This window comes from Dipodomys spectabilis, unplaced genomic scaffold (genome assembly GCF_019054845.1).
Source record: "Dipodomys spectabilis isolate Male_0828 unplaced genomic scaffold, ASM1905484v1 ptg000325l, whole genome shotgun sequence".
Classification (NCBI taxonomy): domain Eukaryota; kingdom Metazoa; phylum Chordata; class Mammalia; order Rodentia; family Heteromyidae; genus Dipodomys; species Dipodomys spectabilis.
Genome location: NW_024871002.1, coordinates 1,135,180 through 1,394,540, shown reverse-complemented (window position 1 = coordinate 1,394,540; position 259,361 = coordinate 1,135,180). Strand labels below are relative to the sequence as shown.

At 40.0% G+C, this 259,361-nt stretch overlaps 1 protein-coding gene and 2 pseudogenes across 4 annotated transcripts; all 3 read left to right on the top strand.

Annotated features, from left to right (window-relative positions):
- The first annotated feature begins 39,775 nt into the window (after positions 1-39,775).
- Positions 39,776-237,353, top strand: Dock11 (dedicator of cytokinesis 11). 4 transcript variants are annotated; one of them, XM_042702476.1, is made up of 55 exons: positions 39,776-40,006; positions 94,001-94,117; positions 94,679-94,768; positions 95,679-95,761; positions 96,985-97,054; positions 97,648-97,743; positions 112,792-112,824; positions 113,425-113,559; positions 118,108-118,285; positions 118,678-118,757; positions 121,309-121,392; positions 125,083-125,223; positions 126,355-126,567; positions 129,978-130,100; positions 132,206-132,288; positions 135,037-135,159; positions 136,445-136,521; positions 139,744-139,928; positions 140,024-140,089; positions 142,271-142,363; positions 145,153-145,276; positions 151,329-151,450; positions 151,909-151,995; positions 153,951-154,040; positions 160,768-160,886; positions 163,651-163,720; positions 163,800-163,925; positions 166,360-166,431; positions 168,465-168,611; positions 171,470-171,553; positions 172,433-172,544; positions 173,202-173,240; positions 175,557-175,735; positions 177,517-177,633; positions 178,972-179,047; positions 179,520-179,629; positions 183,174-183,285; positions 190,742-190,808; positions 192,613-192,660; positions 194,691-194,833; positions 195,920-196,035; positions 197,629-197,766; positions 203,332-203,514; positions 207,243-207,356; positions 211,410-211,625; positions 211,714-211,771; positions 216,014-216,120; positions 219,839-219,961; positions 223,442-223,555; positions 224,056-224,202; positions 227,277-227,487; positions 227,844-228,034; positions 229,633-229,733; positions 231,877-232,015; positions 236,883-237,353. In XM_042702476.1, the coding sequence occupies exons 1-55, from the start codon at positions 39,905-39,907 to the stop codon at positions 237,000-237,002; spliced, it is 6,294 nt and encodes a 2,097-aa protein (XP_042558410.1). In that variant the 5' UTR covers positions 39,776-39,904; the 3' UTR covers positions 237,003-237,353. The 4 variants fall into 4 exon arrangements, with proteins under 4 accessions (XP_042558410.1, XP_042558411.1, XP_042558412.1 ...); XM_042702477.1 differs by lacking the exon at positions 112,792-112,824; XM_042702478.1 differs by lacking the exon at positions 173,202-173,240.
- LOC122128200 lies at positions 199,657-201,085 on the top strand (annotated as a pseudogene).
- A 2,032-nt stretch (positions 237,354-239,385) lies between the features above and the next one.
- Positions 239,386-250,516, top strand: LOC122128228 (annotated as a pseudogene).
- The last annotated feature ends 8,845 nt before the right edge of the window (positions 250,517-259,361 follow it).

Below are 259,361 nucleotides of genomic sequence, written 5' to 3'. Positions count from 1 at the left end.
GTAAGCCTCAGACCACCATTCTATCTATGTATGATCTCCTATGTAACTGGGAAGATAGGCATGTGTTACCACACTCAGCTTATTTGGTGAGATGGAGGTTTTGTTTATTGCCCAGGCCTGCCTTGAACCATGATTCTCCCAATCTCTACTCCCAAGTAGCTAGAGTTATAGCAATGAGCCACTGTGCCCATCCTTGATTGTGTTGGTGGGGAGGCCCACAGAATTTCATTTATATCCTAGGCTGGCCTAGAACTTGTAATCCTCCTGCCTCAGTGCTGGGATTACAAACAGGGATTGTAATTGGGATTACAATCCTCCTGAGTGTTGGGATTACAAGTAGGAACCACCACACCCAGCCCATATGTTCTTTACTTCATTTGTTTTCAGTATTTATGGGAAAAGCGGAGAGGCCACTGTCATATTCTTGTTAATATAGCATGATTTTTGAGGGTCCCAGGCTTTCTAGTCAATTGCATATTCTTTGCCTTAATTTTACTCCTGTACTACCTTTCTTCTCTTTAACAGTGCTAAGCTTTCTGCCTCTCTTTCTATTCTTTCTTCTTTCCTTTTACTTTCCATCTCTCTTGGTTGACTTTGATTCTCTTACTCTCTTATCCTCTTAACATATGACACTGGCATTCTAACCAGTTACAGATTCTTTAGTGTCAAAGTCTGGGTAGCAGTGAGATTGGCACAGTGAATTCTGGTTGGTTGGTTTTTTTGTTTGTTGTTGAGATTTGCAAGGGACCAAGGGGAAACGTGTTATTGGGGTGGGAGTTGTTTTGAGACTTCTCTGTAGCCCAGGTTGACTTCAGACTTGCAGCCTACTGCATCAGCCTCCTGAATGCTAGGAATACAGCTAGGATTACAGGTGTATGCCATTGCATCTGGATTAGTGTTTCTGTTTCAAACTTGTTGTCTTCAGCACTCTGAGGCCACTTGCCTTTTGCTGACTTCTGCCTGAGCACTTGTAGCCTGCTGTGCTGCTGAACTGCAGATAACCAGAGGATTGCTATACAAGTATTTCCTGATAGATAATGTATGGTTCCTTTAACAAAAGACAAAAAAGTTAGCTTTGAGTTTAAGAGCGTAATACTGACACTTGTTTTCACCATATAAATACACTAGAAAGTTGCAAGTCAGAGGGAGTTACAAAGGGAACATCCTCAAGATGCATTGAAACAAGTGAAGGCCGGGCTCCAATGGCTCATGCCAGTAATCCTAGCTACTCAGGAGGCTGAGATCTGAGGATCATAGTCCAAAGCCAGCAGAGGCAGGAAAGTCACTGAAACTCTTTTTTTTTTTTTTTTTGCTGGTCATGGGACCTGAACTCTGGGCCTGGGTGCTGTCCCTCAGCTCTTCAGCTCAAGGCTAGCGCTCTACCACTTGAGCAACAGCGCCACTTCCAGCTTTTTCTGCTTATGTGTACTAAGGAATCGAACCCAGGGCTTCATGCATGCAAGGCAAGCACTCTACCACTGAGCCACCTTCCCAGCCCTGCCCCCCCCCCAGACTCTTATCTCCACTTAACCACCAGAAACCAGAAGTGGTGATGTGGATCAAGTGGTAGAGCACTCACCTTGAGCTGAAGAGCTCAGGGGCAGTGCCCAGGCCCAGAGTTCAAGCGCATGACTGACAAAATAAATAAATAAATGAAAACAAAAACAAGTGAATCCAAGAACCAGTGGCTCATGCCTATACATCCTAGCTACTCAGGAGGCTGAGATCTGAGGATTCAGTTCAAAGCCAGACCAGGCAAGAAAGCCCATGAATCTCTTATCACCAATAAAAAATACCAAAAATAAAAAAGCCAGAAATGGAGCTGTGATTCAAATGGTAGAGAACTAGTCGTGAGCAAAAGAAGCTCAGGGACAGTGCCCAAGCCCTGAGTTCATGCCCAGACATGCACACATACACACACACATACATACACACACACACAAATCCACACATACATAGATACACACACACGCACACATACATACACACAAAAGTGAACATTACTCCCCCATTCCCTCATGAATGAGTGTTAGAGCTACTCTGTAATGTTGTATCCTAGCAGAAAGCATGGATGCTTGAGAGTTAGATTTGGGTTCCTTCTGTTAGCACATTTGTTTGGCAAGTTATTTATCCAACATTCTCATTTCCTTATCTGTCATATGGGAATACCTAATTACAATGGAAAGATTTGCTGAGAAATTATGGCTATACTCAAACTAGAGGCCTAGCTAGTGAGTGTACTCAACAAATACACATTTCTCATTGCTCTTCTCAAACTCCTGCACTCCATCCAATCCATCTAAGACAACAAAAGGATAATATGTGGAAGCATCTCTAGATGCAGGGATTTATTTCATGGACACATCACATCCTACCCTAACTCAAAACAATTTTTTAAACTCACTATCTAATATCACTTATCACTTGTTCATTAAAAAAAAATTCAGCCGGGCACCAGTGGCTTATGCCTGTAATCCTAGCCACTCAGGAGGCTGAGATCTGAGGATCGCAGTTCAAAGCCAGTCCAGGCAGAAAAGTCTATGAGATTCATCTCCGATAAACTACTCTGTAAAAGCCAGAAGTGGCACTGTGGCTAAAGTGGTAGAGTGGTAGCCTTGAGAAAAAGGAGCTCAGGGACAGTACCCAGGCCCTGAGTTCAAGCTCCAGGACTAATAATAATAATAATACTTTGAAATTTTTGTTATCTTTATTTTTGTGCCAGTACAGGGGCTTGAACTCAAGGCCTGGGCACTATCCCTGAGCCTGTCTTGCTCAAGGCTTAGTGCTCTACCATCAAGCCACAGCTCTACTACTGGCTTTTTTTGATGGCTGGGCTGACTTCACACCATGATGCCTAGATTTCTACCCTGAGTGTCTGGATTATAGCTGTGAGCTGCCAGTACCCATCTTAAAAAAAAAAATATCTTTAAGTAGTTGTATGAAGGGGTTTCAGTTCAGTTCATCATATGAGTACAGTACATCTTAATCTTACCCCTTGCAGCATTCTTCCCCATAAAAGACAACTTGTTTTGCCAGGCATTGGTGTCTCACGCCTGTAATCCTAGCTACTCAGGAGGCTGAGATCTGAGGATGGAGGTTCAAAGCCAGTCTAGGCAGGAAAGTCCGTGATACACTCATCTCCAGTTAACTACCAAAAAGCCAAAAGTGAAACAATAGCTCAAGTGATAGAGCACTGGCCTTAAACACAAAAGCTCAGGGACAGGGCCCAGAGCCAGAGTTCAAGCCCCAGGAATGGCCAAAAAAAAAGAACTCAATTTAATAGTGAAGTACAAAAGTAGCAACTAACCATCTATAAAAGTGAATAAGTACAGCTTTTGAAAATAATCATATTCTTTTATTTCTCAATTTCTTCTTTCATAAAAATCTCACTATGAATTTTCTGGGGAAAGATGAGAACCACTATGCTAGATGAACAAGGTCAGCATTTCATTCATTGCTCTTTGAAGAGTCATACTGAACCTTTTCCTCTATCTTTTTTTTACCTTAATTAAGATGAAAAATATCAATGACAACCTAATTTAGCATGCCGTTTGTCACTGGTCTTCCAACTACAACCAGGTAATAGTTCTTTTCTTTTTTGATGCCAGTCTTGGGGCTTGAACTCAGGGCTTAGGTACTGTCCATGAACTTTTATGCTCATGGATAGTGCTCTACCACTTTGAGTCACAGCTCCACTTCCAGCTTCTTTTGGTGGTTAATTGGAGTTAAGAGTTTTGCAGACTTTCCTGCCCTGGCTAGCTTTGAACCATGATCCTCAGATGTCAACCTCTTTAGTAGCTAGGACTATAGACATGAGCCACTGGCACCCAGCTGGCAATAGCTATTTATTCTTTGAAGTATATGTTAAACATGAACATCCATCCCTCAAATTTCATTTCCAGTTTATTATTTTGAGAGTCAGATACCCCACTGAAGTAAAAAAAAAAATCAAAACATGTTTAATTGCCTTAGCTATTAGAAGACTAGGTAAATATGTTTGGGATTGAATGCTTCATAGGTTTCAAAGGAAAAACCTAACAGTCACACTATTTTCTAGGTTCCTGCTTTATTTGTTCATTAAACAGATTGTACTGGACATCTACCTCGTACAGAAAAATTCTGGTCCTAGAGAAGAACAAGGCAGAATCCCTATTCCAGAGAGCTCACAGTCTGATGGAGAAGATGGCTACCAAAACAAATAAGAGGCTTGGAACTCTATTGTGACTATGGCCCTAGATACATCTTCTTAGTCCTTTTTATTCTGCCTTTCCTAGCAACTCAGGGAAGCCACTCAGCTCTCAGGCCATTTGTTGTTAGTCTAATATAAGCAGCAAGGATAATATTAGATATAGAAGATCCGATGAGTAAGCTATAGAATAACATTTTTCTGGGTCTCTTTCTTTCTCTCTTTCTCCTCTCTCTGTTTCTCCCTCCCCCCTCTCTCTCTCCTCTCTCCTCTCTCCTCTCCTCTCTCTCCTCTCTCTCCTCTCTCTCCCAGTTGAGAATCAGTATCTTATTTCCTGAAAAACCACTTTAACTTCTTCTGTTTCGAGGTATATGGATAGCAGACCTCATTCTCCCAACTGCAGCTGCCTTTTTGTTCCCATTAGTTCTTTTTTTAAAGCATTTTTAATTGTAAAAATAGTGTACAGAGGGTTACAGTTACATGAGCAAGGTAATGAGTACATTTCCTATCAAGCATTGTTATCTCCTTTATTTTTCCCCTACCATCCCTTCCCTCCCACCTCCATGACTACACCCCCCCCAAATTGTAAAGTTTGTTTTTCAACATAGTGTCTTGTACATCTCATTGTTACAATGGGTCAACCTGTATCCCTATTTAAGCATTTTGTTTTTTCCCTTCCCCTCCCCCAATTAGAGAAGTGTATATACAAGATGCAGGGCACCGACATCAAATGCAGTGAAAACGGGCTATACCATGGGGGAGGAATATACAAAGAAGCAAAAAAAATCACATGGTACATTATAAATACATTAGAAACAATAGCAAGAAAGAAAAAACCACTAGTTCTTATTGTTTTATTGCTCTTTTTGTTTTATTTTCTACGTTTGGGTCATCTAGTTTCCTAAGAAACCGAGGCTTCCCTGTTTGTCACAGCTACTTTTCTTCAATAGATAAATACACAGGAAATTCATTCATGTTGATTCAATAGAGCCAGAATTAGTGTGTAGAAACTAGGGAAGACATTAGTAATAACTAGAATATATCTATAATATTCTTAACAGAGGATCTCAATAACCCAATTGTGGGGGCTGGGAAGGTGGCTCAGTGGTAGAGTGCTTGCCTTGCATGCATGAGGCCCTGGGTTCGATTCCTCAGCACCATATATGCAGAAAAAGCCGGAAGTGGCGCTGTGGCTCAAGTGGTAGAGCGCTAGCCTTGAGCTGAAGAGCTGAGGGACAGCGCCCAGGCCTAGAGTTCAGGCCCCATGACCAACAACAACAACAAAAATTATATGTGTGTGTGTGTTTGTGTGTGTGTGTGTGTGTGTGTGTGTGTGTGTGTGTACACAGCACCTTCCTTCCACCCTGCCCAAGTATTGTGAAACAGGGAAGGGTAAGGATGGGGTGATAGGGGTGGTTGGAGTATATGCTTGGGGAACAAGAGGCATTGAGTCTAGTTAGACAAAGGCCAGATAAAGAGAGCCCCACAACAAGCCAAGGGTGTGGAAACCACTGGCTGATTATTCTGTGGTCTTAAATACATAGTACGTAAAGGGTGGAAGAGGAGCTGACACTGTCATAATGGTGATTGTCTCCACACAGCTGTAATTGCTATTAGTAGTACAGTGACATTTGACAGGCAGTAAGGAAAGACAGGCAACATGAGTCTGAACATTGATTTAAGATAGATGATTAGGACTTGAACTTTGGCTCATTTTGAGGGTCCTATAGGCCTGAACAAGCTCCTTAACTGTCCTGCACCTTGGTTCCCAGGCCCCATGACGAACAAAAAAAAATTACTTAAGCACATAGGACCATATGTAACGAAGCGTGTCAACATGAACACCAAGAAATGGAAACGAGGTTCTTATTATATCCTGTATGTAGTTAGGTGTTCTTTGGTTTTTTGTTTGTTTGTTTTTTCATTTCTCATAATTTTCTGTACCTTGTGTCTTATATATAAGTTTATTCGATCTGTGGAAGGGAAAGGGAATCACAGAAACAGCAGGACAAAAGATGAATTAATGTAACATAGGTACTCACTTGGAAATGAACTCTACAACATGGAGGGAGGGCAATAGGAAAGGTTAAGTGAGAAAATGAGAGTCGGAGTAACAGTGTTTAAAAGCAAATGTACTCATTACCTTACTAATGTAACTGTATCCCCTGCTCATCACCTTTTCAATAAATAGAGAGAGAGAGAGAAACTAGGGAAGAGACTCACCACAAAGGCCAACTAAATCAAGCCTCCTTCTGAAGGGTGGTCCAGGCAAATTGATTTTGCTTGTACAGTCTTGTACTCTGCATTGCATTGCTTTCTTTTTGGCATCACTTTTGATCTACAGAAACTATGGAGTTCTCACACAGTGCTTGCCCAGCATGTGTGACAGGCCCCAGCTTCAATTTTCAGCACCATAGGAAAAAAAAAAAAAAAGGAAGAAAAGCCAGGCCCTGGTGGCTCATGCTATTAATCCAAGATACTCAGGAGGATTTGAGGATCACAGGGCGAAGTTAGCCCTAAGAGTTAAGTCCATGAGACTCTATCTCCAGTAAACTCAGACAAAGCTAAAAGTGGCACTGTAGCTCAAGTGGTAAATACAGCCCTAGCCTTGAGCCAAAGAAGCTCCGGGACAGCACCCAGGTCTTGAGTTCAAGCTCCAGTCTCTCTCTGTCTCTCTCTGTCTCTCTCTCTCTCACACACACACATACACACACATATCTCCGAGGAAAAAGCTGGCATGATGACTTATACCAATCATCCCAGATACAGTGGAAAACATAAAACAGATCCATAGTAGTCCTGGCATAATTCGGGACAAAAAGCAACAAAAGGTCCTTTTTTGACACTAATGCATGAGAATTGAAGTGTTTTCCTATACCTGTTTATATGAACAACAATGCTTTTATGTTGCTGGGTATATTTCCTTCATCAAGACAGTCTTCTGCAAAGTAAGTGTGGGATAAAGTGAAGGAGAAAGTAATACTTAGGCCTAATAAGGCTCTCGGTATGGCAAAAAGTGACAAACTCCAAAGTTGGGGGCAGGACCGGGCACTGATGGCTCACACCTGTAATCCTAGCTACTCATGAGTCTGAGATCTGAGGATCATAGTTAAAGCCAGCCCAGGCAGAAACGTCTGTGAGACAAGTCTTATCTCCAATGAACCACCAGAAAAGTAGAAGTGGAGCTATGGCTCAAAGTGGTAGAGTGCTTGCCTTGAGTAAAAGAGCTCAGGGACAACACCCAGGCCCTGAGTTCAAGTCCCATGACCAACAAAAATAAAATTAAATAATAAAGTTGGGGGCAGTGGGTGCAAAAGCCTGAAGAAGTAGTACACAAACAATGGGAGCAAAAAGTGGGGAGAAGTCTTATAACCCATTGGTTATGTCTACTTGAAAAGCAGAAGAAAATCATTGCTTGTGATTGTGCATTTTTATGGGTTGACTTCACCCATACACAGTAGTTGGGTCAATCACAGAGTCTTCCCAGGATGAGGTAGTCAACAAATGTTCAATCTAAATTGAGTCTAATGCACAAGATGAAAAAGATTAGAGTACTTGAAGAGAGACTGGAAACAACTTTTGACTTCATTGACTCAATGTTTGCCTTCAGATGTGCATTCACTAAATCAAAGGAATAAGCCATTAGAGGCTAGGTTCAGTCAGCAAGCCTTTCATGCCACTCCATTGGGGAAAGATTTTATTTTAAGCTTACAAATACAAACAATACATGAAAGCATTTCATCTCATGTATTAGTGTCAAGAACAGGACATTTTGTTTTTCCTTTTTCAAGGTCCACTCACTGATGTCTCAAATAGTGGGCACATTGTGGCTCATGCTTTTAGCATGAGGCACAGATGTAGCAGGGAGATGTGGGTGGCAAGAGGAGGATGTCAAACCTGGGGTCATCCTGAGTCATGATCTCTGGGAAAGAGAGACGAGAATACTTTCAACAGCTTTTCTAGAGAATTGTTTTACACCCTTAAGTTTAAGAATCCTTGAGCTAAGTTTAAGAATCCTCAAGCTGCTAATTCATTTGGATAAAAACCAAGAGACAGTAAGATTATGGATTGCCCAAGGCCAACATACATATGCTAATAAATGTTACAGTAGTGATTTTAGTGGAACACCTTAAAAAAATCCAGAGTTGCCCTGGAAGGTGGCTCAGTGGTAGAGCGCTTGCCTTGCATGCCTGAAGCCCTGGGTTCGATTCCTCAGCACCACATAAGCAAAAAGAAAAAAGCCGGAAGTGGCGCTGTGGCTCAAGTGGTAGAGCACTAGCCTTGAGCTGAAGAAGAGCTGAGGGACAGCGCCCAGGCCCAGAGTTCAGGCCCCATGACTGGACCCAAAAAAAAAATCTAGAGTTATAATCTGTAGCATTTGCCAATTTCCAAGGTGTACATAATCCATCCATGGCTAATTTTAAGCTACTAATGTAACATTATTACCTAATATGGTACACAGGAGCACACTTAATAGAGTACTTCTACCATACAAAAGTAGAAAATGTAAAAATGTCTATATTATGTATCATAACAGCCAAAAAAAAAAAGAAATGATGAGGTTTGGTGATTTTTCATAGTGTAATCTAAATTTTAATTATGACTTTAAGAAACAGCTTACAGCCGGGTGCTGAGAAAATGAGTGACTCCAATAATGGGCTAGCTTATTCTTTTGCCAGCCAAGTGGTTCATTCATTGCTTTCAATGAAATTGAAAGAGGATCTAATAGCCACCTAGTCATTAAGAAGTAAGTTTTAGAATAAAAACATTTTTATAAAACTTTGAAAACATTCAAGTAAATCAAGACTATTGTGGTGACAAAACCTTCTTTCTCATCTGTTTACGTTTGTGACTAAGGCTTCTATGTTTTATCTATTTAAAAAGGAAAAAAGGGAAGAAAGAAAGAAAGAAAAAATCTCCTGGCAATAAGGCATAGTGTTCCACAGAAACAAAACCTAATTAAAATGAGCCCAGATACTTCATGTAGAGCTGATTTCCAATAAAAATTACTTCTTGTTTTTTAGTATTGGTACTGTGGTTTGAACTCAGGACCTCATATTCTTGCTCACAGGAAATTAAAAAACTTTTCAGCCAGACACTGGTGGTTCACGTCTGTAATTGTAGCTACTCAGAAGGCTGAGATCTGAGAGTCTATGACTCAATGCCACCCTGGGCAGGAAAGTCTGAGACTCTTATCTCCAATTAACCACCAGAAAACCGGAAGTGGAGCTGTGGCTCAAAATGGTAGAGTGCTAGCCTTGAGCTGAAGAGCTCGGGGACAGTGCTGAGGCCCTGAGTTCAACCTCATGACTGACCAAAAAAAAAAATTGAAATTTAATTGATGCTTCTCTACATACTGCATTAGGATAAAAATCTGTAGCAAAGGGGTCTGTGCCTTTTAAGTTCAAAGGACAGGGAATCATGTATAGTTTTCAACTATTAAAAGGGAGTGTGAGGGTTGGGAAGGTGACTCCGTGGTAGAGTGCTTGCCTTGCATGCATGAGGCCCTGAGTTTGATTCCTCCATACCACATATGCAGAAAAAAGCAGGAAATAGTGCTGTGGCTCAACTGGTAGAGCACTCGCCTTGAGCTGAAGAGCTGAGGAACAACACCCCAGGCCCAGAGTTCAAGCCCCACAACCGACAAAAAAGGGAGAGGCGAGTGTGAGCTGGACAATGGTAGCTCACGCCAGCAATCCTAGCTACTCAGGATACTGAGATCTGAGGATCACGGTTCAAAGCCATCCCGGGCAGGAATGTCTGTGAGATTAATCACTAGAAAACTAGAAGTGGCGCTGTGGCTCAAGTGGTAGAGTGCTTGCCTTAAGTTGAAGAGCTGAGGGACAGAGCCTATACCCAGAATTTAAGACCCATGACTGTCAAAAAAAATGGAGTGTGAGCTGGGAATGTGGCTTAGTGGTAGAGTGCTTGTCTAGCGTGTATGAAGCCCCGAGTTCAATTCCTCGGTACCACATAAACAGAAAAGGCTGGAAGTGAAGCTGTGGCTCTAGTAGTAGAGTGCTAGCCTTGAGCAAAAGCAGCTCAGGGAGAGTGCTCAGGCCCTGAGTTCAAGATCCAGGACTGGCAAAAATCAAAGAGAATATATGTAGTGAAAGAAGTAGATTGGAGCATGATATACACATATGTGCCGTACTTGCACCTGTCAGTCCAGTGCCAGGGACTGGGAGTGTCCTGTGACCTTGCCCCCTGATCTGACTCTATTTAGGCCCAGACCAGCTCAGGCGCCATTACACCAAGCCACGTTTCTCTGTGTCTGTGTCCTATCTCCTGGCTCTTCTCCAGTCACCACTAGCTCTCCATTGGAACTGAATTGGTTTGTTGGTATTGTTTTTGTTCTTTTTTTCCTCTCCAGCCTTCATGCCTCAGTTTCCTAACATGTTAAGTGTATTTGCTGGCTGCTGGTCTTTGAGACAGGAGTCTACCCTGCATTCTCCAGCCTTTTAATATAGACTCCAAGATTGGACCTCTCAAAATATGGCTTCTCTATTCTCTCACCTTAAAAAATGGTAGTTGTCAAATTTGAACAGTATGAGTCTTGTGGTAGATGAAATATGTCTCAATAAAATTGTTATTAAAGAACAACAACCTCACTATCCTAATAATATTCTAAAAATAATGTCGATTTCTTCTAAAGTATTTACAAAAATTCCAGAATTGCATCCTTTCTGATATTTCATTTATCTTGTCAAAATTTACATATTTGTCTTTAAACATGTCAGAAAAGGCTTAATGTGGTGCTTACATATCATGCAAAAGGCCTTGGGTCCCCTACCCAGCACCACCACTACACACAAAAAATCAATGTGTATGGCCAAGCACTGGTGGCTTACACCTGTAATCCTAGCTACTCAGGAGGCTGAGGTCTGGGATTCATGATTTGAAGCCAGCAGAGGCAGGAAAGTCCATAAACTACTCAGAAAAAGCCAAAAGTAACACTGTGGCTTAAGTGGTAGACCACTAGCATTGAGCACAAAGAGGCTCAGGAACAGTGCCCAGGACCAGAGTTCAAGCCCCAGGACTGGCAAAAAAGAAAAAAATCAGTGTATCAGAAGTTATTTTGAGGAACAGATGTTGAAAGCCACTGGGGAGGCCTGGGAAAAGGGGACCTGGGCCTAGTCACAGATGAGTTTTCTTTTGAGCATGGGCATTGTGAGCAATGGGCTGTGGACTATGGTGGAAGAATGGAAGGATAGAATGTAAGCCATGGATAACAACAGAGGCTAAGTGACCAGTTAGAAGAAAGTGGTAGTAATCCAGGCAACAAATGATGATGTCCTTGAACAGAGCGGTGGCAATTGAAGGATAGTTCCCAGAATTCTTCGGAAGGTGAAATAATGAGCATGAAAGGGATGAAGCTGGTATCACTGTTGTTAAAGACAAATCCTATAAAACAATGTAATGGCTTAAGTTGCTAAAACAATGATCAATCAAGGAAAACATAGCTTCTGGGTACATTTTCATGCTAATAGTAGAGTAGTATGCCATTTGGAAGGTCATCCTTACCAATATAAAGGATCCTCAAATCTACCCAGTCCTATGATCAGATGAAAAGGATGTTTAAGTGTTTTAAATAAACTAACATAGGCTACTTAGAAGTATCATTTCTAAATTTACAACAACAGTCTATGTATTATAGACCTATAATCATATCTCCCTATAACTCCATCCCATATTCATTCAGAATTACAAAAAAATTACTTTGAAGTCACAAAACTGTCACTTGGATCAAGACTATCTCCCTCCATTTCCATTTCTTTTTTCTTTCCTTTTTTTTTTTTTTTTTGTCGGTTGTGGGGCTTGAACTCTGGGCCTGGACTCTGTCCCTCAGCTCTTCAGCTCAAGGTTAGCTAGCGCTCTACCACTTGAGCCATGGCACCACTTCTGGATTTTTCTGCTTATGTGGTGCTGAGGAATCGATTTGTTTTTTGTTTGGTTTTGGGTTTTGGTTTTTTTTTGCTGGTTGTGGGGCCTGAACTCAGGGCCTGGGTGCTGTCCCTCAGCTCTTCAGCTCAAGGCTAGCGCTCTACCACTTGAGCCACAGCCCCACTTCCAGCCTTTTCTGCTTATGTGGTGCTGAGGAATCGAACCCAGGGCCTCATAGATGCAAGACTCTACCACTGAGCCACCTTCCATTTCCATTTCCATTTCCATTTCTGTGGATAAAAATTGTTCAGTACTTAATTTTTCTTTCACCAATTTTTAAAATAAATTGGGAATAGGATGGAGTTATAGCATGGGGGGTGTTATTCCTGAAAATAAACTTCTGAGAATATATGTAATATATAAATGAAATACTAAAAAGTTCAAAACCAATTCTGCATACAAATATGTTTTTCATAGAAAAGTTTTCAAGAATGATGGTTTAAACTGATGAGACATTTCAGGGAACAGACTGTGCTCTGGGTCTGCCATTAACTTTATGACATTGGGCAGGTGCTTTCATTCTCTTGGCATCACTTATGTATCTGCAAAATAAGGAATTGGACACAAAGATGTTTCAAATGTTTCCAGCTGTAACTGTGCTGATCTCACCACCTAATTCACCTACTTGTTTTTACCCCTTGCTATTTGAAGGCCTTGGGATTATTTCAGTTCACTTCCACTAGAGGGTGACCAGGGAAAGAAGATGAGCCTTGTACTACTGGCAGTCTATTCTGACCAAAAGCAAACAAAAGAAGGAGGAGGAGAAGGAGGGGAAGGAGGAGGAGGACTGGGGGAGGGGAGGCGGTGGTGGAATCTGTATTCCGTGAACAAAAATTAAATTGAAGTTTGTGTTTGTTCCATTTGTTTTAAATTTGTCTTAAATGACTTTATTTTATACAAAGAAAATATGAGCTGGGTGTTTTACATAATTTTTCTTTTAGTCAATATAAAGATATCAGTTATATATATTCCCAGTCCAGACTTTTCATCTTCAACTAAAACATTCACTCTTTACTTAAACTAGTCTTTTTTTTTTTGGGGGGGGGTCCGGTCGTGGGGCCTGAACGCTGTCCCTCAGCTCTTCAGCTCAAGGCTAGCGCTCTACCATTAGAGCCACAGCGCCATTTCCGGCTCTTTTTCTTTTTGCTTATGCGGTGCTGAGGAATCGAACCCAGGGCCTCATGCATGCAAGGCAAGCACTCTACCACTTAAACTAGTCTTAAAGCCCAACTCTTTCCCATTATCTTGTGTGTGTGTGTGTGTGTGTGTGTCTGTGTGTGTGTCCTGGGGCTTGAACTCAGGACCTAGATGCTGCCCTGAACTTCTGTACTCAAGGCTAGCACACTACCACTGGGCCACGGCTCCACTCTGTCTTTTGGGGGTAGGGGATAGTTTATAGGAGATAAAAGTCTCACAGACTTTTCTGCCTGGGCTGGCTTTGACCCATGATCCTTAAATCTCAGCCTCTTGAGTAGCTAGGATTACAGGTATGAGCCACTGGCACCCAGCTTCCCATTATGTTACTAGAATTTAAAATTGAGGATTTTGATCAGAAAATGCCATCGATTCTTAACTGATGACAATGGAAAATTCTAGCTCTCTGTCCAACTTTCTAACCAACTTTGTTTCTAACTACTCTCCAATGTTATGCTGCTCCCAGAGATACAGCTTCCCATAAAAATTTGTCAAGCATAGCCTTGGCGTTTGCAGGACTTGCCCAGCTGTGGATTGAGAAGAAGCACTATAAGCTGAGATCTTTTGAACTCAGGGCCTAGTTACTGTCTCTAAGCTTTTGTACTCAAGGCTAGCACTTACCACAGCACTACTTCTGGCTTTTTGGACTATCCTGCCGGGGCTGGCTTTGAACTATGATCCTCAAATCTCAACTTCTGAGTAGTTATGATTGCAGGCATCAGCCATCAGTGCCCAACTAACTTACCCACTTTCATTGAGACAAGCCATACCTCACGGTGAAGCTTAGGCTGTCCTCAAACTCCAAATCCTCTTGCCTCAGCCTCCCAGTTGCTGGGATTATGAGTGTGGCATTCTTTGATGTAACTTTTGAATAAATAGGAACTATCAGAAAGACTATAAATTCTGCCTCCCCTTCAAAGCTTCAGGGAACAATCAACCTTTCCTCACAGAACAAAGGTAGGGAAGTTTCCACTTTGCACGCTGATGATTAGATTAACTGTCAGAAAATGCCCAGGCCATAAAGCATCTTGGAAATAAAAGCATTAAGAACTTGGAAAATTGTTTAAATTTTTGGTTACCTAATTGTTTATTGAGTTCCTGAGGCTTGAACTCAAGGCGTTCTACTCTACCACATGAGCTACATCTCTGTCTCTATCTTTTTTTTTCCTGGTTTTTTAATTTTTTAGATAGGGTCTCATTGCCTAGGTTGGTATTAAACTGTGATCTTTCTATCTTGGCCTCCTGTAGCTCAAATTTCAGGCTTGTACCCCTTTGCCTCCCTTATTGGAACCTTTGATATAATTGAAGACAGAATTTTTTATTATTATATTTTAAGTAGTTGTACAAAGAAATTCCCATTCTACAAAACAGTATGAGTATATGGTGTGAAGACAGAATTTTTTTGTTATCCAATTTTTTTATTGTGAAAATACTGTACAGAGGGGTTATACAAGATCCAACACCCCTTTATGATGAAGGTTCTGGAAAACCTAGGAATCCATGGAACATTCCTCAGTACAATAAAGGCTGTATATGACAAACCTACAGCCAGCATTGTACTTAATGGTGAAAAACTAAAGCCATTTCCTCTTAACTCAGAATTTTTAAATGTAGGTGTTCTTTGACTGTTGGATCCTGGCAAGGAGAAAATGGTTTTCCCAAAGGAGAAAAACATGTCATTAGAAATGAAAATATGGCCCATCAGCTGCATGGGACATAGATGAAAAAGAATGAAGTAACCCAAAGACAGCGATGGGAAGGGAGGAATGAGAGGGAAAGAAGGAACAGCCTACACTAAGCAAAAGGAAAGAAATGTAATCATCACCTGATGTGAAAGAAATAATTATATTGTCAAAGCTCATAGAATTCACAAACTTTATGGACCATGATAATGACAATTTGCCTTGTGAAGGTTAAAATGTGTTTGTGACTTTAACTAAGTATCACTATTCCACAATACTGTGAAATTTATGTAATCACCTAATCTCAGTTTAAAAAAAAAGAAAAGTGAGAGAAGGGATGGGTTAGGAGCTATGGGTGACAATGTTGTCAGACACCTTGTATTCATATACTGTTTTGTAGAATGTGAACTTTGTACAGCTACTTAAAGATAATAATAATAATAAATCAGAAGTACAGACATGTAAAAAATAAAATATTAATTTCATATAGACAAAAAAGAAATGAAAATATGATAAGACCTTTTTTTGGGGATCATGAGGTTAAAAAAATGGGATACCATTGTAAGGTAGAAACTGAAAAATAGACCAAACAACAACACAGAGAACTCACATGTTGTTCATAGTGCTTAATGCTGGCTCTACTTTAAAGAGGAAATAAAAAGAACTAATGAGAAAAGCATGTTTGCCCAACAAAAGTAAGAGGTTATCTGTGCTCTGTGTGGGTACAGTGTCTGTTTGGCTAACTACTTGATCCCAGCCCCTATCCTAATGCTTGCCATAGAGTAGGTACTTCGGAGATTTTTGTTGTTGTTGTTGGTCATGGGGCTTGAAGTCAGGGCTTGAGAACTGTCCCTGGGCTCTTTTGCTCAAGGCTACCACTCTACCACTTTGGACCACAGTGCCACTTCTAGTTTTCTGGTAGTTAATTGGAGATAAGAATCTCAAGGCTTTTCTTGCCCCAACTGGCTTCTAAACATGATCCTCAGATCTCAGCCTCCTGAGTAGGTAAAATTATAGGTCTGAGCCATTGGTGCCCAGCTGCTTAGGAGATATTTGTTTTTTCTTTTTCTTTTTTGTTTTCTTTTTGTTAGTCATGGGGCTTGAACTCTGGGCCTGGGCACTGTCCCTGAGCTCTTCAGCTCAGGGCAAGCGCTCTACCACTTGAGCCACAGTACCACTTCCGGTTTTCTGGTGGTTAATTGGAGATAAGAGTCTCACAGACTTTCCTGCCCTGGCCTTGAACTATCCTCAGATCTCAGCCTCCTGAGTAGCTAGAGCCACTGGCGCCCAGCTCTTAGAGACAGTTCTAATGGATAAACTGTCTCCATGTTTCTGTTAGTGTTATATCAATCATCTCTGTGGGGCCTTAGAGTCTTTTATAGTTCAATCAGAAACTTACTGCAGTACAGTCATTTTGGAGAACAGGAATCATCAGTAGGATTTGACAGAAATTATTCTCAAAGGACAAAAACTTTTTTATGTCAATTTTTTTTTTTTTTTGGATCCGGTCATGGGGCCTGAACTCTGGGCCTGGGCGCTGTCCCTCAGCTCTTCAGCTCAAGGCTAGCAGACTACGACTTGAGCCACAGCACCACTTGCGACTTTTTTTCTTTTTGATTGTGGGGTGCTGAGGAATCGAACCCAGGGCCTCATGCATGCAAGGCAAGCACTCTACCACTGAGCCACCTTCCCAACGCCTGGACTCTGTTTTAAAAAAGTTTTTGTGGGGCTGGGAAGGTGGCTCAGTGGTAGAGTGCTTGCCTTGCATGCATGAGGCCCTGGGTTCGATTCCTCAGCACCACATAAGCAGAAAAACCAGAAGTGGTGCTGTGGCTCAAGTGGTAGAGCGCTAGCTTTGAGCTGAAGAGCTGAGGGAAAGCGCCCAGGGCCAGAGTTCAGGCCCCACAACTGGCAAAAAAAAAAAAAATTAAAGCTGAAAGAAGAGCTGTGGTGCAAGTGGTACAGCTCTAGCCTTGAGCAAAAGATTAGGAACAGTGCCCAAGACCTGAGTTCAAACCCGAGGACCAGCACAAAAATAAAGACAATCTGCAAGAGAAACCTACAAACTAAAATGTTAGGTTTTTTTACTCTGTAATCATAGACTGTATCTAGAAAGCTCTGCTGAGAAAGATCTGTCTGATGATACTTGATTTATGTCAACATCAAGTAAAGTGGAATAAAAACATACTACTCAATCTTGCACAAAAACTTCAGGACAGAAACCAAGTGGGCAGAGGAGAAAACTCATTACAGAAGTTTTGAGGGAGGAAAAAAATCCTCATTGCTCATTTACTTAGTCATGTTGAACAAATCCTGAGGAGTTAAATAAAATAAAGCTTTTCCTCAGCTAACCCCCTAAAGGCTCCCTGAGCAGCAAGAAAGAGATGGCCTATGGACTAATTGTTCAGATACAGGGAGAAATTAAATGCCTCCATTAGGGAGAAACAAAGGTATACTCTTATATACTGGCTTCATTTTTCCATAGAAGTATTCCAAAGACAGGCATAGAAGTGCTATGAACAAACTTTTATTGAAATCTTTGGTTTCATTTTTTACATCCACTCAAAACTTGCTTTTTGCCCTGTATGATATAGTATTTTTCTACTTTGTGTGTGTGTGTGTGTGTTTGTTTGTGTGTGTGTGTGTGTGTGTGTGTGTGTGTGTGTGTGTGTGTGTGTGAGTGGGTGTGTGTGGTGTTATGGATTAAACCCAGGTTCTTATTTATATTAGTCCTATGCTCTACCACTGAATTACTTGGACCCCAAGTTTGTTTCAATATGAAATTACTCAATATCCACCAGGAGCCAGTCACTCATGCCTATAATACTCGCTATCAGGAGGCTGAGATCTGAGGATTGCAGTTTGAATCCAGCCCGGACAGGAAGACATACCCTGTTGCTTACATAGGGTCCCTTCCGCTTTCCTATTGCATCTATTCTTCACCAAACTGACTTATCTCTGACCTGTAGGAGTTTTTAATCAGTGTGCTGAAACTCTTAACCACATTAATGGATTTGGTTCAGCTTGGATGGGTGCTGGGCATTGCTACTATTTTTTTGAGAGAGGTTCTAGGAGAGATGTGAAGGGATCTTTAAAAAGTGGAAATGAAAAATCTAGAATCAACAAGAGTGAAGAGTGACATTGCCCCTAAAGGCCTTGGGCATTTCTTTTCTTTTCTTTTTATTTCTGTCAGTCATGGGGCTTGAACTTTGGGCCTGGATGTTGTCCCTGAGCTCTTCAGCTCAAGGCTAGCACTCTACCACTTGAGCCACAGCACCACTTCTGGTTTTCTGGTGGTTAATTGGAGATAAGAGTCTCATTGACTTTCCCATCCAGTCTGGTTTTAAACTGTGATCCTCAGATATCAGCCTCCTTAGTAACTAGGATTACAGGTGTGAGCCACCAGCGGCCGGTGGACTTGGACATTTCTTCAGAAACGTTATGAATAGTATAGAAATGAACAAAGTGTGTGTGTGTGTGTGTGTGTGTGTGTGTGTGTTCTATATTCTGACCCTTACAACAGCCAAATTTGAGAACTCTTCCTAAAACCTATGCTTCTAGAATTTCCATCCCTAAAGAAATCACCCAGGTTTTCCCAATAGAAATCATTGGTGTGGTATAGGCTATCCAAAAGAATTGGGGGAGAGGCTTTTGTGTATAACTACAAAAAGAAGAATTCTTTTTCATGAAATAACACGCTGGACAAAAAGCAGTGAAAAATAAATTGATGACCCAGAGCAACTTCATTTTTCTTGTGTGTGTGTGTGTGTGTTGTAGGGCCTGACTGAACTCAAGACCTGGGCACTGTCCCTGAGCTCTTTTTGCTCAAGGCTAGTGCTCTACCACTTTGAGCCACAGCTCCACTTCTGGTTTTTGAGTGGTTAACTGAAGATAAGAGTCTCTCAGGGACTTTTCTGCCCAATCCTCAGATTGGGTAGCCTCCTGCGTAGCTAGGATGAGTAGCTAGGATGACAGGTGTGAACCATCAGTGTTCAGCACTGCCGTATTTTTTTTCTAGCCTTATCTCTGACTTTATTGCCATAATAGAGATTGCACTTCATATGTAAGTTTTTAGCTGGATTTTATCACTTAATATTATAGCATATCCTCATGTTCTCTAATGATTCTGTTTAGTAACTACACAGTGTCCCCAAATCTAGATGCAACAGAATTTACTCAACCATTCACTTAATGTCAGAAATTAAATTGTTGTCATTTTTTCAGTTTTCCACAGTAAAACTTGCATGATTATTTGTGTTTATAAAATTTTATTCACATTATAAAATGCATATTTAGGTAAGTGTGTTATAATGAGGACCCAAAGGATTTGCATATTTCAAGGCTCTTGATACATCCTAGGTATCAACCAAAGTTCTTGGTAACAAGTAACAGAATCTGAGTGACAGCCAGAAGTAGGTGGCTCATGTCTATAATCCTAGCTATTCAGGACAATGAGATCTGAGGATTGCAGTTCCAAGCCACCTTGGTGCTGTGGCTCAAATTGTAGAGCACTAACCTGGAGCAAAAGGAGCTCAGGGACAGCACCCAAGGCCAGAATTCAAGCCCCAGGATGGACAAAAAAAATTGTAAGAATGATTTTTAGAAGAAATATGGGCAGGAAAAGATAAAGAAGTAACAGAGTAGTACATATGATCAAAGAATATTATGTGCACGATGGAAATTCCCAAAAAAATCCCCACAATATCTAAGTAATATGTACTAATAAAAATATAGACAAGGGCTAGGAAGGTGGCTCAGTGGTAGAGTGCTTGCCTTGGGTTCGATTCCTCAGTGAGGCCTTGGGTTCAATTCCTCAGCATCACATAAACAGAAAAAGCTGGAAGTAGCACTGTGGCTGAAGTGGTAGAGGTGCTAGCCTTGAGCTGAAGAGCTGAGGGACAGCGCCCAGGCTCAGAGTTCAGGCCCCATGACCGACAAAAAAAATAGAGAGAGAGAGAGAGAGAGAGAGAGAGAGGGAGAGAGAGAGAGAGAGAGAGAGAGAGAGAGAGAGAGAGAGAGAAGCTGGGCTCTGGTGGCTCACGCCTGTAATCCTAGCTACTCAGGAGGCTGAGATCTGAGGACAGAGGTTCAAAGCCAGCCTGGGCAGGAATGTCCATGAGACGCTTATCTCCAATTAACTACTAGAAAACTGGAAGTTGTGCTATGGCTTAAAGTGGTAGAGCACTAGCCTTGAGCAAAAGAGCTCAAGGAGAGCACCCAGGCCTGAGTTAAAGCCCCATGACGAGACACACACACACATACACACACACATATGTATGTATAAACACATATACCTATGAAATAATATATTCTCTTCTTAATTAAATCTCACATATTATAAATAAAGCTTAACCTAATACTGTTCATTTCACTCATGATAATTATAGAATTCATTCATCTCTAATGCTTTCTTCTAGTCATGGAAAGCATTTGATTGCTTTTAATTTTTCCTTTTGTGCCCCATTAGCTTAGCTGTCTGCATCTTTTCCCTTCCATGGCCCAAAATAGAATGACAAAACAAAGCTCATTGCATTACCCTTATGTGAACAGGCTCTGCCTTTCTATGCCTGGATTGTTTCAAAAAGGGAGAAAAATGTTCTCCATGCAATTTACTGATTCTGTCATTTGGAATCTTGGTCAGTGGGAAATCCTAATTTGTCTCATATACTCAGAGTTATCTTCCCACTTTCATAGTCTTTCCGGGCATTTTTTTCTTTATTTTTTTTTAAAGAAAAAGTCTTAGCTAGGAGAGGGTGGCTCATGCCTGTAATCCTAGCTATTCAGGAGGCTGAGATCCGAGGATCAGAGTTCAAAGCCACTTGGGGCAGGAAAGTCCAGGAGACTCTTACCTCCAATTAACCATCAGAAAACCAGAAGTGGTGCTGTGGCTCAAGTGGTAGAGTGCTATCCTTGAGCTGAAGAGCTCAGGGACAGCACCCAGGCCGAGTTCAGGCCCCACAACCAACAACAAAAAAGAAAGAAGAAAGAAAAAGAAAAGAAAGGAAAAAGAGAGAGAGAAACAGAAAGAAAGAAAGAAAGAAAGAAAGAAAGAAAGAAAGAAAGAAAGAAAGAAAGAAAGAAAGAAAGAAAGAAAGAAAGAAAGGAAGGAAGGAAGGAAGGAAGGAAGGAAGGAAGGAAGGAAGGAGGGAGGGAAAGAAAGAAAAGAAAAGAAAGAAAGGAAAAGAAAGAAAGAAAAATAGTCTTGCTGTATTGCCCAGAATGGCCTCAAATGCCTGGGCTTATCTGATGATCCTTCTTCCTTAACCTTATAGATAGCTAAGACTACAGTCACATGCCACAATGTCTGACTTCCAAAAGTTTTTTTTTTTTTTAAGGCAGTATCTATGTTACAATCTATAAATTCTCTGAGTAGGATTGTGGCCTTCAAATACTATGCCTTTATTTACTAGATTTCCCTGCCTCAGTTCACACATCTGTAAATTAACATAACAAAACATCTATGCCATAGAATTGTTAGAATATTTAAATGGAATACTTGTAGAGCAGTTGAGTAATTGAATACTACATAGTGCATTAAGCATTGTACATGTAAACATTATTCAACCACATAGTTGATTAGAACTCATAACCCAATGCAACAATGGGAAGGCAAGGCTCTATACAGTTTGGAAAATACGGGGGAAAAAAATCTTCCTTCATTCCCAGCTTACAGTACTTTGTTACATAGGTACTAATGTAATAAAGAACTCAGAACATTCACTACCCATAATTCAATGTGTTGTAGTAGTTTTCAATGAGAAGTTCACATCTTAAATATCTATTAGTGGGCAAAAGGTATGGGCCAAATTGGCAATAAAGATTTACCATCCAGCTGGCATTGCTGGCTCATGCCTGTAATCTTAGCTACTCCAGAGGCTGGATCTGATGATCATGGTTCAAAGCCAGCCCAGGCAGGAAAATCCATGAGACTCTTACCTCCAATTAACCACTCAAAAACTGGTAGTGGATCTGTGGCTTAAAGTGGTAGAGCACTAGCCTGGAGCGAAAAAGGTCAGGGACAGTGCATAGGCCTTGAGTTCAAGCCCCATAACTGCCCCTCCCCCTAAAAAATGATTTACCATTCCAACATAGAAATGGCACTCTGGGGACTGAGGCATGGTTTGTATAGTAGAGCACTTGTCTAGAAAGTATAAGGCCCTGAGTTCAAAACACAGTACCACCAAAATTAAATTATATATGCCTTTAGAAAACTAAACTGTAACCTAGGAATATCTGAATATCCATTTCAGATATTTGTCAGTATCCTCACTGTTCCATATGTTTGTGTGTACATATCCAACACAACTGTGAACATTGTCTTCTGAATTTGTTTTAACACTATTTGAAGTGTTGCAGATACCAATACTTGGTAATAAGCATGTCTGTAATATGAAAATATTTGTATCTGAGTAACAAATCAGTGCCCTCTTCAGTAATTAGAATTATGGGTGTGAGTCACCAGAAATGATTTTTTAATGAAAATTAATATATTGCTGAGTGTGGGGGCACAGGTCTATAATCCTAGCATTTAGAAGACTGAAGCAGAAGCATCAGAAGCTCCAAGACAACCTGGGCTACATAGTCAGACCCTTTCTCAAAAAACAAACAAACAAAAAAATCAACCAAAGAATGCTGGGCATGCATCCTGCTTGTAATCTAGTCTACTCAGGAGACAAGAGATTGAAAGGATCATAATTCGAAGCCAACTTATGCAAAAAGCTACAGAGATCCCATGAGAACAAAAGCTGGGTGTGATAGTACAAACTTAAAATTTTAGCTATGCTGAAGTCACAGGTAGGAAGATCATAATCTAAGGCCAACCCCAGGCAAAAAGTAGAAGATACAATCTGACGAAAAATAAAGGCAAACAAGGGTTGGATGTATGGCTCAATTGATAGAGTGCAAGCCTAACCACACAAGGCACAATTCAAACCCCAGTACCACAAAAAATGTGTGTGTGTGTGTGTGTGTGTGAGAGAGAGAGAGAGAGAGAGAGAGAGAGAGAGAGAGAGAGAGAGAGAGAGAGAGATCTTTATTTGTTGATCTGGGCACCAGTGGTTCATGCCTGTAATCCTAGCTACTCAGGAGGCTCAAAGCTACTCAAAGCCAACCAGGGCAGGAAAGTCAGTGAGACTCTTAGTTCCAATAAAAGTAGCCCTGTGGCTCAAGTGGTAGAGTGCTAGCCTTGAGTACAAAGAGGCTCAGGGACAGCGCCTGGGACCTAAATTCAATCCCTAGAACTGGCAGAAAAAAAAAAGTTAAATAAAGTTTTTTCCAAAGACATATATAGTATTTTCTTTATATGCTAAATTTGTAAGTCTTATTTATATTTTTAGATACTTACAATTTTTTTTAACCATAATATACTTTCTCCCCTATGTCTGTTTCTTCATTGATAGAAGACTTAGACATTATTCACCTTGCTATTATTTCAGCTAAACAAATGGTAAATCTTCACATTTGTTCCCTGTCAACAAGATGATGCTGTCTCCTTTTCTTTTCTTTCTGTTTTTGATGGTCTTGGGGCTTGAACTCAGGGCCTGGGGCTCTGTCCCTGAGCTCTTACACTCACGGCTACCACTCTACCACTTTGAGCCACAGCTCCACATCTCATTTTTTGAGTGGTTAATTGGACATAAGAGTCTCACAGGGGCTTTTCTGCCTGGTCTAGCTCTGAACCTCAATCCTCAGATCTCAGCCTCCTTAGTAGCTAGGATTATAGGCATGAGCCACCTGCTCTGGGTCCTGTCTCCTTTTTTTTTTTTTTTACACTGTCCTCTTTCTTAAAGATTACAATCTGGCTGGGTGCCAGTGGCTCATGCCTGTAATCCTAGCTACTCAGGAGGCTGAAACCTGAGGATCACAGTTCAAAGCTAGCCCAAGCAGGAAAGTTCGTGAAACTTTTTTTGAGCCATAGCGCCACTTCCAGCTTTTTCTGCTTATGTGGTGCTGAGGAATTGAACCCAGGGTCTCATGCATGCAAGGCAAGCACTCTACCACTGAGCCACCTTCATAGCCCTGTGAGACTTTTGTCTCCAATAAACTACCAGAAAACTGGAAGTGGTGCTATAGCTCAGGTGGTAGAGAGCTAGCCTTGAGCTGAAGAGCTGAGAGACAGTGCCCAGGCCCAGAGTTCAAGCCCCACGACTGACAAAAAAAAAAAAAAAGATTACAATCTGTTGCTCTTGAAAGTATTTGAGTCACAGAAGAGAGACTTTTTCCCAAGTTAATTATCAGCACTTATGCTGGACAGAGATTCAATCCCCTCAGTGCTAGCTGTCATAGATTAAGTGATTCATGCAGTGGCTACTATTATAGACAGCCTAGGGCCAGGTGTTTCAGCTGGGGATTGAGGTAAATGAGAATAGTAGTCATAGCCAGTGCTGAGCTCCCTATATCTAATAAAAGGGACTAGAAACTTCTTCTCATACAAGATATCTGTGTAGAGAGGTATGTCATAGAGAAGACTGTCAAGTATTAGAAAATGTCCTTTGGTTCTCCCACAAACACCTTAAAACTTAACATATCCAAAATTAACTCTTGTCCTTTAGAGAACAAAAAATTTCTCTGTGATTCCCTTTTCTAATCTTTTCCATATCTGTAAATGGCATGACTTATCCAATTGGTGTTTTAAATACTAAGTCTTAGAGTTGTCATTCAATCTATCCATTCCTCAACAAACTTTGTAAGTGTTACATATAAATATGAGGATATTTCAGAATGTGGTAGTTTATTGTAACAGCTTAGAATAGGATGGTACATAAGTAATTCTTTTATAATTATCTCCTGATCTTCCTTCCATAATTGAACCCCTAAAATTCATCTCCACATCAAGTTGGGTTATATTAATCTTAAGCTTAAAACACTCCAACGACTTTTCTTTTTCTTTTTAGAAACTGAGGGTAAAGCTAGCTAGTGTATAGGCTATCATCTGGATTAAAAGTGTGGTGCCATGTCTTGACATGGATGTGTGAACGGAAAGGCATATTTGTGAGGTGATGAAAAAGTAAGCCCAGCTGGAAAGAAGTCAGAAGTGATATTTGAAATATCTTTGGAAGTTGAGTAAAGGTATTTTTGCTTTATTTTCTAAACAATAGGGAACCTATGAGGACAGAAAGATATGTTGAAATAGTCTTTGGAAAAGACTTGACTATTGGCAGTGTCAGCCGTGTGACAGGGTGGATGGAGAGAAAGGAACGGATATTGTACATTGTACAGAAAGAACCAAATCATTCCAGAAGTGTGAGACTACTTCAACACTAGAAAATCATTTAACATAAAATAGATTAATATTAACTATATAGAATAAAATATATTAAAATATATGATAGATTAATATTAAATATAGAAAGTAAGAGATTAGGGAGAAAAATAGGTGATTATATCAACAGATTTAGGAAAAAGGTACCAGATAAAATTCATCAGTCACTCATAGTTAAAGAAAAAAAAAAACAGATGCTGGTGGCTCACGCCTGTAATCCTAGCTACTCAGGAGGCTGAGATCTGGGACCTCAGTTCAAAGCCAGCCCTGGCAGGAAAGTCTGTGAAACTCATCTCCAATTAACCACCAAAAAATGGAATGTGGTTCTGTGGCTTGCAGCGGTAGAGTGCTAGACTTGAGCAAAAGAACTCAGGGACAGTGCCCAGGCCCTGAGTTCACCCCATGACTGACAAATAAAAACCAAGTTTGGAAGACAAAGGACCATCCTCAGGTTGATCCTGGCTATCTACCAAAAGTTACAGCAGGGCTGAGGGTATGGCTGAAGCTATAGAATGCCTATCTAAAAAGCATGAGGCCTTGAGTTCAGAGAAACACCTTCACTGATGTACTGTATCCCTATTTTTTTTTTTTAGCACTTTCTGGAGATTCTAGCCAATACAATAAGAAACTAAAGTATAAGAATTGAAAAGTAAGAGGAAACAAAACAGTTATTACATGTAGATCACATGCTTGTCTACTTAGAATGACCAGGATAATTAGATAATCCACAACCTATTATGTCACATAGAGAATGCAGCAAGAATACAGGATACAATATCCTATTAAACATTCAATAGGACCAAACACCAATGACTCATACTTGTAATCCAAGCTATTCAGGAAGCTGAGGTATGAGATATCAGGGTTCCATGGCAGCCCAGGCAGGAAAGTCTCTGAGACTTTCCTGGAGACTTTTTTGTTGTTGTTATTGGTCTTGGGGCCTGAACTCTGGACCTGGGCGCTGTCCCTCAGCTCGTCAGCTCAAGGCTAGCAATCTACCACTTGAGCTACAGCACTGCTTCTGAGTTTCTAGTGGTTTATTTTGGAGACAAGAGTCTCATCAACTTTCCTGCCTGGGATAGCTTTGAACCGTGATCCTCAGGTTTCAGCCTCTTGAGTAGCTATGATTATAGGCTTGAGCCACTGGTGCCTGGCCTGGAGACTTTATTAACCACAAGAAAGCCAGAATTGGACCTGTGGCTCAAGTGGTAGTATGCTAGCTTTGAGTACAAAAGCTTAGGGATAGTGCCCAGTCCCTGGGTTCAAACCCAAGGACAGGCATAAAAAAATTCAATAAGGTTCTATGTACTTCTGATGACTAATTAAAAATAAAATATAAAACAAGATCTTAGTCACAATAGACAAAAACTATTAAATAACTAGCTTTTGTTAAATATGCTTAAAAGATGTGTAAAATCTTTATGTTCAGAGTTTTAAGATGATGTAACTAAGGAAACATGCAGCATGTTTAGTAGTGGAAAAATTCAGTATAATAAACAGATCAATTTCTTCCCAATTGACATAGGAATTAATACAACCCAACCAAAATTCCTAGAGCTCTTTTGTGTAATTTCATAAACTGATCTTCCAACTCACATGAAGAACAATTTGGGAATATTTTCCTTATCAGATATGAGTTTGGGGGGGCAGTAATGGGATTTGAACTCAAGAACTTGTACTTTCTAAGCAGGTGCTTTATCCCTTGACGCATGTCCCCAGACCTGTGATTTTTCTCATATGAAGGCACTGCATTGAAGACATGATTGTATTAGCACAGAGATAAATATTCTATGGAGTAGAAAAAAAAAGCCAGGGGCTGGGAAGGTGGCTCAGTGGTAGAGCGCTTGCCTTGCATGCCTGAGGCCCTGGGTTCGATTCCTCAGCACCACATAAGCAAAAAGAAAAAAAGCCGGAAGTGGCGCTGTGGCTCAAGTGGTAGAGCGCTAGCCTTGAGCTGAAGAGCTGAGGGACAGTGCCCAGGCCCAGAGTTCAGGCCCCACAACCAGACCCCCCCCCAAAAAAAAAAAGAAAGAAAGAAAGAAAAAAAGCCAAAACAGACTTACTACATATGGAAACATATAACAAAGGTCACTTCACAGATAAGAGGAGAAACACTTAGTTTTATAAATTGAAGGAGTTGATAAGAAGATCTCACTGCCACACACTGAACATATGCATCCCAGGTTAATGAAACACTTGAATATGGAAACAGAACACCAATACTTTTAGAAGAAGGTCTGGTAAGTATTCCTGAAGGTAGGCAAAAATGGGAGATGGGAAATTTTTATAGATTTGCTTGTGCAGGAGGGTACTTTGAAAAACAATTGCTCAATTTATGGATGAGGTAGGAAAGGGCAAGTAAGCAAATCCAGAGAAACTTACATATTTGTACAAGGGAACCATAAGAATGTTCATCTGGCTGGGCGCCGGTGGCTCACGCCTGTAATCCTAGCTACTCAGGAGGCTGAAATCTGAGGGTTGTGATTCAAAGCCATTCCAGGGAAGGAAAGTCTGTGAGACTCAACTTCAATAAACCACCAGAAAAATCAGAAGTGACGCCGTGGCTCAAGTGGTAGAGCACTAGCCTTGAGCTGAAGAGCTGAAGGACAGCACCCAGGCCCAGAGTTTAAGCCCTACCACTGACCAGAAAAAAAAATTCATCTGACTATCATCTATGACCAGAAAAAAATTAAAATAAACCTACAAGTTGTTCAGAATTTTGGTAAGTGAATTGTATTCATACAAGAATATACTGTATTGAAGTTCAAAGGAATGAACTAGATGTACATAAATTAACATGGAGAACACTCAAAATCATTATGATGGCAAGGAGGTGATAGGTAAGAGGTGAAGCACCTGCTTGGCATGCTCAAGGCTTAGGAGTCAATTCCCTGAACAGCAGAAAAAAATGATGAATTATAATAATAAATTCTAGAATGATATGCATAACAAACTATGTAAAAATGTAAATGTACAAACAATAATTTTAATGTACAATTATATATACATAGTACAGTCCTGAGGCTTGAACTCAGGGCCTGGGTACTGTCCCTGAGCTTTTTTACTCAAGTATAATGCTCTAACACTTTGAGCCACAGTTCCAATTTTGACTTTTTGGTGATTAATTGGACATAAGAGTCTCAAAGAGAGGCTAGAAAGGTGGCTCAGTGGTAAAGCGCTTGCCTTGCATGCATGAGGCCCTGGGTTTGATTCCTCAGCACCACATAAGCAGAAAAAAAGTGGTAGAGTGCTATCCTTGAGCAAAAAATGCTCAGGGACCATTCCCAGGCCCTGAGTTCAAGCCCTAGGATTGGCAAAAAAGCAAAAGAGTAAAGAATAGGATTGAGTGTGCAGGAAAGTCCCTGAGACTCTTATGTCCAATTAATCACCAGAAAATCAGAAGTGGCACTGTGGCTCCAAGTGGTAAAGTACTAGCTTTGAGGGAGAGAGCTCAAGGACAGTGCCCACGCCCCAAGTTCAAACCACATGACTACCACCAACAACTGAGGAAATGTACAGAGGGGACTTCAAATGCATTAATAATATTTTATTGCTTGAAAATTTTGGTAGCTCGTGTGACCAAAATATTAAAAGTCATAAAATGAATGGAGGTGAATTAGGAATTTATTCTCTGTCCTTTTCTATGCTTGAAATATTTCATAAATTCAAACCACTTGAAAGTAAGAGCAGGTGACTGATAAAATGTGGAAGGAGTCAGAGATGACTCACATTTTGTATCTGGTGGGGATGTCAGTGCTACAAAAAGCCAGCCAATGAACCTTACTTCGAAGAAAAGTGAGCTGCCTTTCACATATGATAAGCTTAAGGAAACAATAGAACATCAGCCTGAAGGATGTGCTCACACAAGAGAATGTGTGAAGCTGGAGGTTGGGACAGGAAATGAGCTTGCAAAGATAAAGTGGCAAAGGACTTTTGTCTGGAGCGGCCAACATTTCATACATGCCAGGAGGCAAACCATGAACGTGTTGAACAGAAAAGAAACTAAAATGGAAAGGAGGAGGAACAGTAACAGGCCAAGTCATGAAGATGGAGAGAAGATTGCTGAATACGGTGATGACCCTCAGATGAGAACATTTTCTGAACAATTTGTAGAGGCCTCATGAATGGCAGCCCAGGAACAGCGAGGAACAGCCACTGGGACTCAGTGTTAGCTATCCATTGCAGAAGATAGACAAGAAAGGGCTGGGAAGGTGGCTCAGTGGTAGAGCGCTTGCCTTGCATGCCTGAGGCCCTGGGTTCAATTCCTCAGCACCACATAAGCAAAAAGAAAAAAGCTGGAAGTGGCACTGTGGCTCAAGTGGTAGAGCGCTAGCCTTGAGCTTAAGAGCTGAGGGACAGCGCCCAGGCCCAGAGTTCAGGCCCCCCCCCCCCCCGCCAAAAAAAAGAAGATAGACAAGAAAGGCAGGGGAACAACTCTATAGTGTTTGTGGATAAATATATATGCAATCAAAGTGTAAAGAAAATCTCTATGTACAAGAATACACATTCAAACATGTACTTGTGTATGAACTTGTATATATTTGTGTACAGAGATAGTGGAATTTTAATAATTCACAGTAGTGATTAGCAAACTCTTATAGTGAGTAAATATATAAGTATAGTCACAAGTATGACACATATTTAATGAGGTATGTATTATTATATCTGTGGAAGTGTTTAGTCTATTCAAAGAAGACTAGCCAGGTGCTGAAGTCTCACCACTATAATCCTTGCAACTCAGGAGGATGGGATCTGAGGAATATGTCATTCTAAGCCTATCAAGAGCATGAGGTGCCAGGCACTGGTGGCTCATGCCTGTAATCCTGGCTACTTAGGAGCCTGAGATCTGAGGATTGCAATTTAATGTTAGCTTGGGCAAGAAAGTCTCTGAGACTCTATCTCCAATTAATAAACCACCAGAAAACGTGAAGTGATGCTGTGGTTCAAAGTGACAGAGCACTAGCCTTGAGTGCAAAAGCAGGCCCTGAGTTCAAGCTCCACGACTGAAAAAAAAAAAAAAAAAGCATGAGGTGTTGCATTCAAGCCCTATTACTGGCACAAAATAAGTAACTGTGTGAGGAAAGAATTTACCATTTAGATGACCCCAGCCATAAACTTCGCAAATGGCTCCCATTTTAAGACTGCAGGAGAAGACAGCCTCAGGAAGCTCTTTGCCTGGAGTATGAGGACAAGAAGTAAAACAAACAGGTTAACAGCAACAACAAAATAGACTAACAAATCTGCAGCCATTTCAAGATAAATATGAAACCAATGTCAATAGCTATTAAAGATTAGATTGAGAAGGAACAAGGAAACAGAAAAAAATTCCCTAACCACCAATAGCAAAGCAACATGATATGGAGAGATGTGGGCTCTCTAACATTTACAAATCAGATCATACAGCTGTAAAATGTCCCCACATCTGGAGGAAAGTCAGACATCTAGGTAAAGGACCAATGATTTGGGGTGGTTGCCAAAGAAAATAAGACATATGAGGCCCTGTTGGCTCAAGCCTGAAGTTCTAGCTACTCAAGAGGCTGAGATCTGAGGAGCATAATTCAAAGCCAGCTCTGATAAGAAATTCCACAAGACTCTTAGCTCCAGTTAACCACCAAAAGGCTAGAAATGGATGTGTGGCTCAAGTGGTAGATAGCTAGCATTGAGAAAAAAAAATCTCAGAGACAGCACCCAGTCATCGAGTTTAAGCCCCAGAACTGGCAAAAGAAAACTAAAACAAGCCGGGCGCTGGTGGCTCACGCCTGTAATTCTAGCTACTTAGGAGGCTGAGATCTGAGGATCTTGGTTCAAAGCCAGCTGGGGCAGGAAAGTCCATGATACTCTTATCTCCAATAAAACCACTAGAAAACCAGAAGTGGTGCTGTGGCTCAAGCAGTAGAGGGCTCGCCTTGAGCTGAACAGCGCAGGGACAGTGCCCAGGCCCAGAGTTCAAGCCCCACGACCAACAAAAAAAGAAAAAAGAAAACTAAAACAGACACAACAGCATTTTCCACAGGTACTTCTGCCCCTTTATTTTGTGGGCTGGAAATGGAACCAAGGACCTTCTGCATTCTAGATAAGTGCTACAGCTGAGCTAAGGCATCAATGGACACTCTTAAAATTATGTATGGTTGGAATTCCAACGTTAGCTGAAGATATAATACTTGTTTTAATTAGACTAAGCAATGGATTTGGCAAACAAATAGCCCCCAAATTGCTTATAATTTGAATTATCTGCTTTAAAAGTTTTATGACATATCAAAATACTTATGGTAACATATTTAAGAGGCCATTATTTTTTTGGTAGTACTAGAGTTTAAACTCAGGGTCTCTTGCTTTTATTCTGGCACTCTGCTGCTTGAGCTATACAGCTGTTTTACACTCTTGTTTTTGAAATGGGGTCTGGATTCCCACCTGCATGTACCTCAGCTGCCATCCACCTACTTAGGCTTTCTGTAGTTACTGAGATTACAGGAGACATGGACCATCATGTTTAGTTTCTCTCCTTGTAGATGGAGCCTCATGAACGTTTCTGCCCAGGCTGGCTTTGAACTGAGATCCTTCCAATTGCAGCTTCCCAACTAGCTAGGCATGAGCTTGTATCATACATAAGCCAGTATCAGGTTCTAAGTTGAATTATTGTTAGTTTATTAAGAGAAAGTAATATTAAGTTCAGATATATTTATTTATTTGTTTGTTTGTTTTGAGCCAGTCCTGAGGCTTGAACTCAGAGCCTGGGTACTATCCTTGAGCTTTTTTGCTCAAGGCCGACATTCTACCACATTCTACCACATTCAGCTCTGCTTCTATATTTTTAGTGATTAATTGGAGGTAAAAGTCTCATAGACTTTCCCGGTAGGACTGGCTTCAAACCATGATCTTCAGATCTCAGCTTCCTGAGTAACTAGGATTACAGGCATGAGCCACTTGTACAAGGTTTAGATATTTTATATTTTCACGTTTTGCTACAAAGGAAGACAAGAAGTAAGGTTTCCAAATGAGAACAGTGCTTTTTAAAAAAATGTCTTCTTGGGCTGGGAAGGTGGCTCAGTGGTAGAGCGCTTGCCTTGCATGCATGAGGCCCTGGGTTCGATTCCTCAGCACCACATAAGCAAAAAGAAAAAAGCCGGAAGTGGCTCTGTGGCTCAAGTGATAGAGCACTAGTCTTGAGCTGAAGAACTGAGGGACAGCGCCCAGACCCAGAGTTCAGGCCCCACAACCAGACCCCCCCCCCAAAAAAAATGTCTTCTCAGCTCATAGTTTCCTGTTTTCTTAATATAATGAGCTGAATGGGAGTTTTGTATCATGCAAGTGCTCCAACAACTGTGTATCAAGCACCTACCACCTGCCAAGCACTGTGGTAGGTGCCATAGATACAATGACGAACACAATTGAGGAAAAGCTCTGCTCACACATAGTTTCATATTGTACTTGGGAGAGCCAAATATACGCACTATATAAGCCATATGTGTTATGGGGGAGAGGACAGATCAGGAAAGAGAAATCTTTGAAGCCTTGGAGGTAGACATGGGTTTCAGAGTGTCCAGGGAGGGTTTTGCTGAGGTGGTCTTTAAGCACAGGCTACAAAAGAGAGGAGAGTGGGAGGCACAGGACTATCTGGGGTGACAGCATTCCAGAGGGGACAGTACGTACAAATTCCTCGAGGCCAGAACATGCTGGGCGTTATTTAGGAAGAAGCAAAGAGACTGGGTGGCCTGATCTGAGTGGATCAGAGAGAGAACACACAGAAGAGCACAGACAGAGGTCGCCAAAGGTGGGGTGTGGAACCCCTATAAGGAGTTGGACGTTTGCTGAGGAGACAGTGGAAAGTTCTGAGCAGACGGCTGTGACCTAACTTTCATTTTAAGAGAATCGCTTGGCTGCTGTGTTGTAAACACACAGAAGGGGCCAAGGCTGCAAGTAAGGACACCGATGAGGAGACTAGAACATTGTCATTAAAAGACAGTCATCATCTCAGTAAGACTGATGACGCCTTGGACCCTGATGTTCTTGGATGTGGTGAGAGCTGGTCTTATATTTTTAAAGGCACAAGGATTTATTAATGAACTGAATACAGGATATGAAAGAGGAATATAGCAAAGCTCTGAAAATATCTGGGGTCTAAACAACAAAAACACTAAGTTACTATTAACTGAGATATGGAAGTGTCTAAAAGGGTTGTTAGCGGAAAGGAAGCAACTTTGTTTTGGACACAGTAAGTTTGAAGTATCAACGTCTGCAGTCCAGGGGAGAGATCTGGGTTGGAGAAATACATTTTAGAAGTTGTCAGCATTTGAAAATCTGATATAGTAGTTTTTGGGTTTTTGTTTTGTTTTGTTTGGCTATGGAGCTTGAACTCAGGGCTTGAGTGGTGTTCCTAAGCTCTTTGGCTCAAGGCTAGCACTCTACCACTTTGAGCCAGTGCTCTACCTCTGGTTTTCTGGTGGTTAACTGGAGAGTAGAGTCTCACCGACTTTCCTGCATGGGCTGGCTTTGAACCACAATCCTCAGATGGCAGCCTCCTGAGTAGCTAGCATCTCAGGTGTTAGTTACCCGTGCCCATAGAGCACCTTTATAATCTTTCATGGTTTCTGTGAATCACAGATCAGGAAGACCTTGGCTGGGCATTTCTAGCTGAGCATCATGTGTGCCTATGGGCAGATGGTGATTGGAGCTGGACTTCCTAAGGGTACTCAAGCAGCAAGGGGCTGGCCGGCAATTTTTTCCTTCTCTTTAAGTAGTCCCTGAGTCTTTCCAGATGGGCTAGACTTTTTAGGTTTCCTCACTGCATGGTGGCCTCAAAATGCATGTGGCAGGCAGCTCAGGGCTCCAAACAATGTCCAAAAGAGTCAGGTAAGTACTATATTACTATTCATGATCTAGAATCAGGCATTACATTGTGTCATTCCAGTTTTATCACAAGGCCACCCAGACTCAAAAGGACACAACATAGATTCCTGCCTCTTCCAGCAATACTAGTGTCCTGGGTGTGCTATAGTGCAGTCCCTTGATTTCAACTGAGTTTCATACTTGTCTAGATTCTATCCTGCTGCTGCCTTAACATTCTTAATCTATTTTGAAAAAAAAAAGAGATAAAGGATATGTATTCTTTGGAGACTATACAGTTCTCTACAGTTTCAATTTTGTCATTATAAAAGCCTCAACAACATTGAAAAATGAGCATGGCTTCCTGATTGCTTCTGTTTTATCTCCTTCACATGACCATGGATCCATTCTCACTGGAAATACATCCCGCACTTTGTACTGAGCAGCACATATGTGATGGCCACTGCTCTAGAAAGAGAGTAGGCAGAGCCAGGCACCGGTGGTTCATGCCTGTAATCCTAGCTACTCAGGAGGCTGAGATCTGAAGATCACAGTTCAAAGCCAGCCTGGGCAGGAAAGTCCTTGAGACTCTTATCTCCAATAAACCACTCAGAAAACCAGAAGTGGTGCTGTGGCTCAAGTGGTAGAGTGCTAGCCTTGAGCTGAAGAGCTGAGGGACAGCGCCCAGGCACAGAATTCAAGCTCCACAAATGACAGAAAGTGTGTGTGTGTGTGTGTGTGTGTGTGTGTGTGTGTGTGTGTGTGAGAGAGAGAGAGAGAGAGAGAGAGAGAGAGAAGGCAGGAACCACAATTTTCCATGGAGTGCATGAAATATGGCTCATGCAACTAAAGAACAAAATGTATGGGGCTGGGAAGGTGGCTCAGTGGTAGAGTGCTTGCCTTGAATGCATGAGGCCCTGGGTTCGATTCCTCAACACCACATAAGAAAAAAGCCGGAAGTGGCACTGTGGCTCAAGTGGTAGAGCACTAGCCTTGAGCTGAAGAGCTGAGGGACAGCGCCCAGGCCCACAGTTCAGGCCCCATGACCGGACTCAAAACAAAACAAAACAAAAAAAATGTATAGCTTTATTTACAGTAGTAAATAAAGTAGCTTTATTTACATCTAGTAAACATAAAAACTGTAGCAAATCCCAGCTTCTAGTAGCTCATGCCTGTGTGCCTGTAATCCTAGCTACTCAGGAGACTGAGATCTGAGGATCACAGTTCAAAAAGCCTGGGGAAGGAAATATCTATAATATTCTTATCTCCAGTGAACCACCAGAAAACTGTCGTGCTGTGACTTAAAGTGGTAGAGTGCTAGTCTTGAGCAAAAGAGCTCAGGGACAGTGCCTAGGCATTAAGGTCAAGCCCTATGACTGGCAAAACAAAAACAAACAACACAAACAACAAAAAAACTCACAAACAACTATAACCAAGTGTGGTGGTATGTACACGTGCCAGGGCTTGAAATCAGGGACTGGGTGTTGTTACCTACTTTTTTCATTCAAGGTTGATACCTACCACTTGAACCACAGCTCCATTTCTGGCTTTTTGGTGGTTAACTGGAGATAAGTCTCACAGACATTCCTGCCTGGACTGGCTTCAAACCATGATCTTCAGATCTCAGCCTCCTTGGTATCTAGGACTACAGGCATGAACTGCAGCAACTGACTCTATTTTAACAGATGGAGACAATTCCTTAGTTTGAGTGAATCATGTACATCCATTTATTCATTCATACACTGGCACAATGATCACCCTCATACAGGCATCTTAGTTCAACAGGTGAGAGGTTTTATTTGGGGTTGATTTAGTCAAGAGAAATTTCTAGGTGAAAGGGCTGAATATTTGATAATTCTATCATTGGTTCAATTAGAAGAGTATTGATGTGGCAGGCAAAGTTGAGATTTTAAAAATCCAACAGATGTAGAAAACAAATAATTCAGTAAAATGTCCTCTTGTAGGCTGACAAATTGCCCCTACAACTTCACTTCTCTATGTGAGTATAGTCATGTACAGATCTCAATCATGCCTCCCCATCCAGCTCAAATAAAAAACCCACTCCTTCCATGGCTTATAATCAGACAAGATCTTTCCTTCCTTTATACCTGGAATATGACCCTTAACACATACTACCTTGCATTATATAGTATCTTGCAGACTTGTTTGCTTCCTAGTAGGAAGGGACGGTGTCTTTAATCTATCCTATATTCTACCTCAGTGTGAAGCACCATACTTGATGTTTATATAATTAGACAGAAGTCTTAAAGCAGAAAAAAGTAAAGCTCACACTCACAGGAACAAGCATGGAGCCTGCACAATAGCCAGATGGTGTTTGTGTACCATCAGTGTGACATATGCTTTTCATGGCTCACAAGGCTCTGCAGAAACTGCTACTTCTCAAACTCCATGTCTTCCTTCCAGACGTCAGTCTCATGGGACTTTTATTCTTATCTGTGTACACACTAAATCTTGTTTCCATTCTAGGCTGGCTATCCATGGCATTCCTGCTGTGCTTTACCTGCACTACTTTAAAACCAACAACAACAAAAAGATTCAGCTCAAAGCCAGAAGCCAGTGGCTTATGTATGTAATCATAGCTATTAGGAAAATTAGACTTTGGGAAGGAGGATTGTAGTGGGAGGCTAGCCTAGGCAGAAAAGTTCACAAGACCCTTGTGGGAGGGGAGGCATGCGTGTACACACGCGAGTCCTGGGACTTGAGCTTAGGGCCTGGGCACTGTTCCCGAGCTTCTTTTTGTTGTTGTTGTTGGTCATGGGGCTTGAACTTAGGGCCTGGGTGCTGTCCTTGAGTTCTTTCAGAAAAGGCTAGTGCTACCACTTTGAACCACAGCTCCACTTCCAATTTTTCTGGTGGTTAATTGGAGATAAGAGCCTCACAGGGCTGGGAAGGTGGTTCAGTGGTAGAGTGCTTGCTTTGCATGCATGAGGCCCTGGGTTCCATTCCTTAGCAGCACATAAGCAGGAAAAAAAAAGCCGGAAGTGGCGCTGTGGCTCAAGTGGTAGCGTGCTAGCCTTGAGCTGAAGAGCTGAGCGACAGCGCCCAGGCCCAGAGTTCAGGCCCCACAACTGGACCCCACCCCCCAAAAAAAAGAGTCTCGCAGACTTTCCTGCCAGAGCTGGTTTTGAACTGTGATCCTCAAATCTCAGCCTCCTGAGTAGCTAGGATTATACATATAAACCACTGGTGTCTGGCCACCATGGGATTTTTTTTTTTTTTTGTCAGTTGTAGGGCTTCAACTCAGGGCCTGGGCTCTGTTCCTTAGGTCTTTTTAATTCAAGGCTACAGCTTCACTTCTGGTTTTCTGGTGGTTAATTGTAGATAAAAGTCTCACAGACTTTACTGTTGGGCTGGGGCTGGCTTTGAACAGCAATCCTCAGATCTCAGCCTCCTGAGTAGTTAGGATTACAGGTGTTAGCCACCAGCACCCAGCTTCCCATTTCTTTTTATCAACATGGAAAAACCTTCCCAGGATTAAGCTCCATCTGCAGTTCGGCATCTTTTCCCTAAATATTGTGCCCCTGCGTTGTACTTAAAGCAGCAAAACTGGTTTTTTTATTATTATTATTGTGAAAATACCGTACATTTCTTATCAAGCATTGTTGCTTCCTCCTTTATTTCCCCTTCCCATCCCTTCCCATCTCTGCCCCCCCCCCCCATCCTCCCACTCCAGCCAAAGTTGTAAAGTTCGGATTTCAACATAATGACTTGTACATCTCATTGTTGCAATGGGTCCACCTGTATCCCTATTTAAATGATTTGTTTTTTCCCTTCCCCTCCACAAATTATACCAACATCAAATACAATGAAAGCAGAATCAACTCCAAATGGATCAAAGACCTCAGAGTCAAAGCAGACACTCTGGAAACATTACAGGATGGAATAGGAGAAACTCTAGGTCTCCTTGGCACAGGCTGAAATTTTGTTAATACAGACCCAGAAACACAACAAATCAAAGAAAGGTTGGACAAATGGGATTGCATGAAATTGCAGAGCATCTGCATGGCAAAGGACATAACTAGCAAGATCAATAGAAAGCCCACGGATTGGGAGAAGAGCTACACTAGCCATACAACGGACAAGGGTCTCATATCTAAAATAAACCTGAAACTCAAAAAAATTAAATCCCCCAACAACAAATCTGGGTTCTATTAGCAAGAAAAAGTGTTATGGCTATTCTGGAGATCACTAAAATTACCACACAGGCATCTGGGAACAGAGGACATGAATTTGTGCTGATCTACTTGTATGCAACAATGAACACATTAGACACACACACAGTGCAAAGCCATTTGTGACGCCATACCTCTGTTTTAGAGGACATGTAGTCCCAGGCACTGTAGGACCTTCCATCTGTGCTTTATCAGGAGTAATGTGCTAGCTACAGGATAAGCTTGCTGCTAAGAGACTTGGTCCTGTATGGGTCCACAGAAACCATCAAGCAGGCCCTTGTTTCCATAACAACATCTCCTAGGTAGGTATGACTGTTTGCCCTTTGAAGTTGGGAGAAGTGGAGAAAATGCCATATGGGCAGGGGTAGGAACTCTTTCAGAAGGGCTGCTCAGTTCATCAGAGTATGGAGCATTTTCAAATTCTCAACTAATGAGGTCACCAGATAGACAACTGTGAGGCTTGTGAAGCCTTTCATTTTGTACTTAGGGTTTGACAGGGTGGCTGGTAGTTACAGATTTCCAACTTTATTTCTTAAGCATGCATTTTACACACTTAGTCCCATGTTGTTTGATTTTTGGAAAAACAGTTTCTTGGAAGTTGAAGAAGATAAAGAAAAGAGTATGAAACAGAGAGGGAGAAGGCATGGCAGGACACACATGAAAAGCTTGAAGATTGCGAAGTACTCCAAAGACCAGGCCGTGATGGTCCCCGTGGCAGGGTACCCCATTCAGGCTCTACTACCCACCTCTCCCCCCAATCTGGGCACTGGAGCCACCAGGATAAGTCACTCTCCCAGACATATTGCCTTACTAGGGTCATCCAAGAGACAAGAAAACTGTGTGGGTGGTTGGGGGACCTTAGGCGATCTTCCTTGCCCAGAAAACCTGCTCTACCTCCATCCACAGTGTCAACTATGATCCAACCCAACAGAACATGCAATGGGCCGCTGCTCCAGGCTGTTTCCCACCTCCTGGCTGCCTGGGCCCTGGGGGATTGCTCGGTGGAGGCCTTGAGACTCTGCCAACCCTCTGATGGGGCTCTAGAACCTCTGCACTGGGAGAGGACGCTTTGGGTAGGGCACGCCTAAAGGTCTCAGAGACATTTCATTATCACCCCCCTCCCCGCCCCCAACCCTTCCTCCCTCCCTCCCTCCACACTTGAAAAACACAGAAAGGAGCACCCTCCTTTCGCCTCCCGGATGAGGCTGCACCACCAACATCAACTGCGGGCGGAGCTCGAGTGGTTGCCACTTCCCCTCCTTCTTCCCTCGTGACCCTCGCCCCCACCACCACCAGTTCGGCCTCTCCTTCCAGACACACCCTCTTTCTTAAGCTAGCGAGCCGGGCTGTCCAGAGGAGGGAGCTGCCGCAACCCGCTTGTGGGGCAAGAAGCGGCTCGAGCAAAGCCAGGAGCGTGCAAAGGAGGGGCGGGGGGCGGAGCCGCAGGCGGGGGGCGGAGCCTTGGGGGCCGCTTAGCCGCGGGGCTGCGATGTGGCCGGCCAGCCGGCGGGTAAACACCGTAAGCAGCTGCGCTCGCGGTCGCAGTCGCCCCGACCCGGGGCATTGAGTGCGTCTGTCCGTCTGTCCGATTGCCCACGGGGACCTGACCTCTGTCGTTACCATGGCCGAAGTGCGCAAATTCACCAAACGACTCAGCAAGCCCGGTACAGCCGCTGAGCTCCGGCAGAGCGTGTCGGAGGCCGTAAGGAGTTCCGTGGTGCTGGTGAGTGACCTAAGGATCGGGGGACACGCTCGGGCTGGGAGCCACGCGGTGGCTTCCCGCGCGCGGGGCCCTGGGCAGGGAGCGAGGCTAGGGCGTCCGCCCCGTGCGCTGTGAGCTCTCTTTCTTCGCTCCAGTAAGTTTTGCATTGGCGGTTCCGTACCGGGGTCCGAATCCCAGCAGCGCCCGCTGACAGCGCGTAGGAACCGGCGTGCGCCCGGCTGGAAGCTGGCGGTGAAGAGCGGGCTTCCACCCTGGGCGGGGGCAAGGGTAGAAGCTCCGGAGCGCACCTCGCGCCGCCCTGGACCTGCCACAAAGAGCTGGGAACAAAATCCCCATCCTCTCCTCCCGGCACCTGAGACGGCCGAGGCGGAAGGATGCGAAGATCCCTTGGCACATCCACACCCGCGTGCGCAAACACAGATACACGGTGAATACACACATGCACACACACACACACACACACACACACACACACACACACACACACACACAAAAAGAACCCCACCCAGAAAGCCCGGGGCGCCCAAGCTTTGGCGGGCGGTGAGAACAGAGGAAGCACAACGACTTCCTCCTGCTACTGGAGAGAAGAGAGGGTGGTAATGAGTGGTGAAAAGGGGTGTTACTACCACCACGGAGCTCGGGATTTGTGAACAACGAGGTTCTGGCTCAGTATCTGACCGCGAGGTGGCTAGCTTCGGGGGGCGAGGGTGTCCCTAGAGAGTCAGTAGAGAAGAGATTGGGGGAAATCAGGGCGTGCCGCTCCAAGGATGAAGGACCTGGATGCACACGGCTCGACGCTGGAGGTGCCTACTAGGCGCCAAGGCTGGGGGATGGGATTGAAGACCGCGCTGACCCCCTGGGAGCCCTCCCAGGGCACCCTCAGCCTCCTTCTGATTGCCTGAATCGCCTGACTCTAGAGGGAACACGAGGTGCTAACGGGCTCTTGCCCCTTCTTTTATTTGCAAGCGCGTATTGCCAATTATCTGGACTAGTGAACAAACCCTGAATAAGCCTTGGGACCAGTTAATTAGCGTGTCGTTTTGTTACTTGTTCAGGGAGGGGGGGGGGATTTTTGTTTTGTTTTGTTTTTCTCTCCACTTCCTCTGTTCTTCATGGTGTCATTTGCTGTATTTAAATCCCACCATTTGAAAAGAATTTTTGTTAAGACATATTGTCCTGGGGAGAGACCTTCACAGCTATTCCTTGTAATTTTTCTGTTGATCTTGTAGAATCAGCAATAAAACCAACATTAAAGGGAGGCCACAGGCCTGATCCCAACCGTGGAAAAGTTGACATTTAGTAGGAGTGCTGGAGGAGGATCAAAGGTAAAATATGTACCTTTGAGATAAAAATCTGATCCCTAATAGCTACAACTGTGCAAAGCCAAGTGACTTTAAAGAAATCTCTTTATCACGGATGGACCCTTGAAAGTTTAATCCTGCTGTTTAGTGAAGCTAAGCCCAGACCTTTAATGTTGTTTTAATGGATTTGGCTTATTGTAGATTTCACTCTGATTTTGAACAGAGGACCTGTTGAAATTAGATAGGAGCCTTGCTTGTCATCACAGCCAGTTTAAGAGAAGGAAACCAAGCTGTGTGCATGCCATTTATACTCAGCTCTCATTTTTGGTGATTAATAACAAGTGATTCAATCTGCTTAGCACACGGAACACTTTCCTAAATGGGAAGAAAGCCTTTCTTGGGCAGAAGTTGCTAGCCCTCTAGTACAATCCCATGAAGGAGTGGACAGATGACAGCCAGTGAATAAATGGAGCACAGCAAACCTCCACTGGGATTTGCCCAACATTTGACCTGTCACCCCCGGCAGCAAAAAGTCAACATGCTTTCCCAGATTTGGGGGTTTAAAAAAAAATTCAAGAATGATGTCCAGCACAGGTGCAATGGCTCTTTCCTTAGCCACAGATTATGTGGTAAAGCTGGAAAAACTGTTAGTGGGAGGAGACTCTCTTCAATGTTACAAGCTAGTGGACAGTTTCCTTATCAGCCTCACTAACCTGGGACCAAGACCACTAATTTGTAACATTTCTACCAAACAATGCAGAAGCCTGCCATTTATTCATTATTCTAGTATGTGATCCGCATGGACATTTTGAGAGTGAAACAAACAGATTGGAGTAATTTAAATCTATATCTGTTGGGTCCCTGCTCTGTGCAAGACTGGCTGCTAGATGCCTTATAATTATAAAAGGAATGAAGATAACATGTCTTCATTTGTTTTCATGTATTTTATTGGGGTTGGCCCAGTATGTGTTTGTTCATTGAACATCTTCAGTAATGCTATTTGCAAGCAGTTCAGTCAATTAGGAAATAAGGAAACAGCCATAAATGTTGTCTATCCTCTTAAATCCATCCAGAGCCAGCCCCTCTCTCTCCTGCTGTCCCCCCTTCCCCCTCCTTGATTTTCTAACACAAAGAGCTATTAACTAGAATTAGTAAAGCCATGGATGGCTGGAGAGCAAGATGACAGTGTTGCAGCTGCCACCATAACTTCTGGTTCTTCTCTGATTTAAGTCTCAAGTGTTTATGAAGGGACAGCTGAAGTAGGATTTACACTTGCTGCTGTAAACCTGAGATAGTAATATTAGAGCTTCAACATGAGTAAGGGTCATTATCACAGCAGGTCAAGCCTTCCTCCACTGTAACTCCATAGAACTTGGAAAGCCTACCAAGCTGAACAAATACACAGTATTTCCTGTTTAGGTTTTTTCTTTTTATACAATTGCACCCTTGTTGGCATGTTGGAAACATCATTCAATTTTGCTCACTGCTCAAAAAATTCAGAAGGCCTGGGCTATATATAGCATGCCATTGTGTATTCTAGCCCTCATTCAGTTATTAGTACTTCCACGAATCTATTAACAACATAATGAAGCAGACAGAGGAGGAGAGACTGTTTCATTGCTGTGTGTTCCTGTAAGTTCAGCATTTTTATGAAGGGCAATTTTAACCTAGGGAAAGGGATAATTACAGAATCTCTATTGACTTGGATTTCTCAAGAGGAATGGGGAGGGGCAGCATTATAACCTGAGTGTATATTTGGTCAGTAGAGAAACATACATACAGACACACTGTACATACAGACACACTTAAAATGTACAGTGTTAATGTGTCCTGTTACACTTCAGGATATAGTTCTTTGTGCCTCAAGGGAAACAAAGGCATCTGATAAACCCACTGTATTCTGGCCCCTTCAAGTAAGTGTTTAGCTTTTGCAGCCAATAATCAGGAAAGAGTTTCTAGATATTACCATTTGTAGCCCCTTGAGGCAGGGTATAATGCATGCAGGTTTTCTAGCTGGCATTGGGGGATTTTTAGATAATGACCTTATGAAGGAGCCCTTCAGAGCTAAGGAAGGCTGAAAAGGGTCTGCAGCTAGCTGTTGACTTCTTCCACTGGCCACTCACAACTACCTTAACACAGAATGTTCATTATGCTGTCATGTAGGGAAGCACTTCAAATACAGCTGCTCTGCTCCCCTCCTCCTCCTTCCTAGGGGAATTTGTGAGAAATACTGACTATAGAACAAAATCCACAATTCCATTTATAAGGAGGTGAGAACGTCTACTGTGGAGTAAGCCATTTGCTACTTGGGCTATCCTTCCTCTACTGTTGAGCCTCACCCCCAGCCCAACTTGGTCTTTTTTTTTTTTTTTGCCAGTCCTGAGGCTTGACCTCTAGATCAGAGCTTCTTTTTTGGTCAAGGCCAGCACTAGAACCACACCACCACTTGCAACTTTTTCTGAGTAGTTTATTGGAGACGAGTCTCATGGACTTTCCTGCCTGGGCTGGCTTCCAACCTCAATCCTCAGATCTCAGTCTCCTGAGTAGCTAGGATTACAGGTGTAAGACACCTATGCTCAGCCCAACTTGGGCTTTTTGATTAAGACTTTCCATTTGAAATGCCTTAATTTAGCACTCAATGACCTGACACTGAGGAAAATTAGCCAGAGTGCTGGCACTCTGAACATAAACTTTTTTTTTTTTGTCGGTTGTGCTGTTTGAACTCAGGGCCTGGACACTGTCCCTGAGCTTTTTTGCTAAAGGCTAGCACTCTTACCACTTTGAGCCACAGTTCCACTTCCAGTTTTCTGGTGATTAAGTGGAGATAAGAATCTCAAAGACTTTCCTGCCTGGGCTGACTTTCAACTGCAATCCTTAGATCTCAGCCTCCTGAGTAACTAGGATTACAGGCATGAGCCATCAGCACCCAGCAGAACATAAACTTTTGTCTCATTATTCCCATTGGCCTCTCTAGATTGGAAGGGCCCTGAATAAGCTACCCCATGAGAATCTGTTCAAGAGACCTGATGCCCTTTGCTGTGAAAGCAGAAGGGCCTTCTCACTGAAGCCTCATTTACTCAGGCAGTCAAGAGTAGAATTTGTTTTCTTTTTTTCTTTCTTTCTTTTTTTTTTTTTTTTTGGGTCCGGTCGTGGGGCCTGAACTCTGGGCCTGGGGGCTGTCCCTCAGCTATTCAGCTCAAGGCTAGCGCTCTACCACTTGAGCCACAGCGCCACTTCCGGCTTTTTTCTTTTTGCTTATGTGGTGCTGAGGAATAGAACCCAGGGCCTCAGGCATGCAAGGCAAGCACTCTACCACTGAGCCACCTTCCCAGCCCTAGAATTTGTTTTCTAACACTGAAGTATGAGAAAGCTTCCCTGGATTGAATTTTTTGTATTCTAATCAGTATGCCTTTTTAAAACCCAAATTGCTTTATTAATAAGTGCATATGTATTATGGAAAGCTCGAAAAATGCAAAGAACCAAATCACCACCTTATTACTGAGAAGGAATTCTAATATCTTAATGTATGTATTCCAAGATCCTTCCTGTTTCTCCCTCTGTGTGTGTATGTACACACAAAAGTATACTAACTGAAATATATACAAACTTTAAGTTTTAAAATCGGTTTACTTTTTGCCTGTCCTGGGGCTTGAACCCAAGGCCTGGGTGCTGTCCTTGAGCTAGCTGGCTTGCTTGCTTTATTTATTTATTTATTGCTCAAGGCTAGCACTCTTCCTCTTGAGGAGGAAAGGTCTGTTTGCAGCTATCAATTTATTTTTTATTTTCTTATCAGTATCTATGGACATATCTTTATGTCAGAAAATATAAATTTGCATAATTATGCTTAATAAGATTGTCAGCAGTTCCATTATAGGCTTAATATAGGGAAATCCTCCTTTAGTGTTGTATGTTTTGATAGTTTCTAGTTTATGCTATTATAAACACGAGCTATTTAATTCCTTAGCTACTGGCCACATGTGACTATTTACCTCTAAAAATAACTAAATTGCATCTGATCAAGTTCATCTGGTCAATAGCCACATGTGGCTTAGTGGCTATCATATTAAATAGTGCAGATCTAGAGCATTTCTGTCAACATATAAAATTCTCTGGGAAAGCACTAGTCTAACCATCAGTTGAAGGAATATCTTTAAGAAAACATTTTTTTTTGTCAGTTGTGGGGCTTGAACTCTGGGCCTGGGTCCCTCAGGTCTTCAGCTCAAGGCTAGCACTCTACCACTTGAGCCACAGGGCCACTTCTGGTTTTCTGGTGGTTTATTGGAGATGTCTCAGGACATTCCTCCCTGGACTGGCTTTGAACTACGATCCTCAGATCTCAGTCTCCTGAGTAGCTAGGATTACAGGTGTGAACCACCAGTGCCCAGCTGAGAAAACATTTTCAAACTTGCTAGATTGTCCCTTTTACTGTTGAAAATTCCTGATGGACCTGGACAAATGATGTTAAGTGAAGTAAGTCAAGCTCAGAGAGACAAAGGACACATATTTTCTCTCCTATGTGGATGTTAGATCTAAATTATATATAGTTATATGCACATATACATAAATATATTAACTAAAGTATGGTATATGCAGTGGACTATTTCAACTCCTCTGAACAACTCACAGCTTAACAAAATGAATACCAGGAAGCTAGAACATATTTTTTAAGGGGGGTCAAGAGAGGAATGCACACAATTGGAGAGCGGAAGGGTGGTGGATGCAGTCATAATACTCAATGTACATATGGGAAAATGGAACTAGGTAAATTGAGAGGATGGGTGGGGTTGTGAGAGATGGGGAGAATAATGAAAGGGGTGACACTGATCAAGATGCATTGTACTAAAACCTGACATTTAATTGAAACCCCTGTGTACAGTTACTTGAGGATAGTAATTTTTTTAAATGGTGTATTTGAAATGAAGTTTTACTGTGAAAAAAAAAGAAAGAAAACAAAATTCTTCTTAGGGCTGGGAGTGATGTAGATCATAGAATACCAGCCTATCATGTATGAGGCCCTGGGTTGATTTCTCTTAACATACCATTAAAGTGTTCTGCAGAAAGTTGTTTAAAGGACTCCTGGATAAAGCAGGAGAGTATGAGGGTATTTATTTCTCTTCTCTCATTCCAACACTGGTTAAATATTTTTTGTTAGCTTTTTTTTGGTTAATTTTTTAACCTTTGTAATCTGACAGGACATAAAATGGTACAGCGCTGTTCTCTTTTATTACTATTGAAGCTGAACAGTTTTTCATGTGTCAATCGACTATTCATATTTCTTCTCTTGAAAACCAGTGAACTTTCTTAGACTCATTTCCTTGTTTCGATTCTTGCAATAACGGTCTCCACCCCTGACGATTCTGTTTTGCTAACTTAGGGGTGGAGCCAGGCATCTATATTCTTAAAAACCAGCTCTAGTGATTGTGATTTACACAAAACCAATGAGCTAGATCACGTCTCTACTCATGGCTGGAATGTCCACTAGACACATCTCTTACAAATATCTTTTAAGAGGGCTGCATTTGAAAACATTGTTGAGCTGAAATTTACTGTCTTGTCTGTAAGTTTCCCCATGGGCTGAGTCTAGCTCTACTGTTTGGAGACACATAGACAGTTTGCTTCCTCTTTTCACATGACAACCTCTCTAATATTTAGACACAGTCACCGTATTCATTCTTCACAAGGCCAAAGAGCCCTTATTGCTGTCCTTCATTCTTCATGTAACTTGTTTTAAGATTCTTTACATCATGGTCATCCTGTTTGGGCTCTTTCCCAGGTTTTGAGTGTCTTACTCAAAATGTCAGAGGCAAGGTACAAGCTCAAAGGTTAGGTCTGGCCTTAGATCCCACGTCAGTTATCTCCTTGGGTTGAACCTAGGCAACTAACCTGGTCTCATTTTCCTTACCTGTGAAATGATACAACTATTACTGCCTCCTTTGTGGAATTGTGGGAAGTAAAGAAGGTAGCACGTGAAAAGTGTCTGATGTTTAAACAGTTCATAAAGGTTAAAAAAATGACAAGAGTAGAAAAAAACCAGCATTCTGGAAGGCTCTACTCCAGAATGTTTCTTAATATTTTAAACATGAGCCAAGAAGTGAGAGACTCTTCATCTTTATTCCAGAGCTTCATGCATATGCACTAGAAGTGTATTGTGGTACATACCCACAAGGACAATAATGTGTGTGATGTTTTCAGTGTTGGAAGAGAGCTCAGAGTCCAGGAAACTAGTTAAAATATATTGTCCAGGGAAGAGATAAGGAGGCTTTAATTGAGGCGGTGAGAATGGAGATGGAGGGGAAAGATGTGAGATCTTTCATTGATGAAATCAATAGGATTTGGTGATTCTTGAAGGGGCAGAGATGGAAAAGAAGGAGGAGTAAAGAAGAGGAGGTGGAAATGATTTTGAGGCTTAGCAGCTCTGTTAAACAGGAGGGAATGTGTTTGGTGATAAGAGAAGGGAAAAGAAAATGAACAACTGTCTATTTGAAAGAGTTGTTAGGGCCAAGCCAGGTTCCAAGTGGGCAAAGAACATTGGAGGGGAGGGCTAAGCATGTAAGGCTCGGTTTTGGCAGAAGGCTAAGGTTCTTGAGGGCAGCAAGAAAAAGTGTTTCAAATGAGATCAGGAAGGGGAGGAAGGGCCAGGAAAGAGTCATGGCTGCTGGGTGGAAGGAGCTCAGATTGTAGGCAAGATTAACTGTTAGAAGAGGTTGGCACCTTTGGGGGTGATTAGGAAGTGGGAGGCATGGAATGCAGGAATAATCTGGAAGCTGGCCCTACACTTCCAGTTACAATGGGAAGGTACTTTCCCCCTCCAGCAGATCTTGCTCTGCCTGTTGCCCTAGTGGAGTGTGAGGCTGGGGGGCTGACTGGAGAGGCCAATGAAACAGTCCCTGCCCTTAAGGGAGTCACAAGGCAGAAAGGATGATTAGGTAAATGCAAGAACTGATATAGAGAAGATAGAAGGCAGATAGGATAGGAGAGTTTCTGCTCTTCACTTGGTCAGTTACATCATCCCCACCTCCCCTTCTTTGTGATTCTTCCTGGTATTAACAAGGTTAAGCTAATGTATAGTAACAAACAGTGTTAACCTCTATAGATTTATATTTATTTGATGACAACCTCCTCCTCTCCCCAGTTTATGGGACAGGGGAGAGCTAATGGTAAGAAGTTCATACAGTAAAGAGTGGTTGCTAACTTCCAAATTTCCACGCTCTCCTTCAGAAAATACCCTTGCTTTTGTTGTTGTTGTTGTTATCACTCAGTGTGGAGGAATATTTTGCCCACACTATTTTGCCTTTTTCTGAGATATAGAAGAAATGTCAGCAAGGCATGTTGAAAATTTATTAGTTTGATTTTTGAAAAAAAGGGCAAGCCAGAAACCAGGGAAGGAGATGGAGCTTGAATGGTTTCTGGTTTCTGTAGATCCTAAGAATACATTTCACATTAGGATTTAGATCTCTCAGATTCCTGCAGCTTGTCAGGAGTTCAGAGGAGTCTTGGGTAACATTGGTCTGTCATTTCTATCAGCCTACAGCCAAATGCCTTTTTGATTCCTCGCAGAGCCCCACCCAGGAGGCTCCCAGAACACTAACTCAGTAGGGTAAAGGGACAGTGTCAGCTGCCATTGCCTTTAAGCACATACTTATTAGGACCCAGTGGTTAAGAACATGGGCTCTGGAAGCCACATTTTAGCACACTGGCTTACTAGGTGGCTGATATTTGGCCAGTTCGACCTTCCTGGGTCTTAGTGATCACTCATGGGCAGGAAAGTCTGTGAGACTCTTCAGCAAAAATCAGAAGTGGAACTGTGCTTCGAATGATAAAGCACTAGCCTTGAGCAAAAAAGCTGAGGGACCATACCAAGGCCCTAAGTTTAAGCCCCAGGAATGGTACCAAACGAATCATTTTTGGTAGTATTAGGGTGAGATCATGGCCTTGTACTTGCTAGACTGGCACTTCACCACTTGAGCCATACCTCCAGCCCTTTAAAAATCTACTGGAAGCATGAGTTCTTGTGGAAATATGTAAAGCTTAAATAACACCTAAGAAATTAATGTCTTTTTTTTTTTGCTGTACAAGAGATCAGACCTACAGACTCACACTTGCTAAGTATGTGCTCTACCACTGAGCACCCATAGATCTAACATTTTTTCACTTGAACTCTTCTGGTTTTGCACTATCTGGATAGATTCTACTGAAGTGGTGTGTGTACAGGTTCTAGCAAAGTTTGGAAATCCAGCTACATGTGCTTTCCCTTTTGTCTGTGTACCACCTTGCACAATCATGCCCAAATTTGCTTTTAATGATTTCCATTGATTCTTTTCCACTTTATTTTCGTTGTGTATAGAGTTTATCCTTCATGTCTTTCTTGACAGTTTATGTTGAATTGTATATATTTCAAGCTTCTGAGCAGTGTTAGAAGGTATTCTGCTGCTTCAGTTTTCCCATAATATGGCTTTCATTAATGACTTGAAGATATATATAATATTATAAAATATATATTATCTATATATAATCTATATTATCTATATTTATATCTAAACACACGTATATATGTGTATATATATACATATATATACATATATATGTATGTATGTATGTATGTATGTTTTTCCTGGTCCTGTGGAATGAATTCTGGGCCTGGGTGCTATTCCTGAGATTTTGTGCTGTTGACTTGAAGATATTTTACTGGATGAGGTTGAAGTAAGAAATCAAATGCTTTTACAACTAAGATAGAAAGTATTTCAAGTGTCACAGTGAAGCGTGTCAAAAGGATGTGGGATTTATTTGAATGAAATGTGATTTTTTTCTTTTTGTGCCAGTCCTTGGTGCAGTCCCTGAGCTTCTGTGGTCAAGACTAGAATGCTACTATTTTGAGCCATGATTCTACTTCTGGCTTTTTTTTTTTTTTTGCGGGGTGGGGGGTAGTTACTTGGAGATAAGATTCTCATGGGTTTTTCTGCAGAGGTTGGCTTTGAACCATAGTCCTTAGATCTCAGCCTCCTGAGTAGCTAGGATTATAGGCAGGAGCCATCAGTGCATGGCCAGAGTGAGATGTTTTTAAATGATAACAAGACTTGTGTTTTCATAGCTCCTATCTTAAGAGAAGTAAAAACATGCTGTTAAACTGTGATCTCATGTCAGTGCATCACTGGTAAACACATACCACATTGTCATCACCCCTTTCTGTAAAAGAATAAATGGAGTACAGTCTTCCAGCAAGGCAGGCCATAGGCCATACATACCTGCTAAGTGACAGCACAGGTATTGAATGCCAGGTGTCTTGATTCCTTCAGAGTAATCACATAAGAGACCACTAGGGAGTACCAGGTTCCACAAGAAATCAGGTAGAGGGAAAGTTGGTTTTCCTGTGTGGTTTTGGTGATAAACTATGGGAAATAGTATTTATTTTTAAACAAATATAGTCATCTTTAGTGGAAAGTAGAAAATAAGGACAACCAAATAAGAAAAAAAAACAATGTTGATACTGAGAAAAGTGAGCAAGATTATTATAGATTTTTTTCTCTTCCCAAATTGAGTTTAAGGATTTTGAGAACTATTTGCACTACCATGATCTTGCCTTTTATGCTATTTGAATAACGGATTGCAAAAATCTCTAGCACTTTGGCTTTGCAGAGCTACCTGGGATCATTTTCATAGAACTGCTTTTGTAGTATTTTAAAAAATAGGTTAGCTCTGTCCAAAAAGTTATATATATATATATATATATAAATATAAATATATATATATATATATATATATCCCTTTTATATTAGCAGTTTAGATTTCCCACTTGAGAGATGGCTAGCTTTACACCTTTCGGGGCCTGCTGTCACAGTGTTCACATGTGAATAGAAGTGTTGTTTAGCCTGGGCAGGATATTTTCATAGGTTAACAAGTTTCCAATGCTTCAGTGCACTGAATGGTTTCCTGGGGACCTGAAGGAGGGAACAACATCTTCTAAGAGTCTACCTTACCACCAAGAAATGACTTACATTCAAGAAGGCACTGAATGAACTGTTGCATAAATGGAACTAAATCATTATTTAAAAGCTCACAGGGGCCAAATTTGTGTCCAGCGGAGTGTTTATGATATGCTCTATTACTTGTGAAGCAAAGAAGGCTCTCCCTGTTAACTTGACCCTGGGGATACCTGCTCCTTCACTACTGGTGACTAATGTGACTGCTTGAAGAAGGAATTGTTCTCTATCCCTTCCAGTCTGGAAGAATTCTCACCGAGAGCTAAAGAGAATTCTCTAAGGCCCTTTGCTTCTATCTGTACTAACAAACCCACCTATCTCTTTCCCTTTCTCCCTCCCTCTCTCTCTCCCCTCCTTCCCCATCTCCCCCTCTCTCTTTCCTTCTCTCCCATCTCTCCCCCTGCCTCCCTCCCTGGCACTCCCTGGCTCCCTTGGGTACTTGCTCTCTGGCTCTGTCCTTCCTGTCCTTCCCTTCCTCTCTCTCTCCCCCCCACCCTCTCCAGTTGTTATCAGGAGCTGCTGTGATGTCCAATGGAAGCTCAGCACTGCCTTGGATTAGAATCAGTTACATCCCTGCCCCTATGTTCCTGCCCTATCCATATCTATGCCCTGTTTTCGTTTTCCAGATAAAAAACTAAATGAATTTTGGTTTTATTGCTGACCTTCCTGAAAAGGGTTGCCTTCCCCTCAGCATGACCTTATAACAGCTTGAGGTCAACACAGTGGATTTTGGACTAAATGAGTATATCTGTTTAGAGACCGCAGAGGAGGCACACTGCCCTTTTGAGTAACGGTGTTGAGGACTGGATCCATCCTGTATTTGTTTCCTATTGTTTGTGTAGCAAATTGTCACAAACTTAGTGTCTTTCAAAGTACATCTTGATTATAGTTCTAAAAGTCAAATGTTTAACATCGAGTTTACTGGGCTCAAGGCTGAAGTCTCTCTAGAAGCCCTAATAGAAAACCCATTACTTTTCCTCCTTTTCTGACTTCTCTACGATACCAGCATTCCTTGGCTCATGGTCCCTGCTTCCATCTTGAGCTGGCAATGGCTTGCTGATCCCTCTCTCTTGTTATATTACTAACTCTGCTTCTATCCTCACATCCCTTTCTCTGAATCCGACTACTCCCTCTTTCATTTATAAGAAAATTTTCTTTTGTTTTTGTGGTGCTAGGAATTGAACTCAGGTTTGCTCACATACTAAGAAAGTGACCTGATATAACAGCCACTTTATTCAAAGAACCCTTAAGATACTAGTCATCATAATTGGGATAATATCTTCATCTCAATTTTTTTTAGTGGTTATGGGTCTTGAACTCTGAGCCTGGGCTCTGTCCCTGAGCTCTTCAGCTCAAAGCTAGTGCTCTACCACTTGAGCCATAGCACCACTTCCAGTTTTCTGGTGGTTAATTGGAGATAAGAGACTTAGACTTTCCTGCCCGGTCTGGCTTTCAACTGTGATCCTCAGATCCCAGCCTCCTGAGTAGCTAGGATTATAGGCGTGAGCCTAGGCGTGAGTCCTAAGGCTTAAACTCCTATGCTCCAGTCTAGTGCTCTGCTACTTGAGCCACAGTTCAAGTTTCTGGCATTTTGGTGGTTAATTGAAGATAATAGTCTCACATACTTTACTGCCCAGGCTGGCTTTGGACTGCGATCCTCATATCTCAGCCTCCCTGAGTGGCTAGAATTATAGGTATGAGCCACCAGTGCTCGGTTTAGGGAATAATATTTGAGCCTGCCACAGGAGGAACATCACCAGTGTTTGAGCAACAATGGGATCCTGGTGGTCAGATGGTTTCCCAACATGGATCCTGACATTATGTTGAAGCAAGGACAGGGATCTGACAGACTGGCAAACTGTGCGCCAGGTGCAGAAGTCTTCAGAGTTCCAGTGAGGAAACACAATCCCCTTTGGAGAATTTTGGCTGAAAGAAAGCTAGACAGGTTTGCAGTCTGCCATTTCAATTTGGATGTTTTCTTAAATTCTTCATAATTAAAATTTTTCCCTACTGAGGGCTCCCTAAGTCTGGAGATCTTATAGTGAGCACTACTTTCAGACTTAAAGTGTTTCAGGATAAAAGCTGGCCAGACACATCACAGGCACCTAGCCAGCTTAAACCTATGGAATTTTCCACCCTCTGCTAAATAAAAGAGTGAAGAGGTAGGGGTGTGTTGGGATGTGTGTGTGTGTGTTGGGATGTGTGTGTGTGTGTGTGTGTGTGTGTGTGTGTGTGTCTGTATAGGTGTGTATGGACGAGTGTTCCAAAGAGACAGAGATGGTTTCATGCCACCAAAAATAACTGTGGCTGACAAGTCTCAAGATGTCTCTCAAATGTCCTCTGTAAGAGATGCTTCCCCCAAGCTGACGATCAGGTTAGAGGAGGCACAGCCCTCCTGCATTTTCAAGGTAATCACAGGACCCCTTCCCAGAAATAGTGGAGAAAACACATGGTTGGAGAAGGCAGAGGGGAAGACTGGAAAATCTCTCTGTCTTCCTTCCTGTTGGCTTCATGATAATTTCAGTTGAGAGATAAAATGAAACTTCCTGTCTTCACCAAGTACAGGCACTGCCATCTTAAGAGAGCTGCATTATACTGTAAAGGCTGATCATTTTTGCACCAGCCCTCTTCATGCTGCCTGGTATAATATCCAAGATGTGCTGATGGCACTAAGCCTCACTGCCCTAAAGAAGCACTTTAACATAGACATCCATTGCATTTTCTCTTTTCATATGAATTCCAATTGGCCACAGCCTTATTTCTCTCAGGCCCAACCCATCTTTTTACTAGCTATAAACACATTGAAAGGCATTATGTAAATGGCTGAAACAAAAAAATCTGTAGAGGGCCTGGGAGGTGGCTCAGTGGTAGAGTGCTTGCCTTGCATGCCTAAGGCCCTGGGTTCGATTCCTCAGCATCACATAAGCAAAAATAAAAAGAGCCGGAAGTGGAGCTGTGGCTCAAGTGGTAGAGCGCTAGCCTTGAGCTGAAGAGCTGAAGGACAGCGCCCAGGCCCAGAGTTCAGGCCCCATGACTGGACCAAAAAAAAAAATCTGTAGATACAAAACATGTATCAACTATCTTCACTTTCTCCTATCCCATTACTGTTCAAGAGGAAAATAGCTCCAATTCTCCTTATAAGCTAACTCAAAAATTCTGATGTTTTTAATGGAATTATATTAGATTTTTCTCTGTTTGTATAGAGAGTAATGTAGTAATTTTTAAGGATGAGAGAAGATTAACTTTAGGTTAAGGCTTGTTTAGAAATCCATACTTGTTTTCTCTAAATTATGGGTTCTTTTCCTTTACTCTGGCTTATTTTGTTTTGTTTAGCTGATTTAGTAATCTCTGCTTCGTGTTGTTTCTTTTTTTTCTGCTGGCCCTCAGATAAAGTCTGTAGCTTATGAGTAGCATGCTTTTTAACACAGTGGGCCTGAATCCCTGAGCCTGCTCCACAGCAGAAGAACTAGAAAGCAATGTCTTGGAGTGTGAACTACAGGGAGAGGAAGGTATGTTGAGCTGAGGTAGATAGCTCCGTTGGCTGAAGAAAAAGATATTTTCATTCAGATCACGCTAAAAATTCCAAGGGAAATGCTTTACAAAGTGTTGCTTGAATAGAAAGAGAATCTGTTTCCACTGGCTTCTTTATGTACTGGGGCTTGCACTCACAACCTTGAGCTCTCACTTGATTATAACCTTGAGCTCTTACTCGATTTGCTTGCTCATGGCTGACACTCTACCCCCTCCCAGTCATGACTCCAGCCTAGCATTTTGCTAACTAACTTGCTGATGGAGTCTTTCAGACTTTTCTGCCTGGGCTGGGTTTGAACCTCTATTCTTCAGTGTCAGCTTCCTGAGTAGCTAGGATTACAGGCATGAGGTACTGGTACCCTGCTCAGTGACATGTTTTTTAATTATTAAATAGTTGTACAGAGGTTACAATTCCATATGTCAGATTATGAGCACAGTGCATTTTGATCAATATCATCCCTTCCATCATTCTCTCTCATCATTCCCCGCTTCCATCCCTGCCTCCAAGTTCAATTTTTTACATAATGTAAATTGAATACAATGACTGCCTTTGCTCACCCTTCCTCCCTCCATTTGTTTCTCTCCTTTTGCCCTGACCCCTCCAACATTATTTTTGGGTGTGGGTCCTGGGGCTTGAACTCAGGGTCTGAGCTTCTTTTGCTAAAGGCTAGCATTCTACCACTTGAGCCACAGCTCTCGTTGCAGGTTTTTTTGTTGTTGTTGTTGTTTTTGGTACTTTGTGAGAGAAAAATCTCATGGACTTTCCTGCCCCAGGTTGGCTTCCCATAACCATCCTCAGAACTCAGCCTCCTGAGTAGCTAGGATTACAAGTGACCAGTAGCTCCCCTGACTTCTTTTTAATGGATTAAATCTATTTAGGGCAAGGTAGTTGGGATTGTTAAAGAAGGCAACACAAGGGCTTCAGGTGAGAGAACTGAATGATTTTTGCATTACAATAGACCAAGAGACAAAAGATCAGAATATTAACAATATTTAATGAGAGTAGCAGTATATTTTTACACCCAGACAGCCATTAACCCCTTAACCATTATACTAGGTCAATTGAATGGCATTGTCTGAGAGCAAGGAGTGAGGAGACATTTATTCAGGTCCAGAGGCAGTACACATTGTCAACCTTTATAATTCAAGGTCTCAATTCCATTGGTTAAGGAATGTAGAGGATTGTAGTTGTAGAACCAATTGAAGGTGTGGGATTGGTGGTAGAACACTTGGCTGTTCAAATTCTAGTACCACTACACAAAAAAATTACACCTTTAGCTGAGTGCTGTGACTTACACCTATAATCCTACCTATTCAAGAGGCTGAGATCTGAGGATCATGGTTCAGAGACAGCCCAGGCAGGAAAGTCCGTGAGATTCTTTTTTTTTTAATTTTTTTTTTTGTTTCTTGTTTTCTTTTTTTTTTTGGGTCCGGTAGTGGGGCCTGAACTCTGGGCCTGGGCGCTGTCCCTCAGCTCTTCAGCTGAAGGCTAGCATGCTACCACTTGAGCCACAGCGCCACTTCTGGCTTTTTTCTTTTTGCTTATGTGGTGCTGAGGAATCGAACCCAGGGCCTTGAGCATGCAAGGCAAGCGCTCTACCACTGAGCCACCTTCCCAGCCTGTCCGTGAGATTCTTATCTCCAATTAAGCACCAAAACTCCAGAAGTAGAGTTGTGAGCTCAAGTGATAGAGTGCTAGCCTTGAACAAAAAAGCTCAGGGACAACACCCTGAGTTCAAAGCTCCAAAATATGTGATATATATATATATATATCTTTAAAAATAGAATTTAAAAAGCATTTATATATAGTTCCCTACTGCATGTTTTTGTTGGAACTCAATTTTTCAGCTTTCACAGAGAGCAGACCACCAGACACCTCTAAAGGTCAGATTTCTTTTGAGAGCCAAGGTTGGAAAGATTCAGATACCAGACCTGTGTACCCTTTATTCCCTCCTTCATTCTAGCCTCTCTTGTATGAAGGAAACAGTAGCTCACTCTAAGTCCAGATCCATATTTCTCAGGGTAAGAATCCTTGCTAGAGAGGAATATTAGGAAATGGAGGCTGCATCTTCTCTGAGCATCCTCCTCTGGGGCTGGTTTTCTCTTACAGATTCCTCTCCCTTCCAAGCCTCTTCCCTCCCTCCTTTCCTTCCTTCCTTCCTTCCTTCCTTCCTTCCTTTCTTCCTTCCTTCCTTCCTTCCTTCCTCTCCCTCCTTCCTCTCCCTCCTTCCTCTCCCTCCTTCCTTCTTTCTTTCTCTCTCTCTTTCTTTCTTTCTTTTTTTAATTTTTATTTTTTTATTGTGAAAATACTGTACAGAGGGGTTACAATTACATGGGCAAGATAATGAGTACATTTCTTATCAAGCATTGTAGCCTCCTCCTTTGTTTCCCCTTCCCATCCTCCCCCTACCCCCCCACCCAATCTCTCCCCCTCTCTTTCTCTGTCTTCCCCCTCTCTCTTTCTCTCTTTCATTCTTTCTTTTTCTGGTTGGTTGTGGAGCTTGAACTTTGGGCCTGAGCCTGTCCCTGAACTCTTGATCAAGGCTAGCGCTCTACCACTTTGAACCACAGAACCACTCTGTTTTCTGGTGTTTATGGTGATAAACAGTCTCATGCACTTTCCTGCCCAGGCTGTTTCTGAACTGTGATTCTCAGGTCTCAGCCTCCTGAGTAGCTAGGATTACAGGAATGAGCCACCGACACCTGGCTCAAAGCCAATTTCTTTCACTTTATACCTTGTACCACCCCCTAACTGCTCTCTAAATGCATGTGTGTGCACATGTGTGAATTCCTGGTGGTACTGGGGCTTGAACTTGGGACCTTACATTTACACTGGCTTTTTCAAGTGCAATGGTCTACCAAGCAAGCCATGCTTCCAGTCCAGCTTTTTTCTGGTTATTGGAGATGGAGTCTTGCAGACTTTTCTGTGTGCGTTGGCTTGGAACCCCTATACTCAGATGTCAGCCCCCTTAATAGCTAAGATTACAGGCATACATTTCAGAGCAACTAAGTGTGTCTCTGGAGAAGCAGGAGCATCCTTCCAGCTATTAGTAGGTTTGAGTTGAGTGGATACGCCACACCTTCATGTTTCTTGCTCCCTTCCTGGAGAAGTAATTTGGATGGTTTTTTTTTTCCCTGTGTGTCCTTTGGGTTTTAACATATTAGAGGCAAAGTAATCATCTTGAAATAGAAACTATAAAATTCTGCTACCTCTTGGGAGGGTAGGAGAAATAAAAACATTTCCAAGCCCATAAAAATACCAACTCCATTTGCACTAGTTTCATATTGCCATAAATAAGCACCCAGATTTCCTACAGACGCCTATGTGTCCACTAGTGAAGTCCATCCTACCTTTCAATTGGCTTTTTCCCACTACATCCTTGCCGCGCTGAGCCAAGCCTATTTCTTAGGTATACTCTTACAATTTCTCACCTTCCTACCTGTGTGAATGCTGTCTTATCCTGGAATGCCCTCGTGGCCCCTTTCCCACTATGGGGAACCTCTCTCCTGCAGCGCTTAGGTCAAATGGCCATCTTCTCCATGACGGCCTTGTTTAGAATGTATTGCTGCTTCTGAAGGCTCATGATCTACTACTCATCCTGTTGGTTTCCCATGGCAGCCATGACAAACTGCCACCAACTAGGTGACTTCAAATAGCAAACTGAAAGTTCTCCAGAAAGCTAAAATCAGAATTACTGAACGATATTCCCTCAAGATACTTTAGGAAACAACCCATTGCTTCCCTCATTCAGCTTTGGGAGTGATTAACATTCTTTGGCTTGTGGCTAAACCACTCTAGTCTCTGCCTTTGTGATCCTGTTTTCTTTTTATCTTTTTATCTCTGACCCACGTCAAATCTCCCTCTCTTCCTTCTATAACAAGAAAGACCCATGCGAATGGAGGTATGACTCAAGTGATAGAATACCAGCCTTGCGCAAAAAAAGTTGAGTGAGACCATAAGGCCCAGAGTCCAAGCCTCAGTTACAATATACACACATACACAGAGGACCCTTACAATAGGATTTAGGGCTCACCTCAATAAAGCACGATGAATTCCTCATCTCAAGATGTTTAATCACATCTGCAAAGACCCTTTTTTACCATGAGGTAACACTTGCAGGTTTCAGGGATTAGGATGGGAATGTGTCTTTGGGCTTGTGTGGGGTGGGGTGGGGATAGTCTGCCTGGCTAGTTCTTCTGTTTTAAAGAGGATTGGTTTCCTGCCACATCATAATTGTAGATGTTGACAGCCTCTCTCTTCCATTAGAATGTTAATGTCTAAAGGTGCCAGCAGGAGAGTAGAAGAAGCGAATGCTTAGTAGTCAGAGTGCCAGAAGGGCCCAGTCATTCCACTGACAATTTGTGTTACCATTAGTAACTTTTGGGGACTTCATTGAACTCATTTGTAAAAGAAAACTAATAGCATTGACTTTGAGATTTGGCTCAGTTGTTTATTGTAGCAGCAGAAAAGAAAAAAAAAAAAACCTAAGTGTTTCAAAAGGTAAGGGTTGGCCGGGCACTGGTAGCTCACTTCTGTAATCCTAGCTACTCAGGAGGCTGAGCTCTGAGGATCACGGTTCAAAGCTAGCCTGGGCAGGAAACTATGTGAGACTCCTATCTTCAATAAACCACCAGAAAACCGGAGGTAGCACTGTGGCTCAAGTGATAGAGTGCTTGCTTTGAGCTTAAGAGCTGAGGGACAGCGCTCAGGCCCAGAGTTCAAGCCCCACGACTGACAAAAAAAAAAAGTTAAGGATTGGGCGTCCATATACTAGAACATTATTAGTCATTAAAATGACGTTTTGCTATATAATTGACATAGGAAAAAGTTTGTTATGAAACAGCATACGAAGTATGATCCTATTTCTGTACAATAATGTGTGTAGGTAATACATATGAACTTAATTATATATTCACTTTTGTTCCTCAGTTTCCTATCTATAAAATGGAAATAATGACAACTCAGAGTAATGTAAGGATTAAAATAATTCTATAGAGCCCTTAGAACAATACATACCACATAGGAAGCACTGAATAAATATAGCTTCTGTAGTATTATTGTATTAAAAGAAGACAGGGGGGTTGTATGTTTATGATTTATGTGTATATAGTATGTATGTGTATGTAATATGAAGAGTGTATGCTTTTGAATGGATGGTACAACCAAGACATTTTATTTTTCATGTTTTCTGTTGCTAAATGTTTGTTAGTTGATTTGTGTATTGTTCATATATTATTTCCTTTGCTGCTATCGAGACTTGATGCTCATAGCTGATACTTTATCACCTGAGCCACACTTCCAGCCAATATTTTTGCTGGTTAATTGGAAATGAAGTCTCTCATACATTTCTACCTGGGCTGGCTTTGAACCATGATCCTCAGATTTTAATATCCTGAGTGGCTAGGATTTATAGGCCTGAGCCACCGGTGCCTACCTTGAACACAGTTACTTTTTTTATTTTATTTTTTTGTGAAAATACTGTACAGAGGGGTTACAATTACATGGGCAAGATAATGAGTACATTTCTTATCAAGCATTGTAGCCTCCTCCCTTCCCATCCCTTCCCATCCTCCCCACCCCCTAACATAACTACTTGATAAATTGCAAAAGTAAAGACAAGAAGAGCCAGGCATTGGTGGTCCATGCCTTAGTCTTAGCTACTCAGGAGGCTTTGATCTCAGATCAAAGGCAGCCTGGGTAGGAAAGTCCATGAGACTCTTACCTCTAACCACCAAAAAGCTAGATATGGAGCTGTGGCTCAAGTGGTAGAGTGCTAGCCTTGAGCGCAAAAGCTCTGAGGTAAGGCCAAGCCCTGAGTTCAAACCCTAGGACTGGCATACACACACACACACACACAACAAGAATTGTACTTACCTTTTTTTTTTTTTTTTTTGCCAGTCCTGGACTTGAGCTCAGGGCCTGGGCACTGTCCCTGAGCTTCTTTTTGCTCAAAGCTAGCTCTCTACTACTTGAGCAACAGCACCACTTCTGCCTTTTTTTTGAGTAGTTTATTGGAAATAATAGTCTCACAGACTTTCTTGCCTGGGCTGACTTTTAATCATGAGCCTCGGATCTCAGGTTCCTGAGTAGCTAAGGATTACAGGTGTGAGCCACCAGTGCCTGGTTTGTAGTTAATATTTAGAGTTTACTCCCCCGCCCCCCCTCTCTCTTTCACACACACACACACACACACACACACACACACACACACACACACACACACACACACACAGGGGCAATACATACCATGTTTATAGTATTTTGCTATTTTTTGTTTGTTTGTTTTTGTTGGTTGTGGGACTTGAACTCTGGGCCTAGGTGCTGTCCCTGAGCTATTCAGCTCAAGGCGAGTGCCTCCACCACTTGAGCCACAGTGCCACTTCCAGTTTTCTGGTGGTTAATTGGAGATAAGTATCTCATGGACTTTCCTGCCCAGGCTGGCTTTGAACTGCTATCCTCAGATCTCAGCCTCCTGAGTAGCTAGGATTACAGGCATGAGCTACCAGCAACCGGTGTTTTGTTTTGTTTTGTTTTTACTATTTTTCTTTTTTTTTGGGTCCAGTCATGGGGCCTGAACTCTGGGCCTGGGGGCTGTCCCTCAGCTCTTCAGCTCAAGGCTAGCGCTCTACCACTTGAGTCATAGCGCCACTTCCGGCTTTTTTTTTCTGCTTATGTGGTGCTGAGGAATTGAACCCAGGGCCTCATGCGTGCAAGGCAAGCGCTCTGCCACTGAGCCACCTTCCCAGCCCCTGTTTTTACTATTTTTATTGATAGTTTCTCCTATAATCCTGAAGACTGTTGTACAGTGCTTTCTAAAATTTCAAGTTCCTTGTTTAATCAATAAAGTTAAGATTCTTAGAAATTATAGACTGCAGTTTCTATTTCCATTTAATTCCTTTCTGCTTATATATTCTCTGAATTTTGATCATAACATTTTTTTCCATTGTTCTTTTTTGGTGGTACTGACATTTGCTTGCTATTCAGGTGCTCTACCACTTGAGCCACTGCCCCAGCCCTTTTTACTTTAGTTTTATTTTCCAAATACGGGTTTTCATTTTTGTCCTGGGCATCTTGGATGATGATCTTCCTGTTTATGCTTCCAAGTAGCTGGGGTTACAGGTGATGTACCAACAGGCCCAGCTTACTGGCTGAGATGGGGGCTTCATGCACTTTTTATCATGCTGCACTCAGACTATTATCCTCCTGATCTCTGCCTCTTGAGTAGCTAGGATTACAAGCATGAGCTACCACAGTAGTCTTTTCCTCTTTTCTTTTTGAACTGTCTGCCTCCCAAGTGCCTCCTAATATTTTCTTTTCTTTTAAAAATATTTTTTATTATCTTTAAGTAGTTGTACAAAGAAGTTGCCATTCAATAAAGCAGTTTATGAATACAATGCATCTTGATCAATGTCACCCCTTTCAACATTCTAACCCATTCCTTTCAACCATTCCCTCACTTTTCTTAATTTTGTAGGATATACATTGAATTTTTTGCTGCATTCTCCTCCCTTTTTCTCTTCATTCTTATTATCTATAGAGTGAAATATTGACACATTTTTATATGTATAAACTCACACAATGTATATATATATATATGTATATACTTGTATATTATATATCTATAAATTCTACATGTATCTATATACATGTTATATTTATATACCAGTATCATGTTATATTTATATTTTGATGAGGTAGATGTGTACCCTGACTTCTTGGAAATGTAAATTAAGATAGCTCCTATTTTTCTTACATGCTAATGTGTCTCAGATTGCAGACACCAGAATCATCCTTCTTTGCTGTTAGTAAAATTAATCACTAAAGAGACTTGCATTTCAAGTGAAGCTAATTTATAGACTATATGCACTAATATGATAGGGGTTTCTGATTGTTGTTTTCCTGCTCTTGAACATGCTGTGTCTTTGTTCTTTTATTTTTTATTTATTTTATTATTTTTGTCAGTTGTGGGACTTGAACTCTGGGCCTGGGCGCTGTCCCTCAGCTCTTCAGCTGAAGGCGAGCACTCTACCATTTGAGCCACAGTGCCACTTCTGGTTTTCTGGTGGTTTATTGAAGATAAGAGTCTCACAGACTTTTCCTTTGAACTGTGACCCTCAGATCTCAGCCTCCTGAGGAGCTAGGATTGCAGGTGTGAGCCACTGGCGCCTGACTTGTTCTTTTATTTTATTTTGTTTTGTTTTTTATTTTTTGTCGGTCGTGGGGCTTGAACTCTGGGCCTGAGCGCTGCCCCTCAGCTCTTCAGCTCAAAGCAAGCACTCTACCACTTGAGCTACAGTGCCACTTCCTGTTCTTTTATTTTAAATACTCTTTTAGGATTCTTGTGGCCTTAGAAACAAGAGATTGGGAGAGCAACTGCTGAGTTAGGAGCATTGCAATGTCAGGTCGTGCCTCTGACATTTTAAGACAATTAGATTATGGTGCACTCTCTGCCAAGCAGGTTTCATTTTCTCTCTGTACTTGGGTGCCTTTTTTTTTTTTCTGTTAGCAGTCCATCTTTGAGTTCATTTCTCCCTTCTTGGTTCTATTTTTCCATCTTCTCCCCACTGCACTGTGTCCCTCTTTTTTCATTCACTCACCAATGATTACAATATAAAATTAACAGATAAAATAAATTTTTATTTAAGCTGAGTTTTGAATATTTCTTTATAAAAAAAAGAGGGCTGGGAGGGCTGAATAGTTAGAACACAAGTGCGGAGGTAGTGATTAGTTAGGACAGTGAGAGCATACTGGATCACTTACTGATGGGTACATTTCCTTGCGTGTCCATAGAACAAACATGACCAAGAGTGAACCCTGTCATACACTATGGGCTTTGGGGCATTTTGGAAACAAGATCTTACTATGTAACTCAGACTGGCCTCAAACTTAACGATGCTCCTGCCTCAGCCTCCAGGTGCTGGGATTGCAGGAGTGTACAGCCACATCCAGCCACCCAACATGGGTTTATGGGTTTCATACATGCTCCACTATTTTTCCCAGTCCTGGGGCTTGAACTTGGGGCCTGGGCACTGTCACTGAGCTTCTTTTGCTCAAGGCTAGCACTCTACCACTTGAGCCACAGCGCTACTTCCACATTTTTCTGTCTATGTGGTACTAAGTAATCTAACCCAGGGCTTCATACATGCTAGGCAGGCACTTTACCACTAATCCACATTCCTAGCCCTACATGCTCCAATTTGATGCCAGTTGTTGATAAAGGAAGGAGAATTGAACTCTGCTTTCTGTTCAGTTTTGCTCCAAAATGACAATTGCCCTAAAATAGTCTATTAAAAGACGCATGAAATGTTTTCTCTTTGGATGAAATGAACTAAATATAATGCTTTTGTCTTTATGTGAGTCTCTACTTTTTCTGCTGTTGAGTCCTAAGAGTTGAAAAAAACTGCATTTGTCCCATTGATGGTAGCTTAGAAGATTACATTCTCTTACTGACTTGTTCAGGATAATTATGAAGACCAGCAAATATGAATTGAATACTTTGAAGGCTGTGGATGAAAGGTGCTAGGTAAAAGCCAAACAATTTTATTGTATGAGTCAGAAATTTTGTATGAGTCAGAAATTTTAAGGTCTATTCTTCTCTGTGTGACCCTGGAGGCACTGCCCCCATGAAATAGGTATGTGAGTCACCCAAATCTAGGAGCAGAGGGACCTGCAAATCAAACTCAGACTTTGGAACAACTATGTCTGCTCTTTGTAGCCCATTAAAACCAAATTGGGGGAAATCAGATCATTTAGCATGCACTGAAGGAGTCCTATTTTTTAATAAGCTTTATTGGAATTCTTTGACAAAGAACAGAATCCTTTTGTAAGGCAAAATGACCACCCACTAATTTCTACTGCTTGTAGATAGGCTTTTGTAAGGTAGGATTTAAGTTCTTATAACACAGGGACGCCCTTCTGCTATTTAAAATCAGAAACTTTTGGTGCCTGGGGGAGAAGGCCCACTCTGGGAAGTTGCCTAAACGCCTTCAACCCTGAACCATTTAATCACTTCTTTTCTTATTTTTGTTGGTCATAGGGCTTGAACTCTGGGCCTAGGCACTATCCCTGAGCTCAAGGTGAGTGCTCTACCACTTGAGCCACAGTGCCACTTCTGTTTTCTGGTAGTTAGTTGCAGATAAGAGTCTCACAGACTTTCCTGCCCAGGCTGGCCTTGAAAAACCCCGATCCTTAGATCTCAGCCTCCTGAGTAGCTAGGATTACAGGCGTGAACTACCGGAGCCGGCTTAGTCATTTATTTTCTAGGTGTTAAATCTTTCAGGTGCCCTTGGTTTCTGAAAGCATATAACTCATTCTTTCATTGAATTCTAAAAGAATTCCAAGGGCCAGGAAACTTGAGAAACGGACTTAAGCTGGTGTTTTTAAACATCAGTACTGGAAGCCTTAAATATTAGGCAGCATATAGAAATGGGTTAAAAGTAGATGATTGGAGCCATTATATTAACATATAGCTGAAAGGGGAGTTCACACTGGCAGTCCTTTCTAGAATATTCCTTGAGGAAATTCATTTTTTTTTTTTTTTTACCAATTATGAGGCTTGAACTCAGGGCCTGGGTGCTGTCCCTGAGACTTTTTGTGCTCAAGGCTAGTGCTCTACTATTTACTTCTGGCTTTATCTGAGTAGTTTATTGGAGATATGAGTCTCACGAACTTTTCTGCCCAGGCTGGCTTCGAATGCTGATTCTCAGATCTCAGCCTCCTGAGTAGCTAGGATTACAGGCCTGAGCCACTGACACCCAGCTACCTTGGGGAAATTCTTTTTTTTTTGGTCCGGTCGTGAGGCCTGAACTCTGGGCCTGGGCGCTGTCCCTCAGCTCTTCAGCTCAAGGCTAGCACTCTACCACTTGAGCCACAGTGCCACTTCCAGCTTTTTTCTTATGTGGTGCTGAGGAATCGAACCCAGGGCCTCTGGCATGCAAGGCAAGCACTCTACCACTGAGCCACCTTCCCAGCCCCTTGGGGAAATTCTTACTGGCAGCCATAAGGACATTGAACTGTAGCTAAACTCTCTAACATAGGCTGTATTACTCTTTTGTATAGGGTTCACCCCTGCCTCCGCCTCCTGCATTTTGAGGGCCCCATTTTTGTTTGTTTGTTTTTCCTGGTCGTGGGGCTTGATATCTGGCCTGGGTGCTGCCCCTCAGCTCTTCAGCTCAAGGCTAGTGCTCTACCACTTTGAGCCACAATGCCACTTCCCGTTTTCTGGTGGTTTATTGGAGGTAAGAGTCTCATGGAATTTCCTGCCTGGGCTGGTTTTAAACCTAGATCCTCAGATCTCAGCCTCCTGAGTAGCTAGGATTACAGGCATGAGCCACACAGGCCTGGCTGCCCCATGTTTTTTGTTTTCTGGTCCTGGGGCTTGAACTCAGGGCCTAGACACTGTCCTTTATCTTCTTTTGCTCAAAGCTAGTGCTCTACCACTAGAGCCACAGATCACTTCTGGCTTTTTGGGTAGTTTATTGGAGATAAGAGCCTTACAAACTTTCCTGCTTGGGCTAGCTTTAAATCTTGATCTCAAATCTCAGCCTCTTGAGTAGTTAGGATTATCAGTATGAGCCATTGGCTCCCAGCTAGTGCCCCATGTTTATACATGGCCTCATAGTGTTCTTCTGCCAGCTGGCCTTAGGATTTCTTCCCTCTCTTGGCCTGTGCATCCAACTTCTATTCATGACCAAAGGAACTGAGGATATTAGGACATGTCTTGCATTAGTGCCTGGAGAAAGATTGCATGTATGTACCTCCTAAAACATCTATTATACTGACAATATAAAACAGGGCTGTGGAGGGTGAGGTTCTCCAAGTCTAGGTCAGCCTTTGCCTTTCATTGACCTCAGTGGATTCCACTTAATGGAAAAAAATGATCAGGGTTCACCCTATGGAATCATTGCTTAATATTGTAGATGACTCATTGGAATTAGTGTGTTAGAAAATCACTTCCAGATGTGTAGCAGATACTTTTCCAAAAGGAAGAAATAAACTCTGGCAAACTGACTTTTATTTTCTTAAAATGATCTTAGAGCCAGAACCAAATCTCCTTGTACTTGATCCATCAGCAATGTAATGCTGTTTACTTCCTTCAGACCAATATCCACATAAGTGGTGGTTGGGGGGGGGCTGCCCTTAGCCACCTCTTATCCCCCATCACCTTCTTCGCTCTTCATGTCTCCCATCCTCCACTTTGAATGGTTTGAGCACTTCATTCCCTCAGTCTCAGCCTCATTCTGTATCACAGCAGAAATTGAGCACTCCTAGGCAAAGGCACTTTGCTAGGTATCGTGAAGGCTGGAAGAAATACTTCATTAGAGAGAGAACAGATCATATAGCAAAGTGACTGAAGTAGGAGCTGTGCTGTCTGAATGGATTGGAGTATGACTTTGTAATTGGGGAATAGTGAGAAAATTACTTAGTCTTTGTGTCAGCTCTTTGCTGATGATATGGGAGTGGTAATAGTACTAATACCTACTTGATAAGGTTAGGATTACGGAGATCATCCTTAGGAAGCATGTGCCACTGGATGGCAGCCATTGTTTGTTAGTCCTGTAAGTTACCTGTGTGTGTAATTGAGGTGTGAAGGAACATGTGACATGAGATATAAACTTGAGACTCTCCAAGAAGCAGATGACAGTGTTCAAATATTAGAATTCCCTCAAAGTTGAGTGTACTTCATTTTGGCTGATAATTCAAGGTTTCCTGTTATCAGTGAATTTTCAGTTGAGCCCTATTTAAAGAGGTAATGTGTTGTCATCTTTTGGAAGCAGCAGATGACAGAGTTTGTAGCTCACACAATAGTCAGGAAGAAAAGTATTTGTAAGTAGCACAGCTTGGGGCTCTAGTAAAAGCCAAGTCTGCTGTAATAGATGCTGTTGCTAAATAAAATCCTGTGTATTTTTCATGCCTTACCTCTGATCACATTGCATTTGAGCAGTATTCTGTTGTATGCGTATTTCCTCTCAGATCTCAAATATAACATCACTATGTTTTATTTCTATGCTAGATACAGATTGTGTTCCAAAGCTTTACAATGACACCAGAATAAGAAAACATGATAATCATTATTCCATTTCTCTCTCTTCTTTCATCTCTCATCTCTCTCTCTCCTCTTTCATCTCTCTTCTCTCCTCTTTCTTCTCTTCTCTCTTCTTTCTCTCCTCTCTCCCCTCTCTTTTGTAGGAGATAGAACCCAGGCCTTCATGCATGCTAGTCAGGTATTCTGCTACTGAGCTTACATACACCTCCTCTATTCTTTTTAAAGAGTTAAAAATGTTCAGGAATTCATAAAACTACTGTAAGATGTAGAAATTCTCTTGGTGATTAAATACATACACCCAGAGTGAAATAGCCCTGGCTCTGAATCATGGCAGTGATAGTTTTTGTTTCTGCTTGACAGGGTACAATAAACATAGCAGCTTAAAATAATATGCATTTATTATTCAGGTTTTCTCCAGGTCAGAAGCATGGGCAGAAGTCTCTGCTCAGGGTTTCCCAGGTGTTGGCAACTGTACAGTCTCATCTGGAGTCTTGGGAGCCTTTTCCAAGCTCATTCATGTTGGCACAATTCAGTTCCTTGTGCTTGTAGAACTGGTACTGGCGGTCAGCTGGGGCTCTCTGTCAACTCCTAGAGAACACACTCAGGTTCTAGCCAGGTGGACCTGTTACCACATGACAGTTTACTTGTCCAAAGCCAGCAGATGGATTTTTTTTCTCTACAGAGTGGGCCCACCTCATCTTACTAAGGACCACCTGATCAGGTCAAACTCAACCAAGATACCCGCTCCTTCTTATAAACTCAGACTCAACAGATTGGTAACCTAATTAGGTGATGTTTTATAATCCTCACACATCTCACTTTTTTTTTGTCAGTCATGGGGCTTGAACTCTGGGCCTGGGCCCTGTCCCTCAGCTCTTCATCTCAAGGCTAACGCTCTACCAATTGAGCCACAGCACCACTTCTGGTTTTCAGGTGGTTTATTGGAGACTAGAGAGTGATGGGCTTTTCTGCCCGGGGTGGCTTTGAACCGCAATCCTCAGATCCCAGCCTCCTGAGTAGCTAGGATTATAAATGTGAGCCACCGGCACCCAGCTACATCTCACATTTTAAAGGAGGCTAGACCAGGGAACCATCTATTTTTGGGAGGCTGGTTATGGGGATTGAACCCAGGGTCTAAGTGCTGTCCAAAAGTTTTTGCTCTCAAGTCTAGCACTCTACCGCTTGAGCCATAGCTCTACTTCCACCCTTTTTGGGGGGAAGTTTGGTGGCGATAAGTGTCTCATGGTCTTTCCTGCATGAACTGGGTTGAGACTGTAATCCTCAGATCTCAGCCTCCTAAGTAGCTAGGATTACAGTCATGAGCCACTGGTGCCCACCAGGAAACCATCTTAAAGGATAAACATAAAAATCTGTCTACTATACTAACAACAACATTCAGGGAAATTCTCCAAGTTATCTTGTTTCCCATTGACAAAATGCAAATAATGATACTATTCCCTACCTTCTAGAGTTATTGATAGAATTACATACTATAACACGTACTATAACACTCAGGAGGTGATGATCAGAAGGATCAAAGTCTGATGCCAGTCCAGGCAAAGACCCTATCTCAATCTAGAGAAACTGGATGTGATGGTCTGTGTGCCTGTCATTTTTGCTACACAGGAGTCTGATTTCGGGAAGATCATTGTCCCAGGCTAGACTGGACAAAAACATGTGTGAAACCACATATCAATAGAAAAAACAGAGTGGTGGAGCATGCCTGTCACTCCAGCTAAGGTGGGAAGTTTAAATAGGATGATCACAGTCTAGATCTGCCTTGGCAAAATGTAAGATTCTATCTCAAATATAATCAAAGCAAAATGGGCTAGAGGTATGACTCAAGCAGTCAATCATTTGAAGCCATGTATTCAAACCCCAGTTACTGTCAAAACAATAACAGGTTTTTTTCACCCAATGATTTAAGTTTAAAAGAAGAAACACATTTCTGCTCGGCTTGGTAGTTCATAATCCCAGTACTCAGGAGGCTGAAGTTGGAGGATCCTCAATCTGAGGCCAACCTGGGCTGCATAGTGCGACCCTGCCTCAAAACAAAAAAAATAAAAAATAAACCACCTGGGCTGGGAAGGTGACTTAGTGGTAGAGTTCTGGCTTTGCATGCATGCAGCCCTGGGTTTGATTCCTCAGCACCACATGAGCAGAAAAATCCAGAAGTGGCACTGTGGTTCAAGTGGTAGAGCGCTAGCCTTGAGCTGAAAAGCTGAAGGACAGTGCCCAGGCCCAGAGTTCAAGCCCCATGACCCGCCCCCCCCCAAAAAAAACCCACCTGTAATCCTAGCTACTCGGGATGCTGAGATCTGAGGATCATGGTTTGAAGCCAGCCTGGGCAGAAAAGTCCCTGTGAGACTCATCTCCAATTATAACCACTCAAAAACTGGAAATGGCACTGTGGCTCAAGTTTTAGAGCACTAGCTTTAACACAAAGAGGCTTAGGGACAGAGTGCAGGCAGTTCAAGCCCCACAACTGACAAAAAAGACAAAAAGAAAAGTAAACTAAAAGGATTTTCTAGAGTTAGGGATGTGTTCAAGTGGTAGAGCACCTACCTAGTAAATTTGAGGCTTTGAGTTCGAACCTCAATACTGCCCAAAATTTCCAACAAAGAAAAAAATTTTAAAAAGTGATTTCCCAATAATACAAGTTTCTCAGCATCAAAATTTCTAAGGTATCCAGGTAAGGATGCCTAGGTGAGTGCCTGAGATATATCTCTGATTTGATCTGACTCATTGACAAATGGATGCATGTGCAAAATGTGGATCACAGCCTCCCCATGAACTGCAAGAACATCTCTACCTGCTAGTGGAGGTGTCTTTCCTAGGTAAGGCAAAGGTTTCAGGTATTAGCTGGCTTATGAAAATTTAGATCGGTAGGTCAGTGATCTATGGTTTACAATATCTTTGAATAACAAGAGCAGTAGATGATAGCAATTTATAGAATTCTCCTTGGGTTTCTAACCTTCAGGCTAAGGATATTCAACAGTTCAGCCATACAGTAGTCCTGAAATGTAGGCTCAGTTTATCCATGCAAAGTAGTGAGACACAGCCATTTCTGTGGATTGAAGAATGATTCATTCTAGGGACATTCTCAGAAGAACAAGAGCGTAAGTTGCTTCTTATTGCCTAGAGAAACTGATCATGTTTCAAAAACACTTAGAAAACAAACTCCTATATGAAAATAGGAGTTATAAGTGGGAATATTTAGAAGGGAGAAAGATGAAGAGAAAAGAAACAAAGGGCAGAGAGATAAAAAGGGAATGTCTAGGGCTGAGGATGTAGCTTTAGTGGTAGAGTGCTTGCCTAGCACCCACCAAGTCCCAGGTTTGGTCCCCATCACTATTAAAAAAAGATTCATACTGACATGACATGGTGATACATGTCTATAATCCCAGCACCCAGGAGAGGCAGAAGGATCTCAAATTTGAGGACAGCCTGGGCTACACAGTAAGACTTTATGTCAGGACTGCTTGCAATTTAGAGACAGACTCACTTCTGAAGAGTATTATTATTATTATTATTTGTCAGCTGTGAAGCTTGAATTCAGAGCCTGTGCTTTTTTACTCAAGGCTAGTGCTCTACTAGTTTGATCCATAGCACCACTTCTAGTTTTCTGGTGGGTTAATTGGAGTCTCATGGACTTTTCTGCCTGGGCTGGCTTTGAACCATGATCCTCAGATTTCAGCATCCTGAGTAGCTGGGATTACAGGCCTGAGCCATCAGGGCCTAGCGAGAGTTGATTCTTCATGCTGGAAGTGAAGTTAAGTGTCACTTTTCACAATAATTATTTAAACATTCCACTCTCTTCAGTGGTGACAAATCTGTATGTTTGTCTTCCATGTGAGAGGTTTGCAAGTTTATGTTCTTAAGAACTAGCCCCCTTGTCAGTTCCTGTTCCCTTGCTTGCCTCCACCAGGCCCACTGCCCCACCCAATATGAATTCCCTTCTTCCTGTGACTCTCAGCAGCTTCAAGTGTCCTACAGCATCAATTTCTCAGGAGGAACCCAGTGGGGGGGGGGGGGGAGGGGTCCACAGTTTGTAACCTCATTGAAAAAAAATCTCAGTGCTCCCAGCCTTTCTCTCAGAAGGGTGAAAAGGAAACATAAAGCTTCTTTTCCCCATATATCTTGAAAAGAGTGGCAGCTAGTATTTTTGTGCTGGTTGCTTATTCTTAAATTTTCCTTTTCCTTTGGCAATACTAGGGTTTGAACTCAGGGCCTCATGCTTGCTATACTGGCACAATGCCATGGAATCAAACCTCCAGCCCTGTTTTCCACTGGTTATTCTTAGGATAGGATCCTGTTACCTGTACCAGTGTACCTGAGCCAAAATTATCTACTTTCAGGCTTGTCATTGTCTTGAGATCACAATACAAAGCCAGATGGGGCAGGAAAGCCCATTAGACTCTTATGTCCAATTAACAACCAAAAAGTCTGAAATGGATCTGTAGCTCAAAAGGGACAGTTCTAGCCTTGAGAAAACAAACAACAACAACAGCAAAACCCCTCAGGGACAGTGCCCAGGCCCTGAGTTCAAGCTCTAGGACTGAAAAAAACAATAGTAATAAATAAATATTCTGAAATATGTTACAGCATTAGTGAACCTTGAAATCAGTATACCAAGTGAAATAAGCTACACACAAAAGGACCAATTTTATATGATTCCATTTACATTCTAGGTATCTTTTAGCTACCTAGAAAAGGCAAATACGTAGATATAAAATACAGTAGCAATTACCAGGGACTAAGAAGAAGAGTGAGTAGAGAGAGGGGTTTCCTAACTACAGAGTTTCTATTTGAGGTAATGAAACGGTTTGCAAATGGGCAATGCTGATGTTTGCAGAGCATTGTGACTGTACTTTATATCATCGAGGTGACCCTTAAGATGGAAAGTGGTAAAAGCTTATGGAAATATTACCACAAAAGACTCACACACACACATACATATACCAAATTAAGTTGTATTTTTCTGGACTGCAACAGCTATACATTTTTTTTTGTCAGTCTTGGGGTTTGAACTCAGGGCCTGGTCACTGTTCCTGAGCTTCATTTTTTGCTCAAGGCTAGCACTCTACTACTTAAGCCACAGTGCCTTTTTCCATTTATGTGCTACTGAAGAATTGAACCCAGGGCTTCATGCATGGTAAGCAAGCACATTCCCAGCCCAAAGCTATACTTCTTTGAGTTACAAAAACTGAGGTAAAATATGCCTGGCTCACATAGGTAATCCTTAGGTATTCAGGAGGCTGAGATCTAAGGATGCACATTAGAAGCCAGTCCAGGCAGACAAACCCCAGAGACTATTATCTCCAATTACCCAGCAAGAAACTAGATGTGAGGCTCAAGTGGTAGAGTACTAGCTTTGAGTGAAAAAGCCAAGGGGGAGTGCAAGGCCCTGAGTATACGGAGAGAGGGAGAAGGAGAAGGAAAGAGAGATACAGAGACAGAAAAAGGGAGAGAGAGAAGGAGAGAGAAGGAAGAAAGAAGAGGAGGAAGTGGAAGGGAGGAGACGAACCATGTTATATGTCTGCAAAGAAAATTCTGAGGTATAACAAAGAAAAAAATCATCAAGGAAGAAAGTTACGTGTGTCTTCATCACCTCAAATCCATTCCCCTTGGGCCTTTTTTTCACCCCAGTCTTGGAGCTTGAACTCAGTGCCTGGGCATTTTCCCCTTTTTGTTTTCTCAAGGCTAGTGCTCTACCACTTGAGCCACAGCTCTACTTCCAGTTTTCTGGTGGTTAATTGGAGATAAGCGTCTCACAGACTTTTCTGCCTGGGTGAGCTTTAAGTCCTGATCCTCAGATCTAAGCTTCCTGAGTAGTTAGGATTACAGGTGTGAGCCACTGACTGCAGGCTTCCCCTCACACAATCTAATTATACAAGTTTCACTTTGACATGGACATATATGCATACAGTGTACCTTAATCAGATTCACCTCCTCGTGTCACTCACCCTTCTTCCTCCCTGCCTCTTCTCAAATCAATCTCAGAAAGCTTTATTGTTCCATTTTCACTTATGTACATACAGTATTTTGACCATATTCACTCTCCTTCACCCTCTGCATTTTGCCCTTTCCCTCCCACTGTTAGCCACTCCCTAAGACAAGACTTGTTTTATATTCCTGTTATTCATTTTGAAGTGTATGTTAGTTGTTCAAAGGATTCCACAGTGATGTTTAACAATGCACATATGGTACTTTATTTCGATTGACCACCCTTTACTGACCCACCCTAATTATTTGACCCTACTTATCTTCCCCCATATTATTTGACAGTCCTCAATGAGTTTCATTTTGCCTTCTTCATTCACAAATGCACTGTTATTTTGGTGTTGTTCACCCTTGAATATTCCCCCTCCCCACATCCGCTCAGTTCCACAAGTACAAACGTGTATGTGTATATGATCCTGTGTGTTTGCATGTGTATTTATCTTTTAGATCGAACTTCTGCATAAGAGAGAAAATATTCAACATTTGTCCTTCCAAACCTAGCCCAATTACTTAAATGTTTAAGTTTCGATTTTACCATATGTATTTATTTTTATATGTATTTATTTGTTTGTTGTTCTGGTCCTGGGGATTGAATTCAGGACCTGGGCACTACTCCTGAGCTTTATTGCTCAGGCTAGTGCTCTACCACTTGAACCACAGTTCCACTTTTTGCTTTTTGGTGGTTAATTGGAGATGAGTCTCATGAACTTTCCTGCCAGTGCTGGCTTCTTTTTTGTTGTTGTTGTTGTTGGTTGTGGGGCTTGAACACTGGGCCTGAGCGCTATCCCTCAGTTCTTCAGCTCAAGGTGAGCGCTCTACCACTTGAGCCACAGCACCACTTCTGGTTTTCTGAGTGTTTATTGGAGATAAGAGTTTAACGGACTTTCCTGCCTGGGCTGGCTTTGAACTGTGATCTTCAGATCTTAACCTCCTGAGTAGCTCAGATTACAGGCATGAGCCACCAATGCCGAGCCAATTTTACCATATTTACTTTTAACTACTTTGCCCTTGTCAGTAAAGATAACAATCACTTTCTACCACTTCCTGTGTTAGTGGTAAAATGGCCCTTACTTACTCCCCACTAAAATTTTGGTGTCATCATCCACTATCAGAAAAGAAATTTAAGGGTTAGAGGCATGGCTCAATTGGTAGAGTACTAGGCAATAAGCAAAAGTGGCTGGTACTGAGTTCAAATCCAAGTCTTTGACCTAAAAAAAGAAAAGAAATTTACAAAGGTTGTGAATAGTGAAAATCATGGGGAAAGATTGCTTTTCTTAGGCTGAGAGTTCATGCAGGCTGTTAAATGCTTTGTGTTTGAATACCTGGGATGAGAGCTGCAGCAAGGAGTCCATCTTCACTTTGGAAGCTGTGTGGGATGCACATAGGTATTCAGTGAATCTGGGGATGTGTCTTGGAAATCAAAGGGGTTTTTGAGCACTCATCTTAAATTCTTTATACTCCATAGTTTCTCTTACATTCATTGGAACACTGTGACTATCAGAAATCAACTTAATAACATGAATCCAGTTTGGAAGAGGAAAAATAGAAAAGGAACAGAGAAGCAACAAAATATTAACAAGGTTCGTGTTCAGACTGTGGGTCCTGTTTTCTTTGTTGTATTTTCAGATTTAGAATCATAGGATTTCAGAGCTTCACAGATCCCATGCAACCCGTCCAAAAATTACTTAAAATCCTAGATGAGGAGCTACCTTAGGAAGTGGTATACCAAAAGGAGTTGGTTGCTAAATAAATGTGGATGGATATAGAGTTATATGTGCATGGTTGATATTCTTGTGGAGACATCTGATTTATAGACAGTCCTGGCATTAGGTTATGCAGATTAGTCAGGTAGCCATTAAAGATGAATTTATCCATCAAATGTCCCATTCTTCTAAAGGCCCTTGGCATAGGCATCTGTGGTACAGGGCAGAGTGGGCTGCAGAAGAATAAAGTCAAAACCATCAGAACAGCGCTGGCAGCCTGGCTTGAATCTGTGTACATGAAGCCTGTGAGTGAGTGAGCATCCACTTGGCCCTTGGGTGTGAATTACCTGAAATGAAAGCAGACTGAGAATGCACCATTACATTGAGACATGCAAGTCCAGCTGGATGAAGGATATACTGGGGAAAGGGTGCAGGTTCTTCTCTATAAAAGCTATCACTTTGTTATTATGGCAATGGCTCAGCCAATGCTGTGCAGGCAGGGTTGCACTTAATATCTGGTCTCAAGGTAGCATTTGCGTAGGTTGGGGGTTGGCACTGCAAAGTGGGGGTCTTTATGCTAGTGCTTCTTGTAGTCAGAGTCTCAGAGTCAGCTTCTGGGCACATGTGACACATGCACTGAGGACTTTTACAGGAGGAAGTAAATAAATGTGCTTCTGGGCACATTCAGCATGCAGACTAAATGTGAGCTTAAAGGAGGGAGGGATAAAGGTTGTTTGGGCGGAAGTTTGGCAAATGAAAAACTGTTTGAGTCATCAGCTTCCTCTCTGGTTTTATTCAACTGTCCATCTAATGCCATTCTCTGCCTCCTGCCATTTACATTTTTCTATGTAGATGTACCTTATTCTATATATATTCCTATATGACATTGGTAATTTACAGAAAGATAAATTAGTTGGATGGTAATCTATTCTGTACCATGTTCAATAGCAGGGCTTCTAAACAACCTCCCTTATGTGGGGCTTTCAGTGAGGAGTTTGGGGCTTGGTATTGCAAATTGGTACTGCAGGAGTTTTCGGTTTGGTACTGCAGGCTTTGGTTTTGTACTCTGCCACTTGAACTGTGTCCTGGCCTTGTAGTTTGTATTTTGATTTTGAGACAATCTTGCTAACGTTCTATGGACTGGCTCACAATTCTTCTTCCTCAGCTTCCTTAGTGGCTGGTATTACATATGTTCACCATGGACAGCTTGGAAGCAGAAAATCCTAATGTTAGAAAGATATTGGCAATGGATCTATAATTGTCTCATTCACTCATTCAAAATATAATGTAGAGATAGGCACTGGTGGCTCATGCCTGTAATCCTAGCTACTCAGGAGGCTGAGATCTGAGGATCGTTGTTCAAAGTTAGCCCAGACAGGAAAGTCTGTGAGACTCTTGCAAAAAGCCAGAAGTGGAGCTGTGGCTCAAGTGGTAGAGTGTTAGCCTTGAACACAAAAGCTCAGGGATAACACCCAGGCCCTGAGTTCTAGCCCCAGGACCAGAAAAAAAGAAAAACACAGAACAAACAAAAAAGGTATAATATTGAGAGCTGGAGGGTGTGACTAGTGGTAGAGTGCCTGCCTAGCAAGCGTGAGGCCCTGAGTTCAAACCACAGTACGATCCCCCCCCCAACACACACACAAAAAGAAAGGGATAATGTGGAGGATCTGGGGACAGAACATTGAATAAGACCAGGTCTATGTAATCATAGAGCTTTTTGGGAGTTATAAGGGAAGAAAAAGAGGTAAGGGCCAATGCACCTAGGCACTTGAGCTGTGGGTTAAGATGGGAAGGGAGCAAAGTACTAGTTCCAAGTTTCATCAGTTAAGAAGCATTGGATAGTCAGAAGTGGCTGCTTGGACCTAGAAAGATTCAGCAATTTCTTTGGCTCTTTTGGGAGTAGAGAAACCAGATGGAAAAGAATCAGGTTTGGCAAAGGTAGAATAATGTGGATCATGAATAAATGTGTCTTCTGTGTTTTGAAGACATTAGCTAGAGGCTGGAGCAGAGGGTAGATTTCAAGGAGTCTTAGAAGATTTGCTACATGGTTTGGGCTTTATTCTGCAGTCTCTGGTGAAATATTGAAAGGTTTATACAGAGAAATACTGTGATCTAGCTTCTGTCTCATCAAAAGTTCAACTGTTTTGGATCAAATTAGCCATTGAAAAGGTGTTGGGAACAAATTCAGCACAGCTTGGCAGCTGCTCTTTTCAAAATGAAATGTTCAGGTTAATTTAATCTTTGTTGCACCAAGGAGATGTAAGCATTCTCTCTGTCTTTTAGAGAAAGACTGTTCACATAAACAGATATCACTTTCTTTTTCATTAGTTCTGTATGAAACACTAATGACTAGTTTTCCATAATTCAGTGTATTTATTGCTTCTGGAAAATAGACAATGGGTCACATTTTCAGCCTATGCTGTCATTTTATGGATTAATTTCCATTAGTCCTGATCTTCTGGCTTTTAGTGCATAAATATGAGTAAAACATCTGTTCATGTTATTCCCTCACTTAAAAACCTCTGCTGGCTTGCCATTGCCTACACTAGGAAATGATCCAAATGCATTGCCTTGGCATACGTGGCCCTCCATAACTGGGCCTTTCCAGCTCATCCCTGCCATTTCTCCCTCTACTGTGTGTCCTCAGACTTGCTGAAACCTGCCTTTGTTCTCCAGGCTACTGCTGCACTCTCTCCTATAGTGACTATTCATCTGGCCTGCCCTGGCTTGGTTGTTCACCCTTCAAGGCTCAGATCCATGCTCAGTGGACTCAATCACACCTTGTATCTACCTAGCACTCTACATCCCTATCCTGCCCCTTACTCCATACCATTGTAGCTTTGGGGAGGGCTGTCTCTTTCTCTAGTTCATGAGTTCATTAAGGGCTCTACCACAGAGAGCCCATATTCCTTTTTTTAGCTTTTGTAGCTCACTTCCTGGCACATTATTGATGCTTTTATCTTGATGAGTATGTACAGTGTTTTACATTTCCCTTTGTAACTGCTCCAGAAGAGTCCTCAGGGTAACAGGTCAGTGATCTTCACTTGCAGCCTCACCATTCTAATGAGAAGCAGCAGGGTTTCTGTATTGGGAACTCATCTCTACCAAGTACTTGATGAGGTAGTGAAACTAAATCAATTTTTTTTCTGTTTTAGTGAGAGATAATTAACATACCAAACAACTCACCCATTTGAAAGTACGCTTTTGACAGTTATTAGTATAGTCACCGATATATGCAACTATTACTAATTTTAGAACTTTTCATCTCTCAAGGTGAAGATGTTCAAAATAAACAACTTTTATTTTGTATTTATTTATTCATTTTTGTCAGTCGTGGGCTTGAACTGTTGGCCTAGGCACTGTCCCTTGAACTCTTCAGCTCTACCACTTCAACCACAGAGCCACTTCCAGTTTTCTGGTGGTTAATTGGAAGTAAGAGTCTCATGGACTTTCCTTCCCAGACTGGCTTTGAACTGTGATCCTCAGATCTCAGCCTCTTGAGTAGCAAGGATGATAGGCATGAGTCACTGGCACCTGGCCAAAATAAATAACGTTTATATGAGTCAATCACAAACACTTCTTTGAAACTGTATCTTTAGAGAATAGGACATTTATCATGGGGTAACAAATTGGCTAAAGAAAGAAATAACAATTATAGATAGGACAGCATATTTTTTTCTTCTGGTCCTCTGGGCCTAGGCACTGTCCTTGAGCTTTCTACCACCTGAGCCATAGCTCTACTTCTGGCTTTTTATGGTTAATTAGAGATAAGAGCCTCATGGACTTTCCTGCCCAGGCTGGCTTTGAACCATGACTCTCAGATCTCAGACTCCTGAGTAGCTAGGATTATGGGCATGAACTACTGGAATTTTTTCAAGAAGATATACAAAAAAGGCTGGATCCCTAGAGAATGGTTCTTCACGGGTACTGAGCTGATTGAGCACCCAGCATAAGAATAGAGACATACTAAGCTTATAAGAACAGTGAGGCCTCATAAAGCTATAATGATGTGGGCAAGAAAGTACAAGGCAAGTTTCTGGATGAACAAGACTTGGGAAAAATAAATCAAACTTAATAGGAGAATAAACTCTGAGGTTAATTAAATCAGACCAAAGTGTCATGGGACTGATTGTAGATTGGCCACAGTGACCATCTGCCCAGGATGTTTGGGTCAATAGGTTAGTTAAATACTACAGAGTATGATTAGGAAGGATTTTGGCAGTCATCTGTAGATTGCTACCTCACCTCAATGCGAAGTGGAACTTAGCTCAAGCCAGTGCACCTATTGAGTCATGAGAGGGATGGATAGACATGTATCTCCCCTAGTCACTATGTCCTGTAATAGTTTACCAAGACATGAGATAGCCCCTGATTCTTGCTTTTTCTTTTTCTTCCTAATACTTTAAAGAGGTAAACAAAAAAATCAAGGTGTCATCATAATAAAAGTATTTATTTTAAATCGCTTTTAAGATATATTATTTTAGCCAGGCGCGGGTGGTTCATGCCTAGAATCCTGGCTACTCAGGAGGCTGAGATCTGAGGATTGTAGTTTGAAGCCAGTCCAAGCAGGAAAGTGTGTGAGATGTGTATCTTCAATAAATTACCATAAAAGCCAGAAGTAGAGCTGTGGCTCAAGTGGTAGAATGCTAGCCTTGAGCAAAAGAAGCCCAGGGACAGTGCCCAGGTCCTGAGTTCAAATCCCAGGATCTGCAAAAATAAAAAAATTAAAAGAATATATTATCTCACGTAGTGGGATACAGATTTAAAATATTGGCGGGTTCAAGAAAAGGTAAAGGTAATTTCAATTCATGGTTAGACTTAATATAACCAATTATGGAAGACTAAAATATTTGTAGAAAGATGCAGTTTTAAAATTTAGTAGTTGGGCTGGGAAGGTGGCTCAGTGGTAGAGCGCTTGCCTTGCATGCATGAGGCCCTGGGTTCGATTCCTCAGTGCCACATAAGCAAAAAGAAAAAAGCCGGAAGTGGTGCTGTGGTTCAAGTGGTAGAGCGCCAGCCTTGAGCTGAAGAGCTGAGGGACAGCGCCCAGGCCCAGAGTTCAGGCCCCACGACCGGACCCAAAAATAAAAAACATAAAATAAAAAATAAAATTTAGTAGTTGTAAATGAAATTTCAATTCAGTGTGGAAAGATACATTTTTGTCCTTGTTGGGGTTAATTTTTGCAATGAGAACTTTCAACTTTTTAATCTGTTGTCAAGAACATATTAATGGGATGGATATACTAATGGTCAAGTCTACTGTGGAAAACGATGTATGGTGTTTTGTAGATCACTGAATTTCTATGACCATGTAAGTTTTGTTTTTATTTTTTACTGCAGTGTTCAAATGGTACAAGCAGGACGTTCAAGTGTTTATATTCTCACAGAAATAAGTAATTCAGCTGACTAAATCCACATTCCTATAGAACATCTGTGTACTTTACAGTTTTTCTACTGAAGAATACAAACTGTATATGGCTCTGTTTATAAAACTCAGGGAAAAGTTAATGAGAATTGTTTTGAGCCCAAGTTTGGCTCCAGATTCAGGGCTCAAGTGATCTCCCTCAACACCTCCCCCCACTGCCAAGTAGCTGGGGCTACAGATATGCGCCACTATACCCAGTGGGATTTTCAGCATTGTTTTTTTTTCAAGTTTTTAGTGAGCACAAACATCTAAGGCAGGTTTTAATTTAGTTGATAAGTACAGAACTGACACAATCTAGTTTCTCTCTGCATGAGTGAATTATTCGCCCTAAGTATGCATTTCTATGAGAACTTGTTAAATTCTTTGATTTGCTGGAAAGCCATTATGTACAGCCAAGTACATTTGGTTCTTTCTGCAAACAGTTGCATACTAAATGATATAATATTCTAATTTTTAAAGGGGCACTTGTCATTGTCTAAATTTACTCAACCCTCTCTTTTATTTTTACCTCCATTTGTCTAATTTTTAAGTCATTTAAATACCTGTTAGAGTGAAGTGAAAAACAAAGGCCATAACCAGTTTTCCTACCTTAAAACCAACATGTTGAAAAGTTACAGTTATTGGCTACAATGAAGTTTGGGGTAGAGAGTTCATCAATATTCTGTTTTCTCATTTGTAGATAATCTAGATTATTTTTGAGCCTGCAGGGAGAAACATTTGTTGACTAAACATGAACTAATCATAATAGCATGCATATACTCTTTTTTTTTTTTTTTTTTGGTCGGTCGTGGGGCTTGAACTCTGGGCTTGTGTGCTGTCCCTGCGCTCTTCAGCTCAAGGCGAGTGCTCTACCACTTAAGCCACAGCGCTACTTCCGGTTGTCTAGTGGTTTATTGGAGATAAGAGTCTCAGGGACTTTCCTGCCCTGGCTGGCTTTGAACCGTGATCCTCAGTCTCAGCTTCCTGAGTAGCTAGGATTACAGGCATGAGCTACTGGCGCCTGGCTTTTTTCTTTATGTTTCTAAAAACAAATTCTCTTTTAAGTTTTTTTAAAAATAAATTTCTCTCAATAAGCAGCTAATTCATCTTGGAAGCAATATGACATTTAAAATATTCTTTCCTATGCTAAAATTCTAAAAAGGAAAAAATATATGTAGGTATTATTTTTCCTCCACATTTCTGTTATGTTTTTTAAACCATTGAAATATCATTTTTCTGATTCGTAGAACACCAAGTTATTATTCCTAAGTTAAAGCTAGAAACTGAAAATTAATTCTGAAAGTGCTAGCAGAGACTTGCCCTTCTCTGCTTGTGAACTGCCATTTTGGCTTACACTATTTTGGCATATGTTTCAGATTGATTTCTGTATTATTCAGCTGGTGATCCTGAGGAACCACAAAAGCTTCTAGCTTTGTCATTCTCACGGCTGTCTGCTAGGTTCTGTGAAGGATATTGAGATGAATTAGATATGGTCCCTTGACAATATCTTACTGTTGGGTTTTTTTTGTGTGTGTAATTTGATTCTTACCCATTTGATGCTAAATCTGCCAACTTCTTCCTCCAAAGTAAAAGATGTAAGGTGCTAATCCCTACTCAGCGATGGCAAATGCTAAACTGGAAGCAACAGCTTAGAAATGCAAAACTCCTTATCCAATTGCAGTATAGGCTATCTAAATCAGCCATGCTCAACATCATCCCAGTGATTTGGGAAGGCAAGTTCTTGTTTTGGTAAATAGGGTAACATAGTTCGTTTTAGAAAAATCGTAAAATGAAAAGTTCATCTCACGGAATAAAACAGGGTTAGAGTGAACAAATACTTTGTTGCTTTTCTTCGTGTGTGTGTGTGTGTGTGTGTGTGTGTGTGTGTGTGTGTGTGTGTGTGTGTGTGTGCGCACGTGCGTGTGCACATCCTGGGTGCTGTCACTTTGCTTTTCTGCTCAAGACTAGTGCTCTACAACTTGAGCCACACTAACTTCTGGCTTTTTTGGTGCTCAGTTTAGATAAGAATCTCATGAACTTTCCATCTGCTCTAGCCTTGATCCATGATCCTTAGATCTCAGCCTCCTGAAAACGTAGGATTATAGGAATGAGCTGCTGATGCCTGGCTGAAATACTTTGTTTCTGTTTATGAGGACATAGGCTTACATGTGCCATGGTTAAGAAGCACTGGCTCTGCAGTACATCAGAATGTATATGTATGTGTCTATGTACATATACATATATATCACATATATTTACATGTGTGCATACCCACATATACATATATGTATACACACATATACACACACACACAATTAATTTGAATCCAAGCTTCACAAGTTTGTGATATTGGATCTGGCTAAGCCTCAATTTCCTCATGTCTAAAATTAGCATATCAAAAAACCATCCTTCTAAGGTTTTTTGAGAGAATTAAATGTAAAAATATGCCTACATGATGCGTAACTTGGTATATAGTGATATTTAATGTTGGTTATAGGACAAAATACAATGTATCATTTCTCTCCACACCAAGTGTTTAAGATTCTGCAGCGGAGAATAAAGCACATAGAAAACAGTTAAGTGTAATAGCAAGGCTATGTATGAGTTTATGCCACAATGAATAGTATGGCTGTGGGTTTGTGAATTGGAGATTGGGTTATTTCAAGAATAGTGGGAGCTGAAGCATAGGTTAGGAAGAAGCATAGTCTAGGGATTTGATGAAAGTATGCCTTTTTCCCTTTGCTGTATGTTTTAAGAAAGGTCAGCATCTTGAATGCAATTTGTACTTTCATTCTTATGCCAAGATTTGTCTTGGAAAACAGTCTTTCTAAAATATATTTGTGGGCTGGGAAGGTGGCTCAGAGGTAGAGTGCTTGCCTCGCATGCATGAGGCCCTGGGTTCAATTCTTCAGCACTACATAAGCAGAAAAAGCCCGGAAGTGGCACTGTGGCTCTAGTGGTGGAGTGCTAGCCTTGAGCTGAAGAGCTGAGGGACAGCACCCAGGCCCAGAGTTCAGGCCCCATGGCCAACAACAACAACAAAAAATAATAAATAAAATAAAATATATTCGTGTTCATATTGCCAAATTATGTTATACTAAATTGAAAAGATGGTCTATCCAGTATGGATGGTTCCTAGTAAGGAAGAGGGAAAGGATGTGGTGGTCAGAAGTTAGTCATATTTAGAAAAGATAGGTACCTTTTATTTGAATGAAAAAGGTTCTTACAATCATCTTCTTTGTTACCACACTGTAGAAGTGCTGCCCTCTCCTAGAAATCTCTACTTACTACTGGTTTTGTTTTTCACTTCTGCCAATCTTAACACATTTGTTTGTATCTTGACACATTTCTTTTTTTTTTTTTTTTTGGTTGGTCATGGAGCTTGAACTCTGGGCCTGGGCGCTATCCCTCAGCTCTTCAGCTCAAGGCGAGTGCTCTACCGCTTGAGCCACAGCGCCACTTCTGGTTTTCTAGCAGTTTATTGGAGATAAGAGTCTCACGGACTTTCCTTGCCAGGGCTGGCTTTGAACTGTGATCCTCAGATTTCAGCTTCCTGAGTAGCTAGGATTACAGGAGTGAGCTACAGGCACCTGGCTGACACATTTCTTTTGATGGCTTCCTAGCCTCTGTTCTTACAGTTTCTGAGTGAAAGTAGAAGACAAGAAAAAAATGTCTGAGACCAGATATTGCCCTACAGTGAAATTCTTGTGATTCACATCAAGGGATTGGATGGAGTCTCATGCTGTAGAGTGCAAGATTTGTATATTTGCATTGGGGAAAGAAACTGTGGCTGTCAGAGGATGTGATACAAGTGCTAGAGTCAAGTGGGCTTTAAGCTATCACAGCTTCAGTGAGCAGCTCAGACATCTCAGTATAGCTACTTTCCTCATAAAGCTACAAGCTTCTCAAGGTCTCATGGTCTGCTTTATATCATTTCTACATTGTCAGGGGCTAGCACAGGACCTGGATCTTAGTAGATACTCAATAAATATGTCTTTCATTGAACTCACTTTGTTTTGTGAACTGCCAGAAATGATATGCCCCAGTAGCCATTCTGAATGCAAAGTATTATTTTAAGATAATCTCTGGAGAAAGTACTCTAAACTCTTCTGAGCATCTGAAACCAAAGGGCACTTAAATGACTTGCGGTGGGGTGGGCGGGGGGTGGGGAGCACTGGAGGAAGCCCCAAGTAAGAAAAAATGAAGGAATGATGGGAAGCAAAACTCACTATTTTTGAGCATGCTACTTCTTTTCTAAGACTGTTATTTTTTCATTAAAACAACACTGTTTAGATACCATTAAACTGTAGCTTGAGCTGGCCGCAGGTGGCTCAATCGTGTAATCCTACCTACTCAGGAGACTGAGATATGAGGATCATGGTTCGAATCCAGCTTGGGCAAGAATGCCCATGATGCTTCTAATCTCCAATTAACTACCAAAAAGCAGAAGTGGAGCTGTGACTCAAGTGGTAGAGTGCTAATCTTGAGCAAAAAAAATGCTCAGGGACAATGCCAGGGCCCTGATTTCAAGCCCCAGGATGTGCACCAAGAAAAAGAAAAAAAAAACTGTATAGCCTGGCTAAAGCCCTGCAAAAATGAGCCTCTGAGTTTTAGGGTGAACTAATTTGCTTGAAACAGTTGTTGCCATGTCCCCTTCTTGAGATGAAGTTTGATTTGGAATATGGGATGAGGGGGCTGGTAGGGATATTGGTGCAGGGATGTTTTAGAATTGGCTCTGTGCCCTATTGCTAAGCTTTCTGCCTGCTTTCTGCTTTCTAATGTGATAAAAGAGGGAGTCTATGAAGCCAGTGTTCCCTTTAGACTTGCAGAAGAGACATTCTTCAAATTCTTAAGAAGAACAAGTTTCTAAGTAAAAGATTTACCAGTAAACTAATGACCTTTGGTATAATACCTAAGCAAAAAAAAAAAAAAAAAACACAAAAAGGCTGATTTTACATTGTTTATAGAAAAATATATGGTTTTAATTGTTTTTTTAAATCTAATATTGAAATTATGTGGTTACATTCTTTTTCTGTGTATGGGCTAATACTAGGCTTGAACTCAGGGCCTGACACTCTTGCTTGTCTGTTTTGTGAATGATTGGCACTCTGCCATTTGAGCCACACCTCTTCTTCTGGCTATTTGTTGGTTATGTAGTTAAAAAAATTTCACTGATTTGTGTTCTCCAGTTGACTTGAAACCAAGATTCTCAGATCTCAACTTCCTGAGTAGCTTGGATTATAGGCATGAGCCACTGGCACTGATACATAGTTGCATCTCTAATGATGGCAAGATTATCTAATATGTTTGGGTGATATAATGCCTTTAAAATTAGTATCTTTGCCTGGTGCCAGTGGCTCACACCTGTAATTCTAGCTACTCAAAAGGCTGAGATCTGAGGCTGGTGGTTCAAGGCCAGCCCAGGCAGAAAAGTCACAGTGAGACTCTTATCTCCAGTTAACCACTTAAAAAACCATAAGTAACACTATGGCTTGAAGTGGTAGAGCACTAGCCTTGAGCAGAAGAGCTCAGGGATAGAGCCTAGGCCCCAACTACAAGCCCCATAATGGACCTAAATAAATAAATAAATAAAGGTATGATTTTTGGCTCTGTTTTTTTTTTAAATACATCAGTGAGTAGTTGGTTGACTTTATGTATGCATGTACTTAGCTTATGCATGTACATATTTAAATATTTATTTTAAGATTAGAAGTATAGGTTTTTGTTTTGTTTTGTTTTGTTTTTGGGTGTGGGTCGTGAACTCTGGACCTGGATACTGTCCCTCAGTTCTTCAGCTCAAGGCTAGTGCCACTTCCGGGCTTTTTCTGCATATGTGGTGCTGAGGAATCGAATCCAGGGCCTCATGCATGCAAGACAAGCACTCTACCACTGAGCCACCTTCTCAGCCCCTGTTTTTTTTGTATTTTTTTTATTGTAAAGATACTGTACAGAGAGGTTATAGTTACATGAGTAAGGTAATGAATATATTTCCTATCGAGCATTGTTACCTCCTCTTTTGTTTTTCCCCTACCATCCCTTCCCTCCCCACCTCTCCAACTTCTCCTTGCTCCCCCCAAGTTGTAAAGTTTGTTTTCAACATAGTGTCTTGTACATCTCAATGTTACAATGGGTCAACCTCTATCCTTATTTCAGCATTTTGTTATTTCCCTTCCCCTCCCCAAATTAGAAAAATGTATATACAAGATGCAGGGCACAGGAATCAAATACAGTGAAAACAGGGGCTATACCAGGGGGGAAGAACATACAAAAGAAACAAAAAAAACACATAGTATATTATAAATACATTAAAAACAACAGCAAGAAAGATATTTAGGCATATTTGGTAGAAATGGTGAAAGATTAGTTGTTCTACTGCCCAATAAATAAGTGGGCTAAAGACTTGAAGAGAAACTTCTCTGAAGAAGAAAGAAGGATGGCAAATAGACACATGAAGAAATGCTCAACCTCCCTACCCATAAAAGAAATGCAAATCAAAACAACATTGAGATACCACCTCACCCCAGTTAGAATGGCTATAATCAAGAACTCTAACAACAACAGATGCTGGAGGGGATGTGGACAGAAGGGAACCTTACTACATTGTTGATGGGAGTGTAAACTTGTTCAACCACTTTGGAAAGCAGTATGGAGGTTCCTAAAAAGACTCCACATAGAGCTCCCCCAGGACCCAGCAATCCCACTTTTGGGCATTTACCCAAATGTTTACAAACAAGACCACACTAAAGCTACCAGCACAACTATGTTTATTGTAGCATTATTTACCATAGCTAAGATATGGAACCAACCCAGATGCCCCTCAGTAGATGAATGGATCAAGAAAATGTGGTATATATACACAATGGAATTCTATGCCTCCATCAGAAAGAATGACATTTCCCCATTTGTTAGGAAATAGAAAGGCTTGGAAAAAATTATGTTAAGTGAAGTAAGCCAGGCCCAAAGAAACATAGGCCCCATGGTTTCCCTTATTTGCAATATCTAGTATATGTATGAGTCAAGCAGAAAAGGTCAGATAAGGTGATGTTAGGAAAATGAACCCTTAGATATGTATTTAAATGTTTTTTTCTTTCATGCATTTGTTTCTAACGCATTTATAAGATTATTTCTTTGTTGCCTTGTATGTCCCTCCCCCACAGTATAACCCCTACTTTCACTATATTTGATGTCGGTATAATTTATGGAGTAGATGGGGAAAACAAGTCGTTTAAGGATACAGGTGGACCCGTTGCAACTATGAGAAGTACAAGTTGTCATGTCGACAACGAACTTTACAACTTTGGGGGGGGGGGATGGAGGGGGCAAGGGGAGGCTGGGAAGAGATGTGAAGAGTAAACAAAGGAGGAGGCTGCAATGCTTGATAAGAAATGTACTCATTATCCTGCCCATGTAATTGTAACCCCTCTGTACAGTATGTTCACAAAAAATAAAAATAAAAAAATAAAAAAAAAGATTAGTTGTTCTGTATAGGAACCACCACAGAATTAGACAGTCTTTTTTTGTTGTTGTTGTTCATGGGACTTGAACTCTGGGCCTGGGTGCTGTCCCTGAGCTCTTCAGCTCAAGGCAAGCGCTTGAGCCACAGCACCACTTCTGGTTTTCTGGTGGTTAATTGGAGACAAGAGTCTCACGGACTTACTTGCCCAGGCTGGCTTTCAACCATGATCCTCAGATCATAGTATCCTGAATAGCTAGGATTATAGGCGTGAGCCACTGGCACCTGGCTAGACAGTCTTTTTTTTTTGGGTCCGGTCGTGGGGCCTGAACTCTGGGCCTGGGCGCTGTCCCTCAGCTCTTCAGCTCAAGGCTAGAGCTCTACCACTTGAGCCACAGCGCCACTTCCGGCTTTTTTCTTTTTGCTTATGTGGTGCTGAGGAATCGAACCCAGGACCTTGAGCATGCAAGGCAAGCGCTCTACCACTGAGCCACCTTCCCAGCCCATGGCTAGACAGTCTTAAGTGATGATAATGTTGGGGACTGTCACTTAGGATTTATTTTTTTTCTTGCCTTTGGGCCAACAAGCAGACTATAACTGAATTTATATGGATGATTTTCCGTTTCTTTTTCCTTTTCTTCTTCTTTTTTTTTTTTTCTCGCTGGTCCTGGGGCTTGAACTGCAGGCCTGGGCACTGTTCCTGAGCTTCTTATGCTCAAGACCAGTGCTGCCACAGCTCCACTTCTCCTGGGTTTCTTTTTCTTTTCTTTTTCTTTTTTTGGTGAATTAATTGGAAATAAGAGTCTCATGGACTCTTTCATGGATGGGCTGGTTTTGAACTGCAGTTCTCAAATCTCAGCCTCCTGAATAGCTAAGATTTATAGGTGTGAGCCGCCAGTGCCTGGCTTCAAATGACTTTCTTTTTGTGAACTAGCCCTTTCCCCCTATTGTAGAAATCAAAGCATTTTATCAATTTGTAGAATTGTGTATTTCTACTGCCTTTAGGATGTAGACATCGAACTCCACTGAGAGTGGACCTTAGTGGCCTAAGGAGGCATGGGAGATTAACTGTGTGACAAACCATATTCCCTAAATCAACATTTTAAAATTATGTTTTACTAGAGATTAAAAAAATAGTAATTCATTCTTTTTTTTTCTTTTTTCTTTTTCTTTTTGGTCGGTCGTGGGAGCTGAACTCTGGGCCTGGGCGCTGTTTCTCAGCTCTTCAGCTCAAGGCTAGTTAGTGCTCTACCACTTGAACCACAGCACTACTTCTGGCTTTTTGTCTGCTTTGTGATGCTGAGGAATCGAGCCCAGGGCCTCATGCTTGCAAGGCAAGCACTCTACCACTGAGCCAACTTCCCAGCCCCAGTAATTCATTCTTTTTTTTGGGGGGGGGGGTCCTGTCGTGGGCCTGAACTCTGGGCCTGGGCGCTGTCCCTCAGCTCTTCAGCTCAAGGCTAATGCTCTACCACTGAGCCACCTTCCCAGCACCCCCCCCACCCCGTAATTCATTCTTAATAAGAGTCATACAAAGCTTTTTTTCCCCCCAATAAATGTATTTCAAGTAAGATATTTGATTTGAAGAAAATAAAAAGTGATAGTACAACAGGTGTGACCCTTTGTCACACACCGATCTCACTTTGCTTTCTGGAAATGACATGCCCCCAGTGGCCATTTTGATTGCAAAGTGTTATTTTAAGATATTCTCTAAAGCAAGCACTCAGAACTCTGCTGCTACTAACATTGTTTATCAATTATACAAAGAAGACTAAAGTCTGTAAAACACTGACAAGAAAGAAAGGACGGGGTAGAAGATCTAGGAATGGGGTTGGGTGTGTAAGGTTAGTGGTAGAGCATATATTGAACACATGCACTCCCATCTCCAGTACTTCAGGACAAACAACAACTAGGTTCGGATCCTAATTCTGCTAATAAAATGGGCAGATGAACCTAAGCCACTAAGATCATTCCTCACATATAAGGTTGAAATCTTGGCAGATGTTTTTAATATGAAACAGGTTACAATGTATATAGAAGTGTTAAGGCTGAAAAATGATCTTTAAATGAATCAACCAAAATGAATCAACCATTATTACTTCCAAATTATTTAAAGAAGGCTCAGAGAATGAGAACTTTCAAAGAGATCGTTTTGTTTTGTTTTGTTTTGTTTTCTCCATGGTGAAAACTGAGTAGGTTCCAATTTTGAGTTGATGGTTTTCCTGTCACTACTTAGGAAGAAAAGACTGAAACATATGCTTGCTTCTCTCCAGATTGTATAAATACCTAGTTTTTTTACTTACCACTGGATGGAATTGTATAGAAGTAGACAGTGCAACCTTGCTATTTATTATTTGAATGATTATAAAGTCCTATTTATTATATCAGAGATTTCTGGAGTTATTAAAAAGTATCTTTGCAGACCTGTTATTGTGGAAACTGAAAGAAAGGGTAAATCACATGCCTGGGAGAGAAATCCTTTTTGAATGTGATAAAAGCTTTACTTAGGCTAACCATATTAATTCTAATAATAGTATAACAAAGGTGAATAGGAAAGTTAAGCAAAGGTTATGTTTTAGATTTCTGGGAAGAACCTTATTAAATTATGATAATTCCACATAGCAAAGCTTTCCCCTGTCTATGATATTAGCTGTTCATAAATGAAGGAAATGTAGTGCTTCCGTTCCTTTTCCTTTTTCTTCTTACAGAAATGAAACCTGATTCATAGGTCCAGGTCTTCTATTAGGAAAAGTTTTCTCAGAATAGCTACCTCATCTTTTCTGTAGTCAGGCTACTCCTGATGGAGAAAATAGAATGGAAACCCAGAAGGCTTACTTTAATTAGTTTTAAATGAATTGTGGAATCTTGTTTGTTTATTTGCTTTTTGGCAGTTGGCAGTAGTGCAGCTTGAACTCAAGGCCTGGGCTTTGTCCCTGAGCTCTTTTTGCTCAAGGCTACAGTTCTACCACTTTGAGCTGCAGCTCCACTTCCCATTTTCTGGTGGTTAATTGGAGATGTCACGTAGCCTTTCCTGCCCTGGCTGGCTTTGAACCACGATCTTCAGATCTCAGCCTCCTGAGTAGCTAGGATTACAGCGCCTGGCAGGATGTTGTTTTACATAATTTGAATATATGACCTTCAAAACAAAGAGAGCTAGTCTCATTTTATTTTTTTATTTTATTTTTTGATATTAAAGAAGCAACTTTATTGAGAAGGTTCATACACTGACTGGCCAGGGCCGCAGCACAGGCTCAGGAGCTGATACTGCGACCCCGAGCGGCCCACGTGCTTAGGTTTTTAAAGGCAAAAATCACAAGGTGAAGCCTGGTCACGTAGGCGACCAAGGAGATTTTCACACACCCAAAAGATTGCACAGTCATACCAGACCACACGCAGGTGGCCAGTGAGGTTGCACTTTGTCACATAATGGCTTTTTGAACCAGCCTATCACTTTTGGTTTAAATGGCTAGTCTCATTTTAGAAGCTATATACTTACTGTATACTTAAACAACTGATTAATTTGATGTATGCCTTCCTGTATTGAATAGCTGTGGTAGAGAGCTGAAGAAATATTTTCTTTTTGTTTTTCAAAGTTACTTGAAGTAGGTACCTGTGAAATTATTGTAAAGATAAATTAGTAGATGCTAATTCAATAAGTTAAAATGTTGAATCTGAGGATTGTTTTTGCACTCTGTACTGGGAAGATGGCACAAAAAGCATAACTTTTAAAATTGTGTTCAGGCCTCAAGATAAGGCTTAATTCATTCAACCTTGAGAAGATCAGTACAGACTCTTGGGTGTTAAACCTGAAAGATGCCATTGGTTTCCTTCCATTTGGGTCCTTGGTGGATATGACAAAGAGAAGTCAGCTTTTCCTATTAGAAAACCTCTAAGTTCCCAGAATAGTATTTGTTTCTTCTATTTCAGCTCTTTTTGCACTTGTGTTTACAAACCTGCTAGGGGTGATTTGATTTAATCTCCTGGATCAGCAAATATAAATTTAAGTCTTGAAGACAAGTATATCTTTGTCAGGATCATTTTGATTGGTTTAACACTGATTTTTATTGGTTAGAGTGGTTTACTTTAATCTTTCTAAGTAATCCTATAAAGGAATTCTGAGATGCCCTTCAGATATGGAACTTGGATATAACTATGACCTGTTTTAAACAATGTATACAAACCATTCTCAAAGGACTATGTGTATTTAGTATATTGGAAACAGCTTCAAATACCATGTACACAAATATAACCCCATTCCCACTATGATATTAAGTTCTAATGTATCTTCTTTGTGTATGTGCTGGTTCTGGAGCTTGAACTGTGGGCCTTGTGTTCTTACTGGGCTTTTTTGCTCCTGGCTGGCACTCTACCAATTGAGCCAAGCTACAATCTGGCATTTTACTGCTTAATTCGAGAGAAGAGTCCCATGGGTTTTCTGCTCAGGCTATCTCTGAGCCATATACTCAAATCTCAGTTTCATGAATAACTAGGATTACAGGCGCTTGGCTTAACTTCTAATATATCCTATTTTTTTTAACTTGTAATGGATACACAAAATCATAAATATTAAAAATTAATGGGATCCAGATAATGCTTAATACACGTGTATGTTGTATAATATTTAAGGCATATGTTTCCTTAAATATGCTTTTCAGTTCCTGGTGGTGAAGTTTTGATGTTTTAAATTCAGGCTTTATTTATACAATTTTGACTATTCAATTTTAATGAAATTTCACTCAAATGAAAACATCATAATTAGAAATCACTATCATACAGGTTAGGGCTGTAGCTCAATGGTAGAAGAGGTTGCTTTGCATGCAGGGGCCCTTGGGTTTGACCCTTAGCCCTGAAAAACAAAGTCACTAATAGATACTCAATTTGGTTTGAAATATTGTAAATAGTGTATGGAGTTATGGTTCTGATTGATTCTAAATATCTCAACATTCATTCCACAATTACCTAGAAGTCCTACAGGGGTGCAACTGACTTAGCCATTTAGACCTTCACCCTTTCATGCTCTGCCCACAGGATTGATCCATCTTCAGTACACAGGCTTATCCCAGATATGTTGAAACTTAGTACACTCTTTGGACAGTATCCCTAATGTAAAGAAGATACATAATGTTGAGAGTTTCTCCCCTGTAGTTACCTGGCAAGCTGTGAATATTGAGGAAATATATATATGAGAGAGAGAGTGAGTGTAGGTTTTTTAGCTCAAAATTCAATAAATGCTTGGAAGGCAATCAGACATACAGAATATGGTGCTGTTTATTCAGAATTGTTGTCTTTAGCAAGAAGGGGTTGGAGACATGGATCCAGGGCTTCAGTACCAGCCAAAGAGTGAAGGAGTCAGATACCAAGTTCTGGTCCTGGTCTTGGATTTACAAAAAAGCAAGGGGGAGCCTACATATGGTAAGTAGATTATATCATTATGAAGAATATTTCTCTAGTGAAAGTGTCTCCTTTAAGTACTTAGTATCAATAATTCCTGTAATGCATCTTTAATACACAGTGAGAGAGAGAGGAACTTTTCTGAGTTTGACCATAACAACTTCTATTTTTGGTCTCTTATAAAGGAAAAGGCCAAGGTTGTAGAGCCTCTGGACTATGAAAATGTTATCGCCCAAAGGAAAACACAGATTTACAGTGACCCTCTCAGAGACCTGCTTATGTTCCCCATGGAAGACATATCTGTGAGTTTAAACATGCTTTTTTTGTCTGTCTTAGCAGTTGAACTCAGGGGTGGGCACTGTCCCTGAGCAATTTTGCTCACTAGTGCTCTATCAATTGGAGCCATAGCACCACTTCCAGTTTTCTGGTGGCCAATTGAAAATAAGAGTCTCATGGACTTTCCTTCCCTGCTGGCTTTGAATCGTGATCCTCAGATCTCAGCCTCTTGAGTAGCTAGGATTACAGGATTACAGGTGTGAGCCACCAGCTCCCACTCCACAAACACTTTTTGGAAGAACAAATACTACGTTTTCCACACCATTTCTTTTTTTTTTTTGGGGGGGGGGGGAGGTCCTGTCGTGAGGCTTGAACTCTGGACCTGGGCGCTGTCCCTCAGCTCTTCAGCTCAAGGCTAGCGCTCTACCACTTGAGCCACAGTGCCACTTCCGGCTTTTTTCTTTTTGCTTATGTGGTGCGGAGGAATCGAACCCAGGGCCTCAGGCATGCAAGGCAAGCACTCTACCACTGAGCCACCTTCCCAGCCCCTCCACACCATTTCTTAAAGAATGTTCTTTGTCTTCCAGATCTCAGTGATAGGTCGTCAGCGGAGAACAGTTCAATCTACTGTACCAGAAGATGCCGAAAAGAGGGCCCAGAGCTTATTTGTCAAAGAGGTAATGGGCTCAATGGATACAGGAGAATATATATATATATATGTATATATATATAATAATAATATATCTGTGTATTTGAAATTTAGTTATATAAAATGTATGAAGTATTTGTCTTTTATTATGAATGGAAAATAAAATTACAGAACTTAATTGACCTACATAAGAAATTTCTTGATATGATCCAGAAAATACAGCTTAAACATTTGCACAAGTAGCCTGTGGTTTGGGGATATTTCTTTTGGATTTCAGTACTCCCTGGTCTTGCAATCTGATTATTCAAAAAGGCATATGAATTGGTGTTTATTGTCACCAGCTGATTCTTCACAAGAAGATTCATGTACCAATATTTCCCGAAACAGTTTTTTAAAAATTTGTCAGTACACTATCTGATTAAAAAAAATAGAAACATGAAGCTGCGCATTGGTGGCTCATGCCTGTAATCCTAGATACTTGGGAGATCTGAGGATCAAGGTTCAAAGCTAGCTCGGGCAGGAAAGTCCATGAGACTCTTTTTTTTGGGGGGGGGCGGTCCAGTTGTGGGGCCTGAACTCTGGGCCTGGGCGCTGTCCCTCAGCTCTTCAGCTCAAGGCTAGTGCTCTACCACTTGAAACACAGCGCCACTTCCGGCTTTTTCCTTTTTGCTTATGTGGTGCTGAGGAATTGAACCCAGGGCCTCAGGAATGCAAGGCAAGCACTCTACCACTGAGCCACCTTCCCAGACCCCCATGAGACTCTTATCTCCAATTAACCACCAGAAAACCAGAAGTGGAGCTGTGGCTCAAAGTGGTAGAGTGCTAGCCTTGAGCAAAAGAGCTCAGGGACAGCACTCAGGCCCAGAGGCCAAGCCCCCAAAAAGGAAATACTTATACTTTTCCTATACTTCAAACTCAAGATTTCTGTTTTCTTTTAGTGTATTAAAACCTATAGCACAGACTGGCATGTGGTAAATTACAAGTATGAAGACTTCTCTGGGGACTTTCGAATGTTGCCATGGTAAGTTTAGAATTCAAGGGAAACATGTTTCATGAGGAGAATTATCAGTGTTATTTACCCTTCTGAAAACCACCTGTGAAACCTCTTTTATAATATATATATTTTTTGTCAGTTGTGGGGCTTGAACTCTGGACTTAGGTGTTGTCCCTGAGCTCTTCAGCTCAAGGCTAGCACTGTACCACTTGAACCACAGCTCCACTTCCTGCCGGGGCTGGCTTTGAACCGCAATACTTGGATCTAAGCCTCCTGAGTAGCTAGGATTACTGACATGAGCCACTGGTGCCAGGCACTCTTGTAATGAAACAAACGACTAATTAAATATGTTTTAACTTTGCTCATTGAAATGCTTTCCAAAATATATAAGCTTACTTTTTGGCTTTAGTGCATCTATATCATAAAATACTATTAACTGATTCTGGATAAAATAGTAAAGCATTTTTCCAAAAGTGTTAATGAAGAAGATAGAAAATATTTGAATCAATTTGATGACCCCAAGCATCTCTGTCAACTGAGTTGAACAAATAACATGAGCACACTGGCTCAGAAGCCAGACTGTCATGGTTCAAATCTTTTCTGCCACTGACTGGCTGGATGATCTTGGACGAGTCAGTCAACCTGTTTGAACTCTCCTTCCATTTCTCATCCTGACTATTACTAACCTTACAGGATATCATATGAGAAATGTTTTAGAAAAAAGTAAAGGAGAAATAAGACATTTGTGTAATCTTTTGTAATTTAGAAGTACTTTTCCAGAGATGATAATAATCCTAAGTGTAAAAATCCTAAGCGGAAAAAATGAAAATGAAGAGCTAGAAGTAGACTATGTTACTTTTTGACCCAGAGAAAAGAAAGTTCAGTCACTGTTAACATCTCTGGCTCAGGTTCCTTAGCAACTTTTGCCCTTTTGTGTATCTGGTCTTAGTTATGTCTTTGCTGCTGGCTGCAAATGTGGGAGTCCTTATATACAGATTATCAGGGGGCTGGGGCTTATCTCAGTATTAGAGATTTTCTGAGCACGCACAAGACCCTGTTTTCCATCCCCAGCACTGCAAAAAAGCAGTGTAAGTTTACTCCAAGGGAAGAATCTCTGGAAAGGAGAAAAGGATTACTCTTCAGTCTTGGCATTTGCTTGCTTGGGAAAGAGTGTTCTCATCTCAAATATTTGTTTTCTTGTTGTTGGTCTGTTCTGTGCAGTGTCTAAGACAATCCTCTTGCATTTTCAGCAAATCTCTGAGACCAGAAAAGATTCCTAATCATGTTTTTGAGATTGATGAGGACTGTGAGAAAGATGAGGTAATTATGGAAGAACTGTGCTGATTTCTTCAAGGTTACTTCTCCTGAAAAAGATTCTGAACAGAATTCCTCGAAAAGAGATACTGGATGAGTTGTTTTTGAATGCTCCATGGCCAGCTTTGAAAGGAATAAGTGGTTTTTAAAGTTTTTTTAAATTGTTATCTTTCCAAATGGGTTTAGAAAATAAATCAAGTGAAATGATTAGATCTGTGTATAAACATGTTCCTCCACCTGTAGGCTAGGTTTGTAGAGTTGTTTTACTTGTGTTGGGCATGTGGTGTGGTGTTTCATCTAGATTCTCTTACCTGAAAGATTCCTCTTAGGACTACCTCATGGTCAGGTTTGACTGCTTAATGCAGAAGGCTTTCTGAGATGTGAGCCTGTACAATTCACAGCTATTAAGTGCCTACTGCATGCATAGCAGAGGGCTTTTCATTTTATAGTTAGTTAATGATTTTAAAACTGTGCTGAGGTGGGAGAGGGTTTATGACTTAATTAAGAAGTGGGGGCGGTGTCTAGTCTGTATCCCCTCAGTGTTGACTAATTAAATGCCTACTTTTTTTTTTTATCAATGGCTTTTTACTGTATTTCAGGATTCATCTTCTCTATGTTCTCAAAAGGGTGGTGTCATAAAACAAGGCTGGTTGCATAAAGCAAATGTAAATAGTACCATTACAGTTACCATGAAGGTAAGAAGTAGTTACAATATTTTTCCATTATTTTAAGGATGCTGATATTGTAGTCTGTTTGGAAAAGTGCTTATCTCACAATGAGTTAAGAAAATTATTAAATAGAAGTGTGGTTCAACTGGTAAAGTGCCATCCAGGAGCTAAGGAGAGCAAGAGGCCCCGAGTTCAAGCACCAATACTGGCATCAAGGGAAAAAAAAGAAAAAGAAAAATCATTAATGAGAAGATTCTCACATATACATGGGGTTTAAAAAAAACGTGAATCTTCTGAACCTAAATTTAGAAGTGTACCTTTAAAAGGAAATGTAATGTAGTTATTAACATCTGAATTAGGAAGCTTAAGAAGGAGGCTGTCAGTTGAATAAAGAAAATAGCTTTCAGGGCTGGGAAGTTGGCTCAGTGGTAGAGCGCTTGCCTTGCATGCCTGAAGCCCTGGGTTCGATTCCTCAGCACCACATAAGCAAAAAGAAAAAAGCCGGAAGTGGCACTGTGGCTCAAGTGGTAGAGCGCTAGCCTTGAGCTGAAGAGCTGAGGGACAGCGCCCAGGCCCAGAGTTCAGGACCCACGACCGGACCCCAAAAAAAAAAAAAAAAATTAAAAAAAATTAAAAAAATTAAAATTAAAAAGAAAATAGCTTTCAAAAAGGCATCAGAGATTCAGAAGTGGGAAGGAATTAATGAGTGGAAGTATAGGGCAAACCATTTCTTTAGCAAATATTAATTAGGTGCATATTAAATACTAGTCACTGTGGCAAAGTATATGGATATCTAAACTAGCAGTCCCATGTGTCCAGTAGCCTCCAAACTATATAAGAAATACACCAAATTCACTTCTACACAGAACATGCCTTAGAGGGCTCAGAAATCTATTTAGAAAATTTTTACTTTGGCCAAGATAGTGAGCATGTATAAGGGACTTGTATGAGATAAAAGGAGTAATGTTGAAAGGGGTTAATCATATAGAGCCTAGAATACTTTTTTAAATTTTATTTTATTGTAAAGATACTGTACAGAAGGGTTACAGTTACATGAGTAAGGTGATGAGTACATTTCTGGTCAAGCATTGTTACCCCCTCCTTTGTTGTTCTCCCGTTATTGATGTGGGATTGGCTTTTGTTCAGGAAGGAGTGAAGAGGCATGGAGATCCAAAGGAAAAGCTAATAAGCAACTTCAAGACTCTTGAGAAGAAAAACAAATTATTCTCTTATACTGGCTATAACTGCTGTTTCAGATATTCAGCATAAAATTATGTGGTTTGCTCAAGATGATTTACAGTTTCATTAAGTATTGAAGGTCATTCTATCTTTCAAATACCCTGCAAGCAGAAGCCATACATGTCTACCAAGAGAAGACTCAAATTTGATCTTAATTGAATATTTCGCCTGCTGCTTTTCCTTTAGGGGCCATGTCCTGTCCTCACTTTCATTTTCAAGCCCCCAAGATAATGAAGCCAACTTCCAGGATGCTTTCTGTGTTCTGCATCTAAATACGAGCCTCAGTGTGTGGTGATTAGATGAAAAACCACTTAATGGGTACATGATGTGTGCCTGGCACCATACCAAGCGTTTTATATTCTGTATCTTATTTACTCTTCATGGCAGTCCCATATTATTATTCTTAGTTTCCAGAAATGGTGTGGCATAGAGAAATCAGATAATTAAACCATACTCCAAGTTTTGAGAGGTAAGATAGATGTGAACCTAGGTAAGCTGATTCCAGAACCTATCCTGCTAACCAGTATACACTAGTATAATAATAATAATAATAATAATAATAAAGCTCACTAGATGAGCAAGTCTCAAATCTTTATTAAAATATAGCTGTTATCATGTTCAGAAATACACATTTGAGGGCTAGAATTTTGTTCAGATGGCCAAATAAGATTTGTATCATTTAAAAATTTTAACACATAAAAACTATGCATTTGGGGCTGGGAAGGTGGCTCAGTGGTAGAGCGCTTGCCTTGCATGCATGAGGCCCTGGGTTCGATTCCTCAGCACCACATAAGCAGAAAAAGCCGAAAGTGGTGCTATGGTTCAAGTGGTAGAGTGCTAGTCTTGAGCTGAAGAGCTGAGGGACAGTGCCCAGGCCCAGAGTTCAGGCCCCACAAATAGCAATAAAAAAGTAAATAAGCCGGGTGCTGATGGCTCACACCTATAATTCTAGCTGCTCAGGAGGCTGAAATCTGAGGATCACGGTTCAGAGCCAGCCCAGGCAGGAAAGTCCATGAGACTCTTATCTCCAATAAACCACTAGAAAACCGAAAATGGCGCTGTGGCTCAAGCAGTAGAGCACTCGCCTTGAGCTGAAGAGCTGAGGGACAGCGCCCAGGCCCAGAGTTCAAGCCCCATGACTGACAAAAATAAAAAATAAAAAAGTAAATAAATAAAAGCAACAAAAAACTGTGTATTTATGGGGTCCAGGGTACCATTTGAATATGTGTGTATAATCTGCAGTGATCAGATTATGATAATTAACACATTCAACACTCAAAATGTTCATCATTTTCTTATATGCTGGGAACATTCAAAATCTTCTCTACTATTTATTTTGAAATTAATGATTACTTGTCAACTATAGTTACATTTCTAATGCCGAACATTAGAAATGATTCCCTCATCTGACTATACCCTGGTTTCTGCAGTTTTGGCTCCCCTTCCCTCTTCTAACATTTTCAAAATATTAATATCTCTTACCTCTACTTAAGTTCTAGCTCAACCCTAAGCAAATATATTGGTAGGAAATTTGGATTCCTAAAACAAGATATAAGGAAACCAATATATTCACAAAATAATTTACCATAGGAATATTTAAAGTAATTTCACTAATACTTTTGGATTTTAATTTGCCTTACATACAACTTTTCCATTTTAAGGAGCCTATATAGTAGCAATAAAAATCCAGTTTCCTGTAAAAAAGTCTTATTTCATAATTTCTGAAACTGATTAAATGATGTGGTAGAAAGAATTAATGGGCCTAATCTCTAGAATCTGTGTTTGTTCCCTTACATACACATGGAAAAGGGGAGTGAAAGTTGGTAGTGAAGTGATAGGGAGGGCATTTTGAATTATCCAAGTGAGCCAGATGTGATCACAAGGGCCCTGATTAAGTAGAAGAGAGAGGAAGAAAAGAGAAGCAGGATAAGAGACATGAGAATGGAGCCAGGTCAGAGAAAGAGATGCTGCATAGCTGACTTTGAACATGGAATCACAGTCCAAGATAGGTAGACAGCCTCTTCTAGTCAGAAAAGGCAATGAATTGGAAATGGATTCTCCTCTGCCTTGATTTTAACCCAGTGAGATCCATGGTGGACTTCTAACCTAAAGAATTATGACATTAATCTATTTTAAGCCACCAGGTCTGTGGTAATTCACTACTATACTAGCAATAAAAACAAGTAATATAATCAGTTAGTTAATGATTGATTATTTAGCTTCTGTATTATTTATATCTGAAGTTTAAAACTCTAGAACTTATGGGGACCAGGCAGGAATCATAAATTCATCAAGTGGGTGGTGGCTACGAGGCATCCTGGCAACCATGTGGTCCAGATGAAGAGGCCTACTGCCATTTGTCTTGAGGTCATCAATTGCTTGTGCCCCTAATGACATAGCCTAATTTGTCTCTTCTCTTTCTACCCCCAGGTGCTTATATTTTGGCCACTTTGTGGTTTTTATGTGTGACATATAATTCATATAGCACAAAAAGACATTTATTTCTTCTTAAACCTCTGTAAGACAGTAGGCAAATGAAGGGAAAGAATAGACCAAATTGGTCATATGAGGTTACACGCATTAAACAAAATTAATAAGGATATTTTGGAATGTAAGGGCCATAATGAGTTTTGGGAATTGTTTCTGATTATGGATATCATTTATCACTGTCCTTCCCTATTGCAGCTTGTAGGTCTACATTTTGTGTTTCTGGGAGCTATCTATCCATAAATCCTATACTCTCTTGGTTATACCTTGTAAGTCAAAGCAGGAATATTGTATTTCAGGATTTGTTACAGTTAGAATGGACATGAAAGGAAGATTCCTTTAAAGTGTTCTGAAAGAATTTGTCATGGTTGCTTTATCCTATATGAATTGCATTTTAACTATTTGGTGGTTTAACTTTATTGGATTTAGATCAAACTTGGAGTGATTACTCTAAATAATAAATATTACCACATTTTCTTTCTGTATAAACAGAAGGCATGTAAGGATATGTTTAAAGGATGGAAGTGAGTAGTCATTTCCCACTTGCTAGACTAGAGCTTGGAGTGGGCCTAAAGCAGAATTCCAGGTCTATGAACCAAGACAGTTTGAGGAACTACGGCTAGTTACCTAAGGTGCCCTGTTAGAATAGAGGGCCACGTGAATTCTTTCTGCTTCAAGTCTGTGTTGGGTCGGACACAGGAGAAAAGTTGTCTTCTAGTGGCATGGGCAGTTGAGCCAGCTTGTGGAAAGGCAGAGGCAGGACTGAGGCCAAGGGCTGAGAAGACACATGTTGAAAAGAAAAATTTCTACAGGTTTGTTTGTACTATGTGAATCTTCAAAGTGAACAATGCAAATGAATCTCAAAAGCGAATGGAAGATGACTCAGGTGTGCTATGATCTGAGTCATTTTCCCAATACTGGAAGTAGATTTATTTTTGGCACTGCTGGAGTCCCCTCCTTGCTATAATATCTAGCCCACACTGGTGAGAAACTTTAGTAGCATTACTAACTAGCACTACAGAACTAGAGCTCACAGAGTTAACAGTAAAGAACCTTTGCTTATCAGAATATCCAAGCCTGGAGAGACTCTGCAAACTCATAGTAGACTAACCAGGAAGCAGCCGCAGTAGGATCTGGGTATTAATCATGACTCATTGGCAAATAACAACCCATAGAAGCCAGGCTGCTTCCTTTGTATTTTATCTCAGTCTCCTTGATGCACTGTGGCTTGACATTGGCCTTGCAGGTCCTTTAGGGGTTGATAGGAAATAAAAGCAGGGCATGTGGTACCTCCTAGAGTAAGTTGTATGTTTAAATGGTTTCTGTTTTTATTTTTAAATTAAAAAATTTATTGTAAAGGTGATGTACAGAGGGGATACAGTTACACATGAAAGTAATGAGTGCATTTCTTTTTGAACAGTGTTACCCCCTCTGCCGTTTTCTCACAGTTCCTCCCCCACACCCTCCCCCCCAAGTTGTAAAGTTCATTTCCAACATAGTCTCTAGTGAATATTACTGTTGAATTGGTTTGTCCCACTGTTTCTGTTCTTCCCCTTCCCCTCCTGAAATCATATAAACTTATATGCAAGACAAAGAGTATAGAAATAAAGCAGCAACAAAAGGGTATAAACAAAAGAAAAAAAGAACCACAAACTGTACAGTTAAATTTTCTTATTCATTTAAAAATTTCTGAATTTGAGCAAGGTGCTGGTAGTTCATGCCTAAAATCTGAGGATTGTGGTTCAAAGCCAGCCCAGGTAGGAAAGTCTGTGAGATGCTTATCTCCAACTAATTACCAAAAAGCTGGAATTTGAGCTGTTGCTCAAGTGGTAGAGTGCTAGCCTTGAGTAAAAAGCTCAGGGACAGTGCCCAGGCCCTGAGTTCAAGCCCCAGGATCAGCATATTTTTTTTTTCTGATTTAACAAATTATGTAGAATCAGCTAGGTGTGGTGACTCATGCCCATAATCCCAACACTTGGTAGACTAAGGCATGAAGGTCAGCTTGGCTACATGGTGAGATCTTGCCGCCAAAAAATTATGAAAACCAAGTGCTAGTGGCTCCTTGCTTGTAATCCTAGCTGCTCAGGAAGCTGAGATCTGAGGATTCTGGTTTGAAGCTAGCTTTGAAGCCATCCCAGGCAGGAAAGTCTGTGAGATTCTTATTTCCAGTCAAGCACCAAAAAAAGCTGGAAGTGGAGCTGAGCTGTGGCTCAAGTGATAGAGTGCTAGCCTTGACCACAAAAGCACCCAGTCAGTCCCTGAGTTCAAGCCTAGGACTTGCACAGAACAAAACAAAAAATTGATGTAGAATCTTTTGGAATGTTTGAAATGATGCACAAAACTTCAAAACCTTCTAAGTCTTTCTTGTGGACAGCATAACTGTCAGAAATAAGAGAACCTTAATAACAAGAAAGGGGAAAATAGAATTTAGAGGGAAGGCTAAAAAATTAAAAAGAAGGAAAGGATCAGAAGAGACTCAGAAAAGTGCAATTCAGATAAAGAAATTGGAAGACTCTTAATTTCTCCAAAGAGAAAACAACCACATGGTCTAATGTAATGCAAATGCTATAGACAAACCAATTTGCATTTGATCTACTTTAGAAGTTAAGTCTCTAATCAAGAGAGTTTCTAAGAATATTCCAAGTTGCTGGTGATGGGCCTGAGGGAAAAGAGAGGCAGGTGAGACAACCAAGCTGAGGTTCTCATAGTGGAAGATTATAAGACCCCCTATTTATGGAATCAAAGTTTGTGTTTTCCCCAGTGTATACTTTTTCCTCAGCTGTGGTCAGTTGTTAAGTTACAGACTGTACCATTTTCTGAAATGATCCTGATTTCTCCCTGTGCTTGTTGAGTAACCTCATTACTGGCCTGGGAAGCCTAGGATATGGGGAGCTGTTAATGATGTACCTCACTGCACAAGTTACAGGGCTCTGTGCACAAGCACTTCCTCTCAAGAGGATGTTGGTGTCCTCCAGCTCTTGCCAAAGTGCTGGTGATTGTCTGGGCCACTTGTAAATTGCTTTGTTGGTGGCAGTTATGTTACAATGGGATAAGCCTTCTCATAGTCATAAATTTCCTTAATTTGTACTTTTCAGTTAGTGATAATATAGCTTACAGACCACATCAGTTCCTGCAGAAATATTGAGACAAGTTTAAGATATCATAGAAAATGCATGTTCCCTTGGACGTAAACTCCAATCTTTAAAACAAAACAAACATGTTCCTTTACATTGTGCTCTTTCTCAATTAGCTGCTAGAGACATCAACTTTATTCAGTGTTGTTCCAAATCAGTGAAAGAATTCAATATGGACTATGTAACTATGATATTGGACATGACTCTCCCCTGGTATTTAGAACAGTTTTTCCTAAGGGATATAATGATACATGGAATAAGGAAGAATTTGATCTTCAGGGTGGTTTTTCATTGAAAAGAATTGTTGTACATTCTTGGCCAACCATTGGGACACCCACCACCTTTATGCATCTTCTTGGCTTTCTCCTCCCCATTGTCAGCAATGAAATGTTGAACTGCCGTGATATGTTATTGAGGTTACAAGTTCAACTGCTTGATGTATGACTCACCTCTGGTGCCCCTTTTTTCCACAAAAGAGAGTCATTTGTTATATATCTGGAGACTAGAAGTCTTTACTTCTCTTTGACTATTAAAGGATGATTTTTTTCCTCCTCAGTTAGAGGACAACAAGTCAAGAGAGTGTTTGACCCCCAAAAGTACATACAAGATTAAAATAGGGCTGGGAAGGTGGCTCAGTGGTAGAGCGCTTGCCTTGCATGTGTGAGGCCCTGGGTTCGATTCCTCAGCACCACATAAGCAGATAAAAAAGCCAGAAGTGGCACTGTGGCTCAAGTGGTAGAGTGCTAGCCTTGAGCTGAAGAGCTGAGGGACAGTGCCCAGGCCCAGAGTTCAGGCCCCACGACCGGACCCCCCGCCCAAAAAAAAAGATTAAAATAATTGCTTAGAGGTCAAGGTCACTATGTGTATTAAAACAAGAGGAAAAGAAAAATGTATTATTTTTGATACATTGGTCCAGTTGTATTCTCGTCTACTAGACTCTTTTTTTTTGTAAATGGTGCTGGCAAATTGGTTAATCAATTGTAGAAAGCTAAAGCTAGTTCCTTATATATCACCCTGCACCAGAATCAACTCCAAATGGATCAAAGACCTTGGAGTCAAAACAGACACCCTGAAAACATTACAGGGCGAAATAGGAGAAACCCTAGGTCTCCTTGGCACAGGCCAACATTTTCTTAATAAAGACCCAGAAACAACAAATCAAAGAAAGGTTGGGCAAATGGGATTGCATGAAATTGCAGAGTTTCTGCGTGGCAAAGGACATAGCTAGCAAGAAAGCCCACAGGTTGGGAGAAGATCTTCCTTAGCCATACATCAGATAAGGGTCTCATATCTAAAATATACCTGGAACTCAAAAAATTAAATCCCCCAACAACAAATCCTCAAAGAAACAACTGCCCAATAAATAAGTGGGCTAAAGACTTAAACTTCTCTGAAGAGGAAAGAAGGATGGCCAATAGACACATGAAGAAATGCTCAACCTCCTTAGCCATAAAAGAAATGCAAATCAAAACAACATTGAGATACCACCTTACCCCAGTTAGACTGGCTATTATCAAGAACTTTAATAGCAACAGATGCTGGAGGGGATGTGGCCAGAAGGGAACCCTACTGCGTTGTTGGTGGGAGTGTAAACTTGTTCAACCACTTTGGACTCTTTTATTGTGAAGATGATGTACAGTTATATAAGTGTAAGGTAATGAGTAAATTTCAGTGTTATCCCTTCCCCCATATTTAGGATTAACACTCATTTACTATAGATAAGAATTTTCACTGGCTTGGGGTTGTATGTGTATGTCTGTGTTGTTTTTTTTTTTTTTCCATTCGCCACCTGATCACTCTTTAAAACCCATTTATTTGGTGCTTCCTATATACTAGGAATAAGCAAATGCATCACCAAGTAGATATCACGTACTTTTATTAGTATAAGGTGTTAGTATTATAGACGGCTAGAAGTGTTGCATGTAGAGCTTAAGCCTCATTGGGGAGATTAGATCCACAATAAAAAAAATTAGTTGTTTAAAGGTAGTATCATGTAAGTCCTGACTATTGTGGCTTGGAGTCAGAGAAGGCTGTCTTGAAGAAGGATGAGTCTTGCCAGGAGCTAGTGACTCACATATATAATCCTAACTACTTAAGAGGCAGAGTTCTGAGGATTCCATTTTGAAGCCAGTCCTGGCAGAAAAATGCCATGAAACTTTTATCACTAGTTAACCAGCAAAAGGCTGGAAGTGGAGGTATCGCTCAATTGAGTACTAGCCTTCAGTGAAATCACCAAGTGAGAGTGGGAGACCTTGAGTGCAAGGGCTACTATCAGAGTCTTAAAGGAAAAGAAGAGTCTTAAAGGAAAGAAAATCAGAAAGAACATGAATGTGGAGGCAGTATGTAAACAGCAGGTGTGTTAGCCATGGAAGATAAAGTTTGCCTTCTCCTTTAGAATCTCCCCTTGCCTCAGTTTCTCTTCTGTAACATGGAGATGATAACCATAATGATAGTGCAAGGTCTTGAGGATTAAATGATATAGAATGAACAAAGCACTTATCCAGAGACTGTGAGTCAGAAGGCACTCCACAATGTTAGCCATTGTCTTTATTTTATTTTATTTACATATTTATTTATTTTGTCAGTCATGGGGCTTGAACTCTGTCTAGGCGCTGTCCCTCAGCTCTTCAGCTCAAGGCTAGCACTCTATCATTTAAGCCACAGCGCTACTTCCAGTTTTCTGGTGGTTTATTGGAGGTAAGAGTCTCATGGACTTTCCTGCTTGGCTGACTTTGAATCACGATCCTCAGATCTCAGCCTTCTGAGTAACTGGGATTACAGGCTTGAGTCACCGGCGCCCAGCCTGTCCTTATTTTATTAAGTGGATTGTAGAAGTGCCTTAAATGACAGATCTGATTTGTGACCCTTATCATGTGAATAACAGTATCATTGAAACCAGAGCAGGATCCATACAGAAATAAATAAATCTGCAAAAGCAACGCATCTACAACAAGAAACGGCAGATTATAGACATATTAGACAAATTAAAGTTAAAAAAGAACTTCAATGTCCAGATATAGTAGAATTATTTCAGAAAAGGTATTTTTAAAAAAGTTTTCTTGACAGATGATTAATCTATTAAAACTTGGTAGAACTGTGAAATTGTACAATAGAGAGAGATGAGTGATACATTAGGTTGTCAACCTAATGGTAGGAGTTCTTCACAGGACAAAGTTCCTGACATTCTTATAAACTTGGAGTTTTCTTCCCCACTGATTCTTTCATCTTTGCTTATAAGAGTTCTGAGAGCGAACATGTCTGTTGCTCTCTGGCTCTTTCCCTTCCCTTGCTATCCCTGCCATTCTGTTCTTTCTGAGACATTGGTCAAGTAGATTTTTTTTTCTCACCCCCATCACTGCATTGCTCCTGGCCCACTACTCTTCCCTTTCCCCTTCAAAGCCCTCTTTGTCAGGGCATCTTGTTGATGTCATTTAGCAGTAAATAGCACACATAGGTAAACACTGAGGTTTGTCTTAAAATGATAAAAAACAAGTTTTCCTATTTTGAGTGTAAGGTGCTCTAGCTTTTCTGCCTTTCTTTCATTTTTGATGCAACTGAACATCAAAAGGCCTTTTTCTCTGGTTGCAGAAAGGGTTCCAAATGTTGTCCTCCAAATAGCACAGGGCTTTCAGGAGACTTGATGTGGCCTTATCCCAGAGAACTTTCTTGGCTTCTTCCCCATTTTAGTCTCCTGGGTGGTCTGATAGAGTCACTCTTCTGGATCTATGTTCCTCACAGACTAAGGTGAGGATTGTCAGCTGTACTCCGTAGGAAAAATAATGAAGGCAAAGGGGAGGACAAAAAAAATGGGGCTGTTATAAACACCATTCTGTTGGATGAAACCACCGAACAATCTGCTGGAGGATGAATTATTTACTTTGCTTTCATTTTGCAAAATGTTAGTGAGTATGTACTTTGCTGTGGATTTAGAGCAATAGATGAAACATGGACCAGAATGACCTAGAAATAGACAGTACATTAAAAATGAGATATATAACAAGTATGAAAAAAATTAAAAGAATGCTCTCTAGTATAGGTGCTTCCACAGACCTCTCCAAGGAGGTGAGACTCAAGCAAAGACCTCAAGATGCTCCAGAATGAAGTGTGTGAATATGCCTGGAAAGAGGATCCCAGGCTGCAGAAACAGGAAATGCAAAGGCCCAAAGGAGTTCGCTTGGGATGTTTGAGGAAAAGGCTGATAAGCCAGTGTAGCTGAAACAGCATGATTAGAAATCAAAGAAGTAAACTGAATCCCCATCATGAACAGTGTTACAGGCTGTGAGAAGGATTTTATTTTTAGATCAGCTTTTAACTGGTAAATCCTACAAGTTGTACATATTTAATAGGGTACCATATGATGTTTAGATATGTGTATAAATTGTGTTATGTTTACATCAGGTTAAACATAGCTATTCATTTATAATTTTAAGGTGAAAACATTGGAAATCTTTTCCTCTTGCTTTTTTGGAAATGTATAATATATTGCTATTTATAGTTACACTGCTGTACAGTAGCACACTAGAACTTCTTATTCTATAGAGCCATAATTTAATACCCATTTGCTAACCTTCCCCCATCACTGCCTCCCTCCAACTCTCCATATTTTAGATCTCATTGGAGGGTTTATGCGAGATTCTCTTTGTTGCTTTCACATGAGTCTGATTCCAGTTCTACAAGAGGCATCTCTGTGTATACTTCAGCAGGCTCCTGGCCTCAGTTTGCTCTTAGGTAAAATGTGAATAATGATACTTAGCCCCAAACAACATTAAGAGAATTAGCTTTTGCTTGAGATCTTCAGTTTGAAAGATGATATAGACTAATTGCCACTGTTCTACATAGTTATTATTTTAGTGTTTCATTTTTCTGAAATATAAAAGAATATAGATCTGTAGCCTAAAGTTTCAAAAATATCCGAGAGGTTTTATTTCAGATTTCTCCTTTAATTTCATATCAGAGATTCAGGATACCTTTTCCTTTTTGAAAAAGACACCTTTAAAGTTTCTCAGGAGTTTTAATTCAGCAGGAATCGTAGAATTTTAGAATGAGACAAAAGCGTAATAGATCTTCCAATCTTTTGGGCTGAGTCTAATTTTTACATAGTAAAACATTAAAAACAGCTCCTCACTGTGCATAGAGGTACACATCCTCAGGAGTCTGAGGGTCCCTTGAGCCCAGGAGTTTTAAGGCTAGCCTGGGTAACATAATGAGACACCATCTCAGGTTTTTCTTTATTATGCAAATCATGGGCTTCTAGTGTATGAGCCATCTCTTAGAGAGGATAGCTCTCCCACAGTGAAGCTGCTCTGTTCCTTCTTGAAGTTCAATAAAATTTGTAGATCATGAATAAAATGAGCTGTAAAGGCGGTGAGGCCATGATTTTACAAGTGAAAAGACTGAGAAAAGCAGAGCATTGAGGACATTTTCACTGCTGGTTAGCCAGAATTCCTGGCTGACTACCAAGATCCTCAGTAAGGCATCTGTGCTTTCCATGGCTCTTTCAGGCATCATACTCTTTTCCCCCCATTCATGGCCTCCCTACCTCAGTGTCACATTTAGACATAATTGCAATGTTAAAGGAGACTATTGAGCTGAATCTCACATTCCTTTCCATCTATTTCCATCTTCATCACTTGTACATGTGAAAAGCATTGCACATGCTGATTTGACTCTGTGCCATGAATATTTTGCTCGATATTTTCCTTTTTTCTGTCCTCTTTGTTTCTGGCTGTGGACTCTGAGCTTTTACCAATCATATTGCTGAAGCTGCAGGCTTTAAGCTTAGGATTTAATCATAATTCAAATTCTGACTAAGTTACAGGCTTTTCTTATTATTTTCCCTCAGAAAGATATTCTAATTTTTGTCATACATATGTGATAATTTTTTAAAAAAGTGTTTTCGCATAACGTAAGTGTTCAAAATACATGTTCATTTTAAGTGAGTTCAGTAATTAAGGGTCTTCTGGTTCTGTCATTTTAATAACAGATGTGTGAAACATTGTTATGAAAATAAATAAACATACACATGCAGTTACCATTATGATTAACATCTTCCTTATACATTAATCTAGATTTTTTTTCCCTGTAAACTTAAATGTGAGCTTTTTTTTTCTTTTTTTTTTATTGTGAAAATACCGTACAGAGGGGTTACAATTATATGGGCAAAGTAATGAGTACATTTCTTATCAAGCATTGTTGCCTCCTCCTTTATTTCCCCTTCCCATCCCCACCACCTGCCGCCAAAGTTGTAAAGTTCGTTTTTCAACATAACGTCTTGTACATCTCATTGTGGCAATGGGTCCACCTGTATCCCTATTTAAACAATTTGTTTTTTCCCTTCCCCTCCACAAATTATACCAACATTAAATACAGTGAAAACAGAGCTTATACCATGGGGGAGGGACATACAAAGCAACAAAGAAATCAACTTATAAATATGTTAGAAACAATCGCAAGAAAGAAAAAAACATTTGAGTCCTTATCTTGGGGTTCATTTCGCCTAACATCAACTTATCTGACTGTTTCTGCTTGTCTCAGACATATACTAGTAATTGCAAATAAGGGAAACCATGGGACCTATGTTTCTTTGGGCCTGGCACAAGACTTTATATTATCATATATATATGAGCTACAGATTGATGATCCCTAATGTGAAAATCCAGATTGGTTATTGTTATAATTTTCTTAGGGAAATGTAACTGGCAAATTAATCTATGCAACTATTTCAAAATCTGAAAAAGTTCTGTTCCCAAGAATTTTAGATAAAGGATTTTTAATGTCTATATAAACATGTGAAAGTTATAAATACACACACATTTTCTAAAGTTACTTAGCCAACATTGAAAAGCAAACTGATATTCTTTTTTATTTTGGTCCAGGGCTTGAACTCAGGACCTAGGCACTATTCCTAAAACTCTTTTGCTCAATGCTAGCACTCTACCACTTGAGCCATAGCTCCACTTCTGGCTTTTTGGGGGTAGTTTATTGGAGATAAGTCTTACAGACTTCCCTGCCCTGACTAGCTTTGAACTGCAATCCTCATATCTCAGCCTCCTGAGATAGGCTTACAGATATGGGCTACTGGTACCTGGATTTCTCCTCATGTGTGTATGTGTGGGTGTGCATGCATATGCACATGTTTGTTCACATGCATGTGCCAGTCTAAGGCTTCAACTCAGGGCCTTGCTCACAGCTGGTGCACTACTTGAACCAAGTCTGCAGTGCTGGTATTTCCTTCTTGACCTCCTTTATATCACTATATATTCTACATGGCGATTCCCTAAAATAGAAGCAGAAATATTTGTTAGTATGTCCTGTTAGGATATACTTCACACTGCTATATTTTTGTCATTCATTTAAAAATCAACAATATTTAATTAAGTCAAAAGTGTCTACCAACATTATTATTGTTTTTACCTTTTTTTTTTGCTAAAAAGAAATACCTTTTAGCTAGACATGGTAGGTAGCATATACCTTTGACCCCAACAGTTGGGAGGTTGAGGCAGGAGGGTCACAAGTTAGAAGCCAGGGAAGAAAGAAATATCTCCTAACATGTTTTACATATTTTGCTTGCTTGTGTTATAAAGAAAAAAATTATTGGTGTTCCAGATACTTTGGTAGAAGTTAAGTACTTTGCAAGAATGACCTGGACAAACAATATTAGTTTCATGATTAAAGTCCTCAAAAAAGTCAGAGATCATAATCAGATGGGTGATTATGGCAAACTTGCATCTGTTTTTGTGTGTGTGCTAGTCCTAAGGTTTGAACTCAGAGACTGTACTATTTCTGAGGCCCTTTTGTTCAAGGCTAGTGCTCTACCACTTGATTTTTTTTTTAACTGGTTGAGAGTCTCATGGACTTACCTAGGCTGACTTTGAATTGCGATCCTTAGATCTCCGTCTCTTGAGTAGGTGGGATTACAGGAGTGAGGCACTGGCACTCAGCTTTTGACAAGCTCAAATCTTCAAGCCAAATTTTGCGAGTAGGACAAGATGCATTGGAATGTATTTCCTCAATAATTGCTGGTTCTGTAGTCTATATTTTTGGTCTCTGTTCCGACTCCCATTCTGGAGTGATTTTTACATTTGTTATCCTGGGGAATTGCAACAGGAAAAAATTCTACTATAACAAATGTTTGACAACAGCCTGCAGTTTATAACTTATCGGAAGAAACATCAATTCATCAGATAGCTCCTAACCCCCTTTGCTTACTTATTAGGCTCCAGGACTGTTTGGAGGGGAGAAGAATCAGGTACTTTTCCTCATTTCTATGGGCTTTGCTTTGCTGTGAGTTATAGCAGTGGGCCAGTCCTTAGCTATTGTGAATCCCTCATTTCAAACAAATGGCACTGTGCTTCACTGGGAAGTCACTTTAAGTAGACTTTAAGCATCAAGGGCCCTGTTACACAGCGGTGAGTGCAGTATGATATGCAGGTGAGATGTAAACATACAATGTCTATTTGTATGTCAACTTTGTGGTGATATAAACAAGTGAAAGGATCCAGTCAAGGTTCACAATTAAATGGAAAAGGATGCTATAGACTCTGAGGAAACTGCAAGATAGAAAAGTCAGTGATTCAGATATCAAACTGTTCTGTAAATTTTAAAGTAAATCTTTGGTATTGCCCTTCTATATATTTGATTTTCTGAGGGCAGATTACTTGAATTTCTATTATCCTTCTTTTAGAAAAAAAGCAAAGAATGATGAAAAACATAATTTTAACAACTTTTCAGGGTTTCCTAAAGACTGTACACAGTGGCTGGCAAGCTCTTCAATATTTTTAGCACAAAGAAGCCATCTATATGTAATGTATATATAACAAGTATATCTTTGCTGGATTTTCCCATGTAGGTATTCAAGAGACGATATTTTTACTTGACTCAACTTCCTGATGGTTCTTACATTCTCAATTCTTATAAAGATGAGAAAAATTCAAAAGAATCTAAAGGTTGCATCTACTTGGATGCCTGCATTGATGTTGTTCAGGTAAGGCTATCAAAACAACCTTTTTTTCTCCTAAGAGAGTTACTGATGAACTATTAAGAACTTCAGGCAGCAATAAGTAAGTGGGCTAAAGACTTAAAGAGAAACTTCTCTGAAGAGGAAAGAAGGATGGCCAATAGACACATGAAGAAATGCTCAACCTCCCTACCCATAAAAGAAATGCAAATCAAAACAACATTGAGATACCACCTCACCCCATTTAGAATGGCTATAATCAGGAACTCTAATAACAACAGATGATGGAGGGGTTGTGGACAGAAGGGAACCTTACTACATTGTTGATGGGAGTGTAAACTTGTTCAACCACTTTGGAAAGTAGTATGGAGGTTCCTCAAAAGACTCCACAAAGAGCTCCCTTATGACCCAGCAATCCCACTTTTGGGCATTTACCCAAATGTTTACAAACAAGACCACACTAAAGCTACCAGCACAACTATGTTTATTGCAGCATTATTTACCATAGCTAAGATCTGGAACCAACCCAGATGCCCCTCAGTAGATGAATGGATCAAGAAAATGTGGTATATATACACAATGGAATTCTATGCCTCCATCAGAAAGAATGACATTGCCCCATTTGTTAGGAAATGGAAAGACTTGGAAAAAATTATATTAAGTGAAGTAAGCCAGGCCCAAAGAAACATAGGTCCCATGGTTTCCCTTATTTTCACAATTAAAAAAATTTAATAAAAAAAAAAAAAAGAACTTAAGGCAGGACACAGTGGTTCAAGCATGCCACCCCATCTCAAAGATAACAATACTGAAAAGGAGCTAAGGAGCTGGTACACTGGCTTAAGTGGCCTGCCTACCAAGCATGAGAGAGAGAGAAACACAGAGAGAGAGAGAGAGAGACAGAAAAGAAAGAAAGAAAGAGAGAAAGAAAGAGAGAAAGAAAGGAAAGAAAGAAAGGAAGAAAAAGAAAGAAAGAAAGAAAGAGCTTTCCCCCTCTTAGTGGCATCTCCATGCACCCAAACAACGTCAGAATCCTCTTCAGTGCTACACTCACACTCAGCACCAATACTTAAAGCTTTATTTTTGCTGGTAACTCATGTCTGTAATCCTAGCTACTCAGGAGACTGAGATTTGAGGATCACAGTTCAAAGCCACACAAGGCAGAAAAGTTTGTGAGACTCTTATGTGTAATTAACCAGCAAAAGCTGTAAGTGGTGGTATGGTTCAAGTGGTAGAGTGCCGGCTTGAGTGAAAAAGCCAAGGAAGAGTATGAGGCCCTGAGTTCAAGTCCCAGTGCTGACACAACCCTCCTCCCCTGAGTTTTATTAGGTTCTTTTGAGTCTGTCGCCAAAATGCCTCTTGAATCTCTAGTTTCTTTCAATTTCCATTGTCTTTTTTTTCTAGTTTTCCCTTATTCCCTTTGTCCTAGTGTCTGGCCTATTTTTCTCCAGATTTGTCGTCTTGTTCCAGTCCATCTTCCTCAGACATACATTGAGTGCCTCACTTGTCTTCTCAAAACCTTCAGGCTATTGATTTAGTGTTTTACAGAGAGACATCAAAAGTTCTTACCTAAAAGAAAAAAGTTCTTATCTTGACACTCAGGTCCACCATGCTTTGTCCTTCCCTTGTCCAGTCTCATCTTCCCAGCCTCCCTTTATGTATTATGTGCTCTGATCGAACCAAGCTACACACTCCATGGAATTATGCATGCACTTAGCTTTCCTTATTACTTTCTTCTCTACTTGCTATTTTTTTCCATTCTCTTGTATGATCCTTATCTTTTTAGACTCAGCTTAAATGCCACTACTAACAGGAATCATGCTCTTATTTCTTCCTCTGATGCTCACCAAGAGGAAGTAAATTCTCCTTTTTTATGCCATCACTTGCTCTTCCTCTAGCTTATAATTGACTTGCACTTGAATTTGTGGTTCTTTCTTCGTTTTATTCTTTGGATTACAAAGCCTGTGTCTGATTTATTTCTGTAGCTCCTACGGTAATTAGCCATGCACACCATAGGGATTTAACAAATGCTTATTGATCTGAATTGCTGAGAAGGTATAGAAAATGAGAATAGGGAATAGAGATCAGAGAGATTACATGCATATGAAGTCAATTGACCAAGAAAGAGGAGCCATTATTAAATAGCCAGACTGGCACAGTCTGTCGATAAGAAGGAGCACAAGACTGACTGGAAGGCAGAAATGTTGCTTTAAAATCACCTATTTACCTGAATATTTCTTTTTTGCTGTTTGGAAATATTTGGGTTTGAACCCGGGGCCTCATGCTTGGTAGGGAATCTGTATCACTTCTACCCCATCTTCTACCTTCCCCTTCCCCTTTCCTTCTTTTGCTCACCCACTTTCTGCAACACAGGACTTTGAGCTCAGGCCTTATACTTGTTAGGCGTATACTCTAGCACTTTAGCCACAGCCATAGCCCTTTTATTCACACTAGTTATTTTAATATAGGATTTTACATTTTGCCCAAGTGTGTATTTTGCTCAAGTGTGTACCTGGACTATGACCTCCTATTTTACATTTCCTGCTCTGACTGGGATGACAGACACATACCACCTGCTCCTTCTTTTGTTGAAATGGAGTCTCAAACCTCCAGCTAGCCTGGAACCACAGTCCTCTTACTCTCACCTTCCCACATATCTGGGATGACAGGTTAGGTTCATAAGGGTTCTCATGAATTTTTGCCTAGGCTCACAATCTTCACAATCTTTCCTTCTTGAATAGATAAAATTGCAGGCATGAGCCATTGTGCCTGGTACAACTTATTCTTTGAGATAGGGTCTCACTAACATTTCCCCCAGGTTGGCCTCAAACATCAATCCTCCAAACTTGAATTGCCCATGTAGCTAGGATTATAGATATGAGCTACTGCAAAGGGGGATTATTAATGCCTATATACTGTATTTAGATTCCATGAGTTTGAAATACAAAACACTTTTTAAGAGTATAAATACTTGTATAAATACGAGGTGCTTTTTATTTGTTTTGTTTTGCTCCAAATCCAGGGTTTGAGCATTCCTAGCTGAACTATTGAGCTACAGCTCCTGCCCAAAGGTGCTTTTCAAATATAATAAGAGCTTTCCTATTTTACTGGAAGATAGATGCCACATACAATTTTTGGATATTCTCAATTATACCTAGTCTATATTGACCTTTCTTTGTACTGATCCCACAATTACCTATTTATGACTCTCCCTCCAAATCTTTTCAAATATATAAATCTTTATGATTTGCTACCACAGTTAAATTTTATCTTTTTTCTCTGCTTTAAAGATGAGGAGAAGCTTTCTTAGTTCCTTCTTGAATAATTACAGTGTAGTGAAGAATAATGATTCCTCAACCTTCCTTGAAATTAATACTGAAGTACTTGGCAGGGGGTAATGTTGCATTTCTTTTGTCATGACAGAGCATGGTAAAGTAAGAGTGGGTCATTATATTTGAAGACAGGAAAAGCTTTTATTTTCCTTGTGTATGAATATACATTATAGGCCACTTCCAAGTATCTTACTGAGAGTCACAATTTAACACAAACCAACTGTGGTCTTTTAGGTTACTGTAATACATCTGATATTATGTTTAAAAGTCAGTCAAGCATCTATATTCATCATGTGATCTAAAATTACTACTATATTTGTTTCAGATCACATTTGATCTGGTGTGTGTGTGTGTGTGTGTGTGTGTGTGTGTGTGTGTGTGTGTGTGTGTTGGTCCTGGTGTTTGAACTCAGGGCCTGATCTGGTGTGTGTGTGTGTGTGTGTGTGTGTGTGTGTGTGTGTGTTGGTCCTGGTGTTTGAACTCAGGGCCTGTGATCTGGTGTGTGTGTGTGTGTGTGTGTGTGTGTGTTGGTCCTGGTGTTTGAACTCAGGGCCTGTGATCTGGTGTGTGTGTGTGTGTGTGTGTGTGTGTGTGTGTGTGTGTGTGTGTGTGTGTGTGTGTGTGTTGGTCCTGGTGTTTGAACTCAGGGCCTGTGATCTGGTATGTGTGTGTGTGTGTGTGTGTGTGTGTGTGTGTTGGTCCTAGTGTTTGAACTCAGGGCCTATGCACTGTCCCTGCCTGAACTTTTCTGAGCCACAGTGCCACTTCCGGTTTTCTGGTGGTTTATTGGAGATAAGAGTCTCATGGACTTTCCTGCCAAGGCTGGCTTTGAACTGTGATCCTCAGATCTTAGCCTCCTGAATAGCTAGGATTACAAGTGTGGGCTACCAATGCCCAGCTTAAGCTTGTTTTTTTTATTTCTAATTTTTAAAAGCTATCAAAATGCAAGGATAAGTTTAAACAGGGTAGAAATAGTAAAAATACTTGCTTATTTTGCTGGTACTAGTTTGATTTTCTAAATGTGAGAGATTCCATGAGCCAGAAATGATAACACCTACTCACCAAATCGTAATCCTAAGGGGAGCAACAAGCATATGTGATCCAGTCATTCACTACCTAGGAGTATGAGTATTTCACACACCTATGTGCTGAGTTGAGGTAAAAATACACACACCAATAAAATGTATGAATTGCGAAGAATTCTAATGAATTGAATACATGCTTTCTCTTTTTTATCTTCTTCCAGTGCCCCAAAATGCGCCGTCATGCTTTTGAACTGAAGATGTTAGATAAGTACAGCCATTATCTGGCAGCTGAAACTGAGCAGGAAATGGAAGAATGGTTGATAACTTTAAGAAAGATTATTCAGATCAATACTGACAGTTTAGTGCAAGAGAAAAAGGAAACGGTAGAAACTACTCAAGGTCAGAATTTTTAAATGATTCATTATTTGAAGGGAAGCCCTTATCTTTGATCCATGGGAATTTTTTTTTTTTTGTGCAGGGTGAATATAGAACTCTTCCTCTTGAAGGTTGACCTGATTCTTGATTAAAAGTGACTGTGGAGGTTGATAGACTTTTTGAAAGAGTTGGTGTTGCATGGGCCCTGACATATGAAATATGACCAGACTGAAATGGATAAGAAATTCATGGCAGATTTTCAAAAGACCATTAAAGTTTTCCCTGTGCTTTCATAATCAGAATTCTTTGCAATAAATTTCGTAGGAGAGGATGGGGCCAGAGAGATAGGGTAGTCCTCTTAGGTGATTAGTAATGGTCTGTATGGTTTGGAACATCTGCTTTTAATGAATTTACAGATGATGAAACTAGCAGCCAAGGAAAAGCTGAGAACATAATGGCCAGTTTGGAAAGGAGCATGCATCCGGAACTGATGAAGGTATGTCGTTCTTATGGCAACTTGCCTTCTACTGAGACAATGCAGGGCTAGCTATAAAAGTTTTAATGATGGATTCCATTTGGCAGTATCAATTTTGAGTGAAAAACCGCAGCAAATTGGTGAAACAGAGACTGTAAAAGAAAAGTTGTATTCTTAGAGATAGACTTGCCGACTAACAAGATTTTTTTCTAGACACTAGGAAGTACTTCTAGGTTTTTGTGACCTGATTAGTTTGCTCTAATAGTTTTATTCAATTTGATTAGTTATTCATAAAATATTATTGCAAGGGGTTAATGATGCAGATTATGTACTTGATATCCAATCAAATGACATATATAATTTCCTATGAAAATCGTATTTATATGGAAATATATGTATATGAATAATTTCATCACATAAGGATTTTGATGAACAGACATAGTTTGTAGTTTTTTGTCTTCTTTACGGGTTGAAATGAACCAATTTTGAAACTGAAGATTTAATTACCTTGCATACCTTAGTAGGATATATATTTTGCTCTATGTACTCTATATTAATCAGTTAGAATGTTATAACCAACTTGTTTAAATCCTGGTCACACCTATGTATGTTTTTACATTATTTCTCTTCCTGGATTATTGAGTTACACAAACTTACTAGATCCTTTTTTCTATTTTTAAATGTATCCCTCTCTCTCTCTCTCTTTTTTTTGTTTTTGGTTGGTCGTGGGGCTTAAACTCTGGGCTCCGGCACTGTCCCTGCGCTCTTCAGCTCAAGGCGAGCGCTCTACTGCTTGAGCCACAGCACCACTTCCGGTTTTTTAGTGCTTAATTGGAGATAAAAGTCTCAGGGACTTTCCTGCCCAGCTGGCTTTGAACCGTGATCCTCAGATCTCAGCCTCCTGAGTAGCTAGAATTACAGGTGTGAGCCACTGGTGCCCGGCTTAAATGTATTCCTCTCTTAAGCTTCTAGTCTACACTTTAAGTGATTTCAGAGGTTTTATTTGGATCCTGTATTAGCATTATCATTTCTGTGACCAAATACCTGCTATAAAGAAGTTAAAAGAAGGCTCACTTTTGTAATCCTAGTTACTCAGTTGGCTAAGATCTGAGGATCAAGGTTCAAAGACTTCTCAGGCAGGAATGCCCGTAAGACTTATCTCCAATTAACCAGCAAAAAGTCAGAAGTGGAGCTGTGCCTCAAGTGGTAGAGTGCCAATCTCAAGCTAAAAAGTTCAGGGACAGCATCTTGAGCTCTGGGTTCTAGCCCCAGGACTGGCAGGAAGGAAGGAAAGGAAGGGAAGGAAGGAAGAAGGGAAGGAGAGAGAGAGGAGAGGAGGGAGGGAGGGAGGAGGGGAAGGAAGGAAGGAAAAGGGAAACTAAAGGAAAAGAGAGGAAATATTTTATTCATAGTTTCAAAGAATTCAATCCATGATCACTTGGCCACATGCACCGGAGTGAGTAGTAGAACAGCTTCTTTAACTCATGCTTGTCAGGAAGCAAAGGTAGTGAAAGAGGAACTGTGTGGGCCAGGTAACCTTCAAAGGCACACTCCTAGTGACCTCTTTCCTATTAGGCCTTACCTCCTAAAATTTCTACAACTTCCCAGAATTATGCCACCAGATGAAACAAAGGGTTCAACACTTGAGCCTATGGAGGATAGTTTATATTACTCTCAGGTAATCTTGTAATCTTAGACTGTATAATCTATTATGTGGTTCTTACAGGGACAGAAAAATTTCATGACTGACCCTATGTATATGTAAAGTTTGTTTTCACATTTATTCCTATTTTGCATCTAAAGTCTCTTGGATTTCTTTCTCTGTTTCTTTCTTTTTTTCTTTTTTGGTGCTGATTTTGGGGCTTGAATTCAGGGCCTGGTGCTGCTCTCCCTGAGATTCTTTTCTCAAAGCTAGAGCTCTGCCACTTGAGCCACAGAGTTGCTTCTGACTTTTTCTCAGTACTTTATTGCGGATAAGAGTCTCACAGCTAGCTTCAACCCGATCCTCAGATCTCAGCCTCCTGAGTAGCTAGGGTTACAGGCATGAGCCACCAGCATCCAACTAGATTTATTTTTTATACTTTCTACAGAGTACAAACTTGTATTATGAAGATATGCACAGAGAGCATATACCTTATTGTGGGTCATAGTGATGGTGATATTTAACTCCCCAACCAAGCAGACATCCTTCACCTAGCTTAAGTATATAAAAATGGAAAGTGAGCTAGGCATAGGTATTTCATCCTTGTAATCCTAGCTGCTCAGGGGACTGAGATCTGAGGATCATGGTTCATATTCAGCTTGGTCAGAAAAGTCCATGGGACTCTTACCTCCAACTCACCACCAAAAAGCCAACAGTGGAGCTGTGGGTCAAGTAGTAGAGCACTAGCCTTGAACACAAAAGCTCAGGGACAGTTCCCAGGCCCTGAGTTCAAGCCCCAAGACTGGCAAAAAAATGGGGAATGATATACTTGTGTCCAACTGCAAGTTTCACATAAACTATATATTTAAATTGCATTTAATACTGCTTTGAAGGAAATGAAGTAATATTTCATATATGTTTTAATTTTAGTATGGAAGAGAAACAGAACAACTAAACAAACTCAGTAGAGGAGATGGAAGACAGAATCTCTTTTCTTTTGACTCGGAAGTTCAGGTATTATATTCTTTTAAAGAACCCCGGAAAGAACTATTGCTTAATCAGATAAATGATATTTGTGAAATATTGAAATCATTTATATTTTCTCTAGTGGGGAATCATAGGTTTTCATATTTATCTCATTCAAGGACTGTCACTTAAGAAATTAGTATAGGGAGAGAGAGAGTGTGTATTTTCTGGGTTTCCTAAATTCTTATCTTGTCGCTTCTCAATATGGATAAACTAAAGAATGTTTACAGATGATTTCAGTGTTCTTTGAACTTCAGTATAAAGAATGCTGGGTCAGCCAGGTTCTGGTGGCTCATGCCTGTAATCCTAGCTACTCAGAAGGCAAGATATGAGGATTAAGGTTTGAAGCCAGCCTGTAAAGAAAAATCTGTAAGACTTTTTATCTCTAAATAATCAGGGGAAAAAAAGCCAGATGAAGAGATTTGACTCAAGCAGTAGAGTGCCAGTCATGAGCAAGAAAGCCAAGTGAGAATGCAAGCTCCTGAATTCAAGTCCCTGTACTCTGTACTGAATCAAATGAAGTTTATTTTCCACATTTGATGTGGACATGTAGAGGTGGAATAATTTTCATATCTGGCTTAATACAATTTTACCTGGAGAGTGCTATAGCAAAGTATATGTTTATGTGTTCTTTGACCTCATAGGTACTTTTTGTAGTAAGGTGTTTGTATTTATAAAATATTAGATTTAATTCCATGGTATTTTCTAATTAAATCTCTGACTTATTTGAATGGAAAAAGTCTATATATAGTACATAAGTATTATAAGCAGTGTTAACTTAGACTATTTCAAGAAAAAAAAACTATTTGGAGGGGCAGATTTTTTGGTCCCTTTTTTCTACATGAGATTTCCAATTAAAATCTCCAATTTTGTTTGAAATAGACAAATACTACATAAAGACTACATTTTTTCCTCAATAAAAAAATTGTATGATAATATAGAATACTTTGGGAAAGACTGATTTTATTTTGGTTTTGTTCTCTATTTGAATTTTTATATTTGGTGTGAAATTGAAAAAAGCAGATAGGATACAAATAATGTAAACATTTTTCTTTAATAAACATGTGAGATAAAATAAATTATTGGGAGAAATCAATTTTAATTTTCCTTTTCCTCCCAGAAGTATTATTTTGCTTTAGTCCCCAGTTGTGTGATTATTTGTAAAAAGGAAGTAGACTAGTCAGCCTCAGGAATGTCAGCTTGAAGATATTCATTCAGAAATGTACTTGGTCCAAGTGTGTCTGAGCTTTTGATTTCCTCTTGATGACTGTGCCTTAATTGGACATGTCAGGCTCTTTCATTGTACACAAAGGAGGCAATTGACTGTGGTTGAAATGAAATCCAGTATCTTTAGAAAACTTGTGGTGTAGTGTTTTTGTGGTCATGAAACTGAACTGATTTTATATTTGAGTTGTTTATCAGTGAGCTACAGCGAGAGAAAAACGAACATTTGTGATGAAGTTTTAAGCACAATTGAATTTGATATTTATTATGGAAGACAGTCTTGCCACAGAGTAATGGATGTTGAATGTGGCAAGTACCTTTCCTAAGTGAACTGCCAAGCCATAATTTCAGCTTTCTCTTTAGGCCACAGCTTGTGTGGAGAGACATGGGTTGTTGGGTTTTTGTTTGTTTGTTTTTAACCAATGACCTTAGGGAATAATGAAACATTCGCTGACCAAAGGGGATGCTCAAACTGAGCTATCTGGAAAGGCCATATGTCTTAACATTGCATTGAGAGGCCTCAGAAGGGAAAGGCTTGGAGCCTGGTACGCTTTGATCAGTTCCTCTTCACATTCCACTGTGTGAGTAAGACAGGAGAACAGATAAATGGGTGAACATTAGGATTGCTCTGTATGGCAATGGCTTGCCTTCTCTGATTCCACGGACAAGACACATGTTCAAGGGGAAGCTGTCCTGTCCATTTGTATTGCTTTTGTAGGTAAATAGACTCAGATGGAGAAATTCATCTTCAGGGTCACATATGCAGTAAGCCTTTTTAAGGTGGATTTTGTTAGTAATACAGGCCAAGTTAGGACAGCTATAATTATCTAAGATTCTTTGGGCACAATACCTGTCATGGCTTGGATTACTTATGTAATTGAGAAAAATTTTTGTGTTTCTTGGCTTGAATTTTCCATACTGGCAGTGTACTTTGCTGAAATTCACCCAGTCATTTCCTGCCTGAAGTGACTATGGCCTTCATGAAAGGAAAAGAAATTGTCTCCCAATCTATACTTTTTTTCCCATTTGTGAGTAAAATGTAAGTCTGTTTCAGCTGTTCTGAATGAACAGATGAACTTAGGTTGCCTGAGCCTTGGGGAACTGAGGTTTCTAGGGGTTTCTATGAGAAGAAATAGATTCTTCAATTTCCCTCCAAGAAATTCCTTGACTCCCAGTATCTTTTGTTTTGAACTTGTTTTTAATCTTAAAATACCAATGTTTGTAAAAAATATATCTCATTGCCAGTGTACATCCCTCAGCTCTGTTTGAAGTTGAGGTCTGTGTTTATTAGGTTTCTAAGCATATGACTCTCCTGCTGTTTATTAGTTAGACGTAGGTGGTCTTCTCACCCAGCTTGGAAATTAAATGTTTCACTTAGTTTAGCATCCTTTATACTGAAGAATCTTACTACCACTAGATCACAATTGTATTTAATGGCACCAAAGAACATTGTAATCTCTCACCCCTCTTGGCCACCTGTTTCCTTAGATAACCCTGACACCTAAATCCAGATTCCCACCCCAGGCCTCTCTTAGTTTTCCAACTACCTACTAATGTCACAAATTCAACACATCCCACATGGAACTTGGTTCTGCTCACCTAAGTCAGACACCTTTGTGTGATTTCTGTGGCCTCCCATAACATATTCCTTTCTATTTTGCCTCTTGGGAAATGGATAGTGCAAACAAATTCTGCTATCCTGGAACATATGTTTTAAGGGGGAGGGGAGAAGATAAACAATAAGCAATGAAATAATTAAAAATTAATATTAGAAAAATCACAGAAAGTGAGCATGGACTGTCAAGAAGTCTGTGATTTTCTACAGAGAGTCATAAAAGGTCTCTCTGTGGAAGTCCAATTGATCACAGATATTACAGGAACAAGCTTTGCATCTATCTGTGCAAAGAAGGTTCCTGTGACAGAATCTGAAAGTGCAAAGGCCCTGGGGCTATGGCTCTACTGGGTATGCTGGTAAAAGGGAAGGAGGCTAGAGAGGTTGGAGCAGAGAGATAGGGGAAAAGGGAAAAATGGTAGGAGATTAGGTCAAAGAGTGAGAAGAAGCAGGGAATTGTGTCATACAGGGCTTTGTAGGCTATGATGTGGATATGAGACTTGCTCATTACCTTAGATCAAACTCTTCTCATCTCCTCTAGGCCTTCTCCATTAGTGTTTGAGCTCCATAAAGGCTTTCTGAATGAAAACATTTTAAAAAAAAGAGTTGAAAGGAGGAATGTGGAGAGAACTGTTGGAATTCTGCCACTTCCACTCTATTAATCTGAGTCTCTCTCAATCTTTATTCATGTGAACACTATCTTTTTTAAAAGATGATTTGTTGAAAGGGGTGACATCGATCAAGATGCATTATACTGATAAACTGCTTTGTTGAAAGTCAACTTCTATGTACAACTACTTAAAGATAATAAAAATATTGCAATAATTCTTACTATTTTGTAGAGGCTGGACTTTTCAGGAATTGAACCTGATATAAAGCCATTTGAAGAAAAGTGTAATAAACGATTCCTGGTAAATTGCCATGATTTAACTTTCAATATCTTGGGTCACATTGGAGATAATGTAAAAGGACCACCCACAAATGTATGTATGACTTTTCCTTCTATGCTAATTTACAGTTTTTTCCTTTCTTATGACTAAGAACTAATTTACTAGATGAAAATTCTACTGCTGTATATTATGATAAATTGGACATGGAAGAACTTCGTATACCTTGTTCTCTTGCCAAAATGTAAATGTGCTCTCATCTTGAGAGGATTTATGAAAGCCTTGCCTAGAATGGCAGATGAAGAGGGTTTTTGCCTTTGAGGATGGGGGGGATATATGCTCCCCTACCCCAAAACCTGAAAAGTCCTCACATTTATGAGTTCTGGTAGAAATACAATTTATTGTGTGAAACTGGTTCATAGCAATGACTTAAGTGTCACCAAAGCCACAGGAGGACACAGGCTGTGCAGTCTGTTCTATAGAATGACATTTGTTTTGGTCTACATAATAACCAGGTGCCATGCATCATTTGGAGTTGGTAAAAAATAATTGAAACTGTACAATCTTTGGAGAGTATATTTTCTTCTCATCCCTATTTTTGGTTTCTAGTTATAAAAATATCCATAGCAATAACTGAAGTGGCAGAAATGCACCGGAGCACTTTTCCACTTGTAAAGAGTTCATCTTTATGCCATCTGGCATGAAATTTCTCTTTGTGACCAGCTCTCAAATGCCATCTGTAGGGAGGAATCATGTCTTCCAAAATTGCTGATAGGACAAAGCTTTTGTCAAGTAATTTGATGTTGACTGATAGTAATGGTTTGGAAATGTGTAGCGCAGTAAAAGTTTTAACATGACAAAATTAAAGATGTCTTTCTGCTGTAAATATTGTCATTATTGGGAGGAGTATTCTCTAAATACAAACAATGACTTATCTGTGGGTAATTGTTTTTGTTTAAATGTAGCTTTCGATTTCTATGTATCTTTCAAAATTTGTATAAGTTGTGAAATTCTTTACACCTGATTGAAGCTAACATTTGATTAAATCTTTTATCTTAAACACTCTTTCTTCTAGGCAAATCACTATAATGCAGTTTGAGCTAAATGATGAACTCAGAAAGGAACTACATTAACATAAAAACATCATCTTGTAATTTGTGTCTTCTTTTTATACATTCCCCCTCCTCCCAAACTTCTGTTTTAAAATGTAACTGTTTTCGCTTCCAGGTTGAGCCCTTTTTTATCAATCTTGCCTTATTTGACATAAAAAACAACTGTAAGATTTCAGCTGATTTTCACATAGACCTGAACCCCCCATCTGTTCGTGACATGCTGTGGGGTGTTTCAGCCCAACTAGTCAATGATGGAAACCCAAAGGGCTCGTCACCTGAGTCTTTCATTCATGGAATCGCTGAATCACAGTTACGCTGTATAAAGCAGGTAGAGTGATCTTTTGCCTTAGTAACATACTCAGAACAAGAAACAACAACATCCTTGCATTATTTCATGGTTTCCGGCCAATTTTTAATGACATTCCATCTCTTGGAAGATTTGTGTGTGTATATTTCTCTAATGATTGAAGTAGGAGACAGGGAAAGATGGAAAACCAAGAACATGTTGATAACATACTGGCAAAGTAATATTTTCAGTGCAACAATAATGTGAGATTCAAAGGAAGTATTTGGTGACAGAGAATGGAGATGCACACACACCTCTGTTTGTATGTTCTGATCAAAAACAAAAGGTGTCCAAAATTTACATTTTCAAGAAAAATGGATCCTAAATTACCATGTCCATTATGAGTAGGTAGTTTTAATGGAGCACAAAAACTCTTTATAGAGCCAGGCACATGTGGCTCATGCCTGTAATACTAGCTACTTAGGAGGTTGAGATCTGAGGAATGCAGTTTGAAGCCAGCCTGAGCAGAAAAGTCCATAAGATTTTTATCTCATATAAAAACAATTAAAAACCCAGAAGTGGAATTGTGGCTCAAGTGGTAGAACACTTGCCTTGACTAAAATAAGCTCAGGGCCAGTGTCCAGGCCCTGAGTTCAAGCCCTAGAAGTGTCACAAAAATATAAACTCTATAAATTAGGCACAGGTGGCTCATGCCTGTCATGATAGATACTCAGGAGGCTGAGATCAGAGGATCGCAGTTCAAAGCCAGCCCAGTCAGCAAAGTCCTCTTATCTCTAACCACCAAAAAGCCTAAGTGGAGCTGTGGCTTAAGTGGTAGAGCATTAGCCTTGAACATAAAAGCTAAGAGACAGTACACAGGCCCTGAGTTCAGTGTACACACACACACACACACACACACACACACACACACACACACACGCACACACGCATACACACCTTCTTTAGTAGATACACGGGTTCTACTTGAAAAGAGATGGGTCCCAGCTTCATGCTCCTCTGTTCTGTCTGGTGCCAAGAATCCTCTTTAGATAAGAGTCCTAACAGTTCCTTGGCATTCTGACCTCTGACCAGACTGGATGCCATAGAGATTAGGCAGATCAGAGCTGATGGTCTGCCCTCTGGGCTTCTGTAACTGAAAGGAAATGAAAGAAAATGGGTAGGAGTAAAGTCCAAAGAGGTATATCAACAAGCTGCTTATGTGCTGAAGAGATTGAATTTTCCCCAAATAAAAATGTTGATTTTTTTCCTTTATAGTTATAAAGATAAGTACATTTTTTAGGCAGAAAATGCAGACATTATACAATGTATACAGAAGCGACACTTACCTCATATATAATAACAGTTTGGTAAATACCTTTCCAGATATGTTTGGTTTATGTACATTGTATACATTATGCATATTATAAACATATGCATGCTATTTTATATCTAATGTATCCACTTAATGTCATGTTTATCCTGTATAATGTATAGAGACAAGTCACATTTGTATTTAAGATTAACATGGTATTCCATTGATTTAGCAATGTAGGATCTTTCTGCATGTAGTAGCATACACTTCTAGTATCAGCAACTTAATAGGCTGAGGCAGGAGAATCTTTTGAAACCAAGAGTTTGAGACCAGTCTGCCAACACAGGAAAAACTCATGGCAAAAACAAATACACATACACAGGTTTTAACATGACAGAAGCACTTAGGAAAGTTTTTCAAAAAGAACTTCAACTGTGGCAAGGGCAGGATGGGAAAGAAACAACTAGAATTTGTTTTTTAAAGATTACTCTCTAGGTACACTGCTCAGCATACCTTCTGCAGGGCAGTCTGCCAACCCCAGCTCACAGCTCGAGCAGCATGTTCCGGCAGTACTAGAAGCCAAGTTCTGTGACCTTGACACACTTTGATGGGCTACCCCAGTAATAACCAGCCCCCACCATGTGTGCTTCATTCCATTGAATATATGCAAGAGGTTTATATGAAATTGTTATTACTCTTACTATCCCCATTGCACAGATGAAAAACCTGAGACTGTAAAAAAAAAAAAAAGAAGAAGGAGAAATCAGACTTGTCTAAACCATAAATAGCAAAGCCTGAATTAGAACCCAGGGAATATGACTCCTGAGCTGCTGTTACCCACTTTATTCCATGCTTGCTTCTTGGGAGATTAAAGCTGAATCAGCCATTAACCAGGCTCATTATAAGTCTTTGACTTCAGGGAAATTGCTAGACTCTTACACTGTTTTCTCTCGTGCACATCTACTTCAGCAGCTTCTTTTTGGAACAGATGAGATACTCTGTTTGATATGCTTTAAAAACTGAAAATCACTCTATTAACAAAATTGGGAATGTACCAAACAGAAAAAATAGAAGTCAATACAGACTTGGTGATGGATTTTTTTTCTCCTCAAGTTCATTTGTATGGTGTTCCTTCAAGCAACAAACAAAACCAACTAATACAGTATTTAGATGATGCTATATTTGGAAGGAGCCAAAGAAGATGGAGGATGATAAGGTTATCCCACAGATATTTAAAGCAATATGCAACTTGGGTTGCTTTTATATTAGTGTCCTACACAAAGTATTTGAGTTTTTCTGTTTGTTGCCATTGCATTCAAAGCACCAGAATTCTTTCTAAGTGCAACAAAGGAGTGTTTTGTATAAGGTGATTTAGTTTTTATATTGGGCATAATGGTAAAGGATTTTCTTTTTAACTGTAATCACTATTAATTAAGTGTGAGTAGCTACTCTATAGTTACATGCAGCTGCATTAAAAAATGTATATCTAGTTCCACTTGAGAAATACACATTATTTTATTGCTAATATACAATAGTGACACCTGTACTTAAGAGGTTAATAGATGTGAAGTTGGTAACTAAATATAAAATCCATTTCAAAATGAACAATGGGCTGGGCACCAGTGGCTCATGCTTGTAATCCTAGCTACCCAGGAGGTTAAGATCTGAGGATCTCGGTTTAAAGCCAGCCCAGACACAAAAGTCCCTGTGAGACTCATCTCCAATTAATCACCCAAAAACTGGAGGTAGCACTGTGGCTCAAGTGGTAGAGTACTAGCCTTGAGCACACAGAGGCTCAGGGACAGCACCCAGGCCCTGAATCCAAGCCTCACAACGGATAAAACATAAAAAAGAACACTGGGAGCTTTGAAATCTGTAAGAAAAGAAGTGCTACCTACTGGTTGTGGTGGTGCACACCTGTAAACCCAGCACTTAGGAGGTAGAGGCAATGAGATCTCATATTCAAGGCCAGCCCACAATGAGACCTTGTCTACAAAAATTTTTTAAGTACTGCCTATTCTAGAAAACTTGAGTATGACCTTAATGTGTAATGTCAGCATTCTATACTAAACATATCGTTAATCAAATAGCCATATGCATAGTATTACATAAAAGTCTAACTAAAGTAAATTTTTTCCAGGGTATTTTCTCAGTGACAAATCCACATCCTGAAATTTTTCTAGTTGCCAGAATTGAAAAGGTGTTACAAGGGAATATCACACATTGTGCAGAACCCTACATCAAAAATTCAGATCCAGTAAAGGTATTTATAAACATTATTTGTACACAATTGAGATTACTTTAGACTTTACCTTGTACTGATATTTTAAGTGACACTGTCGGAGACCCCTCTTAAATTAGAAAATAAATAATATTCTCTGCAAATTTTCATATTGTGCGTTACGTGAGTAGGTATGCTGCAGCTTGAACATGGTCTTTTCCCCTTTTCATCTTATAATGTTAGCATAATAATTTGTTTTCTACTGGCTTATCAAAATAAGAGCTGAAGGCCATATACACGAGTCAAGATAATATCCTCTGGCAGTTACCGCCTTCCTTCACTGCCAGTACTTCATACAGCCTAAGGAGGATGCCAGTCAGATCTGGGAAAGGAGAGCCAGTCTCTAAGTGTCCACATGCCAATCTATCCTCCCATTTCACTCCAGACAAGGAGTGTTTCTCTGGACTCCCATGTATTTAATCCAAAGGGCTACCATTTTTGTTGACTTTTTACCTTTCTTACATTTTTCCAATGTTACGTCTTTCTTTCATGATTTGCAAGTACAATAAAATGGTAGGGATTTTTGTTGTTGCTGTTCTGGTTTGCCGAATGTACTTAAGTGACAACAGCAAAAGCTGGCAACTTTTAGCCAAATGCCAGTGTGGCTCATGCCTAAAAATCTTAGCGACTTAGGAGGCTGAGAACAGGAGGATCACAATTTGAGGCCTCCTCTTGACCCATAGGTGGATGAAGTGTTATGCTCCTGTCATCTCAAACTATGTGGGAGGCTGAGATTGGGAGGAAAGAGGTATCAGACTAACCCTGGCAGAAAAGTCCATGAGACTCTTGTCTCCATGGCGAGAAACTGGGTGAAATAGTATTCACCTGTAATCCCAGTAATGATAGAAAGCATCTAATAGGCAGGTCATGGCTCAGGTATGCACTAGGGCAAGACTTATCCTAAAAATAATTAGTGAAACAGGGGTGAAGAGCATACTCCCCATTATGCCAACAGCATTATGCTAACCTATATATCATCATTACACATCACATCCAAATGTTTAAAAAGTCATCTAATCCCATCCTCTCATGTTATAAATGAGAAAACTGAGGCTTGATGAGGTTTGTAGCACAATTCACCAGTAGCACTACAGCTACTGTGTGTTTAACAATCATCAAATTACTGGGCATATAACTCTAATTCTTCTGTACATCACCTTTATAATAACAATAAAAAAATTTTAAGAAGAGTCATCAGGTTGGGTACTGGTGCCTGTAATTCCAGCTGCTCCGGAGGCTTAGATCTGAGGATTGATGTTCAAAGTCAGCCTGGGAAGAAAAGTTTGAGAGAGTCTTATTTCCAATTAACCACCAAAAAGCCAGAAGTGAAGCTGTGGCTCAAGTGATAGAGCACCAGCCTTGAGCGAAAAAAAAAAAAAAAGCTACAGGACATTGCCCAGGCCCTGAATTCAAGTCCCAACACACACAAAAGAGGATTACTAATCTGTTGTATGTGGCACTACATTGCATATTTTGCATATTTATTACGTGAATGATGCAGAGGAGACATATGACTAGCTTGTGAAGTCTTGAGGATGTAGATAAAGGCTTCTCCAATTCCATATCTCTAGGGATAAAAATCCAGCCAGGGCTTCACAACCCCTTCATGGCCCATTTAGGTGGTGTAGGCAACTTATCTCTGTTGTCATCTCATTCCTTGCACAGACAACGGCTCCTGCCTACACTAAACTAATTACATTGATTCTTGTCGCTTGTGCATTATCTTGGGAGTAGAAAGATCAACTGTATCCAGAACAAACTTCTCCCAAGAATGATAAGTGTCTGCCTGCTATGCTAAAGGACACACATGTCAAAGCTCCTTAAAATGGTCTTAGTAGAGGTCTTTGGCACAAAAATAACCTACACCTGTCTTGTCTATCTTCTAATATGAGAAGTCTCTGTTAATGAGAAAACAACAAACCTTTAAGAAATGTGTAAGTCTTGCAAAATGAACAGCCGATGTATGTTGTATTTTATGTGTGGTACTTTATTGCTTTGTACCTTTTTGGTGTTTCTGTATTGGTCAATTGGGGAGGCTATTTTTTTTCCAGATGACTCTCCCTATCTTTTTTTCTTTCTGATCTTAGACAGCCCAGAAGGTGCACAGGACAGCTAAGCAAGTGTGTAGCCGCCTTGGACAATACAGAATGCCGTTTGCTTGGGCTGCCAGGTTTGTGTAAACATAATCCTGCCCTTTCTATTTCAAGTCATCTGTGAACTTAAGGGCTGATGTCCTTAGTAGCACTCATTAGTCTTGTCTTGGCAGGCCAGTTGTATGTTCAGATGCTTAGGATATAAAAGTCCTTAGAATTTTTTTGTGCATCAGAGATCCCTTTCGAGACCCTTGCAAAATTTTCTTTGGCTTTTATTACTGACCTGACTGATCCCCCTTTGTTTTGTTGTGCTTTAAAGCAGAGCTTATTTGCTAAAGTGATGGAATTTTTTCCAGAAAACTAGATATTATAATGAATTATGTACAATATGCTCATTATTTCAGAGTTGGCTGAGTTTATAGCCTGAACATCTTATCATGGAATGATTGTAGAAAATGTGCTAATTTTTTTGATGACACAGAATGTGATCATTAAGTGCAAGTGTATAATTAATCGATTTTCTTACTTTGTGGTAACAAGTTTAGTTAACTTATTGAGGGCAGTGTATTTGAAAGTACATATTACCGAGCCTTTTATGTTATGGTAGCTTATGCTGTTTTATCCAAATCTTGCAAGTCTATACACGGTGATGACTTACAACATGTTTTTTCCCGTATCCCAACTTTGAAGTACAACTGTCTCGGCTTGTTATGGTACAGCCTGTACAACTAACTGGAACTCATGGGGACAGGGCACCATGTTCTGAATAATTCAATCAATTATGTTCATTTGGTGCTGGGGAATAGCACATGGATAGGAAATTCTAAGTTAATTAACTCTTCTCTCCATTACATGGTGATAGATAAAGAGTTAAATAACAGGATGATATAAATCATCATGCTGTTTGGTAGAAAGTTTTAATGTTTTATATGCTAATACATCTTTCTTGTTTTGTAGATTGGTTAAAAAAAAGATAGCCAGGGATACCCAAATGGTCAAAGAGTAGAGAGTTTGGTACATGTGAATATTCTAGAAAGTAAAGTATGCTTATAAATATAAGCATACCTGTAATGCTTTGGCTTGAAAAGTCAATTGCTGCTGCCGCTACTGTTGTTGTTGTTATTGTTGTTGACTGTTCAGAACACTCAGTGGTGTTAAGTGCTTAATTATGTTTTCTTAGATATAAGGAAACTGAGTCACAGAAGTAAAAGAAAATGAAGTCATTGCTCAAATTCACATACCATATTGCAGAGTAGGGATATGAACATGAAGCCCCTAACTCCAAGGCCTACTTTTGACTACTGTGGTTTACTGCTCCCCTTTGGGCAGTAGCACTAACTGCTTGATTCTGTTTTACCAAAAGGAAATACAAAAGATTTTGAAATCTTCAAAAAAGCAGCTTTGATCCCCAGTTTTGATGGGGAACTCTGTTTTCAGCAGTAGCAAGAATTCTCTCTAAAAGCTTGCCTAAGATATTTTAAAGCTGTATGATAAGTTACTGTTAAATAAGTTACTGGAAAATAAAAGCACCACACCTGAAGTAGGAACAGTGGAGTTAATCAGACCTTTAACCATATCTATAGAGGCTCTGCCAGGAGGAATTATATTTCTGGCTATAAAGGTTGAGTGATTATATATTGCTTCCCATTTTAGGAGTAAATTGGCAACTTAAAAATGGAAAAAGAGGGCTGGGAAGGTGGCTCAGTGGTAGAGTGCTTGCCTTGCATGCATGAGGCCCTGGATTTGATTCCTCAGCACCACATAAGCAAAAAGAAAAAAGCCGGAAGTGGCGCTGTGGCTCAAGTGGTAGAGCGCTAGCCTTGAGCTGAAGAGCTGAGGGACAGCGCCCAGGCCCAGAGTTCAGGCCCCACGACCGGACCCAAAAACAAAAAATGGAAAAAAAGAGCCAGTACTGGTAGCTCATACCTATAATCCTAGCTATTCAGGAGACTGATAACTGAGGATCATGGTTTGAAGCCAATTGAGGCAGGAAAGTCCATGAGACTCTTATTTATAATTAACCACCAGAAAACCAGAAGTGGAGCTGTGACTTAAAGTAGTAGAGTGCTAGCTTTGAGCACAAAAGCTCAGGGAATAGTGCTCAAGCCCCATGACCAATAATAACAAGAATAAGTAAATAAAAAGGAAAAAGAGGGGAAGGAAAAATTCAATTTCATATGGTTATGCACATACAGTAAATGCTAATACTATCTTAAAGATTTAATTTAATCTCATCAACTTTATTATGATATATTTTACCTTTGGTAAAATACATAAAATTTAAATGTCCAACTTAAAGAGAATCCCAAGTAAAACCACCACTCTAACCAAAATATACAACATATATATCACTCCTAGAAAGTTGACTCATGGCTCTGTCAAGTCAAGCATTCCATCCTCACCCCAGGCAACTAGCAATCTGATCACCACTATGGAATAATTTTTATCTATCCTAGACCTAGAAATAGAATCATGCTATACTATGTTTATGTTTGTTTTCTTCTATTCAGTATGTTTTTTGAGATTTATCCATACTATTGTGTGTATCAGTAATTCAATTTATATAATATCCCACAATTTGTTCATTCATTCACAATTTGTTTTTTGATGAATATCTAGGTTATTTTCAGTCCAGGGCTATAACATATCTACTGTGAATATTCATGTATACCATGTGTAAACATGTTTAGGAATGGAATTATAACATTGTAGAGTTGACACATGTTTGAAGCAACCAAACTATTTCCAAAGTTTTTTAGTCCCACCAGAGTATATTTTTAAATAGAGGCTATTTTTAGATAGAAACTTTTCTATTGCTGTTTTAGACCCATATTCAAAGATACTCAAGGTTCATTGGATCTGGATGGGAGATTTTCTCCTTTATATAAACAAGACAGCAGCAAGCTTTCAAATGAAGACATCCTCAAATTGCTCCCAGAATACAAGAAGTAAGTGTAACAAATTACTTCAATAAATACATGTAGGGCTGGGAATGTGGCTTAGTGGTAGTGTGCTTGCATAGCATCCATGAAGCCCTGGGTTCAATTCCATGTACCACATAGAAAAAACCAGAAGTAGTGCTGTGGCTCAAGCGGTAGAGTGCTAGTCTTGAGCAAAAGAAGCTCAGGGACATTGCCTAGGCCTTGAGTTCAAGCCCCAGGGCTGGCAAAAAATATATGTAAATAAAGAAATAATAAGCAAATAAATAAATGTAATATATAAATTATCCATTTCTGAAAATGATGAATTCTAGGTATGTTTAAACAAAAATGTAAGCTTGTGGCTGGGCTCCAGTGACTCATACCTATAATCCCAGCTACTCAGGAAGCTTAGATCTGAGAATCTTGATTTGAAGCCAGCCCACAGGAGCAAATCTGTGAAACTCTTTTTTTTTTTTTTTTAAACAGTGAAAGCAGGGGTTATACTGTGGGGGAGGGACATACAAAGCAACAAAGAAATAATCTTATAAATGTGTTAGAAACAATCTCAAGAAAGAAAAAAAACATTTGAATACGTATGTTAGGTTTCATTTCCCTAACATCACCTTATCTGACCTTTTCTGCGTTACTCAGACATATACTAGATATTGCAAATAAGGGAAACCATGGGACCTATGTTTCTTTGGGCCTGGCTTACTTCACTTAGTATAATTTTTTCCAAGTCTTTCCATTTTCTGTGAAACTCTTATCTCCAGTTAGCCAGCAAAAAGGCAGAAGTGGAGTTGTGAGCAAATAAAAAGCTGAGCAAGAACACGAGGCCCAGAATTCAAATTACAATATTGTAGCAAAAAAAATTTAAGCTTGCTAGCCAAGTGCCAGTGGCTCACACTTGTATTCCTGTAATTCTGGTTATTCACAACACTGAGATTTGGAGGGTCATTGTTTGAGGCCAGCCTAGGCAAAACAGTTCATTAGCTCCCTTTTCAACAGTTGCTGGGAGCAGTCAGGTACAAGAGTTATCCTAGCTACAACAGGATAAAATAGGCAGATTGCGGTCTAGACTTGTGCCTAGGCAGAAAGTGAGACCCTATTTCAAAAGTAACGAAGAGTTTTTTAAAAAAAGGACTAGATGCATGACTCAGCAGGAGAGCACCTGTCTAATAAGCATAAGGCACTAAATTCAAAACCCTAGTGTTGCAAAAAAATAAAATAAAAAATAGTTTGTATATACTGTAACCAATGTATGTAAACTCTCACAAATTTTAACCCTAAACTATTCTTACTTTATGTCTAGGCCAGAAAAGACCAAATTGCAGATTATTCCGGGGCAGCTAAATATCACAGTGGAGTGTGTACCTATGGATTTATCAAGTAAGAATGCATTGCAAACAAACCTTGAAAGTTATGCTTGGCTCTTAGGTGTTTATCTTTCGATAGTTTTCTTGAGGTTTACACAGTATATTAGTTTCCCAAGACTGCCACAACAAAGTATTATAAATTCCATGGTTTAAGACTACAGAAATATATTGTTCTACAGTTCTGAAAATTAGAAATCCAACATCAAGGTATTGGCAGAGCCATGCTTCTTCTGAATGCTCTAGGTTCCTTGTTTCCTTCCAGCTTCTAGCAACACCTGGCTATTTTGGCATCCCATAGCTTATAGCTGCATCATTCCATTGTGTACCACATTCATCATATGGTCTTCTTCCCTCTGTGTCCTTTTTATAAGGGCACAAGTCATTGGATTTAGGGTCAGTCCTAATTAAGTATGAACTTATCATACTTTATTTCCAAATAAAGTCACATTCAGAAATTACAGGTGAATGTGAATTTAGGGGGAGAAACTACTCAATCCAATATGCATGGTGAATACAGATAGAAAGCAAGTTGATTTTATCATATGTTTCAAATACAGCTTCTGTTGTGGGTATGCGCTTTTAGTTTCTATTCTTTTTGCCTTGGATAAGTTTCTTTGTATCAACTAAGAGATGACAAAGGAAGAGAATTTCTTGCCTAAGGAGTAGATTCTAGGATCCCAGAAGAAAACTGGACAGAAGACCAAAAATAAAAGAAAGTTTCTAAGGGATATAATGAAGTGGCTAGGAAATATTTGACAAAGATTCAATCTCAGTAATCATGCCAGTAATGCAAATTATAACAAGATGCTTTTGCTTATTGATCAAATTTAGAAAAATGTTTAAAGGGGAGCTCTTAGGTTAGGGTTGTAGCTTAGTGGTAGATTACATGGTATAATGTTCTGGGTTTTATCCCTCACCAAAATCTAAAATAAAATAAAGCAAAGGGATTATCTAATTCTGGTCAAGTGTGACTATATACCATCACCTAGCACGAATGGGAATATAATTTGGGTATAGATATTAATAAGTTTCTGTAACTAAGGTATCTGAATTTTGAGATCCTATCCATTTATTGAGTACCAACTAGATGTTTTAAATGTGTGCAATTTAAAATCTAAAAGAAACAACAGATAGTAAACAAGCAAACAAGGGATCTCTGCTTATAAAAGGGGTGGGCTACTTTACAAAGGTGGTCATGGAAGGCCTCTCTCAAGCTCAAGAAATAAAAAGAGGAGAAAGAGCCAACGTGTGGTAAGTGTGACTGTACAGTCTAGGTCATGTATGTTATAAATGCCTTGAGGTGGGAGGAAGCTTGGTTTATATGAACCAAAAGGAAGTCAATGTGGCTTTAGTACAGAGAGAGATAGAAGCAATAAGATAAAGTTGAAATTATTAGGTCATACAGAGAATTGTATAGACCATGGTAGTGCCCTAAAACCTTTTTATTTTATTTAAGTGCAAAGACAAGTCACCAAAGGATTATAAGCAGGCATTGGCCTTTGGTTCATACTTTGAAACATCTAAAAGTACAGTGGAGCCAAGCACCAGTGGCTTAGACCTGAAATCCTGCCCAGGAAGATAAAATCTGAGGGTCACAATTAAAGGCAGTCTTAGCAGGAAAACCCATGAGACTTTCATGTCCAATTAACCACCAAAAAGCCAGAAGTGGAGGTGTGGCTCAAGTGGTAGAGTGCTAGTCTTGAGCACAAAAGTTCAGGGAGAGTGCCCAAGCCCAGAATTCAAGCCCTAGGACCAGAAAAAATATACAATGAATGATTCTTTCCTAAAGAAATAATTTGAAGTACTGACAAGAGTTTATGCATATAGATATTCTTCTTCCTAATGATATTATGAGAGTTGGAATCAAGCAGAATTGAGCAAGGTCATGGTGATTAAAGCAATTTTGGCAAAATACTATGAACTTTATGCAGCCACTGAAAATGTATACTCAATAAATTGTCAAAAACTCACGGTTAGGTTTTTGTACATACAGTATGAGACATACTACATAAAAAGATTCATAGAAAGAACACTAGGAGCAGTAGCCATGGCACAGTGACATGACTGTCATCTCAGCTACTTGAGAGGCTGAAGACATAGGATTGTGACTCTAGGCCAACCCAGGCCAAAAAAGTTTGCAAGACTCCATCACAAAAGAAGACCCTCGGGATGGTGGCTTGTGCTTGTCATCCCAGCTACAGCAGGAAGTATAAAATATGGCAGATCGTGATCCAGGTGTAGGCCTAGGCAGGAGATAAAAGCCAAGCTGAAACCAATCAAAGCTAAAAATAGATGGATGGCTCGGTGGTAGAACACCTGCCTAACAAGCCTGAGGCTCTGAGTTCAAACCCCAGTATTGCAGAGAGACACAGCCAGAGACAGTGAGAAGGGGAGAGGAGAGGTGAAGAGGAGGAGGAGGAAACATGACTAGACGAAATCAGAGTGTTAATAGTAATCTCTAGGTAATTACAACTGAGTAAATTTATTCTATACTCCAGATGTTTTATTATAATTATAATGACTTCAGTAATCAAAGACAAACCCAACAAAAATACTGTGTCCTTAGGTCCAGTTCATCCTGGGTCTTCCATATCCATCACCATGTCTCTGCAGTAAGGGCACACAGTCTTGCAGCCCTAGGTATAAGCATAATCTTTACACCAGTGGCTATTCTAGTAGCACATGCTGCTGAACTTCTCAGAGGCTTTCTATTATTCACACTTGGGAGTATTGAATTTATTATTGGTAACACCTCATAAGAGCTATAGTTTCAAAAGGCTTCCATTATTTCTTTGGTGAAAATTTGCACCTGCACCAAGTTAACTTTAAAAGTGACTCTCCATGAACTAAGTGGAAGCATAAATTTACCATTACTTCTTTTCCTGATACCCATAAAAATTTGCAGTGAAAGCTAACTTGCAGCCACAGGAGAGAAAGCATAGAGTTTACATTCGTCAAAATTATGATGTGTTATAGTTGGCAAGTCACTCGAATGAAATCTCTATCCACGTCTGGTGTGAAGGGCTCCACAAGTCAGCATCAGACTATTCCTTCACTATTCCTTCGTGTCCTTTTGGGCTCTTTAAGTGGTTGTTTGACTTTTTGTCACCTACTAAGGATTACGTTTCTAAATCATTCTGAAAACATGTTCCATGTATATTTTTATAAATATGGGAATGTGGTAAGAATTGTTCAGTTCTACACTCTTGGCTTATTTATTTTTTTTCTGCTATAGATTGTATTACTTCTTCATATGTGCCCCTGAAGCCTTTTGAAAAGAATTGTCAAAATATTACTGTGGAGATAGAAGAGTTTGTTCCAGAAATGACAAAATATTGTTATCCATTTACTATTTACAAAAACCATCTGTATGTCTATCCCTTGCAATTAAAATACGATAGCCAGAAAACATTTGCCAAGGTAAGCAGTATTAAGTATACATTTTTGAAGGATAAAATGCGACATAGCATCTTCTCCCTCATGTGTGACTCATTTTGGATGGTTTGTCATTATAGGCAAGGAACATTGCGGTCTGTGTGGAATTCCGAGATTCAGATGAAAGTGATGCTTGCTCACTAAAGGTTTGTTTCCGACATTGATAAAGTGACAGTTTTGGTAATGATAGTAGATAGATGGCGATTTGGGTGCTTAATGGTGTCATGCTCTAAATTTAATTTGTTTACAAATATCAGAAAATGGGTTGGGCACCAATGACTCATGCCTGTAATCCTAGCTACTCAAGAGCCTGAGATCTGAGGATCATGGTCCAAAGCCAGCCCAGAGGAAAAATCATGAGATTCTTATCTTCTTTTAACTGACAAAAACAAAAAGCTGGAAGTAAAGCTATGGCTTAAGTGGTAGAGCACTGGCCTTGAACACAAAAGCTCAGGGACAGTGCCCAATCCTGAGTTCAAGCCCCAGGACCAGCACAAAAAGAAGAAAACAAAACATGAACTGTGTTAGTTTAAATGTTAATGTATAGCAAAACGAGATGGGAATATATATGTGTGTGTGTGAGAGAGTATTTATGTATGTATGTATATATAAATACACACACATACATACATAGACATATTACATATATATATGTATACGTAGAGCACTATCCTTATGTGTGTGTGTGTGTGTGTGTGTGTGTGTGTGTGTAAACTTGGGCCAGGGATTTAGCTTAGTGTGAACACTTAATTTAATATGGATGGAACTATGGTTTCATCCTCAGCACTGGCCCTCTCCCCAAGATGGATAAACTTTACATAGCAGGTTTTGATGTTTCCACTTTGAATTGACAATACTCAGATCTCAGCCACAATGTCATTTTTAAAAAATCACTTGATAGTTTATAATGGTATCTTCAGGAGACCATAAACTCCTTTCTCCTTGAAACCTGAACAGGCTTTTTGAGCTGACAGAAGCACAGCATGACTGCTTTGATCTGAGATATGACTTCCATTCCAGGGCTGGCCAAATGCTGCCTCCAAACTTGAATTTGCAGTCTTTGCAAAGCAAAATCTGTGTTATCTATGCTGAGATTGATATAGCAATGCTTATATACTGGTCATATCACAGTGCCTTTACAGTTTTCTCTTTATCATTGGTTTTTACTTTTTTGCTCTTTAGCCCATTAATCAGAGACTTGGAAAGGAATTCAGAGAATATGTGGCCATCATAAAGTATTTATCTGGCTACTTGCTTCTAGCTTGAGCTTAGGCTCAGCTAGATCAGACAAAAGGGTACCTAGACTTCTACAAATCCCCTAGAGAAAGAGACTGTCCCTGACTAAACTTTTCAACATTTCATAGCCCATCCTTTGAAGATAGCTGTGTTTTTTTCTTTTTTCACAGAAAAGCTTAAAGATTAGCTGACTCAAATGTAGTACATTTTTTCCTGAAGTTCCCCTCAGTAGAGATGAGAACCACTCTTCCTTTTCCTCTGTGTAATATCCTTTTGTGTGCTTAGAGATTCTTAGGTTACCTCTCAGCAGCTCTTGAAAATGGCTTTAGTAGCTATATTTCAGAGAGTTGGCTATGCATTCATATGGAGTCTCAGTTTCATTCCTTAACTGGCCTAGAGGCTCACTGTGGAGTATCAGTGAGGCAGTGAGTACGTTGGCATGTTCAGTCACTCCATATTCATCCTTGAGTTTATTGGGCCAGTGGAAGTGAAAAGCTTACATATAACTGAATTCAGGACATTCCATGGAACCATAGAAAGCTTTGCATTTATTTTATTAGTATAACATAAAGCCAGTGATTTTGAAAAAAAGGGGGAGGCATCAAATGCCACATTTAAAAATATAAGAGACTTAGTAACCTTATCTGTAGATAGACATTTTGGGCCATGAATGCTTCTGCTGGATTTTGGGTGTGTGTGTGTGTGTGTGTGTGTGTGTGTGTGTGTGTGTGTGTGTGTGTGTGTGTGTGTGTGTGTGTGTGTGTGTGTGTGTGTGTGTGTGTGTGTGTGTGTGTGTGTGTGTGTGTGTGTGTGTGTTTTAACTCTTCTCCCTATAGGCCTAGTCTAAAAGGATGTCCCTTCCAAATGATAAAGACGCGTTTAGCTACGTATCGTCAACGAGTTGGGAATTGCATTGCTTTGATGGCCAGAAGTTCATAAGCATTGTACAGCCAAGTTAGGCACTATCAAAAATGGCATGTGGAGTGACTGTGAAAACGATTCAGAACTTACAGGCCAGGGTGAAGGGGGTTAGGGGAGAGCTAAGAGGATTCCACATTTGGAGTGGTGACTGTGTTTCTTTTTTTTTGCAGTGCATTTATGGAAAACCTGCAGGGTCTGTTTTTACCACAAATGCATATGCTGTTGTCTCACATCACAACCAAAATCCAGAGTTCTACGATGAGGTAAAATCCCTATCATCCAATATTTATAAAATGCAGTGGTTGCTATTCTTTTTCTCTTCAAATTATTTCCATTTTTTATCTGCACTTGCAATCTCTGAATGTTTTGTTTCATGAAAGCAGAAAAATGTCACATCTACAGGCCACTACTTGCTTGGTGCCCTTCGCTGACAGTGAAAGATTTGCCCACAAATGTAAAGGCCTCTCTGAGTTGCAATAACAAGGTAGGAAAAAACATCAGAGACATCAGAGTAGCAGTAGGGTTCTCACCCCCTTGGCTGCATCTGTGTGACACCGAGAAAGTCATTTCCTCTTGTTGACTCTCCATTTCTATGGCTTTAAAATAAGAAAGAAGATCTGTTTTCAAAGCCCCTCTAGCTCTTTCCCTTTGGGGTTTTATGCAGTAGACTGGAACAGCCTGCTTGAAAGGGAAATTCTTTGAAAGACACAGCTACACACCTGTGCCATAGAATCCCCCTGGCTGCCCATCTCATCTCAGTGGGAAGCAGGTAAAGAGGAGTAGGTAGTCTCCTATCTTGGCCTCTGTTCTCCCTCCTGAGTCTTTTGGGCCCTGTCTCTATTTATTTCTTATAGTTTCTCTATCCTGTATCTCTACACTTCCCAGTGTGTCTCCATTCCAGACATTTCTACCCTGTATGTATTTATCTAAATCTATAACCTGCTTTTGATTCATACATGGTTCCATGGAACCTGAATTGGCATTCCAGGCCAGTACGCTCTGCGGTTTCTGCATCTTAGTCCTCATATTCTCCATTCCTGGCTTGACCTGACATCATCCTCCCTTCTGTCATGACTTCTCCAGGTTCACCTGGGAAGTCCTTAAACCCCAGCCATAAACGTTACTCGTTGCTTTCTCAATCCAATGTCCCTCATTTCTTGGGAGATGGGGAGAGAGGTAGTGGTACTTTGTATTTTTTCTACTCAGGGAGGGAATATGTCCATATTTACGTGCAGCAGAGCATTAGATATCCAGATGGTCTGGATGCTGTGAATATACCTATAACAGATCTTAGTCATAACACCAAAACCATGGCTCATCTGAGAAATAATTGGACCAGATGTCCATTACCAACTGGTTTGTTTTTGGTTTTGGTTTAATATGTGCATCTCTATAACCAATGCTACTCAGGGCAGAAACTAGATCATATAGTTAATAATCCACATTGTTTTTTGGATGCCTGAAATGAATAGAGCTTTTTTAAAAAAATCACTTTCTATGTATTAACCAAGAAAGAAAAGGTGAAACTTGAGTATCTGTATGGATAAGTGCATATACATGGAGGTGTGGCTCGAGTGGTAGAGCACTATCCTTGAGCAAAAGAACTCAGGGCCAGGGTCTAGGCCCTGAGTTCAAGCCCCAGGACTGGCACCATAAAAAAGACAGATAAGTACATGTACATTGTCTATTAATTTGTGATTTGTTTCTTATACACTTTCAGGGAATATTATGAACAGTTGGTTTCTGATTAGAAAATTACATAAGATACTCTATTCAAAGCATTAATTATAAATACTGGAGTAATAGATGATCATTTTTATCTGTGTGTGTGTGTGTGTGCGCGCGTGCACGTGCACGCGCACACACTAAGCCTGGGGACTGAACTTAGAGTCTGGGCACTGTCCCTAGCTTTTTTTTTTTTTTTTTTTGCTCAAGGCTAACATTCTACCACTGGAACCACAGATCCACTTCCAGCTTTTTTTTTTTTTTTTTAATTTAATTTTATTTTATTTGAGAACATACTGTACAGAGGGGTTACAATTACATGGTCAGGATAATGCATTGCAGCCTCCTCCTTTGTTTACCCTTCACCTCCCTTCCCAGCCTCCCCCCTCCCCCCCACCCAATCATACCCCCCCTCCCCCCCCCCCACCGACATTGTAAAGCTGGTTTTGACATGACATTTTGTACTTCTCATTGTTGCAACAGGTCCACCTGAATCCTTAAACGACTTGTTTGTCCCCATCTCCACTTCCAGCTTTTGAAGGGTTAACTAGAGATAAGAGACTCATGGACTTTTCTGCCCAGGCTGGCTTCAAACCATAATCCTCAGATCTCAGCTTCCTGAGAACGTAGGATTACGGGCATGAGCCACCAATGCCCAGCTTTGTTTTATCTTTTTATGCAAAAGTTAAGTTTTTATCTATTTATGCAAGATTAAAGTTGTATTATGCTACCAGAGGAATGTATTTGAACTATAATTTGTACATACCACATATAGTGACTTTTTGGAAGTTTATTTGTAAGGTCTTAATTTTTCGTACAAAAAAAACAGTTTAGGAATGTAACTTTCCAAATTCAGTACATACTGTAAATGAATTGTATTAATGTAATTTAGGGGTTTTTTTTGGTGGTACTAGGGTTTGAAATCAAAGCCTTGCACTTACTAAGCCGGCACTTTACCACTTGAGCCTCTCTGCCAGCCCTGGATTATCTTCATTGGTTCAATTTGGGTTACACAATATCCCTGAGATGTGAGAATGTGATTTTTACTCTAGAGATTTAGAAATATTCTGCTGCAAACTTGAAGTCAGAGAATTCATTAGTCTCAAGTAAAAGTACTGAATCAGCCCTCATAATCCAGCAGAATATTGTTGTCAAATTGAAACTGACCAGGAAAGCATTTGGAATCTCCTTATTTGGCCACTTGGCCTGCTATTTAGGAGGTATTTTGGAACAGTATGATGAAACTGAATTACATGTCTAACAGTCCAGCTTGATAATTAAAACAAAGGAAAACAAAATGCTATGTATAACTTTTCTGCCATTTCAGATTAAAATTGAACTTCCCATTCACCTGCATCCTAAACATCATTTGCTTTTCACTTTTTATCATGTAAGTTGTGAAATTAACACAAAGGGAACAACCAAAAAACAGGACACAGTTGAAACTCCAGGTATGTATACTGTTTGTTTCCTTATTTGCTTTTGTAGTCTTGAGTCATAAACCCAGAGCCACATGCTCTTTTTAGGTGTGTGTGTGTGTGTGTGCGCACGTGCGCACATTCACGTGTATGTGTGCACACACACCTGCCTGTGCATGTGTTAAGTATATGTATGCACATGCTTTTGTACATGCTGGTACTAGGGCTCAATTTCAGGGTCTAGGCACTGTCCTTTAGCTTTTTTTCTCAAGACTGGCACTCTACCACTTGAGCCATGCCTCCCCACTTCTGGATTTGGGGGTGGTAAGTGGAGATGTCTTATGGACTTTCCTGCCTGGGCTGCTCCAAACCCAGATCCTCAGACCTTAACCCCCTAAGTAGCTAGAATTACAGACGTGAGCCATCAGCACCTAGCTCTGTATGCTCCTTAAATGTCTCTTCCTGTAGCTATTTTAAATGGGATTGTCATACATATTCTCATCAAGCTGTATACCATTTTTCCTCTTGAATAAAAAGTAAAAGTGCATTGGTAAATCAATTACAGAGGTACATACTTGTAGTTAGTTCCAGCTATTTGAGGGGCTGAGCAGGAGGATTGTGTGAGCCTAGAAATTTGAGACCAGCCTGGGCAACATAGCAAGACCCATCTAAGAAATGTTTATTGGCAAAAGATGAATTATATGTTGATTTTATTATCTTTATAACCAATATTATTATTATTATTATTATGGATTCGGTCGTGGGGCCTGAACTCTGGGCCTGGGCGCTGTCCCTCAGCTCTTCAGCTCAAGGCTAGCGCTCTACCACTTGAGCCACAGCGCCACTTCCGGCTTTTTTCTTTTTGCTTATGTGGTGCTGAGGAATAGAACCCAGGGCCTCAGGCATGCAAGGCAAGTGCTCTACCACTGAGACACCTTCCCAGCCCTATAACCAATATTATTGTCCAAATAAATGCTTGCCAGTATGCTTAAACTAATATAAGCAACATAAAGTAATATTGCTGTTCTCAGAAAGGAACTCATATTATGATACTGTATTGTTATCTCTTTTGTATAAAATTGCCCAGCAACCAAAATTTTCAGTTCTGCTTATTGAGGAAGAGGGAAGTGAGCCCAGAACCAAGGACATCTGTGAGCCGGGGGGAGGCTGGGAGTTGCCTAATTCTAATAAGAAGAGAACAGATTTAATGAAATTGAATAAGCTTTAGTAGCAGCACGGAGTCCTGGTTCCATTTCAGCAAAGCTTTAGATAGCCAGTGGGAAATAGCCTTGGGAGAAGATGGAAGGCTGGTGAATGTAGCCTATGTCATACCTGCTTTATGAATTGTTAGGATGCCCTGGGATGCAGTTCAGGCCAGCCTGGGTGATTCATTCATTTGTTCACTCATTTCAGAAAATATTTCTATGTGTTTATTTGTATAGGATACTGTAATAGCCATTATGGAGAATAAAGAATGCAACACAGATCCTCAGTGAACGTATCTACTATGAAAAATGAGTATTATGTATTATGTATACAATTCTAATACAAGATAGTGCTGATGACTGAGAAAGTCATGCTATGTGAGTTCAGAGAGGAGCTAGTTATTCAGCTGGTCTAGGGACAAGTAGCTGGAAATCAAGGAAGACTTCCAGGAAGAGATGGTATTTGAGTAAAATCTGGAAGAGTATGGTGGAGCTTGATAATGCAGTGATGATCGGTAGGTGTGGGATTCTGGGGTGAAGGAAGAGCTTGTAAAATGTTGGAGTGTTGAGAGGTATGGACAGAGAACTATAAGTTGTTCATCAAAACTGGAGCATGAGATGATGAGAAGGGCATCATAGAATGTCAAGTTGAGATGGAGGCATCAGATTGTAGGAAGCATGCAAGGCAGGTGATGGCATTGATTTTATACTGTCACTAATATGGAACTATTGAAGGATTACGAAGACTAGTAAGAGCTGTTTTGAGAAAAGGAATCAGGTAGCGAGATAAAAGACAGGGTAAGTTGAACAGGAAGAATGGAAGGAAGAGCAATTAGGGAGTTTTTGTTGTTGTTGTTGGTCATGGGGCTTACACTCTGGGCTTGGGCGCTGTCCCTGCGCTCTTCAGCACAAGGTGAATGCTCTACTGCTTGAGCCACAGAGCCACTTCCGGTTTTTCTGCTGGTTTATTGGAGATAAGAGTCTCACACACTTAACTGCCCAGGCTGGCTTTGAACTGTGATCCTCAGATCTCAGCCTCCTGAGTAGCTAGGATTACAGGCGTGAGCTATTTATAAAGTCTAGCAAAAGAAAAGAATCATACTATGATATTATCAGGAGACAGAGGAAAAGGGGGAAATACAGAAAAAAGGATACATTCCCTCAATATCTGTGGGTTCCTCATTAATATATTCAAATGAGTGTGCATTGAAAATATTTTTGTAAATATATCTATAGTGAATATGTACAGGTGTTTTTCCTTGCCATTATCTCCTGAACAATTCAGTAAAACTAAATTTATATAGCATTTGCAATATATTAGGTATCACCAGTAATGAAGAGGTGATTTGAAGTGTACAGGAAGATGTGTGTAAACTGCATGCAAATATGAACCCATTTTATATAAGGGACTTGGGCATCCATAGATTTTGGTATTGATGAAGAGGTCTTAGAACCAGTCAATCTCCTGTGGATTCCAAAGGATATCTGTTGGACTTGATATACAACTCACTACTAGATACATGGTTCAAAGTAAACACTGAAGGGCCAAAACTGGGTGATCAAAAAGAAGATATTGTTTTTTCCCCCATCCTAGGGCTTGAACTCAGTGCCTGGGCTCTCTGCCTGAGCCTCTTTGTGCTCAAGGCTAGTGTTCTCCCACTTGAGCCACAGCGCGACTTAGGCTTTTTCTGAGTCTCATGGACTTTCTTGCCTCAGCTGGCTTTGAACCTCAATCCTCAGATCTCAGCTTCCTGGGTAACTAGGATTACAGGTGTGAGCCACTGATGCCTAGCTAGAAGATATTCTTAGTAGCAAAATTATTAGCATGTTAAGTTTGAGACCAATGTTGAGTTTGAGTTGCTAGTGAGACCTCTGAGTAATGGTGAGCAGGCAATAGGGCTAAATAGGAACAAGTTCCCATGTAGATAGTGTTGTCTTATTCTGAAAAACTGCAGTTTGTAAGGGCAGAGACATGGAGAATTGAGAAGAAAGCAGGCAAAACAATTACAAACCATGGCAGTGGGTACTTCCTGAATGACAAATTCTGGCTTCCTTATGCAAATATTACATGTGGGCAAGGTGATCAGGGAAGCATGAGATGGTTACTCTTCATGCCATTCATCAGTTTTAATTCCTCATCCTTTAAGTGGCTTCCTACCTTTGAGCCAGATGGCATGCTTGATACTGTACATTCGTGATTTCTGAGTGCTCTGTATGCATTTTGATTAGTATACACACTTGGCCATGATCTGAACGTTTACTGTGCAACAATGCTACCTAAGCGATAGCTAGTGGACTTGTATTTGCTAGCACTGGGGAAGGAGGGAATGGGAAGTGACTGCTCAGGGCTATGATATTTCGCTGGGGGATGATAAAAATGTTTTGCGGTTTCATGGTGTTACAAATGGAGACCCAGTTGCAGACATACTGAAAACCATTCAATTGTATCCTTTGATTGGAGAAATTATATCTGAAATCTATCTCAATCAAAATTTTTATGAAGAAAACCTTGTTATCTAAGAATAAGTAACACATTTTCCTAGTTTCTGGGCTAGAAATCTTTCCTCATTGGTCAATTTTTCAACTTAACTACATTGATAGACTCATTTCTAGTGGTTCTTCTGCTCATTGTTGTTTTCTCTGTTCTTATTGTTGTGCTAGTACTGGGGTTCAAACTCAAAACTGACACTCTACCACTTGAGCCCACAGCTCCACTTCTGGACTTTTGACGGTTAATTGGACTTATAAATCTCACAGACCAGGCCTGGCTTTGAACCATGAGCTTCAGATCTCAGTCTTCTGAGTAGCTAGGGCCACTGGCACTCATTTGTTCTTGTTGTTGTTGTTTGTTTGTTTGTTTGTTAAATAAAAGCCTGGGTAAACTCATTTCTGAGGTCACACTGGCACAGAGCACTTTAGTCATGTTGGAGAGTCTGAGAAAAACTTTACTCAGAGAAAGCAATGTTTTGGCCGTCTTTTAAGAATTACATTTGCCAAATTAAACACATAAATGAAAACATTCTAACCAGATTTGTGTTGATTTCTGGTTTCACAGTATAAACATACACAAACACATGCACGCATGCACACACACACACACACGTGTGCAGGCACTCATACAAAGAATTTTAAAGAATCAGAAAGCAATGGCTTTGCAAAGTGCTTTCTAGCCAACACCCTCTCTCATTTGCCAAAATTCAGTTCAGAGCAAGCTTTTTTACAGATGAGTTATAAACACTTGAAACCCAGAGTAATCTCTATAATGGAAATACTGACACTGCTCAGTAACACAGATGGCTCTGGCTTTTTTAGCTACAACATGATGAGTTTTCTAATTGCAAGCCAAAACTTTCCTTTGGGGGTAGAACTGTTAAGAAACATAGAGATTGGGTAAAGTCTCTAGTGGAGTCAAGTCATAAACACTGTGGTCTGGCTTAATAATCCAACTCTACCTCCTCATCCCACGATCAAGGAAATCTGCCCATCTAAAAAATTATGCCTAGTGCTCTGTATAAATATAGAATATAACCTTGACTTAAGACCTTAATTTTCCATAGTCTGAAATTTGGGGATATGTGATTGCTCTCTGAGACAGTCTCAGCTATAAGATTGTGTACTTTTATAAGCCAGGCCCAAAGAAACATAGGTCCCATGGTTTCCCTTATTTGCAATATCTAGTGTATGTCTGAGTCAAGCAGAAAAGGTCAGTTAAGTTGATATTAGGGAAATGAATCCTAAGATATGTATTCAAGTGTTTTTTTTTCTTTCATGCGCTTGTTTCTAACACATTTATAAGATTATTTCTTTGTTGCTTTGTATGTCCCTCCCCCACAGTATAACCCCTGCTTTCACTGTATTTGATGTTGGTATAATTTGTGGAGGGGAAGGGAAAAAACAAATCATTTAAATAGGGATACAGGTGGACCCATTGCAACAATGAGATGTACAAGTTGTTATGTCGAAAATGAACTTTACAACTTTGTTGGGGGGGGAGGGTTGGGTGGGGGGGTGGGGGAGGATGGGATGGGAAGGGGAAACAAAGGAGGAGGCTACAATGCTTGATAAGAAATGTACTCATTATCTTGCCCATATAATTGTAACCCCTCTGTACAGTATTTTCACAATAAAAAAAGAAAAGAAAAGAAAAGATTGTGTACTTTTAGTGAAAGGATAGATTTTTTTTTAAAAAACCCGAACCTTATAAAGTAAGTCAACCCAAAATGATCCCCTAGTTGGATACTGTAACCCTAGCTGCCCGGGAGACAGATCTGAGGATCACAGTTCAAAGCCTGCCCTTGGCTAGGTGCTAGTGGCTCATATCTAGCTACTCAGTAATCCTAGCTACTCAGTAGGCTAAGATGTGAGTATCGCAATTCAAAGCTAACTGAGGCAGGAAGGTCCCTGAGACTCTTATCTCCAATTAGCCAGCAAAAAAGCAAGTTGTAGAGCTGTGGCTCAAGTGGTAGAGCACTAGCCTCATGGACAGTTTCCAGGCCCCCAAGTTCTAGCCCTAGGACCTGCATGCGAACAGAGAGAGAGAGAGAGAGAGATCCCATAACATGATAAAGCAATTGATGCACATTTTAAGTTTTCACCTGTTTTCATATATTATCTCACTATGATCTGGCAACTCTTTTAGACAGAAAGACTGTTGTTGCTCTCACTTTTATTGGCAAGGGAAGGAGTAAACAAGCTTGCTTAGTGGTTGGGCTAGGACTAGGAAACCGTCCAAAAGTATTGTTCCTTCCCCATACATATTTGCCCAACACCTGGGCTCCCACATACAGATCCCTGGAAACTCCACTGCTCAGCAGTCAGATATTCGTGTAGCTAATTGCATTGAAAATTTCATTTTTTATGGTTGATTATTGTCTTGGCAGTTGGTTTTGCCTGGGTGCCTTTGCTGAAGGATGGTAGAATCATCACATTTGAACAACAGCTGCCAGTTTCAGCCAATCTTCCTCCAGGCTACTTGAATCTGAATGATGCAGAATCAAGAAGGGTAGGAAAATCTCTGCATGTGTTGAAGTGATCATAAGTTAATGTTTAAAAAGTATAATTCTATTGGTCTAGTTGATGGCTCAGGACAATGCTATGAAAAGGGGTTCTGAAGGGCTGGTACTCATCTACAATAAAGTCCATTATGAAAAGTCTGTGTTTAGAGTTTATAGCAGCTTGATAAAATAATTTGACATCTGCTGATTCTAGTAACTTTTAAAACTCAGCCTTGAGTTTTGTGCATCATTTAAAAAATCCACTTATTTAAGTAATTTTGGTCATAATTTATGGAAATATCAGTCTGAAAATTATTGGAAATTTAAAATTACTTAGGACCTATTTATTCTAATGTATGACTCTAATACATTCATTTCTGAAAAATGTTAAAATGCAAAAAGGTGCTGTATATTGCTAACTATCCATTGCTATGGTATAAAAAGTGTGTGTATTTTCTATTCACAGCAATCAAATGCAGATATTAAGTGGGTAGATGGTGCAAAACCTTTGTTGAAGATTAAAAGCCATTTAGAGTCTACTATTTATACTCAAGTAAGTTGTTTTATGAGTTATGTCAGTTTGAATACTCCAGCATGTGTTTTTTAATGTAATGACTGTATTTGCCCCAAGTTTCCTTTTCCATTCATGTATTCTCCTCCCACCATGCATCCACTTGCCCCTCTCCATTCAAACTGTGTTTTAGCTTTCTGACACTCATTTTTGTTAAACTTGTCAGTTAATTGTTCAATGAGTTTACTTCTTAGAGTTTCACTCTCAAGTACATTTCTTCATTAAAATGGAATATATATATATTATTTTGTTTTGTTTTATTTTGTCGGTTGTTGGGCTTGAACTCTGGGCTTGGGCACTGTCCCTCAGCTCTTCAGCTCAAGGCGAGCGCTCTACCACTTGAGCCACAGCGCCATTTCTGGTTTTCTAGTGGTTTATTGCAGATAAGAGTCTCGTGGACTTTCCTGCCCGGGCTGGCTTTGAACCATGATCCTCAGATCTCAGCCTCCTGAGTAGCTATGATTACAGGTGTAAGCTACCAGTGCCCAGCCAAAATGGACTACCTTGATTGCTACAACCTTAGGGAAATTGTAGCCTACAGGATTTTCTCACTAATAATAACTTCATTGTAGCATATGTTTTGTATTATTCTCGAATTACAAAATCCTTCTTTGCTCACTAACTGATTTGAGCCTCACAAAATGCTAAAAGAAAAGGCCCGTGAAGGCTATCATCCTCCATTTTTTTTTCCTCTTATAATCTCATCGCTTTTAACATTTTTGTTAGCATATATTGTTATACAAGGGAGTTTCATTGTTTTGATATTTTATTTTTATTTATATTTGCTGTTGATGTAAAAGTAGATGTTTTCCCATTGTTTACTTTCATATATGCATACAATGTTCCCTAATCAAGCTCACTCCCTCTGTTGCCCCTTCCCCTTCTTAAAACTATTTCAGCACATTTTCTTTTCTATTTTTATGCATACATATGAAGGGCTTGATCACATTTCCTCTCATTCACCCTCTTTATTCACCTTCCACCTCCCACTGTAACTAGTCCCAACAAAGCCCATTCTTGTCATTCATTTTCTTTAATGTATATTAATTGCACAGAGGGCTTTCACTGTGGTTCACAATTAACCCCCTCTGTTGTTCTCTCTTTCCATGCCCCTCTTACATTTCTATTATTTGACAGCTTTTAGCAAGTTTCCTTATGCTATCTTCATACATGGATACCAGGTATTTTGATATTATTCACCCTCCATCCATCTCTTACCCTCTCCCTTCCCCCACACTCTAAATACTCTCACAGTTATAATCATGTTCACTTTCTTCTCTCTCTCTCTGTCTCTCTCTCTCTTTCTCTTTCTCTCTGTGTGTATTTATATCTTTTAGTTCTAGATTCCACATATTAGAGAGATATCATCCCCATTTTATAGGTAAAGAAATTAAGGCCTAGTCAGGTTATGAGACTTTCCCAAGCTCACACAGTAATAATTCAAGATTCCCATTTCATTCTTGCACCACCTATTATACAAGCTGTTCACAAAAGTGGTGTATATGGATTCCATATGAGACATCTGGACTCACCACAGAATTCCGTGGTAACGTTGGGAATTAAATGCTTGAGACTATTGTCCTGGTAACTTCCTGCTGCTACCTTTTCTTAACCCATAATTTCAGAGATGTGTTCCTGCTTATTTCAGTAAAATGGAGAGGCAACCCAACTTCATAGAGCACACCAGTGGGAAAAGGAATTCAATGAATGCTTAGGGGTTGAGGATACATTGTGGTCTCCGATGTGCTTAGGTACATGCCAGATTCACCTGGCTTTACTGTTTGGGACATGGACACATAGGTTGGTTGCTGGAGCCAGAGTCCAGGCTTTAGCATGCCAGGAAGGTTAGATTGACAAGATGTGGGGGGAGGGGAGCCTGTGTTTTAGAATAATGAATCAGATCTCATTTCATATGGCTCTTTCCATCTGTGTTCTAGGATCTGCATGTGCACAAATTCTTCCATCATTGCCAGCTGATTCAGTCAGGTTCCAAAGAAGTTCCAGGGGAGCTCATTAAATATTTAAAGGTAAATGAACAGCAGCTTTCTGTGAAAGGTTGGTTTTTCATGTCTTTCTGCTACCTCATTTTGATGTGGAAAAAAGAATCAGACAAGCCCTTGGAAATACTTTGGGCTGAGTATCCTCAGGAGAGCACTTTCTATTATCTACTTTTCCATCAAGTGGCTGTTTTAAAGCAGACATGGAGTTGCTACATTAGGAGGAAAACGTTATAGCCAGTATTCAACATGATGCGTTTGAAAAAAAGCTCTTAGAAATGTGTATTTCAGTTGTAGAAATTGATTTTTCAGATCTTTGCTTTCTCTGCCAACTGTTCACTTAAGGTGGAGAATGCTGTGGGAGAGGTCCAGGAAGAACACAGACACTTTTTGCTTAGAATAAGACTTGAAATGCTTTCTGTGTCCATGAGTGAAAGACTGTGGAAAAAACTAAAGAGACAAAGGAAAAGGGAAAAGCTTTAAAGAATACCACACATGATCAGATGTATAGAGAACCTACAACTTCTTCTGTTGCTCCTTTAGTAGGATAGCCATGGGAAAACTGAAAAATTTTTATTTCATTTCATTTTTATCATTATTTTATTTTTATTTTAAACAAGGCCTCTATATATTGGACATATGCTGTCACTTTGTGATGTGTGTGTGTGTGTGTGTGTGTGTGTGTGTGTGTGTGTGTGTGTGTGTGTGTGTGTGTGTGTGTGTGTGTGTGTGTGTGTGTGTGTGTGTGTATGTGTGTGTGTGCTGGTCCTGGAGCTCAAACTCAGGGCCTGGGAACTGTCCCTAAGCTTTTTTGCTCAAGGATAATGCTCTATGTCTTCAGCCACAGCTTTTTTGGTAGTTATTTGAGGTAGGAGTTTCATGGACAGGGCTGACTTTGAATTGCGATCCTCAAGTCCCAGTCTTCCCTGTAATTAGGATTACAGGTGTAAGCCATCTGCTCCTGGCCTTAGTGATAGTTTTCAAGAAACAAACATGTTCATTTCTTTCATAGAGATAAATAAAATGAAATTAAGTGTAAGGTTCTAGGATCATAAACCAACTTTGTGTCCCAGATATGGCAGTAGCTCTGTGATTGATCTTGCCCATGTTACTTACCTTCTCCAAGTCCTTTATTTCTTCATTGAATTGAGATTCATTTAGTCACACATTAAGATTAACAGAACTATTCATCGTGCAGATGCTTGTGAGGGTTGAGTGGGAGAATGTTTGTTATGGTAATCATTCATGACACACCTATTTATAGAGTGCTTTCTATGAAGTAGGCATTGGGAATCTTATTAGACGTAAAAAAAAAAAAAAAAAGCCCCAGTATCCCTATTGTCAAGGTGCTTAATTTCTTATGAAGACACACAATAAACATAGAAATGAATATCTATGTCATACCAGGTAGTATTAAGTACTATACTAAAAAACAAACGGTAAACTAGAATAAAATGAAAAGGAGTTGCTGTTTAAAGAGGTCAGACATGTTTCTGTTAAAGTGACATTTGAGCAGAGGCCTAGCAGAAACAAAGTGAGCCTCTTGCATTTCTGGGGATAAGCTGGGAACAGCAAGCACAAAGGCCTTGAGAAGCCTAGCTAGGTATGTTCAAGGAGCAGCAAGAATTCCAGTTTGGCTGCTGTGCAGAGTGATAAGGAAAGACCTTGGAAGGTCAGTTGGGGTGCTATCAGGTAAGGCCCATGAGGCCAAGATGAGAAGTTAGCACTTACTCAAAGTGCAATAGGAAGTCTTAGGGCTTTGGCTAGTAGAATGACATAATTTTGTGATTGTGTGTGTGTGTGTGTGTGTGTGTATGTGTGTGTGTGTGTGTATGTGCATACGCGTGCACACACACACTACTACTGAGGCTTGAACTCAGGGTAGTGACACTGTCCCTTTGCTTTTTCACTCAAGGCTGATGATTTATTACTTGAATCACACTTTCACATCTGAATAACATAATTTGATGTTAATTTTAAGGTATTATTCTGCCAATCATATATCTATATATCATACATAGCTCAAGAGGAGATGAAAAGGGACTGTCTATCAATGGTGGCTGTTGGCCTTAATTTTCATTAAGAAGCATAATGGTTATCTAACTTTCCAATCTTGTCCTTAGGTAGGAGAGCTCCTCATGCTTTGTGTGTTAAAGTCATTGCTTTTTCATCAAGTGGGGAAACATAGTAAAAGTTCTGAGAGTGATATGGAACAGGATTAGCATTCTTTTTTTTTTAATGCCTGTCCTGGGCTTGAATTCAGGGCTTGGGTGCTTTTCTTGAGCCTTTAAACTCAAGGCTCTACTACTTGACCTACAGTTCCACTTTTGACTTTGTAGTGGTTAACTGAAGATCAGAGTCTCATGGACTTTCTGGCCTGGCTAGTTTTAAATCATGATCCTCAAACCTCCTGAGATGCTAATATTACAGGCATGAGCCTCTGGCCCCTGGCAGGACTAGTATTCTTCAAATGAAGAAAAGAGGGAGAGGAAGCAAAGAAGTAGGAGGAGGAGGAGGAGGAGGAGGAGGAAGGAAAGGAAGGAAGGAAGGAAAGAAAGAAAGAAAGAAAGAAAGAAAGAAAGAAAGAAAGAAAGAAAGAAAGAAAGAAAGAAAGAAAGAAAGAAAGAAAGAAGAGTTCTCTTATTGGTATCTTTAAGGGTGTGGAATTTTTTATATTTATATTACCTATGCCTGCCCTCTAGCGGCAGTGAGTGAAATGCCATGTAACCTCAGAAATAGCCAAGTTTTGGGATTTTTGTTGTTGTTAGTTTGTTTACAAAATGTTAGTGCTGAAACGGGTTCTAGACATTTCTTTTTACAGATAAAGAAACTGAAGCCCAAGTGTGGGTGACTTGCCTTTAGAGTCACTCAACTAGTGTTAGAAAAACTGAGCCAGGCCTGTGACATGTTTCTTGACTCAGTCCTGGGATCTTTCTAGCAACCTTTGCTATCTGTTGTCCCTATAAATGACATTGTTATATCCATTCGTTTAACATCTGTTTGTAGAGCTGTTGTTATGTATTTACTGTTTTCCTACCTACTGTGAGACTTCAAAGAAGAATAATTACAGTCATTGTCCATACAGCGATTACAACCTAAATGAAGAAACAGAGCAGACAAGTTAATTGACAGTATGTAAAAATACAGATAGTCTCTTATGTGATTGAATGTTGAATGTGTCCAAGTATAGAAGTTCCAGTGCACTGAAGACCTAGTGTGGACTAGCGGGCTTCTATCTTCATCTTACCCTTTGTTTTCTTGTTTGCTTATTCAGCCATTCACCATTTACTTATTGAGAACCTACTATAGGCCAAACATTGTTTTGAGTGATGGAAGTATAATAGGAAACATTTCAAACAACATAGCTGCTATCGTTGATGTTTAGATAGATTATAAAGATATGAGTAACTTCAGGTAGAAGTGAATGCTGGAAGGAAAATAGACTCAGTTCACGGGATTTCAAAGGACCAGGAGTACATTCTAGACAGACTTGTCATGGAAAGCTGTCTGAAACACTGTCTTTTAAAATTGTTGATGGGGGCTGGGAAGGTGGCTCAGTGGTAGAGCGCTTGCCTTGCATACATGAGGCCCTGGGTTCGATTCCTCAGCACCACATAAGCAGAGAAAAAAGCCGGAAGTGGTGCTGTGGCTCAAGTGGTAGAGTGCTAGCCTTGAGGTAAAGAGCTGAGGGACAGCGCCCAGGCCAAGAGTTCAGGCCCCATGACCTGACCCCCCCAAAAAGAATTGTTGTTGGTCATGGGACTTGAACTCAGAGCCTCAGTACTGTCCCTGAGATTTTCTTGCTCAAGTCCAGCACTCTACAACTTTGAGCCACAGCTCCACTTCTGGTTTTCTAGTAGCTAAATGAAGATAAAATTCTCAGGGACTTTTCTGCCCAAGCAGGCTTTGAACTATGATCCTCAGATCTCAGCCCCCTTAGTAGCTAAGAGTATAGGCATGAGCCATATAATGACACTGTCATTTTGAGCTGAAAAGAAACAGGAGAAGACAGCCATGGGTGATGATAGAATGCAGTGGTAGGTGTAAATATCTTTCACTGGTGTGTTTGCAGGACAGAAGAAAAGACAGCATAGCTGGAGTACAGCACGTAGTGGAGGGGTGTTTGTTGCCAAGAGCTGAGCAAGTTTGAGTACATGCGTAGGTAAGGGAAGCTGATGATAGCTCTTTGCTTATGGTGTTTGTTTTGTTTTGAACAGGAAAAGATGGCATTATCCAATTTGCATTTCAAAAAGAACATTCTGGCTGCTACGTTGAGAATAAATTAAATAGAAGCAATACTGGTAGCAGGGAGATCCTTCCTGCATGGAATGCCTGTCTCTTTCTCCATGCCATCATCTTGCCTAGTCCCTGATTTGCCTCCTCCCTGGAGCCTTACCTAATATTTTCTCCCACTGTAGCTCAGTTATTCATCCTTTATGAATTTTGTAGATGCCACTGCCATACCATTTTCTGTTTACACTGAAGTGATTTAGTTTTAGTGTGCCTGTGTCTGTGTGTCTGTGCGTCTGTGTCTCTGTCTGTCTGTCTGTCTGTCTGTCTGCCTTCCTATCTGCCTGCCTGTCTGCCTGCCTGCCTGTCTGTCTGTCTGCCAGACTTGTAGCAGGGCCTTGAGCTCTCACTAGATTTTCTTGCTCACCAGCTGACACTCTACCACTTGAGCTATACCTCCATTTCTAGCTTTTTTTTGGCAGTTAATTGGAGATAAGAGTCTCACAGACTCTTCTGCCTGGGCTGCCTCTGAACCTTCATTCTCATATCTCAGCCTTCTGAGTAGCTAGGATTGTAGTGTGGGCACTGGTGCTTAGCATAGTGTCTTCTTTTTGATATGTTTGAATACTGGAAGTATGTTCAATGCGCCTTTCTTGAATGAGAAAATAAATGGTTTCACTGGAGTAGAGGTTTGAACTTGTCTTGGAAGGATAGCTAGGATTTTCTAAAATCTGAATAATGGCACACAGGTAGGACAATGTCAGATAGATTAGTGTAGACACAAGAAAGAATAGGATAGACACAAGCTGAAAATGTAGGCTGGATAGTATGTCACTTGAACTTACTAATTCCCCAGGCCAGGCTTGCTCAACTCTGGCACTATTGACATTTAGCAGGATAAGCCTTTATTGTAGAGTCTCCTGTATATAGTAAGATACCTCTGCCCACTAGAGCTTGGTAGCACCTTCCTCCACTTGTGACAACCAAAAAGTGTCTCTAGACATTGCCAAATCTCCTGGGGGGAACAGTGGCCTCTGGTTGAGAACCAGGTAATTACCCTATTACCCCAGGTAATAGGGAAGCATCAAGAATAAAATCTTGAGCTATTACCAGTGGTTCACACATGTAATCCTAGCTACTCAAGAGACTGATTTGAAGCAGTTTAAAGCCAGCCAGGGAAGTAAAGTCTGTGAGACTATTATGTCCAATAAAAAAAAAGCCAAAAGTGGAACTGTGGCAGTACCCGAGCCTTGAGTTCAAGCCCCAGGACTGGCACTAAAATAAAATATTGAGTTGTAGGGGTGTAGCTTAGTAGTAGATCATTTGCTTCACATATATATGGCCCTGGGTGCCATCCTTAGCACTGCAAAAAAAATCTTGGTAGGAGGTAGTCTAATCAGCATTGGAATACAGTGGAAGATAATAAGAGATACATTGGGAGGAAAGAGAAACTGTACTGATACCTAGTAGAAAGTTATTTAGTATCTTGGTTATAGGTAGAGAATCCTGAAAAGGGGCAAAGACAGGGAGGATGGACAGAGGGGCATATAGGAGGAACAATCTGGAAGGACTGACCACGTATGCATCTGATGAGAGAGAACCAGCTCAGAGATTTTGGATGTCACTGTTGGAATAAGAGCCTTGCAAAGGGGTGGGGAGAATAAGGATGGAAGGTGGAAACACAAGTCAAGAGGACTGTTACAGATCAATGATGAGCTCCTGAAGTGCAAAGCCTTGGCTTTTCAACCGCTGTATTTCCCACAACACCACACAGGGATTTTATAATAGAAAGTGCTCCAAGGAGGATTGATTTGGGGAGGGGAAGGTGGGATGCTGGCTGGGTGAATGATCAAGTGAGTGAATGTGGACAGAGGAAAAGAGAAGTTTCTTATGTTTTTAAATGTTACTGCTTGCAGTACTGATATATATATATATATATATATATATATATATATGTACATACTTCTTCATTGTAATGTGTGTAACACATCTATTATTAGAGACAGTGTTAGAACTTTGAAGAAGTGTAGTACGATGATGTTAAAATGCAAAAGGATTTCAGTTTTGGAGATTCTGCTGGTATGGAGCCAATTATATATACAAGTGTATTTCATTGAAGCCTGCCTGATCTCTCACCAGATTCAGTGGGAGCCCATATTCTACTGGAAAACAGAGAATGTAGGGGACAAGTGGGTACATCTCCAAGCACGTCTTCTTCCCCCTGCTCCCTACACACCATTGAATATTGGCTTGCCAAGTCCAGTGACTTTTTTAAAAAATCCTATATATACCAATTACATGTGTCATCTTCAGTTAAGCATTTAATATTAAGTCAACTTACCAAATCTCAATTCGAAATAGAGGCATGGATTCAGGCATTAACAAAGGTCCCCTGTCCCAGGAAATTTGCATTCAAAAGAGCTGATAGTCTATTGAATATGTTTTTCATTAACTAAATTTTTTGCTATTTCACATTTGCAAATTATATCATATTTCTGTTTTCATAACTAATAATGACTTATTTTAGTGTTTGCATGCCATGGAGATCCAAGTCATGATACAGTTTCTACCTGTAATTCTTATGCAACTCTTCCGAGTTCTCACAAATATGACCCAAGAAGATGATGTTCCTATCAACTGCACCATGTGAGTTTCGGTGTTAAAATACAAAGAAGCTATTTATTCAAGATCTTTCTCTCTTCTCCCCGCCCATGGAAGCATCCATTGCTATCAATTTTCCTTCTTGGAATTGCTTTGCCTTTTTTTTCTTTTTCATTCTACTAGTTTGGGCATGCTGTATTTTCATTGTTATTTGTCGAGATATTTTTAAATTGCCCTTTGATTCCTTTATTTTGGCTGGTTGTTCAAGAGCATGTTGTTTAATTTCCACATATTTTTGAATTTTCCACAGTTCCTCCTGTTACCAGTTTTGAATTTTGTGCCAGTGTTGTTGAAAACAGTACTTGATACAATTTCAGTTTTCTTCAATTTATTAACACTTATTAACACTAATGTGTGGTCTATCCTGGTGAATATTTTTTGTACACCTGAGAAGAATATATTCTGTTGCTGTAAATGGAAGTTCTCTATAAGACTATTAGTTAGGCCCATTTGGCCTAAGTGTAGTTCAAGTCTAATATTGCCTTATTAATTTTCTGTCTGGCTGACTATTCCATTTTTGAAAGTGGGATGTTGAAGTTTCCTAGTATTATTTTATTGCTATTTACTTCTCCCTTCATGTCCTATAATAGTGACTTTGTATATTCATGAACACAAATACATTTTCAGTTTACATCAGTTCCAGTGATGTAAGTGTTCTGTGTTGGTGCTGTCCAGTATATTAGCTACTCTTCACTTGTTGGCTCTCACGCACTTGAAGTATGGTTAGTTCAGCTAAGGGCTTTTTTTTGTCAGTTGTGGGGCTTGAATTGGAACCTGGGTGCTATCCCTGAACTCTTTTTTTTCTCAGGGCTAGCACTCTGCCACATGGAGCCACGGTGCCACTTCTGATTGAGTGGTTAATTGGAAATAAGAATCTTACAATTTCTGCTGAGGTTAGCTTCGGATCATGATTCTCAGATCTCAGCCTCCTGAGTAGCTAGGATTACAGGTGTGAGCCACCTATGCCTGGTTCTAAATTTTTAATTCTGTTTTACTTTAGTTCGAGTCCATTTAAACAGCCGCATATGATTAGTATTTCTCATTTTGGACAGAATGTGGCGCTAGGCTATCAATTTTGACTTGAAAGAATAAAGGCTTTTTTTTTCTCTCTTTTTCGTGTGGATCCTGGAGCTTGAAACTAGGGCGTGAGCATTGTCCCTGAGTTTTTTTTTGTTGCTGTTGTTTGTTTTTTGCTGAAGGCTAGCACTCTACCACAGCTCCACTTCCCATTTTTTAGGTGGTTAATTGGAGCTAAGAGTCTCAGGAACTTTCCTGCCCGGGCTGGCTTAGAACCATGATCCTCAGATCTCAGCCTCTTAGATAGCTAGGATTACAGGCATGAGCCACCAGCACCAAGCTAGCATATTATTTTTATACAAAAACTAACCAAGATAGAGAGTAGAAGGCAAACACTCTTGCTTTTTGGCATTCAAATAGGAAGACTTTCAAAAATTGTGAGCTTAGTGTTGGATAACTCTGGCCTGAGCTTCTCACAGCTTGTCACAGCCTCTTCCCCTGGGCCTCAGGCTACTTGCACACTGTTTATCTCTGCTGCTGGGGACCATCAAGTTGAAAATTTTAGAAGCATTGCTCTAACCCCAAAATGTGGTTCCCAGCCCAGCAGCACCAGTATCACCTGGGAGTGAAATTAGTGAAAATACTCACCATTAACTTCACCTCTCAGCTACAAAATTAGAAATTCTGGGAGTGGAGCCAGGCAACCTGGTAAGAAGCCTCCTGTGTGATTCGAATGCTTGTGGGTATTTGAGAAACTTTGCTCATCTCTTAACTTTAAATCTTTGTATGAATTTTATATTTACTTCTGATTTTCCTACATGTCCCTAGCCTTTTTCCTCATTGGTTGGTATGTTTTCCATTTCATCTTTTTAAGCTTTTCCCTTTATTCTTACTGGAAGGAATTTCAATATTTACTCTAAGGTCTTTTACTACAGTGGCTGTGGTCATAATTCAAATGCATACATAGTTTTAGAAAGGAGAAGAAACATCAAAGGGGCCAAAATAAAAATATCCCTCTTTTGAACCAGGAAATAAATTATTATTGTTGTTGTTATTGTTGTTATTATTTGAAGTACTAGAATTTGAGCTTGGTGCTTTGCTCTTGTAAGGCAAATACTCTACCAACCACTGAAGCCACACTTCCAGCCCTTTTTGTTCTGTTTACTTTTGACATAGGCTATGTTGTTTTGTTTTGTGTTTTGTTTTTTTTTGCCTATCTAGCCTGAACAGTGATCCTACTATTTTATGCTTTCCTCTGTAGCCAGAATGAGAGACAGGCTCTCTCCCATGTTCAGCTCTTTGTATTGAGATCGGGGTCTCATGAACTTTTTAGCCTGACTAGCCTGAAATCGTGACCTTCCTGATCTCAGCCTCCCTTGTAACCGAGATGACAGGTGCATGGCACCCAGTTATTGGTTGAGAAGGTATCTCATGAACTTTTTGCCTAGCCTGGTCTCACACTGTGATCCTCATAGTCTCCATCTCCTGAGTAGACAGGATTGTAAGCATGAATATCAGCACGTGGCCTTGAACCAGGAGATGCATTTTATGACCATGAGCATATTAGATGCTAAAATCTTTGTTAGACTTCAACTATTGTTTATGTAATTGTCTCACTTTTAAGGAGGAGTGCTAGGTATGTCTAGGGTTAGTGATAATGATGTTATTTAACAGTCAAACTCTGGTAATGAACTGTAGCATGACATACTGACTTCTGTGAATATCATTTCAGGGTCCTCTTACATATTGTATCAAAATGCCATGAAGAAGGCTTGGATAGTTATTTAAGATCCTTCATAAAGGTTTGTGAAATAGGCTTTCTTGTGGGTGGCATGTTTTATGGGACAGTTGTGTCTTACAATTCATTTTCTTGGTTTACAGTATAGCTTCCGACCTGAGAAACCAAGTGTTCTTCAGGCCCAGCTAATACATGAAACCCTGGCTACTACGATGATAGCTATATTGAAACAGTCTGCAGATTTCTTAGCAATAAATAAACTGCTAAAGGTAAGAACAGAAGACAATCAGGAACAAAGGCAGCCATATGTTCACTCAAGTGGAACCCTCCCTTTTCAATTCTCATTTTTCATGAGAACCTTCTTCATCCTCCCTATCCATTCTTCAATCAAATGTAGTAGACAAATTTTGGGTCAGACAAAGCTGGGTTAGAATCTTGTATGAGTTAACAATGTAGTACTGTGACCTGGAGCTAGTTTTTTTTTTTTTTTTTTTAGCATCTCTGAGCCTCCAATTTCCCATGTCTAAATTATCAAAGAGCAATGAAAACTTAATAAAAAATGTAGGGAGTCAGAACTGAAAAAAGTGCAACCTCTGATTTACATCCTTATATTCTACAATTATATTACCAACTTAGTTATGTGATTTTGTTGCAACCCAAGTATAATCAATGCTTTATTTAAATTTCTCATTGACCATAGATCAGTGTCCACGCACCATTAACAAATGAGATTTAGCAAGTCTAAATAAAGGCATTTAAGCTTACTGATCAAAAAAATAAATTATTAATATTTTTCTTTATTTCTTTTGTGTAGGTGTATGCTGGTATTAGGGCATAAACTCAGGGCCTTGTGGTATTGCTTGGCTCTTTCACTCACAAGTAGCACTCTACCACTTAAGCTATGCTTCCATTTCTGGCTTTTTGCTGGTTAATTGGAGATGTCTCACAGATTTTTCTGCCAGGGCTGCCTTTGAACCTTGGTCCTCATGTCTCAGCCTCTTAAGTAGCTATAATTACAAGTGTGATCCATCAGTACCCAACCAAATCATTAATATTTGATACATATTTTCTGCCAGGTACTAGACACTCAATAAATCGTAGCTCTGGTTATCACCATTTTGATTAATTATGGATAGAATTTTGGGCATCTTGGGATTCATCTGTTTCAAGATTTTCCCTCTTCCAAATTATATTATATGGATTCTATGCCTCCATCAGAAAGAATGACATTGCCCCATTTGTTAGGAAATGGAAAGACTTGGAAAAAATTATATTAAGTGAAGTAAGCCAGGCCCAAAGAAACATAGGTCCCATGGTTTCCCTTATTTACAATAACTAGTATATGTCTGAGTCAAGCAGAAAAGGTCAGATAAGTTGCTGTTAGGGAAATGAACCCTAAGATATGTATTCAAATGTTTTTTTCTTTGATGCGATTGTTTCTAACACATTTATAAGATTATTTCTTTGTTGCTTTGTATGTCCCTCCCCCACAATATAACCCCTGCTTTCACTGTATTTGATATTGGTATAATTTGTGGAGGGGAAGGGAAAAAACAAATCGTTTAAATAGGAATACAGGTGGACCCATTGCAACAATGAGATGTACAAGTTGTTATGTGGAAAATGAACTTTACAACTTTGGTGGGAGGGGGAGGAGGGTTGGGTGGGGGGGCAGGGGAAGGATGGGATGGGAAGGGGAAACAAAGGAGGAGGCTACAATGCTTGATAAGAAATGTACTCATTATCTTGCCCATGTAATTGTAACCCCTTTGTACAGTATTTTCACAATAAAAAAATAAAAAATAAAAAAATTATATTATATGGGCAAATACATAGATCACTTAGGCTGTGAAAGTGTTGTATAAAAGTCAGAGTTGCCTCAGCTGAATGCAGGCAGTAATAATAGTCATTGCAGAATATTTAAAAAGGGTAACAAGATTAAAAGTTAGTTTGCTTTTAATCACCAGGCATGGCTCAACAAAACAATGCCAGTACTAGGAGCCAATGGCTCACACCTGTACAGTAGTGCTAGCTACTCAGGAGGCTGAGGACTGAGGTTTAGTGTGTGCACTGGTACTGAGACATGAACTCAGGGTCTGGACACTGTCCCTTACCTTTTTTGCTCAAGGCTAACCTCTACCACTTGAGTTACAGCTCAACTTCCAGCATTTTGGTGCTTAACTGGAGATAAGAGTTTTATGGACTTCCCTGTCCAGGATGGCTTTGAACCATGATATCCTCACATCTCAGCCACTTGCATAGGATTACTGGCATGCTGCGGAGCATCAAGGTTTAAAACCAGCCAGGCAGCTCTTATCTCCAACTAACCACACACACATACACACACACAAACACACACACACACACACCCCAAACAGAAGAAGTGGATATGTAGCTCCAGTGAAAGTGCTAACCATGAGTAAAATACTCTAGCCAAGTAAGAATAGGATTGAGGGAGTGGGGGGGGAAGGCCATTGTCAGTGATGAACTTCCCTCATAGATCACTGTTGAACCTTCATGTACAATAGGACCTTTTTGCTAAACCAAATCAGAGGTATCTGAGACTACTAGCCAGTTGAAATAATTTTCAAATGTTAGCAAAATTCAAAGAGGCTATCTATAGTAAGTCATCAAACTTTATTAAACTTTAAAAGATTTGGGTAACTGTTAAGGTTTTATTTTTATTTTTGTTTCCTTTTTTAGTATTCATGGTTTTTCTTTGAAATAATTGCAAAGTCAATGGCCACATACTTGTTGGAAGAGAATAAAATTAAGGTAAGTAGGCTCAACTTATAATTTTAAATTCTTTTATACTATAAAATTTGTTTTAAAGTTACAGATTGGGATTCCTTTATCTGAAATGGTTGGAAACAGAAGAATTTCAGATTTTTAAGTATTTATATATGCATAGTAAGATATTTTGGGATTGGAACTCAAGTTGTAGCCTGAAATCTGTTTCCTATGTAACTTATATGCATACTCTTTAAGATATTTTTATGCAACAATTTACGTTTGTACTCTGTTTGTTATTTTCTTATATGTTCTTTTTAGTGGCACTAGGTTGAAACTACATGCTTCATGCTTGCTAGACTGCCCATTTTACAGTGCTTTGTGGGGTTGGGGGCACTTTACCACTGGAGCCACAGCTCTGCTTCTGTCTTTTGTAGTTAATTGTAGATAAGATTCTCACAGACTTTCCTGCCCGGGCTGGCTTCAAACCACGATCCTCAAATCTCAGCCTTCTGAGTAGCTAGAATTACAGATGTGAGCCACTAGTGTCTAGCTTAGTGTTATTTTTAAGAATGGGCCTCACTTTCTATCCAGGCTTATATGAGAGCTATAATGTACTTTTAGATTTCCTGTAGTTGCTAAGATCACAGGTACATGCCACTGACTCCAGCTTTCTGCTTCGGAGGTGGAGGACAGTCTCTTGGACTTTTCTGCCTGGCTAGCCTGGAACTGTGATCCTCCTATCCTTCCCAGGTAGTTAGGATCACAGTTGTGATCCTACCCAGATCCCACTGCGCCTGTGTTTTGAGTTGTATCCCAATACATGAGGTCATTGTGGAATTTTCCAGTTGTGGTGTCACATTAATGCTCAATTTCAGAGTTTGAAACATGTTGGATTTCAAAATTTTCGATTAAGAATGCTCAACCTATCCCAAGGAATGTTCTTAGTTATAGGAATAATAAAACTAAGTCTTGTGGAATAAAATAATCATCTCAGTTATTATTTTAAAAAATAACTTCTGAGCCAGGTGCTGGGGGCTCACACCTGTAATCCTAGCTACTCAGGAGGCTGAGATCTGAAGATCACAGTTCAAAGCCAGCCTGGGCAGGAAAGTCTGTGAGACTATTATCTCCAATAAACCACCAGAAAACCAGAAGTAGCGCTGTGGCTCAAGTGGTAGAGTACTCATCTTGAGCTGAAGAGCTCAGAGACAGCACCCAGGCCCAGAGATCAAGCTCCATGACCGACTAAATTAATTAGTTAATTAATTAAACTTTTGAACAAGACACCCATGGCTCATGCCTATAATCTGGCTACTCAGTAGGCTGAGATCTGAAGATTGCTTATTAAAGCCAGCCTGTGCAGGAAAGTCGGTGAGACTCTGATCTCCATTAACTACCATAAAAGCCAGAAGCAGAGCTATGGCTCAAGTGGTAGAGTACCAGCCTTGAGCAAAGAAGCTCAGGGACTGTTCCCAGGCCTTATGTTCAGGCCCCAGGACTGGAACAAAAAAAATTTATAGAGAGACTTTACTGAAACTGAGATATGTGGTTTTTGTATCAGAAAAAAATAGATTATAATCTTGTGTGACTGAATTGTGGGAACAGGAGTTTCCAAAGGTGGGTCAAGATGATCCATTCTTACTGATAATTTTGGTTATTTATATTATTAGAGAACAAAATTGTTCCTGTAAGGATCTAGAATAAAATATATACTGCCCTGGTGATGTCATCTCTTTTGGTAGAGTCTATACTGGGTTTGAACTCAAGGTTTCACACTTGCTTACGTCCTTGCTCAGCCAGTACTCTACCACTTGAGCCACATCTCCTGCCCATATTTTGCTGGGTATTTTGGTGATGGAAGCTCACCGATTTTTCTGCCCAGGTTGACTTTGAAACAAGATATTCCAGATCTCAGCCTCCTCAGTAACTAGGATGTAATCCACCAGTACCCAGTTCAATGATGTCTTTTTTTAACCAGGTGCAAAAATCATACTTCAGTTTAAAAACACTTACATAGAATGTATTTGAAGGTAAAAATGGCAATTGCTTTAAGGCTTTTTCTATCCCTATTGAAGCTTCCCAGGGGCCAGAGATTTCCTGAGGCATACCATCACGTCTTACACTCACTGCTGCTTGCCATAATTCCCCATGTGACTATTCGCTATGCAGAGATTCCTGATGAGTCAAGAAATGTGAATTATAGTTTGGCTGGTTTTCTGAAGGTGAGTTAAAATGCAGCCTGAACCTGGTAAGGAACTCTTCTTGAAAGCATAAACAAAAAGTTCTCTTTTTTCCTACTGACTGGATGAGCTAGTTCTTTAGGCTATTGGGCTAACTCTGGACTGAAATGCTGAATCAGTTCCGCCAAGTTTGGACCTCACCTCCACTCCACTAAAATAACTAATTAAATCAAAAGCCCCACAATGGTGGTTTTGCCAGAAGACAAGTTTTACCTATTTTACAGTATATTTTAAGACATATTTCATCTAAATGCTGTTAGGTAGGTCACATACATCGGAAGTTTACCATAGTCTCTACTCCTTATCATTCCCCTCACACTCTTTTTGTATTTAAATTACCTCCCCCCCCACCCTGCATTGGCTTTTGAATGTGCAACTTTGAATCTAAAGCAACCTATTTGGTATCATAACTACACCATGAAAGTTGGTAATATATGTCAATGAAAATTGTTAGTTTGCATTGATGAGGTTATTCTATTTGGGAGATAGCAGAAAAATATGTATGAAAGAAATCTGCTTACCATTGTTTTATTAGTGTCAATATGGAAGGGGCAGTATTAGAATGCAGCTGTTTTATAAAATGGGTAACAATATTTTATTTTTCACAGAGGACAGGTGTCACTTTGTAATACATTTAGTATGCCCTTTTTTCCATTACCCTTTCTCCTGATAGCTCTTCACCATGCATCAGCTTTTATTGAGAACTTCATGGTCACTAGGTATGGTAGCACCTACCTGGAATCCTAGCACTAGGCAGGCTGAGACACAAGGACTGAAAGTTAAAGGCCAGTGTGGGCTACATAGAGAGACCTTGTATTAAAAAAATAGTTCATGAACAATAATTCACTTAATCAGTTTTAGCATCTGACATACCCTTGTTATTTTAATTAAAAATTCATACATAGGGCTGGGAATGTGGCTTAGTGATAAAGTGCTTGCCTGGCATACATGAAGCCCTGGGTTCAATTCCTTAGTACCACATAAACAGAAAAGCCAGAAGTGGAACTGTGGCTCAAGTGGAAGAATACTAGCCTTGAGCAAAAAAAGAAGCTCAAGGACAGTGCTCAGGCCCTGAGTTCAAGCCCCAGAATATGATTTTACTTGAGGAAGGCAGAGTCTTCTGACATTTCCCAAGCTGGCCTCAAATTCCTGGGCTCAAGGGATCTTTCAGTCTCAGCCTCCAAAAGTAGCTGCCACACAACAGTGACTGAATCTGACTCTGACTTTCTAATGTAAGAATTATTTTGAGGGGCTGGGAAGATGACTCAGTGGTAGAGTGCTTGCCTTGCATACATGAGGCCCTGGTAGAGTGCTTGGCTTGCATGCATGAGGGTCTGGGTTCGATTCCGCAGCACCACATAAACAGAAAAATCTGGAAGTAGTGCTGTGTCTCTAGTGGTAAAGTACTAGCCTTGAGCTGAAGAGCTGAGGGACAGCACCCAGGCCCAGAGTTCAAGCCCCACAGCCGACAAAAATATCATTCTAGCTGAGATCTAGAGGATTGTAGTTCAAAGTCAGCAAGACTCCATGAGAATAGTCTGAGAGATTTCATCTCCAAAACTATGCTGGACACATAGCTCAAGTGGTAAAGTGCTAGCCATGAGCAGTCTAGAGGGCCAGAGTTCAAACCCCAATATCAGCAAAAAATAAGTAACAATAATAATCCATATGTCTTTTTAAATTAAAATAAGTAGCCTGTCACTGGTGGCTCATGCCTGTAATCCTAGCTACTCAGGAGGAGGCTGAGATTTGACGATCACAGTTCAAAGCCAGCCCAGGCAGGAAAATCCTTGAGACACTTATCTCTACTAAACAAGTGGTAGAGTGTTAGCCTTATGAAAAAAGAGCTCAGGAATAGTGACCATTCCCTGAGTTCAAGCTCCACAACCGACAAAAATAAATAAATAAAGTAAAATAATGATGAGATTATCTGAAATGTAAAGTGTTCAGCAGACGTTAAAAATAAAGTTTACTATGTACAGGGAACAGAATATTGTTGATTTAATAATAGTATTTGCTTAATTAGAGTAAACAAACATTTGTTAGGCTTCTATGTGAGGATTCAGAGAGGTGAGCTCACATTCAAATACATATAATGATAAAAGTAGTAGCACTGAAAACACAAATAAAATACTATAGAAGAATGAGAAATGGACAGTTATGACCAGGCATCATTAGCAAAAGCAAGAATCATAGTTTACCCTTCTCCAAGACAGATCTGCTATTCAGCCAGAATGGCAGCAAGCTCTATTGTGAAGCAAAGTTAGAAGTAAGTTAGAACATGCTCCTGAGCATCCTTCACTTCCGAGCTAAGGAGTTGGAGGCAACAAGAAGATATTTCATTGTTTTGGGGAAGAAGATGACATGATTAGTGGTGTTTTAGACATTAATCCAAAGGAAATGTATGGAGGGGTGAGAGCCTGCTGGGCAATGAGAGCCTTAATGACTAGAATGACAGCAAGGTATCTATATCTTTGTTAAAATGAAAATATCATCTTAGTGTGGTGGGTTTTTTTTGGCAGGGGGAGGTGCTGGCCCTAGGCTTGCACTCGGGATTTGGGCCCTGTCTCTGAGCTTTTGTGCTCAAGGCTATCACGCCATCACAGCTCCATTTCTGGCTTTTTGTTAGTTAATTGGAGATGAGAGTGTCACAGACTTTCCTGCCCAGGCTGACTTCAAACTGCAATTCTCAGATCTCAGCCTCCTGAATAGTTGGGATTTCAGGCATGAGCCACACTGGCTCCTAGCTGTAGAAGAAATTTTAAATCTTTTTGGAATTTCTATGTGCAACATATTCAGATTCACATAACTAACCTTTTATTTCACTTTGGTTTCTACAGCGCTGTTTGACACTGATGGATAGAGGATTTGTTTTCAATTTGATAAATGACTATGTGTCTGGATTCAGCCCCAAAGATCCCAAGGTAAGTTATGAGGACATAATCATAGTGGGTGTCGGACATTAGAGCATGCCCCCCCAGGTGATGCTTGTTCTGTTGTGAGGGGATTTGGACCAGCTGTTTTCATTGTGCTGTTTTCAGTATTAGTGTAACTCAAAGCAGGGACTATTTGGATGTGTTTTAAGGGGTTCCCAAGACCACCTGCCTGTTTGCAATTCATTAGCATCATTCTGGTGACCTGATGAGGGTCTTCGGCTGGAGTCTGTGGCTGTTCCCAGACAGACTTCTGAACTCTTTCCCTTCTGATTAGAGTCACTCTCCTCCAGCAGTGAAGCAGCCATATGTGTCTAAGAGTTGTTGTTTTTTCCAGATAATCGCATGTGAACCTCAGAGTTGAGTGGGTTTTATTGGGAAACTAGTCATCTATTGAAGCTGATCAAACTTTCAGATGCTCAGAAAAGAAAACAAAACGATGTTCGCCATAAATCACACTGTCAGTCCAAAGGCTCCTAGAAAAGACACAGTCTCATCCTGTAGGGAATATATCAAAATCCCATTTCTGCAAGTGGCATTGTGGCTCAAGTGGTAGAGTGCTAGCTTTGAGCACAAAGAGTCTCAGGGACAGCATCCAGGCCCTGAGTTCAAGCCCCACAACCGACCAAAAATAAATAAATAAATCATACCAAAATCCCATTTTCCAGTTGCAAATCAACATCAGCATTATGACAGGTCTTTGAAATGCAGCACTATGGGGCCTGCTGTACTTACTGTCTCTTGCAAAGGTTTCATCTCCAGGCCTTCTTAGAATACTTACACCTTCCTGTTACAAATTAAAAACACAACTTCTAATGTTTTGTAAGTACTTGCTGAATCTAAGTTAATATATGATATCCTCCCATTTAGGTTCTGGCTGAATACAAATTTGAATTTCTACAAACAATTTGTAATCATGAGCATTACATTCCTCTGAACTTGCCAATGGCGTTTGCAAAACCTAAACTGCAACGAGTTCAAGGTACGTATTTGTGTTTTCCATTTTTTGAAATTGTTTATTTCCATTTTTTATTGTGAAAATACCTTACAGAGGAGTTACAATTACATGGGCAAGATAATTAGTACATTTCTTATCAAGCATTGTAGCCTCCTCCTTTGTTTCCCCTTCCCATCCCTTCCCATCTCCCACCCACCCTTCCCCCCTCACCCCTCTTCCTGCCCAAAGTTGTAAAGTTCGTTTTTCGACATTATTGTAGCATGTTTTCTAGCTAAACCAGTTAGCCTGAAGTTAGCTGCAGTACTGTTAGCATGTGAAGATTCTGTCCATTAAGACTATGGCGCCTTTTCTCTGTAGTATCAGTGGGAGTATTCACAGATTGGAGAAACTGGGTGTGTAACATAGATTTCTGTGTAAACACAGATGTCAGATAGTAGGAAAATTTCTCTTTGCAATAGAGTGTAGGAGCTTATTTGAATCTTAAATGAAGAAAAAGCATACAGAGAAAGCATAGAAAAAAGGAAATATACAGAGGACAATAGTAGCATGTATGTACTAAACTTATGAAATGCCTGTAGTATTGATCTCCATTGCTAGTTTTATTGAATGCTTTGTTGTGTAGCACTATTCTTATGTTACTATGTTTTTTATTTGTCCCCTTTCTTTTCATATATTAATTAGATTTTTTTTCATTTGCGGTGGACCGTTTGACTTCAGTAGGTAGGTTTAACTCGGTTCACTCTAAAGTAGTAATGCTGTTTCTAAACGCAATTGATGGGATGAATGGCTAAAATGGATGGGGGCTTGGTTTGCTTTTCAAATCCTCCCTAGCCAACATGAGCCGTTAAATGTATCATACCCAGAACATCTAGACGGTGGTGTGTATGTCTTTATTTTTTTAAATAATCTTTGAGTGTTGTGAAAGGAATCATCCTTTTGAAGTCTGCCCTCAGGAAACAACTTTCTACTGCCAGCCTGCTTGGGGGATGGGGGGGGGGGGGCTGAAGGGTATGTTTTCTAGTAGGGAGGGGAAGCACTTCTCCCAGACTTACCTCCTCTCTCACCTTTTTTCATGGCCGCTTGGCCCCAATTTTAAAGATGTGCCTGAAAATACCTGATTGGATTCATTTACATCACTGAAGTTAAAAAAAAAAAAAAGAACACTTCATTACCATTGAAAAAAATCTACCCCCAAAAAGCTACCTTGATTAGTCAGTACTTCTTGGCCCTTGTACATAGAAAATAATTATAATCCACAAAAAAAAACAGAATGGCAAATGAAGGAAGAAAATGTTATGTTTGAGTCTTTCAGGATGTTTCTGCTCACTGGTGATGGTCTTAGCAGTGGAAATCAAACCAGTTACCTTGGAGACATCTTCAGAATTTTATTCTGACCATGTATCACTAATATACTTCCCTTAGTATTTACTAATAGCTATGAGTGAGTCAGGGAAAAGGAGAAGATAAATAATAAAGATTTAGGATTAAAATTAATTATTTGCATCACTTATAATGTCCTAACTGGATACCATTGCATTATATTAAGTGATAAACAGCCTAATATTTTTTAAGGGAAAAAAAACAAAAACTTTTAGCTTTCTGGTCTAACTAACTTATATAGTAGGGGAAGAGAAAAAATAGAAATCTATTATAGAAATTAATAAACTTGCCAAGTGTGGTTGCTTGTGCCTATATTACTAGCTACTCAGAAGATAAGGGTTGGAAGGATAGAGTTGATTGCCAAACTAGACAAAAAGTTGTGAGACTTCATGTCAACCAATAAAATTTGAACATGGTGGTACATGCTTGTCATCCTAGCTAAGAGGGAAGTATAAACAGGAGCATCATAGTCTAGGCCAGAATAGGAATAAATGGGAGATCCTAATTTTAAAAAAATAAAAAATGACTAAGAGTGTAGCCCAAGGGGTAAGACAACTGCCTAACAAGCACAAGTCCCTAAATTCAAACTTCAGTATTCAAAAAAGTTTTTTCATTGAACTTGATCACAATCCCTTCAGAAGTTGTGTGTGTGTGTGTGTGTGTGTGTGTGTGTGTGTGTGTGTGTGAGCACACGCGCTCGTGCACATGCATCCATTCATGTGTGCTGGGTCTTGAACTCAGGTCCTGGGTGCTGTCCCTGAGCTTTTATGCTAAAGGATAGCACTCTACCACTTGAGCTGCAGCCCCACTTCCAGTTTTCTGGTGGTTAATTGGAGATAAGAGTCTCCCAGACTTTACTGCCCAAGCTGGCTTTGAACCGAAATCCTCAGATCTCAGCCTTCTGAGTAGCTAGGATTACAGGCCTGAGCCACCAGCTCCCACCTCTTTTGAGTTTTCAGAGGCAATTCCCAACCATAGTACAAATGTCTAACATTTAACATAGCCCAGAGATCTGAAAAGGAAAGAAAAGCACAATTTGAAGTACAATTTGGATATTAAAGCATATTAGGATATTAAAGAACTCGAGTGAAATGAGGCTGATTGGATATTTTCCTTGTAGCTCATGTATATGTTTAGGCCAATACATAATGATGACTACAATAGTCAATACTTATTATTGTTAGACTGATCCAATTGTCGAGTTTCTCTTCCTTTTCCCATTTTACAAGGAATAAATGGATAAATAAATTAAGCATTGTTCAGAATTGAATTTCTAGTTGTCACTAAATCCCTTCAGACATAAAGAAATGTGTTGACATTGCCAGATATAGAACAATTTCACTTTAGGTTCTAATTGAAGATTTCTAAGACATTTGAAAAAAATTAAGGGTAGGGGGTGGCGGAAATAAATCTAAAGTCTTTTTTCCTTTCTGAAATTGTCATTAAAGCTGCCATCTAGTCCCTAATTACCAGAGCTTCTGGCTTGTAAAATTTTTGCATGCTCATTTTATATTCTAAAAGAATCAACCCATTTTTCATCATTAATGAAAAGTATAATCCTTGCTGGCATGATCACATATTAAGTGAAGACATTATTTTCATTGTATGGTAACTTTTGGAATTTTGTTAAGTGTTCTAAATTTTATTGCACTGCAGATTCAAATCTTGAATACAGTTTATCAGATGAGTATTGCAAGCATCATTTCTTGGTTGGTCTGCTTCTGAGGGAAACCTCCATTGCTCTTCAAGACAATTATGAGATCAGATACACAGCTATCTCTGTAATAAAGAATCTTTTGATAAAACATGCATTTGACACTAGATACCAGCACAAGGTAAGGATGTCTGCACTTCTTCCATATCACATTAGTAAGTTTCTATTAAGATTTTTCATTAAAGATGGTTTCAAAGCTGGGCATCAGTGGCTTAGGCCTATAATCTTAGCTACTTAGGAGGCTGAGATCTGAGGATCACAGTTGAAAGCCAGTGTGGACAGAAAAATCCATGAGACTTGTATTTCCAATTAACCACCAAAAAAAAAAAAAATCCAGAAGTAGAACTATGGTTCAAGTGTTAGAGAACTAGCCTTGAGTAAAAAGCTAATGGATAGTGCCCAGGCCCTGAGTTCAAGCCCCAGGACTTGCCAAAAAAAAAAAAAGAGAGAGAGATGAAGTTTCCAGCCACTCACAGAATATAAACAATAATGCAAATATATGTGTATAAATAAGTTTTGTTTCCATTTCAAGTAATTAGCCTTTAAGAAGAAAATCTGTCCCTGTAGTTGTTAAAGCAAAATACTGGCTCCTCAAACCATTTTTTTTATTTTTTGGTGCAGTGAACAAATCCAAGGCCTGTATACACTATGCTGCACCACTGAGTTATATATTGCCAGCTCCTCAGATTTAAGAACAAGATAGAGCTGAGGTAGCTCACACCTGTAATTCTAGCCACTCAGGAGGCTAAGATCTGAGGATTGTGGTTTGAAGCCAGACTGGGCAGGAAAGTCCATGAGACTCTTATCTCCAGTTAACCACCAAAAAGCCAGAAGTGGAGCTATTATGGCTCAAGTATAGAGCCTTAGCCTTGAGTGAAAATGCTCAGAAACAGCACCGAAAAAAAAAAAAGAAACAGCACCAAGGCCCTGAGTTCAAACCCAAGTTTTAGCAAAAAACAAAAAAGATAACTGCTTCATGATTTATTATGTAAACTAATTATGAACATTCAAAGCCAGACCTGGCAGGAAAGTCCGTGAGACTCTTATCTCCAATAAACCACTAGAAAACCGGAAGTGGTGCTGTGGCTTAGGCGGTAGAGCGCTTGCCTTGAGCTGAAGAGCTGAGGGACAGTGCCCAAGCCCATAGTTCAAGCCCCACAACCGACCAAAAAAACCCCAAAAGATTAATAATGTGCCACAGCTATTTCAGTGTGTTTCATATATTTCCTGGTCACTTGCACTGTACTGTGTATAAATCCAACTGTCTCAACAAAGTTCTGGGGTAATTTAGTTTAAGTATTAACTCATTCTTCACTAATCTGTTTTGGATATTAGCCAGTTTGTACGTGTGTGTGTGTGTGTGTGTGTGTGTGTGTGTGTGTGTGTGTTGTCAGTACAGGGAACACAGTGGCTTGTTCTCTACCATTTTAGCCATACCTTCAGTCCAGCTTTTTGGGAGATAGAGTCCGTGGACTTTTCTGCCTAGACTGGCCTCATACAGCAGTCCTCTAGATCCCACTCACCTGAGTAACTAGGATTATAGCTGTGAGCCAACAGTACCCCTCTTACTTGCAGTCTTTTTCTTTTTTTCCCACCATTTCTGGGCTTTGAACTCGAGGTCTGGGATATACCCTTGAGGTTTTTTTCCTCAAGACTGGAACTCTACCACTTGGGCCAGCTCCACTTCTGGATTTTTTTTGTGGTTAATTGAAGATAAAAGAGTCTTGACAGACTTTCCTGCCCAGGTTGGCTTTGAACCATATCCTAAACTCTCAGACTCCCAAGTAGCTAGGAGGTGCCTAGCCCTTGGAGTCTTTTAAACTGATATATGAGCCAGTCTGTTTTCTTAATCATATGTAAACATATTATTTACCAATCATGGTTTTGATGATTAATTTTCAGAACCAACAAGCTAAAATAGCACAATTGTACCTCCCATTTGTTGGACTACTCTTGGAAAATATTCAGCGACTAGCAGGTCGAGACACCTTGTATTCCTGCACAGCCATGCCAAACTCTGTAAGTATTACCACATGTGTCTGTTGGAGCTCTATGCTGTTTTACTGAATGCATTTAGAATTAGAGGTCATAGTGTGTGTGTGTGGTCTTTTGTCATCTTTTTACTTCATTTTCTCATCGCTACCAGTTTTCCTAGAGCAAGACTTCTCAAACTCACAGATTTGTTATGTCAGCCATAGGCAGAACCCCATAATCTGTTTCTAATGAATTTAACTGACTCTGAACCAAGGAACATAATTTAAATATTGAGGTCCAAGAGAACACCTAGCACTTAGGAAGCAGAGGCAGTAGGATCATGAGTTTGAGGACAGCTTGGGTTATATAGCAAGTTCCAGGCTAGCCAGGCTACAAAATGAGGCCCTTTCTCCAAAACTGATATGCTATAAGAATTATATGCTATTACTTTACCCAGTGAGACCCATAATTCTTACCCATCTTCCTGTTCTAAACAATCGCAGATCACCTAGCACTTTGCATAGCTGTGTCATATTGTTAGGTGACAGGTTAAATTGTATCCTCTACAGGTTACTCTGGAATTTTCCCCAAGAAATACCCCAGCTGCTATCTTAGGCTTGCCTGAGATTCTAGGCCATTTTTAAGCTTGCCTGGGGCACTCAGTCATGTTAGTGAGTTGCAGGTGCATGTATGCTGCCACCTCCCTGGGGGATCCAGCTGGTCCTTCTTCACATGTAGCAGCTCCTGCATATGTTTGCTCCACATATATGTGTCAGGGAAAATTGGAAATATTTCACGTATCTGTTGTTTTTTATTTAAGCTCAAGTTTACTCAGGGCTGATGATCATACCCGTTCTAGCATTGCTAAAAGGTTCCCAGGAAGAAAACTGAGTGATGTTTAAGCTGTACCAGTTATAGCCCTGTAGACTTATGCCATTTGGCCACAGATCATGTATATAGCAGCATGCTAGCAGTTTTGTTGTGTATGTGTGTGTGCCCACGTGTGCGTATGTGCCAGTACTGGGGCTTGAACTCAGGACCTTGTGCTCTCGCTTGGTGTTTTCATTAGGCTAGTGCTCTACTGCTTGAGTCACTGCTCTCCACTTCTGAACTTTACTGCCTGGACTGGCTTTGAAACTCAATCCTCAGATCTCACTTTGCTGAGTAGCTGGGACTGTAGGTGTGAACCACCAGTGCCCAGCTAGCAAGTGTTTCTTTTTAAAGAGAGTTACCTAAATACTGACTACAGGCACCACCTGATTTAAAGTTTCTTACTCTAAACTTGGTTTAAAATTCCAGAGCACCATCTTACTCTGTTCCTTCAGACTCCTCTACTAGTGTGCAAGTTGGTTTAAAGGACACAGGTATCACATTCTGTTTCAGGCATCCAGGGATGAGTTTCCATGTGGCTTTTCTTCGCCTGCAAACAGAGGGAGTCTAAGCACTGAAAAGGACACTGGTAAGTCACCCTTGTAAAGGTTATATATTGCATAAGGGTTTTGAAATATTCATGAAACACAGCATGATCTCTACATTTTCATCAAAAATTGACACGCTTGCAGCCATCTTTCTTTGCCTAGGTTGTCTAAGCTTGTGAAAACACAGCTAGGTATACTGGCCAAACAGAAGATGAAGGAAGATACTGGCCTCCTATTATCTTTTATCTGTCACTAGTTTGGGGCAAGACACCTTTTCTTGGCCCCAGTTTCCTTAGCTGTAAAATTGTCTTGAATTATGTGCATTATTTTAGGACTTCCAAAGCAGTTCACATAGTTTCACACACAGTGAAATGTATGAGGGGGAGCAATCTTTTGATCTTTACTTGGTCTCTTATGGGGCTTTGATAAAGAGTATAAATTTCACATTTTAGCTTATCAAGATCAATTCCTTGTAATATATACCAGAGACTTGGTTGTTTTTTTTTTCTCCAGCCTATGGATCTTTTCAAAATGGCCATGGAATTAAGAGGGAAGATTCAAGAGGTTCTCTTATCCCTGAAGGAGGAACAGGCTCTCCTGACCAGGGCAGCACTGGTGAACATGTAAGGAGCTAAATATATAGGAAAATCCTAGTAAAGTCTTAGGCTATTGTGGTCTTTCAAAACAGACATTCAAGTACCAATGGCTCACACCTGTAATCCTAACTACTCAGGAGGCTGATATCTGAGGGTCAAGCTTCGAAGCCAGTCCAGGCAGGAAAGTTTGTGAGTCTCTTATCTCCAAATAAACTACCAAAACATCCAGAAGAGGAGCTGTGGTTCAGTGGTAGAGTGAAAAGGCCAAACGAGAGTACAAGGCACTGAGTTCAAGCCCTAGTATTGGCAAACACAAAAAAAACTAACTCAATAGTCAAGTAGCTTTCTACCTCCTATAGTCTATCTTGTGTCTGTAAAAAAAAAGTATTCCATGATTTCATGGATATTTTAGCAGTCCCTTCCTATCCTGGCAACTGCCATCATTAGTTTAAGAAATCCTCCCTGTGTAACCCAGGTTGGCCTCAAAGTCACAATCTTCCTGCTTTACTCAGCCCTCCTGATTTATTTTGCTCAGCTAAGATCTTGTTTTGTTACCTGGGCTGATCTCAAGCTAGTTGGCAGTTGGCTTAAATAATCCTCCTGGCCTCAGTATATTTATGTATCTGTCTGCCTGTGGTACTGGAGCTTGAACTCAGGGTCTCACATTTGCTAGGCTGGCGTGATGTAGAATTATACCTCCAGCATTATTTGCTCACATTACTTTTAGGATAGGGTCTCACTTCTTGCCCAAGGATGTCTAAACCATAATCCACACCTACTTTCAGGCATCATTGCTGGGGACACAGACATGGCACACCACCGCATCCAGCTTCACCCTCTGTGGCGGAGTCTCCTGGACTTTTCTGCAAGGGTTTGCTGGGTACCACAATCCTCCTAAAACCATCCCGCTGTGTAGCTCGGGATGACAAATGCTCAGCACTGCACCCATCTGTGGGTTGAGAAGGTCTCTTGAACTTCCTGCCTATTCTGGCTTGAAACTGCAGTCTTCCCCTACTCAGCTTCCCAGGTTGCTAGGATTTACAAGTATGAAGCACTTGTGCCTGAATGATTTCCTTTTTTCAGCTGTGGTTTTGCTATGTTGACCACGCTAGTCTCAAGCTAATGGGTTTAAACAATAGTCCTGCCTCAGCCTCCTGATTTGTTTTAAATCTAGGATCTTGCTGTGTTTCTTAGGCTGATCTCAAGCTAGGAGACTTAGATCTTCCTGCCTCAACCTCCCTAATATTTGAGAGTACAGGTTCATACCACCATTTCCTGCTTACTTGGGTATTTCAAATTATTTATAGGGAAGAAAGCATTATTCTTCAAATATTTTACTCAAATTATTTCCTTTCAACCTCAGTCACTACATTGTAACCTATTTGAGAGAGTAAAATTCAAGTTAAAAATAATATGTCGGGGCTGGGAAGGTGGCTCAGTGGTAGAGTGCTTGTCTTGCATGCATGAGGCCCTGGGTTCGATTCCTCAGCACCATATAAGCAGAAAAAGCCGGAAGTGGTGCTGTGGCTCTAGCCTTGAGCACTAGTGATAGAGCACTAGCCTTGAGCTGAAGAGCTGAGGGACAGCACCCAGCTAGGCCCAGAGCTTAGGCCCCACGACCAACCAAAAAAATAATAATATGTCTTGTCATTTAAATCAAAGCACATGTTAGTAGTAGGATTCTTTCATTCTTTTGTGATAGATTAATAACACTAACTTGAAAGAAAAAAATTGCCTCCAAATTGTTGGTTTCAGAATGTCAGTGTCACTTAAGAGCATGTCCTCCAGCTCTTTCCTCAGAGTGCTTCAAGCTCTTCCAACATTAAAGTCTGAATGTGTCTGCTTTGAGGCAGACAGACCACATTTCAGACCAGTAAAGTTTTTCCATATGCTATGTAAAATCATAGAATCATCTCAACTGAGTTAGAAAGGTCCATAAAAATAATTCCAACTCTCATTTTACAAGTGAAAACTGGACTCTTGAACAGCCACACAGCTTTGGCACTGCCATATTGAGACCTAGATTCTTTACAATTCCTAGGCTTTTCCTGCTATATCATGGTACTCTTAGTATTCATCAGAATCATCTGAAGGTATCAATAAAAATAGATGGCTAGACCTCGCCACAGTGAATCCAGTAGGTCAGGAACAGGACCTGATAATTTATGTTTCTAAGCCCTTAGGTGCTGTTATTGCTGTGGCTTGGTAAGCACCCTTTGAGAACTGCTGGACTGCACATCCTTGGGCCTTTATTCATAAATGTTCCTATTTTATACCATTTAGAAATATGACAGTGGTGACTGCCATAGATAAGGCAAATAAATGTCAGAGCAGTTAAATGACTTATTAATAGGTACACAGCTAAGAAGCAATCATAGCCTAAGTCTGTTGTGCTCCAAGTGAATTTTTTTCTTAATCCAAAATAGTAAATGTGTACCCCTTCTTTAACTCAGCTGAAGGTGTTTCTTAACAAAGGGTATATTTTTTAGATTATTACCTCTATTCGTACAAGTCCACAAATGTCAGATCTTACAATGCTTAGCTTCTGATATTTAAACAGACTTCATTAAAAAGAACATAGCTACTTTTTTTTGTTGTTGTTGTTTGTCATTCAGCTCAAGGCAAGAACTCTACCACTTGAGTTACAGTGCCACTTCCAGTTTTCTGGTGGGTAATTGGAGACAAGACTCTCATGGACTTTCCTGTCCTGTCTGGCTTTGAACCACCATCCTCAGATCTCAGTCTCCTGAGTAGCTAGGATTACAAGTGTGAGTCAACGGCACTTGGCCAAACAGCTACTTTTTAAAGGCTCTAATTTGGAAGTATCACCAATTCCTAATTAGTGTAATTATCTTCTCATTGAACTATTTCTTAGATTATATGACCAATGATTAGAGGTTGGAGTTTTAGTGGACCATAGAGATTCAAATGAATTAATTTTTTTTTGCAATGTTTGGACACAAACTCAGGAAGTTTTACATGCTAGGAAAGTGTTCTTCCCTTTGAACTATTTTTTTTTTTTTTTGCTTGTCAAGGTACCTGACTCTGGGCCTGGGTGCTGTCCCTCAGCTCTTCAGCTCAAGGCTAGCACTCTACCACTTGAGCTATAGCACCACTTCCGGCTTTTTCTGCTTATGTGGTGCTGAGGAACTGAACCCAGGGCCTCATGCATGCAAGACAAGCATCTACCACTGAGTCACCTTCCCAGCCCCCCTTTGAACTCTTATCTTCAGCCCTAAAATGCTTTGCTTTCAAATATTGTAATTCTCCTACACAGAAGGAGAAACAGCCACCTATCATAAGTTTAAAACATTGGGACTAAAACACAAGATGTATGGAAATAAAATATTTAAATCTTTCATGGATATATATTCAAGTCCCCAAAGAAATTTCCAGTGGTATCACTAGGTACTATAACAACAGATTAACCCATTTACCAGCCAATTGTGATATAGAATTTAGATTAATTTTTATGATTTTTCCCAATTAACATTAGCAATAGTTATTGAGATTAAACTGTGGGATAGTGTCATATGGCTAGTCTCACAAATGTCCTCTCTTTATATTACAGACCCGACAGAGTTCTACAAGGAACAGTGTATCGCAGTATAACCGGCTGGATCAATATGAAATCAGAAGCCTCTTGATGTGCTACCTGTATATCGTAAAAATGATTTCTGAGGGTGAGTTACCAGCATATTCAGAGTAAACTACTAGGTGTCTGTCATGATAGGTTCCTAGACCATTATCTGTTAGATGACATGCTCATTAGAAACAGACCTTTGAAGATTCTGATTTTAAAATGTCCCTAAAATGAGCCTTAAAATAAGGTCATATTAATCATACAAGTTTGATTCTTTGAAATAGCTTAAAAATAAATTATTAATTAAAATTTATAAAACAATGCAATAGTTTTAGGAGAGCTGAACTGTTTTCATGCAGAATTTGTAATTCACTAAATACTCAGGATTAATAGGAAATAAATAATAACAACTCATAGATAACTCCATAGTTTTTATTTGACCCAGGATTTGAAAAATCAGAACCAAATAAATAAACACCAGAAATAAAAACCAAGTAAATAAACACCAGGGGGGAGGGAATGCCACCATTATCTCTGCAGCATCACTGGTACTCTCTGGTGTCTTGTCATCAGGCTGCTTTGCTCCTTGATGTAGAAATCATGTATTAATGTTACCAGATCCTGTTTACTCTCTATGCTGGAATATAACCAAGGATTAACTGCATGTCTTCTGAAAGTAAAATCAGATTCATTATTTATTCACACAATTCCCTCCCACTTCTTCCTTTTCTATTTTGCTCAAAAAAGTAGGCACTAATGAAAAATATAAAAGCCATCTACATTAAGCATTACACAATACATACATGCAGTAAAATATAGGTGCCTTATAAATATGCAGTTAAAAGTAAATATAGAGCACCGTGAAAATAAATAAATTTAAAGTAAAGCAAAAAAAATACATACCTGGGTTCTGAGCATCATTATCACTGTTAACCTTGAACTGAGGTTCAAACTCAGAGCCTCACACTTGATTAGGCAAGTGTTTGACCACCAAGCTAAACCCCTAGCCCACATTTAAAATATTTTTTGGTATTGAGGATTTGAACCCAAGGCTTAGCTTGTAAGGTTCATCCTCAGTCTATTTTTAACTTACTTTACTAAATATTACTGTTTATTTTTGCAACAGTGCAGATCATAAAGCTATTACTAGCAACTAAAGCAAATCATCCTAAAGCACTTGAACAAAATAAAATAATCTGAAAGATAAAACTTTTAGGGATGAATGATGGCCTCATCCATGTTTAGGCAGTGCTTTACTACTGAGCTAAACCCTGAACCTAAGGCCTAGCACTTGAGTAAAATTTTAAAAAAAATGACTTACATGAATAATAAATTCTAAGGCCACAACAGTAAAATAAAAAAACTGAAATATAAAATTTGCACTAATGGACAATTTAAAGTTACAAAAATTATACTAAGGGTATATGATGGGCCTCCATGTTTAAGGAAATAAATGTTTTTAAAAATTGTACTGGTCCTGGGGCTTGAACTCAGAGTCTGAGTACTGTCCTTGAGCACTCTTCTTTTGCTCAAGGCTAACTGTCTACCACTTGAGTCACAGTGTCCCTTCCAAATTTTTGTTTTTGAGTAGTTTATGGAAGATAAGGGTCAGGGACTTTCATGCCTGGGCTGGCTTTGAACCAAGATCCTCAAGTCTAAGCCTAGTATTACAGATGGGAGGCACCAAACCCAGTTTTCAATTTAAAAAAAATAAACTAAAAAATACATGGGGGAAAAAACCTGAAAAGTAATTGGAAAGTAAGAAAAGAGAAAGAAAAATGAAGGAGAGAAGAAATGCATTGGTGACTATAGATGTATACACTAATCAGAACTGGTTGCTGACTAGTATATACATGTATACACTCATAGGTCAACACACACACATACATGCTGCCACTACTACCACACACACTATGCTAGCCAAAGACCAGTCTGGCAGCATTTTTTTATGTCATGGGTAAAACCACGATAGAAAAAGTTGATAGTTCTGCTTTGAAGTTGACAGTTCCACTTCATCTTCTTATAAATGTTGACCTTGCTTGCTCTCTGCCAAAGATTTCTTTGTTGATTAGATGTTTCTTTCTTCTGCTATTTTTGAGTTTTAGAAAACTAGTCTGTCACCTCTCTGTATAAAGTCACAAGTGTCTGTATGTAAAGTCATGTCCATTTTATCCTGAAAATGCTTCTGGATCCTTGTCAATGGATAGAGTTTACTTTCTTATTCTGCTTTATTTACTTGGCTTTCTTTTTTTATAGAGTCATAAACAGTTGCAAGTATAATGTCAACAGAAAGATGGTATTACTGTACACTTTTTTAGATGTAGGATTCTGAAGAATGTATTTCCCTCTTTATTTGTAGCTATATTTTATGAACTATTTTTCAGTCTTGGAAACATTTGCCATTTTAGGTCTTTACTGCCTTATATTTATAGAGAGCAGTCAAGAATTATGTTAGTCTTTAATTAACTAGAAGACTGTCTTCTGGAGGAATAACCCCACATGCAAGAAAGCTCTTAAGAGTTATCAGAAGATGGCCTGGCTTCTGTTTTTATTACAGGTCTTAAAGCATTATTGCTAGACTTACTTTGCACCTTTCTTTGTGCTTTGGTTTGCACCTTGCTTTGCCGTTTTGCATGCTGCCTTGTACTTTGGCTTGTGACTGGCTTTGCACTTTGGCTTGTGACTGGCTTTGCACTTTGGCTTGTGACTTGCCTTGTGCGTTGGCTTGGGCCTGGCTTTGCGCCTTGGCTTGGGCCTGGCTTTGCGGCTTGGCTTGGGCCTGGCTTTGCGCTTTGGCTTGAGCCTGGCTTTGCGCTTTGGCTTGGGCCTGGCTTTGCACGTTGGCTTGGGCCTGGCTTTGCACCTTGGCTTGGGCCTTGTTTTGTACTTTGGCTTGGGCCTTTCTTTGCACTAGGCTTTGTATCAAACTTTGCATCTTGCATTACATCCTGCTGTGTATGTGTAGATGAACCAGTGTTTTGTTTCTTGAAAGACATCACAGGAGTAGATGGAACAGAAACCACAGTTTCACAAGGAATAGCAAGTGTTGATCTTTTCATAGTAGGCCTTGAAGTATAATCAGAGGGAAATATATTCAAAGTGTGTGTTATCTTTTTCTGTGAATTAGGAAGGCATGAGCTTACCTTATAACTCAACAGTTTCTCTGGTGTTTCACTATCAGTAGTTGGGCTGTCATCTGAGGAATTAGCAGAAAGGTCCAAAAGAAAACTTGACTTGCTTTCAGACTTGTCTGTGGAGGTCTGGTCCGAGTCATTTGTTGGAGCTTTCCTTTTTAACTCGTTAACTTTCTGTTTAAGAAAGCTTGGGGTACCTGAAAGATCAGTGTCAGTTTCCTCTAGTAGAGGAGAATTTTCATTTGATTGTTCTTGGGCCGAGCCTCCAGAGCATCCAGAGCGTCCGGAGCGTCTGGAGCGTCCAGAGCGTCCGGAACCTCCAGAGACTCCGGAGCGTCTGGAGCCTCCAGAGCCCCCAGAGCCTCCAGAGCCTCCAGAGGCAAGCTGGCTATCACAAGGGCTTTTCTCAGTAGAGAGATTTGGGCTATCTGATGGAACTGTTACAACTGAACATTCTTCCAGTTCCCTTCTAGATACAGATTGCCTCGGTCCTGAAAGTGGTATCAGTGGTATTCTAGTGGGCTCCCCCAAACGAATTAGTTCTGAAGGCTCTTGGACTGAAAAAACTGACTTTTGAGTGGAAGGAATGAAATCATCATCATCACTATCAGAGAAGCAAATATACGATCGCTCATTCTTTGTTACTCGTAGTGGTTCATTTTCAACACCTACTTCATAAACTTCTAAACTGGTGTCAGCATTGTTCCTAACACTTTGGTCCTGTATTTCAATCACTTCATCAATGGATTCGACACGTCTCATCTTCATTAAACAGCAGTCACATGTTTTTGCCTTTAACTGATGTTGCAAATCTTGTATGGTCCTTCTGAGGCTGTTACATTGTCTGAGCAAATCTCTTATTTTTAAGTCTTTCCGCCTTTCTACACTATTTAATGTTGCCTGTAAGTGATCAACCTCTTTTTCATGGAGCTCTTTTACCATCTGCAAGGCCTTTTCAAATTCATCAGAATCACTAAGAGTCAGTATGTCTTTTATTGAAGAATTAACACTTTCCCCGTCTTCTGCTCCACTGCCCTCGGCAGACTTCATCTTGTTTCACTGATTTAGAAACAATTAAAATAATTAGTTCCAAACAATATGGCGGGCGGGCGGGTGGGCGCCGGGAGGGGGGGGGCAGGCGGACTGTGGGCCACAGACCACAGGCCGCGGGCCTCTGGCCGCCGGCCGCCCACCACCACCCAAATCAATAACCCTTTGGACCCTTTTTTACACACCTTCTAGAGAGCACCTCAAGACAATGAAAATTAGGATGGTCTCAGCAGTTTTCTATGAAGGAAGAAATAGTGTTTTTACCTCAGGAAAGTGAAGCCGGAGCCGAGAAAGAACTCGTCTCCTTCGAAATTGTGGCGCAGTGCCCTAAGGAGACGCTGAACTGCAGTGCATTCTGGGAGAGACCGTTATTTTGGAAGAGACCAAAAGGCAGGGGAGACCACAAGTCACCAACAGCTTAATTTTGAAAAGCAAACCATTTTCACCTCTTTTTTCAAACATTTTTATTTTTGATTATCAATATTTTATAATTGCTGAATACTGTAAATAACCATAGGCTTATTTTAGGAAATTAAGAGTTATTAAGTCAAACCCCATTCAAAGTTTCCTCAACCCCACCACCCTACCATAAAGCCAACAATGTTTTGTCCCCTGTTAATCAACTCAGGAGGGAGGGGGACTCCCTCCACCGTTATTTTGGAAAAGACCAAAAGGCAGGAGAGACCAGAAGTCACCATTAGCTTAATTTTGAAAAGCAAACCATTTTCACCTCTCTTTTAACATTTTTATTTAATTATTAAAAACTATAAATAACCATAGTAGGCTCATTTTAGAAACTAAAAGTTACTAAGTCAAATCCCCCACTCAAAACTTCCTCAACCCCATCATCCTGCCATAAAGCAAATAATGTCTTGTCCCCTGTCCCGTCTTTTGAGAGCTAAACCTAGGGTAGAAATTGAATTGATCACCTACTTTAGGGAGAGGGGCAATCCTAGAGCTTGAACTCAGAGACTGGACTGAGCCTGATGGTTTTTGTTTTTGTTTTGTATTTGTTTTGCTCAAGGCTGGCGCTGTACTACTTGAGCCACAGCTCCCTTTCTGGATTTTTGGTGATTATTTAGAGATGAGACCCATAGACTTTCCTGCCAAGTCTGGCTTCAAAGCCTCGATCCTCAAATATCAGCCTCCTGTTTGGGATTACAGGCATGAGCCACCAGTGCCTAGCTCATTCACCTACTTCTTATGATGAGAATTACAAGACTTTTACACTTAGAAAGAGAGCCTTTTGACATTTAGCTATATCAAAGTAGGAGAAAAGAATAGGAAGCTAGGTGCTGACATTTTAATGTTTTTTATTTCTTTAAAAATGTATCAGTAGCTGGGTGCCCGTGGCTTATGCTTGTAATCCTAGCTACTCAGGAGGCTGAGATCTGAGGATCGCAGTTCAAAGCCAGCCTGGGCAGGAAAGTCTGTGAAACTCTTCGCTCCAATAAACCACCACAAAACCAGAAGTGGCTCTGTGGCTCAACTGGTAGAGCACTCACCTTGAGCTGAAAAGCTCAGGGACAGTGCCCAGGCCCATAGTTCAAGCCCCATGACTGACAAAAACAAAAAACAAAAAAATATTAGGAAGGTGTTGGGAAAGTGAAGAAAGAAGTGGATAAAAGACAATAATACATGATTAATTTATTGGATTTTTCCTGTCTGAAATAGTTATTTCAAAAGAGAATAGAAACTGGATGTTGGTGGTTCATACCTGTAATCCTAGCTACTCAAAAGGCTTAAATCTGAGGATTGTGGTTTGTAGCCATCCAAGATAATCCCACTTAATCATCAAGAAGCTTAAAGTGGAGCTGTGGCTCAAGTAGTACACTTCTGGCTTTGAGCAGAAAAAGCCAAATGAGAGGACCTGAGTTCAAGGCCCAGTATAGGCATGCGCGCGCACGCGCACACACACACACACACACACACACACACACACACACACACACACACACACACACACACACACACACACACACGGATGAATAGAAGCTGGGTACTAGTGACTCATGCCTGTATTCCCAGCTGCTCAAGAGAAATAACTGGAGCATAAAAGTCTACAAGATTCCATCTCCAATTAGTCAGGAAAAAGTAGGGCTGGTGGTGTAACTCAGTTGGCAAAGCCTACCCTAACAAAGCAAGGCTAGCAGATATAAGGACTATGAATTCAAAGCCTCCATACCAGCAACAGAGGGAGGGAGAGAAAAAACACCAGTTCATAATCCAAAGGTGAAAAAAAGGGAGGAAATAAAGTTGTATCTCTTCCTGTACAGTTCTTAAACTTTTTGGTTTGCAGAACCTATCACTGAGTGGGTAAAAAGCACTTTACCTCCAAAAACTGTATACAAACCTACAAGCTTACATTAAGATTTTAGTATTTGTTAAAAACCTAGGTCTTAAGGAAAGGCACAGCTTCCCTTCCTCTTGATAAGAACATTAAAATAAGCCATCCAAAAGAATATTTACAACGTAAATACAAAGCATTGTGGAAACTGAAATCATTACAGATAAAATGATATACCTGAAATTAAATGCAAAAGAATACAATGTGTCTAGAAGTTCTCACCTATAATTCTAGCTACTTGGGATATGAAAATCAGGAAGATTACGGGTAGAGGCTAGCTCAGACAAAAACTTTGTAAGACCCCATCTCAACCAATAAATAACTGGCAAGGTGGTATGCCTGTCATCCCAGCTACCTGGAAGTGTAAATAGGAAGATCACAGTCCAGGCTGCCAGGAAAAAGTGAGACTCTACTCAAGAAATAATAAAAATGGTGCTGGTGGCTCACGCCTCTAATCCTAGCTACTCAGGAGGCTGAGATCTGAGGATTGCAGTTCAAAGCCAGCCAGGGCAGGAAAGTCCATGAAACGCTTTTCTCCAGTAAACCACTAGAAAATGGGAAGTGGTGCTGTGGCTTAAGAGGTAGAGCAGTGCTGAGGGACAGCACCCAGGCCTAGAGTTCAAGCCCAAAGAACAACCAACAAAAGAAGAAAAAAGAAATAAGAAAAGCAAAAAGAGCTAGCTAGCATAATGCTAGATCAGCTGCCTCACATACTTAAGGCCCTGAGTTCAAACCCCAGGACCACCAATTAACAAAAAGAATGTATTATTTAAGCTCAATACAGTAGTGTTTGTGTGTGATCCCAGAACTCCACAGGCTAAGACAGAAGAATCTAGAGTTTGAGGCCGGCTTAGGCCTCATAGTGAAACATCATCTCAAAAGAAAAATACATTTAGTGTGTTCGCTAGTGTGAGGGGAAAGGACAATATTGATGAAACAAGATTATGATTTGATAGTTGTTGTAGGTAGGTTCACTGTACTATATTTGCTTTTTTTTGAGTTCTAATCCTTTGTTTCATTTTCAGATACTCTCTTAACTTACTGGAATAAAGTATCTCCTCAGGAGCTCATAAACATTCTCATACTTCTAGAGTAAGTTATGCCTATTTATTTTCATAAACCTTCCCCTTATTTGGGGACAGTTTAGATATTCCCATTTTTCTGCCTTCAATAGCTTATTTTCTTAAAATGTTGAGAATGTTAAGCTATTTTGGTAATATCAAGACAAGCATTTTCCAGCCATAGCTTAAAGAAAAATATAAAGATGGAACATTTGTGATATTGTAGAAATCTATACCTAATAATAGACCTTCTTTAGAGCCCATTGGGAATCTTTCTAAAAGTGATCTGGGAAATTAGAAGTGGTAGCAGTTATCCTACATCATTCATTTGGAGCAAATGGGCAGCTTCAGTAATTGGAACTTAAAACATGTTTAGAGCTGAGTAAAATCCTACTTACTTCAGTACTGGAGATCTGGATGGATAATCTAGACCCTTCTAGGAGCTAGAGATCTACCTAAATATTTTTCCATATATTCACATATTTTTTAAGATACTTGAGAGGAAAAAATGCTAGTGTAGAGATGGGAAGCTGTTCTATATTGTATGCTAAGCTACTTTTACATCACTATTAAAAGCTAGAAGAAAAAATAAGCATAGAATGAAAAACAGGAAAATTTTTACATAAGAAACATACATATAGTTTTATTTATGTACAAAGTATGAGAGGCTGGCCATAACTATTTGATTAAAGTTTGTAATTTACAGAGAGTGTTAGTTCACTAAATAGTAGTCAAGTTTTTTGTTTGTTTGTTTTTTTGTTGGTTGTGGGGCCTGAACTCAGGGCCTGGGCACTGTCCCTCAGCTCTTCAGCTCAAGGCTAGCGCTCTACCACTTGAACCACAGTGCCACTTCTGGCTTTTTCTGCTTATGTGGTACTGAGGAATCGAACCCAGGGCCTCATGCATGCAAGGCAAGCACTCTACCACTGAGCCACCCTCCCAGCCCAGTAGTCAAGTTTTTTAACATTAATTATACTGTGAAATATATGCTAATGAAAATATTTAGTGTTGGGGATTTGCTTCAGAAAAAAAAGGTAGGGAAGGTGAAATTAGAGGGCCTATTCAGGACAAAGATTTAGGGCAAAATAGTGTAATTATTGAATCTACAGAGTAATGGGTGTATAGAAATTTATGCCTTCCTTCCTACCTTCATATGCATTGGATAGGTTTAATAATAGAAACTATTTTAAGACCATTGTTGTTGTTGTTTTTTCTTTTTTTCTTTTTCATTGGTCAGTAGTTGGGCTTGAACTCCAGGCCTGGGCACTGTCCCTGAGCTTTTTTTGCTCAAGGTTAGTGCTCTACCAGTTTGAGCCACAGCTCCACTTCTGTTTTTGGTGATTCCTTGGAGATAAAATCTCATGGCCTTTCATTCCTGAGCTGGCTTCAAACTGGGATCCTCAGATCTCATTTTCCAGACTAGCTAGGATTACAAACATGAGGCACCAGTGCCTGGCTTAAGACCATTCTTTAAAATACTATAGCATTTGTCCTGTTTCTAGGCTTAAGAATGCTTTTTAGTATTGATAACTATTCTCCTGAGCACAAATAATCTATATTGCCAGCATTTTAACCTGTCATTAGCATAGTATATAAAGACCTTTTGTGTAGTAAAGCAATTGTAGCTAATATTTGCACAAACATAGAGGTGGCAAGCCAGTAAGTAATTATTGCTTGTTTATTTCTGTAGAAATAAATGTTATTGTAGTATTATTTTGGTGGTACTGGGGCTTGTTATTGTAATATTGTTTGAGTAGGTTATTCATCCTGAGTATTGCTTGTTAAATTCTAGCAGATGATAATGTATTGCTAACATGCTGTTTTTTTCTTTCTAGAGTATGTTTGTTTCATTTTAGATATATGGGAAAAAGAAATATAGCAAGGTAATTCCCACTGTACTTTTCCATTTTTCCTCCTCTTCCAGCATGTGAAATCCAGATTATTCATTTTAGGTTAACATTAAGACACCTATGATTTATCTAATGTGCCCCAACTCAAAAAACTAATATGAGCTGCCAATTTTTGTAAGTTTTCAAATGAGTAATGACTACAGTGAGATGAAGAGTTTTTACCTTATGAAATCTATGTAATAATAGAACAGATGCTTATCTTTCCTGAGGGATTTGAAAAAGAGTTAGGTACAAGGGAAGACAGAAAAATCATGAAGTAAGAATAACTGGAAGCTGTGTAATTTTGTCTATAGTCTTAGTACTCACCTCAATTACTAGGACAATAGAAACTCTCCAAAATGCTCCACAAAATTAGGACATACATGATATATTATCTCTACATTGTATGTGATCATTTCACCTTTTAAACCTAGTGAAATATTTGAGAAAAATTTGTAAGGGGGCCCTAAAGCAAAGAAGGTTACTTACTTTAATAGTACATAATTTAGTGGTATCAATATTTATTAAAGGAAGTCAAATACAATTATTTGTTTTTTACAAAAAGTTCTGGGCTGGGAATGTGGCTTAGGTGTAGAGTGCTTGCCTTGCATGCATGAAGCCCTGGGTTCCTCAGTACCACATAACCAGAAAAAGCTGAAGTTGCACTGTGGCTCAAGTGGTAGAGTGCTGGCTTTGAGCAAAAGGAGCTCAGGGACAGTGCCCAAGCGCTGAGTTCAAACCCTAGGACTGGGGGGAAAAAAGTTAAATTCCATAGCATATTCAAACACTGAAGAGACCATAGAGTGGGGTTTATTCTTGCATCTCTGGAACTTCCTAATAGTTCAAGTGGTAAGAGCTCCAATTGCCATCATGTTTTTCCAGGATAGGTGATGGTATAGTAATCGTTACCATGTTTATTCAAGAACAGACAAATTATCGCCAGGTGCTAATGGCTCGTACCTGTAATCCTAGCTACTCCTGAAGCTAAAATTCAGATGATCACAGTTTGAGGGCAGTCCAGGCAGAAAATTCTGTCAGACACCATTTCCAAAATATTTGGCAAAAAGTCATGCTGGTGGTGTGGCTCAAGTGGTAAAACACTAGCCAAGCAAGTAGGAGGCCTTACGTTTAAACCCTGGTACCAGCAGAAACAAACACAACAGGCAATGTTTCTCTTCCTTAGTTTACATTATCACCCAGTTGTAATTTTTAAATGGAGCCTCTTAAAACTGAAGGAAAACAAAAATTCACAGATCTCAGCAATAGACGGTTGTGTATGTATGTGTGTGTGCGTGCGTGCATGCGTGCATGTGTGTGTGTGTGTGTGTGTGTGTGTGTGTGTGTGTGTGTGTGTATACTATGGCTTAAACTCAAGTCCTCATGCTCCCACTTGGCTTTTTGTACTTAAGTCTGGAGCTCTACCACTTGAGCCACACAACTCCACTTCTGGCTTTTTGGTGGTTAATTGGCAATAAGAAGAATGCCATGGTCTTTTTCTGCCTAAACTGGCATTGAACTGCAATCCTCAGATCTCATCCTCCTGAATAACTAGGATTACAGGCATTAACCATCAGCTAAAATTTCCATTTTAAATTTACCTCAGATCCAGAAAGAGATTGCATTGATACCCATTCTTGAAAGTCTGATTCCAGAGTTCCTTTCAAGGCTTCTTCCACCCTTAGTATCACTTTCACTGTCTTCTCTGACTCTTACTTTTCCTTACCACCAGCAAAAAGACAATCTTTTTGTAGTGTTGTCTACTTAACCCAGTGCTTTCAAGGAGGACAGAAAGGGGAAGGTATTTCTAAATCCCTTGATTACATTCTTACAAGCTATTTTATGTATATGTTAAAAATTCACACATGTTCCAGTGAAGCCTTCTTTAATCCAAGTAATAAATGATAGAATATTGAGTATAGAACCATGCTTATATGGACAACTTGTTCTGTTTTAGTTTAAAAGAATCTAACAATGAGATACATTATTAGCACACTCTAGTTCCTAATTAATTTTTGTTTTTTTAGACTTCATGATGCCTGGCTGTCCAAGCATTTTGGAATAGACCGAAAATCACAAACCATGCCAGCTCTTCGAAACAGATCAGGAGTAATGCAGGCCCGGCTTCAGCATCTTAGTAGTTTAGAAAGTTCCTTTACCCTTAATCACAGTAAGTGAAAATGTGGAGGGTATGAATATGAAATAGACATGTGATGCTATTTAACCTGAAGTACTGGTTTAAGTCATCTTATGATTAGAAAAAAATTCTCATGCATCAATGTGTATGCATGCCTCAGCTGTGCATTTACATGCAATTGTTTTATTATAGTCTGACTATTGATAAAATATGCATGGAGTTTTCAGTAATAATTATTTTAAGTTTTTCTTAGTATAAGAAATGATTTTCCAAGCTGGGTGCCTGTGGCTCAAGTGGTAGAGTGCTCATCTTGAGCTGAAGAGTTGAGGGACAGCCTTCAGGCCCAAAGTTCAAGCCCCACAACGAACAACAACAACATAAATGATTTTCCAAGCTGGGTGCCAGTGGCTCATGCCTGTAATCCTAGCTACTCAGGAGGCTGAGACCGAGGATCATGGTTCAAAGCCAGCCTGGGCAGGAAAGTCCGTGAGACTCTTATGTCCAGTTAACCACCAGAAGACCAGAAGTGACATTATGGCTCAAGTGGTAGAGCATTAACCTTGAGCTGAAGAGCTCAGGGACAGTGCCCAGGCCCAGAATTCAAGCCCCACAACTGACATACATACATACATACATACATACATACATACATAAATGTACAAATCTACTTCCATTAGACCTAGGTAACTTCTGAATTAGAAACACATGGCATCTAACTGGCAACATTGTAAACATTTGACTGTAGGACACCATTGTATATATGATGGCTGTATTTCTGCAGCTTTCCCATTCTGCCCACATAATTAGTAACATAGCCTAAAATGCTTTCTACATTATTTTCCAGTTACATCATAATAGTTCATCATAGAAACCATATTGTCAATGAAGTAGGCACCTAATTTATGTCCAGCAGAGGTTTTGATAAAGGCTGATATAAGAAAAAAAATAATGGAATTAATTAACCCAGACCATGTTTGGTTAATGAGTCTAGAGAAACTGATTAGATCTCCTGCTTATATTAGGAGCCTCCTTTCATCTTACTTGTCTCACTGAGACTTTAGGAAAAAAGTCATTCAACACTGTTTTGGGCAAAGTTTAATTTACTTTTTTAAATCCTAGGTTCTACAACAACTGAAGCAGACATCTTCCACCAGGCACTTCTTGAAGGCAATACAGCCACTGAAGTTTCCCTAACAGTGCTAGATACCATATCATTTTTCACCCAGTGCTTCAAGGTAAAGATGTAGAGTTAGCATTCAGCTGGTATCATTACGAAGAAAAAGTTTCACCATAAGTGAATCGTCAGAGGCAGGGTAGAGTAGTGGAAGAAGGTTGGCCTGAGCAGTGAGGAAACATGGATAGCAGGTGTTAGGCTATAGGTATTGAACCTAAGGCCTTATGTGTGCTAAGCACATACTCTACCAAGTTAGCCTTCCTTTGCATTGTGGAGGTTGGGAATGAGAAAGGGAAATAACTACAAATGAGCATGAGTATTCTTTTTAAGATCATGAAAATAGTCTAGCATTACATTGTGATGGTTGTTCAACTCTGTTGCCTACACTTAAGTAGATAACTGAATTGTATGATTAAAATTCGTGAATTTTGTAGTACACAAATTATATCTCAATAAACAAAATTACAAATATGAATTTTTTTTTTGCTGATGGGCTTAGAACTCAGGACTTGGGTGCTGTCCCTGAGCTTCTTTTTGCTCAAGGCTAGTGCTACCACTTGAGCCCTTCTGGATTTTTCTGAGTGGTTTATTAGAGATAAGAGTTTCATGGACTTTACTGCCTGGGCTGGCTTTGAACTGAGATCCTCAGATCTCAGCCTCCTGAGTAGCTAGGATTACAGGTTTGAGCCACCAGTACCAAGCTGAATTCACTTTTAATCTCATAACGGACTTAAAATATAGAATATTATTTTCTCTATTTTAAAATGAAGAAACTGAGGCTCACAGAGGTGGTAGCAGTTAATGTCACATAGTCATTGACAGAATCTGGATTCAGAACTAGATCAATTATCACAAGTGTCCATGATTCTAAGATTGATGTAACCATTAGATCTATCACAGCATTGCCTATTGTTTTGGTTTGGGGGCAGTGCTACTGTTTGGAGCCAAGAAGTAACTTACTGATTTCTTTGTTGGAAGGTAGGAGGACAGGCTAAAGAAGTTAGCCAATGCTGCTTTCAAAACGAAGTTTATAAACTAATAGATATTCCCATTCCATTTTTTGTTTCTCATGTCTCTTTTCAAGAGACATTTAAAAGTTTGCACAGCTTGTTCAATTGTGATAACTGTTAATAGTTCTACTCAGTTTGTCACCAGTGTCAAAACATCTGATACTAAACACCCTTGAAAAGGGAAATTAGGTAATAAATTTTTTGAAAAGAATTTGTATATTCCTTGCTACATTATATAGCCTTCCCTCAGATACACAAAAACTGGTTACTCTGTATTTATTTTTAATTAACTGAATTTTTCATTGAGAAGTCACATGATATAGGTTAATAGAATACTCTTGCTAACCAGGTTAGTGGTTCATAACTGTAATCCCCAAACTCAGGAGGCTGAGACAGGAGGATCAAAGCTAGCCTGAGCAACATAGTAAGACCTTGTCTCAAAAAGAAGGGAAGGAAAGAGAAGGGAAGTAGTTTATAAAGTATATTTTGAGTTTCAAGTTGAAAGATTATATAAGGGTCTTAAATTAAATTTGACCATTTTCACTTTTCCAAAACTTCCAAACAGTTGTTTCACTAGAAGTCAGTTCTCTTATTCGTGGTGAGGCATAACTATTTCTACAAACTATTGCTTTCCTGTTTTACAGAACCAACTTTTAAATAATGATGGCCACAACCCATTAATGAAAAAAGTATTTGATATTCATCTTGCTTTTCTTAAAAACGGACAATCTGAAGTGTCACTAAAGCATGTATTTGCCTCACTAAGAGCTTTCATCAGTAAGGTAAGGGCAGCTTTAAGAGCTGCCTCGTGGCTCTTGTTCACAGCAAATATGGAAGAGGGGGAGAAGTTGGTTGTGATGATGTATACAAACCTCAGGTAATGAAGCCATTAACTATTGCCTTTGTAAATTCAAGCAGAGAACAATATAATGTATACAGAGGACCTAGCCAAGAATTCCATAAAATCAGAACCTGTTTTCTTATTTCACCTTTTATGTCTTTCCTTTTTCAGAAGGCTTCTTTCAACAGTGCCGTCTGCTTTTTTCCCTGTCTCTTTTAATGTGTGTGTAATAATAGAGGTTAAATCTATGATGTTGAGCATACTCCCTACCAAATATCATTTTCACACTATGTACCAATTTTACCAAGTTTTCTTTTATCTGGCATTAGAATAATCTTACCTAGCACTTGCAACAGAAACCAGCTTTTATAGCCCCAAGTTCTTCCATAACACTTACCTTGCAGATGGTAGGTATTCATTAAGTTTTGAATGAATGAATGATTCTTTCCTTTCAGTACTAATTGTATCTGAAATTAAAAAATAATGAATTCAAGGCTTTTAAAACATTTTTTCGTTCATATAATTTATGAATAAATTTATGGAAAACTGAATTCAACAGAAGCATGTTATAAGAAACTAAGGAAGCCATGCAGGTGGCTCAAGGCTGAATTCTTAGCCCATTAGGAGGCAGAGATTGGAAGATTGCAGTTTGAAGTCAGCCCAAGTGAAAAAAAAGTTGTAAGACTCCATTTCAGCCAGTGCCTGGGCATGATGATGTGCGCCTATTATACCAGATGGAATCACAGTATCTTGGCCCAGTGACACATGCCTGTCATCCCCAATAACACAGAGAAGCATAAGCAAGAGGATCACAGCCCAGGCTAGCCTACTTCAAAAACACCCTGGTAGATTGCCTGTTGAGCAAGTACAAGGCCCTGAATTCAATCCCCCTCCCAAATAGATGCAAGGCCCTGAATTCACTCCTCCTCCCAAACAGAAACTATAGAGACAAATCAGAAAGCAATCATTCAACAGCTATTAGATGTTACATACTAGATAAAGCTTGTTGTCTGGTAGAGGCAAACACATACATAAAGATACATGTGTAGGGGCTGGGAAGGTGGCTCAGTGGTAGAGCGGTTGCCTTGCATGCTCGAGGCCCTGGGTTCGATTCCTCAGCATCACATAAGCAAAAAGAAAAAAAGCCAGAAGTGGCACTGTGGCTCAAGTGGTAGAGCGCTAGCCTTGAGCTGAAGAGCTGAGGGCCAGTGCCCAGGCCCAGAGTTCAAGCCCCACGACCAGACCCCCCCCCCCCAAAAAAAAAAGATACATGTGTATCTTCATCAGGATCCAAGTTTTCACAGAACTGAGGTGAGTAGCAGGAGAAAGAAGAAAAATGCTCCAATTTAGCAAAAGTTTCCCTTTACCAGTGTAGCTAGGATTTCTTATGGATCTAGTAAAAGAAACAAAATCGCAAGGAAGAAATAGCTTAGTGTGCTACTCTTAAGGACTAGCCTTCATCTTTTAGCCATGATTGCAGCTGTGAAGAGGTTTTAAGCAGGGAATTGTCATAGATTTGTATTAAGAGGGAATTGGTATAAGCAGGGGAAAAAGTGATATGGAAGATAAATAGCTGGAACATAGGCATAGATGTTGTAGTTGAACTCATCACAGTTGTGTAATCTTCCCTGGAGAGTATGTAGGGGAAGAATGCAAAACAATGAGAGCAGAACACTGTGGGAAAACAGCAGCACAAAACAGGTTGGAAAAGAAATCTGTAATGGAGGCAAGGGGGAGCATTCATGTGGAAGCCAGACTAGATAGGAGTGTTCAATATTGGCTTGAGATACAGGGAGATCAAATAAGATAGGAAGAAAAAAAGTCGGCTGTCTTTCTCTGCCTCGGGTGAGGCAGCCAACTTGCGCTTGCTGTGTGCTGGTGTTGGAGGACCCTCCCTGTTTCAGATTTATCAACAGCATGAATCAAGAAAAGTTAGCCAAACTTCAGGCTCAGGTCCAGATAGGGGGCAAAGGTACAGCTCACAGAAAGAAGAAGATGGTACATAGGACAGCTACAGCTGATGACAAAAAGCTTCAGAGTTCTCTAAAAAACACTGGCTGTGAATAATATAGCTGGTATTGAAGAGTTGAACATGATTAAAGATGATGGGACAGTTATTCATTTCAACAACCCCAAAGTCCAAGCTTCCCTCTCTGCTAACACCTTTGCAATTACTGGTCATGCAGAAACTAAACCAATCACAGAAATACTTCCTGGAATATTAAGTCAGGTCAGGGCTGACAGCTTAACAAGTCTCAGAAAGTTAGCAGAACAGTTCCCACAGCAAGTGTTGAATAGCAAAGCACCAAAACCAGAAGACATCGATGAAGAAGATGATGATGTTCCAGATCTTGTAGAAAATTTTGATGAAGCATTAAAGAATGAAGCAAACTAAATCTTTTCTGGTTTTTGGAAGCTGGCATGGACTAGATTTAACAAATCAGCTATGTGGTTCCAAAGTTTTACAGACATGGAGAGCATCACATTACTAGTACAGTAATATAAATATTTTGTATGTTAACAATGTTGTTTATTCAGCATTTTTTGGTCATTTGATTTTCCATTTTGCACTTCCAGGATCTATACTCTTGGTCAAAATATGAAGTAGTGGTGCAGTTTGAGGGTGTTTTGGTTTTAGATTCTTCTTTTTTGCAGGGGGGTTATCTTTGGTGTATGTATGTATATGTATGTGTGTGGTATGTCTGTTCACAGTGGAGAGCAAACTGGAAGACAGTTCTATTTATCCTCTCCTTCCCTAGCAGAAATAAAACAAATCTTTCCATTTGTTACCTTTTTTCCCCAATAATACACAGAATTAATGAAAAATGAGTATTTGACTTCAGATCTAAAGAGTTTTGTTTTTTTATATCATTGGAGGTCTGGTTTTAATTTACTTGGTTAACTATCATAGTTTTCATGTATTTTTCTAGGTTTAAAATATCTTGAGACATTTTTGCCATCCCTTGTAGATGAGGTGTAACAAGTTGGGTATCTTTGGTGTGATTGCCTTAGGTTCACTCTACCTATTCAGACCCAGAAGAACTTCTTTTACTAGCTTTCTTCCTGATAGGCTATTTTCCCTCTACTTTTGGTCTTTAAATAGCCTGATCAGGCTTTGGTAATTAATATTCTTCCTCACCTTCTGCCTAGCCTGAGAGGAATGTTCTCCATTCAGAGTTAAGTGAGTGCCTAGTACCTCTTTTTGTAAGATTTTTGTTCCCTTATCTTGAGGAACAGCAACTCCATCTTCAGATTTTTATTTCTCCTCAATGTTACTGTTTGGTAGACTTCAAACTAAAATAGCACGTGCTTTCTTCTTTTTTTTTTTTTAGCATGTGCTTGCTATAAAACATTTATGCCAGCCATATCCTGTATCCTTAGGAGCAGGTGCAAGAATGCCTCTTTTCTGGCAAAGCTGACATTTGGAATGTCCTTTTTAATGAGAAAAAATAGGCCATAGACTCATCCTCTAGCACAAACGGGCATTCCATGACATGGTACTGGCCTCAAGAGGATTCCTTCATCACTCCTACTCTTGGCCTTGAACCTACCTCTGGGTAACTGCTCACAACACCCTCGCATGCTTATAACAATGCTTTGAGGGGGGAGCACTATAAAACACAGTATTTATTTATTTTTTTCACTTTTTAGAGGTCTTGGAGATAAGTTTCATTCATTCACTCAAGTTTCCTTCTTGCTATCTGCTAAAAGCTTGCATTTTGCATATCAGCATTAATTATATACAATATTTTAGGATAAGATTTAGAAAATCTATAATTTTTCTGGCCCATCACTATATTAACTGTAGCTTAACCTTACAGCATTCCAACTTTTGTTTCAAGGTAGATACCTTCATATTTAAAGTTCAATATAACATGAGAAATCTGTAGACATTAAGGCATAGTTCTTGTGGAGGTTTTTTTCTTTTTCATCCAAACACCTCAAATTCTATTTTATAAATTTGTTGATTTTCCTGTTATGTTTTATTTAATATATGGACTTAATAAAATATCAGTAATAAAATAACAGTACAAAGGAGAAAAAAAAAGAAAAAAAGTTCATTAGAACAGGGGTATGTGGCTCATTCCTATAATCCTACCTACTCAGGAGGCTGAGATCTGAGGTTTATAGTTCAAAGCCAGCCCAAGCAGACAAGTCCACGAAAGTCTTGAACTAACCACCAAAAAGCTAAAAGTAAAGCTGTGCCTAAGTGATAGTGCTAGCCTTTAGCAAAAAAGTTAAGGGATAGCACTGAGACCTTGACTTCAAGTCCCAAGACTGACACCCCCCCCAAAAAATAAACAGAAAAGAAAATACATATGCACACGCACATGCATACAAAACCCTGGCAACTAGGTCACTGACAATTTTGGTCATTGCTTATGAAAATAATAAGTTGTGTGAGAGGACTTGTTGAAGGATTACCTATACTATAGCTATGTTGTCTCTTAAAAGTTTCTCTCTACATGTCTTGTCCTGCAAGAGTTAGTAGGTTCCTGTAAGTATGGATTTAAATTCAAAGTTCCCAAGAAATTATTCTGAATAGGTGGCCCACTAACTTCAGTTAAGACACTGTATTCAGAAGCAGCTTGCCTAGACCTGTAATCACAGGAGATGGGAATATGTATAGTTTATTTTCCATGAAGCAGCAGGCTGAATATATTTTTGAAGTAATAGGAGACGATGTTTTTGAAAATTGGGTAGCCATTTATATATCTTAATTAACACTGTTCATGAGTAGAGTACACATGTGTGAGGATACTTGATGAACTATATTTATTTTATAAGATCAATTTCACCTGCTCAATAGATTTCAGCCATAATTTTCTTAGCACTAGGTGAATCATAATATAAGGGACTGTTTAAATATAAAGCCAAAAGTAATGCCAGTTTTCCTTCCCATTTTTTTAAAAAAAAATTTTGGGGGGTCCAGCTGTGGGGTCTGAACTCTGGGCCTGGGCACTGTCCCTCAGCTCTTCAGCTCAAGGCTAGCGCTCTACCACTTGAGCCACAGCACCACTTCCGGCTTTTTTCTTATGTGGTGCTGAGGAATCGAACACAGGGCCTCATGTATGCAAGGCAAGCATTCTACCACTGAGCCACCTTCCTAGCCCCTGTCCTTCCTATTTTTAAGGCCCCATTTGAGAGACATCATTTCAGCGATTCATGTATTTAGTACTTATTGTTGAGAAAATACTTAAGCATATGTTTCAGATTATCTTGAGCTCGTCTCAGAGCTACAGCATTTATACTTCCTCCCTTTACATTGTTGCAGTAACCTGTGTATTGACTTGACTAGTTCTGCCATTGGAACATGGTGGTCTTTATGCTAAGTAGTTAAGACTGTCTTGAGCCCAGAGCCCTAGACCCATGTTGATTTCTGTCGATTTCTGTCATCAAAGCATCCAGCGTAGTTTTACATACAGGTATATAGGAGGCCCTTAATACACAATTGTTTTATGATTCAGTTTTCAGATACTTATTTCTGCTTTCCCTTGTTCTTTAGTTTCCCTCGGCTTTTTTCAAAGGAAGAGTGAACATGTGTGCAGCATTTTGCTATGAGGTTTTAAAGTGTTGTACCTCAAAGATTAGTTCAACCAGGAATGAAGCTTCTGCACTCCTGTATCTTTTGATGAGAAATAATTTTGAATATACCAAGAGGAAAACCTTTTTGAGGACACATCTGCAGGTCAGTGAAAATGAAAGCTCTTCTTCCTGCTCCTCTTCTTCAAGTCCTTAGCCTCAATCAAGAGTAATGTATAAGGTTGCGGGCATGGCTCAAGTGATAGAGTGTCAGCCAGAAGCAAGTAAGCTGAGCTTGACACTCCAAGTTCAAATCTCAAGAATTTTGTCTAGTTGAAATGGAGATTATGTAGTAAGTGTGAAACAGACACTGGATTTCAAAGATTGGTATAAGAAAAAGAATATAAAAGAGGAATGCCTGAAACTCTTAGTTCATGTGCTTAACTCACATGAAACATAGCTAATCCAAACGAAGATATGCTAAAAGTGTGAATTACTCATTAGCCATTGAAGACTAAGTACAAAGTTAAAAGGAAAATATCTTGATTTTAAAAATTGAATATATATTGCAATTATATATTGGGTTAGGTAAAATATATTAAAATAAATTCTCTCTGTGTCCATTTTTCTCCCTCCTTCTCTCGCCACCCCCCACTTCCCCTCTTATACACTTGCCAGGATTTTACTTTGTACCCCAAACTAGCCTCAAACTCATACTCTTCCTGCCTCTGCCTCCCAAGTGCTGAGAATATAGATGTGTACCACCATGCCTTACCTTCTATCTTTTAAAATGAAGGTACTAGACAATTGAAACTTACATTTGTGACTCACATTCCTATTTTTGTTGTAAAAGTCTGCTCTAGAGCATATAGGTATTAAGAAGACAGAGTCTAGTTCATAAGTTCCTCCCCAAGCAGCTCAGTTTCCCTAGTTTCTTCAAAGATAAACTATGGGGAGATATTAGGACCTAGCTCATAGCATTTTTGTAAAGAACAAATGAGATGATTAAATAATAAGCTTATTAGATATTATATAGCAGTTAATGCAGTTGATGTATTTCATACTGTAGCAGACACACCTGTTTAAAAATGGGAAAAAACTGAGCTAGGTGTGGTGGCACATATCTGTAGAACTACTTGGGAGGCTAAGGCAAGAGGATTGCTTAAGCCCACAAGTTTAGGACTCGTCTGAGCAGTATAACTAGAAAAAAATGTGGAAATCCTAAACTTAAGAGAGAGACTACTCTGTACTTCAGAGTTCAGTTACTTACTTGCTGTGTGCCCCTAGGCAAATTGTTCAGTATGGATGGACTAGATTCCTCATCTGTAAACTGAGATCAAGTATAGTTCTCCTTGAATGGTTATTATGAGAGTAAAAAACAAAATATGTGGCTGGGAAGTTGCAGCACTTGAAAGGTGAAGGCAGGAAGATTATCAGATTGAGCCAGCCAGGCCTACATAATGAGATCCTGTCTCAAAAAAGAAAAGAATGAATGAATGAAATGTGTGGAGTGCCTAGCAAAATGGCGTAGCTCAGAGTCAACATTTACTACATGATAATTATTCCACATCTCCATACTGTGCTTACTTGATGGAACTGTTCTGAACACAAACACAATTAGGACATATTGGCCAACTCAGTAAGCTTCTTGGTAATGCAGGGAATCCCTGGTTACATTTTTGTTTGTCTCATTGGAGTTGATTATTGGAGACAGTTATAAATGGGGAAGCATTTATAAATGGTTTGTTGGAAAATAACAGCAGTAAAAATCTAATCAGAATATATTCTCACTTTTCAAAAACATGCTATGTAGCCAGGCACCAGTGGCTCACGCCTAGCTACTCAGGAGTCTGAGATCTGAGAATTGCAGTTTGAGGCTAGCCCCAGCAGGAATGTCTGTGAGACTAATCAGAAAAAAAAAGAGAGAAAAGAAACAAAGAAAAGAAAAGAACATTGAAGTAGATGTAATGCTGTGGCTCATATAGTAGAGCACTAACTTTGAGCAAAAAAGCTTAAGAAGGGCCATATTGTCCAAAAAAAGTGTACTCATTACATGAATTATGAAACAGTAACTCCTCTCTACAGTACCTTTATAATAACAATTTAAAAATTTTAAAGCTCAGGGATATTGCCCAAGCCCTGAATTCAAGCCTCAGGACTGCAACAAAATATATATAGATTTGCTTCAAACCATGATCCTCAGATCCCACTCGAGTAGGATTAAAGGTGTGAGCAACCAGCACCCTGGTTCAGATCTTTTATTACATATTAAGTGTCACTTCAGTACCCATTCAACTCCAAAACATTGTTCTTATTAGTGTATCAGTATGCCTGAAGTTCCCTGTTGGATCCTTTCTTCTGGACCTGGATATCAATTCTCTCAAGACTTTACTCAAACGTAAATGACTCAATGTGAAGGCTTGAAATAGTGTCTGGCACATAAAAAGTACTCGATTTCTTAATGGAGTGCTAATGCTGGGCTCATACATATAACTCTAGATACTCAGAGGCCGAGGTCTGAGGACCATAGTTCCAAGCAGCCCAAGAAGAGAAATTTGAAACTCTTATCTCCAATTAACCAGCAAAAAAAAAGAAATGAACACTCAAGTGAGAGTGCCAGCTGCAAGCATAAAAAGCCATCTGTTCTGAGTTCAAGCCTGCCCTAGTACCATCACAAAAAAGTTAACTAATAATATTATGAGTCTGATATCATAACTGATTATCATAACTCTACAAAATAGAAATTGTTATCCCTATTTTACAAATGAGAAAATAGAAAATAAGTAGATTTCCCAGAGCTACACAGTGGAAAATTGATAAAGCTAAAATCTGAATGTGAGACAGTTGGACTCTAGACCTTAACTCATAAGCTACTACTATTTCTCATATCCCAGGATGAGTAGTTCCATTAACATCTCAGCATGAGTCATTTTGGCATTGATTCAAGTAGTCTGAGACATTTTAAAGCACCATTAAAGGCATTGCATTAATGGCTGTTAAACTAGTAGGCCTTGATCAAACACAGAGTGCTGAGACACTGAGCTTGGGAGTCCCTCACATTAAAATAGATGAGTGGAAAGGAGTGATAAAAATATGTCACTTATTTTCCACTTTTTATAGCTTAAGCATGGTCAAAACTGAGACCGGAGCACCATCATGTCAGAGTCTATTGTATAGAATTTTTATTTACTTTATCATTTTTTGTTGGTTGTGGGGCTAGAGCCTAGGGGCTGAGTGCTTTCCCTGAGCCCTTTTGCTCAAGGCTAGCACTTTACCACTGTGAGCCACAACTACACTGTCGGTTTTTGAGTCGTTAATTGGAGATAAGATTCTCACTGAGACTTTTCTGTCTGGGCTGGCTTTGAACTGTGATCCTCAGATCTCAGCCTCCTGAGTAGCTAGAATTATAGAAGTGAGCCACTGGCACCCACCTAGTACAGGATTTTTATTTTTATTTTTTTTATTTTTTTTGGGGGGGTCCGGTAGAGGGCCTGAACTCTGGGCCTGGGCACTGTCCCTCAGCTCTTCAGCTCAAGGATAATGCTCTACCACTTGAGCCACAGTACCACTTCCGGCTTTTTTTTTTTCGGCTTATGTGGTGCTGAGGAATCGAACCCAGGGCCTCATGAATGCAGGGCAAGCGCTCTACCACTGAGCCACCTTCCCAGCCCTAGTACAGGATTTTTAAAAGAAGAATTTGAAACCTGTGTGTGATAGCACCACCCTGTAATCCTAGCTACCAAGGAGACTGAGACAGGAAGATGGTGAGTTTGAAGCTATCCTGGGCAACACAATGAGACCTATCTGATAGAGTAACCTATCTGATAGAGTAATGAGAATTAACTGCATTTGTTCAAAGGCCATTTGAAAAACAGTATTTGTTTCTTCCCACAGATAATAATTGCTGTGAGCCAGCTGATAGCTGATGTAGCACTAAGCGGAGGATCAAGATTTCAGGAGTCTTTGTTCATTATCAATAATTTTGCAAATAGTGACAGACCGATGAAGGTATGTTCTCACTTTAATAAATTAGAACCACTGTGCTAGGGATGTATGTAAGTCAGTGGTAGAATTTATGCTTAACCTGCACAAGACTGGATTTGATCATCAGCACCAAAACAAGTAACTCTCACTCTCAGGGAAGTTTATATTCTTAGAGTTAGACCATCATTAGGTTCCCATTTTTTTGTATAAACTATATAGAATGTGAGCTTCATGAGTTGAGGCCCTTGTGATGTATATTAACCACTAGATATCTAGTAACTATAATACTGCCTGGTCCATACAAATATTCAGTGTTAAATGAATTGATTGGTAAATGGATTTATTGTTATTGGTGCTAGTAGAAACTGAGTCTTTTTGTGGGCTTGATTGCTAAACTTGCTCAGAAAATAAATATATCCTTTCTTGCAAAACAGTTGTTAGCATTTATGACATTGGTTAATTGAACAGTTTGTAATGACAAAAATCTCATTTAGAATAGTGACGATCTGCCTGACCCATTGCCAAAAGATGAGGCATGGCAAAGAAGGCTTCCACTATTTGTGGGTTTTGAGACTTTGAGAAATCATCTGTTAACTGATTAGTACTTGCTGTAGCTATAGATACTGGCAAATCTCAAGTCCAGAGTCATCAATCTTCTTTTCTTTTCTGTGTGTGTGTGTGTGTGTGTGTGTGTGTGTGTGTGTGTGTGTGTGTGTGTGTGTGTGTGTGTGTGTGTGTGTGTGTGTGTGTGTGTGTGTGTGTGTGTGTGTGTGTGTGTGTGTGTGTGTGTGTGTGTGTGTGTGTGTGTGTGTGTCTATATTCTGTGCACTGTCCCTGAGCTTTTGTGTTCAAGGCTAGAGCTCTACCACTTGAGCTACAGCTCTCCTTCCAGCTGTTTTGGTGGTTAACTGGAGATAAGAGTCTCACAAATTTTCCTGCCCAAACTGGTCTCTAACCTCAATTCTCAGATCTCGGCTGCCTTAGTGGCTAGGCTCACAGGCATAAGCCACCAACATCTGGCCCAAGGCTCTAATTCTTTTTTAATTTTATTTATTTTTTTGTTGGTCATGGGGCTTGAACTCTGGGCCTGGGTGCTGTCCCTCAGCTCTTCAGCTCTGCCACTTGAGCCACAGCGCCATTTCTGGTTTTCTGGTGGTTAATTGGAGATAAGAGTCTCATGGACTTTCCTGCCTGGACTGGCTTTGAACCATGATCCTGAGATCTCAGCCTCCAGAGTAGCTAGGATTACAGGCATGAGCCACCAGTGCCTAGCAAAACCCTCATTCTTAACCCTGAGCAGCAGTTTGCTGAGGGCAAACCTAGCTCCCCACCCCCAAACTGCCATTCTTCTTCCTTACTGTGCTTAAAACCTACAGCATTGTAAACATGCATTTGATGCGTTTTGGGCTTCATTGCCTCAAGTGTAGATCCTCAGTGATACATGCATACAAGTGAAGAATCCATTGCCAACAGAAGACCTTAACTCCCTGGGAAATGACTTATCCCTTTTCTTGGGAAAGGTCATATTCCAGCATATTTGACGATATTGTATAAAATCTGAAAAAAATTAAAAGCTCATAGTCACAGCATACTTGATGTTTGAGACATGTAGAATCTATGTACCACAAAAATATTCCCATAGGAATGTTGTTTGCACTGAGAAAAACAGTAATGCCAGCCGTTCACATGCTGGGAAAGTTTCTTTTTGGGCCAGTTCTATTGGTTCCCCAGGGAAACCAATAGCTAATCCCAATAGTGTAGAAACAATATATACTATTTATGCTCTTTTATTTACACTCTTTTTTTGTCAGTCGTGGGGCTTGAACTCTGGGCCTGGGCTCTGTCCTGGAGCTCTTCAGCTTAAGGCTAGTGCTCTACCACTTGAGCCACAGCACCACTTCCAGTTTTCTGAGTGGTTTATTGGAGATAAGAGTCTCACAGACTTTCCTGCCCCAGCTGCCTTTGAACCTTGATCCTTAGATCTCAGCCTCCTGAGTAGCTAGGATTACAGGCCTGTTACCTTCCTTAATATCATGACAAATTAGCGAATTTCTCTAAGAAAGCAGGGTTTGTGTTGGATTTTCTTAATAGGGAATCTTTCTTTTCCTTGACCAATTTCTGAAATGACCTAGTTTTATTCTGTGAAGGCCAACATTACCAATGAACACCATTACAACAAAGGATTCCTTCCACTAATAAATGGAATTTCTAGTAAGAAGAAGGGACTTATAAGCAAGTACTTGTGGCTCACACCTGTAATCCTAGCTATTCAGGGGGGCTGAGAACTGAGGATCACAGTTCAAAGCTAGCAGGAAAGTCCATCTCCAATTAAACACCAAAATAGCCGGAAGTGGAGCTGTGGTTCAAGTGGTAGAGCAATAGCCTTGCACAAAAAAGCTTAGGGACAGTGCCCTGGCCATGAGTTCATGCCCCAGGACTGGCACCAAAAAATGGGGGGGGGGGGGAATAATGTGTATATAATTATTTTTTGGTAGTATGAAATTTGAACTGAATGCTTTGAGCTTGCTAGGCACTGACTACTGCTTAAACCTACCACCAGCCCTTTTTGCATTAGTTATTTTGAGGCTAGGATCTCAAGTTTATGCCTAGGCCTGCACAGACCACAATCCTCCTGTTTGTGCTTTTCACATAGCTGGGATGACAGAGCATGTACCACTGTACTCAGCTGTTTATTGCATGAGAATGGAGGCCTCACAAAATTTTACTGCTCCTGGCCTCTAACCATAATCTTCCCAATCTCCACCTGCCTACTAGCTAGGATTACAACCATGAGCCACCACGCTCAACTAATAATTGTTACTTTTAATGGGTGCTGATGGCTCACACCTGTAATCCTAGCTACTCAAGAGACTAAGCAAAGATAGAGCTGTGTAACCTACTGTTCTTGAGACTGAAAGCCCTTTGAGAAATTGTTAATCTCTACTTCTTTATCATGTGCTATAATTCATGATCTCTCATTGGTGGAAATAGAGAATATTGCAATATGAGTTGAACTTGGTGTGTGTCATAGACAGTAGGTGGGGTAAGTATACTCGTCAGTTTGGAAAAGTGGCTGAAGAGTATTGTCTCTGGAGCCAGACTGCCTGGGTAGAAGTACTGTTTCTGTGGCTTCCCAAATGTGAGACTTTAGCCAAGCTGCTTACCTATTCTGTGCCTCAATTTTCCTACTGCTAATATAGTGAAAGTGCTTAACTTATAGGGTTGTAAAAATTGAAGCATGTAGTTGGGTTCTGATAGTTCACACCAGTAATCCTGTAATCAGGAGGCTGAGGTGTCAGAATCATGTTTTGAACCTACCTCAGGCAGAAAACTCTTCAAAACTCATCTCCAAAATAACCATCAAAAAAAAATCTAAGCCAGGCAATGGTGGCTCACACCTGTAATCCTAGCTACTCAAGAGACTGAGATCTAAAGATCACGGTTCAAAGACAGCCCTGGCAGAAAAGTCTCCATGAGACACTTATCTCCATTTAACCACTCAAAAACCAGAAGGGGAGCTATGGCTCAAAGTGGTAGAGCACTAGCCTTGAGCAAAAGAGCTTAGGGACAGTGCCCAAGTCTTGAGTTCAAGTCCGACAACTGATTTAAAAAAAAATCTAGTCTGGAAAAACAGTTCAAGTGGTAGAGTGCCAGATTTTAGTGAAAGAGACAAGCAAGAACACAAGACCCTGAATTCAAACCCTGGTGTCAGCACACATACACAAAATTTAAACATAAAAAGCCCCCAGGCCAGTGCCTGTTACATAGTATGCTATCAAAAGCTTTCAGTTACTGTCATAAGTAAACTAAAAACATGGATTTATTCCCATCGCTGTAGACTATAGCTCTCAAGTTCATGCCTTTATGTACTGTGCATATATTGTCATCAAGTTTAGAGCCTGTGACACCTAAAATAGTTATTAAAAATCATTTAGACGTGCAATTATAATAGTACCAAGAACTGTAACAAGAAGCAGAAAAATTCATATATTCCAAGGATTTGATGCTGAAGCTTAGATTGTACCAATAATACTGTTAAATGTATAATTTTTTTGTTGTGTTTTTTTTTTTTGATAGGCAACTGCTTTTCCCACAGAAGTCAAAGACTTGACCAAGAGGATCCGTACTGTTCTTATGGCCACTGCCCAAATGAAAGAGCATGAGAAAGACCCCGAGATGTTGATTGACCTCCAGTATAGCTTAGCCAAGTCCTATGCCAGCACACCGGAGCTCAGGAAAACGTGGCTCGACAGCATGGCCAAGATTCATGTAAAAAATGGAGATTTTTCAGAGGTGACTACTTAATGTTTTGTTCTAAGCATGTCCCTTCCAGACCCCCTGCATACATTCTAACGCTTCTTTCTTTGTTATCCATTTTTAGGCCGCAATGTGTTATGTTCATGTAGCAGCTCTGGTTGCAGAATTTCTTCACCGAAAGAGTAAGCTATTTCTGTTCTTAAATGACAAGAAGCTCAATTGGCATAATCATTTTTATCTTTGTAGCTTATAAATCATGGAATTGAGCTCTGAAGAATATGTTCACCTTCAGCCTTATTCAGTGGAATACAGAAGTTGTTATAAAAAAAAAACAACAACAACAAAAGAGGAGATTGTTCATTTTAGCTTCTGCTTACAAGAATAAGTTAAATAGTACAGAGCTGGGCCTGATGCCCAGTGTTTATTTTCCAAGACTGTCTTTCTGGAAGATGGCCACAAATTAAATTCTTGTTAGGGCTCATGAGAAACTCTAGATAATACAGATTTATTTTCCCCTTTCCCTCCTTAACTTTACCAACTACTGTCCACAAACTAGGTGTCTACTGTCACTTTCAGTTCAGTGACACCTGGGTGTGTCATATTAAGTATATTAAGATCCAGCATGCCTAGATTCCTGATTGGCCATTCTTTTTTTTAATTAATTAGTTTATTTATTTTGTCCATCATGGGGCTTGACCTCAGGGACTTGGCATTGTTCTTGAGCTCTTTTGCTCATGGCTAGCAGTCTACCACTTTGGGCCACAGCTCTACTTCCGGTTTTCTAGTAGTTAATTGGAGATATGTCTCAGAGTTGCCTGACCCAGCTGGTTTTGAACTGTAATCTTCAAATCTCAGCTACCTGAGTAGCTAGGATTACAGGTGTGAGTCACCAGCGCCCAGCCCTGATTGGCCATTCTTAAATCAGGACTCTTCCTTAAAGTTTCCCTTTCCCAAAACAGTATTTTTGACTTCTGTAACTACTCAAGCAGTAAAACAGCTGAATTTGTTTTCAAAATGATTGGCAACGGAATTTGCAGTGAAGACATCTGCCACATAGGATGGGGGAAAATGTGGCTGCTGGCCTGTGCAAAATCATTTGGTACATGACAGGACAGATACTGTGGCAGCAGTCTCTGCTCATATTGATAATTTTGTATGGCCTATGAATGATGTTAATAATATCCAAATAGCCCATTAGAGGAAAAAATAGTTTGCCTGATCTTGAGAATTGCTTATTAACAAGTACACTCATTCTATCAGTGTGTAAGCTACTTGCAAATAACATCAAGACAAAGAGATGGTAACTTGTAGGAATCATATTACTCTGGCTTTGGCTATGGAAATACAATCTTTTTTTGTTTTGCTTGATTTTCTAATTCCTGCAGTTATCTTTGTTTTCACGTTTAGGGTTCAGTATTCAATTCTTTCATATAGTAACAACCATTTGGGTAATCTTTTTCTAAAAGATGTTCTTCCCAAAAGCAATATCATGATTAAAATGTAGACTCATTTTACACTTATTTTTTCTTGTTTTTTTTTTTCTTTTTTCTTTTAGAGACAGGGTCTTTCTCTGTAGCCTGTGCTGACCTGAAACTCACTATGTAATCCTCAAACTTGCAATTCTCCTGAGTCACCTCCTCAGTGCTGAGATTACAATGGGCACTACCATGCCTGGTTCTCATTTACTATGTACTTGAATTCAGTATACACAAGTTGTGTGAAATTAGTATAGTGTAGGGTTTTCCCCGTTTTAGTACATGCAGCTACTCTAACCACCAAACTCTGACATGTCTTAATAAATGAAAATAGTATTTCTAAGTAGTCATTTAATTATTTCATGTCAAAGTTTTCTAAAATGTATCCTTCATCAAAATCAAACAACTATTATTAGCAAGCAAAAAATGTTTTGCATTTTTTTAAAAAAAGCAATATTAAATGTAAGAGAAAATTTCAATATTTATTTATATAAGTACTATCCTTTTATGTATGTGCTGGTCCTAGGGCTTGAACTCAGGACCGAGTTTCTGACCCTGCTTTTTTGTTCACAGTGTTCTACCACTTGAGCTACAGCTCCACTTCTTGCTTTTTTGCTGGTTAATTAAAAATAATAGTCTCAAGAACATTACTGCTTTGCCTAGCTTCAAAGCATGATCCTCATATCTCGGTCTCCTTAGTAGGTAGGATTACAGGTGTGAGCCACCAGCACAGGATTTAGTACCATCTGTTTTCAAGCCTGGAAAATTCTACTTGCTTAAGCTGGAAAATCTAGTTATTCTAAAAAATAACAGTAGTAAAATCCTCAGAGTTTTTCCCGCTAAGCTTCAATGATTCAAAGATTTCAAAAACCTTCTTTTGTTAATTAGCTGATTAAAACATGAAAGCTATACCAAGATAGATTACTCATCAAAAACACAAGTTAAAAATTTAATGTTAACCTGCTTCCAGTCTGAGAACTTCACAATCTAATATTAGTGGCTGTAAAACTAACTTACATAACAAAGATCATTGGACAACTGTAGAACCTTTGTTTCCTATCATTACGTGTACTTTGAAAAATACCAGAAGATTCTTCAAAAATGCTATTAGCCCTGCCGGTTGCCATTGAGCCACATCTATAATCCTAGCTACTCAGGAAGCTGAGATCTGAGGATCGTGGTTCAAAGCTAGCCCGGGCAGGAAAGTCTGTGAGATTCTTACCTCCAATTAATCAACAAAAAGCCAGAAATTGAGCGGGGGCTCAACCTTGAGTGAAAAAAAAAAAAAGGTCAGGGACAGTGTCCCAGCCCTGAGTTCAAGCCCCAGGACCAGTCTGGAAAAAGAAAAAAAGCACCAATGGCTCATGCCTACAATCCTACTTAGGAGGCTAAGATCTGAGGAATGTAGTTCAAAGGGAGCAGCCTAGGAAGGAAAGTCAGTGAGATTCCTATCTCCACTAAACTACAAGAAAGTTACAAGTGGAGCTGTAGCTCAATTGGTAGAACTCTAGACTGGATCACATAAGGTCACAGACAACACCCAGGTCCTGTGTTCAAATCTTAGGAATGGCTTTAAAAAAATGTTGTTAACCTCATCTGACCTCAGGCACAAAGGATAAATTTTATCTTCTCCCCTAAAATCATAGCATTCCAGAAGACCCAGGCTTTATAGGGCAACCTTGTGGCTTATTTCCAAAGGTGAGGAACACCTGGTCTGAGAGTGCAGTAAGGCCTGAAAAATCATTTGGTACCTGACAAATAGACATGCTTTTTCTATTCTTCTCAGCTCCCTGTAGCCGTCTTCTTGTATTAATAATTTTGCATGGCCCTCAAATGATATAAATATCCAAATGACCCTTGGCAGAAAAGAGATTCACCACTCCTGGTAGATACTTGCTTGACCCTAACACTTGGTTCACAATCCTACTGCAACACTTGGAACTTGAGTTTATTTTCCACCCCCTGAGGGCCCAGCTGTCAGCAGTTGTTTAATTCTATCTTGGGCAAGTTAATTTATTTATTAGTAAGCTTCTTTAGCAATAATAACTCATTTAATACTTAGATGCTAGGCTCTGTTATAAACACTTCGTTTCATTAAATTCTTTTTTGTGCCAGTGCTGGGTCTTGAGCTCTGGATCTGAGTACTTTCCCTGAGTTTTTTTGCTCAAGGCTAGCATTCTACCACTTGAGCCATAGCTCTAACCTCTGACTTTTTGGTGATTAATTGGAAATAAGTGTCTCACTGTCTTTCCTGCCCAGGCTGGCTTTAAACCAGGATCTTTACATTTTATCCTCCTGAGTAGTTAGATTATTGGCATAAACAACTAGCATCCAGTTTTGTTTCATTAAATTCTTATAAAGTAGCTGTTACTAAACTCATTTAACAGAGTATGAAACTTTTTTTAAAAACAATCTAAGGGAGTAAACATGCAAATTCACACAGCTACTGGTGGAATAGTTGTTCAAATGTTCCATTTTCCCAAAGAGGTTTTATCCATCCATCTTTTTATTTTCTGCCTCTCTTACAAATCCTAGACTATGCTCTTTGTCCCAAATCTCAATGAAATTAGGCTCTAGACATGATTGCCTGAAATGTGCCTGCCCTCTTATTTCGATGATTGAGCACAGATGTTCCAAGGACTACATCTTTAATAAATTAAATTCACACTAGAGTGATGCCTGTACTGGCGATTGAAGATGGTGTATAGTCAAAAATAAACTTCTTCGTAGGTAATGTGGGCTCACTTTTTAGTAAAAAAGATTGACAGAATATGTAATAGATGGAAATAATTTTGAAAAACCTTTTTGTAACTGAAACTTGTATTTAGGACATTGATCCTTCCAAACCATCAGTGTTTATATAAAAATAGCCAATCCTTGTAAGGTTCTCTGTTATTTACCAAATACTGTTTTATAAATGTACTCCATTTCTGTTTTTTTCCCACACAGAATTATTCCCTAATGGATGCTCAGCCTTCAAGAAAATCACTCCGAATATAGATGAAGAAGGAGCAATGAAAGAGGACGCAGGGATGATGGACGTCCATTACAGTGAAGTAAGGCCTGAGGCTTCACTTCCTAAATTTTAGGTTTATTAAAATTTATCACAGCTCACTGGATTTCCGAGGTAGCTAAGGGTTAATGAGCCTTAAGTTTTCAAACTACGCAAGTGAAGATATTCCTGTTTGGCAAACAGAGCCTTGTGTCAAGAAATGTTCCCATTACCTAGTTTTGAAACACATTTACCATCTCTAAATGACCATTTCAGTAACCAGATCAAAATCAGCATAGGGGAAAAATATTGCTACAAAATAGAGTTAACATTGCCTTTTACTTCAACTATAAGCAAAGTAGTATGAAAAGAATTTTAAAATAGAGAGTTTTCTACTCTGCACTTCAGATATGAATAAAGCAGGTTTAGCTGTGAATTGACAACCAAAGATTCATTCAACACTGGCTTTGGAACAAGGCTCAGATAATATGTGACATGCAAAATCACAGGAGAGAGACAGCTTTAGGCTAAGGTAAGATGAAGGAGAAAAGAGGGAGAAGTCTTCAAAGAATGACAGCACTGAAGGCACTCTTAATAGGGAATAATTAATCTAGGATCACAGTGCCCAGCTAGTAATTTTTCTTTAATGTCTCTTTGTTTCTGGAGTGGTACTGGGTTTTGAACTCAAGGCCTCACTCTGCCATTTGAGCTGTGTTCAGATAGCATCTCCCTTCCCGCCCCACCCAGGGAAGCTGCAGACTGATCTGACCTACAGGCTCTCATGTTGCTGGGACCATAGTCATGCATCAGTACAACTGGCTGATTTGTTGAGATGGAGCCCTTAACATTTTTACCCTAGCTGGCCTCAAAATCCTCCTGATATAAGCCTCCCTAATAGCTGCGCTTATAAGGCTTAAGTACTGTGCTTAGAGAGAGTAGTAACTTTAATGATTAGTCAAGAACGATAATGAGCTTTCTGTCCAAACACTTCTGTTGGAATTCTTTTGTGTTCTCCCATTTTTTTCATATCTTAGAATTTTTACTATATTAGAGAGGGTTTTAAATTTTTTATTGTTATTATAAAGATGATATATAGAGGGGTTATAGTTACATAAGTCAGATAAAGAATACATTTCTTTTTGGACAGTGTCAACCCTTCCCTCGCTTTCTCCCAGTTCCACAATTTTTTCTTGTAGAAATTTGTATTTGGCATATATAGAAAGGATGGTGTCACCCAACAGTCACTTTGTTTGGGTTTCTATAACAGGGCTTCCTTCTCGTGCCCTCACCAATTAAAATAATGACAATAGAAGTTATATTGAAATGAAAAACAATTCTCCATTTATCACTTGATTACTTGAACTCAGAATAATTAGTTTTCTAAAAATATAGTTCTGTCTTGATTTGCAACAGTATAAAAGATAAATTTTGCAATAAAATGTATATATCTTAAGGAAATAGTTTGATGAGTCCTTTCTTTTAACCAGTCTTGGGGACTAAACGCTGTCCTTGAGCTTTTTTACTCAAGGCTAGTGCTCTATAGCTTGAGCCACAGCTCTACTTTCAGCTTTTTAAAAATAAGTTTTTTGAAGGTAAGAGTCTCACCAACATTCCTGTCTAGGCTTGCTTTGAACTGGATCCTCAGATCTCATCTTTCTGAGTAGCTAAGATGATAGGCATGAGCCACTGGCACTCGACTCAGTTTGATTAATTTTGAAAACTGTATGTGCCCATACAACCTACCACCAAACTAAAAAAATAGAACACATCTATCAATATACAACTTCCTATGCCCATTTCCAAGAAGTCTGGATGTCATAAAATCATTTAGTAGGTACCCTTTTGTTTAGTATATTGAAATTTTTTATCATCATTCATTCTCCATTATCTTAATATATACCTTTTCAGTTCATTCTCATGTTTATGGAATTTAGATTGTTTTCAGCTTGTAGCTACTATAAATAAATCTTGTTTATAAAATGCTATGTATATAGATAGATATAGATATAGATATATACTGGGTTCCAGTGGCTCATGCCTATAATTCTAGCTACTCAGGAGGCTGAGACCTGAGGATCATGGTTAGAAGCCAGCCCAGGCAGGAAAGTCTGTGGAGCTCATCTCCAATTAACTCCCAAAAAAGCCAGAAGTGGATCTGTGGCTCAAATGGTAGAATGCCAGCCTTGAGTCAAAAAGCTCAAGGACAGCACTGAGGCCCAGACTTTAAGCCCCAGGACCAGCATGAAAAATAAAAATGGTATATATGATATATGTTTTCATTTATCTTGGATAATACATGGAATTACTAGATTCTAGGGACTATATACATGTGTATATTATATATATATATATATATTTCATGTATAAACCTGTATAATAAATTTTTCCAAAATGTTTCTCCAAGTGGTTGGACCATTTTATATTTCCACCAGCAATGATGAGAGGTCTGTTTGCACATCTTCATTAACATCATGTTTCTAGTCTTTTTAAATTTTAACAGTCTATTTAGCATGAGTTTATACCTCGTGAAATTATACCTCATCATGAATTTATACCTCATAGACTGAGGTATAAAAAGATATATGTGGGGCTGGGAAGGTGGCTCAATGGTAGAGCGCTTGCCTTGCATGCATGAGGCCCTGGGTTCGATTCCTCAGCACCAGATAAGCAAAAAGAAAAAAAAAACAGAAGTGGCGCTGTGGCTCAAGTGGTAGAGCGCTAGCCTTGAGCTGAAGAGCTGAGGGACAGCGCCCAGGCCCAGAGTTCAGGCCCCACGACCGGACCCAAAAAAAAAAAAATATATATATATATATATATGTTTGACTAATGATGTTTAGCAGTGTTTCATATGCCCCTTGGCCTCTTGAATCTCTCTCTTTCTTTTTCTTTTTTTTTTCCCAGTCCTGGGGTTTGAACACAAGTCTGGGTGCGGTCCCTGAGCTTCTTTTGCTCAAGGCTAGTACTCTACCACTTGAGACACAGCTCCGCTTACAGCTTTTTTCTGAATGTTTTGTAAGAGATGAGTCTCACACACTTTCCTGCCAGACTGGCTTCGAACCATGATCCTCAGATCTCAGCCTTCTAAGTAGCTAGGATTACAGGTGTGAGCCACCAGTGCCTGGCTTGAATATCTTCTTTAGTGCAATGTTTTCTTGTGCATTCTTAGAAATTACATTATTTACTTCTTATTGCTGATTTGTGAGAGTCCTTTTTGTATCCTTGAAATAAGTCCTCCACCAGATACATATGCTGTAATTTTTTTTTACTGCTCTTTGGCATGTATATTCATTTTCCTTAATTAACTCTTGTTGAACATAAAAGTGTTTTGTTTGTTTGTTTGTTGAGACAGGATCTCATTGGGCCAGCCTAGGCTAGCCTAGAACTTTTAATCCTCCCATTAATACCTCCCGAGTGCTGGAATTATAAGTGTGTACCACCACATTCTATAGGAAGACTTTTTATGTAATTGATTTATAACTTTTTAATTTTTTGTCTCTGATCCAAATGTTTCTAGTATTTGATTTAGGAAATACAGAGTCATGTCCAGCCTAGCATGGTGGCACATGCCTATATTACCAGCACTTGGAAGGCTGAGGTAGAAGGATCCATATATTCAAGTCCAGGCTGGGCTGTGTAGCAAGACCCTGTATCAAAAAAATATCTAGTCACACACTTCTGTCCACTTTATACACTCTGTTCTTCATTAACTTAAAATGCTTCACAATTTATTTGTACCAAACTCTGTTATTGATTCCTGATTGGATTTTTTTCTGTCAATGCAGGAAGTGTTGCTGGAGTTGCTAGAACAATGTGTGGATGGCTTATGGAAGGCAGAACGTTATGAAGTGATTTCTGAAATTTCCAAGTTAATCATCCCAATTTATGAGAAGCGCCGAGAGTTTGAGGCAAGCAATTTAACATTTTCATTGATGGCCTAAATCTTTTTTGTTGTTGTTGTTCCTGGGGAAAGCACTCTACTGTGTGTCTTCTGAAGAGTGAAGGTTCAGTAAATTATGACATAGGAATTTTATTAACATTAAATTATGACATAGGAATTTTATTATCCTTTCTTTGTGGAGCTGAAACTAGAACCCAGGACTTCAAGCATGCTAGGCAATCACTATTCCAAGTCTGAATTGTAACTTTCAAGTTGAATAAATACACTGGGATGGATCTCAGTGACAGAGCCCTTGCCTAGCATGTGCAAAGGCCATGGGATCCATGTCCAGCTCTGCAAAATGTTACAAATCTTAAAAATGCTCTGAAATGAGCATTTTCCTATGCTATCTTCTTTTTTTTTTTTTTTTTTGCCAGTCATGGGACCTGAGCTCTGGGCCTGGGCACTGTCCCTCAGCCCTTCAGCTCAAGGCTAGCACTCTACCACTTGAGCCACAGCGCCACTTCTGGCTTTTTCTGCTTATGTGGTGCTGAGGAATCGAACCCAGGGCCTCATGCATGCAAGGCAAGCACTCTACCACTGAGCCAACTTCCTAGCCCTCCTATGCTATCTTCTATTCATTTATGTTCATACACATTTTCCAAATGAAATTAAGAGTAAAAGATTGAAATAGAAATTAGTCCAGTAGTTCTCAAAGTATTTTCATCTGGCCACCTCCCTTCTTTCAGGATGTAAAATAATCAGTGTAGTTTTCACTGGACTTGAAAATTACCAGAAAAGGTACCACTGCCAGAAAAGGCTACTGAACTTCCATGTTGCCATATTCTCGCCCCTCCCAGGGCAGGAGGAGGATATAGAGACACGAATTGTGTTCTTATTGAGTGCTAAGACTAAAGGGACTGGCCAAACTTACAAAACAGTAGTAACAGCCCTAGATGAGGAGCTATTTGTCAATTTGGCTTGTTAGGCAGACTGTAGATAAAGGATAGTCCATACAGAGTGACAGTACTTAATTATCAGCTCTTACCATCAGTACTGAACAGGCATTTTTTGATATTCAAGTCTCTGAGGCCATATCATAATTTCTACTTCTATGATCTGAGAAAGGAATGACTTTAGACTCGAGACATCTCAAGAATAGGTAGTCTTTCATTGTTGAAGAAGTTTCTGAGGGTATAAACACATGCATTTAGTAGCATGTGGATAGAGTTCTCATATCTGTTCCAAACTGGTTCTGATCAAACTTACTTTCTCCTCTCGGGCACTGGGTCTTTCTATCTTTGCTATGCTCTTGATGTATATTGGACATGCTTGAAAAATCGGTGGAATTCAAGACTATATTGATAACCTCGAATTAAGTATAGGTCATATAGAGGACTAAGAATAGCGTAGGAGGAAAAATAAGATTTGTCATTCCCCTTTCTGTCAAAGCATTACATTCTTTTTTCCCCTAATTATTTCAAAACAGTTTATTATCAAAAAGGCCCCAACACTAAGCTTCTGGCCCATTCTGCCATTGTACAAACTACAAATCCTTGCTTGGTAGCCAAGGGGCACTTTTTATAGCATCTTGAAAAAGTAAGTAAAAAAGATGTGCATTGTTTCCATAGGAATACAGGTAAGTGTGACCCCATCTCCTAGCCTTCCATTGTAAAGCGGATAGAGGTAGGAGGATCACTGGAAAAGTACAAGATCCTATCAGAACAACAAACTGAAGCAAAAAAGGATGAGGGTATGGCTCAGTGATAGCGCACTGGGCTGAATTCAAATCTCAGTACAAAAAAAAACCATATCATACAGTAAGTCTTTATGAGTTTCAAATTATAGGTCCCATCTTCTTAGATGAAGAACATACTAATAGAAACCCAAGGGACATTTTGGTCTCAAAGAAAATGTATGTATTTTCTATTCCAATTAATTAAATGGTAAAAGGTGCCATATAGATTCCTTGGCATACTGTTTGAAATGAGGTAATTATATCTAGGAAACTGATGTACATTTTTTGGTATATTTCTGATATCAGCCAAAGGTTACCTTATATCAGTATAGCATATATCAGAACTAGATTCCTTCTTATGGACACATATATCTGTCCACTGGATGAATATACAACAATTTTTATCCATTCATCTGTTGACAGACATTGAATTGTTTCTACTTTTTTTGGTGCCAGTCCTGAGTCTTGAACTCAGAGCCTAAGCATTATCCCTTAGCTTTTTACTCAAGGCTAGCACTCTAACACCTGAGCCACAGCTCCACTTCTGGCTTTTAGGTGGTTAATTGGAAATAAAAGTCTCACAGACTTTATTTCCCCAGTTAGCTTTGAATTGCAATCCTTAGATCTTAGCCTCCTCAGTAGCTCAGATGATAGACATGAACCACTGGTACTCAACTCATTTTAATATTCTTAATAATGTCCATTTTACGCTGTGTTCCCTTTTTCCTGGATATGTAGGATATGTTCTTGGGATATGTCTATGAACTGTTACAAATTTCAGTGTGTTCATTTATTTTCCTAACTAAAAGCTCTGGAACTTTGTTTAGTCTCATATCTCTATATGTAATAGCTCAAAAAGGAAATTTTCTACCATTTCAATCAAAGTGATTCAGACAAATAGGAAATAGTAGTTAATAATTCAGTGTTGAGAATCAAACCCAGATAATACAGTATTTTAAGAATATAAATTGCTGCCAGGAAGTAATGGCTCAGGCCTGTAATCCTATCTACTCAGGAAGATGAAGATGACAGTTCAAAGCCACTCTGCAATAAAGTCCATGAGACTCTTATCTCCAATTAACTGCCCAAAAAAGGCCAAAAGTGGGAGCTGGGGCTCAAGTTGTGGAACACTAGTCTTGAGAAAAAAACTCAAGGACAGTGTTCAGGCCCTGAGTTTAAGCTCTGGACCAACACACACACACACACACACACACACACACACACACACACACACACACACACACACACACACACACACACACGAATATAAATTTCCATCAACATGTGAATAAAAGCCTGGCACCAGTGGTTCATGCCTGTAACCCTAGCTACTCAGGAGGAGGAGCTCTGAGGATGACAGTTCTAAGCCAGCCCAGGCAGAAAAGTCCACAAGACTCCTATCTCCAATAAACTACTCAGAAAAAGCAGGAAATGGTGGTAAGGCTCAAGTGGTAGAACACTAGCCTTGAGCACAAAAAGGATCTAGGACAGAAGCCAGGCCCTAAGTTCAAGCCCCAGGATTGGTGAAAAAAAAAAGAATGTGAATAAAATATTACAAAAATGTTATTTTACCATCTTTAGTTCTAAAGTTCTACTCTGACCTAAAATTGTTGACAACTTTTCTCTAATTGTTACAGTGTGGGGGGGGGGGGATGTGAATGGCATCCCCTAAATTTTTTTAAATGTTACATTTATTTTTGTAAATGCATCTTGATGGCACTCAATTATTTACTAAAAGAAAAAGCTGATCCATATATTCTCGTTTTTCAGAAACTTACTCAAGTTTATAGAACTCTTCATGGCGCTTACACAAAAATTTTGGAGGTTATGCACACGAAAAAAAGACTTTTAGGTACTTTCTTCAGAGTTGCCTTTTATGGCCAAGTAAGTATACTTCATCAAGTTGTTTTTCCTCTTTAAATATTCACCTTTGGCTTATTATATTACTATAACATAAGCTATTAGATCTAGAATTCTGTCTAGAGAAAATATCTATTACAATGGCAGAGACCTTATTTTCTAATTTTAAAGTTCAATTTGGTTCTCATACCTAAATGATTGGTTCAGAGTACAGTATATAAGGCTTGGAATTTCAGTTTCACTTTCTGCTAAGCCTCTGTCTAATATCTGGCAGTTAAAATTTTCCAATACAAAACAGGTAAGTATACAAGGAAGGAGGAAATTCTAATATGAAAATTTCTTCAGACTAATAATATATTCATATGGTCATGAATTTGCAATGTCTCATTTATTTGCAGTTGAAAGAATGAATATTTAGGTGATTTATAGCCATATTTTAAATGTATTTCAGATATTACTAGTTATTTAGGAGATTTCCTGTCAATTCACACTTTTCACAAATTACTTGCTTACCTTTCTAATAGTCTTTTTTTGAAGAAGAGGATGGAAAAGAGTACATCTATAAAGAGCCAAAGCTTACTGGACTTTCAGAGATTTCCTTGAGACTTGTTAAACTTTATGGTGAAAAATTTGGCACAGAAAATGTCAAGATAATACAGGATTCAGACAAGGTAACATATGCCCTGCATTTTGAAATAATTGTTATTCCAGACTTGGTACATTGCTTTTAATTTTGTTTGTGTGCTGGTCATTGGGCTTGAACTCAGGGCCTGAGCACTGTCCCTGAGCTTTTTTGTTCAAAGTTAGTACTGCACTTGAGCAACAGCTCTCCACTTCCAGCTTTTTGGTGGTTAATTGGGGATAAGAGTCTCACTGACTTTCCTGCCTGGGCTAGCTTTGAACCACAATTTTCAGATCTCAGTCTTCTGAGTAGCTAGATGTGAGCCACTGTTGCCCAGCATGCTCCTGATTTTTCCCCCATTTTAGCTATGTGAAATATGAAACTAGAACCCTCCAGATAGTGGAACAAAGAATAGAGGTCTTGGAGTCAGAGACCAGAACTCAAATCTCCACTCTCTGTTATTTTGTAGTTTAAAAGCATGAGGAAGTTATTTAGCCACTCTGTTTTATTTTGTTCATTAGTAAAATGGAAATAATAGTACTTTTATCTTGTGGTTGTTGTATAGATTAAATAACTTAATATATGGAAAGTAATTAGAGTTGTTGGTACATAAATCACTGATATGGGAGCTAGTATGCTTAACAACCTAGCTATTATTATGTTTTATTGTACACCTTGATTCTTAGTTACATATTTTATTATTAAAATCATTTCAGGACACACAATTCTAAAATATCTGTAGTTCAATCAAAGTGATTATGGTTAAATTTCAAATGAAATAATGCTTTGGGTCTTGATCTAGAGGTTATTCATCTCACTTGGCCCTGCCAAACAGGGTACAAATGGTTCCAACTAAAGAGTCCCTTTGGGGCTGCTGATGTGGCTCAAGTGGTAGAGTGCTTGCCTAGCAAGTGCAAGCCTCTGAGTTCAAACCCCTGTAATCACCAAAACACTAAAATTAGAAGAACCCTTTTCACAGGGAATGCATAGTTCCCTATGGACCACACAGTAAGAATGCCAATCACTAGTTGCCATGAATATGCCCAGGATGAAAACTGATGTTTAAGGTAGGAAGGATGTACACAGTTTAGGATTTGTAGCAACAGCAATGTTTACTTTCTCTTATTCTTTAGTAAAATGTTCCTACTTTTTGCTTCTTGAATACTAAGATTACAGGCATGCACCAGCATACCTGGCCAGAACTTTTTCTTTATTTGCTAAACAAAGGAATATATCAGGTATTTACCTAGCATTACATTGTATTTGGTATTATAAATAATCAAAAGGCATTAAAGAACACAGATAGATGTTTCATAAGTTGTTTCCAAATACTGTGGCATTTTGTATAAATGATTTGATTTTTTTCTTAATTAAAGGCATTGTTTTTCTGCCAAAGATCAAAATTTGCTTAAGGGCACATGCAACTTGAACAGGATTTTGCTTTTATTTTCTAATATCTTAAAGGTATATGTCCTTAAAACCAACAGTTTCAGATTTAAGATTTCATCTTGTAGATGTACACATATGGATTTATGTTTAAAGATGTTTTCTGCTGTAAAATGTATATAGCAAATGTCCAGAAGCAGTGTAGCTATCTTAGTCCTTGTGACTTCAGTAAATGGCAACATTACCCCATGGTGGGTATAGTCATGTAGCTGTGAAAAGAAAGTGTCAATATTAACCTGTTAAGATACTAGATTTGGCCAGGTGCCAGTGGCTCAAACCTATAACCCTAGCTACTCAGGAGGCTGAGCTCTGAAGATACAGATCCAAAGCTAGCCCAGGCAGGAAAGTCCATGACACTCTTTGCATTGAACTGACAAAACTCTGGAAGTAGAGCTGTGGCTCAAGTGGTAGAGCATTAGCAAAAAAGCTAAAGGACAAGTTCAAGCCTTAGTTAAAGCACAGAGAAAAATGCAGGACTGAACAGATAGTGTTACATGAGTGTTAAAACTAGAAGTTTATATACACTCATATAAGCTTAAGAAGGCTCTGGAATCAAACATATAAAATAATTACCATAGTTACCTCTGAGGAGTGAGACTTCGGTCTTGGCTAAGAAGGGGGAATTTTTGCTATTTGTGTATACCTCGTATACTGTTTAAATGTGTTTATATATGTGTGTGTGTGTGTGTGTGTATATAAAGTTTGAAGCTATCTTCTGAGGTTTTTCTGGAAGCATCTAGCTTTTCAGTGGGAGAGAAAAGACAGTTAATGTCTGGAGATTGGTAAACAACAGCAGAAGGTTGGAGACATTTCCTATCCCCTGTCCATATGCTTGCACACATGGAGGAAGAATAGATACATCTAATTAAAGTCACATCAGTGATTTCACTATAGAACTATATTTTTATTTAGGTGGTATTCATATAAATGCATGGGTATTTTAACATTTTAGAGATAAGATTATAAAACAATGTTCAATCTGATCTCAATTTTCAAATACATGTACACAGAAAAATAAGACTGGAATGAAATAAGTGAAAATGCAAATATAATAGTCATTATGGTAGGATTACAGCATTTTCTACTTTCTTTCTACGTTTCATTTTTCCTTTGGTGGTCCAGGGGTTTGAACTCAAGGCCTCACTTTTAGTAGAATGAAGCAGGTACTCTACCACTTGAGCTATGCCTCCAGCCCTTTTTGCTTTGGTTATTATGACATAAGAGTCTCACTTTTTGCCTCAACCTGCCTGCACTTTGACCCTCCTATTTACACTTCCCACTTAGCTAGGGTGATAGCATGTGCCACTGTACCTAGCTTTTTACTAGTTCCAATATGGTTCATTTGAACTTGTTTGCCCCAACTTTTTTTGCTTGGACTGGCTTGGAAATGGGATCTTCCCAATCTTCACTTCTTGAGCAGGTAGGATTGCAAGTGTGAGTCACCACACACAGCTTATTTTCTTTCACCATGTCCGTTGTCTCCAAATGGGTTTCTCTAACTTCTTCATAATCAGAAAAAAATAGATCCTTAAAAAAGAACAAAGTTCTTCTGTAGATGTCTATTCAGTTGGTAGCACAATCACAATAGCATCCTTGCCTACATGGTCTTAAAGGAGAAAATTACCAATACTTCCTTTTTCCTTCCACTGAATTTTTTGGTAATATCTTATCTCATAGGTTAATGCCAAAGAACTCGATCCAAAATATGCTCATATCCAAGTCACTTATGTGAAACCATACTTTGATGACAAAGAACTCACAGAAAGAAAGACAGAGTTTGAAAGAAATCATAATATCAACAGATTTGTTTTTGAGGCTCCTTATACCTTATCAGGCAAAAAGCAAGGCTCTGTGGAAGAACAGTGTAAACGCCGTACAATCTTGACAAGTAAGTAGGCCTCTTTCATGTCCACTTTTTATTTGTCTTGGTCCTTTCTGGTATATACAAGTACTGGCTGTCCAACAGAAACACATAACTGAAGTTTTAATCATTTGTTGTTTGACTATTCAAAGTTTGTACAAAAATGTCCTTGTAACAAACAACTGTTTTCTCATGTCACTCATAGTTGCTTAGAGGTGTCTCATAAAGAGAACCTATCTCTCAATCCTGAAGCAATCATACTGGATACCCTGAAGTATCTTTTAGAGAAAATGTGGGGAGAGTTAAATACACTGGATTTTTATTTAATTCAGTTGAACAAATTATTATCTAAAGAAAAATAATCAATCTTAACATTTTAATAGCATCAAACTCATTTCCCTACGTGAAGAAGAGGATTCCTATAAACTGTGAACAACAGGTTAATTTAAAACCAATTGATGTTGCTACTGATGAGATAAAAGACAAAACTGCAGAATTGCAGAAGCTTTGTTCCTCTGCTGATGTGGATATGATTCAGCTTCAACTTAAGTTACAGGGCTGTGTTTCTGTTCAGGTATGTTGATCACCCAACATGGATTAAAGTGTTTCTTTAAAAAAAACTTTTATTGTTATTATAAAGGTGATGTACAGAGGGGTTACAATTACCTAAGTCAGGTAAAGAGTATATTTCTTTTTGGACAATGTCACCCCTTCCCTGGCTCTCTCCCAATTTTTCCCTCCCATCCCCACCCACAAATTATATAGTTCATTTTCAACATGGTATCTAATGAGTATGAGTTCTGCATTTATTTGTCCCTCTGTTTGTGTGCCCCCGTTATCCTCCCAAAGACAGATATACAAACAAACAAGAAATCAAACAAAAACATCAACAAAGAAAAAAACTCTTGTTTACATTTCTGGAGTTCATATCAATTTTTTTTTTGTCGGTCGTGGGGCCTGAACTCTGGGTCTGGGCACTGTCCCTCAGCTCTTCAGCTCAAGGCTAGCGCTCTACCACTAGAGCCATAGTGCCACATCCAGCTTTTTCTGCTTATGTGGTGCCAGGGCCTCATGCATGCAAGGCAAGCACTCTACCACTGAGCCACCTTCCCAGCCCATCAATAAATATTTTATATGATCAGAGTAAAATGTTTCTTGTTGTTTCTCTTATTTCATAGGGGTATAGAGCTAGCATTAATTGTTGTTGTGTGCTATGTTCTTACTGAGTACAATACTCCTTATGTCCATTTTTGTTAATGTAATAGAGAAGTTAAGTTTCAGTTCTACAATTTTTTTTCTTTTTTTCTCAATCGTGGGGCTTGAATTCTGGGCCTAGTCACTGTCCCTGAGCTCTTCAGCTCCAGGCAAACATTCTACGACTTGAACCACAGCCCACTTCCAGGTTTCTGGTGGTTTATTGGAGATGAGAGTCTCACGGACTTTCCTGCCTGGGCTGACTTTGAACTGGGATCCTCAGATCTCAGCCTCCTGAGTAGCTAGGATTACAAGCATGAGCCACTAGCAGCTGGCTTAAATTCTATAAATTTTATCTTAGGTCAGAGAGCTTAAACATAAATTTCTATGACTAGGTAAGCACTATTATTTACATATCAGAAATCATTAATTTATTAGAGTATCATCTTTCCAGATAATTTGCTTTAATGATTTTTTCAAATAAATTTGTTGGAAGTATAGTAATAACAGGTAATAATAGTAATATAGTGCTGGACACCAGTGGCTCACACCTGTAATCCTAGCTACTCAAGAGGCTGAGATCTGAGTATCACAGTTCAAAGCCAGCCCATCAGGAAAGTCCGTGAGACTCTTATCTCTAATAAACCACTAGAAAACTGGAAGTGGTGCTGTGGCTCAAGTGGTAGAGTGCTCGTCTTGAGCTGAAGAGCATAGGGACAGTGCCAAGCCCAGAGTTCAAGCCCCATGACTGACAAAAAAAAAGTAATATAGTAATATAATGAAATAGAATAGAAATATATAATAGTAATATAATAATATATAATAACAAATAGGTTTCTTTGTGTTTTGGTATATACCAGGCAAGTTTCTATCACAGAGATACACAAGATTTACAGCCCTTAGGGGTTTTAATAAAAAAAATGCAAGACCTTCAATTACATGTTGATAACTCTTTCATTTTTCTCCCTTTGTAATTAGGTTAATGCCGGCCCATTAGCTTATGCAAGAGCTTTTTTAAATGAAAGTCAAGCCAGCAAGTATCCACCTAAGAAAGTAAATGAGTTGAAAGACATGTTTAGGTAAGTGTTTTGTAGTGGTTCCACTACAAAACCTCTATTCTTTCCTCCGTTTTCTTCTAAAAACAACAGCAAAGAAGCTGGGTACCAGTGGCTCACACCCATTATCTTAGCTACTCAGGAGGCTGAAATCCAAGGAGCCAGGTTCAAAACCAGCCCACACAGAAAAGTCTATAAGATTCCTATATCCAATTAACTAGCATAAGCCCAGAAGTAGAGCTTTGGCTCAAGTGGTAGAGAGCCAACCTTGAGCAAAAAAGCTAAGGGACAGTACCCAGGCCCTGAGTTCAAGCCCCTCACAAAATAAAACAATAAAGTGTTCAACAAATCCTTCCAAAAAAGTACATTCTCTGTCTATGCTTTCATACTATTTACATGTCCTCTGAATAATATTTTAAGTAGTGAGGAAATGCATAGTCTACTTCATATTCTAGAATATCACCAATGCCCCAGTGACACAAGAGATTAAATATGCCAACTTACTTTACTGCTTTGGATATTTTGGACACAAACAAAAGCCTACATTTATTACATGATTTCCTTCTTTGCCCGATTGACCTTGTGTTATAGCATTTTCAGACCATTTAGGGTAGGAGTAAAAGTGGAATTGGACGAGGTCCATCAGCTTGTTGCTGTCCCGTGTCTTTAATTCTATTTGCCTTCTGCCCGTCTAGGACATGTGCTGTCTCGTGTACAGCAAGCATCCCAGTAAGCTAAGGTGTGTCTGAAAGGTCATAGATTAGAAAACAGTCTATATATAAAAGGAAAAGCTGCGGGCGTGGCTCAAGGACTGGGGCACCTGCCTAGCAAGTGAAAGGCCCTGCGTTTAACCCCAGTACTGTTTCAGAACAGTTTGCATTCAATTTATATTCAGAACAAGAGAAGCAATTGAGTCAAACACACATAAGAAAGATCAAACCTATTTACTCATTGGCTTCTAATTTATATTATTTCCTTTTCCTATCTGTATGTCCACACCTATTCCAGTTTGCAGAGTAACCAGAAGTCATTCATTGGCCAATATTTATTAATTATGCATGCATAGATGAAAATTCCTGTAAGCCCAGCACTTGGGAGACTGAGTCAGGAAGATCAATAGTTCAAAGACAGCCTCAGCAAGACCTTGTTTCAAAAAATTTACTTTTAGGTCAGGGGCCGGTGGCTCACACCTGTAATCCTAGCTATTCAGGAGCCTGAGATCTGATTATCACAGTTCAAAGCCAGCCTGGGCAGGAATATCTGTAAGACTCATCTCCAATTAACCACCAGAAAACTGGAAGTGGCATTGTGGCTCAAAGTGGTAGAGTGCTAGCCTTGAACAAAAAGAGGTCAAGGACAGCACCAAGGCCCACAACCAACAGAATTGTTTTCCTTTTAAATATACATGCATGCCATATACAAAAGAATCTTACTAGTTACTATAACAGTGATATAAAGCATATGAACAATAAGGCACTTTGTCCCCTCAGATAAAATCTATGGACTTTAAACATATCTCCATGAAATAAGGAAAACTACTTTTTCATTGCGCCAGTACTGAGGTTGAACTCAGGGCTTCATATTAGCTTTTTTGCTCAAGGCTGGCATTCTACTTCTGACTTTTTGCTGGTTAATTGGAGATAGGAGTCTCAGATTTGTTTGCTTGGGCTGGCTTTGTACCAGGATCCTCAGATCTGTCTCTTGTATAGGTAAGATTACAAATGTGAGCCATCAGTGCCCAGCTGAAAATACTTTTATGATAAACCTTCACTTCTCTGTTCCTTTCTTAGTAATCTAGGGAACATATTTCATGTCATAGCATCCAGCACTGTATTGGATGCAACAAAAGCTCCAAACCAATTATTTCCTATCTACAGATAAAGTGATGTTAGTACACAACCAGCCAGTATAATACCAACAACAGAGGTAAGGAAATAGGCTTCCTAGAGAATATGTGTTAGATGCCAGTGTTTAACTCCCAGGGTAAAGGTAGAAAAGAAAGGAGAAGGTAGCTCAAGACTTGGGAAGTAACAAGAACAACTACAGTGAGAAATTTGAGAACTGAAATCTTCTTAAGTAAGTCATAGCTTACTAGATTGTTATTATATTGATTGTCAATGAAAATCCCCAAGAATAAGTAATAAAATTTGTCTTTTTTTCTCCACAGGAAATTCATACAAGCATGTAGCATTGCACTTGAACTAAATGAGCGGCTAATTAAAGAGGATCAAATTGAATACCATGAAGGGCTAAAGTCAAATTTCAGAGACATGGTGAAAGAATTGTCTGACATTATCCATGAGCAGGCAAGTCATGAGTGGTTGAAACTAAAAACAAGATCTGGGGGCTCCAAAATGTTAATTAGCAAAGTCTCTTAGCCTGGAATGTATTACCTTGAAATTCCTCAGTATTTTAAAAGTTGTTTGTAACTTCCCTAAGCATTTAAGTGCTAGAAGGAAAAGCAAATTTGCAGCAATGATCTAAAACTGCTCTGGAAGCAATGCTCAGTGCTGAGCCATTTTGTTCTTCGTGCTATAGTGACATTAGAAGCAACTGGCTGAGAAATGCCAAATTGATCTACTAGGGTAAGAGTACTAAAGAAATGAAATGATGGTCTCCAGACCATGTCACCATGTCATAGCTGTACAAAATTAGATTTAGTGTTTTAGGTGAGATCCTGAGTGATTTCCAATACTTAGGAACTGACCTATTACAGCCTATATACAAATCTTAGCATGTTAACCTATCACTAAGGGTTAGTGCCAGTTGCAGTGGACTTAGAAAAACACAACCTAAAAAATATAAAAGTAAACCAGGTACCACTGGCTCACACCTGTAAGCCTAGCTTCTCAGGAGGCTGAGATCTTAGGATTGTAGTTCAAAACCAGCCAGGCAGGAAAGCTTTGAGCAAAAAGCCCAGGGACAGCATGTGCATGCATATGTGTGTGTGTGTGTGTGTGTGTGTGTGTGTGTGTACGTGCATGCATGTGAAAAACTTGATTATCCTTAGATCCAAATTATGTAATCATATAGTACTTATCACCTTTATATATCTATTGCCTTCATTTTGAAAATCTGAGTTCTCCTGGATTATGTTGATTATCTTTGTTCCTGCACTTTGTACATGGATTGTCACTTAGTCATTTAAACATATTAAGCATGTTTGTAAATTGACTGAGCCTTTTAAGCTTCTCATAAAATTTCTTTCATTTCCCCACTAATGAAAACACCCAATAGGATAAATACTTGCTTCCAAACTGAATTTTTAAGATTATTAAAGATGGAGCTGGTGTAGAGCTTAGTGGTAGAATGCTTGCTTAGTATATGCAATGCCCTATGTTTCATCTCCAGAACTGCAAAAGACAATTAAAGATTAAAATAAACAAGGATAAGCCAGGTGCTGATGGCTCATGCCTATAATCCTAGCTACTCAAGAGGCTGTGATCTGTAGAATTATAGCATAAAGCCAACCAAGCAGAAAAGTCTGTGAAACTCCCAATCTCCAAAGTAACCACCAAAAAGCAGGGCCGGAGCTGTGTGGCTCAAGAGGTAGAGCACTAGCCAAGCAGCAAGCTGCGCAAGTGGGAGACCCTGAGTTCAAACCCAAGTACCAACTCCCCCAAGAAAAGGGGTAACTACAGTGATTCTGAAAATATTTTGTAAGGCTGGTCCTATGCAATCTGCATTTCAGTGATTGAAAGTTATTGCTCCTTGCAGGAGGATCTCACACAAAATTTGCCCTCACCAGTGCTTGATATCCACAGAATTGTGGTTCCATGATGAGAAAAATCTAGTAAAAAAAACAAAATTCTGTGACAACAGAGCTAGTTGGCTTTCAATCAATTTCTTGAATACCTAAACTTCTTTTTAATGCTGTATTCTTAGAGTGTGTGGGAACCTTAGTTTGAATTCTCTTTAAGTCTGCAGTGAAGAGTTTGTTTCTCTGACCATTGTCATCTCTATAACATGAAAAGTCTGGATCAGCTAGACTTTCATCATCCTGTGGAGTTAGTGAGACCGGCTACTATAGCAGTCCTCTCATACACATTCTTGGTAGCTGGGAATGATGTTGTATGTTAGAGCCCAGAATCACTGTTCTGTGTCATCTTTTTGCCATCTTTACTTGCGTTAGTCTTCTTAGGAATAGATATAAACAGCTCTAAGGCCCTTTTCTCCTTCTCAAAGCAGCCAAGTGATCAGAACTAGGAAGGCAAGGATGTTCTCCCCCATTCTTTCGGGTATCTTGGACTGCACATAAGCACAGTGGAGGTATACCTCTCTCTAAATATCACAGTTCATGTGACTACACATAGACTACAGAGATGGCTGCTTGAAATGATCTTGTTGAAAAGTTTCTCATAATATATAGAAAACATAGCTACAATCTTTTTTTCACAAATGACATACAAAAAATACAGTATTAGAGCCAGGTGTTGGTGGCTCACACCTGTAATCCTAGCTACAGGAGGCTAAGATCTGAGGATCACGGTTTAAAGCCAGCCTGGGCACGAAAGTCCGTGAGACTCTGATCTACAGTTAACCACCAGAAAACCGGAAGTGGCACTGTAGCTCAAGTGGTAGAGTGCTAGCCTTGAGCTGAAGAGCTCGGGGACAGTGCCCAGGCCCAAAGTTCAAGCCCCATGACCAACCATAAAAAAAATACAGTACTGTTTTCAGCCAATGTATACTGACAGCTACATCATTTGTATACTCCTACAGGATCTAATCTTACAAATAAATTATTCAAATGAAGGCACATTATTTAATTATTCCTACTGTAATCAAGCTACTTAGAATGAGCCAGGTGCTTGTAGTTCATGCCTATAAATCCTAGCTACTCAGGAGGCTGAGATCTGAGGATCGTGGTTCAAAGCCAGCCCAGGCAGGAAAGTCTGTGAGTCTCTTGTCTCTAATAAACTACTTAGAAAAAGCCATAAGTGGTACTGTGGCTCAAGTGGTAGAGTGCCAGTCTTGAGCACAAAGAGGCTTAGGAGCAGTGCCCAGGCCCTGAGTTCAAGTCCCAGGCCCAGCGCCCCCACACACCAAAAAAAGAATACTTAGAATAGTCATTTTCCACCCCTTGAAGCATAAGTTTTTCAAATTGGCTATGATATTTCACACCTGTTTATACTGGTTATTCCCATAAACATAATTATTTTTCTTAGTTGTAAGGTTTAACTCCTTATATTGCATATTGTTAGATAACCAAGAAAATGCTAGTTCTTACTGGTTTATGTATATGCAAACTATTGACTTTATAATGAATTGTTATTTTTACTTCATTATATTTTTTTCATTCGTTTGGTTTGAACTCAGGTCCTGGGCACTGCACTGTCCCTGAGCTTTTCTGCTCAAAGCTAGCACTGTACCTCTTTGAGCTACAGCCCCACTTCTGATTTTCTAGTGGCTAATTGGATATAAAGAGTCTCATAGACTTTCTGGCTCAGGATGGCTTTGAACCGTGATCCTTAGATCTCACCCTGGATCCTCAGATCTCAGCTAGGATTACAGGCATGAGCCACTGCCACCCCGCCAAGCTTTAGACTTTTTAAAAAGAACTCATATTATCTTAAAACTATTCATTACAAGCTGGGCACTGATAGCATACTCCTGTAATCCTAGCTACTCTGGAGGCTTATAGAACAGATGATAGTTTGAAGCCAGCCCAGGCAGAAAAGTTCTGAAGATCATCTCAAAAAAGACCAGTAAAAATCTAGGCTGGGAGTATGGCTCAAGTGGTAGAGCACCAGGAGAGCAAGCACAAGACCCTGAGTTCAAATCCCGTTATTTCCAAAAACTGAACCAAACTAATCATTGCCAATTTCTTAATTAAATGCAATTGGCAATGGTCATTTGTAGTGTGTTTAGTATGTTTTGTAATTTGTGACACCTAACCACTTAAACCTATCATATGCTTTAAGATTAATGTCATGACAAGACGAAATTTTATCATAGGCTTAATAATATAATGATTTGTGAGAACATAAGTGATGTGACCCTAGGCCATTTAATGGCTCAGTGCTGAAGTCTCAAAGCTAAGCTGAAAACCCAAGTTTGAAAGCTTGAGCCCTAAGTTAATACTTGAAGTGGGTGGAGATGGTATATATATTGTTATCTTCCTCCATCTAATTTAAACATAAGAACTCTGTCACACAAAATGGTTAATTTAAAAAATATAGTAATACTGGGAATGAACATGTTTGTGTATTTATGAAACCAGAAAATGATTTTACATTAGTGAAGTTGTAGATTTCCAAGAAAATTCTGTGTTGCTTAGCTTAACTAATCTCAATGACTTTAGAAAAATGTACTTCTGTCTTTGTGTGTGTGTGTGTGTGTGTGTGTGTGTGTGTGTGTGTGTGTGTGTGTGTGTGTGTGTGTGTGTGTGTGTGTCCTGGGGCTTGAACTCAGGCCCTAGGTGTGGTACCTGAGCCACCAATGCCCTACTGCACTTCTGACTTTGATCTTCATTTAGTAGTACTTCCAAGTCTCCAGGGAAGAAGCTGGGGTATCTGAATGTTTAAAAAGCTCTCAGGTGAAGCCAGGCACCAGTGGCTCATGCGTGTAATCCTAGGCATTCAGTAAGCTGAGATCCTAGGATTGTGGTTCGAAGCCAGCTCTGGCAACAAAGTCTTTGGGACTCAACTCCAAATAACCACGAAAGGGACAGAAGTGAAGCTGTGGTTCAACTGGTAGAGCACTAGCCTTGAGAAGAAAAAGAAAGAAAGAAAGAAAGAGAAAGAAGGAAGGAAGGAGAAAGAAAGAGAAGGAAAGAAAGACCCTCAGATGATTCTGGGCCCTATTATACTAGAAGATAAAACTCTTATCAAAGAACAGTAGTCTATTGTTTTGAGCTCTTTTGATGACCATCTGTTAAAACACTTCTTTCAATATTGCATTATCTCTCTTTTTATGGAAATTTGCATTTTATGATCTCCTGTTTTACTTAATGAGTAACCAGATTTCTTTTCTGCTTTTTTGCTATGCTGCCTTTGTAACACAGCTCTGAAGACTTAAGTCTGGTAATGTTATCCTTTGCTCTTTCTGCTTTCTGTCATTTTCAAATAGCTCATGTCAGTGATCCATTGAAGTATGCCTGCAATTTCATATACACAGTCTTTTTTTGGCAGTAGCAATGTTGTTCCATAACTGTGCATATTTCTTTTGTTTTAGATATTACAAGAAGACACAATGCATTCTCCCTGGATGAGCAACACATTACACGTGTTCTGTGCAATTAGTGGTACATCAAGTGACAGGGGTTATGGTTCCCCAAGATATGCTGATGTATGAGTAAAAGTGGATGGCAATGGCAATGGGACTGGTATTTCTCAGGAATATTCGGAGCTGTGCAAATGTTAACGTTGAATGATTTGATATATACATGGAGTGTTTTCTCCTGACACCAAACTTTTCATGCTTTCAAACAGGGTGCTTACATATTTTGTAACTATTTAAGCAACTTGAAAGTGCCTGGAAATTTGCACCACTGTGCTTGGTTTGTACTTTTTTTAGGTAAATCTATATGCTGAAATGTAGAGCTCAGAAATCATTTTCATTTTGCTTAATTATTGCTTATAGTCATAATGGTACTATGTAAAATTGTATAATGGAATACAATAAAAGGTCAAAACTTATTTGTAATTAGAAGTGAAGGAAATAATGCTTTCAAGTTAGCATTTTTTGCTTGACAAGAAATCACTGGAGAAGAAAAAGGATTTGTGTGTGTGAACTTGTGTGTATGTGTGTATACATGTATGTGTGCTGGTCCCTCAGGTTGAACTTAGAGCCTGGGCACTGTCCCAACTTTTTTCTTACAGCAAATACTCTACCACTTGAGCTACAGTTCCAGCTTTTGGCTTTTGATGGTTAATTGGAGATAAGACCCTCACAGACTTTCCTGCCCAAACTGGCTTCAGTCCACAATCCTCAGATCTCAGCCTCCTGGGGGCTAGGATGGCAGGCATCAGCCTGGGCAGGAAAGTTAACCACAAAAAGCCAGAAATGGAGCTATGGCGCAAGTGGTAGAGCACTAGCCTTGAGCAAAAAAGCTCATGAGACAACGCCCATGCCCTGATTTCAAACCCCAGTTCTGGCACACAAAAGAATAATATTTCAAGCTGGAGAGACAAGTTGAATTCTTGCCTATTAGTAGTCAAGGTTGAACTAAAGGAACCAAAAACATTATTTACTAGGAAAATTTCAGGACAATATCACGATACCCTACAAATACCATGGTCACTGTTCTTAGTTTGGATGGTAAGTGTAGAATTCAAGAGATTTTTATGTTACACAGGTCTCTCAGAAAGCAATAATTATTGCCAAAGGAATGTGAGGCTGTCCATAAAACTAAACAAAACATTTCTGAGAATTTGTAGTCCATACAGCCTATGCAAGCTCAAAGCATTTTATCAGCAGTCCAAGGTGGAAATTTTGCAGTGATTAGTTTCTTCAATGGCAAGGTTAACCAGCATTTTGACAGAATTTGGTGGGTGTGGCACACCTTACATCAGTATACCCAGCCACCACAGATTTAATACCTGCTAGTTTGGGATTACTTTTCTATCTCAGATTACCCCAATCATTCTGAAGAAACCAAGGTAATTCTAAACATTTTTAGCTGGAATTATTCATAGAATTTTTGACTGTCTTCCATAAATTTCAAGTTCTATTCTTAATTCCTTCCATAGTTTAGCTTATTTTATAGGCAGACAAACAGGCATTAAACTCTAACAGGATTGTCTGGAGCCTTGGCTTTTTAAATACTTTGAGGCAGGTTAAATCTGAGAGATTATACTCTTTGGCTCAGCCATTTTTCTGTACATGTCATTTTTAAGCTTGTAGAGGAGTATAAGCTTATTGAAAATTAATCTTATATTTTAATGGAATGTTAAGTACTTTCAAAAGTAGTTTGAAGGCCTTAATATCTTGGAGTAACCTATAAATAAGGTTCCCCTTTACAGTGATAATATATGGCATGTATTTGTAAGGAACTGTCACGTAGAGTGCATGCAGCCATCTCAGAGCAAGGCATCTTGGGAAAAATGCACCCCAGCTTCATCCACAACTAGTCCCTCTTGCACACCTAGCACAGTGTGTACACCAGAGGTAATTTTTTTTGCAGATTCTAAATTACTCCTGCACCCTAATAACTTAACATCTAGTTGAGGAGATGAGATACAAAGACAGTTAACTTATATAAGAATTAACTATGTGAAGACAAGAAAAGTTGTATAGGAATGTTGCAATAAGATGATACTGTCCATAATTTATCACCATCATAAAGGACACATCACTGTGAATTATAATGTCAGAGGAGAATGTCCTGAATGAAAGGAAGCTTCGAACAGGCTTCTAACATGAGAGCGGGGCATAGGCAACAAGTATAAGAGATATGGTGAGCCAGGTACCAGTGGCTCATGCCTGTAATCCTAGCTACTCAGGAGGCTGAGCTGTGAGGATCACGGTTCAAAGCCAGCCCGGGCAGGAAAGTCTATGAGACTCTTATCTCCAATAAACCACTAGAAAACCAGAAGTGGCGCTGTGGCTCAAGTGGTAGAGCGCTTGCCTTGAGCTGAAGAGTGCAGGGACAGTGCCCAAGCCCGGAGTTCAAGCCCCACGACTGACCAAAAGAAAAAAGAGAGATGGTGGAGAAACACTGGGCAAGACTCATGGGATGACTAAGGAGTACAAAGAGAAATCAGAGATCATTGTGAACAGTGGCCAGAATTATCTGTGTCAGAAGACCATTTCACTGAATGTGTTTCCTCAGCTTTCAGAGGAAAGGCAGCAAGCTAAGAATGACAGGGTGAGCTACACCAGAAAAGGCCAAGAGAATCTCTTGGGAAAGTGCATGTGTTAGGTATTACTGTTTATATACATTGATGATTTCATACACCAATTTGTCTTCTGTAAATTAATTCCTACCAAAACCACAAGCAACAGAATGAGCTAGACCCAAAAGGCCAAGGGAATCTCTTGGGAAACATTGCAAATGTCAGGTATTATGGTCAATGTAGTTGAATGCTTTCATGCACCAACTTGGCTTCTGCAAATTAATTCATACGAAACAACACATTTGTGCTCTATTCCAATTAGTCTTGTTTCCAATGTCCCCTTGGAAACTATTTTTTTGATACTCTTTTGAATGCATGGGGAAATGTGAAGTGTCAGTTGTACCAGCGGTGTTTTGTTTTGACCTGTCTATGGATGCAATGCATCTTGGTCCAAGTTGCTCCTTCCCTCCTTTCCTCTTCTCTCTTCTCCCTTTCCCACACCAGCCTCCTTACTTTTCCTTGTTCCATTTTCACATTTGTACATAGATTATGACAATCTAATGTTAGTTTCTTACTAGCATGAAAAAAACAGAAAATAAGTCCTTTTGTGCAATTAAAAAAAACATTTTCACAAATGGCATCATGTAAATACATAGAATATTCTATTGTTACTGTATTTATATGATTTGGCTCCCACTAAAAGTGGTATCAAGGGGCTGGGGGTTTAGCCCAGCGGAAGGGCGCCCGCCTGGCCCGCGCAAGGCCATGGGTTCGGTTCTCAGTCCTGGTTAAAAAAAAAAAAAAAAGACACATAAAAGTGGTATCAACACCTTTTTAAAAATGAAATAAAAGCCGAGCGCTGGTGGCTCATGCCTGTAATCCTAGCTACTCAGGAGGCTGAGAGCTGAGGATCTCAATTCAAAGCCAGCCTGGACAAGAAAGTCTATGAGACTCTTATCTCCAGTTAGCCACCAGAAAACTAGAAGTGGCACTGTGGCTTGAAGTAGTAGAACACTAGCCTTGATCTGAAGAGCTCAGGGACAGCTCCAAGGCCCAGAGTTCAAGCACCATGACCAAGGGGGAAAAAAAAAGAGAAAATGGCAGCAACAACTTTTAAACTATGACTAACATTCATAAAACTAGAGATGATTCACTGGTTAATAAATGACAAAGGTCAGAAAAAAGAATCAGACAAAATATAAATACTAGTTGTACCTGAGATAAAGAACCTAAGTCATATATTGAGCAATCAAAATTTCCAAACTCTTCAATATATTGGGTTGCCTTTAGTTGTGTGTGCATGCATGCATTCGTGTGTGTGTGTGTGTGTGTGTGTGTGTGTGTTTGGGGGCTTAAATCCAGAACATGCTTCAATCCTGCTCTAACACATTACTTTGCCTATCAAAAGACAGAGAAACCAGACACTGGTGGCTCAAGCCTATAATTTTAGCTACTCTGGAGGCTGAGATCTGAGGATCACTGTTCAAAGCCACCCAGGACAGGAGTCAGTGAGACTTTTTTTTTTTACCAGTCCTAGGGCTTTAACTCAGCGCCTGAGCACTGTCCCTGAGCTTCTTTTGCTTAAGGCTAGCACTCTACCACTTGAGCCACAGCACTACTTTAGGCCTTTTCTGTTTATGTGTTACTGAGGAATCGAACCCAGGGCTTCATGCTTGCTAGGCAAGCACTCTACCACTAAGCCATATTCCCAGCCTGTCTGTGACACTCTAATCTCCAATAAACTACTCAGAAAAAGCTGGAAGTGATGCTGCCTCAAGTGGTAGAGTGCTCGCCTTGAGCACAAAGCTCAGGGACAGAGCCCAGGCCCAGAGTTCCAGAGTTCAAGTCTCAGGACCAGTAGAGAGAGGGAGGGGGAGAAAAGGAGGGGGAGAGAGGGAGAGAGACAGAGAGAGAGAGAGAGGAGAGAGAGAGAGAGATCTTTGTTGATCTGGGCACCAGTGGTTCATGCCTGTAATCCTAGCTACTCAGGAGGCTGAGACCTGAGGAACACAGTTCAAAGTCAGTCTGGGAAGGAAAGTCTGTGAGTCTTTTATGCAAAATCCTATCATTACACAACAGGAAGAGCAACAGAAAGTCATAAAAAAAAATCATATAAAAACAGGTAACAATCACTATGGAGTTTTAGTGCTGGAAAGAGAATCTCCGGGAGGAAAAATTCTACCTCCTACCTGGTTTGATCATCGTTAAACTTTTCTCATTTCTCTTAGAATTGCCACCAGCTAGGTACATCAGACATAGCCCCAGAGTGTTTGCCTAGAACTCCATGATTCTGGGCGACACTATTTGGCTGAGGTATTTAAAGGTTCCCACACTATACCCTGTCCTCACACCTTCTCAATCCATTGTTTGCTGAATCTGTGCCCACAATCATATCCTAGAAAATCTAAGCCCACTTTACTCAAGGACACCCAAACAGGATCCCACCACTACTAGGATCATAGAACATTGGTACATGATGAGGATCTGACCAATTTTCACTAGGTAAAGTCTTGAGGTTACCATTATTTCTCTTTCCACTCCAACTCAGAAAGTCCTTTGAGATGGATGGGTACCTCTCAGCTCTCAGTTTCCCTCCCTGACAGATAACTGAAAAGCCAGGGTGTTCTCCTTGCTTAGCTTCCTCTTCCTGCTCTGATCATGGCACACCCCTAGGAAGTCAGCTACGCCTACCCTCTCACTCCCCTACCAGGATGTGGCGTACTGACGTGGGGTACCTTAAACTTCCCTATTCTAGGAGGCCAACAGCCCCAGATTGACTTGTTCAGACCCCAGCCTCCCCTTCCCAGTCAAGCTATCAGCTGATCACACTGCTTTAGCTAATGTGTTTGCTTCAGCATCCTTTAGTTCTTTGATCAGTGGTTCATCCAGGCATGGTAGCATATTCCTGTAGTCCCAGCTGCTCACAAGGCTAAAGTGGGAGGATGGCCAGAAAATAGCTTTTCTCTTTGCGTATCATAAATATAACCTGATCCATACAAAGTCTTAGTTTCCACCTCCCAGCTCATTCTGAGCATTCCCCATCTCAGTAAATGGTATCCCCACTCAAATCATATGCCCAGACCAGAATTGTAGCAGTCAGAGCTGCCTTCTCTCCCTTTCTCTCACCCTTCACGTCTAATCCTTCTGTAAATATTTTTGGCTTTACCTTCAAAACAAACATCTCATCTTGCTTATTCTCACCAACTACAATACTGTCATCCTGCTTCAGTTTTCATATCCAGCTTCCCTAACTGCAAATAGCCCTTTAACTTACCTCCTGCCTTTTACTACATCAAGTCCATTCTCAATCAGAGAGTCAGAATTATCCTTTTAACTTAATGTAAGGGGTGGAGGTGTGGCTCAGTGGTGGCTCAGCACTGCCAAAAAAGGAAAAAGGGCGGAGGGAGGAAGGGAAGAAAGAAAAAGAAAGGAAGGAAGAAAGGAAGGAAGGCAGAAAGAAAGAAAAAGAAAGAAAGAAAGGAGGAAAGAAGGAAGGAAAGAAGGAAAGAGGGAGAAAGAAAGGAAGAAAAAGGAAAGAGGGGCTGGGAAGGTGGCTCAGTGGTAGAGCACTTGTCTTGCATGCATGAGGCCCTGGGATCGATTCCCCAGCACCACATAAGCAAAAAAGAAACAAAGGCGGAAGTGGCGCTGTGGCTCAAATGGTAGAGCACTAGCCTTGAGCTGAAGAGCTGAGGGACAGCGCCCAGGCCCAGAGTTCAGGCCCCACGACCGGAACCCCCCCCCCCAAAAAAAAAGAAAAGAAAGAAAAGAAGAGAAGGAAGGAAATGGGAGAGAGAGAAGAAAGAAAGAAAAAGAAAGGGGGAAAGGAAGGAAGAAAGAATGAGAGAGAAAGAAGACAGGAAAGAAAGAAAAAGAGGGAAAGGAAAGAAAGAAGGGAAGGGGAGAGAGGGAGAAAAAGAGAGCCTAAAGTCAGTGGCTCATGCCTGTAATCCTAATTTCTAAGGGGACTAAGATCTGAGGATCACAATTCAAAGACAGCTCAGGCAGGAAAGTTTATGACACTCTATCTCCACTAAACTATAAAAAGCCGGAAGTGGCACTGTGGCTCAAGTGGTAGAGCAGTAGTCTTGAGCAAAAGTAGTTCAGGGACAATGCCTAGACCCTGAGTTTAAGCCCCAGGACCAACACACAAAGAAAGGAGGGGGGGGGGGAGAGGGAGAGGGGGAGGGAGAGGGAAAGGAAAGAAGGAAGGAAGGAAGGAAGGAAAAAAAAAGTCTGCCATGCCTCTTTCTCCAGGCAAAACAAATGCTTGTGAGGCTCTGACTTATCCAGCCTTTGTCTGCCTATAGGAAATAGCTGCTAGCATTGTTTTACTTTCCAACTCACTCCTCAGAGTTCCTCCTATCTGCCATGTCCACTTCTACCTCAAGCCATTTGCACTTACTCTTCACGGTGCCCAAAAGGAAGGAAAGCTGTTGTTCAAACTGACACCAAAGCTTGATTCCTCATTTTAGTGTATTTTTCACACACACACACACACGTGTTCTGGAATACTCTACAACAATGAAGATGAAGGAACTAAAACTGCCTGTATCAACATGGATAACCCTCAAAAAAAAAACAATGAAAAAAGCAAGTTTGGGAATGATAAGTACAGATTGTCATTTGTATGTGGTTTTTAAAATATGCAGAGCTGAAGTTGTGTGGCTCAAGTGGCTAGGTGCTCACCAGCATGAGGCCTTGAGCTAAGACTTAATACCACTAAAAAAAAAAAAAGAAAACAAAATAAATGACTAAAAAGTATGAAGAATAATCTTATGAACACCCTTATTTTAGTCATGGTATAAAATTACTCAAGCCCTTCACTGGTAGCTCACACCTGTAATCCTAGCTACTCAGGAGTCTGAAATCTGAGAATTATGGTGCAAAGCCAGCTTAGGCAGGAAAGTCCACTCGTATCTCCAGTTACCCACCAAAAAGCCAGAAGTGGAGCTGTGGGTCAAGTGGTAAAGTGCTAGTGTTGAGAGTCTATAGAAAACTAGCATATGGAATGTGATCTCTATAAGGTTTGAATTCTGTCAGGTTTGAACTCATGCTTGGTAGGCAAGCACTCTTACCACTGAACCATGCCCCTAGCCCTGCTTTCTGCAGGTTATTATTGTATCTGTGTGCCAGTTCTAGGGCTTAAGCTCAGGGCCTGGGCACTGTCCCTGAGCTTTTGTGCTCAAGGCTAGTGTTCTATAGCTGAGCCACAGCTCCTCTTCTGGCTTTTTGGTGATTAATTGAAAATAAGCATCTCACTGATTTTCCTATCCAGGCTTGCCTTTGAACCATGATCCTCAGATCTCAGCCTCCTAAGTAGCTAGGATTACAGATGTGACCCATCAGCACCCAGCTTTCGCAGGTTATTTTTGAGATAGACTCTTGCTTCCTGCCCTGGCAAGCACCTGGGGTCCGTCTATCTACATGAGTCCTCCCCATGTAGCTAGGATATCAGGTGTATGCTACCACATCCTAATCTCCATTGAGAAGGTGTCTCAAAAGTTCTTTTTATCCCATGCTGGTCTCAAACCACCCACAATCTTCCAAGTCTCAACATTCTTAGTAGCAAGAGTTACAGACATGAACCACTCACTCTTTATGTTTGAATTTTTAGAACAATTGGAAGGGGATGATGGCACAACTCAGTAACGGAGTTCACGCATAGAATGCACAAGGCCCTGCCTGGGTTGGAGCCCCAGCAGAATCACATACACACACACATACACACACACACATCCTCAGGTAAATATGGCATAGAGTTACAATTTAATAAAGCTAAGTAGTATATGAATATTCATATTTTAAGTACCAAAAACAAAAGTAAAATCCAATAATTCCCACCCCCAAAATACTACAAAATACAAAAAATTTACATAAGCCTATCTAGATTAACTTTTTTGTTTGTTTTGCTAGTATTAGTGTTGATACTCTGGGCCTCTGGGCCTTTTACTCTTTCTTAGTTTTCTCACTGAGTTGGCCTACTGTCACTTGAGTCACGCATTGGACCTAGTTTTTTTGCCAGTTTTTTTGTCAGTCATGGAGCTTGAACTCTGGGCCTGGGCACTATCCCTCAGCTCTTCAGTTCAAAGCTAGTGCTCTACCACTTGAGCCACAGCGCCACTTCCAAAGTTTTCTGCTTATGTAGTGCTGAGATATCAAATTCAGGGCCTCATGCATACATGGCAAGCACTCTACCACTGAAACACCTTCCCAGCCTTGGGTTTTTTTTTTGCTTTGTTTTGTTTTTTGAGATGGAGTCTGTCAGACTTTTCTACCTAGCCTAGCTTTGAACCACAATTTTCCAGGTCTCTAGTCTCCAGAGTAGGAAGTAGCTAGGATTACAGGTGTGAATCATTGTCACCTGGCTCGTTTTGATCTAAAATTGTTCATTGATTTTTTTTTGTTGGCCATAGGGCCTAAACTCTGGACCTGGGCACTGTCCCTCAACTCTTCAGCTCAAGGCTAGCACCCTACCACTTGAGCCACAGTGCCACTCCCAGCTTTTTCTGCTTATGTGGGTGCTGAGGAATCGAACCCAGGGCCTCATGCATGCAAGGCAAACACTCTACCACTGAGCCAACTTTCCAGCCCCATTGATTTTTTTTTTTTAGTATTTATTAAACCTCATGCTCTGTGCCCAGCCAAAATACCGGACATTAAACATATTCTCAGCAAATAATACCATGACATTCCTGAATGTATCCTGTCATACATCTACTCCCAAAAGGGCCATAATCCCATTTCCTTTATTGTGTATGTTTAAGGTTAAGACAATATTTGTTAAAAGGATTGCTGACCATTTTCTCAAAAGTACCCTTGCACTTTTATTGATCATTTTCTACATGACAGACCCTATTCTGAGTGCTTTTCCTTTATGAGCATATTTACTCCTCCAAAGACTCTCTGAAATGAGTGCCAATATTATTCTAATTATCCCTGTTTTCTAAAGGAGGAAGTTGAGACATGGAGGATTTCGGTAACTTGCATCAAGTCATGCAAACAGGAAATGGTGGAGCCACGATTCTTAACAGGCAGTCTGGCTCCAGAGCCTATGTACTTAGCTACTATGAAATCTTATTTTCAGTTTCACTAATTTTACAGCAATAATGATTTTGGTTGTTGCTGTGTACTCAATGGTGTCATTAGCATAAGTTGATATTTTGAACTTCAACATGACATTGCCTTCACTAATCTTATTTCATAAAGAATGTATGGCTGGCTCCCTATGCAGAGAATAAGTTTCTGGAGAGCAGGCAATATTTTTAGTGAATTGTTATGTGCTTTCATTGGTGGTGTCTGCCCATAGGTTGGCAATGCTTGAATGATTAACGGGAAATGAGGAGGCAACTAGTTGCTTCAATACTTTCAACATTAATAATGCAAACACTGTGCTAGACACTTGTCACTAGTTATATTCCCAAGAAGTGAAATGCCAAGTACGTTTCTAATCAAGGAGGCAACTTATACCACACTCAGCAAAATTCTGTGGGTGAGAAGGGAAGAAGGCACGATTTAAGTCCTTAATAATTTTTAATGGTTTACAAGTCCTGCAACCAGGCACAGATGACTCATGCCTGTAATCCTAGCTATTCAGGAGGCTGACATCTGAGGATGGCAGTTCAAAGCCAAGCTAGGCAGAAAAGTCCATGACACATTTACATCCAATTTGCCAGAAGTGAAACTGTAGCTCAAGTGGTAGAGTGCTAGCCTTGAGCAATAAAATCTCAGGGATAGCACCCGGGCGCTGAGTTCAGGCCCCAGGACTGACACATAAAAAAACATAGTCCTGATATCAAAATGGAGTCACTGGTCTAGAGCATACTAGGTAGATAAAACCTTCTCAGTCCAATACTGACCTGGATACAGAAATTGAAAAGCTCCAGACTGGGAGTAGAGCGCAGTGGTAGAGTCCTTAACCTGCCATGTACAAGACTCTGGGCTCAATCTCCAGCATGACAAAGAAAAGGAAAAGAAAGGAAAGGAAACAGAAGGGAAAGGGGAAAAAAAGGAAGTGATGGGAATGGAAGGGAACAGAAGGGTAGAGAATCAATTTCTATCTACCCCATGTGTCCATTTCCATTTATCTTGCTTTCTCATATCTTTTCTACGGATTTTAAGAAATCAAATTTTTCCTATAATTGCTATCAAATGCTGGCAATAGCATTGGCCTTGGTAAAGAAAGATAGGACAGATTCTATATAGTTTGGTTTTCAGAACTTCTGAGTCATAGAGAGGAATTTTGTTATTGTCTCTGGTAATAATCAGCAATATGTTACATTTCATCTACATCATAATGTGAAGGTATACTTTTGTAAAAAGAAATTTCAAAATACACTGTCAGCATCTATTTAAAATTTATCATGAGGAATAAAACATATGTTAACTGTCATCAAAAGATTAGACTCTAAGCTGGGTGCCAGTGACTCAACCTATTATTCCAGCTATTCAAGAGGCTAAGATCTGAGGATTATCTTTAGAAACTAGCCTAGGCAGAGAAGTCCAATCAACCAACAAAGAGCCAGAACTGGAGGTATAGCTCACATGATAGAGTGCCAGCTGTAAGGAAGAAAGTTAAGCAAGAGTGACAGGTCCTGAGTTTAAGCCCCAGTACAAGCTCCAACACAAAAATGATTAAAGTCTAAAACTCAACATCCTTGTGAAATATGGAAGTTCAGTACTTTTGTTTATTTCAATCTAAGTTCAGAAACCACCAGAGAACAGAAAAGTACCCAAAACTCCACCAAGTGCCAGTGGCCCAATAGATCTTTCAATAATGTCATGCTACAGAGAGGATAATGGGGGGGGGGGGAGCAAAATCCAAAGCTGTAAAGCAACTAGAGTATGGAATCTCTATAGCGGGTAATATCAAATTAGGGAAGACCTTTTGGGGCTTGGGGACTTTTTTGCTTTGGGGAAGAAAACATGTATCTTTTCCTCAATCATGATGAAAAAATATATATACAGCTTGCTAAATTTAGTTGCAGCTCTGTTACAACAATGATGACAAAATTTTCCTCTGACCACAATGCTCTGAGTACAAATGGTTCCTCTTTCCAGGTTGTGGTTGTGCATATACAAATTCCTAGTGAGGTAACAACCTGCTTTCCCCAAGCAGAGTTCCTTGTTAGTAGAAAGTAAGCTTGTCCACCTTAGGGGAAGATGCTAAGGAATTCAACTGTATCCTTGCTGGTGAGTTGTTTTTTGTAGGTTTTTAAATTTTTTTAATCTTTAATTTTTATTTTTTTGGCTTGAACTCAGGGCCTGGGCACTATCCCTGAGGCTCTTTGTGCTCAAGGCTAGCACTCTACCACTTGAGCCACAACTCTACTTCTGGCTTTTTCTGAGTAGTTTATTGGAGGTAAGAGTCTCATAGACTTGGAATGGTGATCCTCAGATCTCAGCCTCCTGAGTAGCTAGGATTACAGGCATAAGCCACTGGCACGTGGCTGGTGGTGCGTTCTCAATTGTTTTTAGATCCATGCCCCAAAACTGATGAACCCAGCTGATCCAATTTCACCATAACAAGCTAGACTGGCACCCAGAGTTGGCTATGGCTATGTGTTACGAAGATCCTCTACCACAAGGGACTGTTCCCCAAATGGCTTCATTATTTCAGCTTATACATGTAGCTGGCCTGAGGATAAAAGGGTAAGAGGAAACAGGAAATTGAGTGGCAGCAAAGGAGAAATGAAAGAATAAAGGACTGAGAACAAATGGGACGATGCCAGCAGAAAGGAGAACAATAGAAGCGGAACCGCAAGCAATGAGGGAACTATAAAGATGAAAGAGTATTAGAAATTCTAATAATAGTTCCCATTTTTACTGTTTATTATGTACTGAGGTACTGGATAAAGGTTTATATGAGTTTCTTCAGCTCACATCTTTAATCTTTGCACTGAAGCTTGTGGTAGGAACTATTAATACCTAAATTACAAGAGATAAATGATACTGTTGCATATTTTTTAAGACAAAAAAAGGCCCCACAATATTTCAAAGAAGCTGAGAGGAAAGGATAAAAAGAAAGATGATAGAAATAAATAAAAATATATTAAAAGTGGATGTAGGAAGATGGTGGTACACAGGTCAGGTGTGGCACATGAGTCCACTAAAAGCCTTCAGCGAAAGACAATGCCAACTTACCTTTCCTGGTGAGAGCCTGAGGACAGAGCCTTGTCCATCATCAATGTCACTCTGATGGTCAAGGATCATGGGATGAAGTCTGCTGAGGAGCAGCTGCTAAAGCATGGATGGATTCAAGGCAAAATCCTGAGCCAGAAGGAACATGGAATCATTCAGGCCCTCAAAGTGACCCTCAAGCCAGACACTCATGGGGACATAATACAAATAAAATGCCTTTCTGAAGAGACTGCCAATCAAAAGTGCTCCAAACCTAATGTATTGTATCAGAAGTTTGTAAAGGTATTACAAGCTGGGCAGCCACACTGACTTCAGGTGGAGAGAAACCAGACAAAGACTTGGAGATCCGCAGTGATGAAGATAACCAGGGACCTATACTCCAAAGATTCTGGCAGATGAAATGCGGCTCCAAGCCTGTGGGGGGCAAACAGCACACAAGGCTGCCCATTTGGGGATTACGACGAAGGCCAAGCTTGCTGGGCTAGAAGCAGGCCTTCTTGACCTATCTTAAAGGCCAGGATACAGGGGGCTTTCACCCACCCCTAAAAGAATAAAAAGCAGAAAGATGAAGAAACTATAGCAACTGAAAATTCAGGTCAAGTGTACCTACAACAAACTGACCAGAGCTTCAGGAAGAGCAAGAAGAAGAAAAGATAACATCAAGAACAAATCTTAAAAGAGAGAGAAGGAATACTCTAGAGTATGAGGAGGAAGCGGCTGTAGAAACAAAGAGCAGAGAACAATACAATTGGTCATTCAGGAAAAGGAAGAAAAAGAAGAGGCAGCAACATGAGGAGGAGGAAATAGGAGTCTTCTGTGAAGGAGAAACAGGCAAGAAGGTAGCAGATAGTGTCAGTACAAAAGAGGTAGAGGGCAAAGCACACTGACCTGTACATCAAAATAAAAAAAAATAAAGGAGGCAAGAGGACCTAACATAGAGGGGGAACGAGGATTGGAGACTGCTTTAGATGGCAGTACTAGAGAAGCAGAGAACAGAGCCAGAAGCAGGAAAAACAAGAAAGAAAGATGAAAGCATCAGGGGAAACAGGAGGAGGTTTGAGGTATAAGCCATGAGGATGAAGATGGTAGAACTAGGGAAGCAAAGAGCAGAGATATGAAGAAGCAGCAATCACCTCTAGAGGGAGAGAGCTGGAGTCAACACTGATCAGAGAATCAAAAAGAAGAAATCAAAAGAGAGACACTGAAGGATGGGCCAAGGTGGAGATCAATCCGTTTATTTCCAGTTGTAGCCTCCGAGAGCAGGGCTGAAGCAGGACTTCTGGAACCCATCTCATTTACCAAAGAAGAAACTGAATCCTGGAACCCCCAGTCTGCTGAGAACCAAAGTGCAATTCCTTAGCTGAGAAGTTCAGTTATTAGCATGTGCTAACAAGGAGCCAAGAAGTTTCTAAAGGACAAGGAGTACTGGGGGCTTTGGGAAGAGGAATACAGATGGGGCATATGTACTTGCAGGAAAAGCCATATTAATGAAATGGGAAATGTAGACTTTGTATGGAATGCATTGATTTTTAATATTGTGAAGGCTAAGGAAAACATGAATTCAGGTCTGTGGGCTAGATTCAGCTGACAGGCTGCACGAAATGATTATTAGTAAATGTCAGCATGGGCCATTTTAAAAACAAGTAAATGTAAATGAGGCAAATTCTTCAGTTAAAAGACAATGATTTTTCTACTGGATGGCAAAAATAAATTTTACTTTATGTTGTTCTGAGAGCAGACCTCAAACATAATGGCACCAAAAGAAAGTAAGAATACAGGAAAATATACCAACCACATGTCAACCAAAGGAAAGCTTATGAAGATATACTACCACTAGTTACAATAAACTTTAATGCAAAAAGGAGTACTGGATTAGATTAATAAAAGTTGCTTCTTAGTGATGGATGGTTTGTTTCACTAGAAAGCTATAAAGATTACAGATGTGTGTGCATTTGATGCAAAATACACATAAAAGTAAACAGACTTATAGCTTGAAAAATTCACCATTGTATTATATGGAGAGATTTTCACATGTCTCTCAATAATTGGTAGGTCAAATCACTTTTTTTAAAAAAGAAACTCAGTAGCAAGGTATAGTGACACCTACCTATAAATAAAATGGTCAGAATGCCAAGGCCAGGCTGGACTACATAGCAAAAACATTCTTTCAAAAGATCAAAAGCAGGATGCCAGTGGTTCATGCCTGTAATCCTTGCTACTGAGGGACCTGAGATCTGAGGATCAAAGTTCAAAGCCAGCCTGTGCAGGAAAGCCTGGAAGACTCCTCTCTAATAAGTTACTTTTTAAAAATCCTAAAGTGTAAAGTAGAGCTGTGGCTTAAGTGGTAGAGAGTTAACCTTGAGCAAAAGAAGCTCAGGGATAGTGCCCAGGTCCTGAGTACAAGCATTCAAGCCTTAGTAGAAGCACAAGGGAAAAGAAGAGGAGAGAAGAGAAGAGATCTACAATTGTATTGAACTCATGAAATTTATTTAATAGACATCTATAGAATGTGGGACAATATAGACTAACATCCAAGGAACATTTATAAAACTAAACATTACATGGTATTATGAAACAAAGTTCATCAAATTCGTAAGATTTGACACTGGCTTGGGAACTGGGGATGCAGAAGAGTGAAATGATTAGCCTTGTGTCTTAGTCCAGAGTTCACACAGCCACAACATAGCATCAAACCACAACACAGCATCAAATCACTAGTTCTCTGACTACTGGTCAGAAAGACCACATAGGCAAAGAGGTGTGGAGAGATGGGGTAACTTAGGGACTACGGTGGGATGGATTTAGCTGCTCAAGAAAGGCTAGTATTTTCTAAGGGAGCCCTGGACTCCTTGTTTGCATTAGGATCTATCCAAATGTCAGGTATGCAAAGTGATCTCTGAAAATGCAATTAGGATATGCAAATAAGAGTGTTGATTCCTGCAACAGAGTTGTTGGTATGCAAAGAGTCCCCCCTTGGAGGAGAATCATTGTGGACAGAGGCAAGAGTTTTCTTTGGTTAAATGTAAATATTATTACCTTCTCCTGTCCAGGCAAACAATGGAGATCTTTCTAGGCTAGAAGGTGTAAGCAACTAACATGCAAATGGTATATTTGAATGTTTAAACCAAGGAACCCAGAGGCTGCAACTTTAATGCAAAGACGCTGAATGGTACAAGTTACTCTTGACAGTGAACACAAATTGGACCAGTCCTCCCTGCACCAGCAAAAGGAGCAGGACCTAAGAAAGTCTCTACATGCATGGTGCTGAGAGTCTAGGGAAGGAATTACAGAAGATCCGCCTCAGATGCTTAGCTAGTGGTAGTTACCACAGCTCACCAACCCAAAACCAAGGAAGGAGCCTTGTATGCTCACCCACAGAAGTTCTTCCTCTTTTTGGGGGGGGTAGGGAGGGTGGGGGAGAGTCCTGGGATTGAACTCAGGGCCTGGGTATCCCTGAGTTTTTTCAGCTCAAGGCTAGCTAGTGCTCTACAACTTGAGCCACAACTGTGCTTCCATTTTTTTTATGATTAATTGGAGATAAGAATCTCATGGACTTTCTGCCCAGACTGGCTTGAACTGTGATCCTCAGCCCTCAGCCTCCTGAGTAGCTATGATCACAGGCTTGAGCCACTGATGTCCAGCTAAACATTTTTCCTCTTTAAGGAGATAGAGTGCTGGCAAGCACAGATGGCTGGATTACAGAAAGGAAAAGCATACAGTCTGAAGAGAGGGAGACCAGCAAGCATCTGTACAGGATAGAAAAGAATATAGAATGTTTTCATGAGCAAGATACAATGGGGGTTCAAGGCCCTCGGTATTTTTGCATAGAACGGCTCCCTAAGTAGTTTTGTCCAGGCAAGAATCAGTCACACATCCACTAAGGTTTTTTAGTTTAGTTTTGTTTTGTTTATTTTGTCGGTTGTGGGGCTTGAACTCTGGGCCTAGGCGCTGTCCCTGAACTCTTCAGCTCAAGGCTAGCACTACCACTTGAGCCACAGCACCACTTCCAGACTTTTCTATTTATGTGGTGCTGAGGGATCGAACTCAGGCCTCATGCATGCGAGACAAGTACTCTATCATTGAGCCACCTTCCCAGCTCCAACCCCTAAGTTTTGACTAAGTTGACTTGCAGTTTACATAGAGGCTGCTGCTATCTCTGGCTTATAACACCACAGGTAGCCTTCATTCATCTTTCCTTTATCTCAACCCTACTCCTGCCTCTGGCTCCAGACAAAAATTGCTCTCCTAGCAGGGCACCAGTGGTTGACACCTGTAATCCTAGCTATCAGGGCACCAGTGGTTGACACCTGTAATCCTAGCTATCAGGAGGCTGAGATCTGAGGATCACGGTTCAAAGCCAGCCCAAGCAGGAAAGGCCGTGAGACTCTTGACTCTTATCTCCAATAAAAACCACTAGAAAACTGGAAGTGGCGCTGTGGCTCACGCAGTAGAGTGCTCACCTTGAGCTAAAGAGTGCAGGGACTGTGCCGAAGCCCAGAGTTCAAGCCCCACAACCGACCAAAAAAAAATTGCTCTCCAAAATACCACTTTTATTATGTCACCACCTTGTTCGAAAAGTCTTCTTTTATGACCCATGTCTGTGTGGTGACTGACCCATGTGTTTCTAGTGTTAGAGCACCTACCTAGCAAGCACAAGGTCCTGAGTTCAAACCCTAGTACCACCAAAATAAAAGCCTTCTGTCTGTTCTTATCCCCTCTACTCTGTTTCTTATTCTGGTCCTGGTCATCCTTCAAGGCTTAACTCAATGACCACCTACTCCAAGAAACTTTTAAAAGGAAATCCAGGGTTTGAACATAGCTCAAGTTAGAGCACTTGAAGACCCTGGATTCAATCCTCAGCACCAGAAAACAAATAGGCAATTCCAGCTACATTTGTATGTCCTACTAAATGTGTCCCACAGATGAATGTATTTGTCACTAGTCTGTTTGTTTTCGGCATCCTTCTCTTAGGAACTTCCCATTAGGAGAAATTGTTTCCATTTATTCATCGGTTGGTATCCACAATACCTAACAAAGTACTATTTATTTATTCAGTAAAATGTATTTATTAAGCAAGTGCTATATGCTAGGCACAGTTCTGAGTTTTTAATCTCCAATTGACCACCAAAAAATAAAAACAGAAGTAAAGCTGGCACCAGTTGCTCATGCCTATAATCCTAGTTACTCAGGAGGCTGAGCTCTGAGGATCATGGTTCAAAGCCAGCTCAGGCAGGAAAGTCTATGAGACTCATCGCTAATTAATCACAGAAAAAGCCAAAAGTGATGCTGTGGCTCAATGGTAGAGTACTAACTTTCAGCAAAAAGAAGCTCAGGGACAGTGGCCATGCCCAGAGTTCAAGCCCCAGGATGAGCAAAAAATAAAATTAAGGGACAGCACCTAGGTCCTAAGTTCAAGTACACACACACACACACACACATACACACACACACACACACGTGCGCGCGCGCATCTTTGCTGTGGGGCTGACTTTGTGCATTTCAGATGCTTAGCAACATCCCTGGCCTCCACTCACTACATAGCAGGAGCACCTCTCTCCCGCTAGTCATAACAACCAGAAAAGTCCCTAGGCAGAACAGTCACTCTGGCTGGAAGGCATTACTAAAGTCAGGAGGACTTCCAGCCCCTTTTCCTTTTCATTCATTGCAGTGGGAATGAATTTGAATTTTGGTTAATAGAAGGTGAAAGATCCTTTGTGAGATTTTTTCCCCCCTGAGAGAACCAGCTTTATCAGCCAAACTCATAGAGTATGTTGGTGTCTGTGTCCTTCCTTTTTTTCTTCTTGACAGGGTTTGAACTCAGAGTCTTGCACTTGTGAAGCAGGTATTCTAACACTTGAGCCATTGTGAGAACTCAAGAGCCCTGTGGGGGCTGTGACTGGTGTTTGAATGCTACCAGTAGAAAACACAGATTGTGTGTCAGTGTTTGACTTTCTGCAGCAATCCTGTAAAAAGACAGGAAGAATCCTGTATTTACTTATCTTAGTGATTCCTGCCATCCTTGATCTAATGGCCCACCTCAGTACTTCCCTGATTCCTTGTTCTCTACTTCTTAGAATGTGCCATTTTTGTTAATTTTCCTGTAACTCCGTTGAAGCTACCCTTACCTCCCTGCAATCTGCGCCTATAAAAAGCAGAGGTTGAGAGGTGATATGGGCAGTTTTACCTTTTCTGTTAGTCAAAATTCATTCCTCCCAGGGCTGGGAATATGGCTTCATGGTATAGTGCTTGCCTAGCATGCATGAAGCCCTGGGTTCGATTCCTCAGTACCACATAAACAGAATACGCTGGAAGTGGCACTGCTGCTCAATAGTAGAGTGTTAGTGTTGAGCACAGAGAGGGTCAGGGACAAAGCCCAAGCCCTAGGACCAGCAAAAAAAATCATTTCTCCCCAAAGATAAAATAATTATAATTCACTGCATAGTCTTTTCTTCATTCATTACCCTCAGAAACTGCTAGTTGGAACTGCCAAGCCCTAGCAACTGTAACCCGTGTCCTTTGAACTCCTGAGGATATTTCTTACTGTCTAGAGGGATACCTGAGTTTTGGAAAGAGTAGAAGCTTTCTTTCCTGTCAAATATCTTGTCTTTGTACCTTTCCACCATTATTTATAGAAAAGGGGGAAGCCTCCATGAGAAATATGAGGATTAGAACAGCTAAAAAAATGGCATAGATTCATGGATCAGCCCAGAACTTCTGCCATCAATCGCCAAACTTTGCAAGAAGTCACAGGTAGTCTCATGCTCAAATCAGCAGGGCACCAAAGGGTTAACCTTGCTGTTGTCTTAAGATTTTGATTACTCAAAGCCAAACTGTGACTTGTTTGTTTACTGCAGTTCCTGGAAAGCTTTCCATCTGTCTTCATCTTGTTGACCAGGGGCAGTGGCCAAATTCAAACTGCATATTTGCACAAAAGTACACAAAGAGTACACATAATGGTTTTATGACACAGAAACAGAATTCTTAACCTTCCTGTCTCCCTTAAAACTTCACCTTAAAAAATTGGTGTTGGATCTTTAGGGTCAGAAAGAAAGAGAACTGGTTATATAGTCTTACTCAAGGACAGTAGGCCAGAATTAGCTTGGTGAAAGGAAAGCAGGTCCCTCACCACACATTTGTTTTCTTCCTTCCACTATTTGAGTTCTCAGGGCTCCTGATATATCACAACTCTCAGTTTCACATGTACTGCCATTATAGGCCATGTTATATTAAACGCTTGCTTGCTCCTATGCCAGGCAGTGCCCATCATAGCAGTCAGCCAGTCCTCAGGGGTTCCTTTCTAACTGGAGACTCCTTTTAAGGCAGATGACATAACATTTTAGAAATGTTATTACAAACTTATTGGATAATGTTTATAGCAAATGTCAACAAGTATAGGTCTGAGGTTTAGGGGGGGCAGGGAGGCCTTGGAGAAGAGAGTAGTGACCTATTTACAGAGGGATTTAAAAACTAATAGTAGCCGGGCACCAGTGGCTCATGTCTGTAGCCCCTAACTACTCAGGAGGCTGAGATCTGAGGATCAGGGTTCAAAGCCAGCCTGGGCAGAAAAGTCTGTGAGACTCTTATCTCCATTAACCACCAGAAAGCCAGAAGTGGCACTGTGGATCAATTGGTAGAACACTAGCCTTCAGCTGAAGAGCTGAGGGGCAACGCCCAAGCCCAGAGTTCAAGCCCCACAATTCAACTGACAAAAAAAAACAACCCCTAATAGTAATGTATCTAATTCTACAAACTATGATGGTTGTTCTCATAAACATTTTATTCAGTCCCATATATACATGTATACACACACATATATTACTGAAAGGATTTATACTGAACCTTTAACTGCAATCACTATCCCAAGATTCAGTGCAAGTAGGCTTTCCTTCTAGAACCCTTTGTTGCCCCTTCCATAGTTGTTGTTGTTGCTGTTGTTTTTTGAGGGTGCTGGGAATGGAACCCGGATCCTAGCATGCTAAGCACATACTCTATCCCTGAAAGACATACCTTCCTCCCCAGCCAGAGTTTGTATTTAAAAACTGTCTTCCACATTTACTGGAAGGTCTTTATAAATATTTATTGAACCTGAGGACTTTCATTCCAAGAGCATAGTCTTTGTTTGGCTACGTTAAACATTGCAGTGGCCTCTGGGTAAGGTCAAGACTAGATATAAGGCTTTTTATTATTGTGTGTGTGTGTTTATGTGTGCATGCATGTGTGTGCACACTAGCGTGTATACATGTGCTCTCCACAAGTATTCTACCACTAAGGTACACTCTTAACCCTTATTGCTCTATTTATTTTTACAACTTGTTTCAGGTGTACATATAGGCTTAATTTGAATAGTAGACACCTTCATTAGTCATCATTCATCCTGACTTGGCTTTTTCAGAAGAGTGACAGAAGATATGCTTGTTTCAATTATGTCTTAATCCCCAACCTACTAAGGTAACAAGGAAGTGGTACCTGACATAGCAAAAATGACTTTGTAAATATGACTCAATCAAATCTTCTGAGATGAAAGAGATTATTGTGGATCATTTGGTAGGCTCAGCATAATCACAAGGTTGAAATCATTCCGGATTTTTCCTTTTGGATTTTTTTGAGGCTGGGTCTTGCTATGTAGCCGAGGCTGGCCTTGAACTCCAAACCCTCATGCTTCACCCTCCTGTGTGCTGGGATTACAGGCTTGTACCACCAAGCTAGACCCTAAGGGGTCTTCTTTCTAAGGGGAAATCAAGACAGGCGGGTCAGAGCCAAAGAAAGACATGTGAAAGGGGAATACTCAGGGGTCTGGCCACACAGCAACAAGAATGTGGCTGTGTCTAGAAGCTGAAAAATATGGGAAACAGATTCTCCCATAGAATTCCCAGAACTGTAACCTTGCCTACACCTTAGTTTTAGCTCAGTGAAAAATCTGACCATGGGAGTTCTAATACAATCAAACCATTTGAAGTTGCAAGATTTCTAGTGATTTGTTCCATCAGGAAGGAAATTCATAATTGTCATTTTCCTTCCTCCCCAACCTCACTGACCCTCACAGGCACCCAATATCATGTTCTGAATATGTGGTCTCCTGAGTGTATCCTGTTGTGTGCTTTCAAAAATGCAGGTACGTCGCATGATACTTGGAATGCTCTTTTAAAAAGCTCACTCAAGCTGGGTACCAGTTGTGGCTCATGCCTGTAATCCTAGCTATTCAGGAGGCTGAGCTCTGAGGATCGTAGTTCAAATCCAGCTTAGGCAGGAAAGTTCATGAGACTCTTATCGCCAATTACCTACCAAAAAGTCAGAAGTGGAGCTGTGGCTCAAAGTGGTAGAGCCAGTGTCAGCTTTGAGCAAACAAGCTAAGGTGCAGCATTTGGGGCCTGAGTTAAAGTTCCAGGATCTGAAAAAAAAAAAAAAAAAAAAAGCAAGCAAGCAAGAAACAGAAAGAAATCTGACTTAATTTGATATATGAACAGGTTTCAAATATACAGTTTGGCCTTTTTATAAAGCACTGAGCCACGTCCCCTTTGTGGCCTTTCAAGTCCTCCTAATGAAGTAGGACTGCTTATAGTAATTGCCTTTGAGTCAGAGCTTACACAACAAAAGGCTCAGAGGGCTAAGCCTGGTAGCCAGGTTTCCAGAGTCCCAGGCTGAGGTTCTTTCTCTAGATGACCCAGCCCTGGTGTTCACCAGGGCACAGCCTTTGGGCTCGTCCGCTGCCCCACTACCATGTCTCCAACATAGTTGC

Excerpts from the sequence above, each read along its gene's own strand:
- Dock11 (XM_042702476.1), top strand. The coding sequence starts at position 39,905 with ATGGCCGAAGTGCGCAAATTCACCAAACGACTCAGCAAGCCCGGTACA. Across the intron at positions 145,277-151,328 it reads GGACACAGTTGAAACTCCAG|TTGGTTTTGCCTGGGTGCCT; the intron begins GTATGTATACTG and ends TTGTCTTGGCAG. Across the intron at positions 151,451-151,908 it reads ATGATGCAGAATCAAGAAGG|CAATCAAATGCAGATATTAA; the intron begins GTAGGAAAATCT and ends TTCTATTCACAG.